At 42.1% G+C, this 280360-nt stretch overlaps 9 protein-coding genes, 3 long non-coding RNA genes and 2 other non-coding genes across 39 annotated transcripts; 7 read left to right on the plus strand and 7 right to left on the minus strand.

Annotated features, from left to right (window-relative positions):
* Positions 1 to 385: 385 nt before the first annotated feature.
* On the minus strand, positions 386 to 8787 carry LOC111273910 (uncharacterized). Its single transcript, XM_022855945.1, has 10 exons — positions 8193 to 8787; positions 6426 to 6725; positions 6223 to 6314; positions 5120 to 5516; positions 4590 to 4795; positions 3863 to 4424; positions 3135 to 3606; positions 2664 to 2867; positions 2114 to 2373; positions 386 to 941 (listed from the first exon to the last, which is right to left on the minus strand). Exons 1-10 carry the CDS (start codon positions 8253 to 8255, stop codon positions 855 to 857), a joined length of 2643 nt encoding a protein of 880 aa, XP_022711680.1. The 5' UTR covers positions 8256 to 8787; the 3' UTR covers positions 386 to 854.
* A 1672-nt stretch (positions 8788 to 10459) lies between these two features.
* Positions 10460 to 16147, minus strand: LOC147753775 (uncharacterized). Its single transcript, XR_015316126.1, has 2 exons — positions 15344 to 16147; positions 10460 to 13644 (listed from the first exon to the last, which is right to left on the minus strand). It is a non-coding gene; the product is annotated as an uncharacterized LOC147753775 (long non-coding RNA).
* A 469-nt stretch (positions 16148 to 16616) lies between these two features.
* LOC111273911 (3'-5' RNA nuclease TATDN2) lies at positions 16617 to 30626 on the plus strand. 4 transcript variants are annotated; one of them, XM_022855948.2, is made up of 10 exons: positions 24752 to 25053; positions 26200 to 26515; positions 26927 to 27069; positions 27474 to 27588; positions 27708 to 27817; positions 28247 to 28342; positions 28518 to 28666; positions 28843 to 29022; positions 29254 to 29347; positions 29728 to 30626. In XM_022855948.2, the coding sequence occupies exons 1-10, from the start codon at positions 25012 to 25014 to the stop codon at positions 29944 to 29946; spliced, it is 1464 nt and encodes a 487-aa protein (XP_022711683.1). In that variant the 5' UTR covers positions 24752 to 25011; the 3' UTR covers positions 29947 to 30626. The 4 variants fall into 4 exon arrangements, with proteins under 4 accessions (XP_022711684.1, XP_022711683.1, XP_086829784.1 ...); XM_086973658.1 differs by lacking the exon at positions 24752 to 25053 and adding an exon at positions 25097 to 25183; XM_086973659.1 differs by lacking the exon at positions 24752 to 25053 and adding an exon at positions 25172 to 25238.
* Positions 30627 to 31277: 651 nt separating this feature from the next.
* LOC111273912 (protein Wnt-5b) lies at positions 31278 to 137210 on the minus strand. 4 transcript variants are annotated; one of them, XM_022855950.2, is made up of 8 exons: positions 136698 to 137210; positions 106431 to 106657; positions 51118 to 51410; positions 46194 to 46374; positions 45893 to 46004; positions 33745 to 33915; positions 33276 to 33414; positions 31278 to 33086 (listed from the first exon to the last, which is right to left on the minus strand). In XM_022855950.2, the coding sequence occupies exons 2-8, from the start codon at positions 106499 to 106501 to the stop codon at positions 32935 to 32937; spliced, it is 1119 nt and encodes a 372-aa protein (XP_022711685.1). In that variant the 5' UTR covers positions 106502 to 106657; positions 136698 to 137210; the 3' UTR covers positions 31278 to 32934. The 4 variants fall into 4 exon arrangements, with proteins under 4 accessions (XP_022711685.1, XP_022711687.1, XP_022711686.1 ...); XM_022855952.2 differs by lacking the exon at positions 106431 to 106657; XM_022855951.2 differs by lacking the exons at positions 106431 to 106657; positions 136698 to 137210 and adding an exon at positions 53733 to 54314.
* On the plus strand, positions 70622 to 110512 carry LOC111273913 (uncharacterized). Of its 5 annotated transcripts, none has more exons than XR_015316127.1 (5): positions 70622 to 71130; positions 71589 to 72056; positions 72459 to 72584; positions 72913 to 73054; positions 109998 to 110512. It is a non-coding gene; the product is annotated as an uncharacterized LOC111273913 (long non-coding RNA). The 5 variants fall into 5 exon arrangements; XR_015316128.1 differs by having other exon boundaries at positions 71589 to 71674; XR_015316129.1 differs by having other exon boundaries at positions 71589 to 72584; positions 72838 to 73054.
* Positions 137211 to 145350: 8140 nt separating the features above from the next.
* Positions 145351 to 148501, plus strand: LOC111273904 (uncharacterized). 2 transcript variants are annotated; one of them, XM_022855936.2, is made up of 5 exons: positions 145351 to 145577; positions 146216 to 146381; positions 146989 to 147179; positions 147431 to 147612; positions 147863 to 148501. In XM_022855936.2, exons 2-5 carry the CDS (start codon positions 146301 to 146303, stop codon positions 147994 to 147996), a joined length of 588 nt encoding a protein of 195 aa, XP_022711671.1. In that variant the 5' UTR covers positions 145351 to 145577; positions 146216 to 146300; the 3' UTR covers positions 147997 to 148501. The 2 variants fall into 2 exon arrangements, with proteins under 2 accessions (XP_022711671.1, XP_022711672.1); XM_022855937.2 differs by lacking the exon at positions 146216 to 146381 and having other exon boundaries at positions 145352 to 145577.
* Positions 148502 to 154545: 6044 nt separating this feature from the next.
* LOC147753776 (uncharacterized) lies at positions 154546 to 165457 on the plus strand. Its single transcript, XR_015316131.1, has 2 exons — positions 154546 to 154760; positions 159782 to 165457. It is a non-coding gene; the product is annotated as an uncharacterized LOC147753776 (long non-coding RNA).
* A 1068-nt stretch (positions 165458 to 166525) lies between these two features.
* On the minus strand, positions 166526 to 170517 carry CCT1 (chaperonin containing TCP1 subunit 1). The gene is made up of 4 exons (XM_022855941.2): positions 170321 to 170517; positions 168816 to 168901; positions 167613 to 168567; positions 166526 to 167229 (listed from the first exon to the last, which is right to left on the minus strand). The coding sequence occupies exons 1-4, from the start codon at positions 170394 to 170396 to the stop codon at positions 166685 to 166687; spliced, it is 1662 nt and encodes a 553-aa protein (XP_022711676.1). The 5' UTR covers positions 170397 to 170517; the 3' UTR covers positions 166526 to 166684.
* Positions 170518 to 170869: 352 nt separating this feature from the next.
* shop (sulfite oxidase) lies at positions 170870 to 182378 on the plus strand. The gene is made up of 10 exons (XM_022855939.2): positions 170870 to 171189; positions 173432 to 173598; positions 176079 to 176317; positions 176515 to 176699; positions 178701 to 178893; positions 179784 to 179978; positions 180180 to 180369; positions 181063 to 181241; positions 181378 to 181482; positions 181846 to 182378. Exons 1-10 carry the CDS (start codon positions 171101 to 171103, stop codon positions 182008 to 182010), a joined length of 1707 nt encoding a protein of 568 aa, XP_022711674.1. The 5' UTR covers positions 170870 to 171100; the 3' UTR covers positions 182011 to 182378.
* LOC111273909 (uncharacterized) lies at positions 181768 to 204878 on the minus strand. 4 transcript variants are annotated; one of them, XR_002688105.2, is made up of 6 exons: positions 204537 to 204878; positions 197879 to 197991; positions 196886 to 197203; positions 195463 to 195671; positions 184691 to 184823; positions 181768 to 181995 (listed from the first exon to the last, which is right to left on the minus strand). XR_002688105.2 is itself a non-coding variant. In XM_022855944.2 (4 exons), exons 2-4 carry the CDS (start codon positions 197975 to 197977, stop codon positions 195474 to 195476), a joined length of 615 nt encoding a protein of 204 aa, XP_022711679.1. In that variant the 5' UTR covers positions 197978 to 197991; positions 204537 to 204877; the 3' UTR covers positions 193153 to 195473. The 4 variants fall into 4 exon arrangements, 1 of the variants encoding a protein (XP_022711679.1); XR_002688107.2 differs by lacking the exon at positions 204537 to 204878 and adding an exon at positions 198625 to 199113; XM_022855944.2 differs by lacking the exons at positions 181768 to 181995; positions 184691 to 184823 and having other exon boundaries at positions 193153 to 195671; positions 204537 to 204877.
* Positions 204879 to 209026: 4148 nt separating this feature from the next.
* On the plus strand, positions 209027 to 218986 carry LOC111273908 (vacuolar protein sorting-associated protein 26C). 3 transcript variants are annotated; one of them, XM_022855943.2, is made up of 7 exons: positions 209030 to 209265; positions 209538 to 209660; positions 210373 to 210564; positions 210888 to 211079; positions 211973 to 212128; positions 217409 to 217505; positions 217857 to 218986. In XM_022855943.2, the coding sequence occupies exons 3-7, from the start codon at positions 210460 to 210462 to the stop codon at positions 218063 to 218065; spliced, it is 759 nt and encodes a 252-aa protein (XP_022711678.1). In that variant the 5' UTR covers positions 209030 to 209265; positions 209538 to 209660; positions 210373 to 210459; the 3' UTR covers positions 218066 to 218986. The 3 variants fall into 3 exon arrangements, with proteins under 3 accessions (XP_086829787.1, XP_022711678.1, XP_022711677.1); XM_022855942.2 differs by lacking the exon at positions 209538 to 209660; XM_086973661.1 differs by lacking the exons at positions 209538 to 209660; positions 217409 to 217505; positions 217857 to 218986 and adding an exon at positions 215677 to 216686 and having other exon boundaries at positions 209027 to 209265.
* Positions 214048 to 214120, plus strand: TRNAK-CUU (transfer RNA lysine (anticodon CUU)). Its single transcript has one exon. It is a non-coding gene; the product is annotated as a tRNA-Lys (tRNA).
* TRNAR-ACG (transfer RNA arginine (anticodon ACG)) lies at positions 216799 to 216871 on the minus strand. Its single transcript has one exon. It is a non-coding gene; the product is annotated as a tRNA-Arg (tRNA).
* A 22086-nt stretch (positions 218987 to 241072) lies between the features above and the next one.
* Positions 241073 to 263596, minus strand: LOC111273898 (uncharacterized). Of its 10 annotated transcripts, none has more exons than XR_002688102.2 (5): positions 262926 to 263596; positions 261218 to 261366; positions 260439 to 260743; positions 243885 to 244042; positions 241073 to 242611 (listed from the first exon to the last, which is right to left on the minus strand). XR_002688102.2 is itself a non-coding variant. In XM_086973662.1 (3 exons), the coding sequence occupies exons 1-3, from the start codon at positions 261870 to 261872 to the stop codon at positions 260711 to 260713; spliced, it is 333 nt and encodes a 110-aa protein (XP_086829788.1). In that variant the 5' UTR covers positions 261873 to 262009; the 3' UTR covers positions 259542 to 260710. The 10 variants fall into 10 exon arrangements, 1 of the variants encoding a protein (XP_086829788.1); XR_002688101.2 differs by having other exon boundaries at positions 241073 to 241508; positions 242472 to 244042; XR_015316135.1 differs by lacking the exons at positions 241073 to 242611; positions 243885 to 244042 and adding exons at positions 254629 to 255727; positions 256479 to 256583.
* Between the last annotated feature and the right edge of the window lie 16764 nt (positions 263597 to 280360).

Genomic DNA, 280360 nt, shown 5'->3' on the forward strand with positions numbered 1-280360 from the left:
TAGAACAATGAAATTGAAAAGACATGATGAAAAAAATTAAACCACGGGAGCTGTTTGGTTGGGCTCATTGCCCACTAATGCCCAGATAAAGTCTGACTGACATATCTATGCGGCGAGTAAGATAGATTCCAGAGCTCCAAAAAAATCTGAAGCCGTATGAAAATAACGATGAGGATAAAATAGCTGGACTTACTGTGTAAAGCGCATCGGTGAATGGCAAACATAAAATTGTTGTACTTATGTGTCCATTAAAAATAAATTTAATTTGAGTTTTCAAATGCTAACCCTAATATTGTTGCATTCATAGGCTCATTTTACTAGTGCCTTCAGTAGTCTAAATAAGACAGGTATTATCAAAAAAGATTAAGAACAATACCAGACAGTATTTCGTTTTTCGAGAAACCGACTTTTGACACGACCCAATGGGTATTATTATAGTTTTCGGACAAAGAAAATTGTACCCTTTATAAAGGGTAACCACATATCTAGCACTCTATTCTCATCTCTATAAATATATGTGTGTGTGTAGGTGTAGAGACAATGTCTACACATGTTTCCTTCACACATTAAGATGATCTATCGTCGAATTCTACCACTATCTCATCAAAGATACACTAAAACATCCTGCGTTTTATTTTTCATATGGAGACCTGCTATGCGAAGGAAAATGCCGGTTGTTTAGTTCAGACGCTGATTGAAACACTGGCTCGATTTACTTTAAAGTCAGGTCCTCCATAAGCGTCTCACAGAGTTTTCTAGTAGTTTTATAGAAAATATTTCCGTATCACCGACATGTACTTCGTGGAAGTTATCGCTCCAGCGCCTCTCGATTTATACCCATACTCGCTGAGGCCTCACTGCTTCCCCGTAACAGTCTGATGAAAGATTTGAACAGCATGATCAAATACCACACCGCGCTCTTCAGGAACAGATTCCTTCACCTGTACATCGTACAGTCACACCGTTGACGTGTCGAATCGAAGTCATCAACATTCACAGTAGCGCGAGTGCCAGAATTGATTCAAGAACGAAGAAGGAATGAAAAAAAATTATATTAGTGATCTCAGCTCAGCTGGACGATAGATAATAATAAATGACACAAATCGGTAGTCATGTTGTTAGTCCACTGAGCCAAACGGGTGCAAAAAGGCAGTGGGCAAACATTGGTTGACGTTTTAAAAATTAGCGCTAGCAGGGGAATATTGTAGTTGGTTTATCGTGTTTTGGTTAGGTAAATACGGTTAGTAAACGTGACGCAGCGTTTACTAATCCGTTCACGGCGTTCACAATACGAAGGCTTTTCATGGACAATCTTTTCCGTATCACCAAGGAATCATATTGATTTCGTAAGTTTTTAGCAATTAGTTACTAGTTATTATGTACTTCAAATAAATGTACACACACGCATAGACATATTAACGATATAACTGAGATTGCTTAATATAAGTCACGATTATAAAATGGAATGAGAGTATTTCAGGCACAATTGATCTGAATTTGAGAAGCATTTCGAATCTATCACAGAGAGTAGTCTCTTCATATAAATGAATAGTTATGTGCAAATGCTACAGAACATTCGAAGTGACCGAGTGGCTACTTAAATGAATGTTTCAACTTTTACGTCCGGTGTCATACATTGCCTCAAACGGCTGGCTTTCAACAGTGTTGCTGGAAATGGAACTGTGTAACAATTTCCCACACTTCAATAAGTTGGTAACAATTGAAGTGATTTGTAGCTTCATGGCTGGCATATTTCCTACCTCAATTGATTTACTCTACTTCGAGAACCCGTATGACCTTCACGTATCCCTTAGGTAAAGTAATTAACTGTCCTCGATGTGAATCTAATATTTATAATAAAATGTGATCATTAAAAACATTTACCGCACAACACCATCGATGTACCAACAACTGGCACACGTTCAAAAGACTCCGCAAATTTACAACTTTTGTTATAGTTATTATTGCACCGTTGCTCTTAGGGCTATATCCTGGGCTTTTTTACCACTAGAATATGTTCTACTTCAGTCTTACAATATATTGCTAATCGAAATTACTGATGTTACTTTGTCCTATACAAAGGCAAGGCGCCACTTCTGTAGTATGCACATACCGCAGCTAGTCGTTTTCTAAGCATCAGGTCCCTGCGTGCACTGAACGCCCGAGCGTATGGCCCTCCAGCGCGCTCGAGGGCGTCGCGCAACTGAGCGGCTTCCCTACTCAACGCGACGTGAAGGCCGGCCACGGTGCTCTGCATAGCTGCACCCGGAGGCAAAGCTCGTTCTACTTGTTCCGCCAGCGCTCTACCACAAAGATCGTACGATAAACCGATGCGTAATAAAACGGCATGAGCACGCCAGTGTGAACGAGCTCCTAGAAACAAGAGAGTATGCAAACAAATATAAAGGGGTTTCACATAGAGGAACAGTGGTTAACTCGGATAGACTGAAGGCATTTGTATATACAGGAAATATAGCCGCAACTTAACTTGACTCTGATGCCTTCCTCCATTGTGCAAGTTGCTTTAGCGGCAAAATAAAACCTTGACTCTAGCTTCTAAACTTCTGCCTCCATACAGAACAATTAAATATGCATATTAATTCAAGTACGGTAGAAAATTTGCAGACGTAGAATCTCAAAAAGAAGCAAATTCAATCAAGTACCAGTGGATCGAAATGCCGTTTCGTTGTGTTCCTGACCAGGACCGCTCTGATCCGTAGGGTCACCCTGACTTGTGTGGCCTGCATGTGGAGTCTTCTTAACCAACGACTCCCAGTCAATCTCAAGAGCATCGTAAATTGGCGCTGGTTGGAACTGCTTCCTACGCTGTTCCGCACCCCCGCCACCACTCTCCTCGGACGACTCGGCTATCGATGAGATCAACAAAAATTTAAAATAATTAAATCCAGTTTTATCAATACGAATTTTCTAACTTCGGTAACTTTGTTTTATTAGGATTTGAATGAATTAGACGCTTGAGTTTTCGGCCATATAGAAATAAGCGCTGGATGTAGTTATCCTTGTCAATGACAACAATTAAACATGATAAATATATTGGAACATTTCTTTTAGCTTATTTTCATAGCATGCTTATAGTGGAAATGAGTCGTAAGCGCAGAGCAGCATCGGCTTACCCATTGGCTCATTATCCTCCTCGATCAAAGCCTCCAGATCGTCATCTGAAATTGCTTCGGCTTCCTCTAGAAGTCCGCCTCGTTTTCTGCCGATTCCGAGCGTTGACGCCTCATCACCGGTCGTCATCTCTTCGAACGTTTCGTCGCCGCCGTCGTCTGAGATGCGTTTGTCACTTGTATCAGCTTTGTTATCTTTTGCAGTGCTTTCGCTATCTCCTACCAGTAGTTCATTTTCAATATCGCTAGTGTCCTCGAGGCCTTCGTCCTTTGAATGGCCATCGGAAAATTGAGACTTCTTTTCTTCTCGATCCATCTCTTTAACCAGGAGGCCATCCTCCTCAGAACTCCAGTCGGAAAATTGCTCCTTTTCTGCTTCGTCACCGCTATCGATATCATTCTTCTCAATCTCGTCGCATAACGCTGGTGATTTTGTTTTGCTATCGTGCTCTTCCGTTGTGCTAGCAGTATCCGCCTATCAAGAACACATACATACGAAAACGTATACAATTATATATACTCTTGTATACTTATTATAGTTTCGGTTAGTTATGTGTCAATACAGCAAATAGTCTCTATGTCTTTAGCTATACAGATCTTTAAAATGTATCTTTAGAGTAGAAATTCCACTTTCTTCGTTATCGTGTGAGCGTGTCGTCAGTTTTGAAAACTTCCTACTTGCTATAAATGATAACTGCCCGCAAACAACTGTACCACGTGCAATAGCATACTTTTTCAGCGTGTCCTTTTTCTGCATTGCTAGCCTCAGCAACATTTTTACTTCCACCGGAACTCGCCTCAGTAACGCCAGCTTCGTTTTCCTTTGATCCTGCACTGGCTTCTTCTGAGGGTTGGTCATCACCATCATCCTCGCCCATGTGAGCTTCTTCGACGAGCACGCTTGAGATGCTTTCATCATTTGATGAATCTTCACCTTCGCGCTCTGCCGTACCTTCTGTACTTGCTCGTTTTCGGCGGGCAGCGGGCACAGCAGTCTCGTCATCGTCTTCTCCTCCATCTGAATCTCCTTTAATGTTATCACGTCCTCCACTGAAGGACGTTCTATTCTCATGAGTCTCATCTCGATGATGATCGGGGCTAACTGATCGGAAGGGGCCTCGGCCAGGGGCACCGTCGCCTCCTATGAAATGTCCGCCTGATGGCCCATGATGCCCTCCATGATGGGGGTGCGTCCTTCGGCCAAAATGAGCCCCGGGTGGACCCATGCCATGTCTACCGAGGGGCCCCCGACCTGAGGCAGCATGTACAGGCATCCCAGCAGGGGAAGGAGATCTGCAATGGCACATTATCAAAAAAATATTATTGAAAATACATCGAAATAGCTTATAGAGCGAAAAGCTTATAGGCATATATGTTTTTTATTTTAACTATACACGTGTCATTCAGGGGAAACCAGAGCAATATGTCTTAGCGCTGCAGACATCTGTGCCGTCTCACCGAAATCCAGCAGATGGTGGTCCTGTGACGTACAGTCCTGCTGTTTGTCCCTGTCTGCCCCTGCCTCGAAATTCATGGTCTGGGTGTTGCTGTCCCCTTGTGCTCCTGTAGTTAGTCATCGAGCCTCCATGACCCCCGTACGGGGGTGAAAGTGATCGACCACCACGCCCACTGTGAACCCCATTCATTCCTCCGGGTGGTGACACCTAAAAGACGTTGTGACGAAAAAGCGGATAAATGAGACATTATGAAAATAGCGCATTTCTTTTCGCCGAAAAAATTATAATGAAGCCAACAATAATGATTAGAGAGATGAACGTTACAACCTAATTTTTGTAAATTTGCGAAGTCCCCTTTTCACCTGTGTTAGGCGTCGTGTTTGAGACATCAGCAATAGCAAGCGTAGCAGATTCATTGAATGCAAACTTAATTTCGTTTCGGTTGTCTTCGCAACAACCATCTTCGTTGTCATTAAGTTTACAAACTTATCTTTGATGTTTGGTCTTTTTTGTTTGGCATATTAACCCCACCTGTCTCCTGTGCATCCTGTGCGGAGCTATATCGGGTGGCACAGCACTGTTTCCCCCTATGGAAATAGAGGGTCCTCCATATGAACTCCTCCTGCGTCGTCTTCGTCTCCGTTCGCGCGTATCGTCGCGGGCCTCCCTTTCGCTTTCACTGCCCGATCCGCTGCCACTCGACGAAGAGGAGCCCGATGAAGACGAAGACGATGAAGAGGAATTTCCCCTTCGGTGAGCATCAGGCCCAACGCCGATTGCAGCCGTCCCAGCGATATTATCTCTGTTCTGCAAGAGGTCCAGCTGCCTCTGCAGCTGAAGGCGCTTCCTCTCAAGATCATCGCCGTCTACTGTTTGGCCTTCTTCAAGCTCCGAGCCATCGTCAGATACCATGCCTTCTTCGGGCGACCTACACAGTGTCAAAATAAAGCAAGAATGTGCTGGAGTTTGTTTATACACATATATATATATCAATTCTCTAATTACTGTAAGAAGTTTGGTAACTAAGTTTTATCGCGGCGATAATAGACACAGGAGACAGCTGAGTGTAACTAGGTAGTTAACGCCTGTCCCGGCGATAGCTTAGTATTCGCCTGCTAGTTTTAGGGACAAGCTGTGGTCTAGGTTCGGATCCGGGCATAGACAGACTTCGTTTCATGCTTGGAGCCAGGCGCCTTATGGAATGCTTGACTGCGAAAACTCGAAATTTAAAGAGAGATGCCCAACGGCTATATGGCTTTAAGTTTTTCTAACACAAGTAAGACGAGTAAGTATGGCGGCTAACCACGATGACACAAAAATCCACCTTGCTCTAAATAACACAAAAGCTCGACAGGTCCTTGTTTGTTGGCTGGAACGTTTGAGTCCGTCAAGGTATGTTCAGTGGCACCAATGTATCGACATCAACTGCGAGGAGACTTACCGTATTGTAGACGTCAGAAGATGCAAGCGCAATTACATCGCAGATTTGTGTCAGATTAGTAACATGAAAGCAGTAATCAGTGACAATAGAGATATAACAATATAAGTTTATTAACAGCGATTATTTCCGGCTATGAACGCGTGTTCTTTCGGGGAGCAGATTTTGCCTAATCGAAACTGCTAAGTACACTAACCTGAGTCGTTTCTTGGACTTGAGAACCTTGAGCTCATTATCGTCGGTTGTTGGGCTACGATGGCGACTTTTCTTGTGGCGTCGGTGCTTTCTCTGAAAACAGAACAGCGTAGCACGCAATACCATTAGATAGCTTCTTAAGTATATTAACGTAGTGACAATCTAACCTATCTGGGTGCAAAGTCTAACAAAAAAGTAACATACCCGTACGTGTCCGGGCTCGCTTATATCGGCCTCCGGGGGTGGCGAGAGTTCCGGTCCAGCGTGCGGTCTTTTATGCTTGCGCGAATGGCCATGATGCTGCTGATAGCCGTGACCACCTGGAGGGTGACGTTCTCTCCGTTCACCTCGAGCTGTTACCAACGGATCGCGGGAATCCCTCAGGTCCCTTTGCTCGCGTTCATCGATGCCCCCCTTCCCCGGATGTAAATATCGACACTTCAATCCAAACTGACACCGTCCGTGCATAAAATTGCGACATACTTCGGGTGATTGAACCACGCGCTGCGACCAGCCAAACACGAAAACAAACAAAAAGAAACAAAAAAAAAGTAATCCCTGTTAGGTAATTTATATTTCTCGGGACTAATTAAGGATTACATTGTCTTATATTGAATGCATTTGAACCTCATATGCAAACGGTGAAATCTTTCTGCTACTTTAAGCCGATGTTGACTACGCTGCCACACGTTTTTCACTTTTTGTTGTTGTTATTATTGATTTCAAGCAATAGGCGATTTTAGGTTTGTGTACGAAAAGTTAAAAGCCTAAACAAATGTTTTTTTAACATACGATAAGGAGTAGGTCTTCTATGTGATAATATTTTATAATAAACGGATTGCATATATTTAAAGTGTAAGACTGTTTTTTTTGCCTGAAACATTAAGGCGATCGTTTTTGTGAAATGATTATGATTATAGTTGTATACGTCTAAGATAAGCATACGATTCACATAGAGTAAGCGACACGGAAGTAACGTTCGCTATTTACCATTTGCACTACTTTTAAAAGTTTGCACCCTTGCAGACCTCTTTTTGAGCATTTTTGTTTAAAAATCCATTTTGGAAACAAACAGCAAATCAACGTTTACATGATTATAGTTCGTTATTCGTTAACAAATATTAACTTGTTTACTATGGATTTTTATTCATAACGTGAAATGTTTTCATAGATTACAGGGTATGTGTTCTCAAATACATCTGTATTCATTGATTGAGGTCTTTTTTATTCGGCTGCATTGATCGCTTTAGAAATTCGGTTCTGTTTGCGCACAATGTGTATACTTTAGCAACAAATATAAATAATCAAAGAATGATCTTATCCACTATAAAGGTTAAAATGTGGTAGCACATCAATTAAAATATATGAACGATTTGCACTCTGTTTGACAAAACAGCTTATTACACATAAGTAGATACAAATACTGTATTGTGAATAGCATTTTTAACAGCAGCCGAATTTGATTGTGGGCAAAAAACGATAAATCTTTAAAAACATCTAGTTAGCCTTTTGTCTTTGTCAAGTTCCACTAAGCATGTTGCTGTGACACTTGGGAGCATTGTTTTGAATTAGCAGAGATCTCATACAAAATTTTCGAAAAACAAAAATACCATTTCGCATCGCACAGGATCGAGCCAAATAATATCATTATATAATTAACAACTTGTTTTTAATTAAATATTGAACTATTGTTGAATATATTATATAATAAGGACGTTATGCATTTTGAGAGCAAATAAGCTTGTTTCTGTGTGGCTTTCTATAATTTTAAGAAACTTGCGAAGTATTACTGTAGCATTCTGCAATACCTGTAATATGATGCTCATACATAATATAATGCGCGCCAACTAAGATAGTACTATTTATTAATGCAATTTACCGAGTTCTTCTGCAACCTTTTCTCTTACCTGTACGATATAAAATTTAAAATAATGAATTAAAACACTGTGCGTTATTTGAAGAAGACCTTACCTCTGGATAGCTGCCCCCTCCTCCACCAAGTCTGTCGAATACACTTGGCCTTCGAGATGTCATTTTTCCAACTTGTTGATCTTCTGAAGCTCGCTTTTGTATCACAATTCCAATAACACTTTTGTGGCACGGGATGTTCTTTGTTCTTCTTCCTGCTTCGTCGTCCGAACTGCCGGGAGTCTCAATTTCAACAGAGTCGTCACCTTCGACTAGGCTATAGGCGATAGTTCACATTAGCGCCGGCCGTATTCTATATGCCATCATAGTAATAATTACTACTACGACGTCATAGCTCGAAATGATGAACAATAGGTTAGTTATCTAATACACTGCTACGCGCACATGGGTAACGCTTCGACACGTCGTTCACGTGCAAATAATCAGCATCAACATAAAGTATTTCATTCGGCTGCCGGCATTGGTGATAAGCTCGACACAAGAATCATTACAGCATACGAATTCACTGTCGTCTGACTAAAAGTAACGGTAGTATGGGCTACCGAGGCGGAGGCGGTTTCGGCACACGTCTTCTTCTCGTTGTCGTTGTTGTTGTGCGAAGGCAGCTTTCGAAGGAAGCGGAGCAGCAGAGCCTGAACTAAACAGATAGGCAGCACCATGTTGTTTACAAATCGCGACGGGTGCCACCATCTTGGTTTCCATAAAATTCAAATCAAGAAACGGCGCGAAAACGCTCACCGCTCAATGGCCACTAGCCTGACTGTGTGTCTTTCTAGCAGATGTTGTCCCAAAGGGCAGCCAATAGGCTAAGGTAAACCTGAGCGTGGGTCGTAAACCCGATCGTATTTACGTGGTGTAATGTGAGGGCGTTTGCTATTGTGGTACCCTCTACATATATTTTGAGCAGTAGTCGACTAGCGCAGGAAATGCAATACTATACGAGCGGTTCTCGAACAACAACTCCATAAACGTGCGTCACGTTAACAACACGCGAGCTATTTGGCACTATGCGCACACGTGTTGCAGACCACGCCAATGCTGGCGGTGAACATAAGAAGAAGTGTCATCTGGTGAGGCTACAATAATTCGCAGTATAAAGAGAACGAGACAAGATTTGCGGCTGCGTGGGAAGAGCTAAGATATGCGACGCGGAACCCTCGGAGAACCTTAGGGGAGAAGAAATCCAATTCCAAAAATCTATTCTTGAATATGTATCGTACTTTGTCTTAGGCAGCCAACAATCCTCTCCTTCACCTCTCATTGTCGTCGGTGTAAAAGTTGTTTAAATGGCAAAACAGCAACTAGTTCTGTCACTCTTTGCTAAGCTAAGGTATACAACGGACATACATATAAGGTAAAAAAAGATCAATAATACGTCAGCATGGACGCGCGCAGCGTACATCATCCCATCTGGTTTACCGGCGAAGTATCAGTACCTTCAATATATCTATATACGTGCCGTGCGTATATATATATATATATATATATATTGAAGGTTAGCTGTTTGGTGGAATTATGGATTTCTATTTTATCTTCCATTTTTATAAAATGCAAATGGCGAAAGATTTTTCACACTTTAATATGGCTACCTCTGCACGTCATTGTAGTTCGCAAGGGGCAACCGATACAGATCAGGGACAATCAACGTTCAAAAAGATTCTATTTTATGCCAGGCCTTAAGGTCTACAGAAATCTTATAAAAATTCCTGAAACTTCGAGCACATTCTTGATTAAGCAATGAATGATATTTCATAGATGAACTTATCTGCCCGCGTTGATTAATCAGAAAATCAGAAAAAAATTGGAAAGTGCACAACTAATTTGACTTGACCTACCTCGTAGAACAGCAGGCTTCTTGTGGATTACAGTTGACCAGGCTTCTAATTGGGCAACTAATCATAAATAGTATTTTAAATAAACATATATATAGTGAAAATTTTGGTTATCCAGCTATCGAAGTATTCAATTAAGCCGCCGAAAATTGAAAACATCTATTTACTTCATGCTTTAAAGAAAATGTTTTTTCTAAGTCGAATATTTGTCTACTTTAATGTACCCCATCAAACCTTCTGGACTTCAGTTCTTAATAGAGTATTTGTAAAGAAGCGCCTAACTTAACAGAGGACATACATTTTCTAGAAATTTTCGAATTCCAACAAATCACTTAAATATTCTTTTCATTTATGTTTATTCTTTGCGCATCTACAGTTTAACTCTGTTCTTTCTTATAGTTCGAGCTTACTTGAACTTAGTGGATATTTGCTTATTAAAAGTGTATAGATTTGGTGTGTATAATAAGCTACGCCTAATACTTAGCGCGCAATTATTTATTCAGACTTTCAAAAATATATATGGTGAAGAAGAAATAGCCAATAGTAAAAATGTTGGCAGTCGCAATAATTCGCGTCAGGAAGGAGATATCTTAGGCAATTTCGATTGTTAAAACATTCTCTTCTTCACAGCCTGTGGCAAAACTTTTCCAGAAACATATTCTCCAAACATTTACTTTTTGTTTCGATCACTTTCTTTTTATGTAAGTCTTTTCCCTGGCGAAGCTAGGCAAAAAGTCGCCGGTTAAATGCAGATCAAGTACTCGTCAGACCGAGGTGTTGAGATTCGCAACAAACCGATTCTGTAAGTGCTTTTCTTTTCTTTATCTTTACTTTAGGCACTAATCTGCGCTACGGCTTACTCCAGTAAACCGCTTAATGCAACTAACTCGAGTAGACGAGTTGTTAAATAGATCATAGTCTTAAGAATCAAGAAAATTAGCGTTTGTTCGAAATTAGGTAAGTAAGCGCCATGTCTTGAAGCTATCAGGTAGCTAAATTCTAGAATGATCGTCGAGGTAAGGATCTGCCTTTACCTAGAGTAATGGTGCATTTCAACACCGACAGCTTGCTTCCTCGGAATGATCCTATTAAATACCAGGAGCAAATGGATCGATGGTCCGCCACTAACATTATTTGATTATAGCTTGTCTCGTATGCAACGGTGTTTGGGATTTTGCGCTTTTCCTAGGCGTTTTTATTAAGAAATTTTTATAGAATATTTTATTACAGTTTTAGGAACAATTAAATAGTCAGCAACCGCTGTAATGAAACATCAATTTTGCTTCTTGAAACATTACACTTGAAACTTTATGCATGTAATTGGGAGAAGACATTGAAGAAATTGAGTAATCGTCGCCGACTTTTCTAAAGCCTCGAGTTATCCCTCCACGACTCTTCTAGACTTCTTGAGTATTGAAAGTTCCTTGATGAACCTTTTTTCCAGAAGTTATAACATTTTGTTAATATGCACAGAATCGAAAGAGTAAAAGTTGCATGAAAGAAATATGTTACTGTGGTGATGTTTAAAACAAAAAGACCTCCAAACGAACGATCGGCAAATTTTGACAGTCTACACAATGACTTCCCTGTAACCGCTTTTTCAACAATTAATAGGTTTTCTTTCACATAAAAGATGTAGCTGATTTCTGTAAAACTTAAAGACGTGTCTTGTGTTTCGCCTATTGCTAGAATGCCCAGTGTATTATCTACTTACGTCTGTCTGTCTCTCTCTCCCATTCCAGGGCATAAAAAAGGTTTGCAGTACATAAGCTTCTGTTGTTTTTTTCCAATTTTTTAAAAAGCGACCACCTATTGCACTCGTTTTATTATCATGATTGCAAAAGTAAGCATAGCTATCAATCGAGCGAGTAGTAGTAGTGCGCCTTTTATTTTTGTTTTTTAATAGCCTTGCTGTCCTTTTATTGTCGTTCTTTTTCTGTTAATGATATAATCGTTGGTTAAATGAGTCATTTCTGTCGCGATCATTGGCACTGACCCAGTTTTCGTTTGAAGAAATTTCGCATTTGGTGAGATAGGGCGTTCTGATGCTCAGGTATAGTAGGCATACTAGATCACTAGTAGGTTATCAAGAAGTGGTGAAGTTAACAGACACTGACACATATTTAGTGGGCAGAAAGATAACGGGTTAAGTAATTATGAAAGTAAATAATATTCCTCTATTGATCACACCTTCTCTCATTTTGCATCGGTGTTTGATCCTCTCGAGGGCTGGACGACTTCTCGGGCCTCCGAGCACTCTTCATCTGAAGTTCTGCTGAGATCTGCGGCACAGAAGTTGAACCCGCCGACACAGTCGTTGTGATCATTCGAGCGGATTTCATCCATTGAGCTCGTTTGACGATTTCCTTCGTGTTTCCGTGGATCACGACTGAAGCATAGGCAGACTTCTGGAGGAAAGCGTTTTTCGTATAGCTTTTCGGTATCAGACGCCAAATCAGCCGAAGTAAGAAGTGTGCATATAGATACTAGGGTAGCCGTCAAGCAAGCAAGCATACTGCTGTGTTAGTCCAGTGGCGCTCAGCTCACTGGATTTAGTTGATTCCGGTAATTTAATTGCTGGTGTAATGGAGTTATTATAGCCTTCGCAACTGTTTCGGACGTAGTGTCGTTGGTGCACCTTCTGAGGCACTGCTAATAATTCTGTTGTCGACAATGTTGCACTTTGCTTTGTCCTGTGAGCGTCTCGACCTTTAGATTCAGCAAGCTTGAAATAGGTACACTTATGTAGCCCGAATCTTGTTCCGACTAAGAGGTTTCTGCGACCCACTGTCGAGGCCTAATTCACGCTATGTAATAAATCAGAGGCTTCGTTTTTAAAATTATGATCACCAGTTAAAGTAGAGCACTATAAGGGTGTCTTCTTTGCAAGTGGTGTATCTTTCGGTATCAGATGACTACCATCCCTTCGGATCAAGGTAGCCCGACACGTCCGTCCGATTGAATCGGCATCTGCATTACTTTGTTCCCTCACCGTGAACACGGTTGCAAAATACGTTGAAGCCCCGTCATGGGTTCGTTCGGTTATCTCATTCAACTGACCTATGATGGTCTCCTTAGTTTGCTGGCTGCAGAGAGTCGATCTATGCTGGTTACACGCGTTGCCATTTGAAAACTAGTTTAAGCGAGTTTTTTTTCCACTTGTGCTCATATTCTTGACATTTATCTAAAGGATATCGTATTGGCGTCAGGACACGCTGAGGCTCGTACAGTTTTGCTGGACAGCCGCAACCGTCATAATGTGTCCTTTGCTGCTTTACTTCAGGAGATTGTTTCTGGGAACGTGTGTTCGTAGAGTGTATCTGTTGCCTTATCATCAGTTCAAAGCTGACAATCTTTTCTCTGTCTTTTAATGGTGTCCGTTGGCGTGTTGTGAGCGATGTATGTTTGTGAATGGGGTCCCGGCCAGCAACAATATGACTGTCGGCTTCGTGGTGATTGCGTCTGGTGAGAGACTGATGGGCGAGTTTGCCACTGGCTCCGTGCTGTGGTTGACGGTACGTTATGTTAGGTCTTCCTTCAGGAGTGCGTTCTTTTATCTGCGACAAAGTTGGTCTCCTCGAAGATGTAGATAGTTTCTCGCTGCAGTGAACAAGGTTGTCTTTCTACTGGGGCTCTGGTGGACATGGAGATGGATCGAAAAGCTGAAGAATAGAAAGCAGCAGGAAGTTAAAACGATTCGTCACGTAGCATTAAATGTATTTTGTCTTTTGGAAGAAAAACAGTCATAGTCAGAATACTGCTTGGTGGTGCTGTCGTCGAAATAAATAAAAGTGATAGATACGAATTTAAAGAAAAACACTTCTGTACGTATGTATGAAAAACGCTTTACACCCTTATCTAAATTGCATACAAATCCATTCGAATCTGATCTCAAAATACCGCGAATTTGGCTCGTCTTGATTGGCTCGCAGAAGACGCATCGTTTGAATCCTCGTTGCAGAAGTCAATGCTGCTTGAGGTAGATAGTCACTGCGACTATCTGCGATGTTATTTTTGTGAAAACTTCTGCTACTGGGGCTGATACAAAGTTTATTGAAATTTCTGTTATCATTGCTGGCGATACAGATGTTGTTGACACTATTTTTGATTTCACCGTTCTGAACTTCTACACTTATTATTTTCGTTTATTTCCTTTTTGTGTTGGCGATGATTGTATTTCGACAAGAATGTTGCATAGATTGAGCTGGAACGTATTTTGTAATAGTTGCTGCTACTTCGGCTGTTGTTGTTGTTATTGCTATTGTTGTTGCATCTGTTGTTTTGTTGTCGATTTCTTCGATACCGGTCACCGTTGATGCGGTTGTGATAATAATAGCCAATTCGAGGTGATTATCGATCACAGAGATCGCTGCTTCGATAATCATCCATGCAGTAGTTGTTATTATTTCTGCGTAAACAGGCGTCGTAACCACTTACGCCATAATTTAAATAAAATTCCCAATGGTTGGCAGATCTTGGGCGCTCGCCATCGCCTTCTTGCACGTCATGGGACAACAATACATATTTTGATGGGCCACATGTATTTTCGGCAAAATGAATTTCAGAAGTCAAATTTGCATCGCTGTCATTCTTATGATTGTTGCTGCGCCTTTGACGATAATGGACTTCGTGCCTCCGGCGCTAGGGGGTACCATTCTTCGAGGTTTCCTGATCTCGGCACTTTTGCATCCGATGTGCATGGCAGTACTTTTCGTTTGCCCTACTTCGATCAGTAGTGCTTTGAAAAGGATCGTTCACCTGTACTTAATGTGATCTTTAGGTTTTTTCCATTCCGTATTGTCGGCTCTACTGCTTGTTGGTTTGTCCTTTGGCAAGACATTGTTAGCACGCTCCTCCGGTAGAGGACTTCGCGGCCAATCCTGATGTCGCTCCCAAAGAGGGCTTTCGGATCGACAAACGGCGGCCGTGATGATGTTGGCCGCTGGAGGCTCGAGTGGAATCTCAATGGGTTCAGTGACGAGTCCTCAGTTGATGGCTGGTTTAGACTAAAAACAACGAACACGTACCCACATAATAGGTGTATACCAGGCGTCAAACGTTGTTGCTTTTCTCGGCTTCAATACATCAAATAGAGCGTAGAGGTAAACTAAAAATGAGTAGCTGGACATGTGTCTTCTTTCATGTGTTTTCCCCTACTAATGTGTTGCGGCCAGGCATTCTGGCATCTATAAAAAAATAGAAGAATTCAGTATGTATTGTACGTACGATATCGCATTTCGTTTGTTTTTCGAAGTACATAAGCGTACAACAGAAAAGAAAAAGGTACGTAGAAATAGATAAGCCGGAAGTACAAGTTGGTTTTTCGCACGCAACTTTAGTTCTGACTAAGCTATTACTTACTTTTTCAGCAGCTCCTGGTATCCTAACGAGATTCCACATTTTCAAGATAGCACAGGTCAAGTTCTCTAGCTACTAATAGTTATGATGAAATAACAACGTAGATTACTAGATCACGATTTTTCCCTACGCCTAGATGTAGAACACCACTCCTTCGTGCCCTCGTACGGCTGTGCTCAAATACCCAAAAGGTAAAGAGGAAAATTCTGTTGGTATTGTGGCACACACGACATTATAAGGAACATCAACAACAAGAGTTAGGCCGACGTCAAACAACCGCAACTACGAATTTATAAGATTTCGAGCACTTCACCTCGTCTCCCCCTCCGAGGTGCAACAGTCGACTGCCTCAGGCGGCCGTGACGGCCGCCTTATCGGAAGTGCGCATTTTTTTTAAGTTTTTTTTATGTTGTTGCTGTCGTTGCGATGTACGTTTTCACTGGTTTTTCCTGTCCGAAACTGCAAACAGACGATTAGCACATCTTAGATAAAAAAGCAGCTTTTTCACAGCTTGTACAGCTACGCCAGTAAATCTTGCTCGTATCATTTGCGCAGTGCAAATAGATGAGCGTTACGATACTAAATTATGCTACTGGCGTCGCGATTACGACGTGGCTTAAACAGAACGAGTGCTTCAGAAAGCACTGGCGTATCTTTGCTCAATTATCGGTGGGGCAAAACAGCTATGTTAGCCGCTGATTGTGCGGCGGCAGCGGCAACGACCGTAGCCACACGCACGCGATGGGTGGCGTGGCGTTGCCAAAGAGAGCGACAAGCAGTTATCCGTTGAATTGACGGATAACTCTGTTGTGTGGTCCGCCTTACGGGGTTATAAGCAGAGCAATGATCTCTTGGACAGACGATGCTTGGGCAGGCCGTGAGCGGCGGGCAAGGAAACAGGCAACGGGGCGACCGTACCTCCGTTTGTGCGCTCGCACGTTCTTTTACTTACTCGTTTCCTCGCTGATCTGAGCGGACGAGAAGCAAACCAAGCCGCTGCTCTCGCTGGGAGGGACACTTGTTGCACGGAAGTCTCCATGGAAATCTCTCAAGAACTAGCTGAAGCGTTAACGTGGGTATAATTGGCATCGCTGTTGTTGTAGTCTTCGCCATCATGATTCTAGTTTCTACAGCTGCCGGTGTTAATCGATGTGTTGCCGTGCGTCGATCGTTTCGAGGCTCTCTCGATTCGTCGTCCACCACTTACATTCGGCATCTTCACGGACGGTGCTCGCGCTCAAACCCATCACATATGCGTTATTTTGCTTGGCCGTGGTCGACATTAGTAACCCCATTTGCGCCGTCAGCTTCTGTCTGCGCTACGTCCGCTCTTGATACTATTAACCGCCTTTGATCTTTTTTGTTAGCTTGGAGACTGGGTCGTCCCACTTGCACTGTGTCCAGAACAGCTGATGTTTCTAACATTGACAGTAACGAGGACTCGAGACCAAGATACAAGGAATCGCGACGTAACTTTGCTCAGATTAGCTCACAGGATGTGGGTCATCAGTGAGTGACACATTATATGCTTCTCGCTTCGTGATGGGTGGGCCACTCAAGTAACTTAATGGGGTTACAGCCGATATAAGTACCCCGGTTTGAGAGCTGCTTCGATAAGCCGATAGCATGCAAAAAAATAATATTTAAGGAACACAGAGGGCATTGAAAATATGAAGTTATAGGACAATTTTAATAATATTTATTAGCCCTTACAGAGTCGGTACCCATTTAATTTAATTTTTTGTGCCGTGATAACCTTCCTTTATTTAGTGGGCAATGTTCACTTTATCTAGAGGACGTTTGTGGCTGCAATTTCAAATTTTTTTTTTCGTAGCGAATGATATATATTTTCACTAAAGCCATGTTAAATATTGATAATCGAATTATAGTTCATTGGGCTTTTTCTCTTTCAATATCCGTTTCTTTCAGCCTGTCTATAACATACACAAAGTCATAATCTTGATACGAAAAATACGTAGACGTGTCTTATTATGTCATTGATAAAAGTCATAATTTGTTCTGTAGTGAATGGTTTATAGTTGAACATCTTTGCTACCTTACTGGCAGGCCTCGGAGCAAGCTCCTAATTAAAAAAAGAATCCTTGATTTGCTGCACGCACGATATATTTAGAAGATTTAATGATTTAGGTCAGTCCTTTTTATATTACTTCCATACAATGTATTTTTCTCGCGCCAGAGAAAAAACGTCGGAAGAAATTGCTAAACAATAGAAAACATTCAGTTTTGGTCCAGTCAGGAAGTAACTGATAGACATGTAAAACCGTCCTTGTCAAATTGCACTAACCATAATATTAGGTCGTACTTAAAAAAAAGCAGATTTGTATAAATACGTTTGCAGTTTCCGATTAAATCTGTTAGATCTTTTGCTACCCGAGAGAGATGCATTATGTTAGCCCAGATGATTTGAGTCTGTTCGGTTAATATCGCTATCTTGGTTCGAGTGCAATCAGCCATTATTTAATAGTTTGCTTATTGACTTACCGAATGCTAGGGTGTGACTTTTCCTACCTTTACCTACTCACATATTTTAACGTATGCGAGGCGCATCGAAAGGCCCATATAGAACGTGGACGCAATACCTTAGCTGCTTGTTAAATTACTCCCTTATTATATTCATATTTTAATGGCTTGTCTTGTTCATCAGAATATAACGTTTTTTTTTCCTTATCTGAAGTTCATTTACTTTGAAATTAAAAATAGTTAACAAAGTGCTTAACGTGATGACTGACTGACGTCATCTATGATGTAGGACATTATGAATTATTTTTCTAGCATTGTTGTTTCTGAAGCCAGCTTGCAATATAGCATCAGATTAGTGAATCGTTAAGGGCTCCACTTTTTCGCGCTTCGTTTGTCACCTTTTGCTCAGTGCTTTCGACGGCCAAGCGTCTACTTTGAAAAAATTAAGGATCCCTGCCTTCGGTGATGCTAGCGACACGAACAGTCCATGATTTTTGTGAACAAAGGGTATTTATTTTTATCATTTCTACTAAAATCTGTTAACCTATTAACTCTTCTAGAGAACTACGAGCATCCATACGTCGCACAACGTATCTATAATAGATGGGTACAACATGGCTCAACAAACATGTTTTCTGTGAAAATCTAAACGACAATGACTATTGAACCCTTGATATTAATAGAAGCAAAGAGTTTATAAAATATTTTCAGGTTCCCTTCATTTCGATTTGCATGTACTCCGAGGCCGTCGGGCCCTCAGACTGCATGAAAGCGAAATCATCTGTACAGCTTTGCCAAGGGAGTGGGTTTGTCTGATGAAGAACTCTAAATGAATATTGGTCTGCGTAAACTTTCATTTTCATGTGATAATGCGTCAGTATCGCTTGCTATGTAGCCAAGGCACTGGCACAAGTTGACTGAAGTAATTCCGCTAAGTTTTAATTCCGAAAAGCGGACTTTGTCACCGTAAAAATGCAAAGAACATAATACTTCCTGAGATTTAATGGACCTCGATATTCGCACAGCTAAGCTATGTTCCTCTCTAAAAACTTCTTGGGCATATACCGAATTGAGCTAGCATGCGGTCGACGTAGGAGGCCTGTTAGGAAATCCTAACATGATGCGCTTGCATTTATAAAGACGTCCACATTTAGGACATGACCCTCAAGTGCTTTTCCAAGAACGAAATATTTAGATCTTTAATCTGTGCTGATGAAACGAGCGCCAATCTTTCCATATCTAGATACCTACTTAGTTCGTTTAGCGTCGTACAACATCATATGAGGCAATTAATAATGCTAAGAGTATGGCGAGCGCCACTACCAACCACTCTCTGCTGGGTAGATAGCTGAAGCTAAATTGTTATTTTGCTTCGATATTATAGGCGATATTAGAGTCGTCGCTGACTCCGTTTACAGGATGATATTTAAATCAAGTATCCCTCTGTAAAAGAATTTAACTCCCGATCACAAGATTTCGTAATAATAATTATCATAATTAGTTATAGTGCAATAATTATAAAGATTATGAAGCTATGCTAAAGACAGCATCGATTGTCGTATATCTGAGAACATTTTGTTAAGAATAAGACGAAACTTCCTGCTCCCTGCTAGACGTTACGTTCGCGAGAAGTCAGATCTCTTTTGCTTTTTTTTTTTTCGATTTTAATTGCAAAGATCAAATCGTTAAGTCATACATGATTCCACTGTCTAGAAGCAAATCACGCCTACAAGTTTGAGGTGTGGGTTCATGGCGTAACGAGTAAAGTCAAAGGGTCTCAGATTCGAATCTTAGCGGGCTCGTCTTTGATTTCTGCTACTTTGGTGTAGCATTTATTTCTGTGCATTATTTTTGTATCGGCCATGGCACATCTGTGTGGAACAACGTAACCAGGTGCACTTCTAGGGTGAAGTAGGGGTCCGTGGTGTATAAGGTAATGCGCGTCGCCACGGTGGAGGATATTTAAGGTTCGAAGTTTAATGGATTCAATTTTCGTCTAATTTCGTTGACTACAGATTCACAATAACAAAGGAACGATTGACTAAGAGAAGTTTCGAATCGTTTCATAAACTGATGATTTTCTAAATAACGATGCACCGTTTACGTAATTAGAAGCGCAACAGGAACCGGGCTTGAAAAAAATGACAAATTATTTGGTGTTATATAAATTGCTTATGGCAATACCAGACAGCTCCACTGGCGTATTATAATAATACATTTTATATCTGACGAAATATAATAAGAAAAGTGTTTCAGCTTTGTGCACAAAAACCTTCTGTTTCCTTCACCATATATGCCAAATAAGGGGACCTTTCGTGGGAATAAATAACCAGTAAAAAAAACCACTGTGCTCTGTTGGGTCACGTCTGTCATAGTACTAGTACAATAAGATATATATTTCGTTAAATTTGCCAGAATTGGTTTTGGAAGGTATTTGAGGGGATATAAAAAAATATTGTCGTATGATTTTTTGCAATGCATTATTGACTAGATCTGTATAGAATATATCTGTTGAGACAAAGACTTTTGGTAACGCAGTTAATTTTTTGGGTATAATAAGGAAAATATTTTACTTGATGGACAACATAACTTGCACCTCAGTATTCAGTGTACTGTAAGTAGGCAAATGACAAATGAGTGAAGCTATCTTTTTTGTTTCTCTTGAAGTTCGTCGCGGAGAGGAATGTGTTCCGCACATTGTAACCGTGTTGTATGTGCTTCGAATGTCTACGACCCAAAGACACCTTTTTATTAATAGGTGTCACGCTCTGCCACCCACTAAAACTCCAAAGAATTTGTGTTTGATAAACAAAGCAGAAACTGAGCACGGGGATAACTAGAACTGGTTAAAGTTCAGATCTCTGATGCTTGACCAGTTCTGAAATCAGAGGACCAAAAAAAGGAAAAGCAATGATGAGAGGAAGCCAGGAGACTCTCCCTATTAGTTAGGACTGTAAGAAGGTAGTTCGATTAGATAGCAACCTAAAGAAGGAAAACATGATCTAGTACTTACTAATCTAATCTCTGCTTTTTTTGATAATAGATTATATTGGCTATCTACGATGGGAACAGTCCCCGTTTGAAACTACAGAAAATTTGCTAAACTTTATCGCAGATAAAAATCCAGAGCAAGGACCTCAACAATCTCAGGATGAAATAAGCTCATAGTGCCTGCAAACGAATATGATTGTAAAGTTCCTCGAGGCCTTTTGAAACTTTAATCTGTGAAATATTACTCTAACGCAGACTAGACCGTTCACCTAACCATTGATCTTAAAGGGCTCATAACTGAAAAGACGATAAAGAATTTGCTTAAAATATTAAGTTGGTTGAAAATCAATATCCGTTGTTTACCTAATAAATAAGTACAGCGCCTCATCGGAGTTTTGGCAAAAATAGCTTCTCTGTAATATGTAGATACATATATATATATATGCCATCATTTGCCACAACCGCTTCGCATCTCTCGACAGTTCGTTGCATCAGAAATGTTCAGGTTTTCTGTTAAAGAACTCATCCGGACGAAACAGTACACAGGAGCAAGGTCTCCGTAATATGGTGAGCGTAAAAGAACTTCCTACCAAAACCCGCGTTAGCAACTTTTCCGAAAAGGGTGGAAAAGGGTGAAAAATTTATCGAAATCTTTGTTTTGGATTACATTGTTTGTTTAATGTGGTCGGGTTGTATACAGACCTTATCGACCGTTTTGTTTTCCCAAAAGGCCGCTGGTACACTGGGCCCGTCTGACCCATCAAGCATCGAACATGGTCTCTTTCGGATGAAAATCTAGTTTAATTTTAACCTAGATGTATCTCCAAGAATTACGTAATCCCTTCTCTTCTTCAGGTTGACATAAAGCCAGTCCATCTCGTTACCCGTGCAAAAATTTCTCACCTTTGCTGCTGGTCCCTCGCTGCCAGGCAAAACGCTGAAAGCTAATACAGCTTAATCCTTACAGTACACACCACAAACATGTTTCGGTAGTTTTTTGATCCCAGCAAAAAACGAAAGAGAATAGATGTAAAAATCACATCTGTTTTTATCGGGAAATTCCATCTTTGGAGCTTGACCCCGATCGAAAATTTTATTCAATTCACAAAATTATTACAGGCATATGAAGGAAAGAGGAAGAGCCCTTTTGAATTGCAGATAAAAATAAAGACACAGTGAATAAAGATAAAAAAAAAAAAAGAGAGAAAACATTTAAGAAAGGCGGACACCCTTTGTTGAGCAAACTAATATAGAATATGTTTTTGTACTCGTCGTTCTTCAGTTATTACAGGCGATAGGTATCTGGAAGTTTCGTTTTAATTTACCTCCGCTACTATAGTAAAATTATAAAAGAATCTTTCTTTAAACAAATCACAGAATGCATTATAAATCATAGAATGAATATTCGTGAGGCTTCGTTGATTACTCGTCATATCATTTAAGTATATAATAAAGACACTGTGATAGTTAATAACTGAAGATCTTTTCGTGTATACGAACAACAAACCTAGCTCTATGTCAAGTCACTGCCAGCGCTCTGATACCTTAAGAGCAACTGGTCCTCAAGATTTGGAGCCGGTAAGTTTTACTCTGTTAAATTCTATCTGATTTCTTTATTGGGACCTAATTACAGCTTAATCCTGGCGGCAAACAAATATTGTTACTAGTATATGATTTCTTTGCAGCAAGGGTAATAAGTAAAACGCACATAGCTACACAATTTCGGTGCGTATCTGATAAGACTTGGCGACTGCGAAAGTTCTTTGACAGCGATGACCAGAGAAATGACAGAGAATTCGTGAATTTTTCGAGGTGACCCTGGCCATCATATTCGTTACTTGTTCGCGGCAAGTAAATGTGGTTCGAGCTGACAGAACGTTCAGCTTTTGGCTTTGAAAGCGCAAACTGAGTAAGTAATCCATTGCCTAGGTACCTCGAGCCCATAAATAAGTACGCTCGTAAGCTATACTTGTACTGGCTCGACAAGTGGACCATGTAGTTTGTTGTCAATATTCTACTGGTTAAATAACCTATAGGATTTGTGACTTTCTACTTTTGAACTTCCGAAACCTGCCTCGCCGCAGCAGCTGTCTCCAATCCGAAGTATTTAGAAGGGAATAGTAAAAGCTCATTGTATAAGAACCGATTGTGGATACGGCTATAAACGCCGAGACAACTTATTGTACATCTTATTAAAACTATACATAAAAAACAGATCTATATCGTTGTTGCTAGTAGTTCCAATGCTGCTGAGACAGGGTCCAGGGAAAGCTTAGACACGGATTGATTTTATGTACGCATAATTTTCATTATTTCGCCTCTATGTGCTGAAACGATAACACCAATATAGTGTTGAACTGCTTTTCAATTAGCAAAAAATGCTATAATCAACTGAAATTGTCGCTAACGCTACCATGTAATTATTTAGAGCAGCCTCTTTGATCAACGAATTAACTGCAAGGATATAGATGACAGTCTAAATAAGGTCTCACATATGGACTAGTATGTTTGACCCTGAGCTTTTCGCTTGAGCCGATATGTTCTATATGCAAACACCAACTAAACAACAACAAGACGAATTCAAGAAGCATAAATATATCCATCTACTCACCTTAAAAACAATAGCTACTTATCTTATGTTCTTGCAGTAGTATTTACATAATTTTCCATGATGACAGACACGAATAATTAGCACGCGTGTGTATGTTAGTACATTTTAATATGAACATATAAAGTGTAATCTTAACGTATGCAAATATATTTTGTTTAAAAAAGAAATTTACCATGTATTTAAAATGATATCACTACCTGAATATGGTAATATTATTGGTAAGTACTGGGAATAGGAATAACGAAGAACATCTAATGATTTTTAATTTTGTATAATGTTTCTCTAAACATATAAGACGTTATATACCCAGCGCATGTCAAAAACAAAGGTTCGAACGACATTTACAAAAAAAAATGTTATTCAATACACCTTTTTCGTTCGCAGTCATGCAAAGCAGGTTATCTAAATCCCAGCTTTTCTTTACGAGTTGCTCCGAAGACTGTAACTGTACCAGGACAAACGTTTCAGTTAATTTTTTTAGGCGAATTTAAGACCTAAACTATTTATTAGTCATTCTTAAAGTATTCTCTCTTTAATCTACAAGTAACTTTTTAATATTAACCGTGCCAGTTTTAATATTTCATGCAAGGGCTTGAGATATATATGAAGGTGTAAAAAAGGGGCAAACGGTTTAAGGAAGATTAACACTTGGAGAGTATTTAGGCGACCCAGTTATAAATTGACTTCAAAAATACTGCTTGTTAAAATGACTCTTCATTTCAAAGTAAACAATAGACATCTATCAAAAATTGCTTCTTAAACCATTTTTCATAGATGTTTTAGCTCTTTAAATGTGAACGTTTTCGAGGATTTTTTTTAACTTGCCTTCTGGAAGTTTTCCTTGGAACTTTTAGAGGCTACGTGAACACCATAGTGCACCCCATCGATTTCGGGCAAAAGAGATGTTTATAATTTCGGTGGCGTTCGTCGCGCGAGCGCCTGTTAAATGATAACTGATCTCTACTTAAATACTAAGTACTACGCAATGTTTCTTACCACGATAAGTTTGCTTTTTATGCCTACGAGATACATGCTACGACAAACAGCCGATCAAAGCATGCCCGGATTCGAATGCTACATATATAATACGAATAAAGACCCTTTTATTTGCTACGCTCTAGCGGTCCCAGGGATACTGCAATGGTAACGTGTTTGCTTACTAAGCTTAGGGACATGGGGTGAGCTAGGCTCGAATCCGACCGAAGACAAGCTTCATTTCATACTAGAAGCCAATCATTTAAAACAACGCCGAATCGGACGTACAATTCAAAACATTTATGATGCTCCAACGAGATCTAGTTTGCCGCTCGTTTGTTACACGGTCTAAACATTCGAAAGCAAAAACAATTCGAACAACCGGGCGTGCTTAAGCAGCTCTAGCGTATTACTCTAGAAGGCGCCAGAGGTGCTTTAAAAACAATTGCTGGTGGAAGTTTATCGATGGTTCTTAGTAACTTATGTTTGTGATTTAGTATGACTGCTGGCGGAGTCCTTTGAACTCACACGACTTCCTTCGTTGACGAATTCGAAATTCAAACACATCTGACTGACTATATCGCTTTATGCCTCTAAGTTTTTCGAATGCAAGATGAGCAGTAGACGGGTTGTACGTCTTGATCGGACAAGAAGTGTAAGTTATCGCCAAGAAGCCTCAGTGATGAAATTGGTTGCTTATAGTATTCGTACAGATGTCAGCAGACGACAGATGTTCTTTCAAGTTTGCAAAGTTTTCTCTATTACAAACATACGACAATCATGAGGTGTTTATGTCGAACTTTTAGGTCAATAGATAAACATCAAATTGTTTCAAATATGGTAAACGTCCAGTTAATTAGGTCTAACTGAAAGCGGCATAATTATTTTCAAACAGGGTACAAGAATCTACTTCATTCCGTCTTGTATTTTTATTTAACTTATTTTACTAAACTCAATTATTGACAAGTTTTCTATATCACATAGTTGCCTATTTATAATGGATAATTAGGTCGTGCATGAGTATTTATTTACAATGCACGCACAGCGGAAAAGATACATTATAACGATTTACATGACTTTTTTTAAGATATAATAAAAATCGCGATAATGTCGTTTTTAAATGGATAAGTATCAGTCATTTGCCAACTACAGTCGCCTCACGAATTTTATAGAAGAAGATTATTTGCGGCACCATCATTTTTAGTTATCAGGTGAATTTTTCTCTATTTCGACAGCTATGCCACTGTGTGTAGAAGAAAATCATCATATGTCGAGATATAAATGAAAACTGTGATTGCCTGTTGAACACAATCAATAGGAAAACATTTAGTTTAATTGGTACATTTTGTGCGTACGAGTCACTGCATTACCAGTTGTTCACAAATGGAAAGATGGTCGTCTACTGATGAGAAAACACCTCTGTACGTCACAGATGTGACTCAAGTGATTAAACAAAGTCATGATTTTTGCTTTCTTTTGGTTGTCTAATTAAATTCCCTTTGTAGAGTTGAATAAAATCAAATGTAAGCCATATACAAATCAAATGGGGACAGCCTATAGTTAACATCCTTGTGTTGAATTTTATCGCTGTGTTTTCCACATTAAAGTACTCCGTTCGTTCTGTTTTAGCACTTCTGGCACGTGCATTTAGAACGCATCCAGCCGGCCAGCTTTATAAAAGCGTCTTGCCTTTTCATGGGCTATGTACTCTTGGCCTGTTGTATGCCATATCTTTATAGTATGTTGGCTTACGGTTGGCTATCATGTGATTAATGGTCCTTCTGTGATTCTGGGCATACAGCCTAGCCCCAGCTTCGATCGCCTCGCGCACCAGCGATCAAAAATTGGACAATCCATACCAAGTCTTCCTGTCAGCGCTCGACTTGGTGGCTTTGTAAAGAACCCAGCTTCGTTGGATAGAAGCAACAATGGTGGGCAAAACCTGCAAAGCTCCGTCGACAAGGGTATTCGAAAAAGTATTCGGAAGTCGCCAGAAAAGTACGGACCCAGTCCACCTCCATTGTGCTCCTTTATCGCGGGAAAGAACACAGGCGGTAAAGTAAGCGATAAGCAGAGCTTTCCAGCTACGGTGACCGTAAAGAGACCAATTATATTGGGTAAGCCTATGGAAAAAAGACATGATGATGATATATTTTGCGTCCCACGGTGAGTTTGCAGTATAGAAGGCTGTGCAATTTCCTTCAATTCAAACTCCTTCCTAACAATCTTATGTCATATGATGCTGTTGTTCGATATTATTTCGCTTGTCTTTAGAAGTTGCACGACACCGAAGAAGTATTATTACTAGGTTGCGACGGTCTGTAACATTGCTATTGATTGTATCGGCTTTCACATAAATTCATCTATATATTCAGATACATGCATATGTAACGTTTGATCAAAGTTCCTTTCTGGCCGCTTTTCCACCCAATAACTCATCGGATATGGAAGTTATACCTCTGGCCTTTTTGTGTACACGATGAGTTAAACATGAAAAATATATTCTTATACGAATGTTTGTTCCTTAGGTCCTGACGATTCGGATAACGACGACTCTGACGAAAAGTCCGACAGCAGAGACCGGAGTGGTAGATTAATTAATAGAGCCACAAGTGGTCACTCTCGTAGCACTGGCGGTGACAGTCGTCTGGTTCGTCCAAACAGCTTACACGTAAGACAAGCCGTCTTATACTTTGGATCTAGTGAACAGCTAACTTACAACATTGTAGGCGTGCGAGAAACGTACTGTCTACAAAAGATGTTTGTTTAGCTAGGTTAAACTGGTAACAAAACAGGGACAAAAAAGGTGGCAATGCTTATCAAAGGTGATGCGAGAAACGAAAAGCGAAAATCAATGGCCTGATATGAAAATTATGGGCGGCTGTGTTATTAGGATCGACTTTCCTGACATTTGCGATAACATGAAGTTATGAAAAAGCGAGAAAATGTAATTTACTTAGAAGGTATTTGTTCCGTGATACCGTTAATACACTAGCTAAACTTGTGTACAAGCAATCAGTATGAAAGAAGCGTATTCGTGCTAATGTAGGCGTCTTGGGTCGATCGCCTGAAAAGGACGGTGCTGATTTTAGGAACGGATCAACCGTAAGGACGGAAAATCGCTTGAGCAGGCCTCGCTCAAGCAGACACGGCGATGGAATTCGCCTGGAAAGGTCTATCCATGGAATTGGTGAGCAACGTTTTCAAATGTTTGAGATTTTGCTGCTTATAAGAGTACATAGGTATAAAGTAAGTCTATTTAGAAATAGAAGCTTAAAGTTCTTTTATTAGCTAAATGTTTAATTTCAGATATCAACACATCGATGATGAGTGGCCTTGTCGATACACACATGCATATTGATTTGTCCCTTTGCTCACTAGGACAATGTGCCGGGATCACTTGGGCAGAGCACTGCAAGGTAAGTATACTCTAAGAGAAATAAATTTTATTACAGATCCTTAAGCCATTTTAAGGTATATCTTTAAATTCTTCCTGGTGATCCCATAAAACAATTTTGTTCACTGAAAGAACATTACATAGGGAATACGTAAAGATACGCCTCAAATCGTTTTATGGTACGTTACGTTTATCATTCATTTCCTGAACGAAAATAAGTTAATCGGGCAGTACCCATTCTTGACTGAAATAAAAACCCCGCTGTTCAAATAAAATTCTCTAAAAACATTTATTATTTATTGTTAAACGACGATGGATACCTTTTTGGAAAACCACGTATTCTACTAATCAAGTAATAAAAAACGTTCGCATAGATTGTTTTGCACCGTGTAAGATCGACTGACCCAAGTTTCAACTAAGTGCTTATATATAGGACTTTTGATAATTTCAGCGGCATTCGGCGCGTTTTCCCACTTGCTACGAAGGTGGGATTGCTGTGTTTTGTCAGCCCGAAGACTTCAAATGTTCGTCAGCGATGCTCAATGAGGTATGAATATCGTAACGTTACACACACTCTTACAGTTATATGTTAATTTTTCTATGTTTACAAGACAATAGAACAGTATCATAATGTATAACGTTGCTGTTATGGCTTGAATTGATTTCTATAATTTGAATTGGTTTCTAGCGCTTCGCTATATAATATCTGGTTCCAAAAACAGGCGTATCACTCAGATAAACTGTGGATGACCTTTGGAGTGCATCCGCATTTCGCTGATCGTTACTCCGAAGATAGTCTTCGAGCATGTCTTCATAAGTTCAAATCAAAAATTGTCGCCCTAGGGGAAATCGGACTCGACTGCTCTCACAAGTCAGTTTCAATATGCATTCACACATCTAATTTACGTTTAAACCATGTTTCAAAATCTTTTAGATAGGCTTTAATAATAATCTTCCTATAGGTTGTGCAAATATAGTTTATTAGAGGTAAAGGCCTATTGTTCAATAAGTTCTAGTGTGAGTCTATTTCTATGTGTCAAACCATAGGAATAATGTCAGTCTGCAGGTTCAGAAAGAGGTCTTTCGATCGCAGGCTGAAATAGGCATTGAATGCAATCTTCCTCTGGTTATTCATACACGGCTTCCGGATGGAAATGCAGAAGCACTTGCTTTTATGCGACAGTTCGTTCCAAGAGATTATCGTATTCATCGACATTGCTTCATCGGGTATGTGAGCAGTAAAACTGTGCAGAGACTGAAAAAATTGTACTAACGGATATACTTAACCTTTACAAACGGTATAGGAGAAACAGTAGGAGATATGCTATACTCTCTTAATACAGCTAACCAATATATTGAATGAAATATGGAAATCGTGAAATATGAAATTCGTATTTTTTAAAATATTTTTGATTTTTATGCTTACTTTTGGCATTTATGTTTTCTTCTGCCATGCAGAAAATTAGAGGAAGCTAATGAGTGGCTGTCTCATTTCCGCAATTGTTACATTGGATTCACTCCGCTAATCAACACACAACCCGATCTAATGGAGGTAAATAGTTTATGGTTAGACGGTCGTTAGTGAAGTACTAAGGGTTAGCTAGCGAACGTAAACTTAAAGCGGCAATCATTAATTGCAACATACTGAAGCGGTGATACCGTTTATGATTTTAATGTTCTAGCTAGCTGGGTAGCTTGTCCTTCAGATTAAGGTTCCTCCATATCAACAAACTCTCTTCTGTTTTTTCATAACACTATAACTTTGAAAACTTATCAAACATAAACTACAGACTGAAGTCGATATCTCGAATTAGTGGGCTCTCATTGACTAATTTAGGACCTAGTGCTAAAGGTTTTCTATTTATAAGAGTTTGATCTTAAAGGGTTACTATGTTATAGCTAAAATTTACTACATGCTTTTTCATTCTTTAGGTTGCTCGACAAATCCCCTTCGATCGGATACTGTTGGAAACAGACGCTCCGTATTTTCAAAAAGGTCTTCCAATGCTGGAAGATGGGGGACAGGCCGCTTTCACTGTACCTGGTGACGTGATTTATACGGCGATAGGAATAGCGAAGGCGCGCAATATTTCAATTGAAGCCATCATCTGCCAGACGAGATTGAACGCTAAAGCAATTTATGGTATTTAAACAGCCTACGCACTGCTCGCCTTGCAACGAATTATCGAAATATCTTCATCATCTTGTAAACATCTATCAGCATCTTGTCAACGTTGTACGTTTATGTACGTTACGTATACATTATAATAGCTATATACAATGAGAAGTCACTTAATTATCGAGTTTTCAATTTTTCGCCTATGTAACTAGACTATGTTAATTATTAAATATTTCCCTACTAGATATTTTAAGGCTGCGCAGGATTTGTACAAGCCAGCCACATGTTTAACTATAGTAGTTACACTTCTGTTAGCAATCATTGAACATTGAAACCGCTAGTTGTAGTAGTCCATTTTTTAAAAGTGGGCAAAAAAAATGTCTCGTTTATCGGACGGGGGAGTAATCGATTGCGTTTCTTAACAGTAGAAAACCTTGGCCCAAGTCGAATTGGACAATTAAACACGCCGAAAACGTTCTAACAAAGAGAAACGTACATAACGCATGCAGTTAGCAATATCAAATACGTAATAACGATACTTTCACTGTAATTGGGACCACGTAGTCCAATAGCTGGTGAAAGTGTATGGAAGAGGTTATCGATAGGTAAGCTGCTGTAAAAAAAAACGCTAATCGGTGTGACTAGTATAATCATGCCGTTAATGTGTTTGTAAAAAATAAATATACACTGAAGTATTACAATTTCACCATAAGAGTCCGTTGCTCTATATATGATGTTTAGATATCGTTTAGCACATATAGCTAATCATTTTTATTCTAAATAGAGAAATGAAGTGTCTTAGAAGTGTTCCAAGCGGCCAAAATGCGTACATCTAAGCGTTTAGCTTAGATGTACGCATTTTTATTGCTTCCTTTTTATTTTCCGCGTTCATCATTCCGACATACGAATCATATCAACGAAATTGTTTGTTCAATTACCTTATTTCAACACAAATAGAGTCCTTATTGAGAGGACGTAGGAAAGGTCAGAGGCAGTTCGTTTAAACTGCTTTAGATTTGTCAGGGCAACCCTCTGAGAAAACGGCCTAAGAGTTCCATAATTCAATTCAATATTTACCTTACAAAATCAAAATTACGCAACTATTAAATTAGGCAAACGTGTCTTCAAAATATCATGTATTTTGATAGAGTCAAACGGAATATAGGGACCGTGTTATCAAGCCAGCATGTAAAGTGTTCAAGCAAGAACGCAGCGTGTACGTTCGTAAGGTAGCGTTTTTTTATCGCTTTCGAGGCGGGCGATGCAATTCTGTCGAACATGATTAAGATTGCACGAAATTTTAGAGCCGCCTTATATGTATTTTTGGTTTGTTCTATTCTAGATAAAGCAAAACACAACCGTATAGGGAGATCTCAGATTGATTTTATTTTCTACCCTCCAAATTGCTGTATATTTAAGCGAGGTGTTTGTGACTGTTTTTTTAGTGAGTGCGCTTATCAATTCACTACGCGCCATATATAGTAATAATAATAATAATCTTAATCAATAGTCGAGTGATTTATTTTGTCTTATAGGAACGCTACGGGCCGATCTCCCGCCAGGATTTCAAGTCGAAATCGAGTGGCTAGACGGGAATCGGCTCGTCCTCAGTATCTAGACTTCTTATAAGTCCATAGATTTTTGAGGTATTCATTTTGTCTCGAGCCTTAAAAGGAGCCCTATCGTTTCACCTCCGTTTGTTCTTCTTGTTAGCAATTACCCGTTAATCTGTTCTCTCAACATTTCTGTGACACCTATTTCATTGACAAATATCATAGAGAATAGAAATCTTATATAATTATTACGGCTAGTTTGACGTACACGTATGTGAATTCCTACCTCTATGTAGTTTCTTAGGGGCCACGCTACGATGATCAGTCTTGCGATTTTTCCGTATTGTTCAGAACTGATTATAAGAAGTGTTCCCAATTACCGCACTTATTATATCTTGCTGGCTCGACGGCTTAACGGGCTTCGTACCGCTGTATCTGCCGCTTTCGCCATCTTCTGAAACATCCTAAGTCTTTCCCAATTTTTCTTCATGTTTTCAGGGTCCGCTTGAGTTCTCTGTGGCTGTCATTGTTCTGATGGGTTTTTTCACTCAGTGATCATTACCTACTTTATGTATATACGTTCTATCTATTTTGATCGGTGGAAAAGGGAGTTTAAGGTGTGTCGAATGCGGAATAGTTGGGTGGTGGATCTCTGCGGAAAGGAGATTTTGGGTGAGATGAATAATAGATATTTGCCACGTCCTCGTCGGGTCGTCTGCGCTTCCGCGCGTTGTTTTGGCAGGTAATCCAGGATCGACGACAACAGCCTAAAGCGAGAACCACAATTTGTATCATATCCGTTTAGTTGGTGTATTTGAGTACGGCCGCTGTTGATTTTAAATCCGAGTGATATCGCAGCTTCTGTACTGTCGCGCCTATATAAGGTCGCTATTGAGATAACCGCTACTGAGAGCTGTCGTTATTATCACCTCGAACAATATTTTCTACGTCTATACAATACAGGGCATATTAAATTACGACACTCGAATCAGTTTCATAGTATTCGTCCGAGTGTGACGAGCGACTGTGTAGCTTCTCCAATTCTTATTATTGGGCTTGGATCGTCATCGTATTATCATGAGGATATCGCAGTTTATGTTCGTGCTGTTCGCGTATTGCTTTACTACGGGACATCCTTGTCGAGACACTCGACCATCGTCACATACACTTTAACGTTCTTTGTTGTTTGAAGCTCCGCAAACAAAACAGAACATTATATAGGGATACTTTGTGACGTTGGCAGTTCAATGAATATGGGCCCTCGAACTAGATATAATGGTGAGGTGTTTGCCAAAACTTGCTGGAGGCATCATTAAGCCTGAGGTGATTCAATTATTTAGCTCGTTTAAGAGTAATAATGTGACTATGTTTTCTGCGTGTACATGTACGGCGTTTATGTAAAGTGTTTATTTATATATAGAGTTGTTGATTGTTTATGTATATATGAGGCTGGTTTTCTCTCTTCATTTATTTACAGGTGGTGATCTCGACAATGTTTGTGCACGTCTTGCATTCGACATAACAACACCACTGAAATTTGCATTTGCATCGCTCTTTGACCTTCATACGTTTCGTTGTATAGCCTCGCCCACAGCACATTTGCGAACATCCATCTGGACCTGTAAAGGCAGTAAGTCACGAAAGTGATTATTAAATACAATATGAGCGGTCCAGTGAAAAAGGACGAAGCAATATTATGTACAGAGATTATCTGCAACAAGTGTGCTGGTGGGCTCTTGTCTTCCTGCGTGGAAAATAATCAATCTTTTAAAATTGTACTGTCTGAAAGTTGAGATCTTGTCCTATACCATTTGAGGCCTTATTACATCTTCTGTCTCGAGTGCCGAAGGAACCTGCAGTGGAGTTGAATGTGCAATAATCTGGGCTGTCTTTTATGAAGATCAGGTCATCAGCTGTCGGCGTCCGAATATGTCGCTTCGATCGTACCTAGAAGCGAAAATACGACAACAACAACAACAACAACAAAAGATACAAAGTGACAAAAGATGTTTGTCACTCTTGAAGGAATATTGCGAAAATGGATTACTCATAACTGGCAAAGATATGACTGATAAAATGCATTCGGATTACCCTAGGAACTGTGCTACGAAAAACTCGTCCTCTTTGAGGTCATTGTGTAGTACCTTAAGATAAAAAAAAGATCTTTTTCGTCTTTCGATCCACTTATGTCTTGAAGGGTTTAGTCTGTAGATCGTGCATATGCTTAATTTCGTGATAGGAAAATAGGCAGAAGTAAGTTTGTCGAGACTTGTTTACCTGTAGACGACCTCTCTTGTTCAGCTTCACTTGTGTGGCAAGGTCGTATTTATTCCGGATGTGTTCCCCGACCGCTCGAAATGGTGACAGTTGTTTCCAGCACGTGATCACCGAACAGGACCCCGACACTCCATGACATTTACAAGTAAGACGCATCGCGCGGATTACTGACTGTAACCAAGAGCAAAAACAGAGAGAACAGTTAATACGAAAGGTGCATCGAAAACCAATGGAATATATTGGACGATAATGCAACGCGACTTAGTACAGCGACATATACTAGCAAATACACAAATACGGTCACAATGAAACTGTTCAATAGTCATATGCTTTCATATGATATTTGTGCATTTCATTTATGATTCAATGTGCATCGCTATCTAATGGTTTGAATGAGTATGACAGGTCATAAAATAGAAATAATGATGGGCTCTTGAAACGAAGAACTATTTTATAGGAGCTCGAAATATCTCGGTTGTCGTAGGTTACGGCATCCCATACGCATCAATGAATGGAATGAGACTCAAATTAGACAAACATATAATTACTAGACGCGATTATTGTCGGAATCCATATAACGAACGATTTTATATAAAGAAGTAACAACAGGAAACGAGAAGCAGGATTATAAGTTTGTCAGGAATGATAGAAATCACTATATTGAATGGCAGTTTAAATTCGTTTTCGATATAGGACACTATTATGGGATTGAGCCTGACACGTGGTCATGTTACGTGACGTGGTAGCGACGGGTCAGAATAGTCATCGTCTGATAGTGCTCTCTAGAGCAAATCTCATCTTAATTTATTAGAATAATTTTCCTGATGGACACGTACCTTGTCTCGCCGACTGATTTGCTCTATCTTGCTATTAACAAACGACCGTACACAGTTTGGACCATCGTATCCCTAAAACGAGTTTTCGACCTTCCATTTAACAACGTTCGGAATTTATAATAGTCAACCTCATATCTTCTATAAAGCTGGAATTCGCTCGATCCATAAAAAAACTGCTCATTAAGTACGCTAAGAATGTCACATTACAAACATGTTAACTTAGTAATTACACTTCTCAAAGCAAAACAAAAACTTGAGCCTTTGCTAGACCACAAATCACGATCAAGTGTAAATTTAGATCTAGTCCTATAGAATAGTTCACTTTAATACCTGCAGCTTTTCAGGGCGGTTCGAAGCGAATGGTTGAACTCCGCGAGCCTTCGTCTCCCTATTGAAACTTCCCGGCTTCAAACTATGCCAGCGGCCAGGGGGGTTGGCGGTATCGAGACATTAGATCTGACAAAGATCAATGGAGACGATCAAGCGAGTGAAGAGAAATGGCGATCGGGATGATGGGAGCGGGAATGAGGGATACGTGAAGTGGTGCCGGGACGAGAGCAAACACGTACGGAAAAAAGCCTGATCACGGCAGACTTTAAAGCAAAAGAAGAGATGGAAACCAGGTGAACTTGGAAGGTTTGGGGGGGAGGGGTTGCCGCCATGATTTTTGGAGGGGTATCTGTGTACACTTGGAGGGTAAGGCTGCTTCTGCTGCATAAGGGTGAGAAGGGAGTAGTACGAGGGGGACAGGGGCTGACGCCATTTCAGGGCAGTGAACCAGAAGCCCAACACAGTTGGGTTGAAAAGCACATTATAGATAGAGCAGGCGGAGTTCGCCAGCGGAGGATGTCTCTGAGGCGGAACAGCCTCGTCGCGCCGTATATTGACGACTACCTAATAGTAGTAGCTACCAGCAAAACTGTGGCGGGCAGGTATAAGCGCAGGTATATAGCAAGTGGGTGATATTTTGAGCAGAAAGTGAAACATGGCGGAATCGTCGGTATGACGGCAAATCGATTAGGTTAAAATTGTTTGAAACAGTTCGCGAAAGCCACAATGCCGCAAGATCTTTTTGTGTGATTAGAACAGTACGATGGGTGATGGAGTGAGTGGCTTGACTGATGCCGTGACCCAGCTGTTTGATAGTTGCGAACTGTCTGTAAACTATTTCTCCAACTGCTTTCTTTCTACGCCTTGGCGGGGCGTCTAAAGTAAGGAAAAAGGCGCGTAAAATGTAATCAGATTAGATTGATCTTCCTAAAGCTATGAACATTATTAAATGCTTTATCGGAACAAACTTTTGTTCTAGATTATTGGCTGCAGAGATAATAGGAAGCTAGAGTACAGGTCAAAAGTAAGGTGAACCTTACATTTATTGCATACACGCGGGCAGAATCGACAGTAAAAACTGTAGCTCTTTTAAAACTATATAGTCTGGGTGCAATTCGCAGTCGTAAAGTAACAGTTACATAACAAAAATACACTTGAATCACTACAAAAAGTTTACTGATTTCGCCTTTCGTGATATACAAAGAAAAGCAAACTAGAAGTACTTCTAATACATTTTTTTATTCCGATCGCATATAAATCAATAATAAATGCATGAAATGTGCAAGTGTGGTATATTTCTTATGTGTTTGCGGTCTTTCAAGATCCTATTTTCACAACCTCCTTAAGTCGTTGATGGAGGATGAATTTTGGGATATTCACACGAATGGGCACTAAGGACTAACGAAAACGTTGATACATGGTGTATTAGAAAACAATTATTATGACAAAAAAATCTGAGGTATGGTATTCGTGCAAAAAGATTGGTTGTAACAACCATAGGTGAAAAATCGACGACATTTTGACCTGACAGTGGAGCACGTCGTTGAGGTTAGCACCTTTTAGACCTCTAATGGCTTAATGTTAGTTTTCCCTATCGTTTTCTTATAGTACGGAAACGGTAGATTTTCTGATGCACTCGTGAAAAATATCGTAGCCAAATTGATCTTTTTAGTTATTTTATACTATGTTTTTGGTTTATATTTTTAGTCATCTTATTACGTCATAGCAATAATAAGAACACTTATTTTAAGAATTGCACTTCTTTTTTCTTATTTTATATTGCATTTTCGTTTACTGCATAGATGACATTATAAAAAACCTATTCACGACGTCTGCGATTTCTCTTGAGGATATGATTACCCAGAAATGTTATTGCATGCTATAGTTTTTGCGTGCTTGGTACATTCAGCAAAGCATACGGGTCAAAAAGGTAGACAATTTTTCGTGTCGCTGCTTCGCCACTTCATGCCCAGATATACCATCCTGCTGGATAATTCTTGGCTTTCCTTCCATTTTTTTTTTGTTTTGTATCCTTTCCTACTTTCTCCTGGTCGTATGGCATGCACAGAGTGCGTTCATCCAGAACTCGTCATTAGTAGCACGATCACCAAGAGCGGTGTCTTTGTAATGGTATTGTGGCCGACAAATTACTGATGGACAAGCGATTATCTAGCGAAGAAAATTCGAGCCGTTGAGACAAGGTAGGCTACGCTATCATCAACAAGAGCTGGGCGGTAATCAAAGATTCGTCGATGAACGAAGACCTTGTAGGAGCAGCTACTGCAGCAGTCGACAGGAGTGGCAACATATTGGCTGGACCTTCCTCTTGTGATATATACATCAAATCATCAGATCGTCAAATCAAAACGTTTCTACTCGTTGAGTTCCTCGCATCAAAAATCGCTTTTGGATATATAGCACCAGCATGGCTACGCGGTGACCATCCATCTACTGATCTGAGATAACAACATTTTCGTGTTGTCATGCGCGAATAGCTGAGCAAGTCGCAATGTCCTCTTCGGTATATTACTAAATATAAATTTGATAGATAACAAGGAGGAATACGATATGCCAAAACGCAAGTTCAGTCTGTAATAAGCTTGGTTTTCTTCAGCTAACGAAAGTCAGCACTGAGCATATAACAAACAATAGGAGCCCATAAAACAACGAACAAGTACACCCATATGTCTTAATTCTATTTGATCATTTTCATTATGAAGTATTTCCAGAACAGTGTTTATTCTGCGCAGATGGGCACCGAATGACCAAGCACATGCGTCTAAACCAGCGTCCACGAACCATTGGTCGCTCTTTACTGTATTATGGCAACAACCGTGCACTGTATTTCGACGTGTACATCTGTAACGCATATCGATTAGGTTAAATGTGTAACCTAAATTTTTCGGCTAGCTTGAGTCGCTGCCGTCTGGTAAAGTGTCCTAAATAGTTATGTACCTGTCTCTTTCAATTCGCAACACAGGTTGGGCAAAAACGCGAAATCGTGCGTTCAACTATGACAATGCTACATTTCGGCATAGGCGAATAAATTTCTACAGCCTTTATAGCGCTAAAGTTCTGCTATACGAAGTTAATTATGTTTCAACTTCTCGACCGATTATGACCGTATGGGGTCTCACGTAGTGATTCGCTGTGAGAATTGTACCGATCGATGTAGGAAGATATCTATTTTATGTACAGCTGGCTGTCGCCATTTCCGTTACCAATGCCCTCGCCCAGGCTGCTGCTATTAGCGAAGGTTCCAGTGTTGACGGCATTCTTTTTACCCCTGCGTGTTTTCCTACGTGTAGACTTCGCTTCTGAGCCAGATGCAGGTCGCTGCTACCCCATCTTATGTATATGCGAGAATGGCGACCAGCCAATCGTTGGCTGGCATGTAACTCGCAGGCGCTTTACATACTATACTTGGTGCGTTTATAAAGCAATATGTCAAAACCTGAAAGGAAGAGCTAGGCCAGCATCAAGCAGCAGTTCCTTCGTGAGCCCCTCGCGTAGACCAACTCTGGTGCGTATCAATAGGAGCTGAGTAGGACTGCCAGGGGAGGCAGTTGCAGAAAGCAAATGTAACGGTATCACCGAGGAATAGCTTTGAGCTAGGGCTCGTAGATACCACAGCACGCTGAATACCTACTGCTGGGCTTGGCCCAGCTGCCGAGTTCAACTCCGCCGCTGCAGCTCGTCAACCCACCATTACGGCTACAAGGACTGTTATTTCTTGAAGCGTCTGAACAGTTCCATAACAGCAGCTCACACGCCATATACAAATTCGTCCCAATTTTCAAGTCTTTGACCCAGCAAATAGCTTTTTTCATACGAACGACCGTAGTATTGGAACGTCGTAAGGGTATATTGGTAAATAAAGAGCACAGCGAATCTTAATGTGCTCGGTAGGTGACTTGTTGGGAACACCACACACCAATGATATGTCTAGAGGTATAATAGGGCGTGCAATTAGTGAACTCTGAGGAGTTACAATATAATAGATGGCAACGTATTCCATGTCTCTTAGACCGACATTTCAAGTCTTATTACTCAGGTAACGGACTTCCTGAGCAGTTCATGTCACATTAGCTCAACAGAAAAACACATTCAATCATCTAGTAGTTTTTCTCTATCAACCACGCGATGAATTTCTCAATGCTAAAACAACAGTCAGAAGCTAGACTAAAATAAAGAACACAACGGCTGATCTTGACACATGTGTATTCGCTAGCGTTGAACCGAACGTTTTGAGCGGGTACGAGTGTGGATCAGTCCGTTCACGCATCGACGTCCGGAACTGGTGAAGCATCTATTTGGAGATACACTCTTTGAAATCATCCGTATCTCATATTCGTTGTACTTCGCGAGAGTGCATACCTGCCTTCATCTTGTTCCTGAGTAAAAGCAAGGAAGCGTAAGTAAAAGTAACGGATGCGTTCCTTGAACTAGAGATCATTCTTCAGTGTCGCAGTGTAGTTGACGATACGAGAGACTTTGCCCTGTTAGCTTCTGGGATCTGTTTTCTCTTAGTTGAATGTTGTTGTTGTCGTGGTGGTTATTGTATAGATCGAGTTTGGAATAGTAAATTCTATAGTAATGCATAAAGCGTTTCCTCTCAATCTACTTCATTGCTGTCGAGTACAACAGCCGCCGGTCGTACTTAGACCTGCGGATGTCTTTAATAATATTATTCAGCTGTGTCGCCCTCCTATCTTGTTCGCTGTTTTTGAAGGAAATGCTTTGAAGGTAGTACAATTATCTTTTCAACGTATACAAAGTAAGAGCAGGAGGTAGCATTGATCACGGCCACCTATAGCCGATTAGTACGCCGCTGTAAGAGGGAGAGGTTTGCATTGTATGCCAACTTGCTTACTGTTCAATGAATTACCCCTGGAAACGGCCAGGGTCAAAAAAGTTAGCAGATTATGTAGATGATACGGACACCTATCAATAAGTGGCCTTTGAAATTGGTCTCTTAAGCAATCTACAGTAATATCCTGTTTTTTCGTTACAGCACTTAGATAGGAAGAAGCAGCTCTGCAGCAGTAGGATAGACCGTTTTACTTAAGGTTTCCAATCTAAACGGAGCCTTGGCTGGTGATCTCTTGGGAAATGCCAGTATGTACGCCAAACTTTCCTTGGTGAACAGATGCATGAAGGTGCATGAGTAACTATGTCAATACACATATAGCTCAAAAAAAGGAGCATCTGAATAAAGGACTTCAACGCTATTAGTCCAGATCAAAGCACAGATGGTGTGGTAGGACGAAATACGTGTTGTATTTCTTAAGAGCCGAAATTTCCAACCGTCTATATTATTTTTAGGCGGGAACTCGTAATAAGTATATAATCAAGTGCGATATCAATTGACAAGTCCTTGTAGTGCTGATCTGTTCGCTTCGCACTGCCACTTAGAAACGTTTCGTGGTATCAACCATTAAATTCTACTGACGCTCACCCTAGTAGGCCTGTTTCAAGCATGCGTTGAACATATTTAGCACAGGATTACAAAAATAGTCACCAGGATAACTAAAAAGTGGCTCAACGACCATCGGGTCTGCTTCTATCGGACAGACCATGTTGCCCTTCTATGCAGATTAGGATGAGAAACGAATAATAATAAAACGAAATAATAATAATAACGGATAACGAAATAATAATAACAGCTGTGTCGGCTGGCTTTCCTGCTGACGCGCAAAGAGAAATGACTCTCAGGACAGAAGCTACGCGGGGCCGCCTGTAAACGTCCCCGGTAGCAAAGCGAACTCACTCACACCCATGAAAGACAGACAAAACGAGGCTATCGAAAATGTCCGAGGCCGCTTCGTCGATCAGTTGTCCGAAATCGTTCCGCGATCTCTGTTTTGTCGGATTCGTCTCGGGGGCTGGGGTGACAGCATATTTCGTAGATGGCCCTGTCGAAACGGAATAGTTTGAAATATGCCTGTTATGTGCTAGTTCGCCCATTCACCTCCCATAGGCAACAACACGAGACGTTATGGAATGGGATAGGATCGAAATCAGTCTTGCCCTGAGCAGCGGTCCATCGTACCAGCCATGCTAGTTAGCTGACACTGACAAGCAACGCTACGTTCTACAAAACGGTCATCGCGACTTTTCTACCAATATGAAGCCCACGGAAAAAGCTGATATATACGCGTATCTGCAGGATGGACACGCGCACTACGTCCGGTCACTTCGGCTCTTTGCGCCTCAATACCTATAGCGTCGTTATCAGAAAAAGAGGAGACCCCCAGATGATCGCAGGCTGGGGGATTAAAATGGCCCGATGACTTTTGCCGGTCGATCATGGGGGCCCTACAAGGAGAGGATTGGAGAAGAAAGGTGAAAAAAGGGAACGTGCGTCCGCTGCCGTGAATGTCGGAAATACGAAGACTGGCTGTCTACATCTTTGTGCGTGTGTGCGCACGTATGAGTAGATAGGCAAAAGTAGAACTCATGAAGGCACAAACTGCAAATATTTCCCCTGGCGAACGATCTTTTTTACTCGCTCGAATCTCCCTTTTTAGGCGGTTCGTCTCGAAAAGCAGAACATCATCGCCATTCGAACGTTTTGGTGCCGCTCCAAACCACATCCCGGTATACTATGCTCGAGCCTATAAGTGGCGGCCAAACAGCGGCAAGATAGCCATAGTAGGAGACTGGACAGGAACGCAGCGAGAACTATGGTGAGGTCACAATAGACGATTAAGGAAGATACAAGCGAGAATTTTCGTTCTTCTTTGTTCCTACCCATGATCATATCGGGCGCGATGACGAAAGACAGCGGATTTTTTTCATCCATTCTCCTGCTATATCGCTCTATACATTGAGTGGGCTAAGTGCAAGCAGGAACTCAATTGTAAGGAAAACAAAAAGAGACCCTGTACAGATACACATTGGGATAGCACACAGACTTACATTAACAAATAGAAGATAACAATTTTCGAAATAAATTCCAAACACCTGTGTGGGATCTCCACTTGGAGATCGTTGCTTAGATGTGTCACGTTCCGCACTGCCCTTCACTGTTACGTGTGAGCGAGGTGTGCACTGCAATGCAATCGAAGACTCAAACCTCACACTGAAATAAATTTGCGAATTTCTCTCGTTAATGAGTAACCTCGTTGACGGAAAACTTATTCATTTTAGAACACAACCCACTGCACTACAGATTGCAATTATAGAGCTAGAAAATTTGCTTATTTCGCGCGTATTGCATGTGACTAGCTGCTACATGTACATAGTTTACATTGTTAAACAGTCAAATATTGTTACATTAATAATTGCTACTGATGGCGTCACAATGATAATAAAGGTATTCACGCCACTGATATTTTGATGGTCTTCATTTTGCTACAAGCCGGTTTCTAGTCAGCGGTGGTTATGCGACGCAGACCCATGCAATACCAGAGCAGATAGATGTCGTCGACAGTTGTAGGTGTCTGGGCCATTGGCTTCCTAACTCGATTTGACTATGTTCGTATTAATACTCTTCTTTACTCCTTTCTAAACCTACGAAACGACCAGAGTTTAGCAATCAAGGCCCAAGTAGAGTTACAGTCGTATCATAACTGCTGTACTAGGGGGCAGTATACGAAAACCCTGACGTGTAGTTTAGGTTAGACGCTGCAGTTTTAGAAGGTGATTACTTCTATAAAACGCTCTCATTGTCTGCGCGTTAATACGTGACTATTCCTATTACGATTAATCTAATAGTAGATTGTTATTATTGCTAGACAGATTGATGTGGAGGAAAAGACACCTAGATATTTTGTGCACATTCTGCATGTTGCCATCAGGTGAAAGATACTTAAAGACGCTGGATCGGAAGCTTCTCGGTCAGCTATACGGCTAAGACTACACGCTATACTGGACGTGGTCAACTGATATAAGTGTACAATGGCCAAACGCGAGCGAATATCTCTACCTGGAAATTAACGAACTCGTTTCTGATCGTTCATTGACGCTAACGTTGTTCAGTGCCTTCGATAGATCCTTTGAACAGTCGTGCAGTCTGAGTCGTCATTTACGCCTACGCATCTCAAAGTAATTCGTTAGCCCTTCGACTTCGAAAAGCAACCAAAGGGTTGTTTTTTACCTCAATTTAGTGTCGCAGACCGCTTACATGATCTGGCACGGCAAGTCACAATACATTGTAATGTACAGTAAAGAAGAGTTAACAAAAACATATTTGCTCAAGACAGTTTACTTGAAATCGTTTCGAAAATTAAAGCGGAAAAGAGTTTTCCAGCGAGTTCCATCTTACCTAAATGCATGAAGAACGTGCGTCCTTCCGAAATTTAGAGAAACTACTGCACTCCGTTAGATTCAATCCAAAGGTTTGGGTAAAAAAAAAATCATTTTTTATAACCAACAACGTTAAAAAAGTTCTTTTCTCTATACACAAATCGTTTATCTACGCATTTTTCAGTTTGATGTGTTTTGTTATATATTCTAGTTTCAATCTAGGCTATGATTCACAAGACTTTACATCGAAGATTATCATATAAATATTATGAAAACTTTCCAAGTCTATAATTGATTGCCTGCTCTCAGATCCATGGATGCTGCAGGAGCCGAAGAGATGAAAAAATAGTAATATTTTACACATAGCCCTAATTCACAGTTTAGAAATTATAGTCTCAATTATGGCTACGTCATGTTATGTAACGATTCTTTACCGACAAATATCACCGATACGTTTGTTTTCGTTGGTTGCCCCCAGATTCTGTTTGTTTGCTACATTCCGTACTCACCTTAGTCATTACTAACATATTTGTCCCACCCTACTCTCATGCAAAAAACAATCAAAAGCGGCTCCAATCCAGATAGGCTAACGACTGAGAATATAAAGTAAGCAAATACTCCACAAATATCTTGAGGATGAAGAAGAGTAAATACACGCCGCTGTGTAGTATATTAATCAGGACATAAGTCGGTTCAAACACACACAGACCGTCTCGGTTCGGCGATCGATCGATAAATCTATTTATACACAGGACCTGCTTCTTGAAATGGTAAGCAATTCAGTCGGGGCATACAAACCTACTGTTAACCATTTGTGATCTGCTCGAATTGATCTCTGCTTCAGCGTGTTAGCCAGAGGCATTCCCAATGTAACTTAGTTGTCTAATGGGATCGCAGCTTTCTGGTTAGGGCATGATCGATCCTTGATTGATACTTGATTTGGCTCCCTGCAGTTGCTCTGCTTCTACTCGCGTTTATCCTACCGAGCTTTTACAACGGCTATCTTCAACCTATGGGCTATCCATAAGTCACCCTGTATCGAGACAGGTCTGGCGGGGAATCCGATCCCTTCCTCTAACGAGTGAACAAATGTCGTCTGGTCTCGTGAAGGATAGGGCCGAACAACCGAGTAACCGTTCGGCTCACAGTGACCGCCCGCATCTATCGAACGCATTCCTTTCATCCACATGATAGTGTCACCAGAACCTCTGCAACAACGAGACTTCCTGTCAATAGGCGTCAAGTGGCTGGTAAAGGCTAACGACGAAAGCTTGGGAGGCGGCCCTGCATCAACAGGACCGTTTCCCAAGCTTTACCCTTATCAGAGCAGCCCAGCGGGATAACTATCGAAAAAGGGGAAAGAGAGAGAGCGGACAGAGACGCAACATCTTCAGCAGATGCTTCGAAGGCCAATGCTGACTTGTCCGATGTTTCTACTACTCGCAGCATTAATACGAAACTGCCACCTCTCCTGTCGTTACTGATAGCCGCTGGCTTAGTGCCTGGCGCGGTCCGTCTGTTCTTCAGATCCCTATCTTGATGGTCCTAAATCAGAGGATCGGCATGGATTGGAAGCCTGCTCTACCCTCACGTTGTCCGCCTCTGATCTCCGTCCCTGGTGAATAATCTCGGCCCTTTGTGATCTCGGTCATTTAGCACTTATAATAGTTTGTTTCTTTCCTTTTCCGCTCACTCCGGATAGTGTCGATTAACATTGCAGCACAGCATGGCTCCGGTGCAGTCGACTGCGGTGTGACCAACTTTTTGTTTTCGCAGCACATGATCCGTCTTTATTAGACTTCACTGCCGCTTCCCCGCTCCCTCTTAATCTAACGGCACGGACTATGGTGATGACTGGTTGATTGTTAAGACGCACGTAGCAGCAGGTTGTGCGAATGTCCTTGCTAGTAGGATACATCGAACACGTTGGTGGCTGACAAGGAGATGTAGATAGGATCACTGAGTGTTGCTGACGTAGCATCATAAACTGAAGCACAGAGAAAGTGCCGCAGTTCTGTACGGGACGAAAGGAAAGCTGTAATATTCTAACGGGTTGGGTGGTATTTGATCGCCCGAAAAGGCGCCATCGCGTCTGAGATTGCAAAGGACGCCAGGGTGACTCGTGGCCTCTATAAACTGTATGGTCTTCGGAAGAGAAAGCGAACGACAAACGATGGTGTATTGCAATATGGTCGCTCTTCATGAAGCTGAATACCGAATTCGACTAAAAACGTCGTTAAAAACTGTTTCTACTTGATCACACATGCTGCGCTATGTAAGTTATGATTAAATGCTAGATTTCTCACATTCGCAATGTACATCAATAATGTCTAATAGCATCAGTTATGATTATTCGGTACGGATGGGCTTTCTGTGATTTTTTCCTCTTATCATCGGTACAAGTAATATCCATCTAGTAATTGTCATAATACATCGACACTGCATTGTCCGATGACATTTGGGTTTGCAGCAGTAACGTTAATTGTATTCTATGTGAACCTCAACGCTATAAAGACAAATGCAAAAACTAAACGTTTTAAATTTATGGGCAATTGATTATCTCGTTTGCGTCTCATTGACGACCATTCAAGCGCGGCCCCTCAGATCAAGAGCTGTGAAATTACTGTAGGGAGTTAATTAGAGTTTAATCGAAAAGCCTTCTATATGCCAATATCTAAATTGCAGATATTTCTAATTCGTTGGATTTTTGCACCTTGATACTATCTACTTACCCGTCGACCAACTTCATTATTATGGAGGTTCATTAACTTCTTCCCCTGCTGAGGCGTATTCTTGCCATATTTTTGCTCGCGCTCAGGTAGATCCACGAATCCCTCAGTGAACCTATTACCAACATTGATATTAGAACCAAACATTGAAACTTTAATTAACTATTTAATGAAAGACGCATACGGTGGCAATGGAGCTCAAACGATATATTCTGGGCATTTCCATTTATCTGATATTTATGGATGAAAAAAATCCAAATCACTTTTCGTATCTTCAAATAATTTGGAAGAATCAGAACTTTACCTATATCCGTAGGCGATATTATCACCGCAGCCTCCCCATATCCACTCTTTGTGGAGGTTGTTTGGTCGCTCCTCGTTCGAGCAGCCACAGCTTCGTAGATTGCCATCTCTACAAGCGCGAGCTACTGTATGAACGACGCCAGCAGCTGCAATTGCGTGAGCAAATGCTGTTTCTTTGCTCCCTGAAACCGTAACAAAGATAGATTGGTTGGTAAATCACTTTTAGTCGTAATGGAAAATCACAATTGCAATCTGGTTTGCTCAACCGTCTATACGTAAATATTCCAATCTCATTTGTTTTTCAGAGTTCTTTATTTCGGTAAAAATGCCCGAGCGTGTGGACTAAAAGTTTCTGAAAAATCACTTAAGTTATGCTAGCTGATCGTCCTCTTACGGCAAGTAACTTGTAAAATATTGTGTGCAAGCGAATCTTATCAGTCTACCAATATGTATCGCAAGGCAAAAACACCCCAAAAGGAAATCCGATCACTTTCATTTAATTCTGCTTCAACCGGATGTATTATAAGGTTAACGATCAGGAGAAATCTCAATCCAATCTTTCGATAATGATAATCCCTTACTCAGTAGCGAGGCACGCAGGTAAATGTCAGATCAGCATACTTTCCATGAAGTCGAGCATACTCCACCACATTCGTATCATCCGTACTGCACAGCAGCGAGTTAGATCGTGAGGTCAGCTTCTTGAGGCTCCAGGCTTCGACTTCTCCGTGGCTCTGTTCATCTTGTCGGCTCACTAGTGCTCTGCGAACCCAGTTTCAACCGCCTCACATAGAAGATGAAGGAACCTACTTGTAATACTACTAGTGCTCGTAGCCACTAGCCGTCCCAAAGAGATTGGAGTTCCTCCAGCTTTCAGCCACCCCCTCTCTCCACGCCTCACAGTGACTCAGGAAAACTCGTCCTTACCCTCAACCCCCTCGGAGGCATCCTCGTCTGTGGCTTCCGCGTAGTATAAGAGGCATCTAAGGAGAGTGAGCAATGGTCTTCCCGTATCAGCGGAAGCGAGGCGTTGAGAAGTAGATGTCCTGCAAGACGGATCGGTGCGGTCAGCGGATTCACTGCTTGCGAGTCACAGCAGGATCGAGTGAGCGAGTGATGCTTGAAGTCAGAAACGACGAGAGAAAGGCCACAGAAAGTGCTTTGCCCGGTGAGTTCCTTGAAGAAATGAAGTGGAAGTGCCGCAAAACTGGTTGAGCGGTTCGCCTGCCATAGGCGAATGGTAGGGATGGACACAATCGGAGCATTACAGGACTGAATGGATATAGGGACAGAACCGGAGCAACTTCTGGCAGGCGCGTTCTGTAAAACCGCTCAAGTCTCACTTCCGTGAGAGATTCACCTCGACGGTAGACTGCGGTAGTGACTTGCGAACAGTGAATTGGTTTGGTCCCGTTTTTATGGCACGGGAAGCCCATACAAACGGAAGGTGGAGCTGGTGGCGTTCTGGCTTCTCTGACAACGGCTTCGTTTAACGCTGCCTTGGAGGCATCAACGAGTGCCTCTCAACCCGCTGCATAGTAAACAACCGCTAAACAGTTACCTTTTTCGCCAGTGCCTCTAAAAAAAATACGATTGTGTGATGTCTCCATATATATATATATATATATATATATATATACATATGTATACCTTGAACCGCGTAATGTAACAGCAGCGCTTTCGAGCAGACAGGCCTCGCAGCATTACGACACGGGACATTCAACAGCGGTCGTAAGTGCCCAACCACAGCAATGATATGCAGCAGGTCATTCTAAGCAGACTAAATGAGTCCCGGAAACGTGAGGGACATATGGAAAGAAAGGAACAATTGAAATTTTGTCTCGCCGGTTGCCCCCCGCCGCTCCTAACTGAATAGAATATAGTCGACGAACAGGCCGAACGTCGTAGATGACATCCTACTTACATGTTTGTCACCCATGCATGGAATGTTTGGGAGAACAGGGCGGAGATGCCTCAGCCTAACAGAGCCATGTAAGGCCCAAAGAATGATCGTTCTAGCGGAAATGGAGCTCGTCCGGCTTGTTGCCGTTCCTGCTGATGCTATTGTCCGTTTCGCTATTTCAGTTGAGTTCGTCATTGCTGATAGTAATAGTGGTTTCACTTCCCATAGAATAACAGCACGTAACAATCATTTTGAATTATACCAGGTCTTCTTCCTAGCATTCCTAGAAATCGATGTTATTATCCGGTAACAAACCAACAACTACGAAGTCGCTAGTCAAGCGTTTTCGCAGGGATATCCGAAGAAATCAATGACTTTTATACGTACAGTACAAAAAGGGGCTTTCTGGGAGCATACTCAGCAACAAAGGCTATCAGTTCATGAGACCGCTGAAAGCTCGATTTTGGAATTTCGAAGATTACTCTTTCTATTGTGAGCGTTGATGTGCTTGTCACAGTATGACTGCTACACGCGTCCCAGATCCCCTTCCACATGATGCGTTGGTATGAACTTCTTTTTGGTTTATCATAACATTTAAACTTCAGTCTTCCTATGATTTTTGGTCGTGCTTCTGTTGACCATGAGGGCGACACAGCCGCTGCTGTTGAGATGAACTCCATTATCCATTCGTATAGTCCAAGAGAATGTTACGATGGTCGTAGACCCATGCGAGCATTACAAATGAGGGCGGGGAGATTTACTCCTGATGTCGATCCCTTGCCCCTGAGTGACTCATCGACGTTACGAGTCGGGCCGCACTCCCAGCATGCCCGTAGATACACATGCTACTTGTCACAGGCTAGAGGCATTTTAATTCAAGGTAATAGCACGCATTGAGGATAAGTATATACATAATGGTACCCAAAATACGCTCGTATGCATAGGGAAGGCTCTTGCTTGGTTTCTGTGTCCTCTTCGAGAAAGTGAAAGAAGCGGCGGGAACTGTAGCAAAGGCACTAACCGAACTATTACACAAACATCTGCTTGCGGTTTAACAGCGCCCAGGAGCGTGCAGGCTGACTCATTTCAGTTGGGCAGATACGTACCGCATACTGTTGGCCGGTAGTAATACAACTACTAACTCAATCCGTTCTCCCACTGATGGGAGTTGATGGTGTATGTATGATAATCTTAAGTTAGCAGGCAGTTGGCCGCTCAACGCAGCCCAGAAGCCAGCCGGTTTGGAACTATGGGTAACGGGGAACCTTGAGCCGCATGGTTAACGCATCCCCATAGAAAAAGCTACCATTTGATCTGTGGCAATCGGAGCCTTTCATCGGGCCGGATCCCTTTGGTGGCATGGGTTTCATTTGGGGGTTGGAGGAAAAGTTGACTGTACCAACCATTTGGCTTCGGGGTAGTTTTCGGCAGGGTAGCTGCTTTAGCTGCTGCTGTGATACGGGGTGGCAATGATTTGCAAAGTCTGAGTCGATATCGGCCATTTAACAAACCTATGCAGGGTGGGCGCTGTATGGGTTGTCAAGCCATTATCTAATGACCTAGCCATTTAGAAGGCTTTGGTATAGTTATATCTAAACTTATCGCAGTCCCAAACCAGAATAAAATTGAATTATGATGTTAAACATTAACTTATGACAACGGGATATTTGGATACTTCCAATTGTGTTTATATTTTGTTTCGTGTATTAAAGTAACATATATATTATATGCTGCTAGAATTGTCAAGACACATTTAACAATTCTCACTATTGCTCGTAGGTACTCGCATACACTTCAATATTTATGCCTGTAATCAATATGCGTATACTGTCAGTCAAAACGCTCGTAACTATCACAACGCTACGCCATTAACAATGACAGTCCTAGGTATCATGCGAAGTGAAGTCTTGTACCGGGATTGAGGTCGAGGTCTATAGCACGGTGTTATACCGGATGTAAGAATGTGAACATCTAAAAATCCACTCAACCTCGCGCGCTGTCCCTGACTGCCTTTTATTTTTGCGACTGAAATAAGTTGGCCCTAGTAATACTATCGATAAGGGGGAGAATCTCGACGTTTTTGTAGACCAAAACTCTTTATGGTGTCTGGCTTATAGTGCTTGATCATGCCGCTTCAACAAGAGTCAGCCTCAGTACCTCGACGCTGTAGGCCCAATGCCGGCGAAAATAGATAGAAGCTCACATTGCGGGGGGTGGGGCATTCTTTGAGTCTACAATGCAATGATGTCATTCTCACGCGGGATCGCCGCCGGCGGTCTAACTAGACTATTTCATTCTGGGTCTGTTTTTTGCGCCGACTTGTCTTGTGGTGCTTCGGTTGCTTTTCATCACAAGTTCTCGATCCTTCCTATTTCTAACTCCCGCTGAATAGGCCTAGGTTCAATTCGAAACCTATTGAATAGCCAAATAGTCTTGGCTGCGACTAACATTAGGGTTGAGACTCAATAGGGAGTCAGCAGCAAGCCATCACCATATATGGTTCCTCGTAGAACTATTATTATTTTTGTTATTATTTGCCATGCTACGACGAGGGTAAATTTATGGGAAAGCTGAGAGATTTCTTAAGTGGCGTTAAGGTTATTCATTTACGGACGAACAGGTTTATCACTGTTATTATTGGTCAAAAGAGGCAATGCTCGCAGTCTATAAAGCAAAACATACTAATAATTTCGAGCTCAATAAGCAATCTCCACAGAAAATGTACCAATGTTTCAAACGCCCTTGCACGGAACACAATACTACACGATAGCAGGTATGCACGCCGGACGGGCAAACAATTCCTAAACATGGCTGCACTCCTTGCTTAATGAATACACACTTCTCTTTTGGAATAAATAAAGGGGTCGTTTAAAGTTAAATATGGTAAACTCTTCATTCGCTAACTACGAGTAGCTCAATCAGATCCGACCCAGGCTAAAAGAGTAAACGTATCTACTGAAAATGCTAAATATATTTGTTACGATAATTTCAGTTCGAGAGGTACCCAAGCCACTTTGGTTACCTTGATTTAGGACAGGTCCAAGCACCGAGTCGTCATGGGTCGTTGAACAATTCCATTTCATATCTCGAAATTGGTATTGGCACTCCTCGATGCCCATAAGAGCGCCACGGCCCACGTGCGGCATGTGATCCTCGTAGAGCAAGCATAGTTTCGATTGACCTTTTGAGAGGCCTCTCAAGTCCTTACAGAATTCATCACGTGAATCCGGGGGTCCGAGGGGACCCCCGGGAGCTTCGCCTTGGTCCGATTGGTAGCCATTGTGCATCAAAACGTCTTGCTGAAAGCCCAAACTCCTGCAAAATTGTAATGAAAAACAATGATAGACCAAAGCTATTTGTTAACAACTTTCTTAATACCTATTTGCAGAACACGATAGTACTATGACAAGACCCATCTTGCTTCGATTATAGCATTCTCTATCATATTGCCATTCTGTACTTAGACAGGCCGTTTAGGCTCAATTGTGAAGTATTGCTTGTCTCAAATGATTTTCACGTACCTCTATGACTGGGGAGAATATAATGTCAATTGCCCTGTACCACCCACTTCGTAAGATAAATTCGGTATGTACGCACTATACTGTTGTTAATTGTTATTTTTAATTACTCATGACATGAATAGGTAAAATAATTCCTCATCAATATGAGCAATATATTGTAAATATTATAGTGTACTATCGAGCCTTTTACTTCTCTGGACATCCACATTTACTTTATGCGCGGATTTGTTGCCAACTGCTACTCCGCTGTGATTATATATAGACGCGTGATCCCTTCCCCATAGACTGAACTATATCAACAAGTCATATATCCACTTTGCCTAATTGCGGAGATACAGAGATGCGGCGGCCTCCCTAGATTCCGTTGATTTTCCCTGTTCTACATTGATATCTCATCACATAAGCGGGGTCATAAAATCAGCTGACTAAATTAAGCCTATTCAAGCCTGGGTACTTTGTCAAGGATCCGTTCAACAACAGAGCAAGTGAGTGACCTCAAATTCGCATCATATTACGAACGTGTACGCGGGGCCACCTCGACACTCCGCTAATACTGCATCTCTCTTATCATGAGGAAGAGTACAAGGAGGCACCTCGCCTAAGAAGTACCGCCAAAGGATCGACAGCTGCATATGAACTCCAGCTTTATCCCAACCATAATAATAGTCTGCTTGACTGATTTTGATGTCCGAATATGTCTCTGAACCAGTGGCCGACAACTACTACCCAATGTATACCTCCAAGTCGCATGCGCACGACAGAAGTGCTATCGTTATGGTTGTCGTTGTTACCTAGCCACGCAGAACAATGGCTAATACCCCCCGCAGTAATCCCAGCTGATACACTCCAGCAGTAATCTAATTAACTCAAAATGACGGTTTTCACTGTCCACCCTCACTCCGCTCCTCGTGAGTCTTTACCACAATCCTCCGACAAAGCTCGTAAGCCGGATCGGTCTGCGACGATGGGTGTAATGCGAGGGACGAGATTTCGACTTCGACAAGGAGCTTGAAAATTCTTCTACAGTTCTTGCGTCCCAGGTCTCCTGATGCCTATCCTTTCCTCGTTTTACTTTGTCTGTGTATGATTTCCACTTCTTCAAGCGACATTCAGTTCATTTACAGTCAACCCTCTTCTATAGCAGCTGCTCTGTTAATCAGAGGCGCATACCTGTATTGACGCTTTTTCTTAATGCTTACACAATCCCAACACAGACTATCCCCAACGCCAATATTTATTAACCCATCACTATCCTATACGTAAACGTTGATGTCTGCAGACTGACTTGGTGGTGTGTTAGCAAAGCAAAGTGGGAGTTAGTTAGAGCCATGTTATCGATTCAGGGCAATGACTTTAATCGCAAACTAGTTCGTTTTGAGTGGGCCATCCTAACTGATCGCAACTAACTTCTAAGTAACTAAAAATAACTAGCTAAGAATAGAGAGAGAGAGAGAGAGAGAGAGAGAGAGGGGGAGAGGGAGACGAAAATGTCTTTCTAGCAGATGTTGAACCGGTTGTTGCTTGTGTATATGTGATAGTATGCGACTTCTATGTAGCGTGAGGTAGGTTAGCTCGGAAATAGGTTTTAAGTATGCTAGGTAACGTCAACCAGTACACCGTAGTTGCGTAAGTTGAAACTAAGAGACCTCCAAGCCAAATGTGGGCGGCTGACTGCAAGCAGGACAGAGCATTTTCAAGTGCGCGTTTTCATTTCCAGCTTAACGAACTCTGGAATCAGTAGGTGGTTGAGTAAAGGGTTTTTTCTTCGGCAATTACTTTGAAGAACCATCCGAAGTACCAGTATTGGCAATAGTTCCTGTCTAGACGCGACCCTAAGCCTTTTCTTTGAACCTTTCTTTGAACGAGTTGCCCACCCTCGTTGATTACTAACGTCCATATAACGCGATGTATGAACCCTCCGTAACACCGAAACGAGGCTTCTGAATCTAACTAGGGTTTTTGCAATTTTCAAATAGACAACCTCAGTCGGCAGTAACCATTTAACTTCGTAAAGCTTGAAGGTATGCTTTTGCAGTCCAAGTCGTTTACTATTACTTTAACTCGGTAATCCCACTGATCAAAAGTCAACAGCCGAGTAACCTACACACACACTTACAAGGCCACTAGATCGTCCGTTTGGTTGAAATGAACTACACTCGGCTGTCTTCGTTTTGTGCCGAAGTGGTCGAATAAAGCAGGATAAGTGCTGCAAGTGGACTCAATAATACAAGAGCCCTTGAACTTCTTGTTCCTACCGGATCTTTCGAGAGCCTGAAGTGGCGGCAGTATCAATAAAGGTCGGTCATATTTCGGCCTTTCTTTTCTCTATCGTGATCGAAACAGCGATTCGAATCGGCGATACAATTTGAGCACACGATTTCCGAGTAGACTTAATTATTTTGGATAAAGATTCTTGAATGCATTCTCCACTGAGTAAAAACAGCGAAATGGATATTTCGTTGTCTCATTTGGGCATAAGCACAGAACTAATAGATCTCTGCCTATTTGCGCGCCAAAATTCAAAATTCGAAATCAAAATGGTAGCGGTGCAAAAGTGGCCTCGTAGGTTAAATATAAAAACATTGTGGGCAATCAACCCGTATAAACGCAAGTTTGTCGTAAAATAGAAAATATCTTCCCGTAATCAGAAATATCAGGTATAGTTGTTGGAATTCGGCGACAAATATTACTAATAATAGATTCACAGGTTCAGCAAAAAAAAAAAAAAAAAATAGAAAATGAAAACTAAAGAATAAGTGAAACGTGAATTTAGCCAAAGTTGTGACGGTTGTGAGTCAACTAATACTGAAAATGTACAACAGAAGCAAAAGAGATAGAAGTCCTAGGAGAGTTGTCTAATGAACAACAAAAAACAATGAGGAACTCATAACCTCGTATACTCTTGCCGGGCGGAGCAGGCGACGTTGCTAGATATTTTAATTTCTATCAGAAATTCTACTCTGCTGAAGTCTGGTGAAAACAACCACACTTAAGAACTGGTCCAAGAGGATGATTTATCCACTCAATACGGTGTTTTCCCTTTATTAGCCTATAATAATTAAAAAAAACGCTAACGATTTGTCTGGCACTAAGAGCAAAATCACGAAATAGAAAAACCAGAACAATGATTATCGTCCCGCCTGTTTTAAGCGGATGCAGACACGAAGGGCGGATAGAGTTTAGACAACCCAATCTACATAATTGTGCGTTCATTTGCTCATAACAATCACGCTACACGCGATAGGGCCGCAGGAAGACGCTTTAAACGCGTTCTAATAACAGTACAAATACAACCAGAACATTGCAAGGTTGGCCATAAAAGTCTTAGTGCAGTATGATAGGAGGAGGGGGTCCGTGGTCGCATTGTTTTAAGTCTGTGGATAAATTAGAGCTTCATCTGCCTTCAGTTCGTGCCGGTGAGGTTCTGAGGGCTCAGCAGCCAGCAGTTGCTGCTGTTCAAATCTCTATAGACACGGTATATCATACAGCAGCTGCCGCTTAATCCCATCCGAAATATGAAATCCACAGTTACTGAATCACACACAATTCACACATAACGGAACAGCATGTTCAATTCAGACTGTACACAGTGTCACACCATTTACGTGTGTCGAACGGATTCAAGACTGCCGTGCTGGGGTTTGCCGCTGCCTCTCACATCATCAGATGATAGTTATTCATGATGTAAAACGCTTACGTAAATAGATTGGGATATTTTTTGTTATCCAGCAATTTTTTTTCGACGCAAATGTACATCGCTACGATTCGGCAGATCTCCTTAGATATCTGATGTGTGGCACTTCTTTTCATCCTGTAGCTTCGTACTCCTACTTCAAATAGGTCTAAAAGGTCTGAAGACTCTTCGTCTGGCAGCCTATAGCGAACGAAAAATAAAGGTAACAAGAAGAAAAGTATTGGACGTCGTCGGCCTTCGTTCACAAATATAATACGATATACAAGTTATTCGTTTGTCGTACCCGTCTATAATATTGTAGATCAACCTCAGTACAATCTATATGGCGCATGCGATGTGTCCTGTTTTGGTACTAAGCTAGTCATAACAATCATTTAGTTGATTCTTGGATTGTTTGCTGTTCTGCGTGTGTACGATTTCACCTAAAGCCACCAAAGGTCAGTTGTGCTACGAGCGAACGCACAGTATTTATAGGCACGTATTGCGTGCGCTATACATACGACGTTTTTGTAAGCAGCGTTTCGGGTTTTGTTTGATTATGCTGTTGCCTAATCGGGATGTTTACCCTGCATTTGAATTATTATCCTGCACCAACTTGCCAGCCACTGACCGCTTCTTATTCGTCTGTACTTCTTCAATTCGATTCTCTCAGTTTGATCAATTGATCGAAGGTCTTCGATTCTATTTTCTTTTGATGTCTTCCCCCTTTACGGTTGATGCTTTGAGCTGGTACCCGAAGTTGCCGACCGAAGCCATCATCGCCGCATCAAGCTTCACAATAACAATGACTGTGTGAAGTAGTCGCACTACAGTTTCGTCTGAGTGAGCTCGGATACGCAGTAAATTTATGAATTGTTGAGAAGTCCCTTGATGCCTCTTCGATCTGATGCAGTCGAAGCTCAAAGGCTATGTACGCTAGAGGCAATGACAGCTACCAACACCACTATGAAAATCATCAACATCGACGTTTGCAGCAGCCATTGTAGAACTACATTTCCTGAAGGACCATAATGGTAGAAAGTTTCTGTACGCATAAGGACACATAGACAGCGAATCGCTTTTGCATCATGCGCACACAAACCGCCAGACACCAGTTCGTTTACCTGCAGGTGGGAAATTATCTACCATGGCCCACTGTTGACCCCTGTAGTGGGCATTGTCTTTATTATCCCTCTATAATTTAATTTCCCTCCGTGCCCCTCGTGTCTTCCCAGAAAAAAACTATGCTATGTTCTTTCCTGTTTTCTTTCATTTCACTGCTGCTAAACGAAGTGGGTCGAGCAGGGGATAGGTTGCCCAGGAGCGGGTTTCCTTGCTGCCTAAAGGCGCGAACAGTTCAAGAAGGAGGAGGAGTAGAAGGAGTTTGCGTTAGGAGAAGTTGAAGGACGGCAACCGTTTTCGTAGTTGAACTCGACTGATGTTGTTCGTCGCACCGATGTTACAACGATGGCGGCAATGAAGATCAAAAGGAAGAAAAAGAATCTGAAGAAGATCAAAGCGCAAGCCGCTTTGAGCTTCTTAGGGCCTCCCGTTCCTCAACAGGCAGCAGATCAGCGAAGATCGGAAAAAGCAGAAGCGCACTATGAAGCCACAGAATGGCTACCGCTGATGCCGTCGTCGTCTTCACAATGACGACTATCATCATCACAACGCGACCAAACAACTCTTCGCGAGTTTTGGTCGCAACTGCGGCGGCAACAACAACAGTTTGTCGTCGACGGCAGCGACGAGGTACGGTTGAGAATTGAAGAAGGGCAAAGATGCTGCGCTCCTATGCACTACCGAAGCCGCTGCCGTAGCCAAAATTGCGTCAAGGGCACATATCCCCAAAAGAAGGTGCATCGAGCTGAAGCTCAGGTGGATCATGCGAGCTATGGCTAAGATGTCGTCGTCGTCGTCGTCGCCTAGTGGCAACGGCTTAAATGATATCTCACTCAGCACGATAAGGATGACCCATTTTGCCGCTGTTTAGTGCTGGAACACACGAAGTCTAACCGGTCGTCTTCATCTTGTTGTCTCTCTACATGGATAGGTTTAGAAGAATCCAGGAGAACGTAATGAGTAAATGTATTACGTATATATTGCGGTAAGTAAGGTTCATTCGATGTTCGAGTCGATACAATGTCATTGTAAAAAATTTAAACGGTGGCGCGACGGCTGAACAATTTCAGCTTACACAAAAATTGATGACTTCCTTCATGAAAAATTGATAGAAATAAGCAGTGCGGTAATAAATAGAGCCCACCATAAGGATGCAGTCCTGTCATGTAGATCTCATTAAATCTACCCGGAAATAGTACTATATAGTATTTCAGCATATTTACTACCTTGGCTGGCAAAACTTCTTTCGCTATATTACCGGCCGTTCAGCTTTTTATATCACCTAAGTGTATACCTAAGTCGACCTCGTTTACTAAGTGTACGCATGTTAGAATTTTCACATGCGTTGTAACACGCTTCATCCTGCCTCCCTTATGTGATGCTGGCAGCTAGGTGTCAGTATAGTAATGACACCGGGCTCTGTCAGCCCCTTTGTCGCTGGCATTAGCCGAGAATGTATATTAGCAAATACGCCAGATACCTATATTCTTCCCATGTACTTCGGTACCACAACTAATTCGCTTTCAAACTAGTACCCCTACGAATTTTAGCCCAAATTATCGAAGATTGGGCACCTATGTTATACTGAACACCGTGGGGACATTCCGATCATCTTTGTCTTGTCTAAATACAAATAAGCGGCAGCGTCAATCTGGGCCAATGGAACCCAAAAGAAATTTGTCTGCCTCTTAAACCGGCGACTTTGTACTTCTTTTGTAGTGAACATAGGAAAAATTAGATGTAAAGCATCTGTACTCAAGCAAAGTCGCCGACGACGCGTGTGCGCACAAGTGGCCGCTTGCAGAATGTTAGATGAACGAGAAATGACATATTACTGTCACAGGTAGCGCCGTGGACTAAGAGTGGTCGACGAAGACACCTATTCGATTGAGTGATGATGACTCATGGTGTTGGCTTTCTAACTCGAAAGTAGCATCTTCGATTCGAGCTGTATGTTGATACGAACCTACAATATGTACCGGAGATGTATCGATTCAAATTAACCGGGCCGTCCGCCTATCTAACCTCATATAGAAACAATTGTGGCTCTGCAAATCGTTGAATGCGATGCTAGCGCCACAAATATCCTGGATGGCAGCAGCTCGCCCATATATTATATAGGTAATTTCTATATGGTGATAAGCAGGTTGAATGGTAATATTCGATTCGTTACTGGAAAAACACTTACCCCTGGAGCAGGGCGCGTACACCTAACGGGCCTTCTACCCTGTTGCTAACCTATTTAATCTCAACGTTTATCAGAATCGTCATAGTGGAATTACGCGTCTGTTTGAGAAAACATTTGTCCATAGATGAAGAAATTGATGATTTTACGCCATTAACATTTGTGAACATCTAACGAGCAAATTATATGGTTGTCGATGGTAATAATAATGGTCTAGTAATGCATCGTGGCATAATTTCACCATAGAACCGGCGGTTCGTTTATCTCTGCTTACAGCCGTGAGCTGAATCAGAATCTATCTCGGAAACCGGCATTTTTCTCTCGATTCTAATGGCTATAGATTACTTCTCTGGACGCCACCAGGAATCACGTGAGAAAAGCGGTCTGTGCATATTTTTGGTATGACGAAACGAATCGGCGGTTATACTTTGACTGTTAGCATTTGATGTTTTACGCTCGTACATTATTATCCTGACAGCTGATGTTTATGAAGCGTGAAAACCTCAAAGGCCAGCCGACCACCAGTCTCGAATTCACTATGGACTATTCACTGGTTCATTAATATGCCTTTTATTGTATGGGAGCGCGAGCGATTGTCATAGCAGGTCGCAACGAAAAGAGTGAGATATAGCAATGAATCCACCCGTACTAACAGTAATAAGGTTACGACGATGGCGAAACGAAGACGGTATTAGTTCATCTCGACCACACGGAGGCACCTCACAGCGTGGACAACGACGACTGAAAGCCGACAAGAAGGTTAGAAGTTAGGCTAAATAATAGGCGATTGTGCCACAAGCACTACTTCTCCACGAGCCTGAGTGGAGATTGCTATTGCAGGGAAGCGAAGATCGGCCGCAGCCGATGGGCAGCATATTTGGCTACATACGTTTTAGTCACACGGAAAAGACATGGACTGATCCGTATTTCTAGTATACCAGTGCTGTTGGGGGCTAATAAATGCTGTAGGTTATCTGCGGGTAGGCGACTCGATCCGGCTTCCACAGCTGTTCTAGGTTACGGCCCCAATTTACTTCCTGAACTGATCTTCGCCAAACCTCCCGCTGCAACAACGGGTGTCACTGGGTCTCGACGGTCATCAAACAAACGGCAGCCAGACACCACGTTGGTCAAGATATTAGCAGATAAATCGTTGAGTCTTCACGAAAGAAAGCACACCCACCAAGCGATCTGACTTTACGCATTCACCGATGACGAGGCGTTCGAATCGGGGGGTCTAGTTTACTTGAATAGTCTTAACTGTTTGCAAAGACTAGCGAGTTACAGAGAGCACAGGGTCGAAATGGTGTAACGTCAAAATTTTATTAGCGACAAGTAAGCCTCATCCGGCTGTCGGCGTCGCCGCCGCCGCCGCCGCGGCAGTATGAGAATCTCTGTTGACCAAGTGTATAAGGCGGGGGTGCGTCGGCTGGTTGAAACAGACATTACGATTTTAACAACGACGAACGACTGTAGGGCTTACTACTGACGATCGCTGGCCAGCTATTCCAGTCTTTATTTTGCAGCTTCAACCAATCGTAGGGTATTCGCATATTATAATCCTATTGATGGTTCTCTTGTATTTATTTAGCAATGGTTATGTCTGCTTCTCGGTTGTTTATTGACCTGTGTATAGCTCTGTTGCTCTGGCACTCGTTCATTGTATGTGCTCAGCTGAGGACGTAGAGATCAGCGAGGAGAGTTTATATTGCTAGATTGACGGTGCACCGCGTTTTGCGCGTCGAGCTGCTCGAAAACCTTTTAGGAAAATGTGCGTCTATCGTCAGTAAACGAGTGTTCCCTCATAGATCGCAAATTCATTTATTTGAAGGAGCTTGAAAGATATCGTCTGTTGCATCTGTGATACGACGCATACTTTTGTAGCTATTAGAAATACTTCCAGCGTACGATGCACGTATTTCCGCCGACTATCAATCCGTAATTTACGTTGGTATTAATAGAGATAAGCATATAAGGTCATGTTATAGATTAGAAATGCTAGAGTAATAACTATTAGCCGGAAGGTCAGTTGATTTGTAGTGATGTACGACGATCGTAGCGCAAATATCGCAGCGCATACGGCGATATCACCGTTACTAGAAGAAAAATAATAGTAAAACTAACTGAAAAGGTATCGTCATAAAAAGACCACGAAGTTAGTGCACGAGGTGCCTTTTGTGGGGGCTGTTTACGGAAATGGGTCAGTTTAGCTTAACCTAAGTGAAGCGGCCACTGCGCCAATTTGATTTTTGTCGCTCATATGACCCCTGATGCTGTTGCTACCGCTGTAACAGCCTTTAATTCGCTTATCATCCTCCTATCCCATATGCTAAATGTTAGAATTGCCCTTATCTATATTTCCACTTGATAAAAACTGCCAGTAGAATGTTTGGCCTGTTTAATTGTTGAATCAAACTTAGAACTTTAACAGCAGCCATATTTGTTTTAAATTGGTTCAGTGATCGATATCTCTCAGTTTACGTACCTAGCAGAATCTAGCAGCCGAAAACAACATCATGCGTTAGCACTCCCTTTTCGTTACTAGCTCGTTAAATTTAGGTGCCCACAAACAATGTCGCCTGTAAAATATCAGAACGATTTACAAAATTCGATACTCAGTTTGTACAGGCTTATTTTGCCCTTGACTCTGTTGATCTCAGACTACCGTTAACGTATATTTCTAACAAAATACGTAACTTCGACGAAATCTAATGATGACGTAGATAAAATGAAGACGTATGTACTCCGCATATATAGATAGTACATCGCCTAACCATTTGATAGACAGTGTGCTTTTCAGACAGCAAGAGACAAGCTCGCTGGTACGATGTAAAAACATTAATAACACTGTATGTTAGCGTTCATATGGTACTAGTCCGATAGGAAAAAATGAAATTCTCGCACTATGTGTGCGTGTCTTTGTCTTAGCGATTAGAAAAGTAGCGATTGTCCACTCATCGGCCAGGCATAGCTAAGGCATACACCCTTTGTCTATTATTGTCAAGTCCTTTTCGGAGCGACGAACAGGATTGCTTGTGGTCCGGTGTTATTACATTGTTGACATCGGCACAGTTTGATGGTCTCATGGCAGAAAACGCGATCTTGCTACGAACGATCTTAAATAACTATCATATATAAAACACCCGTTTACCCCGTTTCGTGCGAGCAACTGGCAGCCATATTAACGGAAGTCCTGGGTCTGGGTGATCACGTCATGGTTAATGAAAAAAAAAGCTAAATCTGAACAACGGGCGCCCTGTTTGTGGGTTTGCTATCGATTGGAAAAACAAACGATATTTACATCAAGGAAGAAACAATTAAACAGAACATAGCATAGTTCTGCCAGCAACAAAACACATGTATTAACCAATTTACAAGGCCTTTAGGGCGAAGCAGCTAAAGATTATCTCTGAGGAAGATGAGTTTGTTTTCCTTAGATTTGTTTCTGATTGGCGTTAACTAACAACAACTGCAGTCGTACCTGCGTATCCATCTTAGTTTAAGCTTTACCCCCTACCAAGAGATAAATCATGTTCTTTACGTTTCGACCGGGTTAATAAAACGGGGTGGGTAGGTTTTCATATATGAGCCCTGTTTTATGTCCGGTGATTAAAATCGAAAAAGGCCTCCGATATTTCGTTTTTAGAAGCACGAATCAGCGTCGTAAGCAGAAACTTTCTCTACTCGACTGTCGAATCACCTGGGTAATAGCTAACACTTACTCGATCGCCGAAGGCTTTACGTGGCAGCTATTTTGGCAGAAATCGATGTGACATTACCACATCATTACGTACAGATGGAACAACAAAGACAAACCAAATAGAGCGAAACGGATAGGTGTACGGGCCGTAACTGCGTTCATACAATTGTCCAGTCGAATGAGAGGGTCGCAATAGCGGTGATAACTCGTAATGAGATTTCCTTTGCCATAGTATTATTTGTATTACTACGAATTATTCACTACTAATCGCATGATTATCACTTTTTTCTTTGAGAGAGAGAGAAAGAGAGAGAGGGGGGGACTCGGCGTGCTGAAGAAACAACAAAAATCGTGATCAACAGTGGCGGTAGTAACTGGACGCGATGATGATCGTAGCAGTGATCATAAGATGTTTTTACATAAATTTGAATATTCGCTTTGGTTACTCGTCGGTTGTTCCTTGTCGTTGTCTTCAATCAGTCCCAACCCAGGTATAAGCCAAATAACGCATTCTGGCCAACTTCAGCTTCGTGCGACAATTCGCCCATGCTATTTCTATTGCAAATCACTCGGATGTTGCAGATTAAGTGACGACGCCCGTGGTCAGAATTTGGATTCAAATCACAGACGCCGTTGGATCGTTTACTCTTTGAACTATGTTTTTACACAACAGCAGTGTCGGCATTTTTGCTGCTGTTTATGCTGCCGCTTCTACTGCCTATTCGATAATGACCATCATCGGTCTCAGCGGCTGTATTCACGGACACATTTAACAGTCCATTCCCTTGTGTCTGTACATATATTGTCCGTACATTTGCTACAGTCACGTACGGTAAAGCGTGTTACACGAACGGTTATCGGTGCTTTCGATAGATAGATTAGATTAGATAGATTATCCAATCTATCTAATAAGATCTACCTAAGATAGGATAGAAAGATAGATAGGATAGATAGATTGATAGATACATAGATAGATACGTACATAGATAGATAGATACATAGATATATAGATACGTACATAGATAGATAGATAGATACATAGATAGATAGATACATACATACATACATACATAGATAGATAGGTGCATCCCGAACGTGTATGTACGAGAGTTTGGCAAATCCATGCGCGACGTCTCTGCGATCGAAATGATCTCACAATGCTCATGCTGACGATGACGATTTTAGCCGCGTCAAGCGTATATCGTGGATGTAAGCACGTCGGTGCATACAGCAAATCTCTCGAATACAAAGTGGCGTCATTGTAGCTTGCATTAGACGTACGCTAGGGGTCGTTCAGGCAAGCCCAAATATACTACTTTACGCTTGACTTTCTGCGGTACGGTTGAAGGCGGATCGTGAATACTTCAGCTGTTATCGTTGTTGCTTTAGCTTGGCTTAGGCTGAGATGGAATTAACCGTTTTTTGTTTGCGTCCAATTTTTCATTGGTAAATTTTACGTTTCTTTAGCTTACGTACCGTTTGCTCACTATCTCAGGTGATTTTAGCACATGCAATGCCAAAAATGCATAGAAAACATTAAGCAATAACGCAAAACTTTATTAAGTAGTAAGTGTCATTTTTTCCCCGATTGAATTGCATTAACTTCACAAAGTAATCTCGTTTGCAATGTTAGCGACAATATTCCCTACCTACATTTCTGCCAGGAAGTGGTTCCCACGTTCTAATATTTGGGTGTTTGTTCACTGGGATTTGGGAGTACAGTAGATGCGAGGGCGATAATTGTAGTTTACCGGAACACTACTGAAAACAAGAGCGAAGAGCCAGAACACTGCTTGTGGGTAATAATATCAGTAAAAATCAGTTTGCAGCTAATGATATTATATTCTAGGCTAGAAATCGTTATGGCCGAGTCCTATTGACCTGGCCATAGCAACCTTGCAGGCACTGTGAACAGCGCAGAGCAGCGTTGGCATAAGGCAGATCACCAATAGTTAACATACCCTTACTTCCAAAAAACCACTTCACAAGCGAACATTATATTATTGATAACAATAACTGATGACAAAGGAGCCGAAATTCCATTCAGGGAATGTATCACAACGTACTTCTTATATGTTCTTCGATAATTCTTTACGAACTCCCAAGAGCGGGCGGGGGCTCTAGTGATAGGACGAAGAGGGCGCGAATGGGTGCGAAAAAGGTATGGAAGGTTTTTGTCACGTCGTTAGCTGTTGCTGGTCCTCATGGGCTGATATTTACCACTATGCACTACAGTTTACATGGTGACGATTACTAGCCTACTCGGATAGCTGTTAGAATCATAGAAATTAATAATAGCACTTGTCTATTTTTAAAAAGTCTGTTCTCGCTCTAACAGTTGGACAGACGTACAGATAGGCAGGCAGGCAGGCAGGCAGGCAGGCAGGCAGGCCTCGATACGAGACGAGGCGCAGTAAGCGTGTTGCAAAGATATCATTATTTCACAATTCCACCATGATACCCCTGTGGGAGAAGTTTAGGCGACGCAATTTTAGACCACTAAGTGACCAGCGGTCGAAAAATAAAAACGTGTAGGCTAATCGAAGTGAATGTTAGTCTTCATTAAGGTACGACCATCGTTTTGTTGCCTGGTAGTGTGTGTTTTCACACAGATCGATCGGGCTTATCACAACCACATAATGAAATTCATAATAAAAAAAAAAACAATGTTTAAACGGTTCAGGGGCTCAGTACTATGTTGGCCTCACGTTGCACAGGCATATTTTACATATGCTCCTGGCACGGGTTCGGAAAGGTAGGGAAATCTGGCGTACGATTGGCTTTGACGGGGCAACTATTCGGTGATCGAACAAAGTACAACGGGCTAAAACTTTATGAGACATTTGTCGATATCAGATGTGAGTTTGTGAAAAAAACACAGCTTTTATATCAATGTGTATCTCTCTGGGTTTTTCAGCTCAACCAACGCTCATATTATACCATGGCTCTTGAAGTACTGAAGCGTCGTCTTGAAGCTCAACTGCTTTATCTGATTAGTTCATCTAGCGGTGTTGGGGATTAGAGCCAGCAAGATATAAAACCCGCAGTGAGGCGCTAGTTTTTGTAGGTTTAGGGAGAAAATGCCGTAATAACGCACGGGTACGAAAAAAGCTTTGATCATATCTATAAGACCCACGGCAAGCTATTGATGTAATATTGAGATAATACTGAATGAAGACAGGGATGTCAAACAGCTAGAAAATGCTGCTTTGAAATAGTAGTCCAAAACAATTAAGTTTTTTTTTTTGTCCAGCAGTTTACTAGTAAAAGTCTAGGTTTTCGTATTAACTTCGTACATTTATGCGTTCGGCTCATAAAAACGAGTGCATATAAATTGTTTGGGAAAATTAATTTATTCGTCCATTCATTTTCTGGAAAACGTTTTTATTTTATGGTTTCGTAATCGGACGTTTGTTTCTTTGACAAAAATACTTTTTCCTTGAAAATTACGCGCAGTAGAGTATTGTTATATTCGAAGGCAAGATGAGCTGTAGCAAATGACACTTCGCTTCAGAAACAAACGACTGTGAGGAAAAAACCATCAAGTAAGACCCTATTTTGACGAGCCTCACATAATATCGGCGGTCATCTTCCATTTCATCGAAATTGTTCAGTCGATGACAGATTTTAGGCCTGAGTAGTAGCTAATAGCAACTGTTCCCATTAATATAATGTTCAGGCCCCATTAATGTATAAAAACTTCGTCCTGCAATCGCCCCCTACAAAATTTTACACCACATCTATCACCAGGCAGGTAACTAACGTCATACTCCGTGGATTACAGTCATTCGATGGTTAAACGCTTTGACAGCAGTTATCAATTTGGCGAACAATGAGACCCCGATGGATGATCGCGGTCCACAAGTTACGAGGATAGATTTGATGGCTTATACTGTTTATCAAAAAAAGTTCAATTATTTCGCCGTATGAGCTCTGAGAAGCTTTGGCTTTATCAAAAAGTAATCTAGCTCGATATTTGCGTAGCCTTTGTGATCCATTTCATTATAATCCAGCTGAAAAACAGGACCAGAAAGGGCCTAGTTTAATCGTCTTGAAGAGCGAAAGATGAAGGAAGTACAATTGACGGTCTTGTACGAAAAAAAAAAAACGTGTTACAGTGTAAAAGAACACCAGAAAGGTATAACAAGTTGAATACGTACGTAGCAAAGTTTGGAAAAATTTGTTGTTTCATGATAGTAAGTGTCAGCATGAATGGCGGCCTGTAGTTTGTTGTCCTTCTTCCATACTCGTTACGTATATTTGGATAAGTCGCGATGAATGTGTATGCACATACAATAGCTACGTACACACATCGATAGCTCGATGCTATCTCGAGGCACTTTCGATAGACGCAGCAGAGATGAAATAAAAATTAGTATTGTCTGTACCCGTCGACATCATTAAGGGCCGCTTGCTTGCCAGAGACGCTTGCGTTTATTTGATCGGTATCATTAAGACACACGACGTATTATCGTCATTACTGAAAATCTGTTTATTAATCAAAGTGCTCAAAATTGAAACGTCTACTACTACTAGGTCTCTACCTATGACATGACCTCCCTGTCATAATGATACATTCGGCAGCGGCATATGACAGCTTCGATCTATAGGATGCCTAAAGGTTTCCGTATACGTGTCTCGTATCGGTATGTTTTACTTTTCAAAGCAATCTGCGATGGCCACTTATTTTTCTAAATACGACAGAAAAAGCCAAGCGATGCGGAGCAGTTGTTATCATAGTATATAATAGATGCAAAACTAGTTCTTCCTCGTCATCACATCTCATAGCCCTTTTTGTTTATATAAATAGATATACACATATGTGTTATCCGACAATAGAATCAATTGTAGTCTACGTCAATGTACACTGATTACGCGTACACTTTGTTTGCGTACTAGGTTTTTTTTTTTTTAAAAAATCCTTTTCCAATTCAACAGTAACTTCGCATATTAGTAGAAACCATTGATCGAATTTCTTATCAGGGCATTTCAACGATACGATAACAACTACACAACATTGAATATTTACAAGACTTTGCAACAAATCACAGGTAATGGCAATCTATTATCTATGAACGCCAACTTCTATATAAACGTTAATATATATATATATATGTATTGTTCTCTTCTAATGGATGTTAGAATGCGTACAACGAGCACAGAAGTCTGTGAGAGTAAATGTGTTTTCAGCTTCCGCACGCATCATTTGACTGTGTCTTTTTGCGGTTTTTTGTGTTAGGGAAGACCAATCGAAGCACTGGCAAATACTGAAGACTCCATTCCATTACTATCCAACAGACCGCTTGTGGCATATTGACTGTTGTACTACGATGGCGGTCTCCAAGCGATGGATCCTTATATAAGATTAGAATTCTACATGTAGTTACTGTGAGACGCGTATATTACTTGACTCTGATCATTTACTGAAGAATCGAAGATTGAAATAGAAAGGGAGCAAATTGTTAGGCATGACCATTCTTTTCTTCGATGGTCCAAATGCCGTCAAACGCTGGCGAAGACGCAACGTCAAGAAACTAATTCAATCTAGAGCGAAGACCCACTTAAAGGACGTCGTTGTCGCGATGTTCGACTGCACCGCAGACCAGAGGGCACTAGCTGCCAAGGGTGTATACGTCATCTCATTATAATCAACTAGACTATAAGCAAAAATTTTTCATTATAAAAATAATATCGAAGCGAAAGAAAACGTGGCACAGTCATGAACTAAAAGCAAGATATCAGAAAGCCAAGGAATACTCAATGACCCGAGACTGAAATGCCCATCTTGTTAAGGGATGTGTTAGCATGATAACGCACATAGACCGCACTGGTGCAATAAGAACCCTTTAGGGAACTTGAACCGGAGTGTTTCTAACGTTTTAACTTCATGCGCCATAACACTGCTATAATCCGCATGTCACTTTATAGCTCTACCCGGTTTCCGAATAGCTTCAGCGACTCCGAACAGCCGTATCGAACTGCTCCTTCGTTTCGCATCGACTGAATCGTAATGAATACAAGGAATAAAATCCAACAACAATAAAAATTGCTATGACAAAAGCCATTGTGCCAAAAAGAATCGAGTACCCAGAAGAAGTAAGGAAGTGCCACATCAAGGACCAAGCCAAGGTTCAGGAATACACTGTTGTAGAACTCGACGGAGAACCGTGGGACAGAAGCTGTTTCGTCGCAGCACGCTGGACCAACAGGGGCACCTCAGGGTGTCGACTAAGGCACTACTGCAGCCCCTGATGCCGTACGTCAACGTTGCTGAGAATAGGTTAGTGCTCTCATATGAAAGTCGACGGTACGCACGACTTTGTGTAGCTAAACTCCCGACCGTCAACAATGATAGTTTCAAGGAAGAGCAAGTAACCTAGCGTCCAAAAGTTTTGCGCCAGGCACACAGGTGCCGGCTAGATTACGATTCGTTCTCATTAAAGATCTCAATACAAAAATGGGGGTTCTCAAATGAGTACAATAAAAAATATTTACCCTTTCTGCTCTTTTCCCTTTGTCGGGTCCATCATATTGTGGACTATTGATCCCAATGCTCGCTAAATAAATCGGTCAATTAGCACAGCTTTGACGCTGCTATTTTTCTACTTTTTACTGATAGATAAAACTGAAGAAATAATGCCTCAGGATGGGAGATCTGGATGATCTGACGAGAAGCGTGGGATCACATGACTATCACAGCACAAGGTTATTATCAACTCAAGGCTATAACCTTGCCTCCTTTTGCTGGGGAAGCGAATTAGATCTATGACAATAATACCTTTATTGCAGTATAATAGGATTGACGAATGTCGAAGTAGTAAACAGAAGACAAACGTAGAGCCTTTACAATCACTAGCGTTGCTATGTCATAATCTTAACATGATTCTTTTTTCCATCATTGAATTTAAATCAGTGGCTCCAAAGGCTAAACGATGACAACGTCCATACTGCTGGCGACCGCCATTAGAAACACTTTGTTTCTATCTGCCAATACATACGCATTGACGTAAGTCAATTCCAGATGACTTCTCTTTTAATAATTATTATTTGAATGACAACAACGTCCGTGCAGGTGCTCCATAATGATATCTGTCCTTGTCATCGTGCTTTGAGTTAGAAAATGCGCCGCAACGCTTCAAGACATCGCTGAGCACTTTATTTTCGATTACATTCGCTCTCAATGGGTAATAGACTAAAACACCCATCGCCATTACGACACGTGCCGCCGAACGTGCAGAACATTCTTCACAACCGCAGTGGTGCTCATAGTCAGCCATGTGATTGATTGAGGAGCGACAGCGTCAGCAGCCAGCGTTCGACTCACGAATGACGTCATCAGGAGGCTGATCGTGGCGACGCGCTAGCGGCCGGGAGCCAGTGGCGGCGGTAGGAACTGATACAGCAACTCCGCTAACAGCAAACGAAGTCGTACGTAAAGGAGCGTTGAACAGAAGCTGGGCATTTCATTGCATCGCATCTAATCCGCGTCTGCAACGTGGGCACGCTTCGATGATACTGGGAAGCCACCGCACGGATGATTATCATAGTAAACAATGCTCGATGCCAGTATTTGGAACATCTCAAAGATATAGCCCATAGAGGTACACATGCATACGCACAATACGTATTATGCCTCGTAGGCGTCTCTCGAGTCGAAAGCCTCGCAATCTTCCCGCCCTCCACTGTTCATGATCCGTAAAACAGCGACAGCGATCAGCAGGTGAGCTCTGCGCTAAACGCGATTGTTCGTAGGGAGCAGACATCATATGCAGGACGTACTGTTACCGAGTGCTATTGGTAGCAGTGAAAACACGGACACGTGACGGCCTAGCCTCGAAAGCAGGCCTAGGCACTGTTACACACTGACACAAGTCAACCGTCTAAAGCCGTCTGAGGTAAAATTCTAAACTTGTTAGTGGAAATGATAATAGCAGCAGCAGTAGTAGTAAAAGTAGCCAGCTTACTGTGGCAGCCCGCGGCAGTTAATATCTTATACGCATTTTCTTTTTAGTGTAGAGGTCGTCTCCTGTGTGTGGCCTGTCGTACGGTCCCATACGAACATAGCAGTCACAACATCGTGCGGCCATACAATAGCTATAGCTTCTGCCACTGTCGTTACTTACCGTTGGCTTTGAAGCTGTCGCTGGCCGCTGCTGTTGCTATTGGTAAGCGCCAGCCCGCAAATTTATCCGCCTAGCCGTCTAACCTCGTGCGTCTCTACTATAATTATTGCCGCCGCCGCCGCCGCCGCCGCCCAGCTACCATCAAAAAGCATTGTTGCAGTCATTATTCTTGGCGAAGGGATATAACAGATGTTCCGTACTTCTTCTGCCGCCCATGCTTGCGATGATGACGGCGATCGTTGCCACATCGTACGAAATGGGCACCATTGATTATGGTAGCAATGTGAAAACTTGTCGAAACCCACTGGTAAAAGGCATTTTTTAACAAATCCACAGTAAATTAAAGTCACAGGAAGATCATTAACAAGACTATGGTCATATGCGGGCGTGGGTAGTGCTGCCATGCTAGCGAACGGTGCTAGTGTAGAACAGCTAGACGGTATGGACGTTTAAAGGAGTACATGCAAATCTCACACTGCGCGAGCACGCCGGCCGAGAGTGCCAAAAACTTGTGATGACAACGATGTAACTAGTATACGTTGGCAGAATGGGCTAGGAAAGTGAAGCGTTGTAAAAGTGTTTAAATTGAATGTATGTGTGTGGTGATGGATACTCTCGTACCGTGTCGAACGCCAACTGACTTTTTAGAAAATGTTGCCACCTTGAACGACGCAACCGTTCATCGAAAAATTCGAAAACGTTTATTTATATGTATGTATATATGCTAGGGGCTAATCAAATTTCGAATGTCTATCTTCGACTAATTGCACGTTGCATTTATTAATGCTAACAGTCATAACGTCGACATTTTCCACTGACGGTTTACCGCAAGTAGGCCGAGTGTGAAGCTTGCGTTGCCCCTAAGTCATTGTAGTCTATCGTCAGATCATACACAATCGGTGTAATCTATAACACTGATCGAAGGTCGTCTAAAACTATTAGGCCTAATATCGGGCAACGTTCAGTTTACGTCGACCTGTAGGTCAAGGAATGGACGGAAATCGGATTTTCGATCCTTCTGTCATTTGCCTCTTGCTGTCTGTCAACTCTGGTTTCAAAACGACGTCGTTTTCGTCTGTCCAAATATATAACCATTCAGACGTTCAAAGTGAATCAAACTGAGACAAGGCTTAGATCCCTTAGACCATTTGAATCATCGGCTTTTTCAGATAATAATCATTCTCATCAGCAACAGCATCGCCATCATGATCAGAGTGATTCCCAGCGATGACCACGTCGTTTGGAGTGAGTGTCGGTAAGCATCGTCGAACCGAACAGCGGCTAGGAGGCTGCAACACCGCTGACGTCGCTACTGCCCTCTCTGTTGTTTGCTACTGCTGTAGCAGACGAAGTACGTGAAAGATCTTTGCCTTCTTGCCTGCCTGTCTGTCTGCCCGCTGATCCTAGTCGAAGCTAACGAATGAAGGCTTTTTGACTCCTGCGACTTCAGATACTTCAACGGCTGTCGTGTTTCGATTCGTGAGCCTCAATTACGAGGTACCACTACTGTATTACTCGAAGAGCAACCAGCAGGGACAGCATGAAGCACCTGATTTGTGGGGATCACAGAGAAACATTACTTAAGGGTTGAAGAACTCGAAGAAGATGCATGATCGATGCGAAGATCTGCGGGCAACGTTTGCAAGCGATTCCAAGCCTGAACAAATTAACCTAAAAAAATGCTAATGCTTATATTGAAGTTTAGCTATTCATAGTTGTTAAACAAAAACAACTGGCCACAGCCTAGGTCCGATCAATCTCAGATTTTCAAGTCTTTTTATGATTTCAAAATGGTGTTTCTTGGTATAGAGAAATGGTTAGAGCGTACACAACAATATAACGCACCACCTGAACCGCAATGGAAGACTTCTAACAATGTACAATCTAGTCAATGGCATTATCTGTGTACTGCTAGCATCTATCAAGCTACGACAGATTAATTTCTTACTATATCTATTCAAGCATTGTTGACTATAATTTCATTTCTAAATTTTATAAATCAAATAAAAATTTAGTTAGGAACACGTACACCATTCCAGGCTCAGTCCTGCATGCTGCAGCGGCCCAATACGAATAAGTGAACTAAGGAGTCTACTTTTGTTCGACGTGACCATAGTCGATGGATAGTTATGAATGCGGACGAGAAGAACATCACAGAATGGCCGGTACGTAAAACAAGCAATCACGGTTTTATTAATAATAGCACTTCTCACGAGTAGGCGATAGAGCCCGGCACTTGGAACCAGAATGACTCCGGTCCTGATCTGGCTGACGTGTTTATATAGTCTAGTAGAGACATGTTATAGCGATTCCACCTTTGCAATCAAATATAACCGATATCGATGAAGCTGGCTATATTTTGGTATACAGGAGCTTATTGGCAAGTAGACTACATATTCTACACTGTTTTTGTTTAAGGCTACAACAATGTATTCCATAAGAAAGATATGTGGCGTGGTGACCGTCTTTCGTGCGTATGTTACCTGTTTCTAGGTCGGCTCACACAGAGATAGATTTGTTTTTTCTCAGTGAAGAGTCATCCGACCCCAGTGACCCCCAGAAAAGTGCACGAGGCTCTCAGTACGCAATGTTAGAGTGCTAGCTCGTCTCAACATCTCTGGACATCGTTTGTCCGGTGCGTATACACCATTACAACTGATTCAATCACTCATATTGATAAAACAAATGCGAGAAATACATGAAACCACCTTGACCATAGCGGACAACACTCCTCGCTGTACATTGTTCTGAGCCATTTCAGAAGCAGAAACAAATCCACAGTTGGTAAGCTAGAATTCTCATTATTCAACACAGATGAATCTTCATTCATTCAAGGTTCATTTAATTCGTTAGAAAAAAAAAAGCAGGCATAAGGCAAAGATTTGTTTATCGTGATTCTCTCGCTCTCTGGTAAACCTTTTTCGTGTACCTTTTGATTTTAAAGATATTTTAGAAAAAGATTAAAAACATCTTAAAAAAATATAAAAAGAGCTACCAAAGATCCTCGATGCCGTTTACATTTGACGAAAATATACGAGAATAAATGAATATACTACTAAAGCTTAGTATATATTTTACCTAGGCGAACAGAGATGGGGAAGAATTACGCGGCAATAGAAAAAATCGATATATATATATATATGTGTGTGTGTGTGTGTGCCATCAAATCAATATATGTAATAACTTCTGATATGCATTATCGCATTATATTCCCATATTTTGCTATATTTATCTCATCTCGTTCCGCGTTATCGTGAGCTATCGCCACATGGTTGGTCTTGCCGAGTGTTTTCCGCGATGCAGACGTATCTGCATCGCCGGCATTAATAGCAAAAGTGGTGAAGAAAAAAAACGACAGCCTTTATGTATGCACTTTTTAACTTGAAACTTCTTCACTCTCATCGTCTCGATACTGCTGTACAACGCCATCAAATAACTTCCGCCTTGCGGTCCATATGTCAAGTGTGTGTGTAATATTATGCTGTTACAGAAAAGACGGCAAATAAAAAAAAAAAGCAAGATTACAATCATTTTTCTGTACGAAACCTTTGATGAGAAAAAGGTAACCTTTGCTGGATCGCTGCTTTTTGACGGTTTCATAAGTGAAGCATTATTATTGTGTATGGTTTGAAATAAACTTAGACACAAAGTATCATAGATTAAATGATTGGTAAAAAGGTAAAGTATTATAGAAAATACAGATCTTCGAACACATCGAAATGTGTACGCGCAGACAAAATTGGTAACACCATGTTTATGATTATTTCTGCTGGCTAAAACTCGACGACATTACCACAAAATATGTAGTAATCATAATTTATAATTCTTCCTTGTTACGAAGGGAACAAACGGGTCTTCACAGAGTAGGAGCTGTCCGTTACCCGAAAAAACAGCGCGGAGTACACTTAGTGAGAACTTCGACGGAGTGTTGTTGCACCTCACAGTCTGCGGCCAGCCCACAAGATCCTCTTGATTTTCTCGTCGTTAGATTTCCTGTGCCTTTTTTTTCTGGTCATGAGATAACAACCTCCTTCACCGCCTGTTCGCTTATTGTAGAAATCTTGCAGAAGGTGCCTTCCATTATCTTTATGTACACACATAGCATTGTGTATAGTGATGCAAAAGAAACACATTGTGTTTCCCAAAGAGTTCTATTGAGGGGTGAGTACTCTACGGGTAGTACCTGCATCGTCGGTTCGCCAATTGCTGCCACAGTCCCGGCCTTCGGCAACTTCGAAACTACCACACTAACCCATAAGACATACACTCTATTGCGGGGGGTTGCGTCTGCCTTTTTGTCGACATCACTGTTGCTGTTGCGTCAAAGGAAAACGTCAAACGATGTCCATTTGGTCCTGTGACGGCTAATGGGCGATAATGTGACTATAGCGAAAAGAGTAACGCAATTGTCCCGAAAACGGAAAGGCAGTTTCGTTGTTGGGAAGATCGAATCGCACAAAACGCAACAAAGATTCATCTCTCTATATGCATCGCGCGACGTCGACGGTCCACCGCCAAATGCCATATCACCCTGAAAAGAATAACGTCGCTTGCGCTAAGCATTGTGCTGATGTTGCCATAAAAAGGAAAAATCCTCGCAATCGCTCAATGGTAGAGCATGTGCTTACGAAACAGCACATGCAAGATAAAAGTGGTAGACACAATGTTTCTAACACAAAAAGGGCCTACAGCTGTCGTGGGTAACAACAGCCGAAAACGTACTAATTTCGCCAGGTGATGTCCTTCGCTCTCATAAACCTGTGTGCTCCATTCATTGTCTGTGAAGGTATCTCGTCACCCGTAAAGTTTGTGGCAAATGATAGAGAATGCAACTGTACTGGTCCTACAATGCTATAGTCAGGTCAACAGAAGAGCGGAGCGGGATTACGACCTGAGAAAGAAGCTTCGCTTAATAATTGTGGCTGCCTAACAGCAGTCCCTGCGAAACTGAATATGAGTACATGGTAAACATATGTCTTGTAGAATCAGCAGTATTATATTTAGCTACGTATATGTAGCGTACCAAATGGACGCAATCATTTTTGCAAAAAATAGACAAATGCCGGCTTTCTAGAAGCTGGATACTTCAGTGACAAACTCATTCCATCGGTGCAATTAGGTTATGCCCATTCTAAAGACTGCTTTTAACTATTCAAATAAATCATAGCTACATAATAATAGTAATCATAGAGATAAACGAAGCTTTTTCTACAAGGCAGCGTACCTAGACATGTAGTAAAAACAAAATTCTCATCATTCGACATTTTCAGAACAAACTGTAAGGTGCTGCCCTATCGTACCTGCCCCAAAATACCTATTCCATTTAAGCTATCCGAATCACAAGCGACACGTCCACCCTCCGTTGGCCTGGCTTCAAGCGTAGCGATATTGTCAATAGAGACTCAATTTTTGGCCAGCGTTTTCGCATTTTACGCGCTCGTGTTATATACGAACTCCTCATATCCCAATAAATAACGTTTAGTTAAAACTTGTTGCATAGAGGTACATCAGCTGCAGTGCCCACCGTGTTTAACGCTGTCGTTTTTCCACTACAACAGTGGATGACATTAGCTCCTTTGCTCTAGTCTTCCCGCCTTCCAGCCACACTCCCCGTAACGTTTGGGCAAGTGGGGATCGACCTATGTTCATTGTTAGGTCATCCAATTTATATTCAGTGAGGGCTCCACCCGAGCCAGTTAGACTGGTCTATAGAACGGCACGACAAGTCAGTCCAATAATGGGGTAGGTTGAGACTGTTACGAGGCGCGGTAGTCACTCGTGTTGCCCACCGTCTACGAGTTCAGCACATCGTACTAGCGATGCTAGCGGCACGGGCAGCGGTCCTAACAGGTAACAAGGAAAGGCGGAAGCCTAGCTATAGAGTTTGATTCCCCGTGAAAAAAGACAAACTTTGCGTCAATTTCTGTGCTTTGCTATCGGAAGCGGACCGTGCTTTTCTATCAAGAAGGTAAAGGAGAGAAAAACTGGTGGGTCTTTATTCGTTGAAGATGAATCCGAAACCGGTCCGATGATGGAGTGGTTTCCCTCTATCAGTTGGTCTATGATCTTCAGGTATTCAAGAACGAAAACACGAGGATAGACGTGCTCATAGCGTATGCAGCGAAGAGTGTTGTACCTAATCGCAATATTCAAATTTGCTGTTAAACGTGCTATAAGTGAGTAAACGGATTATTTAATAAATTGCAGTTATATCGCGCATCTCTTACGTATATCTACTCAACAATGATAAAGCGATTACCTTCAACTTATCTGCAGTTTCCAAAGCTTTCTGCAGAATGAACACAGATTAGCCTCTAATTGATTATCATGAAAAACTCGGTGTTAAATTGATTGAAAGAGTACCTGTACAAAAGTGTAAAGTATCCATTGAGAAATTCGAGAAATCTGCTGTCCGAGAGTTAATTGTCGGGAGCAGTATGCCCCGATATCAAAGTGATGACTTGGGCGGCTAGAAATCAACAACGTGCGCGTATGTACCAGGGTGCTTTATCCACGCAGAGCTAAATATTTTGTGTATAGTAACTTGGATAACTATCGCCTTACCTAAAACTCAACTTATGATTAACATTTATGAAAAAATGACGACGGCTTCGCAAGTTCCAATATGACTCAACAGTCATTTGTTGTATCAACGTATATAATATGACCGTAAATACACGTACGTTTGCACGTATTAGACATAACCCTGTGCAGTTCACCTTTCGAAGCTGAAACCTTGTAGATACCACGTCAATTACATCCAGGAGTACAGCATTGTACACACCTTCTTATGTTCTACGAACACTTAACAAAATAGAACTTTAGCACTTTGTTGCCCCCTCCCATTAACTTTAAAAGACGTGATGACGGCCAAATAAGGTAAGAAGCCCTGCGACTACAATCTACTTACGGGTAGCAACAATCGTACAAACTTAGCACATACTCGTTTCTGATCTCTCCGGCATCACCACTTCAATGGCTTCAACAGCGTCCACGGAAGCTATAGGAAATCCGCGACCAGCCCATTTTGACAATAGCACTACACTTTATGCTGGTGTTTTCTCCTACACCGACTGCCTGTGTGTCTCGCTGTTGTGCGTGTATATTCTCCACGCTATTGAAAGTTGTTCCACTGGAGGCAAACGCTGCTGCAGCAGCACTTTTTGCGCTGCCTCCGCAATCGCGGACAACCAGCGACTAGCGAGTCCGCAGGAGTCGTAAAAAGGGGCTTATCTCCTTCTTTTTTAAGCCGGAGAGATCCTAAGCTTCTCGCTACATTTTTCTGGGCTAAGACGCAAAGGCCGTTACCCAAACGACCTGGTGTTGGTCGCTCGGCTGGCCGCTCCGAACCAATGTGGTCGAATCGATACCGTCGGCGACCACGGAGTCACTACTACTATCCACAAACCTGCATCTACGATACGTTTGCCCAGGCAGGGGCGCAAAGGAGCTACTCCGTGTGTTCGAATGCACAGGAGGCACGATGTGGGCTCGGGCAGCGGCGGTAAGTATAGAACAGATTGGAGAGAGACGTCGCGCATGAAGCCGATCGCGAAGGCGACAGCAGCTACGTTGTTGAACATGTCTTTTATTGTGACTGGCGACGACGACATCCACTATGTGAGTCGAACGGACGGATCTGTCGAACAGAGAATGGAAAGCAGTCCAAGCAGACAAGCACGGCGAGGAGCCTAATCCACTAATGCTAACATAGACCATGCTGACTGGGAATCTAGTGATAGGTTTTTTAGGCGGAGGTCGGGACGAGGGGAAGATAAAAGGGTAGACTTCATCGTTCAGTCAAGGACCGACGGCGGAAGATGTACGAGATCCCGAACGAAGTAGGCAACAAATGTGAAAGCGTGATTGCGTGAAACGCCAAATATTGAGTCGTGGCATTGCCCCCAATTTGAAAGAGCTCAAATACAGCGGAGAGTTCAAAGGGAGAACGGGATAAAAAAAAAAAAACGTGCTTTTTTTATGCCTGTTCACATATAACCGCTTGGGTTTATATTCGGTATATGGTATAGACACTGCTTATAACCTTGTCGAGCTGCCTATTTCGTCACGCCTTAGCGGATCATGGGTGAATAGTGATTTATGGCGAATTAAACAGGGCTGGTGAAGCCGAATGTATGATATAATTCAAGCAAATGTGCTCCACTGTTGAAAATACGGGTAAGCGTTATGAATGACACTTCTTAAAAACCTAGCCAACGGTAAAGCTACTAAGGAAAACTAAATAGAACAGTAACAGTATTATCTCCAATCCTGCGGATATCAATGATGGCACGATCGTAATAATTGAAAATATAGGTTTACAAGTAGCATTTACTTGCTGATGCACCTATGAAAGAACTACCTATTAATTGTATCTCAAAGGTATAGAATGCGGCAAAATATTAGTACATAATTAGGTTGTCCTGCGACGATGTGCTGATTTCTGCATATATTAAGGTACAGGACGAGTGGCGGGCTCTTTATCTCCAATGCAGGAGGCTCCATCGTAGTCAAAAGCCGCTGCTGCGCCTAAGAATCCGTGGTGCCTAGCTAACCTAACATCATCGACGCTTGGCAAGCATTTGACCTTATGTCCTTCCTCTCTGTAAAGCACCTAATATTCCTGTGATAACCTTTTTTCGTTAAGAACACATGTTCTCGGGAAACGGTACCGAACGGAACAATATCGACAAAAAGATGGCGAAGTTACGAAGATTTGTTTCGCCAATAGCGAACGTGCCAATTTGACTAGTTCTATCTTAATCATTCTTTAACGCGATAGAAAAGTTTGTCAAAATGTTGCAACGTATTTTCTCTGCTCTAGTAAAGTACTCATAAAAATCTGATCGAGCACTTTCGGAGTCTATTGAGTCCTATTATTTGAATTGAAGTCCGTATGAAAAAAAATTTCACCTCAGTAATGCGTACCGATGTACTACAGTGTGGTCTACATATTATGTATTCGAGTATGTAATTTTCGATAGAATTTAAAATTGGTTAGAAACATGTCCTGGCATCCTTCTAAAATCATCTAATACGCCCCTTTGTAACTTCGCTCGTTCAGATTCGGGCGTCAGTCAATTGTTATACGAACTTCAACGTACGGTTGAATTCCGACACAATAGTTAATGCTCGTTCTGTCTAACTAGGGTAGATATGTTGATCGAATCGATGGTGAAGTGTCGATCATTATGATGACATTATGTGGGTGTCTATGACCCTTCTGAAGGCATCAGCGCAGGCATTAATAGTACCTAATATTATTACCGTTGTAGCCGTTCGATAACTACAGAATAGCGGGTAAACTCTTTTGATGGTGATACATTCTGAGCCTGATCCCGACAATAACCTCTACGGCGCGTCGTGCTAAGATGCGCGTCGCACTATGCATTTCTCCATCGTCACTGGTCACATACTAGCATCAGCACCACCGTCTTACAGCTAATATTTACCCATGGGGAAACCTAACACAGACAAACGTCTTAACGGCCGCTAACCATAGCAAATATTGAACAAAGGCGTGCACACCGCCGTACTCCTGATTCGTCCAGAGCTTCGAATCAAAATGGGCAATAATCATGCTAATAGCAGAAGCAGCTGCACGATCCGTGTCAACAACAGCCTGGACGAGTGCTGATTCTCGTGACAGATAGAACCAATAGGCCAACCTTTCAATGATAATATGGGGATAGTAACGATTATGATGTTCAGCGCGATTACCCTCACTGACCTCGTTGTCGTAATAATAAAATGGTTTCATTAACAGTCGAGTCCTGCAATAACAACTCCGATACTATCCTTGTGGGCGCTGGCAGAGGTGATAGCAAAGGTGGAGTTTATGGGTACCAGCATAAGCTAAACTAGTAATTCCTACCAAAGTCGTGCCGTTAGGACCGATTGTAGCCGATATCGAGAAGCACCCACTAATGTTACTCCCATAGCGCCGCTTATGGGGGTCGCGTACGGTTTACCCACTTAGCCACAGAAGGTAAGAAACAGCGAGAAAGCGAGACGGGGAGAGAAAAATGTATCGAGACAACATGTCGTTTGGCAGTTCAGTACAATTTGTCCGTTGGTGCTGCGCTACCAAAGGCACCGCTGGTGTAGCTGTTGTTGTTGTGGTGTCGAGATGTCGCTAATGTTCAATAGAGCCCGTGTCTGTTCATCCGGCTAACAACGGGGCCCCTGATTGCTTTACGATACGCCATCACTACCACTGAAGCCATCATCATGAATAACATCATCGTCATCGTGAACAGCAGCATGAACCGTGGGCAAAAAGGAATCATTATAGGGGTAACCATCGTCGGCGGCAGCGGTAGGCATCAAGCACCGTTATGGGCCCACTGCTGTGACTCCCACTGTCTTTTGTTGCTCCCTATTGCTACTACGGCCACAACTAACGCGGCTGCTGTTTCTTCAACAAATGCTTTGCTTTTCCTGTCGTGGTAGACGCTCGCATAACATCGCGCTGCTGCCACTGTTCCAGCGCATCGCTCTGTGCACATTGGCACCTATTGTGCGTGAGACGTCAACCCAATCCATTCTCAATCGCTTTAACGCGCCGGTGGTAGCTGTATTTTGGTGATGATGGTTGGTGTCAACGGCTTGGACAACAGCTCCTCGTCGGTCGACAGACACATGACACACTTAGGTATGGCGGCGCTCGAAAAATAACACTACTTCGTGTTCCCTTCCTCTCTTACGCACTTCACGCAGATTCGCGTCAAGCCGTGACGTGAAGTATTGTACCAATTAGTTGAAATTCGAAGATCGTTATAGAACTTCTCTCTTGTTTAAGCTTTACCATATTCCTTTTTAGTTCTCGCAATTTTGGAAGGTAGGCGAAAGTACCATATGTGCACTGTGGGAGCACCAGCGAAGTCCTTACGTCGAGCCATCTTGATCTTCTAAAAATGTAAAGATCGTCTAGAAAACCAGCCAGAACAGTTCGGACAATTGCGGGTCGATTATACGTATCTATATACGACGGAACAAAAATAGGCTTACAGTGGCAGAAGACTAAGCATACAATTAGGCAAACAAGATCCGTATCAACTGTAATCCTACTTTTCTTCTTTAGAAGCCTACCTTTATCCCGCCTGATGTTATATCATTTACTTCGCACCTCATGCATACATCGTTCAAATACTTGTTGCTATACTGAAGTCAGACGACTAGGTAAAAGCGAACAGTCAAACAACCTGCAATAGCTATTGCCATAATCAGACCTGCTGCCACAGTGAGTTAATATCAGTATGCTTTTATTAATTTTTTTTAGCTTTGGATTTTGTAGGGGGCGTGCTGACAGCCCGTACGGTGGTGGGCAAGGTACCGATTAGAGGGGTGCCGGCCTGTGGCACCGTTGCACTGATCATGTTTTTGTCCTTAACCCAATTGCGATCTCCGCTGGGAACCGGTGAGAGGGACGCTGAAGCTTCCGCCGGCTCAGCGCAACAGAACAACGAGTCAACTTGCGATCTAAAAAAATTCTCGTCTCTCTTGGAATAACCACGCAAACCCTGAGAATCAGTTGGATTTGTGTCAATTGTACTATGACGTTTGCTAAAAAATTCTAAGAAATTGGCTTTGTTTCATGTAACAACGACAAGATACCGTCCCCATGGGAAGCTCGTGCTAATAAACGATCCGTGTTTCCTTTAAGAAGCTATAAGTATATTGATGACTGTTGTAAATGGAGCTATGCAGAGGTTAGCAGATCGTAGCGAGAACTTGCATCAAGCGGATAGAAAAGAAGGGCAAAGGAAAATACTTAAATATGTTGCCCTGTCCAATGGCGCATTTTCCAATTAGTCTGGTTGACAATATTTCATAGCTATATAGCGTTGATCAAGTGTACACACCTGCAGAAGCGTGAGACGTCAAAAATGTCACCGCTAATTCGAATATATCCCCAGGGCTATGCGGCAGTCAAGTAAGGCTGACGCTGATTACGGGCTCTATTTGGCGTTCGTTTTAGCCCGCTCATTTTTGCGGCGGCTCTTTGGGCGGCATTCTGGGGTGATAGCAACAGCGTGAACAAGCGATTATGGTTTTTACTGCCACGCGGCGACCTACCCAAAAACCCGATCGTGTTTGACGCACCAAAGCACTATCTGTAACCAGTACTGCCCGATGCGAATAACCGACATCTACCAATTCCGTCAATGGCGACGGTGAATCCGTGTCGTAAAATAGCACCATATATACATACATATATGTTCCAAAGTCATAATTTGCTACCCGAAAAATAATTACACATGATTAGTATAGCGTAATCCGTAACGTACATGTTTGTTGATTATTGCATCTACCTTTAATTGGGCGAAACATAGCACAGACTCTTTAAGCAGATGCTGTTCTAAGCACTCTTTTCATTCAAATTTTCCGATGGCTGTATCTATATCTTGCTAACAACGGCGACAGTCTGACGTTATTCGAGGCAAAAAAAACACTAAGACAAATTGCAAGAAGAACTTACAAGTTAGTTGCGCGGTCCAACTATTGGACACGAGAGCCGCAGTCAGTGCACGCGTTGCTCCATCGAGGTATAGACCTTTTATTACAGCTATATGCGTCCAAAAATCGCCTCTGGGTAAACACACTTTAATAGACACAGGATGAAAATGTTCAATAATGACAACAACAAACAAACAAAACACTAACAGGAGTATTGACGGGTGAAACCAGACAGATAAACGAGAACGTGAACCAAATAGGCAGGTTATTAAAAATAAATATAACATATAAGCTTTTCCTTTTTTGAAACGAAATAAATTCAAAAGAGAACCGAACAAGAAAACAGAACCAAGTGAGTGATGTTCTGTCTGGCTGCTGTAGCGGGCCGTGGCGGCATTCTTCGTCGCCGTGAAGGCTTGAAGATGAAGGAATGGACAACTTCATTTCGTCGGTACGATTGTGACAGTCGAACACTGGTCAACAGGAGAAAGGCATCGTCGCAGCAAGATGCTGCGACCAGTTAGCGATTTTTTTTTTATTCGCTCGTCCGGCTCACGTCCGCACGTATATTATCGCAATAAAGTACAGAGCGTTCGACCATAGCACATGGATCGTGTCTGTCAATTGTGTCCTAGCTAATTTCGATTTTAATTCATTGTCAAAGCTCATACATATCATATCACATGTTTTCAGGCATTCAAATCTGAATAAGATATTATCGGGTTAAACAAACTAACTTGACGGTCTATGCCTATAAATTTTTATCGGTGGTGAGCGCTCGTGCAAAAATGGCTATCGTTTAATTCAGCTGGGACGGATGCAACTGAAGACAGGTAGCAACAAGTTCTTCCTTCTTGTTTGATTTTTCCTATGGCAGATTAGGACGACAAATATTGATTACTTGCGTGTATGTGACTATGCCGATGCTTGTTCGTTTAAACGCTGCGCTAACATAACCAATAACCAATGAGGAACACGCCAAAACTGGTCTCTAAATTTCCGTTCCTTTCGTCGTGCTGGCCCGTTTGCGGTTCGCGGCATAGTCGTCTGTTACATCACGGTAATGAAACATATTGGAAGTAACCATTGCAGTAGTAGGGTAGACACGCGATGATCAAGACCTTTCTCCAGTTCTTTAGTCGCTGCCTATATTATGCCTGCCGGGCCTCTCCAACGCATTTTCGACTCCGCAGGCCCGAAGATAAGCCTGAACTCCGTTCCAATTAGCTAAAAGTAAAACAGAGCGTTCGCGCAGGGACCCACACTGTCTGCATCGAGTCTAACAGAAACACATTGTTGCAGCGTAACACGTAACTGAATAGAAGAAACGCCAACTAGAGAAACGGTAACATCGGAAGAAGCGTTAAATCGTCATAAATCTGTTGAAGCAGGGCACTCCTATCGCAGAAATAAAAGATGAAGTGGACAGTTACAAAGGTCCTTGACGACCTCTCGAAACTTTGCACTATACACGGACTGCAGTCGACAACCTAATTAAAGGTACGCTAGGCATCGCTGGCATATTGAGAGGGAGGGTTGGCTTAATTAAATGACAGTTTCAGGATCAAGCAAAGGACTTTGAAGTAATAATAACCATTGATTGGTGTTACTTCATTCCAATTATGGCGTATCCTACTTAATCGATTATAAGTGCAGCGGAGCTCTGCTTACCCTAGAGTAAATAATACTGCTTTTTATTCCTCAAAGGACTTCGGATAAAAATTAGGCTAAAATGGACCGCTTGTCCTTAGCATGTCCGAGCACCGAACCATCCTCCATATCGAAACCTCTGCATCCTTTTTCATAGAAAAAACGCACTCAGTCAGCCATAATGTTGATATGCATGATGCTTCATGACTGGCAAAAGTAGATATTTGCAGCGAGGAAGACTCGAAAAATTGCACTCTTCGTTAGCAATTATTTTCGTACCATTGTAGGCCATACTCATCTTATACTTACGGATCGATATAATGGTGTACGACACTCGTGGACAATCGTTTTAACCACTTGCTCGCAGACGTCTTCGTCAGAGTCAACTATCGGAGAGAAAATCGCTTATCAACAGCCATAACGATAGCGATAACAACGAAAACAACCAAGTGGCAAATAATATTTTTGTGAAACCAAAATGGGAAAACCAACTCTGTTCCGCTAAACGATGTCATCATCATTATGTGTACAAACACCTTATACAATTGAGTCATTGGCCTTGTTGAAATTACTGCGTATTTGGCCTAATCAGCATACTTGATCTGACGTACGATCTTCATTTTGTTACTGAATGCGGACAAGATATCGTGCTAGTTAACTGATTTCAGGATACAGAATGGCTTTTTACGTTCGATGCTTGCTTTTTTGCATTGCATTAGACAACTAGCTCCCAGAAGATACGTTTTCGCCTACCCCTGGCTTCCAATCCGAAACACCTTACATGCCCCCACAAGTTTAATAAAAAAAAAAACACGTTATTATTGGACCTTTACGAGAGATGAAATGGAGCAACCGACATTTATAGTAATGGCTATTTTTTATTCTATTTGTAGTAGTTTATACAGGTGATATGGGCCTAACTATTCAATCAAGAAGGCGACGACGTATGAACATTGACTAGTACATTGATACAAAATTCGGTAGTATAACAAATCAGTTCGATCTTGCAGCTAGAGATATGACAACAGCTACCGGTTTCTTAAGTAACAAAGGATTTTGACGATAATAGGTTCTTCATGTCTGTAACCTTGTAACGTAATGGCTGTGGTACTGAGTCGCAATCACGGAACCCTTGTAGTTTCCCAGGCGTAGCGTCCAGCGCTTCTGCTTAGACCACATGAAGCCGTTTTATACAAGTTGACAAAACGGGGGTATATCTTAGATAAACCTGTTTTGAAGCATATGATTTTTCATTTTCGCTTTCATAGGTACTTCGTTATAAAGGCTCATTTGAAGGGTAGGACCTCAGATCTATTCCAACGCCGTCTTGTCAAGATCTTGACCGCTAGCCCGTGTTCTCATCTAGGCGCCACTACATTAACGGTTGTCAAGGCTACATAGACATTTCTTGCAGGAAACAGAGAAGTAACAAAGATTAATGACGCACGGAGTATGTCTTTTCTGACGGAATGCAAGTCTGCATTCAATGACATTGACTTCGGCAAAGGTCACGATATCCGGCGACTTTGGTGCGGCCCACAGTAGACAGTTCCACTTGATTTGCCGGCCAATAGGTAGAACGATAGTTCGCAGCCTATTCACATACCATCCTTTGTCCCCCTGTTTATCTGTTCGACGTTCATCGCGTTAGACGGTCGCCATCAAGAGCAGCGCAAGCGTTCGCTAATCGGTAACAGGCGCAGCATGAAGCGTGACCACAGCAACGAAAACGCGAAACAGGAAACCAGGTGAGATTGTTTTTCTTCCAGTCCCGCTCGCTCTTAGACCGAAGTCGAAGATCGACAATAATCACAGGCAGTCGACTTGCACAGGAAAGAAACCGCTAGTCATCATCATTACCCTGGTGATCATCTCCATTTCCCAACGGAGACAGAGGCAACGGCATGGCAGTAATGAGCATAATCCGAACCAGCACATTGGAAATCACATAGAGTTTCGACCACAGTGTGCCTAAAAAAGTGCACACATCTAATTGATCGTCGCATGTATTGCCTCTATTGAAAGTACCGGTACATTTGAGCGGCTGAATGAGTATTCTGTATGAAGAGAGTTAGTTTCTTCTTTTCGTAAAAATGAAACGATGCAACAAAGATAGGTATAGAGAAAAACACGATCCGATCTGTTACGAAACGGGGACAGCAGCGGAGCAGCAAAGATAGGGCGTGTAATAGTATGCATTTTGGTCGAGACTGAATAACGCTGCCTTTAATATATCGTGATACGTCCTACAGTTCGTCTCTTAGGAAGCTTCTCTTTTCGAAGTCGTCTCCAGATCGACAACCATTTATCTGATCTTGTTTAGCAGAGCAATGACAGACTCTGCAATACCAGCATAAACCAGAACAGCCCGTTGTTGGGAGCTCCTGATTCATTCGCTCTAACACTGAGGAACAATTCTGGATCAAGCAAGGATCTCAAGGCGGCACAGGAACGCATAGTCTTTGTCTGTGGGCTGAGTAAATCTGGCCTTCGTTGTTGACTCTAACGTTTGACCTGTTCTCAGCTATGGCTGCCCCATCGTTCATTCCGCTGGACTTTTTTTTTGTTTTTTACCTCTTTGTTTTTTTTTCGTCTTTTCGTGACTCTGCAAAAGAACGTGACACTAGTAACATCTCGGTAGCCTCTGTTTTCGGAATCCGGTCGGTGCATAAAATATGATTTTGGACGCGACACAGAGAAATATTGTAAACGAATCAAGGCAATATATGGCCTAAGTACAGCAGAGCTTGTTTTCGACGGCTTCGTAATCGCTGTTGTTGTTTCAAATAGAGTGTATAATAACGAGGTGAAACGCACGCATTGTGACCCTATATTTTAGTAAGAAATATCTCAAATTGACAGAGCTAGCAACCCAATGGCGGTAGTCGCCAGGAAATCTGTTTTCTTTTACATTACTATTATTCGATTAGATCAATTCCTTACAAATTGTGCTCTGTTTTTCAATAATTGTTGAAAAAAGCCAAACTTCAAAAACGTTTGCCTATAATCCTATAGTGTTAATTTTTTATGTCCACAGCGTACAGAATTACAAACCTCAATTATACACCATATTATTATATGGGCTCGTCATCTGCGGTAGCGTTGGTATTATCATTATCAATAAAACTAGTCATTGTAATAGTTTTTAAGCGGGCCCCCGGTGTGGAGCGCCTTATTGTTTCAAGCGGCCCTAAAGCCTTTTTAGGCACTACGAGGCATACCTGCCCTCACAGCCACACAACCTACTTCCGATGTCTCAGTTTCTGTATGCTATAGAAATACTTTTTGTGACAAAGATCTCCGTTCTAAAATTTTTAGATCCACCGGAAGAGTTATCATGCCATGGCACCGACCCATTTTTGACCATGAATGTCCCTAATTCGGTTTGAGATGATTTAACACTTTATTGCTTGTAACCTATGTTATCTAAAAAATATCTGCAAATACTCATGGTGTAAACGGAACTTGAAGAGTACTGTCTTTCAGGAAACAACAAGTATAAATAGTCCGTACGAAAAGCCTACCCAGTCTTCCACGCAGGCCACAATCACGAGCATCGTAAATGTACGTCGTCGCGGATGTGCCTATTAAAGTAATAAGTTATTACAGGATCTATGACCAAAGCACACACAGATAAGCTTACAGAATACTCGGAGTTACCTGGTTTAGCTAGAGCTACCTCTATTCAGTTTTCCTCATTATCGAGAAACTCATCTCTTAGAGTTCTCGCCGATTATCGCACAGCCGCCAAAATCACAAGCTATTCATTTCGTAGTGAGTCTCACTCTCAAGCAAAGATTCATCCAAGCAAAGATGAAGTTTTTTTTTTTTTTCCCAATATAGAGACAATCATCATTTACCTCAGTTAGTCCTTTCTTCAGAATTTGAGCAGCATTCAAAAGACACAGATGTCCCCCCTGAGAGTCATCGCAGAAGCCTGATCTCGCCTAGAGACGCGTTGGCAAACCACAGTCACACGTCTGGCTTTGTCCAAACATCCCCATATACGACGAATGATACGACGAACGTGTCGATGATTCAGTAAGTGAGCCGGCCGGTGATGTAGGGTTTAGATGGAAGAAGAAAAAAATTCACTACTACTACTACTACTACTACTACCACAGTTAGAAGTCCTTTTAAGCTCAGCTGCTATTGCTGGTCCGAGCTCTCTTACGCCATCTTGTTCATCGTGCCGTAGGCACATGCCGCGTGCGCCAGCGGAATTACCACTGCTGTCGTTTCTCATAACTGACACTCGCGCTCCTTCTCTACGGTCCCGCTTTTGCCCCCTTTCTATTCCGTGAAGATAAATCTGTCAGGAACAGCTGAATGAGTTACAAATAAACGGCACGCTAAACAGCGAACGTTCCCGGCGTTGAATGCAAGCAAGTTCGGCTGGCTGCGGTTCAGCCGGAGTCAGCGGCTCAATAACTAACGGGGATGCGCTTAGCATCGGAGCCGCTACGGGCAAACACTGGCTGATCTCTGTGCTCTTTGACGGCTAGATGAGCCGTGTATGGGTGCCCTTAGACGCTCTTATCTGTTTCAACAAGGCGCTCGGCATACAGCGTTCGCTTTTTTTAGCTGGGAGGATCGTGTCGCTTCGTAGCGCGCTGCTACGATGTTGCTTTCTGTTTTGACTGCGCGACGCTGATTAAGAGAGAGTATGAGATATGTCTAGCTTTTTCAGAACAATTTTTTTGAAGAAAAGGAAGCGAGAAAAGAAAAGCTAAAGAAAAAGGGGAAGCTTTCCTTGTGAAGCAAGTCTTTTTAAACACCATCAGGGCACTGGTAACTTATTATACCTTCTTCCAGTCGTAAACATTCGGTGGCTATGGTACGCCGCTGTTTCGCGCGTTCCAAGCTAAACCTTATGTGTTTTTTGCTTCTCAGTGCACAAATGCGAAAATATACGCTATACAAGGTTAAGATCAACAGTAGTAGAACCATACATACATACGTATATACTTTCTCAACTGGCTCTTATTATGTACAAGCCGAACAAGTTACATTTGACGCGAACAGCATCGAAATAAACAATAATATTAAACGTATTTATTGCATGTTGTTTTGACGATATAAAGTGATAAGCGATTTACACACAAACAGAGGTACTCCTATGGTGCAAAAATAACACGAAACATTTGCACATGCGCGTAAAAAGTACGTTTCTATCGACCGTTCGGCTTAATACGTAAATTCGTCGATATGTACTTTTACATACATTGAGAGGCCGATCGGGTGCTTCTCATCGTTTCAGCTATGATTGTGATGAAAATGTCCATGTTGATCGTGTGGTCACGCTGTCCCTTTACGTTTCGCTCGCCACCGTGACCACATGTCTTGCATGGGCTGTAATGATAATCGTTTGAAGGTAAACACACAATGACAACAAAGTAAACATCGTCGAAGGCCTAATGGGTCAGAATAGGCCAGAGTAGTCTCAGACGAGGCTAGCTAATTGGACGAGCCCTGGGAGAAGGGGCAGCCCCTTAGCAACGCGGCGGCGGTGGTGGCAGCTGGCGCCGTAGACTGGCAAGCTCGTCGGAAGGAAGGCTTCGTAGAGTCATCAGATAATTATCTAATATATAAAGAAAGGGGCCGACTTTATCATGTCGATAGGATGTTTAACTTTGCTGTCCTAAATTTTACAGAAAAAAAGTGCCGAATACCTCCCTCCCTGAACAAGGACAATTGGTGCAATGCATTACAATAAAACAGGGCCATTGAGAATACTACGTCTCACGGACGAAGTCGGCTTGGCAGAACCTGCTCTTCTCTGTAGCTTATTATCTTGACACGAACAAAAAAATTACCAATTTAATGCAATTATATTATCAAAAACGAACGAAAACGGCGATTGATCAATTCGTTCTGAGTGATTAACTAACTGCCGTTGTTTTTATGTTATCGGTATTATCGTGTTTTTTTTCACGCTGGAGTGGGACGACATCAGGCGTTTAGACATATGTTATTGTAACATATGTAGAGCATGGTCAATTTTAGCCTAACAGAGTCTCGTTCGAACACCGCATTGCCACAAAATAATAATAGCACGAAAGCCAGTAGCAATACTTTATAGCTGAATTGATCGATGTGTATGTGGTGCTTGAACTCGTATTTGCTCGGCTCGTACCAAAGTAAATACTCGCCCGTTGTTACCTCGAAGCCGCGGCCGTCGCAGATGCCGCCATTAGGTACATACGGCAGCAGGGACAACAACAACCAACGGTAGCATAAGGTCTTCCTTCGACTCATACGACCACTACTATGGCGTAGAGGACGAAGATGCTTGTCTCTGCTGTTACCTCCACGACGATCTGGGCGTTTGTTCGCACAGTTACCGGCCACAAATCCGACGGTGACATCGCCATAATCACGATCTCCATATTCAGCCGAAGTGGAGCTTAGACAAACGAATTCATCGTAGAGCCGACAAGTCGAGCTTTACCATGCGGCTCATATGGAAATAGAGTTCTGGTTAGAGTTAGACGTTCTGGTTTTGTAGCTGGATGAAAAAATAGGGAATAGCAGCTCTCGAAGCATGGCAAAGTCGCATAAACAGAACTAGAAAAAAAAGACTAAGATCATTCATTTGCTGTCAGTATAGTTGCCCTTAGCAAAACGGTCAGTGCCGCCATTATTCTTATCGTTGAAATTCAACTGAGGTGGAAAACAGTGATGATCGTAATCAGGGAGTTTCGCTTATCTACTGATTCGTTTCGCGGCCGTAGCGGCTTATTCAAACGGACCACAAGCTCAGTCAGTCGTGCACGTATTAGGGAAACCTGCCGTTAGTCCGTTAATTTATTAGAACTTCATCCAATTCGATGACCAGCAGCCGTAGCAAAATGTGCCAATGACCGCCACGAAAGTCAATGGGGTTTCGGGGTGGTTCAGTGTGGATGATGCTCGCTTTCGGCGCTCACCACGGGTACTCGGCAGAAATTCGAATATGGAGTCGTCGAAAAGTAATTAACTAATCAGTTATTTGTATAATATATGATTATTTTAGTGCATAGTAACTAGAACTGTTAGCGTGACCATTAACACGACGTTCACGCCCTATAGTACTCGTATCCCGCTATTCGAAAACTACACGTTACACGTTTTTTTTGTACATACGATTATAAGGTTATACGTTATTAATTTCTACATACATCCGTGAGCCTCAGGAAATAGTTGTAATATAAAAGAGCATGCGTCCATGTAACATAAGTTTAACAACAGTAATGAGATCTCCAATGTAACCTATTCCAAAGTTGATAACTGTTCAAGTTCCAAGTTGTCAAGCCACTCCCTTCTAACTAAGTAAACGCAATGAAATTAGGCTATTCCGTTGATGTTCGCATGCTAGTCATAGGATCAGATAAATTTCGCAAGATGACACAGAAAAGTATCGCCGTCGATAGATAATTGCTGTCGATCAGCTTCCATTTAGCATGCCGTATCCTTGTTCTTCGACAATTTATCTGTTTGACTGTTTACGTTGCTATCCTTTGTTATGCGGCTACTAAGTAATCTATCTAGTTATATGTAGTAAACGGTAGCGAGCGGCAAAATAGAGGTTGAAGATGGCGCACAGACAATACCAACGCCCCGAGAGTTGCTTGCCCTGCTGGCTGGCAACACGATGTCTACGACGACACATTTTCATCGTAGCACATTTACCTCCCGCTCATCTTTCGATACATCGTTTGTCTATTTTTCTCGACCTGATTGGACGTTAGTCACGAGTGGCGATCACTCTAGCCACCACCGTGGCCATAGCGGTCAGTCACCGAATTGTTATTCCGAAAGGTCCATACGCCTGACAAGATCGGCTACTCAGCGCGTCTGAGTGACAAAACCCATTCAATAAGAAACGAAAGGAACAGCAAGCTTCAAATACTCATTCATTCACTGACGATTTCATGCTACTGCTACTAAATTCAGCTGCCACAAGTACCGCTTCCACTGTTGTTGGAGCTCTTTTGCAGTCCGCCCATACAACATTCAGTGAGACAGGCGCCATCTACAGAGGTTTGAAAGTTGGCCGCCGTCTGTATTCATCTACGTTCGGGCCAGTTCTCAGATATTAGATCACGATTGGTCTTATCGATGTCGCCAGAATTGTACTCAAAGGATTTCGTGCATACAAGCGTCACGAATTCACGCAGAGACTGATTTTCTTTTATGGACGCACAGAACCGTGATAACGCCAACCTGTAAAGCTGCAAGGCAGAACGGGCCGCACCGAGTAAGCTAAAGTTGGAAGTTAGAAGACCTTGCCTTCAAATTGTCGTTTGAAGTGCAGTAGATTTCTGCTGCTTCGGTGCAGTGTCTAAGGTAATGGCTTAGTGTATAAGGTAATATATCCAAGTATTTTCAATAGTCGAATAAATTGTTTTCTTATACGCATATTTAAAGGATTAACTAGAATCATATTAAGCATGACAAATTCTGGCATATCTTTTTAGCATTTGCAACAAATAGAATATGCATATATTCAGTGGTCAGTTAGCCAGTTAAAGGCACCTCGTATCACTTCCTGCAGGCATAGTTCTGGTTATGGTGCTCGTACCTGTCACCTTTGACTTCAAAGGACTCTGGCATCTACAGCTACTAACTGACAATGAACAATCGCAATGAAGTCCTTTGCACGCCGTTCAACTCTTATCTGATTTGCTAGCAACGACATATCATTTGTAGTCGCGTTATCCAACAGTCATCAACGAAACACACGTAAAACGTATATATTAAAGGTTCGCTTTGCACCGTGATACAGCTAGGTCGACATGTCGACCCGCTCTTGCGGCACGTTCAGAAAATATCATTGTGTTATCCGCATACATACAAGCATATGTATACGCTTCCATCAAGCGAAGACCATCACTCGACAAATATACTGGTTTAATTCTTTAACTAACTGATGAAGATCGTGCATAGTTAGATTTTATGACGGGCGCTGTCATCTTTTCGCGTGTACTATTCGTTCCTAAAGTGACACAATACATAGTATCTGGTGATGTTGGGACGCGTTTTTCGATGATGTAATTCGCTGTTTACGAAGACAACAGAGCAAGCTCGCCGATATTTAGATTCCATTCAGTCGACCGGAGCGCCCTGGTTCTAGCTTTTAATAGCTAACGCTGCATGAACTTATCCTGCAGCGGCTCAAGAGAGTGTAGACAACTGCTACAATACTATATGAAGGTGCGTCCAACAGGTCGATGACTCAAGTGCTTTTCACGCGCTCATCACCCTCTTCGTAGCTCATCTTCGTAGAAATATACGGTCAAGCACGCATTGCGCGCGGACCGACTGCCGATGATGCATAAGGCGATCTATTCGATGCCCGAAAACACATTTCGTCGATCAGCATCGCCATCATGGCCGTCTCAATCATCGTTAAGTGGCCGCTTACAACTACTGGCACACAAAATCTACTTTACTATAACAAAAGGCAGTATGTTACTTTCTACCTCGTCTCTTTCTCTTTATCGAGTCCCATCGTGTGAGCCAAAGTCGCTCGCCACTGCCGGGCGGGAAACGCCTATAGTGCTGTCCGTCTCTTTAAACCGAGTACGACGAGTTGTAAATGTTGTACAAGGTGGGCAAAGGGATAAAAGAGTGGGATGGGACAAGGGGCGTTTAGCTCGCCCTCTAGACGTGTCAACGTACTTCTAGTGAAAATGGTGTTGAAGCATGGTCGTTGGCGGGAACTTTTTATCATTCCCTAAATAGTATGATGGCTTGGCCGTTTGTCAAGCAGAAGAAAAAGTAGCCATTGCGTTATAGGCAAGGTAGCATGTCTCCTTACTACCATTAGTCACAACTGTGTGATGATCTGCCCTGTTTGTGGCAGGATCTCGATTCGATAGCCACAGCTTTGAGAAGGTGCGGGTGGGGGAAAACGTGTGTGGGGACCAGGCGCCAGTTGGTCGCTCTGTTCGTTGCAAACAGCCGTGACGAGGCAGAGTTGGGTCACGCCATTCTGGTGAAGAGGCCAATGAAGTCTGTAGCTAGCCGCAACAACAACAACAACAACAGCGAAAACTGGCCCACAATGACGCTTGCTTCGCGGTCCATAGTGCAACCCGTGTGTACGGCCGCCATGTGCATTTATGAGTCACGACTAGACTCGAAAATAAAACCCCAGTGATACGGGTTGAGGTAACAGCCATGCACAATGCAGAAAACAGATGCGGCAAAACTACACCAGGAACTTTCGTGTAGGATAGATACACCTCAGGTCTATGAAAAACTAAGCGTAATCAATTAACAGCTGTCTAACCTTAGTTGCAATCGATGAAGATAGCTGCCCATATATAGTTAACTATAACGATACTACGAGTGGTGTGTGGAGTGGCTGCAGTATAGATTTCGCAGACGCCCCTCCTGGTGTTCTCAAATGCAAAGATTTTTCGAGTTTTTTAATCAGAAAAGCACCGACATATTTTATTGCTCTATCACACCTATATGCGGAGTATTTGACGATAAAAATGGCGACGAAGAAACAACGGCTGTAATGCCAAGAGCACAAGTGATAACCGATGAAGTAGCTAACATATAAGAGAAAAACAGGAAAACGAGTGAACGAAAAACAGAGGAACAATCACTAAGAATGACTCCGCCCTTAATCCAGCTCTAAGTCGGATGAGTTGCCTCCACTGAGTTGCCTCCACGGAGTTGCCTCTGGGCGCTAGGGCACGAAGGATCAGAGTGCCGAAAACGCCCGAGAAAGGAAGAGGGCTCACGGACATTAGGCAGGGTATCAGAATCGCATGAAACGGGTTACGACGACACCGACGACCCTTGTACATCGTGACGTAGGCCGTCAGAGGATAGGACTTATCACTCATCATCTGCGTTAGGCCGACGTACGGCTGGACGAACAGCTACACACCACAATGACCTCGGTTGCAGCGTCATGCCAAGACAAGCTTTGGCACTACATTACCCTATCACCCCGCGTGAGATCTTAATATAGTACGTCAGTCCCCTTTTCTGTGCACCGTTTCCACCTTCACTCCCAGCCCTTATGTTTCATCTCCAGGATGCTGCTGTCTGCTCGTCTTCGAAGAAGCGACAACTGCTACTGTTGCAATGACGTTTTGTAACACACAATGCGTAACCTTCTACAAAAGAGACTGGAGAGCACCACGAATAATCAAAACTTAGTGAAAAGGTGGTGCGAGACGATGAAGAACGTAGATTGGCCAGCAGTATAAAACCAATATCGTAATAGGCAAAAAACTGACTGCTCCCTATGAGGATCGCGATAAATCGAGGTGCGCGCCGGGTCAGGTGCGATGCCATATTGTGTGTTCTGGTTTGACTCTACCTATGTGATCCTTTTTTCGAACCGTTAAGTTAGCCAGTTCGTAGGGGGTCCGGCAGCGGGAGTTGCTTTAGAGAGTTGCTTTTCTATGAAACGGGAAGTAGTAAAAGGTTAAAAACTGGCCAAGATACAGTTGTAGTATAGAGTACTGCACAGCAGCCGTCATTACGAAGGTCATGGAGATGAAGTCGGTGGCACCGTACAGACTAAAGATGCTGATGATTTTAACGCCCTCCTGTGGCCTCACGGAAGATACGAGTCACGCACGCCATGGAGACCGGCATAAAATGTATCGAAGTACCCACTTCTTGGGTCCGTTTAGGCGATACAGGTTCGCATAAGTAATTGTGTTTAGCATTTAAAGTAGTAAACTGTACAGCTTTGCTTGTTCGTTCCATTGCATTATTAAGTGCAAATTAATTAAATTAAGTTGCTTAAGCGTAAATGTCGCCCTATCGTTGACATTATTAGTTGACATTTCGTACTGCTATGTTCGAATTTATGCGCTCCGCTCAGTTGTTATACCGTTATAACGTTATCACGTGTATCACGTTATTATTGTCGCCTCTCTTTGGTCAATGGCCCGTACACGCGTCATGCCATGGCGTGGCAATACACGCAAGCGAAGCCTCATCTTCTGTCTCTCGAAATTGCGGTATTTAAATATGTTAAATGTGTGTATTCCGTAAGGACGCATTTCTTATACTTTTTTACACACAACTGTATCACATTGAAGCTGACCGTTTTCGTATTTAGATTTTAGCCCTTTTAGATTCCTGTAGTTGTTGGGTTGATCAGGAGAAAAAATAAGTAACCAATAATAAAAGATAACATTTTCTTAAAGAGCGAAGTACCTATCAGCTGGAGACTAACGGTTCGATGCCCACTTGAATCAGCTTGGTGATGTGATGTCATTAAAACTGAGGGTAATTTAAAAGAGTAAATTCTTCACAAGGACTTGTGAGCTTCTCAATCCTTTACGGTGTATCGATAAGACATGTCTGCCATTTATGTAGCCTATACTGAAATCTTCTATGCCACGTCTCCCTCTGGTATCTACCTACACCAAGAACCACTACCCGGTTCTTTCCAGTATCGTACGCTCACTGTTCGATTAGGCGACGGCCTTACAATCTGTCGCCACTGTGTAACCAGTATCAAGACCGCGGCGTAAATGACGGTCCGTGAATGCTAAACTCGACGGGGTTGATGACAGCGGCGGCGGTAAGAAGGCAAAATGTAGCGCCTCAATAGGCCACCAGATACCGTGCTAACATTTGTTTCCTCCGTCATCTAAGTCCGACAATAGATTTAACTAAGCGGTGGCATCATGAGCGTCATCATCATCACCGGAATGCATCAGCCGGCACCACTACGCTTAACAACAGTAACAAGAACCGTGTCAACAACAGGTAACACGGATAACTCGCTATCTGCCTATCTGGGAGTATCGATGTCATCATGGCCGCCGCGTCCGCACATCTCCACTGCGGTCGGCTCAGAAGCAGCGTAAATCGCGCACTGCCGCCGCTCCGGTTGTACGTATCGAGCATGAAACATTCTTTTCACGGATTTGTATAGAGTCCCCTGGACGTAACCCGAATGACGTTTAGTCCTACGTAGCTAGCCGGGTTACTAAGCTGCCACACAACTGCCCAGACGCCATCCACCGAGTGTTAGATCGTCACCATGGCAGGGAGAAGTTGAACGAGAATGCAAGCAAAGCCGTCAAGCTCAATCTGGGTTAATTTCTCAGTGCAACCGCTCACAGGGGATGGTACACATCAGCGAACGAAAAGCGATCAACGGGCGCAACTTCGTAACGATCCAAGTCATTCCAGAGAATGACTACTAATAGAGCAAAAGTATTCGCGCTTGCATTTCTTTCAGATGCTAGATCCAACAGCGAGAAGCGTGAGCGGGATCGAATGAATCGTAAATGCCGCTTTTATTTTCGTTCTTCCATAAAATAGCACAAAAATATATACGGGTGATAGATATATACGAATACGTAAACACAATCACCTACAAAACAGTGCGTTTAATATTGTCTCTGACGCTAGCGCGCACCAAGACCTATTGATGATGCATAGCGTGATAGTAAGATTCGTTGGAGTTACAGAATAGAAAACAGGAGAGACCTTTGTTACGCCTCGCTACGACAAGACAGCGCCCAATACCAACCCAGACGGCAGAACATATGCCGTGCTAGAGAAATAAGCCTAATTATTGGGGAAATGGCACTACATATTCTTCTGCCTCTTTCCGTCTGTATCACTTTTTTGAGCGAACAGCCCACTTTGCCTTTGACAAAACCTGATATCACATGAACCTACGTTACATGTCGCTTGTTGGATTATCGGCAACTGCCGCGATCTGGATCGAGCTGTCTAACCATCGTAACATGAAATGACGTAACGTTACCGTTTGCGTGTACACAATGATGAACCCTATTGATTAATTACCTAGCCACAGAGCTCGGCTTATCAGTGACATACATAATATAACCATGCTCAATAATGTATTAGGAAGTGTACGCAGGAGTGCATTTTTAGAGATGACAGACCAGCCACCAAGCAAGAGTATCGTATACTGCGCGTATCACCAATACGAATTACTTGAGGTAATGCACGTGAGGGTTTGTCGTTCTTTGCGAGTAATAGAATGATTATCGCGTTGCTTAACGAACGACATTGCCCGTTCGGCCAGGTGATGATTACGGTGGAAACATTTAGTGCCAAATATCGCTGCTCTTATCTCAATGTCAACGGGAGTTGCACCGGAAAAGGGCCCACGTCGAACGGATGTGACGCCAAGATGAAGAGGCGCGGCTCTGCCCGCTTCTTCGTTTTAGCGGCGTGCAGCTCGTAATATGCCGCACAGACTACAGCCACCTGCCACTTCTTTTTGCCATTACCTTCCAGATCACGGTTTCCACAACGGAACGAAGATCACTCCGAATCGTGAGCGAACACGATGACAACAATAACAATAGCAGCGAATAGTGAAGAGGTTTTTGTACTTTAGACGGATAATCTAGAAAAAGCAATACCTTGATTTCGATCTCCGTCAGTGACGTACGCCGACTGTTGTCATTCCGTATAGCTGTTGTTATGTGTCCAATAGCAACAACAACATCAGATCACTATCGGAGAAAATTTGTTTATTACACCTAGAAATGGCGAGAAGTTTTTCTGTCTACTGATCAATGTTTCTCTTTGGGTACTTGAAGCTGATTTATAGGCCTATCTGGTGGGCCGAAACACTTACCGCGGTCATCCTGCCTCCATCAGATGTATGTACAGTTACTAGAGCTTTGGTATCAAATCAACGTTTGGGTGTACCGTATACTGGCACCTGTAAAAGCTATTATTCAGTGCCTTCCGCAGCACTCTGAGAATACACCACGTAGCTCCGACTGCTCTATATACAGGGTGACTTAATTAAATTCGAAAAAAAAAGGCAGATAATGCAACGATTCTTTCTCAGTTGGTAGAAATTTCTCTGATGTTTTCTGATATTTAATAAAACCACCATTCATTGCGATTACAGGTTGGAGTTGATAGCAAATTCGTAAGTTCTGAAATATTCCTTCTTAAATCTGTAAATGGCTTTAATACTAGGCACACGTCAATCGATACCAGTAACAATAAGTTCGTTAGCGTGTCGCTCGAGAACGCTACACGCAAACAAATACAACAAAACCAGATCCTACGCTGGTAACAAACTGGAAATAAAAGGGCTATGAACAGACAATTTGATTGACAATTGATATTCCTCTCTATAAAATGACCGTTGACTTTCCTGTGAAAAATCTTAGGTGTTTTAATACGAACTCTAAGAATTTTCGGGCACGCTTCCAAAATCATTGACCAGATCTCTCGAAACCCACACGAAAGCTGGCAAAAATCTAAACCGTCTATTGCAAGTGAGATATTCAATTTTGGCGGGGGGGGGGGGGTGTCTCGTGCAAAGAGGGACATTAGTTGTCTGAAAACCATAATTTTCTGTTTTACCATAATTTGTTTGTTTTCTTTTTATTCCACAAGACGCTGGCCTTTTCTTTGTAGCAAGAACAACGGATAACCAAATGCCCATTATAACAAGTAATCACTGAAGTTCATCTGAATTCGAATGTCCCACCCTGTATATTATTTTTTTTCATAACAACTAGATCTGTACTAGCTGTTTGACCAAACCTTCATGGGGATAACCTTTAACGGCACATATAGTAAGTGAAGAATATTAATATAGAGACACTGTCTGTGGACATCTTGACACGTACGTGAATCAGGTATTATGTTTGGTTGCTTTAAGCAGACTAACTTGTATATTTATACACATATGAATGCATCATATTCTGTCGAATCTGTCCTATTCCAATTTTGACATTGTGGTACGGTTTTCACTTAACTCGATCACCCTTACTTGTGTATCTTCGTTACGTCATAGGTAATCATTGCCAACATGCCGGAGACATCGACTTCCCTTTAGCGTATACTCTTTTAGCATTTATTACTGACGAAGCGAGGCCTTGCCGTTCCACATGTGAAGTGGCCATTCATTCAGACTAGTGGTTGATTTCCCCTTGTCATAATGCCGTGCACGATAGTCGTTTGTTGTTGACAGGACGAAGGCTTGAGTGATGGCGGGGGAAAGGCAAATTCTTCGGAACTTCATCGACCTCGACTCATCACTCAAGCTCAGCTAACCTTTCCTCGAGCCATCTAACAGTAGCCAGCCTGCTTTCCCTGTTATTACTATTGTCCTCGTTCTATACAGCTGGTCGACTATCAGTTTATGCCACATTTTTTCGACATCATCGTTCTTCTTTTGGTTTTTCGTGAAAATGACAACCTCGTCATTTTACCGACCGGTTGATTCTTTCCGGGGTCTATGCATCTGGCCGTATGACCGCAACCCATGAGGCTCGCCTCAACGTCACCCATCGGCAAGGTTAAAAACTCTCGCTCTCGAGTGTGGATTTTGCCTTACCACCAGTTAATTCGAGACTGAAAAAAGGCAGTAAACGGAGAAGAAGCACGATGTTTATGGGAACAGTGCGCTTCTGGGAAGCAGGCAGACATCGTGTGGCTCACTGTCGGGTGGATGTTCGGAACATGATCGGTGAACAGGGTCCGGTCCTTATAGCAATTGGCTAATGAGATAAATTCGTTCGTGTGGGCCGATTGCGCACAAGGAAACCTAGATAGGCGTTTTTGCAAGGAAAAACAAACGGTTTTGCGCAAAAAATGCGGCGAATATGTAGCGTGAAAAAAAAAAAACCGCTAGTATTGCTTACCGGCTGTAGCAGCCCGAAAGCAAACATAAAAACGCTGAAACGCAAAGCAAACAATCAATAGGACATATACTACAGTTTGACTAAACGCTAGCAGAAATCCTATTCTCCAGAGCGATATCTTAAGCGTACTGTCAAGCTCGCACCTTAGGTTCTTCGGATAAACCATGTGCGCGCATATTATGAAGAAGAGAGCCATTGTTCTCAGACATTCCCTAACAACGAGGCGGCAAAAGTGTTTGGGTAGGTCTCTTAATAAAAACTGTGCCTTATCGATAAGTCTTTTGTCCGGAACCGTAAGTGTCTACCAATCGACGAAGGTGCTAAGCAGCAGTCACTCACCAAAACCTAGGCTAGACCGTTCAAATACTACCGGTATTCTGGTGCAGCTAGGCTGAGTTCAGTGTGCAATTAAGCTCATCTGACTTTTATCTTCTTAAACAGTGATCCTGAAGGCCAGTTTATCTATGAATACGTTACGTTGTGTACAGAATTGTGCCTTTATTCCTACTATTAGCATCCCAGTATATGTAAAATATACTATAAATACACACATACATAGTTTTCAATCTCGAGAGTAAATCGTACAGAAGCTACGTATTTTTTTTTATATAAAAAGAACTTATTCATACATACGGTGAAGATTTGATACTGTAATATCAAAATTCATTGGGGCCAAACATAAAATTAACAATCGAAGGCAATTTTCTTCCGAGGCGTTTTAAGTTTATTTCTCCTACATAGAGACGGACACATGCCAGTTCGTTCGAAGCAGATAAATATGGCGATTTTAGCTTAGTCTTGGGCGTTCTCCGAAAGCACGCTTGTCATGTTATCGCGGTCGCGATCTACGTTTTAGCCGACGTAACGGATCGTCGCATACAATGCCATCGGCGCAAAGACAAACTGACACATTTGTCGAATTTTTATTGTATAGAAAAAAAAACATACAAGGCCAGAAGCTGGGTGTGGTTTCCATTTCAACAGCGAAGTATCATTGTCTTGTAAGGTCGACTGTGCCATCCATCCAGAAGTGTTCAAAACCGATGCTGCCGTCGATGCTCTGACCGATCAGGTGTATTGCCATATAGACAATGGGTCATCAGAAAAAGCGCAACAATGAATAGTCACGAACAGTCATAATAAATGCAAGATCACGTACGATACATGTAAATAAAACTTGGAATATGCAAACGATTACGTGTACACATTTGTCATCCATAACGGGACATCTATGTTTGTTTGGCATCCGTTAAGGGGACCGATAAGAAATTATGTCAGCCGTTTTTGTCATGTTTACTGAACCAAACGGCAAAAGGAACTCATTGGAGTTAGACGATAAGATTGCATCGTTTCGGATGGTTTTTAGAGTCGAAGCTCAAAATTGAGTTTTTGCCGTAAATAATTACTACTTCACATCCGGTACATTTGGACCACGCTGGCACATTTATCACAATTATCTTATTGTGTATTGCATCGTAATATGGGCGAAATAAACGACTAATTCTTGTGTGTTCGTATCGCTGCTTATATTTCACGGCTGCTTAATTTCGAATAAAGAATTGCGTCGTGGTTGCGATCAAGAACTGAATACGCTCGCCCGTCGAGGCTAAAGAGTTTCATATCAAAATGGAGGAGCCACGACCGTACCACAGTTTCCCAGACATAAGGAAATCATAGCAACGCTAGCAATGCGCCAAAGGGTCGATGTAGCGAAAATACGAGCAAATATTGTATTTAGCTGCCGTATGCATCGGAACATGCTTGTTATACGGAATAGAAAGTTGCATAAAAAAAGAAAGATGTTTCCTCGGGTCTTTTTTTCGTTTGATTGACTATATTCAGTTTCAATTGAACGGGAGTATCCCCAACTAGACAAGCATGTCAACTCAACTTTTGATCGCAAGTTACGCTGAAGCTCTGAAACACTCCAGCGGTAACTAACAATCCTCGTTAATATTAGGATGCAAACAGCGATAGGGTACAGCACAGACATATTTCCTGCTGCCTTTACAGTTTTTCGGCAGTAGCTTCCGCCGAAACGTTCGACCTTGCACGGACAATGGCCTTTTCACCTTCGCGGAACAAAGAACAACGGACATGACCCATTAGTGTTACCGGCAGAACTACGATGACGCAATGAATGCCACACAGCTATTGCTCCCGTTGTTTTGACGGCCGCCAGTATTACGTGCTTTTATCGATATTATATTATTTAAAGGGAAAGGGCTCGCCAGTTTACCCATTTCGAGCCGCTCGACTGAACGCTCGGCGAACGGTAGGGGGTTAAAGGGGAAGAGCACGGGACACCGAAGGGGTTTTCTAACCCTCCGTTGGCAATGCTGGTGGCCCAGACTGGGCGATGCTTTCGATAGACATGCCTTCACTCACATGCCGACACAGATACACACACGCATATGTCCAAACACTCCTCTACCAATGAACTACTCTAATGATACCACTAATATCTACTATGAAGTATAGCAGTATCGTCATGGTCGTCAGCGTTCATGATTTCGCTGCTGTCAAAGTCGCATTGTTGCAGCGCCGTACCACATCACAGCGGCTTCAGCTGGTGAATCCGTGCGTGACGACGGGGGCTTTACCATCATCATAAGTTGCTGCCATTTTCATTGAGCGTTCCTCGTCGTGATCAGTCCGACGAGGAGCGCTCAGTGAAAATAGCGTTCGAGGCCTATTTCAGCCTCAACCTTATTGCCGTACTATTATTGCATGTAATTATAACCTCTAAATGAAGAGTGCTGACCTCATGCTCACCGACGGCAATAAAATTAAATTTCGTTTAGCCAAAGCTACTGCACTTGAAGGCAGTTCGGTAGTCACGCAGCTATCCCGAAATATATATACATTAAACAGGTTATGACACCGAATTCAGACCAATAAGCGTATACACTCTACCGGTCAATGTGTATGGATAGAATACTCATTCATTATCAAAGGTTGACACCATCTAGAAACCGGGACTGCCTTCTCCATCCTAATCTCTAGCAGAGCGTCAAAAGTCCCAACCAGAAGTCATCCGATGCATGAGGAAAAATTCAGCTGCCTTTATAGCGGTCCTACGGGCAAAGTTACCTTGGAAAATATGGACCGGTTGTTCTTTGTTTTGTAGGAAAGGTAAATTCAACAACCCTGGCGGGCCTGTAGTCAACGACGTATTATGCTCAGGAAGCTCTCTTCGGCCTGAAATTTTCAGAGCCTATAAAGTCGTGAACATCGAACAATGTTCTGTTCAATAGATAAGCACAGGTTTTGGAGAAACAATACCATTTCACTTAATGAAAATTTATGTACGTCGTAGTAATTCGATTGTTCCTAACCGATATTAAACCGTAAAAAACGCGAGGAGTCGTTGTGCGCAGCAAATATAAACTGAAATATTAAATCGAATGAAAACATCTCTCTATCTATTATGGTGAGCCACGTATCTACAGGCATAAATGTTTCAAATAGACAGTGTATTTCCGATAAAATTCTTGCTTTTTCATATCAAAGCAAACTAGGAACCCATCAATCGTCCAAAATATCGTGTCTTCAAGCCTTCCAGGCCGTTTGCTTTTCCTAATAAATACATCGAGTCTATTATGGATAAATGTAAACGATTCGAAGGCTTATTAATTGATTACATGTCATATTTACGGCTGGGAGCTTGGTAATTGTAGCTTCTGACTGGCAATACTACGGGAAGCTACGGGACTACGGGAAGCTTGACTGTTTTCATTATTAATAGTTTTATTTCTGATAACCTCACACTCGTTTTTTTGACAATAACTTTCATTATTGCATATATATGTATTGTGTGATATTCATCATATGCCTATTTCATCAATTTTTGTGACATTTGACTCAAACACAAGCAAACAAAAAGTGGTACGCCAATGCCAATCTATCAGATAGATATCTTCGCCCGTAGTCTACTTATACGTGTATATATATATATATATATATATATATATATATATATATATAGGAGTAATTTCTATTGTTACGTTGTTCCCCGTTGAACGTCGACGGAAGGCGGACATTTTCTTTGTATGCATTTTTGATGCGAATAGTTATCGTTAGAACTCTCGCTGGCGGGTATTGCGTCCGATCGAGCCGCCGGTGATCCGATATGATTACGAGAAATGGACGTTTTCGGAAACGCAGTTTAACGAAGTACGGACGAACGCTCTTAACGAATTTGGCTTTTCATCCGACTAACACTTAATGGTCGTCCATCTAACATCGGAGTTAGTGATGAACCCAACAAGATTACAAGCACATTTTAGAAGCTAAACATCATTGTTTCTATTGCATTGTCTGCACGCAACATGGATAGACCCCATTACCACCAACAATAGCGCGATTACGACACTCCTTCAAACATCCTATTTTAGTCATACGTGAATACAAATATTCTTCCGCCGGCCACGCAGTGCCCGAAGTACCGTGTACAAACATAGGATCACTGCTGCTATTGTCGACACTATAAATATCGAAATACCATAAATTCACGTGGTATTGCAGTAGGATAATGTTTACATCACACCATGAAACAGACAGGAAGAACGGTCACGTTCGTGGCTTAAACGAAACCGCTGGTATCATCGTAGTCAAAATCGAGATGAATCAAAAAAAAGACTGGAGGCAAACGCGACTGCCCTATAGAGCACGACCCGGATCCAGGTCACATTCTCTATGAAACGATTATTCCTCGCTCATTAACCAGGAAACGACAATGATGAAGCACCCAGCGTGGCCACGCAGATGGCCACGTGCTCGACGACGCCAGCGCCGCTAGCGGCAGATTCGAAGGCCGTAGGAGACAAACTCGTGAAGGATGAACCATCGTCTTCAACGGGATTCCAGACATCATTTCGATCCCGTTCGTGAATGTCTCCCAAACTTAAGATACAGCCGAAAAAAAGAAAAAAGACGACAAACTATTATCGAAACGGATTTTCATACTCAATCGAGACAGGGTTGGGCGCTGTATGCGAACAGGCAAACAATCCGATGACGCATTGTGTTTTACCAATGTTGCCAATGAAAGCATTATTTCTAATGTTTCCGTTGGCACTGGTCGGCAAATGATCGTGTTGCATACCGATATGTACACGTGTACGCGTAAATCGCGCGGCAAAAGTCGCTCGCACATTATACTGTCAGATCAAGCGTGTCAACTGAAGCCGTCAATAGAGAGATTGCTCACCTATATTCGATCCCTAATGTGTATATCATATCATCATATAATAGTTCCCGTTTCCCTATACTTACAGCCAATAGGTTTGCGCCGTAGTAATGACAGCTGCCAAAAGAACAGTGGTATGAATCCAAAAGACACACATTGTATCCAACGAGTCCTGGTCACGGGTACCCGTCTACTCCACTAATGTATCGTCGCTTGATGTCAAATCCAATTGTAATTGTTCGCTAATTGAGTTCCCATCCGCGTTTTCTACACAAATTGAATCTGGCGCCGCTGGCGCATCTTCACGAGTTCACTGTAATAAAAATATTCAAAATTGCACCAGTTAGATAGAGCAGCATGAATCGACACGAGATTAGGGTTTAGCGTACATTTTTTTCTACATTTAGATCATCACTATGATCATAGGAAAGATGCACCTTTGGACCCCAATCAATGCCATATAATCAGAAAAGTCTCTAAGTCCTACAGCCTACTACCCTTTGTTCTGTTTGAAAAGAGCCGTCTAGATAATGTATAATTGAATATTATAATCACATCGCACTTGTTCTAAATGACGATTAGTATAAGGTCATCGATCCACGGTAGAGTACACTTTTAAGCGGAAATCTTGCTGATACAAGTGTTATCTATTCCATGGAAATTATCTATACGACTATATATATATTAGGTTTTATATAACACAATCATAATTAGTTATTCTTAAAGTCCATTCAAAATAACTTCCTCGGTGAGATTACTTTTGTCGAAAGGCGTCAGGGGCTAGAGAATTGTATAAAACATCTTACTGCCAAGACCTTTGTTTTGTACCGTAGAACTCTGACTCACTAAACTCTCAACATCGGCTGCTTCGCCGCTTGTTTGTAACTGATCCAAATACTTATTCGAACCAAAGCTTACTAGGGTGAATTTACGATTTCATTAGTCACGGTTTTCCTTTTTTTATCACGATTTTATAATCACGGTTCGTCTTCCTGTAGAGTTCCCGGTTTTACCGGCAGAGGTAGTCTCGTGGATAGTCCTTTTCTTCAAGCGTACCAGGCTGTGTAGCAATGCTCCGGGCACTCTCGCTAAAGTTCCAATCACGTGCCATAATTTCTGGCTCTGGTTTTTGGGCCATCTGCATTCGACGCTGTGTCCGTTGTTTGGCCGGACAGTTGTTCCACCCTTATTCTCTCTAACGCTTTGTCCTCAAGCAGGACATTTCTGGTCAGTTGTTGTCCTCGGTATGGTTCGTTAGCCGTTTTTCAGATGCATCGAGTGAAGCCACAGAGACCGGCACCAATCGTTTCTCTGAGTTTCTATTTAGTGATTTGGTACAACATCAGTTCCAGCGCAAGACGATTCACCAACGTGAGCTCGGCGCAGTGTACACATATTGGCGAAGGTGCCTAATCTATTCTGTGTAGTTAACTGCGACAATTCCCGTGTCCCATCGGGAATTAGATTATATAGCATGAAAGCTCTTTTTCGGGGCTGTCAATCGAGTCCGCGATTATTGGGATGATGTCCCTAACCCCGGCTTCCGGTTTGTATTACTTCCTACTCTATGTAGCCATGGCTGTATATCTCAGTTCGTTTAGACCCCGCTTGTCCCCTCTGGCCAACATCGTTAGTCAACCCTGACGTTTCAAAATATCCTTCCTATTAGGACTAGGACCGCAGAATTGTGTGATGACAGATACAAGCTGGGCTCCCTGCAGTAACGCCTTGCATTCTGCGGACGCCGATACAAACAAAACCGGAGTTTATATGGAGTAGTGAATTTGGCGACCGATATGAACAGCCTTCATTTGCGTTCCCGTGGCTCATATCTATTTAGCATGATCCTAGCGAGCTCTGCCGTCATCTTAGGCGCCCTTGCCATTACTTACCGGATGCGAGCGGTGCGTCTCCCTATTTAAATGTATGCCCCAGGTATCCGTCCATATTTATCATTATATTTGCCGGCCGTTCGGAAAAAAACCTGATCGATCTGCAGTTTATCATTCCAGCTGCTAAGTGTCCTTCGTTTTCGGCTAGTGCTAGCGTAAGGTGGTTACTTGTAATTGATTTATAAAACAACACTTCCTTAGCACGCGTTTCGAGTACCCCGGTAACCGTGCTCTCACTGTGATAACCAAGTCATCAGCGTACGCAATCCGGAGGAAGCTCCATGAGATTAAGGACATGAGACTAAGAAAGTTCCATAATGGCGGACCTAAGACGAAACCCTGAGGATCCCCTATTATCATCTAATCTTGACTCAGTCCTTGCGTCTGAGTAGTTCGATCCTGATGATATTCGAAGACAGCTTTTGAGTAGATATGACGGTGCCCTTCTTGTCGGAAGCAGTTTTAAATTAGCCTTCTACGGGAAGCTGTAAAATCTCTCTCTCTCCCTATCTCAAGATCCTCGTGGCAACATCAGCCACGAACAGGAAAAGCTCCATAAAGGGAAACTTCACTTCTACCACCGCAGTACCTTCAGGGTCTAGTGTATTGCCTGGCCTAAGTTTATTTTTTTCCAGCTGGTATCACCGGGACGCTTCCATGCAGTGCTGCTACCCAAAAAAATCTCAACCTATCGAAGGCTTGGCCGTTAGGAAACAATCTTCGTCTATGAGCATATCTTTACGTTCAGTGTTGATCTTATCCATGACCATTTTGTACCGGTGGTACCATCGATCTCCGTTGACTGTCCCCAGCAAGTTCTCTTAGTCCTGTTCGTACTCAATATAATTATGATCTTCTTCGGCGTCAAGAACTCGTCATTAGGTGATCTTATTAACAGCGATAGCTGTGCATATACTTTACTAGACAAATAGCACTAACCTAGCTATCACATTAGGATGTACCTCCGTATGTGAAGTTGACAGCAGGCACACGATTTGACCGTGTTGCGATATTACTATCAAGCTGCAAATAAGACGTAACACATCATTCGATAGAGAGACCAAATTTTGCTTAAAATCAGCCAGGAAAGTAGAGAACATGGCGGTCTACATAACGCCACAGGGGTTCGTCCGCCCGTTTAATAGAATCTATCACCTATCTTACACTAATAATTATAATCATACCGCAACTAACAGGTAGCAGGTACTATCAAGGCCTAGCACAGCAACCCTTATTATTATTGCTCTAACAATAGTTCATTGAGCACCCCGTAGCGGCAGCACTGAAATTCAGAACATGCTTATTATCGTTTAAGTATAGGAACGTGGTAGTTTTTGGACTGAGCCGATCACGAGCTTTCGATTCGCGTAAGGAATTTTTCTCTCTTTCTACATAGGCCCCTATCTAAAAAATTCGGTTAGAAGAACGGATAGAGTCTTACAAAGCAGACCAAGATATAGTTAAGTCAGCCCTGTAACTTTTCCACCCATGCAAATATCTCCCAGCAAAATCTCGAAGCGACTCACTCAAAAAAGGAAAAAATCAAAAATGCGCCCCACAGTCGGTCGGTCAGGCAGGCAGACATCAGCGATTATACAGCTCGAGGCGTATCCCAGTTCGGAAATATTGCTGCTCATCAAATGGGTTAGACTGAAAATCCCAGCAAAAATGATGTTTTAGGTAGAAACCAGACCAAGGTGGAGGTGGTTACTGGAAACACAATATAGTGCACCTTTAAGAGATTTCTATCATTTATTACAGGCCTGAGTGCGTTAAACGTTCGCTGAAGTGAGTATAAGGAAAATTATGCAACGAGGTCAACAAGACGGGACAATAACCGCTGAACCTCAACCGAGTCAGGAACAGCGTTTTTCTGTCTAAACAATAAACTGTGTCACAGTTTAATAACAGTCAAAGTGAAATATCGATACGCGGTCAGATTGAAATGGACGAAAGCTAATACAAATGGAAGCTTACACGTCCATATATTATTATATTATATAATACTGTGTACGGTTATACATTGCATTAGACATTGCAGAAGGCTTATAATACCTAAGCCGAATGTAAACTTTGCGCTTTGCTCGGTAACGTTTCATTTTTGTAAGGCCTCAGTACCTTGCGAAGGATAAAAAAAAAAGCAGGAAAAAAACGACGAAAATTATAACGAGCAGTTATCCGTAGAGTGGATAAATGCTCAACGAAGTTGCTGTAGTTCGACGACAAAGACCTCTTTCAACGATTCATTATAGACAGATGTTTTAAATAAATGTTATTATCAGATACATGTCGTTCTACAACGATAGTGTTCTTTAGTCCTACGGAACACTCGCTAGTAAGCTTTTACTAAACAGAAACCACCTTATTTCGTGTTTATTTGCACAGTGAGATACGAAAATAGGGATAGAACGATATCTCTCTAACTATTCCAAGAAGTGAAACAGCAGGGCCCGTACTGTCGAAACTCTCAGGCGCAGAGACAGCGTTAGCGTTGAAAACATATTTAAAAAAATGTGTATATGTGTATCACATAATGTATTCAAGCATTGTTAATACAGTTACAGAGACTCGCAGCTATCATCACTGACATTTTAGCTGTTCTGCTATGTTTATAGAGAAACCTGGCTTGCCTGCGTAGGTTTCTACACTGCCTACAATATTTGAAGCCCTATTTTACACTAATGGCCCAAACGGGATGACCTCAGTCAGAACCACTTCGACTTTCAACGTATACGACGACTCTATAGATTTAATTGTTTTAGTTATAGATAAATTACATAAACATGTACAGATCTATCTATTCTCAGTTGGTTTCGGGAATGAAGGTAAGCACATATGTATTCAATAGGCGGTATTTATACTTTCTTGCTTTTCTACCAGGGCAACTCACGCAGATAAGGCAAAGCCTACTCGATGAAACATACGTGCCGGTCTATAATATCATAGACAGACAAAATTTTGTGCTACCATTTAGCAGCTCGTCCAGTGATAGCTTCATCATATTGTCAACAATTCTTACTATAGAACTTAAATATTGAATATAATTTTTTTTCTTGTAATGGTGTGTTGAATCCTTCTAGATACTAGCAGTATTTTATTTATTTGACCAGCGGGTGGTCTGAAATAGGTTGTACGTAGCTAGCTATCGATGATTCAGAAGGGTATTTGATCGCACGCTGGCGCTCGATAGATGTACCCACAAAATGAAATGTCTGACGACATTTCATTTTGTGGGTACATTTCATTTTAGCCGCGCACCTAAATCTGCTACAGAAGTCAACGGTAGTAGGTTCCTCTGGTTGACTTCTGCTGAACCTCCTCCTAAGCGGTATTAACGACGTGAGATCATTACTTAGAGCTGTTGATGACAACGAAAGGGTACCCTGTTTTTGTCAAAGTGTTCCCACCGATTTCCTGAACGACAAAAAACAGTGGCAACATCAATCGTTTCGAGTGTATGAAGATACTCTTACATTCTTGGGATTGATTAGATCAGGCTGAGGCGACAGTAGATTAAGTTGCGCCAGCATAATGGTGGCAATGAGTGCTGATTTGGAGCTTAACTGGTGTATCGCTAATGAGCTGATGGATCTGAAGTGGACCAAGACGTTGCCCTCTCTTTGTCGTTGCTAACCAGTGTTGGTCAGCCAACGTGCTAGTTCTAACGTCGTGCGTGTAGCCGCCCGTTAGAACCTCCACCGTTATAATGCACGTTCACAGGGAGTGGGCAGCCTTCTGCGAACTCTAACGCTGCCAGAGGCCTTCTGGACTAGACGCGTTAGCTCTTAACTATAGCCTATTCCGAGTGCCAATTCTACTGTGTGAGAAAAAACTATTATCCACGAACGTTCACCTGTTTGTAAATGCCGTCCAATAATTTCATTCGATACACTTCAGTGAGACCTGCCTAGAGAGAAACATCGCTTAAAATGATAATATTGTGGGGCAGACAACGAAGTATCGAGAGCAATACGTACATTTTTTTAATTCTTCAGTTCATTAAACGAATTTCGATTGTGGACTGAAAGAATAGATGTTCCTCAGTCCTTCTACGCCTCTCACGTATTTATATTGAACGCTATGCATCCTCTGAGAAAGTACTGCAAGTTTGAATAATATTAACGTAAGGCAAACGTATTACGTGCTACCGTATCTGGCCAGAAACCAATCAAATCTGATAAGCTCTATAGCCGAGCTAAAAAGCTATGTTTTTATTCTATATCTAAAGGCCACAGTTGGGTGTTGACTGGATTATCTAATGTAAAAATACTCATCGCTGCGTCACCTGGTCTCGGTGTACTTTAACAGATTATGTCACGTTACTTTTTTGTTGTAGTGCTACATTTTCTATTCCAGTTTGTGTCAACAAGGCGAAAATCATAGACAGGCGCTTTCCGATGACATAAAATCACAGCAACAACTACAACAATGGCAACCAGCTGGCTCAATATCTATCCGATAAAGCCTCAGGCGTTAGAGGCACCAGAAATTCGATTTTACAAACGAAAGCATAAAATAGGAGGGAACCAAGACAGAAGTGCGAAACGGACGATACACGATCATAAAAGTAACAATCTATTCGTCTTCAGTAGTACAGAAGCAGCTTCATCTATAGGGCAGAAAGATTTTATTTGCGAATTCTTCAGTGCCCGCCAGACCATCAGCAGTTGGATGGTTGATATTAACGTACGTATGCCTATTTTCAGTGTAGAGTTTCGACGAAAGGGTTTTTGCTTCTGCGTTAAAAATGGAAGCAAGAGTTTTCGCGATTTCCGATCACCGCACTGACGCGATATATTAGTGATGCATCATCGCAGTGAAGCTGTGATTTTTGTTTTATGGACTGAGCCGATCAGCCTCAATTTATAAACCTCAATGACACAATATGGTGCACCATAATGACGAAAACGTAATGCAATCAATAAGACGTGGATGATGAAGAAGCGGACAAATGAAAACAGAAGATACAGTAATACCAAATCGAGAGACGATGATTTAACTGGTTCCGATTTGTCTAAATAATTGATCAATATGGGATTGATAGGACAGTTGTGTGCTTTCAAGTACCACTGTTCTTGGCCCCATTTAGACTTTCATTGAAAATCAAAGTCTCTCTCATATTATATATATAGGTGCACTTAACGACAAACACAGTTGAGTTAGTTGGTAACTTGTCCTTCCGATAAATCATTTTCACCTAAAACATTATCAGTCTTTCTGTCTCCTTCGTGGAATCGATTGTATTAACATTTGAAACAAAAACATTACCACAGGATTTACTGGTTACGAGGGTATTGTAATTCCATTCTTCGCTCGCTTGCGTATCTTCTTACAAGCTTGAACGAACTCTAGTCACTGACTACTACAAGAAAGAAACCCCAATAAAATCCTTGACAAATGTCCAAATAATTAAATTAATAATAAACAAGACATCCTGTTTTTAATAGTCGTATCGTCTTCTTATTCTCTTCGTAACATATTTTCTTTCCATTAAATAGGTATCTGGAATCTATTTCATCCGGAAGTTTCATAATTTCTAGTAAAAGAAAAAAAGTATCGACATTATTTTCCTTTTTTTTTTTCAATTTGGGGGGTTTGTTAGAGTTTTTAGATATTGCTTCATCGTGATTATTTCGAGGGTGTTCAGTGTCGAATATTCATTATGCCTCCATCCGGTAACTCGTTCTACGCTGAATCAAATAGTGACTCTTACGTTTACCTATTTTATTTATCTTAAATTTAGAGAAATATAATCTTCATAACACGTCCCTTGGCGACTATTCGCATGACAGGTAGCTATGCTACAGGTATCTCGGCCAAATCAAACAATAATTATTGCTAATTTATTGTATCAATAAATTATGCAGCAAAATAATGGCTAAACAAGATCAATTCAAACTGGGAGGTACCTGTCAGCGGTGTTTTTTCTATAAATAGTAGTATTAACTTCATCATCCGCTATTGCATTAGCTTACAGATCATATATAGCACAGGCCAACACTAGCAGAGCTTCTGTTGTACGCTCAGTCGATTCCCTCCATTTCCAGCGCTTCATGGCATTTCTCAATGATATATTTCGGTTTCGATCAGACTAAGTAATACCCATCGTATCTACATAAAGTTCTGAGCTGATGAAAATCAAGGTAATCATATTATGCAATTCAGTATTTCACAACATGTAAATCACTTTGTGGTGTTCTTACCTAGTGACTTTTTACCAATGAAATCATATGTCTGAAAAGCTTACAGAGTACCATGTGTCGTTCAGCTAGAAGCACAGTAGCAGACCTAATAATGAGAATTCTCGATCATATTACCTTCTTTTACTGTTTCTTTTAATAAAAACTTTAAAGTTTAATTTTCTTTTAATCGAAAACAACCGATTTACCTATCTCGAACTTCAGTTAGTTGCCCGTAACTTCGTCGTGTACTTAGTTCACAATACCAACTTGCTACTCGTCATATGATCATTCTCCTCGTAACTGATCAAACTTTTCACGAAGAAGTATTTTCTATTTCAAGGCGTCGTGTGGGGTGGCAAAAAACAGTTTACCCCATAGAAACAACAGTTGCAGTGCATCTTGTGTTCATCTCGTCAATTTGTTATTCTCGGTTCTTCTTGACTAATCTTGCTACCACCGAGAGGCTATATATATATATATATATATATATATATATTTATTTATATAAATCGACTGTGCTACGAGGAGCTCGTAGCGCAGTCGCTTTACAGATTTCTCTTCGAACATAAGTAATTCTTCGCAAATGGCGACTGTTCACCACCGTCTACCAGCGTCATGATGGACTTCTCGTTTATAAATAAACAATGAGCAGATACCGCAGTGATTTCACCGAAACGAGGACAAAGGAAACAGCGCTTAGAGTGAGAACGGCGGTCGATGAAAAACGTATCAAAATGTAAAGTAGATTATTAACATGTCTCGAAAAAATGAAAAAAAAACTAGGAGGCTAAGTAACGAGGGCTAATATTATATGGCCTCATTGAAGAAGTACTTTCGGCCGACCTTCAGCTTGAATGTTATTTAGAATTGGCGCTTGAAAATCTCATCAGAATCCGCGACATAGAAAAATGACATTACATACTGCTGTACGTGATCCGAAGTAAATAAAACATAAAAGAAACGTCCTTGACTTGATTCGGAACGTTCGACACAGTAATAGGAACCCCCTAGTCATCTAACAAGATTATAGGCTACCAACTGAAGATCATCCGAAGACGGCCTTCACGTTTCGGCATTCATCAAGGTGGTTGACAACACATCATCAATTTTTCAATAACGTTAACGCCGCCCCAAAATACCACCAAATGCAATGGGGGCATTTCTATCTAGTTTTACTGTGAACAGGCCCTATAAAGATCTACCTATTGCTCTAATTGTGGGTTAATCACTAAAAAAGCTCACTCCACATTAATCCTCTTATCAGTCAGCACAGGAGCCATTATCATCCTTTCCTCCGTTCCGAATCTCGTATCATCATTAACACCATTATGAATGAACATTCCGGACGAACATCCTTGTTGTGGTGAAATACGCATTAACAGCTTGTTAGGGCGATATCAAGCAAAGCCTTGTGGCTTGGGACGAAGGTTCCAAAACGCAGACGTCAGATACTCACGTAAAAACGGTCTGATCTACTTTAGCAGCGGCAATTATGGCGTGCGAAAATCTAATAGGTTACATCCATTATACCTGACCATCGGAAGTGTTCGATAATGTGCCCTTACAGGGGAATGACCCTGAACGACAAACTTATCGATAATTTACAACGTACGAAAAAAATTAAGCTATGAATTTTGTTGAGCGTATTATATATTTTACATGCAAGAGTAGCACACGGAACAATGTAGACGAGTGAAGACTAAGATGATCTTATTTAAAGAAGCAGATATCTTGTGTGTGATGTATATATATGATATACCGCACCACTGTGATGAACATTTGATTTCTTGATGCAAAGCTTATGATTCGGGTGTTTCGCCGCAGCTTTCCCGCACTCTTTGCCCGCTGATGTTGTTGGTCCTTCAAACCATTGTCTACAAACATCCTAACCAGTTCCATCTGTTTTAAACTTATTTTATCACGTGTAAGTTTGCCTGCAACTGGCTGTAATGTTGGCCTTACACTTCTACTATATATTCATACCTACAATAGCAATTTAAAATAAGTTATTTTCTTGTTTGCATGTTAATCTTGGACTATATCGGGGATATAGCGAACCTTGAAAAATTTGAACATTTTTAGGACATATATATCTTTAGGCAGACAACTAATTGGATATAAAATGAGTTTAAAATAGATGGAACTGGTCAGGATGTTTGTAGATAATGGTCCGAAAGACCAAGAACTTCCGCGGGCTTCACCAGCCAACGCGGAAAACCAGAAGCGCGAGAAAACTAGAGCGAAAGGAAGATTCGTTAGCCAATTAAATTGTACGCTTGACATCAGAAAATCTTGAAAATTGAAAAGTTACATGTAACGATAAAATAATCAGGATCACTCAGAGCGAAGAAAACTATTTTACGAATATTAGTTAGAAAAATATTAGCGCGCTGCGGCAGTTTAAGCAGAAGATTGATCAGGCCACTATTTTTTTTTTGACAAAACATGGATTACTGGCAATAACTTCGCTTCAGGAACTTGTTTTACCATTAATTTGAAAAACCTTGGTAAGAACGGCGAATGTATTTCAAACAAGACGGAGCATCTGCAGGTAATCGTCGTGATGTAATTATATTTGGTGCGTATACCGGTAAGTATCTTCTAAACATATGGGTTGGACAAAAGGGTCCCATAAGATAGCTTGCCCGTTTGTTGGACCCAACGTCAATGGATTTTACTTCAAAGGGACTCTTTGACAATGAGGTATACACCACAAAACCGACAAGCCGCAATTGTACAACAACGCGTCACAACGCGAAATTATTGTAGGTCAATCACTCAAATCGATAACTACCTCTTCCACCTTTACTAGATATTAGTACCAGCATAAGGACGGTGAACATATGTGGTGAAATAAAAAGTTTAAAATTAAAAAAAGCGGGCTTATGATCGCTCGAACTGTGCACACATTTTCTTGGAACATCTTGGAAGGATATATTATTTTTGTATGGTTCGATTTCTGTCAACCCAGTGGCGAAAAGCAGTAAGTACACTGTCCTTTGTTACGTAAATACGGAGTGCTACAGCATCTGCCCCTGGAGGGATTTGCCCTAGGTCTCAGCGGTATACACGCGGAAGATGTTCAGCTCTATAAAGTGGGAGAGGGGCAAACACGGACAAATATAGGTAATCACCAAAAAGGGAATGTGACGGGCAAAGAAGGAAGACAGAATCAGCCAATGGAGTAGACCGACCCAACGAGCGCCTACTGGGCACATCGCTTCTTCAGTCAGCACCATCAGTATCGGTCGTTTCATCCATTGGTTTCAGTGTTCACGTTGTCCCAGCGTTTCCGACCCGGTTCTACTTCCTGTTCCGCGCAGAGTCAGCACAGTAGCCTGCTGCTAGGAGACCTTCTTCCCGAACCGAAAAGGTTATGCCGTCCCGCGCGATGTTTCTGCCATTCCAGTTACATGGAACGCAAGAAGGCGCCAAAAGCGCGCATCAGCGGCCCAGGCCTATCTGCCAATGGCCGTTGCTCCAGCAAGACACGACATTGTTCCTTACAGGCGCACAGCTACAACTGGAGGCCGCTGCTAGAAACGATGGTGAACCGAATGCTGAATGCCGCATGATATGCTGATGACAGAGGCCAGAGTTGCTTGGCGTCCAATAACAAGGCGGTGGGCGCTGCAGCCGCCTCCTCCGTCGTAGAACCGCTTCATTGAAGATGAACAATAAATGGATGTGAAGGACGCAGCTTGTCAGATGGATTTTATTATACTACACCGTATGCGGTGCAAAAACGAAGGCTCACAAGACGCGCTTGTGCTACGAGGGTAAGATCTATATATCGCATCTATTTGACAAGCACAATTACGCATGACGTGCGCGCGCGTAGCGTACCACTAAGGCAAATGGAAGAGGCAGGAGATGCTCATAGCGGACCAACTATCGGAATTTATTGATAGTTATAGTTAAGCTAGCGACCAGAACGGGGATGTCTTGGTTGATACGACAGCTTAGACCATGTCGATAGAAATAAGCCCGCCTTAATTTTGTGATTATTCAACAATTAGCGCAGGATAGCGTTGGGCCAGTGCAGTCGCCCATGGATGGTTTACTGTCTTTGTTCAACAACAAAGGAGCGTGCGATCTAGTTCATCTCCTATCTAGTGATTCGTGATAGTAGTAAGATAGGTGGCGGACGCTCGAAAAAATTAGCACGAGAAAAAAACGATTAAGCAGTTTTTCTTTTCGGTGAGGCAGTGGGGCCCATCTCCCCTGCAGCAGGTACCCCGTGTCCATTTCCTCATAGATTCATACATTTTCCGTTCTTCTAGGTAGCTAGGCTAGTGTATGTCTGTGTTTTAGGATATTCAGCCGTATATAGAAGATAGTCTAAAACTATTCATACAAAGAAATACAGAATTCTATGGCCAGTGAATCGAAAAACTAGTACGAGAATATCTGTTGCCATAAGGAAAAATATATTAGAAGGCTCTCAAACGGGCCCCATCAAAAGGCTGACTTAGCATAACATAATCGGCTAATACGCTGCGTCTCACAAGCTTACCTAGATAGGTTGATGTAAAAATTAAATGTGTGTTATACAGTTGGTTAAGAAACAGAAACTAGGACAATCGCTTTAACAAACAGAACATCTCGAATCCTAATTTAATAAGGTCTGCAGGGTAGAGTCGGGTGCATTCAGGTAACCAAACAAACATTTCGACTATTGCTTCATAGGGCTGGCTTCCAACACAAAACGAAATCTGTTTACGCTCGGCTTTGAACCTAGATTATCTCACTGTTTCTATCTTTTCCGTATACCGAGGCTAAAGCAGATGTGTAGAAATCAACAGCGTAGAGAATAATATTTTGCTTGTTACCTGTAAACGGCCGCAATGCGTCCATTTCCCGTACATGATCTGTAATACAGGATGTTGCCTAACACTGTCCCACCACCTTTTCTTACCCTTAAGCGGGTCCAAATATGCAAGTCTTGAAGGCTAACCCTAAAACTGACCATGCTGGCCTGGTTCACGTGTAGCACCAATTTACTATTTTCGTGCTGCAATTCATCATTTATTTCCCTCTATTATTATTATTTAAGGCTCAGTTCTGCATTATCTGGACGATTGCGTTCCTACCGTGATGCTTTCTCGTCAATCTAAGCCCACACTAAAATTGTTGGCGCTATTTTAGAGTACAGATTTATTATCTGCTTCGAAAAATACAGCGCATTCAAATCTGTGCCTTAGCAATAATGTGCCTTCTTCTTCAATACAAAATGATCCCAGATCCACATGGCTACATAGAAAAAAAACCGAAAAGAGAAATCTTAGGGCAGGTATATTTTGCACTGCAATTTTTCTTTGTTTTCGCTGGGTCGTATGCTACTTCCATTCTTATTTTTTGGGCCGCTTGGAAAGATGGAGGAAAAACGCCCCACATTAGCAGTTTGCTTCCTAACCAGAAGCAAAGCCATCGGCCGTAATCATGCCAGAAGCTAGGAAAAATATTTTACTAGCTCCTGTTCTTCAGCCGCTTCTGAAGATATGTGTCCATCTTAACGCTTGCAGGCCGCCCTTCCGTCTGTGCGACACTTTGTTTTTTCAGTTTTTTCGTCAAGTTGCTCTTCTGATTTGTCGCCGCAGCGGGCAGGTACACTGAAGGGCCGAATCGTGCCGAGGAGGTGTGTACGTATACGTGGAAAGTGAGGAAAAGTGCACCTGCTGATATCCGTGTTTTACGATCTACACTATGGTCGACATCAGTGATTTCTTCAGCCCTTTGGCAACTTCGAAAGAAGTTACGCAGGCCGCAACATGATCTTAAGTTCAGAGACAACTGCACGCGTCGTCTGTGACAATGCAACGTCAGCAACTCGGTTAACGGTTTGTCCATTGTTGGCAAATCAATGGCGTCACTCATCATAGGACAGACTATGTATACACGTATGCTATATCCGACGATTTTGTTATTAGCTACATGTAATACATCTCATTCTCCTGTAAAAGTACGGTTCAAGGAGGCAGTGAGTTTTTGATCGTTGACTATTAGCTACTGTCGTTGTATCAACCAGTTATTATTTCTACAATCTCTATTAGAATCCTAAACAACAATCGTTTCCGTTGTGATTGTGTTACACATAGAGATATATGATCGATGATTGATTACGTCCCATGCGACAATAACAATTTGATTGATACCAACTACTTCTCCCTTAGTAGAAACGCTCGTACCACAGTCGATGGCTATTACTTGCCTATAGTCTCCCCGTGACACGAATGCGCCGGTAAGACCAACGGTTTAATAGTGATTGTAAATGAGTCTCACATAATCGTCACTAATTAGAAAGTATAACTCTTACTGTTATTATAACCGTCGCTGTTGTTTTCATATCACAAGGATATCCAAACGCTTGATTCTAGATTGCATTGTTTCTAGCCCGCGCGCAGACGCGTCAGATTCGGTACGATCTGGGCAGATCGGCAGGCGTTCGACGCCGACCACTAGTAAAACTCGACGACCCCTTCTGCGGCTACGATTATTATTGTAGGTCCTAGCATACGTCCAGTATTACTCGACGAACAGTGACAAGATGTCAACGATGACGACATAAAAATGGTTCGCAGCAAAGCCACAGAACAACAAACAGATATAACGTAATAGTTTGAAGTCGTTAACAACAGTAGTGATAATTCATGATGGTAATGGCAACTCGTTCAAGTTGAAATGTCAGAGCTACACTAATAATAGAAGTTTGTTAACAACAGGGGCAATCAAGGAGTGTCGTCAAATGATTAGACTCATATGATAGACAGGTATGTGCATGATCTAAATGTACATGGTTGAAATATACGGAAGCTTGTAATGTGATGGGACTCCAACATCGGGGTGAACGACCCGACCTCCCGGACGGCGCGAACGGGACGTGAAGAGGCGACAGGATTCGCTCCGTCGTTTATATATTGTCACAAATTACTTAAGTTTGACCGGAACGGTATGTGCATACAGATGTGAATATCCACAGCAATTGTGTATTTGCCGAACTTCGAAATGAGGAGCAGACTGCAAAGTTTCGAAAAACACATTTAGGAGCTAAAAACAAGTTGAGGTTTAGCGTGTTGCAAGAGCCGACGGCAGCTATAAGCACGGCAAGTTTGCAGAATATCATTTTGCAAATGTCAGTGGTTCGACTATGGTGTTCCCAATACACGGAGTATCAAGGTCTTATTACTCGCGCGTTGAATATCGGCTTCCAGTGAACTATCTCGGTTGTTAAGGAATGTTGACCCACAATCCGACATACGTACTAGACCCGTTTAATTGTCGTCGCTTGCGGAAAACTCCGCTGTTGTACCTTCCATTACATCGATTTTCAGTTTTATAGTGAACTAGCAATAGCAACACTATTATTTAAAGATCAGAGAGCACATCGACTCCGATCAGATAGAGAAGCTCCGCGAACTATTAACGCTACGTTCAAAACACTACGACCTCAAACTTCACACTAGTCTCAATCACTAGTTGTCTTAAATACGTTCGTACTAGCCTATGGCCCAAGAAACAAATAGGTATTGAACAAAGACGGTTATGTTTCTATAACAGTATTATGATATCTGTGTATATACACACATGTACATACACCACAACGTCAGAACTATATCATCCGACCAAATAATTGTTAATAGGTGTCTCTTTTGCGGCGACCGGCCCGCACAGGGGCGAGATGGGACGGTGCATGCTTTTGCCGATGTCGGTTGTATTATTTCTTGCATTGGTGATGGTACACACACAGACAACAGTTCGATCGTGAAAAGATGACGCCAGCTTCGGAAATCTCCACAACGACCTATTACTGGCCGTTCACGATCAGCGTATATCAAAAATATCTCATAAACCGTAATTAATTTCTTTTATTGCCGTTATCGTAACAACTACTTGAGCAATAGTTTTTGGCACTTATGGATCTCGTTAGCATCGTCGGTCTCCCTGTGTCCTACACGAACTTTCACGGGGAGCGGTAGAGTCACAGAAAAAAAAACAAAGAAAAGTTAGAATTTCATAGGTACGTCGCTGTTATTTTAACTTTTTTGACATATTATTCTTCTTAGATTAAGATCGTTCGATGGCGTGAACGTTTCTCGCACTCGCGTTCGACTAGCGAGACAAGCAAATGAGCGGTGCGATAACGGATGATATATGTAGATCCATTTAATTCTGAGTCCCTCACATTCGGGGCCCGTATAAAATCTCTCGTTTTGAGCCAGCACGCATGCAAACACTTACCACAACTGACAAAGTCTTCGTTGGTCTCTTGGGCATTTACGCAACACCCCAATGCTTTTTAGTGGCTAGCCAGTGAGTAACTATTCCGAATAGGATCGCTCGGAGTATTTAATATGGCTAAAAGTTCGAAAAATACGCTAACGTTTCAGTAACTTCTTTTCGCCGGCGTCTACCGCTGCCATCTTATCGTTACTCGCACGTCACTTCGGTCATTCACGGGTCTAACCCCAGTGGTAACGGCTTATCGCTGTCCTGGTTTTTTTTTTTGTTCTAAACCGGTCTATTGCCGAGGGAACGAGGACACTCCGAAGTTTATGGGCGTCATCAACAATAGACCGATGGCTCCATCTGGAGATCTCTGTTGACATATCATTATGCCCGTTGGCCGTACTGGCCGTGTGTCTCTTCGTTACTGAACAGGTCTCACCTATCAGTTTGTCCGTAGTGTGGCTGATTCTGTTTGCCACAATTTTGTAACGTAGTTCCTTGTTTTTTGTAGTTGTCAAAGATACGCCCTCCGTTCAGCAGAGTAGCACCGTAGCATCTTTGCAGGTGTGTTCTGCTGTTAGCAGGCGACTGCCACGTGAGTTGATGACCATTATAAGGTAATTGATGGGGTAATAGATGGGTAGTGATTGTCAAAAGATTAATACTTAAAAAGGGAACGTCTAGTACATCGACAACCCCGTGTGCACCATTCGCGATACTTATCGAAATCACGGCAAATGATTCCTATATATATATATATATAATATATATATATATATATATCGAAAATCCATAATTTGTCCTCAGGTTACAATTTTATCTCGGTCCTTTAAAAGCGCCGCTTCTAGCTATTAGCCAATCCGAAGGCAGCCGCTAACTCATCATTGTAGCGGTCCCCTGTAGAGACTACCATCAAAAGGTTCGAAGCTGGTACAACTGTCACAGTATGATTCTCGCTCGATTCACACTCGATGCATGCTAAAGCGGCATATGCTTTTCTCGCTTTCTTGTGTAAAAACATCACGAAGTAACAGAAGCCGGGCTGTTTCGAGACTATGCGCCTGTACCTATTGTGCACTATCCACAAACCCATAGTAGGAAACTACCTGAAAATGTTTGAAATCACCAGCTCATTTAGGCCTCACGCACCAGTTATTTGAACAGCGGCAGCAATAACAGTTGATAGAGCACCAGTGTTCACCACGGAGCTATGGCCTCATTTAAAGCGAGGAATTGTGGTGTGCAAGGGAGCACGGGTATTATGAGATCTACAAGGTTTTCACTTTCTGCCCTAAGGGAACAGCTCTAGTGGTGACGACGGCTATGATCGCCTGTTCTCGTTTGAAGCAAAGACTGACGATTTCGATATTGGCCAGCGGGAAAGCACGAGAAACCCAAAAAGAGAAACTGCTCCAAAAAACCTGATCTCTTCTTCGCAAAACATTCAGACCGCTTGCTCACATGTATCGCTGGATTTACACACTGACCAGCGGCTGCGTGTGGCCCCCAACGAGGACTTTAAAGTCTTTGTCTAGGAAATAAAATCGCGCGGGAAACGAATGTAAAATACCTTTGTTCTCGGCGCTCTCTCAGCTCTTTGAATTCTTGATGTTTATACCGTCCACGAATGTACCTACATATGCCTATGCAAATAGATGCAATGCTCGGCGGTCGCCCTCACCGGCCATGGTTATAGCCAATAAATTTCGTTAATAGGGATTCACACCGAAATATGTTTGTGTTCAGCACTGCCTGCATTCGCACACGGCAATCAATACAAGAAATACATAAAACATTATTGGCTTCGTCAACTGGTAGTAGCTACACATACCGTATCTAAAGGCGAAAAGGACCACATTGGTATGGTTGTCAATAAGACATTTTTACCCCTCCCCGCCGCGTCACAAGTAGTTCCCACGGATATCCTATACATGGGTGGGGTGATAGCTATTCTACATAATACTTGACAAATCTGCATCCCCGCGTACGCTGCTAGGACATGGCTAGCGATGTTTATTGAGATCATTCTAACTAGGGAAAAACTTTGTTGTCTATACGTAGCTAAAGTACTGCTCTCCTAACCGCCGCATGGAAGCATTGGTCGCACGATGAAGCTCACCGATGCCGCTGCCGCTGCAAATTTTTCCTACCGTTAGTTTTTTCAGGGGCACAAGAGCTACTGGAATACCATGTCGACAACAGGCCCCTTTCAACCCCCTTCTGGCTAAGTGCAACTCCTTGGAAACCCGTCATTATAGCGCACCCCAGTCACTCTGCTGCTGCTGCTGCTGCTTCTTCTCATCGTGCTATTGACGCCAATGCGCTGCCGTACATTATCCACGGCGTGAGATATAGACACATACATCTGGACAGCAAAAGTCTTCTTGGTGGCCAATGTTGGAGGGACGTGTGGCGTATTCTACATAGGCTGCGGCTGCGGTGTGGGAGCAGACGAGATGTGAGTTCGCCCATGAACAACTTGCCACTGCCGGCCCAGCAGCTGGGACCCTGCGCACCCACTGGGCATCAGATCAGCTTATTTGCATAGAAGCTATATAATGTTATTCAAAGGAGAGCATTAGAAGCTGAACAATACCAGCAGAAGAGGCAAACAGGTATGTGTGACCTAGTGGTGCGTGCGTGCGTGCGTGTATGTGCGAGAAAAAACGTGTATAACAAAATGAAAGGGTGAGAAGGCTGGCTAGGGTATGTACGTTACTACAGAAGGGGTTTCGAACGAACGTGGCGTAAGAAGACGGAAGGGTACCTAAAGTTGAAGCTGGCAGGTCGCCCTGTCGGGCAAAAGCAATCGACTATGCCCACCGCGGCAAGTGGAGAAGATCACAGTAAAATGAGCAGACACACACACACACACACAAACATTATACGGTAGCAAACATGGAGTGTACAACACAGTTGCATATTCACGTGAACAAGTGCGTAAATATGGGGGCGTAGTTGGAGTGCTGAGATTGTTGCTGTGCTAATGTTATGTACACACTTGGACGCCATTAGGGGCATAGGAATTCGTAATCAAAACACGGTTCACGTGTATTTTTATATTCAGTTATGTAAATCTTGCCCATTACGTACTGAATAATTTGTCATTTAGTCTGATCAACGTTAGAAAAAAGGCTCATCTAAATCGGAACTGAAATTATTCAATTGTCACAGGTAAAAAAATAATTAAGTATTCCGGATCTATATTGATTAAGACTGACGAATTGGCGCTATTAACGGAAAGTTCCCCCCATTATAGAATAGACTGTGGCTTAGCAATGTGCAAAAGATAAACCGCGAGCTTTGGTGATGGCCGATACGTAGCAACGGAGCCGCTTGTGAGGACAATGTTAAGAGTTAGCTTCGTTGAGATAATTCGCTTCAAGAATCCTCATCTAACCTCACAGGCCTGATGAAACGCAAACGGAGTAATCCATTTGCGGTCGAACGTTTATCTGGCTCTCTAGTTTAATCTAATTCAATCTTTCGAGGGCGGGGAAGTGGAGGGGTTCAGTTAAACTTTAGGGCTTAACAAATAGGAAAGCTTCTCAAACGTGCGACCATCTAAATTTTTCAAGCAAATTCTAATAAGAAACGTAAGAATTTTGTTTGGTATATTTACGATAGTCTTTGTTTATCTCAACAAAGTTGAGAACTATCTACAACGTCGTTTGATCATTACTGCCAGATTTAACGGAAAAGAAAAAATCGCTCGTGATAAAATTGTGCGTTCTACCGCTACGCTTGAATAATAATTAACATGATCAATTCGGTAACCTGCTAGTTTTCGAATAAATTAGCGTATACAAGATAGAAAACATTTTCTAAAAATATCTTGATAGAAAAATCGTTTGTATCGCGGAGCACTACTGATCGGTAGAGTCGGTACAAGTGCTCCAATTCTGACATCAGAGATCGGTTACCAGCAAACTGGAATACATTGCCAAATTAATAAAATATAATTAAACACACAACAAAATTTAAATCTGGACCAACTACTCGACAACGTAATCTAATTGCCGACTAGTTAGAATAAAAATATCTATCCGATAGCGAAAAGATCAATCATGAGATATTTTCGCTCTTGATTTATTTATATGATTAAATTAAAAAGATTAGTCATCAGACAGCTCTCAATCTGCTGAAATTGTTTGACGCCTGCAGACCAACCCATCATTCTACCTAGAATTACCAACAGGTCCACATTTGACGTAACAAGTTCACTGCTCAAAAAAATATGCAGCTTCTTAGCGATATGATCGCGTTGCTTCCTGAGTACCCTACGGCACCTTCGTCCATATAATTACTCCCACAGGAAGAGCTTTAGAAAGCAGTCGTTCTTCCTGATATTTTTGAAGAGTAGTTGATGACAGGTAATATCCACCGATGATACCCGTTTGCCGATTGATTAATACTGAACGGATGGCAATGAAGAATATCGGCGCAAACTTGTTAAAAAGCGTGTCGCTCGAAATATGACGCAACAAATCTACGAGAGTTACTACGAGTAACTCCACTTGTGCTCCCATAGAAAAAGCGAGTACTAGCAGAAAATCGCTGTTTAAAGCCAGCGGACGTTTCGCAGTTATGCAGGACTAGATAAATCGAGAACAGCAGAAGCAGAGTAAGAACAACCGTGCGCAACGCGGAAATACACAGCCGACCGTCACAACTACTAGATCAGAGATACAGCGAAACGGAAGATGAACCATACCCGATGGCGCCAGATAGACAAAAAGAGCGCGTATCATCAGCGTATCGGAACATCTTGATGCTGGAGGACGGCGCTGCATCGAAATATGTAGTGACCATCCCATGGCGGGCTGCTCTTACGCGTGAATTGGAAGAGGTACCACATAATGCAACATCAGTGAGTGGTTTTCGCACAATACCACCTGGACGTTACTAGCATCCTCATCAAAACGAATGAATCACAGAGGACGGAAGCTGCCATAAAGTCAGTCAAAGTTATAGAGGACTAGTAGAGGATGCCGTTTGACATAGAAGCAAAACAGATCCAACAGGCCGTCCATTTTCCAGACTAATAAACAGTCCTGAAATAGGTACGTCTGCTAGTCAACAAGAATTTTTTCCAAAGCGAACGCCTATGTCGCTATATATGTCAAGCTGTTGTGTTTGCTAGGGGGGACACGCGATTTTTGCATTGCATATTTGATTTTGGTGTTTATTGCTGTCTGGATATTGATCTCAATCGCTGAACTATTAGTAAGCTACTACTATAATTTAGAAATATATTACGTAAACGTAATTCGACGTTTCTTAAAAAACGTATAGCTTTTGCGTGACAGCTAGCCATAGCTAGCAGGCATTGGCACGTTGGTAAGCTATCGTGCCCACGACCGCCAATCGATCGAACGGATTTTTCAAGTTCAAAGCGTGCAAAAATAAACAGAAGGAATAGTTTACTTAGAGACCCATAAGACACACATTTAATGGCCGACAGATCCAGCGCCCGATGACCGCTTTTCCCCCTATAGAACAAACCAGTATTTGGGCAATAAATACTTAACGAGCCATATGTGCATTTTCACTAGTAGTTTGCATCTGGCCATATTTGATTTCATACGTTCGATTGCAGCCAAAATAAAAAGCGCACCGGCGACAGAAAAAATACAGCTTAGAACTATTTTTGCAGGCGTTGTGTTATCTCTATTCTTATCTCTCTACAACTATTTTCCCATTTGGTAATTTAGCGATAAAGGATACAATATTACATATGCACCTGTATGGCCAGACTTAATCTCCAGTTTGGTTAAAGGAATGATTGGTTAATCATTCCTCGACCTAGCTTCAAAGGCGGCATCGATTCAGCCAACTCAAAATTGGCGTTTCGGCCTATGTTCGTACGCTAGGACGCCTCCATTACAAGTACTCGATTGATGCGGAATATTTCGTGCAGACACACGAAGTATATATGTGTGTGTGTGTGTGTGTGTATAATGCACTGTTTGGCCGTCTAGTAAGGTTAATCAGGGACCTGCCAAGTGTCAACACGTTCAATTACGTGAACGGATGCTTCTTCGAATCGAATAAATCTCCTTTTCGAAGGTTGCACGCAGACCAGAAAAGTATCAGGAGGTGTCTGTTGTCTTTTGAAGTTGGATCTGGTCCGCGCGGTGTAAATATTGCCAGACAGCAGCATCATGGCAGGTGTACCAATAAATCTGCCATTACGATTTTGTAATCGGTTTGATACGATCATCTTTATTGCCAATACCGAGATGTGGACCTTAACAGGAACGAATGCCCCAAATAAAACCTGTAGAAAATCTATTGTGATGTGAACGAAGGTATATGCGATTGATTGTGCCGGCGTTCACATCGGACTGAATCTGTGCCGTGCACAGTGTCAGAATCAGCACTGAAAAATGTTAAAAAAAAATACGATAACAGTAGCTTTTAGTTGTGCTATCCCCAATAGGATAGTGATACTTTAATAATCATTTTGATCATGGTCAATACCAGTGCTAATCGTTCGCATTAAACATTTTTTAAATCTATAAGCTTCCTTCCTTTAAAGTAAGTACGTAAAATTATTTTGGCGCAATAACGTCGATAACTTAAATACAATTATAGTTACAGCTCTAGCCTCTAACCACTATCCAGTTGCCGCAATGAAATAGATATACGTAAGCTGTCAATAAGGTTAAGTCTACGATAGCCTAGCGTTCCATAGCTCCATGATTTTACGTTTTTTTATAATAGTATATTATAGAGAATCGATTCTGTGATGGACTGGTATGATTTCATCGAAAAACGTTTTTTTTTTCAACACAGTACACACAGGGTAAATGAGTAAACATTATTAAGATCAGCCAATCGATATTTATAGTCGCTTGCAGATGGTCATAAACCCATGGAGAATATTTAATTATACTCTCCATGGGTTTATTCAAAGATATCAACAAGCATTGGAATTACTCTCAATTGTCCATACAGGTGTCAAAATCTACTTTTCGATTTTTATCGACGCCGTTCAATAGTGTTAACACAAAGCTATTCCGTCCACACCGGGACCGGTCAGATTCGCAGTATCAGTGTTACCGATGGCTAAAACCGTTCAGAACTGTGCCTTTCTGGGGCAGAAATTTCGTTGTGCCAACCACCGCTGCGAGGGAACTTCTTCCAGACATTGCTACCTGTTCCTACCCCCTCGTCCTGTCATCGTTGCAGTCGAACAATGACTGATAACCCGAAACGAGTACGCCAGGCGTCGAGCTTGGGTTGTCAGATTTCGATTAAGAATCGGCACAAATTTAGGCAAAAATTGGATTGCTGAACACACGAGTGAACCAATTAGGGGTCGTCGACGTGCACACGATAAACTTCCATGATCCATCAATTATTCTGTGTGGAAGTTCGTGTGCGACGGCAGTAACCCACCCGCAAAACCTCCGACACGTGTTCATGATTCGTGATGACGTGCGGGAATAAATTATAGATATTTTCCTCTACACTACATATAGTATTATGCCCACTTTTCATAATCAGCGCGTGTGAGTATGACATGCAAATTATGGAAAAGATTGATAGTGATCGAAATCGCTCGAATGCCACCAGTAAAGATGCATTAGAATAAGAAGGGCGTTAAGAAATAGTACACGGCAGATTGCTGCGAGGACAGACTTACGCGAATGAGCATGGCACTAAATAAATATGCCAGGCGTAGGTCAATGCTTTCGTATATCGATCGCCATAAACCGATGAAGTGCTTGCAGCGAAATGCACATCCACCAAAAGGGGGTGAGCGATTTTTTTTTTTATCCTAAAAATCAACTCCCAGAAGTCTACCCCCCCCCCCCCCTACCTACCTACCTATTGGATCACATCATGCTTCATAGAAATGAAGTTCCCTCTTTTTTTTCTGGTTACATAGTGTAATTTTGAATTATATTTCATAGATTTTCAAGCTGGACCTCTTACTCATTTGTTAAGCTGCATTTACCCTTCACTATTTTTTCAATAGATTCTACTGAGAGCGTATTTCTGCTAGCCCGCTGTAAGGGAGAAGTAGCAGTAATCCACTATCAGGGAACTCGAATTCTATTCATGTGCCAAGACAGATATAATTGTTGAATACCCTCAGTTTTATTGTACCATTTCGATTTGCAGGAAAAAAAAACCTAAGAAGTATATGGATAGATATGTTACATATGTGTCTTCACATGTGGAGCTTCCCTAACAGCGCAAGCCCATAACAGATTAATGCCATTGGCCACATTGGAAAGAAGCGGTGCAAATTAGGATCACAACCCAATGCCTGATGTTTTTAAATGTATGTAACGGAGCGCATGTCGTAAATAGTGGTTCACATATACACCTGTGCGTGTTCTTCCGGCCGGCGGTCAACTTTTATATGGCCGTCTGTCGCCATCGTATCGCCGTATCCTACAATATTTTATTCGAATCCATCTGAACTTCGTATTGGAATACAACATTCAAACGTGTTCGTAAATCGGCAGGTCGAACTGTCTGCTCGTAATTTTGCTGAACTTGGTCGGTATGGTCTAGTTAGGTTTGTCTTTGAAGTAAATTTTGACACTCTCGGAGTGAATAGAGCGCGCCTGGTCGATCCAAATGGTCCGCAGCCAATAAAGCTAAGATCTCCGCCGTACGGTATTGATGGCTAAGGAGGTTATAGGAAAAACTTTGCGAACGCCAAAAACGCCACAAATGAAAAGCCATCAAAGCCGGCCAAAGCTGTCCCCGTATGTCATAACTACGTATTTTGTCTTGTGGTTTTATATCCACATAACAAGTATTTTCATTCTCAGAAAATAACGACACCCGTGTCATTTTCTTGTACTCGCGCATCATGCAGCTTCCTAACTATTACTTAGATTCTTGCTATCTCGTGATGTTGGCCGCATCCTCGTTTGAAATCGGGCAAAAGTCTTTTTTGGTACTTCACTGACAGGGTCTCGCCGGCGCTGTGTCTGACATAGCGCGGAAGTCCACACCGAACTCTTTGTCGAGAGAGAGAGAAAACGAAACCCAAGAAATAATCGCTTTTCGACAGGACTCTTGACGAACCCTTCTTTTTTGGGCTTCGTCTGCCGCCGACGACGACGACGACGACGACGACGACGACGACGACAATAACAACAAAAACGAAAGTCAGCGCGATCATCGGAGAGATCGGTAGTTTGTTCGACTCTACGATGCGATACCATACCGTCTACACGATGTTGACAAGTTCGGGTGTTGAAGACATTGTATAACAGCGGGACAACTAACGATAGCCACGCCGCAGTAGCGGTAGTGAATTAGGGGGGTATCGATGACAATGATACGATACGAGCACATGGGCAGCGGCTCGCAGACCGACAACGAACGTCATCCGGTCGAACCACAGGGCAGGCTGCTAGCGACTACGAAGACCCAGTACAGGTCGGTCTCTGGGGCGGTTAACCGGACAGCTCGCCATCTCACTCGTTCTTTTGTGTTCTCGTAATATTGTCCACTTAGTGCTCGAAGTAGCCGCTAGGAATAAGGAAGCGATTAACTCAGTGAACGCAGAACGTAGTGTTTATACGTTTCCTCTATAAAAAAACAGACCGATATTTCAGTAAAAATGATAATAGTGAATATGATGATAAGAGTAATTATCGACGCTGAGGCTGATCGTCACCTCCACAAACGACAACAGACACTTGACGAAAACGTACCAGTCAGATTAGTTTTGTTTTAAAGATGTATGCACAAATCAAAGAACGGAACTGATCGTTTCTTGACGAGGTGTTTCAAGCGCATCTTATGTAGCGTACGCAATCGTTAAGCCTCACCACCCCTGATATAGTCGTCCAAATGGTATGACGGGTTTCTCCCATTCAGAAGGTACCTGTCCATTTTAAGGCTACTGAAATACTGACTGTAGCCTGAACATTATGCACGCCAGGCCGCTACAGTTAATATTTATGGGACCTAGATAAAGGCATGGCATGAGTGGGCATGTTTATTAGTTGACCGGTTAACGAATCGGCGGCCTTGGTCAGACGGGAGCAGTGTTGTCCTTCGTAGAGTGGGAACAAAGGTAAGGCTCCGTCGGTCACAGTTGCATTGATTACGGAGCTGCCATTGAACGAAGATCAGAACAGGAGGAGTATAGAAATGGAGGCCACAGGAGTAACGTGTCTTTAAGGAGGAAGCAGCAGGAAAGAATACAACGAACGCGCACACAGAGACGCTAATTACGTTTACTTCGTTAACTTCGTTGCGTTGCCGCTTAAGAACTAACCGCACGGTAGAGAGTGACGAACAGCATCGTAGGTGAAAGATATTTGATGTACGGATCATCTAGCCGAAGTGGAAGCAACCAGACTCCGGCATCTGATTGATAAACAGCACTATGCGACTGGATGGGATCTATGGTAATGACAGGAGCGATGTTAGCAAGAGCAAAAAAAAATGGCTGATTAACTACATCGAATGACCACTGAAGAGATCGCTTCTATATGAAAGCATCAAGAACTGTTAGGATCATCTTCTACCGTAGTCACCGTAGACGGGTTTAGCCGCATACAAAAATATTTCGAATAAGTACGAACGACTCTTCTGCTCGTGTGTGAATCTTGTCACCCAGCTTCCACTATAATAGGTAAGTACGCCGCCATATTAAGCCACTAATACTGGGTTCTCACGATTCGTAGGAGCGAAGCGAACGCTCAATCACCATAACATTTACGGATCTTTAGACTGCAACGCTTTGTAGAGTGTGCCATTTCACCATATTTGATACCGCCGACGTATGTTAGCAAAACAGGTCTAAGAAATAATTTCTATCATGTACGCAAAAACAATAGGCTTAATTTGTATTCGGATGTACGTGGAAGGATACTGCCATTTTTGATATTACAATGCGATTATGTGTAATAATGTTGTTACGTAATAAATGGATTTTTTATGCCAAGTTACGTCTATCCGAGGTTTTTCCCTTACGCTATCCCGTTTTGAATTTCGTCCATCGTTACGGTACAATCTCGAGACAACTTTTTTTTTGCCTATGCCAGTTATGGATATTGTATAGCAACTTGAGTAGCAAAGGTTCCTCTCTACGCTAAAGTTAAACGCTGCACAACAGTTATTCTTTGATTTAATCCGGATAGAGTCCATCCTATTCGCACGTGTGTCATTGTAAACGGCCATTTGCTCCTGTTTTTTTTTCTGGCTGACTTCGCGATTGTCTCGACCCCCTTCTTCGAACACGATCATGACAAAAAAGTTATCTTTGAGACAGCAACTAATAATGTGCTCCGTCCCGGGCTGTGCTTGATTACCGAGTTGCTCGACTCAACCCGTTCAAGCCACTGTGATAACAATATACAAAAAGCTATGCCAATGAATATCCCAATCACCGGAAAAAAAAACAGCCAAAAGTAGCAATAAAGAGTTGGCCGAACACGCAAACTAATAGATCGACCTGCAGCTTTTGCCATAGGCTGCTCTATGAAGAGACAGAATCGAAGCCAAATGTTGAACTGCTCTGGAGAACCCGGGCCAGCTTCAGACTTCACCCAGTACTGACGTTGGCATCAATAACGGTAGAACAAACGTATCGTTCTTCTCCAAGGGGCAGCACATCCCAACAGCAGAAGCTGGGGCAGCGCCACTCTGGGTTTGGGGCTAGCGACGCGACGCTGACGCCAATAGCCGCGGCCAATGATGATCCAACAACATCCGGAGATAGCGAGCGAAGAGTGGCGGCGAAGACACTAGCTTGAACACCATATTACGTCCAGTGGCTGGATGCCGGGCCGCCGCCGCTGCTACTACTCCAGCGTCGTCATCGCAGCTTCATCATCGATCGCCAGCCGCTGCCCAGTTCAGATCCGTCAGACCCAATAAGTCGGCCAGTCAGATACAGCGAGAGAGAAAGCGGAGTCTCAATGCTAGCAGCAAACGCAAGCGCGAGAAGTGAGAAACAGCGCCAGTGGCCCTCGTAGCGAGTGCGCGGCAGCGCGCTTAGAGGAACGGGCTGACGCTCGAGAAACGCCAACATTAACGGCAGCTGGGGCTGCTGCTCTTCCCGTAGCTGCCGTAGCTCTACGACCACCGAGGGAAGAGATGGCTTCAGTGGAAGTCATTTGAAATAACAGCACAGGTAGTTCGCTGCCGCTCCTCGTTATTGTTGTTGTTATTAGCACAGTCGTTGGCGTCGCAGCGCGAGGGCCGATATCAGGCGGGAGAGAGCGGACAAATCAGGAACATCGATGGAAGTAAAAGTCTGAGTGGACAGGAAAGAAGAAGTGGGCGCTTTTACGATAGCTGCGAAGGATTGAAACGGCCGAAGCGACCAGACGACTTATTAGATGGGCAAACAAAGTGAACGTTTTGCCCATGTTTATACTGAAGCTTCCGCAGCGCAATGCCGACACGCCATGACCGCACGCACAGGCACAGCATTTGCACGCGCTCGAAAATTGCACTGCCATTGGATACAAATGTACCAGGGTGTATGAGTTGTCATATAGGTGATTTGGAAGGCATTGTTCAGCTTTCCGATGTCTAGACCCTCAATCAATGACATAACTGTTTGACATATTAAGATTTATTTCGGCTGCCGCCTGAGCGGCCATAAATAATCTCAGTAATTGACCACAAGAGTATCATCCTAATCGTAATGTCTATTGTCGTTTTCGCTGTTTGCTAGATCTCATCGTGTTATCCTTGATGAATTCTCATTTGCTTGGTGACGCTAAGCATGTCCACTGTACCTGATACTTTAGGATAACAGACGTCTTTGTGCACTGTCATTTCTTCACTGGATTTAAAAACTTTATGTCTAAGAAAACCTACCTATGTTTCAAGTTTTACGTCCAGTATCGCCATCAGGTATTCGATCAGACAGACGGTTGGCTTCCAGCGCGGAACGCAGTCTGTCTCTGCCCGGATTCGAACCTAAACCACAACACGTCCTAGCAAATATATCACCCATTAAGCTAGGTTTAAAATCGAACAGAACACTTTCCTAAAGACTTGAATAGAAACACTGCCAAATTAAATGCGTTTGTTGTTGAAGTTACGCACAAAAATAACTTTTAGAAACTGCGTATTACGAACAGTCACATTTATTTATTATTGATATGTAGGACTGTAAAAAGACGATGTACTTTTAAATCTGCGCGGGCAAAAAGGTGAACTCGCTTTCCCGAAATAGTAGCTCATAGCCGGCTAAATATCGATGCTCCCTGTCGAAAACCTACCTTACGTCGCATAATTAAGCATTTGGATAATATGTCGTCCCAGGTAGAGTAACAACAGCTGTTTGGTTTGTCTTTAGGTACCGATTACTAACTGACGCATTTAGGGCGCTAGTGGCTTCATGAAAAGGACGTCCGACAGTGAAGGTGGCGTGACCAAATTATTAGACGTGTTTCACTGGAAATGTTTGGAAGAAAAAGGACTTAAGTACGACTTCGACCAAGCTACTAAAGAAGAGGTAGAGTGCTATTGAAATGTCCAACGTTTCTCTTCAAACGACTATAATATTTTTACGGAGCTCAATGGCAAAGTGTCATGCGGAGAATCTAAACGCAGTAATTATCAACTAATCAACGGGCCGACACAATACACGCTATACAAAGAGACTTTCATCGGTTTCCCGTCTTTTGTCAGAGGGCAGACGTGTCTACAAACGCGTTTAGTAGTTCAGGTTTGTATTAGCGATAAGTAAGATAGGGGTAATCACATGGACAATTCTTGGTTCGCGAGTTCTAAAAACATCGTACATGCCTATTATAATAAGTAGCTTTTTAAAGTTCCGCACAACTATAAACCACCCTCGAAGAGTTACGATAATCTAGGAGCTGCGTAAATTTTCAAAGCTTGCTATATGAGTCAGGTACAAAACCTAGAAAATAATTAGTAACGGAACTTGGAAACAGGCGCATCTTTTAGAAAGCGATGTTCTATCGAATTGCTAGACATCTTCAATATTACTGTGCGTTTCAGGCGATAACTTGGACTCTCTGCGATTATCCTGTCGGCAGTATGCAGAGTAGACTTGACAGAACTTCATCGCATATCTACGTACCACTTTTCGCTTTTCGGCTTAAATGAGGACAAATGCTCCTTTCAAAATAGTCCATTAGGTTACGTTTTGACGCACTCTTCTTGACACACTTCGTCTGGAACACAACGTGTATACAAATTCACACAAATACTGCAGACCACGTTCATCCACACACTAATTTAATACAAATTGCTAAATGACTGGTAAAGACACCAGTAGTTCACTGATGAAATACTCTCACGTTTTACACAGGAAGTACATGTCTATATATATATATATGTATATATACATATAGACAACGATTTCGTTCCGTTTTGAGCACAACACTTAATTACCAAGTTATCACCTCACTGGAGTACCCCAAAGCTCTCCAATTATTCGACAATATCCGGGCGTTGCGTTGCAATGGTAATCCGGTAGTTATTTTTCGTATTACAAGCAACGATAAGTTCGTCCAATTGGCTGGTTAATGACAAAAATCCGGCAACCCTTATGGCCGTTTCTTTTAAAGGGTCTCGTACGACTGCCGTTCGGACACGCGAAGAGGGTTTGTCTGCCCTTTCCGTTTAGACTGGGAAAGGGCGCTTGGGAACTGATTGGTGCTAGGCTCGTGGGGCGGAGCCTGGGGGGTTCGTATAGAACAGAACTAGTTGAGCAGAACAAAACTAAGGAACGAGTTAAACGACATGATTTTTGTTGACAATCGGCTAATCTATGGCTGCAGACTGTTAAGCTGCTCAGGCAGGACAGATGAAGCTTGTCAGGCTGACTGACGGAATTGATTACATGGTCAGCGAAATAAAATGTAAGCTTCGTTCAAACAAAATAAATTCACGATCCTTGAGGGATTAAGTTATATGATTTGTTGAATTTAGTATCTATTGAATATAGAGGTGCTCGACTACTGAACACAGCAGGCTAATCTCGTGTACGGCACACTTCGCCGTGATGATAGAAGAGGATGTTATTTATTAAAAGTGATATTCCAAGTAAAGAACTAGCGAAGTTTAAAAAATGTTCACCCCAAAGCCTTGGAACTAAGCATAATATCAATAGCAATAGTCGTTGTTTACCAGAGCGGGCTCACATTTTCTCACTAACATTATAGTTTTTATGCTTGGGTTTTAACCTGCATTACCGTTATACAAACTGTAAACATTGATCACCGGGGGAAAAAATCTGAAAATTTAACTAATCGTAACACCATCCTTGACAAAACCAATGTTTTCAACGTGGTCGAGCTCTCTCTAACGGAACGACAACGAAGAGCAACGGCACAGAAATGTTTACCGAACATTGTATCTTGGAGATATAATGTCGAGTAGTGAATGTGAGGTAAACAAGTTGCTTGTCCTCGATATAACTTAACAAGAACTTAAATACTTCTAGCTGGCATGTTCGTTCCTTTCCCACTGTATAAATATTAGCAGCAACCACCAGCTACACCGACATTAACGTTTCTTTTTTCCATCTATTATAGCCTAAAAATAAATTAAATGTTTAAGTTATACACATGTATACTTCTAATTTACATGCGCACTTTTTCGCTACTATATATGGACGCAGCTCAATATGTGGCGACCATTTAAATATAACTATTCATGGAGATGTTAACAACTACATTGGCGGTTGAATGATTTCGACTTTCTCAGATAATACCGAGACGCAGCGTTTCGCCCTTGGAATTCCGATACGAAATCGTCAGATATTTGCTGCCATTCTCCACGACGTACTCTCAGCTATAAACCAATTGATGTGTATCCTATTTTGCCAGAAATGTTTAGACTTGGCAATAAAAACCCTTTCCAGTCGACTTTTGAAACCCTCTTCGAATTTAATTTGCCTGTGACCAAAAAATGCAACAAGAAGGGGTCTGACTTAAACTCTTGCAGAATGTCTTTCACGCATTAGTCTAAGCCAGTGTATCAGAGCTGAACAGCAGCTTGTGAAATCCTTTGTGTCAATGAGATCAAGAGCTCTAAGGGTCAAAGTGCTCTTAGAATATTAGATGCTATTATTTCTCTCTTTCTTTATTATACGTACTTTTCTGTAGTCGCTATCATCCATCTTGCCATTTTCATTATAATTATTATAGACACTTTTGGAGTGATTTTTCTGTGCTTCGCTCCCTCTTCGCTACGATTTTCGTGAACGACAAGCTGTTTTAGCAAGCAACTTGAATGTTTTACTCTTCTGTACGGTTGCTCGAAATTCCCGCCTGACTCCCCTATTATGGAATGGAGGTCAGGAATACTTCATTGCCAACGTAGATATTCCCAGCTTCATTTTCCGCTGAGGCTTCAATACTGTCATATAATGATACGACCGCTATTGACACATATGAGGTCTTAGAAACACGTCTTTTCAAGCTACTTTTTTGTGGCAGATTTGGTTAAATACGCTAAAGCATAACCGTAAAATTACATGTTAATAACAAAGAATCTTATGATGCTGTTGGCCCGCTCAGTCCCATAGCAACAAGGTTGTCGTTTTACCGCTGCAAAAAGGCAGCGCGTTGATGATTTTCAAATTTTAGGTAAGTAGCATTGACCTAGATTTGTTTTATCCGAGCATCGATACAGTTTCTGGGAGCTTAAATTAAACTGATTTCTATTCGATACGTTTGTGTGCTTACACTTAAACTTAACACTTATCGTTAACTATTAACTAACGAAATTAGGCTAACGTAAGTGTTTGCATAGTCAGTACAAGCGGTAGCCTTATTAAAACTTTAAATTAAGTTTTGTGGTTCTTTAGACGAAATAATTCACTGAATTTAACCAATCTCTTAAAGAAGCGTGTTTCTATGCAGGTTCTATATGAGTACTTTACCCGGTTGCTGCAATTCGGCAAAAAGAGACACTGAGGGAAAGCAAAGAAGTGCTGAACAACCTAATGGTCAATATTGGGTTAGTATGTTAAGTTTCAAACCGATATAATTAGTTACTAACAGACTGGCCATTAAGCACCGAGGATGTCCCCCGTACGCGCGCAATGACTACTTACTTAATGTCTTAGGGGATACATAAAGCTAAATACATAGATGGCCCAAATGTTCTATTTAACGAACAAGTTCTCTGTAACTACTGTTAAACGGTAATATGTTCATTTCGCCTTGAGTAACGGTGAACCTTGATGATTTTTTTCGAGACGCTAGCGTTTTCAGTTAACTTGTTAAGCTAGCAATTTGTTCTGCCCAAGAAAGCCTGCACCTTAGGGAAGACTCATGAGCGGCCAAAATCCTGCCTGGGAACTCGGACCATCAAGTGAAGGTGTCCAAACTCGAATTTCTGTGGTTTTATTTAGAACTGTGCAATCGACGGTCGACTATGCTATAAAACCTAACAAATTCAAACAGTGACTTCCGAGTTGACGCAACTGCAAGCATATTTTTCAGGGCTTAAATTATACGTTTACTTTAAGCTTCAAGGAAAACTGTCCACTGCACAATTCTCTTACTCCTCAAAATATTGCGTCTGTGGGAATTGGGACAGAGAACAAATGTTGATTTTTCACGTGTAGGCTATACGTTAGCGTCAAAGACTAAATTAACAGTCTAATAATCGGAACAGATTTTTCCTTTAGTTGGCGTACTTAGATAAATAACGCGAACTGCGACTAGTACAATTCACGTTTAGCTACTAGTAACTATTCTACCGGAAGACTCCATACAAGTACAAATCGATCAACTGTTTTGACGCAACGGAAGCTATTGATTATACAGTCTGCGGTCTAGTTCTTCTACACGAGATAAGGTTTGCCCTTAAAATGGGTTTATGCGCAACTGCGTATGTGCCAGTGTGGCGCTCCGGTCTTGAGAATACGATGTGAAACTTCAATACTTGTTGTTGAAAAATGAAATAAATTTGTGAAGTATATCTTACTTTAGGTCAGAGCAATTTATATTGCGTCACTACTCTTAGCTAGTCAAGTGGCTTGAATGCAAGCTATTAAAGTCAATGAGCTGTTATAGAATTATGCTATGGGTCAGCTGTGATAAATAAACATGGAATATTCCAAATGCTCATATATATGTAGCACCCTCGCAAAGCTTTACAACTCTGCCGTTAGAAGCTGGTAGTTCGGCTGCAGTTTCCGCTGCAGAAATAGTTAGCACTAAAAGCTTAATAACCTAGACGGCTAGTAGAATATGCATCGTGCGGGTATATTTAGTCGCTTCCTTTCTAGATAATTTTGCAAATTTTCGTGAGTGAACCAACCAGCATTACCTACTGTCTTAACTTACCGTCCAGAAACTACCACGCACCCACCAATTACTGCAAATATGAGTAAAGTACTAAATCCTAGAATAATTTCGAATTCAAGCTTGATTATGTTGTACAGTTCTCGGGCAGCTCTCTTTGTAATTTTCAACATATATAGAGTTACTCACAGCATTGACCCATAAATTATTTTAACACGTTCAAACAAAGGTATTTTACGCAGATAATTCTTTTCACCTTTCGTACAATCAAATGATTAAATAAAAGATCATCTGAAGGACAAGCGAAGACGATCAACGTTCATGATAGTAGTTTGTGTTTATGTACGACGCCTTTTTACTCAAATACTCTAATGTTTCTTTGTAAAGGTGTTATGTTATTAAAATAGGATTAGTTTATATTCGATATGTCCAACCCTTCCATTTCCGATCAATCTTAGCCGTTTTGATAAAATGCAATGACTTCTCACGTAGCTATTGCTCTCAGCACAGATTCGGCGATTATCGACTATTCTGTGCGACAGATCGTTGCGAGTTCAAGCTCGGGTTTCCATCGTCGACTTGTACTTCTGGAAGGTTCGTTCTTACCTCAGCCAAAGGAAGAGACAGCACTTGAATAATCCGATTTCAATGGACCTTGATGAATGTAAACATGTTCACACATGTCTACATCAACGTAAACAGGTCGCCAGCCTATCTATGAGATTATAGCCTATTATAGCCTATCTATGAGATTTTGAGAAATCACGTATTAATAGTTCGCTATTTCTTATAGAAGCCAGAGCGAACTAAAGGAGAATCAACGCAAAAGATCTGAATTCATTGACAGGCATGAAGAGTTACCACATCTCTAGTGAAGATCGCCATGCAACGTATAATAAAGTTGCAGAAACAAAAATAAAAAAGTTGATTCTTGGGAATATCAATAGGTGGAAAACATGACATTGTGTGAAAATAAGTATGATATGCTGCACATTTCGTTCTAATGGGCGCAAATATTCAGAAAGCAATAACTGTTTTACTGCTTCACTGATAGCTGCAACGCCGTTATCACTGTTTTGTCGGGGTTATAAAATTTCATTGTGGATTTCCAAGATGAGTAAATACGGTGGTAAAAAAAGAAAACAGCTTTTTGACCATTTATTATTTGTCCTACGCTAAAATAAAAAAACTGCAGAAACAGTAGATACAAGACCCATGGCTAAGAGTTCTACCCCGAAAGCTCTCTGCTTTCGAACAAGTCGTTTTCAACTCAAACAACGCACTTCAGTAATTTTTTTTTCTTTCATCCTAAACTTGATTCAGAGGTGTTTAAAAACAGGTAAATATTAGACGGACCTAAACAGGTTTCATTGTACGCGTGATACATTTCTTGAATGGCTTGGCAACATTTTTACTTCGACTAAACGGTAGTATTCAAATTTATTCCTTTCTTATTTTCAGTTCATATGTTCGATGGTCCAGCTAAAAATATTGACTTTAACAAAACGAAGTCGGTTGCAAGATGGCTGGTAGGGTAAGGAGAAATTTTTCAACGGTATATAATGCTACGCAATAGTAAACGAATCATAGAAAAAAAAAACGAAAAGATAGGTAACAAACAATCGGATACAAAATATTTTATCAGACTAGGTCGATATCGAAAATCTGCAAAAATCGTGTTTGCTAAATAGTAAGCATAGCTATTTATTTAAGGCTAAGTAAATTGTTGATTTTTGATAATAGTTATTTAGGTTCTTTATCTTACGATCCTCTCCCTTTTATACTCTTTTTCACACAGACTGTTTCCCTCCTTTTTTATGTACCGCCTGTGATAAAGAAACGATTTTTGATGTGTAGGACACGAATGTGCGTTATGGTGGCGGTGGTGCCCGCATCCATGATGCTGGTGATGAGGATAATGATGAAATTTTTGATAATGGTGGTATTCAGAATGGTGATGACAGCCCTAATGATGGGATACGACACTAGCGGAGACCAAGGACAACGCAATTATAGCAACACCAACTATTTTTGCCGCATTAGAATCATATCGACCCTGACCTGGTCTTCGAAATCGGCAAACTCGTCAAGCTGACATGAGCTCTCTGAGCGCGCGACCGGCTGTTCTTTACGACTTCATTGAAAATGCTGTGGATGGCCTTCATGGCACCTCTGTTACCCCTACAAAACAAAATAAACGCTAGCTTCTGTGAGACGTTTTGACGATGCGGTGAGAGCTCCCACATATATATTATTCTATTTTAGGACAAGCAATTCTGGGTCACAATTTTTACAACTGCTTCTGGTTTTTGCAAGATCACCCTGTTTCACGGAGAGATTGCTTGTACACAAAAACCTACTATACTGGGCAGACAGCGCCGATCAGCGTTCGTTACTGTTAGCAATGTTTCAGGTCGTGTTAATGACCAAAGACTAGAGAAAAGTGCAATCATAAATTGTCCCCAAGCCAATATATTTTTACAAACGGCATATTCGTCATAAGTTAAACATTCGGTTTTCGGGAGCAGGCGTTCGCACCATTTTCTCCAGCTACCGCTATTTGTTGAAAGAGATTTTCTATTTGTCTACGAATAACAGGCTTTATTAATAAACAGCCCGTGGAGAGATGGGATGCGTGTAGGCCGACGAGAACGTACTCATGGTATTGCACAAGACTCACATCGAATTAAATTTCGCGTTTATCTTCACTTACATTTCTTAACTCAGTTCAACTTAGTGATTTCCAGCATTATAACTAGTTCATTGTTAAACACGAAACTCGCAGGCTCAGGTCCTTCATATATGTAGGTACACTATAGAGGACTTTTTTTTAGCTCAAAGAGCCTTATTGCTTCGCAGAACTTCCTATCGAGTGAATAAGAAGAGTAGACCTAACTTATTTCCCTTTATTCAATAAGTGTAACCCGTTTTCAGTCCATGAGTCTAAGCCCTCACGCGGGGGCGTGTGTCACATTAAACCTACGGCCTTGCGACAATGCAGTGAATCTCATGATTATAGTTAGATAATAAGCTTTTTTCAAACCAATACGTTTTGGCTGTCACAAGTGACTTAGGTATGCTGCAAGTAGAATATTCTATGCCTACATAACGATCTCTTTCCTCTATAGGATGCATAAGAGAAACCGTACGTGAAGCCAACACGAGTCAAAGTTCTACCGCAAAGTGCGCTTCGGCAAAATTGCAGACTTTCAAAACTTGCTTTTCCATAGATCCATAGTATCATGTTAAATACCTTCTGTCCATACAAAAAGGTTCACGAGACAAAGAGTGTCTTCCGCCGGAGAATCCGAATAAGATGCTTTAGGACATTATTCCTTTTTTGAATGGACAAATCCAATAGTGATTTGAATCACCTACCAAGTAATAACTTGTGGCCTTCTGTTAACTAGTACTATCTATATTGCAAGAAGCATACCATTCCGCGAAATACTCGGAGCAGTTAAAGCGGTGAAATCAGCCAAAACTGAACATCGCTGGTCCGAGAGACTCAATACGCCAGCGTTCTTTAACGAGCTTAAGCTTATAAAATACTCAAAAAAAAAACAAACAGTTTTATAATATCAAAATGAACGTGCAGCGCTTAAGCTTAAAGCATTTTTTCGTATTAAAACCCTCCAGTATATAGACGGTTTTTATTCAAGTAAGAAAACTCTTTTGTTGCTGTCTTTTGTGTTGCTTAACATAAGGCGTAAGCTTTTATGAAACCTCCAGTCAACGCTTGTCTATTAGGGCCACTAATTACGGTTGCCAACCCAATGAGAACTACCCGACTAGTCAAACTAGTCAAACTTTTATCAGAGGATCAGTCATTAAAATAGAATTTAATCGCCAACAGACTCTCCAGCTAAAAGTCAGTTGTGAACCTACCATATTGTCTACTATCGCTGCTTCCATATATTACAGCCATCAGCACGCACCGTCGAAGCGTCCCTCAGTATTGACACGGTTTCAAGTGATGAAAGGCGCTTAAAGCCCAAGCCACGAACTGCTATGATAATGCAATGGCGTGACGCTGCTTTAGCTAAGATCATCCTAATACAGCAAAAAGTGCAACGTCACGTCTTGTGATAAATACGCGACTGTTACCGCAACAATTAGGCCTACGTATTGATTATAACGTCTACTGGTTTATTGTGCCGCTAAGGGCGTCGACACGATGCAAATTGTTGGCCTTAGATAAAGCCTTTAGCTGACGCAGTTTCCTGCGTATTCATTCCTCATTGAGCCTGTGTTTCCGATAGACTGTGAATTACAGCTGCTGTGCGTGGACGTGCATTCAAAGCGTGCTTTCCAGGTAGCGACTGTGGTACTAGGACGTCGAACCTGTGTCCATCATAGGAGAAAACGTAACGGTAAATGTCGTGTGATTTAATTATTCAGATTATATATATAGGATGATATGGTAAGCGGCGAAAAACAAGTGCGCAAGAGGCTAGTTCTTCTATAAATACGCCGTCGTTTTAGTGGCGGTACGCAGACTTTAGCAACGAACCCAGGCAGTGATAAGCGCTTATGTGGTTTGATTACAGGAAGAACTGGCATTCGTAATTGGCGTTGAACATCTCGTCTCGGTGTCATCACCTATATGAAGTTCTATCATGAAGTTCGTGTTGCTCGCAATCGCGGTAATTAGCGCCGTCGACGGACATCAAAACCCAAGGAATCAGGCGGTTACGGTAGGTTCGCAAGCGTACGGTAGAAAGTTGCGTAACGAACGGCACGCGACCTCGTAGCCCATAGCGATGGTTTGTATGAATCTTAGCTATAACTCGAAAAGCAGCAATGTCTAGCAGGTGCCGGTGCTAGCGCAATGTGTAGTAAAATTTAGTCTGTTAGCTTGAGTATTGTGGAAGCTCGGATAAGTAGTCACGGTTAATTCCTTTATACTACTCAGAACGAAGAAAGTGCTGGTGTGTGTTCTATGAACTTAGCTATGGGCCATTACGACTGACAAACTTTTCTGGTACTAAATTTGATACAGCTATCTACCAGATACGTATCTTCTCAGATAAAAAACAAAACCTCATGTTGGCTAATACATTGGTAGAACAAGACGGGCCACTAAGCTCACTGCAGCTACGAGACGCTTTTCGGCACGATGTAATTACCAAATAAGATTCTCTTTTACGTCAGACTTAATTTACGTATAGACACCGGTTTATTCAAAGTTGTATGCTCAATGTCTCGCTTGGGCTTGCTAGACCCAGAAATGGACAGGGACAGGCTTATGTAGACCAAATAGCTTAAAAGCAAGCTGTCATTTAACTGATTTTCAAAAGAAGGTGTTTCGTGAACCTGCATGTTGAACTTTCAGATGTGTAGGCACCACTGTGTGCCAAGTCCAGTCGTTGCGACTGTTTTTCTCCTCAGTCGACGTGAAACAAACCGGCTTTGCCAACATGGTGTCTGCTAGTGACATTACTACGCAGACCCTAAAGAAGCACAGTTTTGTGAGGGCTCGATTTCGTATGCTGGAAAATGTATGAAATCCTGCGAATGAGGATGATCAAGCTATCGGCGCTTTCAGACAGAAGGATATTTTCTTTCTTAACGGAAATATATATGCGTTGTTTCAATATTTATTTCTTTATATGCGATACTGATCCGACCTCTCTGAGGCACCTGCATCTCCTTTCTGCTTTTTCTTCAAGCTTTATTGGCAAACTCTGCTAAACGGCAACGTGGCTAGATCTTTTTGGCTTACTTCGCAATTTATTGAATACGCTGATTGAGGCGCGTCTGAGTCCGTTTTTCATTGACTGATCTGTAATGATAAACGTAGATCCGTTAACTGAGGTTTGCAAAACACTAACATTGTGGTCAGATTAGTTGATCAAAGTAACAGAGATGCAAGCATGCTCGATGTTATTTACAGAACCCATCGTGTAGACAGACCATCATGTTGAACGTATTTGATATTACAATCAAACAATTCTATAATGGTAATTTAGCTGCCGAAAAGTTGCTCGTATTTGTGTTTCTAATACAGGACGTATCTAAACATCTGCATATAGTACGAGGCTAACCTATGCGTTTTGTCTCGCCTTTAAGCTATTTCAATATGCTAACTTTTATTTCTCTAAATAGTTTCTTTCGGCACACAACGGATGGCACGTCCGCGAAAGCAATTCAGTATCTGTCAATCCGCAACTATCAATTTCTCCATCACAATATAGCCCTAGTCCAAATCAACGTATCGTATTGGTGAGCGGTGGCCCGGATCAAGCGATACCCGCAATGGCAGTCACTGGTAGTTCTACCAGAGGCCTGCGTGGTAGGTATGTAATGTACGAGGTCAATAATTAATATTAAAAATTTCCAAGCGGATACTAATCTGTTATAATTATTGTTACTATTCGATAGGTTGGCAGTTGTTTCTTAGTAGATCCTATGTCGAGTATTTTCGAACGGTTGTATCTAGTCAGAGAAGACTGCAACAAAAAATCGTTGCGTTAAACCATTTTTGACAATTGGCAGTGTTGGTAATAACTGTGTTCTTACGCAATATAGACAATGAATAAAATTACAGCCGACGGAGGTATGATTTAGACTCGCTCGTCATCACCCCATTGGCAGAAGATACTGAATCATCGGATACCCCAGTGGCTGCGTCGGTGTTAACTATAACTTTCGTCCCGGTGCCGGGTCGCACAACGGACGAATGTATGGTCGCCAGATTTAACAGCGGTAACTCGAACGCTGTTAACGGTAGTACGTAACAATTCTTTCATTATTGCCTTTACTGTGATAGTTTTCTATACATCAATATCAAGCTTCGAGCTCATTTATCCAGTGTTGCATAGCTACCAGATACTATTCGATCAAGCTTGACCCTGTTGAGTCAAATTGATCTTTTGACTTACACTTAAGCTGCTTGGGATCAGTCTTGTAGACATTGTCCAATTCGTGTCCAACTTGTTGGGATCTTTACTTACGTTTATGTTCTTAAGTTGTATTACAGTTGATACAAACGTGAGTCCGATGAGGGCCACCTGCGTCATTTTCGTGCGCAATGACAACAATACAGGATTGCTGGGCAGCCGTGAAATGCTGAAGTGCAAAGCCGCACTGAGGAAATGCGGACGTGGTTTCTAACGCACCAACAGAGGCCGGAGTGTCTTTGAGCTAGCCGCATCTTCTCCGTAAGCACGCAACTGGAGTCGTGCTAATTTCGAAGCCACTCAAACAAAGAGGGCCTACCGATGCGTATGGTAATAAAGAGGCGCAACGGAAACACCGTCAGGGCTCCGTAGCACTTCAATAATGCAATCGTGGGCAATAGAGATCAAGATATCGCTCGACTGTCATTTGCCTAAATACGTCTGTCGGCATCATGTCAAAGAACAGAAGTTTTTCCAATATACACATCCCTGCGTAGCCTTTTTCGGTGAGATGTCCATGCAATTGTACCTTGCGATGCTATTGTACACCTATTTCGGTGAGCTTTGTCTACGTTAAAACAAGCTGATATTGAAGGTTAATGTTAAAATAGCATATATGGTTAAAGGATTAAAGCATGAGTAGAACAGGTTATTTGGTTAATTTTAACAAATGTTATAATAAAATATAAACTAGCCAGCCATTTTGCTTTCAACCCAAATCTAATGTGACGGAGTTAATGAGTTGGTATATTTTAGTCGTAGATCCTCGTGAGGGCTTAAAACAGATATTTCGCAGAAACACATCAAGTCTAGAACATACGTGAAAAAACTAAATGTTCTGTTCTCTAGTAAGCATGTTTTTGATACTGCTTTATGCGGCCGCAAGACGGAGCTATAATAATTGAAAATATCAGCATTTTACAAACGATTCAATATTTTCGTCTTTCGCTTAATAAACTAAATATATTTCGAAGGATTATATCCTCTAGGTAACAGCCTTATACTAACTATGGTCTAGTACTGATAGATGCAGAATGGGGTCTCTTTTCCGGTCTTAAAAAAGACGATATCATTGTCATTCTTGCATGGCGAGCCAGTGGGCTTTTGCAACCGGCCAAGGATATGCGGTTTGGGTCAGACAGGGCATCCTTTGCTGTAGCACACCTAGAACTTGTCCGAGACGCAAGGATCAATCACAAAAGACAGTCCCTGAGGTAATTAGAAACCTATTATTTTCACATACTATCGTATAGTTATTTCTTTCGATTGAAAAAGCACGTAAACAATGATATTTTTTATTTAAAGACACACAAATCGATGACATTTTAAAACATTACGCGGCGCATAATGTAAATTGCGTAACTGGTCGCAACATACTTAGCTCGATTTCAAGTTATCAACATACATATTACTCATATGGCATTTTTGATTCTGCAAAGCTGAGATATAGTACTGATAAGCTCCCTGATGACTGCAAGCAACCTCTATTATACTGCAGCCGGGCTGATTTTTATCGCCAATTGGGATAGTAGTCGATGTCGCCATAGGGTTGTGTAATTCCGACCTGACAAAAAGAACAGGTATCACCGTGTATTATTAGTTTTCCATTTACTAATGTACATATTTTCACTATTACGCATTTTGTCATCGTTGGTAACATCTCTGGGCGGTAAATTTCCGTTAGAGAATATTGATCGTATAAGTGTAAACCGTTCGCTAACAATTCTAGCCCTGCGACGCTGCAGGGGCAACGTGTTTGTACCGTCAGCTGAAAGATACGCATGTAGTCTGGGTGCGAAGCTAGGTGTAGGCGCACTTTACTTTACTAGAAAAAATTCTACAAATAGAAAAGGCGGCGAACAGCTGAAGATTAGCTACAGCAAATGTCTCCTGTTTTACTTCGACGATCAGCGATCACAGAAACTAGCGAGCAATTTACGCTAAAATACCTCGAGGTAATATACGTTTAATACAGACGTCAATTTAGTTTTCTCTCCTTCTCCAGAAACAAGTGGTAGCTGTTGCTACGGCCGAAATTTGAAGCGAGTTTTAAGAACGCGACAAATGTGAAGGGGTAATCTATGGATTACCTCGTTGAGCGTATTAATATGGTCAGCATAGGAGAACATGCATACAGCCACACTGGCTTAAATCGCATCGTTAGCAAAGTAAGCCGATCAGTAATTAAATACCACAGGTTATGAACACAAAGAAAAAAAATTCGGTTTACAGCCATCTGTTTTATTGCCATGCATTTCCCTCAGTCAGTCGTAAAAAAGTTAGTTAAGTTCAGCAAGACTCACGTTAGGTACCTCTTCTAGTAGAGGAGCTTATTGAAGTTCTACAGACGAGGTAATTCCAAGGACTTATTTTCACAAAATAGTGTATCTAACAAGCGTGAGTTATAGGAAAAAGAAGCACATTTGATAAAAATATGTCACTTTGGTTCCATAGTGCGATTTGAATGAGTTCTTTAGTTTTACAACAACATTTCAGACGGCTAACTTCCGACATGAAACAAACGTGTCTCTTTCAAGATTCAAGGCCAAGGTTTGTATGGTTGTTCCTGAATCAAGTAGGTAAACACGCTCAGAATCGATTAAACAGTAGTACGGCAGGAAAAATCAGATTTCGCAGAACTTGAGAAGAGAAACCGTGTTTTTCTACGCAGATTGCACTGCCCACAAAGTGAAACATCGAGAACAGGGAAAGCCGGATCATTGTTGTCACAAGAGGAAAAGTCCTGTAGCATAGTAGTAGTAGCATGTAGATAGTTCTGTAGCAACGAATTGTCCACGAATTTTAAGAATACATGTTAGGCGTGTGTGGCAAATCCGGAAGAGGAGGCCATGAACTCAAGATGGGTTTAAATATACCGGATTGGAGTCTATCGACTAATCATATCTAGTAGTAATTAATTGTATTAAAGGGAGTGCAAATAGGTGAAACAGTATTAAAGTCAAAGACTCTTCTATCAGTATTTCTCAGCATCTTATTTAAACCCGTTTTCAATACGTAGCTGTATGTGTGACTAGTTATTAGTTAGTTATTAGTTTTAAGGTTACCAATCAGTTTCCAATACCGACAAATTGATCTCGCAGAAAGTAATATTACGGGTCGCTATGGTACAGTTATTATTCTAGTTTTAGTTGAAGAACGCAGAGTTTGATTATTATTCAATTGGAGAACGCTTTGTATCGAGGAATGATTGATGCTACCCACCTGACCCGTCAGACAGTCCGCCTGATGTATGAACTCCTTCAATAAAGCTGGCATCGTCTTTTCGTGGAAAAATTTCGTTGTCTTCAGATAGCGAGGACGCCATGTCAAACGCAATAATCTTTCCGATCTAGTGATTGTTATAAGGATAAGTGTAGGCTTCAGACAAATCTATGATACTATATATATTATAAACTTGTACTTATAAGACAATATTTTACGTATATTTTAACGAATATTTTTTATTCTATGACAGACAGGTTGCATGATGTTCTTCTACCTTCGTATTCGTCTCCCTAAAAAGTCTCTGGCGAAATAGCCTGACATTTGGCCGCCAATGGGCGAAAAGTACATGAAATGAATGTCTTCGGCAAAAACTTTGCCTGGGAACAATTTTAATAATAATCATCCACTAAGAACGACAATTATTCACTTCACCGTAAGGCAAGCCTTATTGTACAAGAGAAAGCTACAAATGCCAGGTTTAAGTTCATCTGCCGTATGATATGATTACTACGCTGATCATTGTAGCTTTTTTTAAGGATTTCACTATACTTTAGGATAGAGCACCGAACAACTACTATATGGTTATGTGATATTATCCAGCACATATACATATCGTTAATACATAGTTTCGAGCAGGACTACCACTCCAAAGAAACCATTACCGACGTTCGTATTGTAATAAATCCAAGTACTTAATGTCAGACCCTCTTGTATAGTATAATAAATCGGATTTCGTCCTTTTTCTTCATCGAAAAGGCGCAGACAGCCAATTAAAAAACTTGCCAACTTACGTAGCCCCTTTTACCCTATCGATAAGCATCACTACGACGTTTTGACCGGGGTAGTGTTCTAATAGTAGATCCATAAGAGTTGGCTGGACACTGCAGACACATAAGCCTGAAGCACAAACTGAGTTCTTTTTTTAAACGTATCAGCTACATTTGACCAAATATAATCCTCAGTAGCATCCCATGAGAGATTCGTCTTCTTATCGACGGTGTTGAAGCTGTAATAAATACCAACCTTCTCTGGACTCTCAGGCTTCAATCCGATGAATGTATCATTAAAGCATCCTGTCAAATGGCAAAAATATTCAATAACAGCAACGTATTTATGGTTAATTTGTAATATATCACAGCAGGCGGAAACAAGGCTAGCTTACAACAGTCGATCCCGACTCTTCCTTGCTGAGTTTGCAACTAGAGAAGCGGATTTATGGATACCGATCAAAAAAGACTGTAGAATGCTTGATTGTAGAACGGTGTATCGATTAAGAAGGAAAGGATCATCATTTTACGTTAAAATTTAGTATTTTATTAGCAGAAGGGTTCGTTTTCCGCAAATATGTCCAACATGAATGCTGTGCGTCACGAAGAGGACTGTTCAGTGGTATCGGAATTATACAGCCTTCTAAAAATAACCGACTTTTGTTTGAAGGCGGCAACAGTAACACCCATAAATCAAAGTTTACGAGGCATTTTTGAACTGCTTTAATGTCTCTCACTCCACCTAGGCTCCTACAATACATTACAAGAAAATCTTAAGTAGACCGGTTATTTAAGTAGAGATGTATTGTTTATCTACGGCAACGACTCCTAGGCATTTAGTTTGCTATATCGGGATGAAGTTCACAACTTCTCCCCTTGTGGATCTTTCGTAACGTGTCACTATGCAGTGGAGACATCTACTGCTATAATATGGACCTAGGATGCGAGTTGTCAGGTTGCAAGTCGTATTACCTAAAGATTAATCACTGCATGTCGGAGACACTTGTTAATTGAACCATAGCAAATCTTGCCATTTTCTGCACTGAACAAGAAACGATAGCAGAAAACCTTAGCGCCTATGATATTGCTATCGATAGCTTCCATTATCCGTTGCTGGTCCTCTCATTTAATTCAATACATTCGCCAAGCCCCATATATACCAGTCACGCCACCAGCATCACTGTCATCCCGTAATCTAGAATAAAGTTATTTCTATGATTAATAAACCGTCCAAACATTTTGTACTGCATTGTTAGTACCCTTCATATTTCCTATTCTTTATTGGATATGCTAATCTAAATGATCCAAATTTATAGTCCGGCGTATTTTTGTATGGAAAAGGGAAGGACGCTATTGTGATAGAAAATTAATAATCATAGGGTCATGTTTAAGCATGTTATATTTGTCCAATGGGATCATCTTTAAGGATTCTAACTATTACATAGCACGATAGAAATTGCAATGAAAACAATAATATCGGTATTTGTGAATGTCGACCCCATACGTGCTCCGTGCAGGGCATATTAGCCCCTCGCTCGAACCGAGCCGCTTGTTGATAATCAGTAGAAGAAATCGATTGAGTACCCGCACATTTTAGTCACTGGCTAACATTTACATGAGATATAACCCACTTATATACCCATGTTTTGTATAGGTGTACCTGTTACGTCTTCGCTAGAACCAACATAAAAGAATTTTTACTTAGAATTTTTATTTAGAAGCGTTTAACTGTGATTTGACATTTTTCTGCAGTCATTCAGTGTTTCAGCGCAAGCTATAACGGAACTGCTTTTTTCGTGTTTGCCAAAAGATTAGAGTTTGATTTATCTCTGAAGTTCGAATCATGTAATAAAACTGAAGCTTAGTTAAAGCGAGGCAAGTTGAGGCAGATTTTAAGTTGATACAAACGGCACAAGTGCGTCAACGAGACGACGATAACGTTAACAGTGATAAGAATATGCGTGCTCAGAAACTCCGCATTAAGCTTTCCTGGAAAAAGTGTCTAAAATGCATTAAAGCTCATCGGGGTCACACAAAAACAGCATTTCCAATAATGCTGGCTATCTCGAATACGGAAATTAGCAGTAATTTGACCGGATTTGCGTTTCGCCATACCTGATTGTGTACGTATCTGTGCTGTTCAAACATGCAACAATGTATCTTTTCGCCTTCTGAAAATTTGAAAAGTTATTATTTTTTATATTTCGTCAAATGGAAAGTTCTCAGATTATTTTAAATGCGTGTACACACATTGATATCACATAATTTATACTCAGCTTAAAAACTCAGCTGCACGATTAAGAAAAGTGAGTTTTGATAATCTCTCTTTTGATAATGGTCCCACATCAATATAAACAAAGCATCAATTAGCAAGTCCCATTACATTCAGTAAATTACACCCAATACAATACGCCGACACGCACGCGTACTTCTGTACGATTGCCGTTTCTCAATGAGATTCTAGTCGTAACGGCTCTATTAGGGTGTATCTGAATCTTGCTGGCAGATAAACTAGGGACCCTAAATATTCGGTTTTTATCGAAAAAAAATATTCAACGTAACAAATGTGGGATATATGTCGCGCATCATGCCAATATGCTCACGGTCAAATTATGTATTTTGGACAAATACGCTAAAAAACTAAACTAGGTTTAGCATATCATGCACCTGTGTTTTGGGTTTGACTTGTAAAATTGACGTTGATCACCGCAGTGATCTGATGGGACGACAGGATACCTTCGTCGCATAGAATCTAGCTCTCGTATGACTTATTCCATTAACAGGAAGTATTCATGGCCTTAACTGAGATTCTGTTGTCCTTCGAAATCGACAACGATGCAAAGCCTGTCAACACGCCAAAGTTCAGAATACTCAAGCACCGTCATGTATAGATCGGTCTCTCCTAGAGAGGTATATATCGATATACTTGCGATATCGGATGATGTGATATTCTCTGAAAGAATAAAGTTTGCATCCTTGTTAGCATGTGAGTATATTTATTTTGCACAAAGGTCTTTTTCGTTGAGAATACGCCACATTCAAAGTGAATTTGATAATATCACCTAAAAACACCTGCCAAAAGTACGACCAGCTAGGTGTAAGCGTACTGGACTTCTGATATAGGCACATCGCGGTTATTGCATTGCATTCGATTGATGACAGGTCCGCGGCAAAATGAGATAGATCTCAATGTTTTCAACGGTATCGTGACTAACGGCCGCAGGCGCAGCTGTCGGCAGCTATACTTACAAACGTATTGTATCACATTTGATAACTTTTCATTTATAGGCTTCTCCGTCTGAAACCATTCTTACCGACTTGGTCGATCTCGGCAAATACTATTACTAAACATTTGAGTTCCCACTGTTGACAGAGGCAGAAATATAAAACTATGTGTAGCGAGGCCCTTCACACAAGACATTTGAAGAGCCACTTAAACCTATGACTATGAAAAGTTGTCAAGTTATCCAATCGGACAGTATGTGCAACGGTCAAGGAAGTGCGTAAACGATGTTTGTCACAGTAAATTACAACCGATGAAGGTATGATCTGATCGAATAAGTGGAACCCCAGATCACAAGTGGTCTGTCAGAAAATGTCAGTATAAATTGCATTAGTTTCGACCTTCGAACGAAAAGGTTAGCGCCAAAAATGGTTAATTTATGGTCATCATAATTCAGGGGAAATAGCCTTGTCCTTTACCTAGATCTATAATATGTTCTATCTAATGGCGTGTGGCATTACGCAACATAATTCGAAGCTCGCCAACAATTGACTTTACCCTTTTGAAGGCGAATTCGTTTTTCAGCTTTGTTGGACTATCCAATGCATCTTTAACGTTTTATGCACTAGTGAAGTAATCACAAGATTCAGTACTCACGTCAAATTGTATGACTAACCTTTGACATTAAAAAATGTTCTCATTAATTTGAACGAAAACATTTATTATCGTACTTAACTCATGGGTACTGTCTGATTACTTCAGATATCTGAAGAATTCAAATAAATGCTGAACCGCCATACCAGCTGTTACGATACAAGCGATACCGCGCCCAATGAATATTCAGACCTATTTTTAAATGAATTGATAACGTGTATTTGAGCAAACGTCTTAGCTCGTTTATCCCGCTTACTCCCATTCAAGTCGCCGGCGCTATCTTCAAAAACTTCACCACCAGTTATACATCACAGCTGGTAGCTTAGATGAGCGAGATGGCGAAATAAAATGGATGATCTTTTATGATGTACACGTGAACATAGCTCAAAATTGGTCAACAGATGGAGCGCCGCAATGTGCCTCAAGCGCTAATTTCTAATTTTGAGCATATATACCCCATAAGTGTTCAGTGGTAAATATGAGTAAGGCTAGCTTGTCAAAAGCAAATGCTTTTTCTAATTTTCGGCGCTATGTCTCTCTATCCACTATTTTTTACAAGATGGGAATACTTTTTGCAGTTATCTCAATTCGCATATATATATATAGAGAGAGAGAGAAAGGGAGACTACTGGTTTTCTTGAAGATGAATGAGAATGCCATTAAGGTATATAAATTAAACTTTATTTAACTTGGCTTAGTTTTAATTTAAAAATTTCAGACTGCTTACTCATGTTAATGCTGTGTCGTAATGCGGGTGGTCTATTGTAAAACCCTGACTAAGAACTGCACCCCCCCCCCCCCGTTCTGGCTTAACCTTGCCTGGATGCGGCGGCCTCAGATCAGACTCCTTGTGACTTTATCGTTAGCCCACTAACACGATCTTCCTTAGAAAGATTCTATGAACTTTTCCCTGTCGACCTTAACGCATTCCACAAATTTGAACCGGAGAGCTCCCTGGAATTTTGAACAACGTGTCGATGATTTTGTTTACTTGACCAGGATTCTTGTCTTATCTATTATGCATTAAATGTAAAACAGCCTCCGGTGCAAAGCCTTTCGAAAATATAATAATAAAATCGTTCTATTCGTCGTTCAGATGAAAAAAGCTTACTCGCATGCAAGCCATACACCATTACTGTCGCAGTCTTGAAGCTTTCTCGGAGTTCCAAAGCTACATTAATAAAATAAACATGATTTGGTTGCTGCAAGCAGCCTGACGGCCCTTTGACCTATAACAAACAAAGTTTTCGATTGAAATGTCGTTGTGGCTCAGGTTCTCTGTCAAAGTCCGGAAAGCTAAACTCTGGGAAAGATCTAGAACTGGCTACTTTTGTGGAGGGCGGCAATTTTTGATTAGCTGACCGCCATATACATATGGAATATCTTCGCCGAAAAGCTTTGCCTTTCCGCCTAGAGATAACTAGGTATGTGTCTAGATGGAATAGATGGTCAGCCAAAGCACACGCCACGTACTGGCTCGTGTCGACAGACTGAGTTTAAGATGGGGTATTCCTTCGTTGAATTCATATTCGACTATCTGCCATCTTCTTTCGAACTGACATACGTCGGCGTCTAGCCAGTAGTAGCATTGGTCTGCATTGCAGTCGGGAAAGAGATGGTCAAAGTTTACCAAACGTGTTTTGTAACTAATAGCCTACTATTATGCAGAAAGATTCATTCTTTGAATGCCACGTCTTACTGTTTAGGTCGTTTTACTGCTTACTCCGTTCTGCATCGACAAGCATTCGAAATGTAAGGCAAACATGTAAACAGAAGCGGTAATCTAGAATAGTAATCAAACCCGTACCAGAGTGTGTGCATTTAAATCTTCGCCATAATTCAAGACCAAATCAATGTAAAATGTATGATTACCAAATTGTTAGCGGTATACCCAACAGTATTAACGACCCTATGCGATTTATATGTTAAACACTAATATTCTAATACAAGAGAAATCAGCCATGTTACGTATATTAGTAGTTATTGATGAATTTAAGTCAACGTGCTACATTACCGTAAGCTTTATGACGTATTCTCACAGCTGCGATCTGACCGCTCGAGGGAGGCCACTTAACGATACGATTGGACAATTGTGAGATTTCCAACTGGCAAATATGGTATACAGTTTAAGCTTTTCATCAATACACTTACCTAAAACGGTCACACTGGAAGCGTCGTGATCTAGCTGGCTTATGCATGTCTTCTTGGATGCGTTATCATGGTCAACATGAACATCTGGCTATCACTAACAACTTAAATTTCAGCACTGACAAATGGTTACCACACCGCTTCATAGCTCTCTTGGGTAAAAACCAAACTGAGAATGAAGTACAACTACTCTAAGCTTACGGGATCGAAGTCCGCGATCTAATAGATAGGTTTATGAAAAGACGTATCGATCTTTACTGCTTTAGTTATAATTCGGTAGGTAATAATGCTAAAAGAAAATCTGCATACATTGTACACAGATTCTTTAGCGCTTTTTTAAAAAGTGAACTTTTGGTAGCTCAACTAACAAGACGTTTGTAAGGCAGGGATTATATTGCTGCTTCGCATTTTGTGCGAGTAGCCGTTGACAGCCTGTAGTGGGAGCATTGGTTGTCGTTAGGAAACCGCCGCAGCGATCAGGTCCGCTCGTACCTGCCTCATAAAGACACCTATTGATGTCTGACAATAGCTAACGACGGTCAACCTTGGCACTTCATCGACTCAAAATGGGCAAGAAAAAGGAAACAGGCAATTTATAGGATTTTCTGAATACGGAAGTTCCTTTCGTTGGACCTTGATTCATCTTTAGTTGTTGACAGAATGTTTTGTAGTATGTGCATGGACGGATACAGATTCTGCTGGAGACCTACGAGTCCCTCTAGGAAGAGTAAAGGGAGAAGTTCCAAATCAAAAGTTACGAACTTATTTTCGATTTTTTTTATCGAACAATCCGCATTGCATGTGCTTAGAAAAAAAAGTTGCATGTTTTAATGTTGTGACAATCCGCATTTGCTTCTTCGAAGACTGATTACCGTTATAATTGTATATTAGCACATAAGATAGCATCAAAGCTAAGGTAACGTCTATTACTTGATGGATCGCAGCTGACATATTACAATTATTTTTAAACAATATCTGTTTTCGAATCTTAGAGCCTTTGAAAACATTGGGTCCTGACATTGGGAAATGTTTTCGATAAAAACAAGAGTACGCCTATTTTGTCATCGTTTAGAATCATTAACGAGTAGAAGAATAACAGATGTCTTAAATAGGATAAGCGTCGTATTACTAAATCTGCTAGCACTAACTTGTAATTAATGTGGATACCCTACAAAGTCGCCTCGGGCTTCTCTTAAAAACTATTTGCAATATAAGAACGTACAATGCAATTAGGAGTAGGGGTCAGGTTTACCTGTCAGTGAAATTTTTAACATCGTTGCCGTTTTTAACTACATAATTATTACATATGAGGGATGATTCATGCGCTAGTTAATCTTAAATTCCCTGTACCCCTATATGAAGAATCAAATGACTAAAATTCGATAAATCGTATTGATGGTTATTTTTCATTAATTATGTATGTGTCTTACGCCAGTATAACTTAGGACACGAACTGGTTGGCACAGAGAATTGTAAACCTTGTTCAATACAGCGAATCAATCAAGGTATATGCGCTTAATAGGTAAGATAGAAATCGAATTAAGAGTGTAGTTTAGAGTCTGCTCGGATGTATGCCCCTTGCGCCAACGTATCAGCTTTTATTGTAAAAAGCTATAGTAGTAACTCAGGTGTGCGCAACCAACTCAACCAGCAATTTCTTGATTTTATAGACTCTATGAGTATAAGTATGATTGAGTAACAGGCGCGTTCGCCATTGTCCAGTGCCCTTGTACATCACTTGTCCTTTGTCGTTTCATTTCACTTCGAACAGTCCTACATATATACAGTTACATATGCATACTTGTATTCACATTGGTACCAACTACGAGGGTGTCTGAAATCGTACGTGCATCTTTCTTATCAAAATGTGAATTTGAAAGTGAACACTGAAATATATATCATATTTGCCTTCGTTATCGACAATGACCTTGTGGCGCTCATCGAAAGGTATCACAGCGGTATCTAAACGATGGGGTGTTTAGAGGCTTCAGGTAAAAATTGTAACAACTAGTTGCTACCTAAGTTGCCGTCCGCACAGCGACAAGCGAATTTTGGTCAAAGTTCGGAGTCATGGCGACGCTCTGATGCACGGGAAGTGCTGCACGTATGAGATCAGCGGGCAGGCGAAGGAGATATGAAAACTTGACTTGCCCATATCGACTCAAAACAAACAGTAGCAGAAGGTGGCTTCATCAACCAACCGAGCGAGCGACTGAGTAGGTTCCCAACACACGGACCTAGTGGACAAAGAGACATAAGGACCGCTCAGCGACCCACTTCATAGGTTGAGGTATCAAGGCAACTTGAAAAGTCAGCTGAACTTAGCCGTTGGCAGAAACAGGAGCGAGCGTGTTTAGTTCTTGTAGAAGTCGAAAAACGACGATTAAATCTCATGTCTTTCCGTTTTTATTGCCCGTCTAACTAATTACTGTGTAGTAATTGCTTGTTAACATTTCCGATTTTCGATGATAACTATTCAGTAGTTGAAGTGAAAATCAAAACATGACGTGGTGCTTTAACTCAATGTCTTCGAATAGAAATTGATGACATATTAGCCAGAATCACGAGCATGACCCACCATCCGATGCGTCGCAGGCACCTCCTGTAGCTCAGGTTACCCCGGTCATAGTACAGATCACAGCCTTATTAATACATTAGGTCCAAGATCCTCAAATAGCTGTAGTGGCTTCTGAGGCTAATAGGTCATCTACTACATAAATGGGAAAGGATTTCGATACTAATAAGAAAGTATTTTTAGATTCCTGTACTTGTTGAAAATATGGTCTGTTGAGGAACCGCTGCAGTAAACTAGCAGAAGTCCATCATTGTCGCGATTCGATTCGGCCTTCAGATTCGCACAGATCAGTGAGTTGTACCTATCGAGTATAATATTTGTTTACGTAATATAGGCATGTAAGTGTATCGCATGTAGAACATCGATTGGCCGATTCTGAAATCGTCAGGTCACCATTTAAGTAAGCCCTCCACCGGAAAAGCATCGGCGAGTTTAACTGCCACCAACATAGGAAATCGCTAAACCACTGAGAGAGGAGTTTCGGGCTTAAAACCAGTTATATATTCGTTTAATGAAGGTCAAAAAATGTAAGCGCTCGTCTGATTCTTAGAAAAATGTTTATACGTATTGGAACATTGTAATCGTTGGTTCATTAGGGATATTTGCTAAAACTTATATTTCTGTAGTTTGCTATATATATATATATATATATATATATAGGTTTTTTGAAGCTTGATATACCTGTGAAGTGTGTGTAAGCTGAATCATAAATTTCGGTGCATTTTAACGAAGGACAACATTATCGACGGTTAATGTTACTGTATTTGTCAGTAATTTTTTTCTTAACCATTGAAGGACTCCTGGCACACGCTGCAGACTGCAACGAGATTGACCTCGTAGTTCTCTTCTCCAATGTATGTGATTTAGTCTGATCAGAGGATTTTAGCAGGAATTAGCACCAGCAATTTCAACCCTAGCTCCCTCTCGTTCAAGCGGCTAATTTAAATAAACCGTTAAAAACAAACCGTGTGTCTGTGGTCATCGTCACTCAGTCTACTGATATTCTAATCGCAGATAAGCAATATTTATCCTTTCTCTTATAGGAGCGTTAAGCCAGCACCAACCATTGGATTTTATTATACTTCACACAAACGCTGATAACGTCATAAAGATTCAATAGTTACTCAACTTTCTGACAATTGCGAGTGCTTATCCATTGCCAGCTTATATGCAATCAAACCTCAAAACCACTGTAGCAGAACAAAGAAAAAATATATTTTCATCTTTTGCTCATGCGAAAAATATTTCCGTTAGGCTATTTTTTTTTACATATATAAAGACATTACTATGCATTGACTTTATATACTTATAGTGGATTGCTCATTATTATTGATCCGTTAGGCCGCTGTGTTGCACGCCTTTTTATACTAACTTCATCCATTATAATCACTTTATGCGGACTAATTTTGAAAAGGCTCTTATACGTGCGCCAAGTCTTCATATCAGTATCTGAAGTGGGCCTTTATTAAAGCATTCGCGTAAATTTTATATGTACGGTGCACAGCTACGCAAGCAAAGGCTTCTGGCCCAAAGATAAGTGCTTTAGGCACTCGTTAGCTTTCGTCTTATATATAATCAATTGTAGTTACAAACGCCGCATGCGTAAATATTGTGCCAAAGTTCATACTTCAGTCATACCTTGCATTGTTTTTCATTTCGCATTTGCAGATGCGCGAAATTGACTAGCTAGTTGACTTTGTGGTTTGTTCTCAATTTATATGAATTTATTGTGGATCTATTGTTGTTGAAGTTATTCTGAACAATAGTAGAGGAAGGAAATTAGAAAAATACGCAAAAAACACACTTGAAAAGAGATACAAATGGACATGTCACAACTAGTATTGCATCGGATGGCTAGGCTCCAGCATAAAATTGGTCTATTTCAAAGTTCGACCCGGGTATCATATACTTCTAAGTTCAGTCGGACACTTGCTGTCGTGTTATACATTTTTTTCAAATTGGTTTTCGCAATTATTATCCATAGAAATACTCTGTTCTTTTGAGACTTCGCATTTACCTAGTGTTTCTCTTTCTGTTTGGCCATGTTGGCTCCGAATACGGCTCCTATAATTTGTGATTACAATAAAACTCCTGCAGCAAGCGGCTCTGATGATAAGCGCGCTACCTTGAGATCTCTCTGGGTCCCACAGCAGAGTGATGATTCTCTACGTGGCTTTCGAATAAGTATACAGAGCGGTGAATTGCCTAAGTTTGTAGATTCTGGTCTGACAAGTTCCTAATAAATTCCACTAATTTCCTCGAATTCAGTATGCCGACATAAATGAGCATATGAGGACTACTTTAAAAATAAAGTAACATCTTAAGCAATTATGTCGCAGACAAGCTTACAGCCACGTAAGTCTATTCGTGTATATGCAAGAAGACTAACATAATTTTTTGTAGATACTATTGCAACTGCTCTGACTGCTCCATATACAGATTCGGTGTCTTCCGAGTCGACAGACTACTAAAGTTTGTAACGCTTTGCTCAGATAACGTGGTGCACTGTCGTACAGAAAAATCCCCCACCGATAAGACAAGAGAACAGCCGTGGTCTCCGGCCACCCAAAATAGTCACGGTTACATTGGCCGTGTGTTGTTCCACCCCAGCGCCGAAAGTCGCCCGCTCATGCTGCAATGAAGAATCTTTTGTCAAGGTTGGACGTCAGCTGATCAAGCATTTTTCAAAATGTATAAATAAACGTTATCATATTACTATTAGAATTTTAGGATGTTAACATGTATCTATAGAAGAAAACTTTAAATTTGTAATTACGCCGCTTTGTTTAATTGTGAATTAAATTTTTTGGACATTCCGGAAACACCTGTGGCACAGAATCAATAGGGAGACCAAACAAAATACATTCGTTAACCCTTTGCGAAGCTCATCGACTCTGTGATTGAAAAGAGACTGTGTGCGTAGCATATAAAAATATATATTTCTCAAGTTTACTTGGTTCCCCTATAACTGGTTTCTGTTAATTTAAGAGTTTATGACTTGTTACTTTATGCCGTAAGCATTTATCTAGCTGTTACGGCGAGAAAATGGGTATTCGATATGTACATTGTGCGGACGTGTTAAGTGTCCTGCGTTCTCATGCGTGAGCTTTCTAAGTCTTGACGTATCTTTTAACGGAGGGTTTCTAGTGCCATTAGAACTGTCACCGTCACGTCTTAATATAGGTTCGTTCTAAAGCTCAAAAATGTATGGGTTTTTCGATTGATGACCCACTAGCCCAGAGTAGCACAATCACATGCATCCACTTCCCCTCACTTATTTTCATGTTGACTTTGTTTTAGTCTGATTAGGCTGATCAACCGTTTTTTTACGGTGGCAACGCATAACAACGACTATTTACACGTCCAGGGTTTTCTTCAGCGCTATAAAAGTTGTAACGGAAATCCAAAGAAAAAAAACAAAAATAAGTTATAAATCCACTTCTTAAATAACAGTGAACATGCGGTTATAAACTGAAAAAGCAGGTCAGCATGCTGTGATTTCAATGCCAAATGCCATAAAAGCTTCGGTTTTTGTTGCACTGAAATTGCATGAGCTCATTTTGTCATCAGGTAGAAATGTCAATGCAGAACAATCGCATCTTCAGTCTCTTGAATACGCCGAATGCTGTTTTTTGCTGTTGTACAGGATGTATACTTTATAATGGTAAATCACAAGCATCATTTAAGGTAGTCAGATATCTCCGAATAGGATGGGAGTAACTCAAGGTGAGACTGCAATGTTTCAGACGAAAATGTCATTCAGTGCCATTTTGACTAGGAGTATTCGACCGCTTATATTAATTCTGCGTCAGCTAATATCCTAAAATTAAAATAGCTGATAGCTGTCGTTTTTGTTTATCCACGAGTTTGAGCGCGTGTACCAACCGGACGAGCCAGCCACAGACAGGAAAATGTAACTGTGAATTTGCAAAGAAGACTTGTCTACGAATGACTATATAGTCTTCATGTCACTGAATAACAGCCTATAATGAACAAGAGTTAACTTCTCAACGTTCGAATATGAAAACGAAGGTTTAACAAGCTATCGTGTCTTGCGACACTGGCATACTCCGATATAGATATATAAATGTAAGCTCTGTTTAAGGTCTTTATTAGTTATTACGTATACGCTTTTACAGAAATATATATGCACATTTCTAACTGTTTATACCTCAACGCCAGGTCCCAAGCTGCGCTGTCGACGCAAATTATTTATGCCGGTATGCTTACTGGGCGTTCGAAGGTGGTCTGCAATTATGCCATACGCCTAACTTCGTCAAGTTAGTGCGAGACAGTGCGTGCCGTTTGATGAAAGACTTAAAGGCAATATTGGGCATAAAACTAGAAACATAGGGAGTACGCATGCGCTCATTTTCGGTATGTCCTATATTGGATAGTAATATAGATAGCAATAGCTGCGAAAATTGTTGATTATTGAGTAATAGTCGAAACTGCCGATGTAATGAAGTCACACATGTTTTTGAAGAACTAACCTTGAAGTAAAAGGATTGCTATATTTGATATCGTGATACTGCCATCGTTGATTTAGTAGGCTAATGAACACCGACGAATGACTCTCACCGGACTGAATAGACCGGAGCAATAGTTTCAAGCTAAAAAATTTAATTTCGCATTCAAAAAAATGTCTCTAGATATATCTTTTTCTTTTGTTATTCGTCGATCACGACATAATTATGAAGAGAAATCTTTTGCTTTGGACAATATGCAGCTATGAAGTCTTAACGAATACATTTGATGCTCAGCGGTGGCTCCTCATTACAAAGAGTACTTCTGTATACATTTTAGTTATTAGTAAATTATCATCAGCAGGATATAGTCTCGATAAATCTGCGAGCAAGTGAGAAATTCTATGAATCTTGTCTTTTTTGTTCTTATAGTGACAGTAACTAAAGTCGTGGAAAACAACCTTGGAAAGAAAATTGGCCAGCAATAACACTAAACGGTACTACCACACGACCCCGGGGTTGGTGCCAGGATTACAAGGCGTGAAATGAATGCTAACACTCCGAAAAAGCAAACGTTTGTAACTCAAACGTACTTTTATGTGGAATGTCACCTATAATACCTACTCGTAACACGCTTCTAAAGTACTAACACGGTTGTTAAGGATGTGTAACGGACCACGTCTATTACGATACTCAGCTTTTATGATTTTCTGTATTTCGCTGCACTGCGTGCTCCTTACATCTAGTAAACGTTCAAATACATTTTAATAATTAGCACTAACAACGTTACGCAAAATAGAATTAGTGTAGAAAATTAATTCATTCACTAACTCTGAACGGAAACTCTTTAACATTTTGAATGGCTCTGTACGAAGTTATAGCCTCTAACAAGGGAAAAGGATTAGCTTGAAGCGGTTATCAAAATGATGCTTCATTTACGCAGATTCATTCAGTAGTTTCGACGTTTTAGAAAACAAAATGGTACGACAAACAAACTGGGTTCTCCCATTTCTCCTTTTCATTATTCGCAAATGTAGCCCGTTAGCAAAATAGATTACCCCTAAATTTTACCAGTAAAAATGAATTTCCATCAATCGCTTTCAAACAATCCAGTCGTCAAAATGAATCGAGGCCAAAGAGCGAAGCTGTTAGCAAACATGCGCCCGTAAGCTGCAGGCTATTATTAAATACACGTCACGGCCTCATGATCCAATATACATCAAATGGTTAGATCACCTGTATCGATAATAGCGAGCGACGCCTGAATTATATATAATCGATCAGCACTAAATATGGTAAGGTGCTTAGTTATCTTAAACGTAGCGTTGGCAAACAATAGATATAGTTAGGTAAATAATACGCATAACAAAAATGATAATTTGTTCTCCCTTGCATTAATTCCATAGTTACCCAACTTCCATGAGATCTGAACTGGCGCTATTTCTGCCTATTTCTGTAACTGTAAATATAATGAGTATTATAACGTTTATAACGTGGCATATGTTTATTTTAGTGAGGCTATTTCTTTGCATGATCGTTCATGGTGTACGGTGCTTCTAATGCACTAAAAAAAATAATTACTAAAAAGAAATGAATAAACAAAAATCATGTCTAGTAATTAATTTATCCCGTTGATATGTCCCCCAACTGTGTCTGCGCAGATTTATGATATAGAGATGCGTAGATGAATGGATAGTAATTATTTTATTTCCTTATTCATGTATAATCTTAAATGAAATTATATTTTATGTATTCCTTCTTTTGATTGAAGTTCAAGTTTGTTTGCGCTTCTTAGTTCGTATTTCTCATATCTAACCAGAAACAATCTAAATAGATATATGGCCTTAACGGCAATCGTCCTCATCCGCTGCCCCTCGCTTGTCGTTTGGATTCAGTTTGATGAGGTCGTCGATACGAAGAATGGTGATAGCGGCCTCGGTTGCGAACTTCAGGGATTTGATTTTGCTCATCGTTGGCTCGAGAACACCGGCTGCGCGATTGTCACGTACGCCGCCTTCGATCAGATCCAGACCGCTCCATTTGTGGGCACCGTGCTGTTCAGCATTCGTCTGCGCCGAGTTATGGTACGCACGGAGTTTTGCGACGAGATCGGTGGCATCCTTAGCTGCATTAACAGCCAACGTTTTTGGAATAACAAGGAGTGATCGGGCAAACTCAGCTACGGCAAGCTGTTCCCGCGAACTCAGTAGAGTGGCATATCCTTCAAGGTAGATAGACAGTGCGGCCTCAACGGACCCACCACCAGCCACGACGGTCTTCGACTCAAGTACACGCTTGACGGCACAAAACGCGTCATGCACAGAACGTTCGACCTCATCGACCATGAAATCGTTGGCGCCACGTACAATAATGGAGGCAGCTGAGTGAACTGAAGTAAAAAAACGGGTCGAAAGCGTAAGATTCACATAATACATTCGTCGAGTCGAGCATTTTTACACTTGCCAGGTTGTTATCCTGAACCGCTTTCACTCTGTTAAGACTTGTGATGTTGAGGAATATCACTTCATTTAGAATAAAGAACAAATTCACGCATACAAACCACTGGGCCTCACATACCCGATTGCAAATGCCATAACCACTCTGTGTATGTCAAATTTCGTCTACTGTTTTTGGTCGACTGCGAGTTTTGATGTGTTGTTAAACAAGTTTGGGCTTTCAAACGTCACTTATAAATAGCTCGGGCTAGGAACGTAAGGTAATTATACAACAACAATCTGCTATTCTCGTTTTACAAAGCTGAAGTTTACTTACCCTTAGGTTTCTTAATGAGAATGAGTTGATCGTCGCAAATTCGCTCCTGAGCAACTGTTTCCGCTTCTCCGAGCATAGCAGCTTCGAAGGTCTCATCACCTTCGAGGTTTGACAGACTCGTCAGCAAACTGGCTCCAGTCGCCTTTGCAATACGACGTAGATCCTGCTTCTTGCAACGTCGTACAGCCATAGCTCCTGCCTCAACGAAGTACTTCAGGCACAGGTCATCAATACCTCCAGTCGTAAGGATCACATTCGCTCCAGCGGTGAGAATCTTAGCGATACGTTCCTTAGTGATGTCCATCTCGCGCTGTCTAATAGCCTCAAGTTTCTCTGGTTCACTTACCAACACTTGAATACCCATTGGCATCTTGGCTTTTTGGAGAGAGAAGTCTAAACAGGCGATTTTCGCGTTGTTTACAGTCTTCGGCATTGCCTGTGAAGCAATCGTGCAGTTAAGAGCATAACCGTGCACAAGTACTGATTCCCGTGTCGATGCGCCGTGGGCCTTCAGTACGTTAACGGTCTTGATGGGGTACTTAAAGCCACCTTTACCATCACTGGCTTTGATAGCTTGGGCAGCTTCAACAACCATTTTTGCAAAGAAGTCTGAATCAGGACCTATAATTTTAGAGGACATTGCGGTTTTAGCCACATTTACAAGACATTCTGGACCCACTTCCTCGACTGTCGTAGTGAGATGATCCTGGATAAAGCGGCAGGCCTCTTTACACGCAAGTCGGTAGCCGGCAATAATAGTTGTAGGGTGAATTTTCTGTTTGACGAGTTCATCCGCATTTTTGAGTAGCTCAGCAGCAATAATAACCACAGAGGTTGTTCCATCACCAACCTCTTGGTCTTGCAGATCAGCCAATTCACAAAGGACTTTTGCTGCTGGGTGCTCCACCTCAAGCAACTTCAGAATAGTGGCTCCATCGTTCGTAATTGTTACATCCTGAAAATATATATACAGATATTAAACGAACATCACAATTTGATTTCAATTGGTGTGGTGTTTTTTTGCAACACGTAAACCCGCAGACATTTGGTTAACACTGACTTCAAAGTTGTAACACCGTTATCTATTATATAGCATAATCTACAGACATGCCACTAGTTCAAGTGAAGCCGCATAACATTTAGGTATAATTGTTTCGAAGAAAACAAACGAACACCTCGAACGACTAAAAGTGTATTACTTACACCGATATCGTCGACCAGCATTTTGTCGAGGCCCACAGGGCCCAACGAACTCTTGACAATGTTAGCGATCGACGCAGCTGCCATCACTAAATGAAAAAAAGATAAACTCGATTGTTTCAGTTAACATATGGCCGTTTTTAAAGTTTTTTTTTCTTACACGTAATACTGATCCATCAGTTTTATGCGTTTCTTACCACACAGTAACAAGCATGCATATACATAGATCGTATTATATGACAAATTAAACCTGGTCTGCACTCTCACGCTTCGCTTTGTACATTGAAAGAGGAAAAAATATCTGCCATAAAGTTGGCTGCCAAAGCTTAAGAGAATACGACTAATTAAGTTGCCTTTTCAGACACACAATTTAATGAGAAGAACATTTCTGAAAAACAACTATATAGAACTAATAAATAAAGGGTTATATTAAAAATGCTGCTTCCTGTATTTAACGCGCACTATTTAAGTAATTGATCATTTGGTAGTGGGTTTAATAGTATATTGCCTACATATAATGTACGATCGTCCGGTACAGTGTTGACCTTTTGCGGATGGTATGCATTCGTAGAAACATTTGTCAGATTTATCATTATTTTTGGCTGACAGCACAGTCATAACACTTATCTCAGAAGACTAAACATCCATGCAATTTTTTAAGCTACATGTCTAGTCCATTTGAATTACAAATTGACAGAACATCAATTAGTTTTCAGTTTTCAAAATATTCAATAAAACCCTGTGACAACTATGCTCTTGGCATAACTGGAAATAATTCTAAACCATATACTGTTTACCGTAATACTCGCACAACAATTTTAACTAATGACAAGCTAACCGCCACAAAAGATTCGCGGTACCGAACCTTATATATATATATATAATACAGAATCAATTTTTTAAATTTCACGTGCGATAACTATATTCATATTAAGGAATGACTCTCTGAGAGATACATATCAAAGGGAATTATCATAGGACCAATCCATGGCTATTGCTTTCAACCAGGAGTCGGCAGGCGACCATCCCAGCACTGTCTTTGAAACACCCCCGCTTTTTCCTACGTTAGTCCTCCTATCATTATACATTGTGTAATACAGTACGCCTGTCTTCCTGCACTGTGGTTTAACTGAAAGTTAAGTATGCCTTACATTAACGCAACTTTTTAGTAGCGCACCGCACGCTGAGCCTTAGTTGGCGTCAACCGCGCCTTCTTATAATTCCAACTGTCCGATGCCCATATACGGGCTTGCCTTACCCATACACAGCGAGAAAACAAGCCTATACTTTTCATATGCTTACAGTCACGATCATATAGCGCCTAACTCACCTATTGATATTAACACATAGTCTTGTATCACTAGTAACCGCAAATATTTATTTCATCAAGGCTTCAATTCAAATCACGGTATACCGGTACACGTGCCGCCACTGAACCTATCATCCTGACGAATTCAGTAGTACAAAACAAACCCCGGAATCGGAACGAGGCTCCCACAGCTACTTACCATTTTGAGTTCTCACTGGTTCACCCGTTGATCGGGTGCCGCTGACGGCTAAAGCAGCTGTCGCATTTCCTGCCATTATCGTTGAGATCTTCAAATATCTATCGCTTAGAGTTGACTCGCGTCGATACAACGCAACGAACGTTCCACCGCACCACTCACCACACGCGTAAGATCCTCAGTGTACATCAACATAAAATCGCAGACGATTTCGCTTCTTCTAGATTGTACTGTGCTGTGGCATGTAGTCCATTAACGGCGGGTTCGAATATACGACGATAATGGACACGCGGGAGGTTTCAAATCAATCTAATTTTTCTCAACAACACAATAAATGCTGCGCTTTTGATTGTGCGTGCTATGGCAATAGGTGTCTATTGGGCGGTTGGTCTGCAGGCTGTCGTGCGATTCGTCCCCTCCGATTTAGGTGCTGTATCGTTCAGTGCATATTTTTCTGGCGCAGCAGCTGTTCCAAAGAGAGCATTCGATGATTACGAAGAAATGGTAGCAGACGACAGATTTAAATAGGTGATGACTGCTCACCGTACCATAATATCGCGCTTCTTCATGATGGTTGATGCGTCAATGTACAGTGCCGTTGGTGGGTGAGCTGATCACCGCTACCAGAAAAACTCCAGATAAACAGCGTTAATGACATTAATATTAGTTGTTTACTAGCAAAACTGCGGTAACGCCCAGACTGTTGTTGAGCGCTATTGTTGCTAGCGGCAGCGCGAATGTACCTGTGCAAAGAAGATCAGTATTAATTATTGAGGTACAACGATGAGTACAGCAGCAATATACTGGTGGGGAGTAATGTCACAAGGCGCGCGAGTGGCGCGGCAACGGCTGCCGATAGGCAGATGTTACGGGTAAGCGGACAGAGCTTTGTTTTGGTCAGTTTGGAGCACGTTGATATAGTCACTAGGACTGGAACTCGCTTCCAGGAAAATATTTACAGCTAAGAGATCCATCCGGATGTATGTATTGTTGACGCTGTCTGAAACAAAGTTTGGAATAGTTGTTTATTGTCTTACTTTGACATTTGGAACTTCGCTAAAACTTTAATTTAAGGTATGTGGTCTCAGTCATTCAGTGATTCTGTTATTACAGGATATTATTACAAGAAACACATTATCTTACGATTGAATAACCATGTTAAACAAAATTGTTTCTTTAAAAGGTGAGTCAATTTTGATGCTCCGCAGGGACTTTATTCAACGAAAGCGCCTCCCCAGTTTTTTTCATGATTCTTTTCTAGATGCGATAGAAAGCAGGTCTGTCAGTATTTTGTATCGCTATAAATGCTAGTACTGTCCCGTTCCTCAAGTGCCTGATTCTTCTGTATCAATTTGTGTGCTGTGAACTATAAAAATAACGGTTAAATTACAAATTAGTAAACGTTCTCTTTAAGCGAAGTAAACAAAATAATAGCGATGAATATTTCATCTTTTTATTTGCCAATTGAACTTTTGTTCTGCGAACTATATCAGTAAGCTGTATGTTTTAATCAGACACTAGTTAACTTTTTTAGGTTATGAGTTAATAACAAATATTTTTTGACACTTTTTTCATTTTCATAAACATTTGGATCTAGTTGTTGACCTAACTAAGAGTTGACTGCAACCTTGGTCTCCCATTTATTTCTATTCCTAACTGAGGCGGTCTGTAGAAGCACTTGCGCTTTTAATATTAATATTTTAATATTAATGTAAAGTTTTTACGTTATTTAAATAACTTCACAATATTTGAAAAAGCAATCATACGAAAAGACACTGTAGCTCTGTTTATATTCCGCTATGGATTCTTTGCAACTATAAAATTACTGTATTTATCTGGAAATGCCAAATTTGTATCGAGCTTAAGAATTGAATTGAGCCCGTATTTGGTAGCCCATGTAATTTACCAGATACAATTTTTTCCAATGTTAAAAGCCCTGAATGCTCCTCGTCTGAGAAGGCACCATTGGCCATTTTCAAAGGCATGTCCGAATGTCGGGAGTTTTCGTTCGATATAATAGTCTTTTTTTATTGTAGTAATTTGGACATAGGGTTCGAGTGTCAATATCCTTAAATTACTTGTATTTACAGTCAATTGATCAAACAAGATCGGCACTTGATAGCATATTATTCTGCCGGTCTCGGCCTTTCAAGTAAAATGCCTTCCGAATGCATTACAATCGTTGTTCTTCTGGTGAACTCACCAGTATTTGCATCACAATAGAAACAATTATTAAACTTAATTAATGCTAAATTTTAAATTGGTGTCTATTACTTTCGACATTGTAAGCTATGCTAAAATGTTGTTGTATATTGAAAAGGCTGACAAGAGGCACTACTATAGATACTAATAGCATTTAATTTTACGTGGCGCTTCGCAGTTGGTACACTTACATGTAATGAGATGGCCGCTAAAACACTCAGCGAGATTCACAGACCTGGGAAAAAATGTTACAATATCGATGGTATGAACTTGCTTGTTGTAGCATGTATATACCCTATTTTTTCCCATTTCCTTATTTTCTAAATTGTTTACATGCAATGACATAACAAGCTAAAATACGCTTCTAGCTATCTCTATGATCTGTAACCTATCCAGAGCGCTCAGTGGAGCAGAGTTACCGATTTACTGAATGAGCTTTTTTAAGGTAGTAGACAAGGTGTGAAATGGAGTTGAGCATACTAATTATCATTTCTAGAGTATTTTTTCTCTTTCATCATGGTCTTTGACTCAAAAATGCTTCTCACAAAAGTGAGCTTCATATTTCACTATATCTAGATCTAATAGGTTAGTATAGGTTGTCTGTGTTTGCTTTGATGTTATTCAGTGCCCACTAACTGTGCGTTTTCAGAAAACTATTTCGAAGACAACTGTAGCTTAAACGAAATAATTTACTGTATACAAAGCACGACCAAGGGTCAAGAGTGTGAAAAAAAATATGGACCATGATTAAAAAATTCTCACAAAGAATCATCCAAACGTTTATTTGTGGAGTAAACAGTATTGTCTCTAAGCCGTATAAAGTTATCACATTGCTGAGTACATAAGTAATAACCTTCGAAAAAGTAGTGGAAGCTTACACCACCCTCTAACATTATGGCTTTACACTGATAGATGGAGTGGCCCGATTTGCATTCGGGCGCATCATTACTCGGGTCGTCGATCGCATTGCGAACACACTGCTGAGAATCATGGTGGCAAGCGCCTTTGGGCGCTAGGTTTAAGCGGTGTTGTCCTAGGAGGCACCCTTTATGCTCACTATCGACGTCGTCCATTAGTGGGTGAGTATTTCAGCGTCGCTGAATGCTCGATTCATGTCAGTAACTGAGTTGTCATCGAAAGTTTTATGAAAGTATTTAATAAGGTAATATTATGTCTATAAAAACACAATTGTGTTGTATGAACGTATGAAGTTCATGGTTAAAAACTGGAATGCTAACCAAAAATACTGCTCAAGGAAGATATTGTAAACGCCGCACGCTACGACATATTCCATCACAATTTGCATAAACGCACATAACATCTGGCAAATAAAAACCCAGCATAGCATATGAAATGGTAAAACTCGGGTACTGAGAAATGTATAACGATATTTCAGTTGATTTTATTCGGCCCTTTTTAGGTTTTATCAGTCATTGCATCTATGTAATTAAGTGGAGATCGATCTAAGCTATTGGTTTCCCCTACATATCGATGAACTCCAAATAAGCAGAAAATATAAGAAAATATAATCTGCGTCTCAGATGCTCCACAGATAACGGTGTGCCATCTAATAGGTATACATATCTATTCAACGATAAGCGCTACAATCCGATAACGCGTTTTAGAAAAGCATATTTGCTTTGCTCGAGTTTTTCAAGTTGCGCCAACGAGAGGTGTTTCCGCGCTACCTGGATTTCTTAGGAAGCTACCGGGAACATTTACGTTTCAAAGAATGCCAGCGCCGTTTGTTGAGAAAGTCTGGAAAAAATTCGTGTACCCGTACTTTCCACCATCATTCGTCGCACATGTTTCGTAATGTACGCTGCAGAAGCTCTGCCGCACGACGCTGAAATCATCTTAGGTATATGAAGGCGTCGGTACCAATGAGACGGCCTCTATGACGGAATTTTAAACCTTCGTCTTGCGCGATCACCAGTTCCGTTTTATACATCTACAACGAAAGCTTTACGTGAGCTTGCTAAACATAAAACAGACTCCCTCCAGTCAAGATCGTCGGCATAAGGCAGCGTTTTGCCAGTTTTTTGCTAAATCTTGAACTCGAAAGGGCAAATTATTTAACAGTGGAAAGCAGCAATGGACTTAAGTTATCGCCCTGTACTATGGCAGTTGGTTAAACGAACGGTTTAACTCCATTATCTATTGTTCTCTCAAAGAATAGCCATGATTATATGCTGCGTATTTCGAGAAACGCCACACTGTGGAAGCGTTACTAAAATCTTCTCTTGCAGTACCAAATGAGTGACGACTTTGTGTCCAACCACTGGTTTTGGTTTATGACAGATACGATGCGACAAAGTTGTGTGTCGCATGCGGTAAGGGTGAAGCACCTTGCCCTTCCCCCCTCCCCCAGACTGTCTTTTTCCTTCAGGAGGACGCTAAGGCGCGTATCACCTCCGTTTGGGGCCTGGTGCCTTTGCTGTAAGCAGGCATTGAACCGACTTGTCCAATAGGGGAAAATATCAGCCGCACTGTTTAAGTATTTGTTATGGATAAAGTCTAATTTTGTCGCCTTGCTCGACTAAGCCTGCTCCAGTGAACGCCACACCTAGAACATGAAGAACTCCGCCTCCTGCGTCTTGCGTATAACAGGTGTTTGTTAACAAGAGCGCAGTCCGTGGAATGCCCTATTAGCACTGTGAAATTAATAGGACACGATACAAATACTCTTTGTGCAGCTATTCGTCTGGCTTTATTCCTACCTGTACCATTAACTTTATTTTTCTGTGGAATAAGGTATTGCTGACGGGCAGACGTGAGAATTCGTCCACACCTGTCTTTTAGGAAGTTGTAAGGAGGTCTCAGAGACATGTGTCGCGCGATTAGTTTCTCTGTCTAGCACAGCGCAGCAGAAATTAGCTTACAGCTCGTCTTAAATTATGAGGTTGTCAGCGTGACCATCGATAGGTTAAGGATGAGTTCAGCAACGTAGTCACAATCGTGGTCAATGAACTCGTGAAACCCGAAACAGGTTTCTTCGCTTGATTAGGTCCAACATTATCGATAAGCGTGCGTTCTCTTTTGCTAAGTTTCTACAAGCTGGAGAAACAATTTGATTGGTACATCTTTTATCAGCGTGCTCTCTGTTGAATTGTTTTCAACAATGTACCGAGTTCTTTCCGCTCGCAACTTCGACGCAATGGTCTCGCTCGATCACCGATCTCCCCATATGTCCCGCAAACGTAGGCAGAGAATAGTTAGCACCTTAATTTTTTTATTCCAGAGCTCACCTATATATGAGTAACTTGAAACTTTTGTTAGGTTCTTGAGAATTGGAGGGATGTGTTAACTTTAAGCTTAACAGCCGTTCAGAGTCATCCGTAAACACTGCAATACTCTAAAGTACACGCAACGAATGACAAACTGCATTAAAAGGAAGCAACGTCTATTTTCTTATTTCTGTGTCTCACCTCTGTTCTAAAATAAAAAAATTATCGAAGCTCAGTTTAGATGTACTAAATTACGGATAGTGCAGGAGTTCTATTTGCTGTATGAATGTGCCAGTAAATTTGAAGTTGAAATTCAATGTTGATACTTTCAGCTGCAACCTATTCCAAGAGGGTTCCTGGGGAGCGAGTCTTTGGTTACAAGGAGTACTCTGTTGCTGAAGTGGCAAAACATGTCACAAAGGAGGACCGCGTCTGGGTAACGTTTCGAGATGGCGTTTACGATATTACTGATTTTATTGACAAACATCCTGGAGGAGAGAATATTCTACTGGGAGCTGGCGGAGCAGTCGACCCATTTTGGGACATATACGGTGTACATAAGAAGAAGGAGGTACGAATATTCGACTCTACAAATGGAATAGAACATATGCGGAGTAGAATATCTAGCGCCGTTGCTGATTTTCTTTAACGATATCTACTGTAATAATGAGCTTTCAAAAGTAGTTTAGATGTTAAGTTTCCATAATTTTTTTCGTAAGTATGTTTTATGTGCACGAAAAGTATATATTAATGCTTTTTTTTTTACAGATCCTCGACTTGTTGGAAGAATACCGTATAGGCAATTTAGAGGAGACGCGTAGCTCATTAGAAACCATAAACGACCCATACGACAGCGATCCACCGAGGCATAAAGCTTTAAAGCCTGCTTCATTGAAGCCCTTTAATGCTGAACCACCGCTTCAAATCTTGGCTGACGACTTTCATACCCCAAAGTATGAAACTTTCAGTATTCGATTAACTTTCTCTAGTTCCAATAGATTATGCTAATATTGTAATCCGCAGACACTGGTGATAATGTTTACTTTACAGATTTTTATAAGATGATCAAGCTTAATAATGCAGCGGCTTCATTCTTATACATTAGCTTGTACACTGACGATGTAGGCATTTTTGAAAGAAATTATGCTTTCGTTTGTAGAGAGATATAATAATACACTACAAGTCTGTAAATGTATAATAGTGTACTAAACTTTGAAAATATTCTAAGGTATAGCCATAAACTTCAAATTACAATACAACACAGATTGATGCCATTTAACATTGATATACAACCTGGTCCAAACAGGTATCGAAAATTTAACTGCACATGCTTCAATTTTCTAAACCGCAGTTATTGTTTTTTTCGAAGCAATTATTATTCGCCGCTGAACTCAATGCAGGTGCGGTACCAATTTTTCCGAGTTGAGAATCGCTTTTAAACTCAATCGTATAAAAAAAGATCTCTCATTGTCCTTCTCAGATCTCCTCGATCATAGACAGATGTTTTGCCCAAAAGAACAGCATTATAAAGCCTTCTTAAAATACTTTAATACTACTCTTTAGTACGCCTGAATCTAGTTAATGTAGCCGCCCGTCCGGCTTCTCTGTAAGTGCCTTTTTCATGAGATAATTTTTGATGGGTATAAATTCACTCAAAATTCAGGTCTTTTGGCACAATCAATGCGATGAACTTTTTCGTGTTCAAAGGGCTTTTCAAAACGACCCGCCATGACTCGTGTAAGATATCATATTCTTCACCAATCTGTTCGGGGCTAGATTGGCGCGATACTATCATGGACGCATTTTTGCCTGTCATGAAACCGTATGGATGACGGGTACGCTCGGCAGTAACCCACAGCATGGTATTCAAACGCCTTCATAGCACTACGTACCAGCATTTGATTTTGTTTAAAAAGTTTAAAACGCCTACAAAGAACAACCTGTTGTTCGGATGCCCTAAGCTCTGACGTATGTACTGCAGACAGGCAGATTAATATTTCACAAGCCAGATCATATGGGAGAATTAACCAACAAACGAAGGATATTTTAGCAGCACTTTTGTGAATCCAGTATTATGTTGTGTTGTTTGGCCGTACCGCTCATTAGGTTGTTATGTTTACAAGTACGATAGTAATTGTAATGACATATTCTCTAAAACGAAAAAAAATTTGCTCATACATATATTCGAAGCGACTATATATATAGCGATATATCCAGAACGACTCCATTGTTGCCTTAAAAAGGATTATAATGGTTGTGCCTTTTTGGCATATACGTTCGTAAGAATATTGCTGTAAAATAACATTCTATAAGCTCTACTGTTCAACTGGGAAAATATTGTTATTTATGTATTTATGGTAATTTATTAAGTATGGTATTTATTTTGATAATTTTATTTTTAGACTTTAAAAAAGTCTAAACATTAAAAAAATGTTTAGTTATCTAATTAACTATCTTATTACCTGTTTAGTTATAGACGGGATAGGATAATTGCAGCGAAACAACGGAATGCCGAGAACATAACCTTCACGTATATTTTTAGAGATTAAACCTGTAAACACGAAGTACTAATACAGCACAGTCGAATAACAGAAGTAAGCTAAAATAATTATAAAGCTAGTTTAACGAAATAACTATGGTACGTTGACATTGTTAAGTAAAACAGAGCAATATAACAGCTACACCAAGCCTGTCTGCATGAGTGAGCAGACACAACCGTATAATAGGTTCGATTGGAACCATAATTAGTACAGGCAGCGTCCATCAGATATATACAGCGCGGGCTGTATGCACGAACATGTAATAAGCATTGAGCCTCGGTGTTCATGCTAATTAAGAGGGTGCTAAGGTGCTGTTTGAGAGTTATACTAATTAATATGATGATGATGATAATAAGCGTTTTTTACAATTGCGGAAATAAGATCATTCCTGATTTGCCTTCTTATTATTTCCAGTTCTCTTTTCTATGTTCGGAACCATTTGCCCGTCCCTCTAATTGATCCTTCAGAGTATAAATTAGAAATCGAAGGTATCGGCATAAAGGGCACGAAAGAATTGACCTTGGATGAGCTAAAAACGAAATTCCCGAAGGTCACGATCACGGCAACCCTTCAGTGCGCCGGAAATCGCCGATCGGAACAAAACAAGGTTCTTCATTGCTCAATGAATACGTTTTATGTTGGAGACCTTAGCTTCGTTTTATATAAAATGTTCGCTTATTTGAAAAACTAATTATGCGTTTCTGTACGATAAACTTAAAACGTGAAGGCTATTAAAAGTAATAATGAACGACTCTGTAAGTAAATGGCTTAATATTTGATGTCATATGATAAACTTTCAACCACACGGCTCTAATATCGCTTTCACATAAATATTAGAATTTTAATAAAATATTGACCAGTTTTGTCTATTAGTTCGCATTTCTGATTTTTCGGATCATGAAACTTTATTTTGGGTTCAAGCTTTAAAGGTGGGTATGTAGGACGAAAAGGAAGCGTAGTTACTAGACATTTTTTTTTCGCTAATGTCGAAAAGCTGCAAAAGTTTGTTTTTCACGTTCCATGAGAATTCTATAGCTACAATTTTAAAAGGACTCTTCGTCAAGAAATCTCAAGTGATCTTCGCCAAACTCGGAAAAGTCGAATAGCATATGCTTAATAAGTCGAAAATGCTATTTTTAAACTTCCCAAATCACATTTAATTATAACCGTCAGCTACGGATTTTTTGTCGTACACGCTACACCTAAGCTTGTGTTTCAATAGCCTTCTAAATTTCAGTCAAGTTAAATGAAAGTTGTTGAAACTGCTATTCTTTGCCACGCAACAGATTTATCTCCAAGTTTAAATTTTGTAAAAACCTATATAAACAGTTCTGAAAGATAAAGATGAAAATGAAAACGGCAAGCAAGAAACAGTAGTGGTCATTATACTTTTAACGACCTGATATAAGCAACAAAATGAAAAATTAGCGTAGGGGTGCCGTCATTAGACATAACTGTATAAGCAATTTATACTTTGGTATTTCTCTTCTTGCTCAGATTAAGAAGGTGAAAGGATTGGATTGGGGTGCAGCCGCAATTGGAAACGCCACGTGGTCTGGAGCCCGCCTAACCGACGTACTGCAATACCTGGGTGTTGATCTCCACGATCCACGGATAAATCACGTGATATTCGACGGGCTCGACCTCGATCCTACCGGTAAAGCGTATGGGGCCTCAGTGACTGCCAGGCGGGTGAGTCACAAACGTCCGATACGGGTGAAGTGAGCGGTGGGGCAATATCAATTTTATCTGGAATATACAGTTTAAAAACCGGTACCTCTCCGGAATGTGAATATACGTCTTCATATTTTTTAAGTAGTATCGTACAGTTCATTGGTATCATTTTGATACTATAGTATTTTGAGCAATAAGCTTCTTTATCCTTATTCTCAGGCACTGAATCCCGATAGTGATGTGATACTGGCGTACGAGATGAATGGAGAGGTGCTCTCTCGAGACCATGGTTTTCCGGTGCGAGTGGTTGTACCAGGAGTTGTGGGAGCACGGAACGTTAAATGGCTAGGCAGGATAGCTCTTTCTGAAGTCGAATCTGACTCGCACTGGCAGCAAAATGATTATAAAGGTAATAAGTATAAATATTTACACCGTTGTCTACCTATGTATCTTTGGAAGTTTGGGTAATTGTGTGCGTTACTGTGGCGTGTTTGACATAAATTCTATAACCTGGGTTTCAATTCATCGACTGCGGACTATTTCAAACAGCGTTAGTAGGTCACATGGAACCTAATTTTCAGATGTTGGGATTGCAAGGTTGTCACTAATGTAATCGGCTAAACTCCAAGACAGATACTGAGGAAGTTATTTCTATTGTGTGCCGAGGGCTACTTAACTTCATTTAGCCGTTCATAAGTGAATGTGCTCATTATAGTATACAAAAAGTCTCATCGAAGTGTGGCCAACACCTTAGAGTAGCAAAAAGTGCAACGCATTAAATAAAATTAAATTTGAACCTAGACATACTAAGAAAAAGCCTGATCCTTCTTTTCTAGCATTCACGTTCTTAGCTTGCATAAGTTGCAATACTGTTGAAACAGATAAACAAATTAAAATATGAATAAAAGATAAAATAATAGATAAATTGTAAAGTATTAAATTGTATTGTAACTCTGCAATTCAGAACACATTCACATATAGTACTCAATGTAGAAGACTGCAAGTGTACTTTATACTTCAAACGCAAATAATAGTACATGGCCGCATTTCAAATAATAAATCTGCCCAATATGTTAATTTTCGTTTTGTCAATCTTGCTTAGGTTTCTGTCCGAGCGTAGATTGGGACACCGTAGATTTCAAAAGTGCGCCTGCAATCGAGGAGCTGCCTGTGATCTCATCTATTTGCGATCCGCTGGATGGAACTCAGGCCCAGGTCATTGATGGAAAAATTCATTTTCGAGGTTACGCTTGGTCTGGCGGAGGAAGAAAGATCGTTCGGGTAAGTTTAATTATTAAAAAACAAAATAGAAGGTAATAAGAACACAACGTAGGACCTAAGTTTACGAGACCATACAAGACATTTATCGAGAACTGCGTCATATTAATTCATTCTGCTTACTTGTAAAATTTTTAAGGTGGATGTATCTGCAGACGGTGGAAAAACCTGGCAAACGGCAGATCTTGTCAAACAGGAAAAGGCATTACCGCTTTATCGAACTTGGTCTTGGACGCTTTGGGAGGTGAGGAAGTTCATCTCGGCAGTGCAGTGTTTTAAGTTAGTTAAAGGAGGTTTTAAATTTATTTCTTATTAGCTACCCTATGCAAGTATTTCCTAATGCGAAAATTCGACCAGTGGTGCTCACCTAAATATTTCAATTAATTTTTAATTTATCTTTCTACGTGTTTGTTTATAATGATCTCATAGCACTTTATTTGATCCTTGTATAATAGATATATGTTGGCTAACCTTAAAGTCCGTTGTAAGGTAACGCCCACTTCCTCTTAGCTATAAAAAAAACTAATGGTTCAGCATGGTTTACACTTATTGTAGCTCAATATAATTATGGTACATTTATTCATTCATAGTTCTAATAACGTCTTAGGCTAATATTACTGTGAAACCGGACCAGAAGTTCGCTGAGTTGGTCTGTAAGGCCGTGGATTCATCCTACAACTCACAGCCAGACACAGTTGAGCCGCTCTGGAATCTCAGGGGCGTGCTTAACAATTCCTGGAGTCGTGCTCGGGTACAACTAACGCACAAATGAATCACAGCAAAAAAGAGTATGTTGAATACTGGACGCGGAATGTCGAAAATGTTCGTGGCCTTGTCATGGTTTTCATCAAGCCCAGTATATATACATAGAGTACAGCAAACGTTCGTAACTATCTTCTACAAGACCCTTAGTGAAAATCCTATATAGATTTACTTTTGGTAATCTGATTTGAGTTTCAGTTATGATAAAAAGATATTCATGATAAAACTCAATACGGTTACGAGATATTGCGCATTATCGCCTAAAAATAATAATTTTGAAGAATATCATGTATTAAATAAGTATCATATTTTTATTTTTGAATGATTTAAGTGACTTAATAATTGTAAAAATAAAGATGATTTTTATTTTTCCAATAAGGCTCCCATATTAATAAATTTTAAGTACCATTATTATATATATATACATGTTGAAAAAAACAGGTATTAATTGTTAGTTTATCTGCAGCGACGTGAGCATGATAATAACTTTATGCAATCTGTATAATATTATACATGGGTGCTTGAAAAAGACTTTTCGTAACTAGCCCACCACGTGACATTGGTCGTTTCTATCATGTTGATAAAAGCTGTTATATAGGTCAAACTGGACACCGTTTGCTACCTGTTAAACGGATGTTATCGCACTGAGATTGACTGAGCTTTTTGTTTCTGGATCCTACATATCAGTAGTGTCAAGAAAATTTGGGCTTGTTTGGAAAACAAAATTTCTTTCGTGTATCTTAAGGTTATCGATAATGTGGTACTTTTTTGATGCGGCGAATTTTATACTTTTTATTGTGTCCAAAAAGTATCAAAAACTCAATTTTATACCAACTGAATATACCTTATTCGTCCAAATCCAAGTTCCCTCCTTCAGTGTCATAAAATATCCGGTGTTTTATTAGTACAAACGCTAATATGCTACCATTACGTCAACAGCTGGTGCAGGAGACGCTCATTCTCATCATCTCACAACAAATTTAAATCAGGTCCCCCAACTTGGTAGTCGTAGTGGGATGGCTTGCAATATGGATGCAGTAGAAACGATATTAATCTAGCTCTTGCCGAATGGTGGTCGATCATATAAGTGCTCGATGAAACGTAAGTAAAGAATACAATTCGCGATACGGTTTCGCTTCAAAATCCTCGCTCGCTTGTCTCGACTCCCTATGGGCAACGTAAACTTCATGGCATCGATTAAAGTATTAGAAGCTGTTGCTGGGCACCGGTGACAAGCATATTAAGAAAAGGATGATAACTTAACGACTTATTAAGCCAGGGCCAAAGATATCTTTTTCGGTTCGATCGTCAGGGATTACGGCCATTGTTCCCACCCAAGGAAGAACACCGCCTTTTTCTGTCTTTTATTAGGGCCATTTGAGCAATAGATAACTGTTTATCGTTCAATGGGATAACGTTTTTCGGAAAGAGAAGTTTGAAAAGAGTACAACAACAAGGTAAGGCTACAGCGGACATTGTAAAATCATAATCGGCGGCTACAGCACCATAATAATGAATTTGGTTGATCACAAATTCTGAGACGCGGCGCCTGTGTATATTGCTTAACGCATGCGTTCGCGACACGGTCAATGTCAATTCAACTCCGTGCATGTTAACCAAACGAATTTTTTCGTTCTGCAGCAAAGTAACAGGGTAAGAGTCGGTAAAAGAGGGTCAAAGAATTCAAAAACTTGAAGCAACGGAGTTTTAAACAAAAGCTGTTGGAAAAAATATCGTTAACTAGCGAACATATATGTTTCTGTACAAGGCATAATAAACGAAGGTTAAAAAATCTGTAAATTTGTATTAGACCCCGTGGTGGTTTATATAGCTATGATGCATATAAACGTGATGAAAAATGTAATTTAATGACCGCATAAATCCTTTTGTTGTCATTAACACGATATTCAACGGCTGAGGATCTTAAATGGGTCACTGCCTTGAGTTACTACGAAGGAGAATATCAAATTTACGGATTCGCGCAAGCATAATTTCAAATGAGTTTGTCATCTGAACGAGAAACTGCGCACCCGAAGTAAATGGCAATCACTCGGCGGCGAAATGTTAATGAAAAAAAACATACTTAGTATTTTACTTGCGATTCCCCTATTTTACACAAAGATTAGAGCGGATTTGTACGCAAAAAAATAATTGCCAGACCGTTAGTCTAACGAAATTCCATTCCAAAGCTTGGCGCCATAAGGACTGAAAATTTTCTAGTGTGTGAAAATTTTGCTTTGCAATCAAGTACAAAATCTCCTAGTGCAGCCTCAACATCTTCCTTTTTTATGAGGAACCTTCCTGCTGCGTGGGGTTTGTAGGAGCGTTTATGAAACGTTCGTGCCTGCCGCCTCTACCGACCTTTGTCTTTATCGGTCTGCTTCAATGCGAATCTAACCAGATCTCCTGTCTGAGAAGTCTTTCTATGAATTTTTAACAACTTGCTTGTACGAAGCAATTCTGCTCTAAAACCCAAACTTAATTAAAAAATTATTACCCATATACAAAAAATGTATATGAGTGCTCCTTCATGAAACCTGAGAGGAAGCGATCCGACCCACATCAGTCAAGAAACTGTCAGTATCTTCCGTGTGATAAATGAATTTAATTTTAAAAGTTAACTAGGAATCGTCCCATACATTCCTAATTTTTATATGCGGAAGTTTGTTCCTAAGATTTGCACTGCTAACCATTTTTTCTGTAGAAAAATCCTCTCCTAGAGGCGAACTAAAGGCACCAGTTGCAGCGCTGAGCATCATCTTTGGTATTTTTCATGGTCTTCGAACTGTGAAATTAATAAGCGTTCAGTTTCTGAAAGAAAAACTGAAGAAATACATGCATTAGTTTCCCAGTTTCCCGCAACACATGGAAATACATTACACACCAGTAAAGATATTCTGTCTCTGATTAATTTAAGTCTGATCTAAATAAAGCGATCTTTATGTACCGGACGATGGTGTAATTCTACAAATATACAATTAGTGGAGTTCACACATGTTGCTTCGAATCAGTTGAAACACAGATCTCGCAGATAACGCGACACCCGATTCGTCCGATTTTGTACAGTGGAGGAATTGTCTACTCAATCGCATATAAGTCTGTGATGGCATGTTTATGTTATGTTAATTTATATGCAGCCCTTTGTTATATCAGTGACTGCAACGTGAGCCATCTTATTTTTCTTAAGAAATTATTTTGTTTATTGCGAGGATTAAACCCATTTACCATAATTGCGCCACTGAAGCCTTGTTTCTTATGACCCACAAATGAATGCCCGTCTTCATTGTGGATATTTGCCTAATGCAGGCGCTCGTCGTATGAACCTTTCCTTATATCATGAATATCACCATATTGCCATTTTCTAGTTAATTGTTCCAATCGTGCGAGATTGTTACATACGGTGACCTTGTAAACTTCAGTTTTTTTTAAGCACTTTTTGGTCCGTGCCCCGTGCTAATAAACAGCGAAAAAGAATTTGTCCCATTCCTTCTCGATAGTTGCTTTTATTTCACTTGCTACTTCAACACTTAACATTTGAGACATAGAAGATGTGGCTTTCCGAATGAATTAATAGTACAAAGACGTTATAGCGAACCCAGTGACTTTTAAATTGAATACTTGAATTCTTTTGCTTAGTTAGGCTAGAACAATTTATTAATAAATCGTGTGTTAGAGGTACTCCCCTTTATTTTTTACGCATGGCACAGCGCGCTACAGCTTCTGAGCAGCTATGTATGTGCCGTTTGCATTCTTATATTTAATTTATATATCTATGGCTTCTCTAGTTAAATAGTGGTATATGCTTGCCCGTGAGTTGCTTTTTTTTAGGACATGGAAAGCCTCGTAATCATAGGGACTTAGATCGAGAGAATAAGTGGGTTAAAGTTAACATTGAATCCACCTTTGCCGAATCTAGAAAGTAACTAAAACAGCGATGAGGTTTAGCATTATCATCAAGCTATAGGATTGCGTGCTTTCGATTGCTGTAATAGCAGTACTAGAATGTCTTGAGAAACTCGGGCGGCATGCATTACTTCATTTTCGATGAGTACTTTGAAGTCACCGAGAACTCGATTCCTCTCCAGAGCGATTCATTCTCTTTCCTAGTGTCTCTCCTGCTGGCGATATAGATATCATTGCGTTCTCCTATGTCTATGCTCCAAACGAATTTTTGGCTGATTTATGTTTCTCATATCACACTTGCAATAAATTACGTGCATTTACATTTGGCCCGGAGTCGATTCACGGGAAATTAATTTTTACTGAGTTTCGGTATCTTCAGTATTTGGACTACAAATCTTTAAAACGTTACATGTAGAATGTTGGTTCTGGCCGACACAGTCCTTAGACTCCAAGCTCTGTTTTTGGCGAAACCCTGTTCGAATGCGGCAATGCGCTCTTGCCCTTCGGATTCCTACATCTGGTCACCTTATTGCTGGTCTTTAAGACCTAAATTTCTGTTCTTGAAACGTTTGCATACTACGCTTTCGCTAATGTTTTTCTGTCTGAATGCATTTCTCCTGGAGTAAGCCCAACATCAAGTTTTCATCAACAAGTTTCCAGAAGATTGAAACACTCAGTAGCAAACCTCCGTGTGATGGCGACGCGCAGTTTAAAAGGTGATCAATCCCAAAGTACGCCGGATTCGCTTGCAACAACCTCTCTACGTTTCGCGTTTTACGGTCAGTATCGCTGTGCTTTCCATCATATGCCTGACTCTCAGTACGAAGCCAAGTGTGTCTCTACCCGGATTCAAACCTGGGCCACGTGTGTCTAACATTAGCAGGCACATAAATTACCCACTAAACTGTAACGGGAATTCGCGTCTAACAACCAAATAGCAGTAATGTCCACCTCCGCATGATCGTTTATTTACCATTCATCGGTCTACCGTTATGCGACCTCTCGCAGCGAAAGCGCTCAACAATCAACGGTTGTCGTGGCTTGCCACTTTTCGCCCGCTAGCGGCCTCAAGCATTTGCAGCAACAATAGGAATAGTAGAAGGCGGCGAATCGCCGACTGCAAAGTGCGTACACATCAGTGTAATGGTACATCTAAGCCGAGGCCTTTATCGTGCGGGATTGGAACTAATGGCGGTGGCGGCAACAAGAAGAGCCGCATCTAGCACTGCGTATAGCGATGCAATGCGGCAAACGCCCCACATCAAGCCAACATTAGCTAACAGGCGCGATTGTCGCATTTATCGGCCATGTTCCGAGAACAGAACGACCGTAGTAGCTGAATTGTACTCATTGTTGATTATGGCTGTGGCGATAGAGTGAAGGGGAGAAGGCATAGTATAATAAGTGCGATGGACTCGGTAGGCTCGCTGTTCATGTTGTTTCTGCTGCTCTTTTAGCGTGTCTGGGGCTGCACTAGCTGCTCTACGGAACGATGCTGCGACTCACCTTTATCTGCGTAGCGACATAGCCGTAAAAGGACTGCTACAAGGGCTGCTTTTTAATCCAACAGGCAGCAGAGTGGCCGACGTAGAACGACTGTTGGTACTTTCAACTCGCTAGTTGCAGGGCTGAGCCGAACAGACACCAGCTTGGTCTGGTATCGCCTGTGGCTGTTTTTTCCTGTTGCCACCGACGCAGACGGTTAACCACAGAGTGTCCGTGTGTACGTTAGGCAAATAACAGCAGGTAACGGCATGCAATAGGAAAGAGGCATCTCGTGGTGCCTAATTTTGTCGTTGTCGAGTCGAAGCAATTACAGCCGTTAAGGCCATGGTAACGGCGGTGGTGCTGATACACTTTCAGCGGCGCATGACGTCAAGCAGTGGAACAGAACGCGGGAACGAACTACTTACGCTGGAAGAGTATAGTATGTAAAGTTACTGTACTATTATTTATGTACATGTATATACCGGAGAACACTAAACTGACGGAGTTTCCGAATTGTCAGCAGAGTCATCGCGTAGCCATGTGCAGAACGGAGACAGAGAAGAGCGAGCAACCAGAGTAAACAAAATTTTGCGTAAAGGCTAAAAATATTGTATTCCTTTTTTCCTTTTTCTGTGTTTACCAGGACGTGCTACATATATCATCGCAAAATACTTGAAAAATAATTGGTAGAGAAGTAAGGGTAAAGCAAAGATATACAGCTGGCGAGAACGATACGTTTGAAGGCTCTTAGATAGAATTCAAGTTTTAATAATTACTCCATTTGCATTTGTACAGGCAGTACGTTTATCCTGCTCCTTTTATTTTGATACTGAAAAAGGACAGTGGCTGTAGCTAATCGGTTTAAACAGTAACTTTTTGTCGATGCAGACGCATTTATTAGGGCTCTTAGATAGAATTCAAGTTTTAATAATTACTCCATTTGCATTTGTACAGGCAGTACGTTTATCCTGCTCCTTTTATTTTGATACTGAAAAAGGACAGTGGCTGTAGCTAATCGGTTTAAACAGTAACTTTTTGTCGATGCAGACGCATTTATTAGCCTCCCCCCCCCCCTCCCCTCCCTTGCTTAAAGGATAGCGTATTTGCCTTCTAATCTTAAGGACGCGTTGTGCTCTAGGTTCGAACCCGGGCATAGACATATTCGTTTCGTAATGGAACCCAGCCATATAATGAAATACCTAACGGCGATACTGGATGTAGAACTCAAAAGAGACTCTTTTATAAACTACCGCCAGCCTCATTAGGAGTGTACCAGCATTATCTCCACGCGGAAGGCTTGTTAACGTATTCAGCGGCTTATCAGAGCATCTGATAAAACACCTGTACGTAAGACAAGTAGTACTGAATGGACAATGATAGAACTTAAAGGGTTTCTGTAGAATAGATTACGAAATTAGCCCATACTAGCATTTTTTTCTCTTCCAAAAACAATCTTATTTCTCTGGGCGATATTCTTGAAACATGTTTGCTTGAAGAAATTGCTGAAGGTACAAAATTATAGTCAAAAGCATGACTACACCATGACAGGTTGGATTATATCTGTGGTTAAAAATGATATATGATCTAGGCTATTTGTTAATATCAGAACAAATACGCTGAAAAGCGACCGTTAGCCATGACTCACGGTGGGCTTATCACAAGTCGTTGATTGTTATCCGTTGATCTGAAGTGGGTACTAAAGAGAGTATGCTCTTTTATATTTATCTACCTAATCGTTGTCGCATTTCTGATGTAATCACACAGTTTCCGGAAAATATCTGCAAAATTACTTTTTTTTTTAACCTTAGTACTAATTTTTCCACCAGTAATAACATGTTCGAAGAATGTCTCGTTTACTAAGCTGTATGAACGCCTCAAACATCGGGTTTTTAAATAGCCTATACTAATTATATGAACAGACATTTTTGTTAGTAGTATCCAAAGAGTCCCCATTGATACATAATGTTTGTGACTGTTATATTTTTGCTTCGCGGAAAAAAACTTCTTTATAACGTTGAATAGCGGCGAGACTCCTTCCCGTTTCTCAAACCTCAAACGTAAGAGTCATACAAGAAGCGTTCTCTACAGAAAGTTCATAAAATTTATGAACCCAGATGCCAGTTTCCCATCCGGTAGCTTGGTGCATTTATATCACAACCTAAAACAGGTTTTGAGTTTTACATACGGTACACCCGTTTAGAATTCGACATGAAGTGAAGCAAAAGAACTACGTCTCGCTAGCATAGTTCAGCGGGTGCATTAGCTCTACTTCTGGTCACCTTCAAGCGCCTAAACGGCCAACGTCGATAATTTGCCGATACACTCCTGACAAAGCAGAGATTTATCTGAGCTTATGCATGTCCAAAGTAGACGTGGAAACCAAGTTAAAAGACGCAAGCATAAAGACTAAATGGTGAGTAAAAACAACACGCTATGTCGATCTCCACAACAATCGGACAAGGATCGGAGGTAAGAGCTATAGCATTAGTTATCGTACACAAGGACAGCGCGAAAGAGGTCTCTTAATTTGAAGGGAATCGTCAAGAATATCCACAGCAAGAACTGTTATTTGACCGCCATGTACTCTCATAGATTATCGACGTTGTGGAGAAGTTCGAAAGTTGTTGACCTATCGCACTCCTTTCTCTTGTTATCCTAATTTCGAGTCGAATCAGCATGCGACACCGACTAACATAGTCAAAAAGTCGTACGGGAGAACTGCGAACGCCAAGCTCGCTCACCAGGGAAAGATCGAACAGCTCTGTACTGCCAAAAACTTGCGCCTCTTGCTAAGGTTCGGTTAGTAGAAATTCTTTAATACACCAAAAAGTTCAGAAGACGCTTTTGGTGGCCGATCTATTTCTTTATATATGAAGACCTACATATTGTGTATAGAGCAGTTGTTTATGAAACAAAAGTGTAACATAAGGATCCATACAAATAAAACCAAACTCAAATCATTAGTGAAACCCTTACTGCGTAAAGCAGGGGCTATTTACCTTATATATTCCATACTGGAAACTCGAAAGAAGTTGGGAAGGGAGCCTTTATTCAAAAACAGCACAAGAAAGGATATGCTTTGTACAAAGCAACGATATACTATACAATGCGTCTATATTTCATGATGCAGACATGACACTCTACAAGTGTAGGAAAAGGTGTACTTAAAAGAAAGCGTAACTCTTGGAAGAAAAAGGGTGCATATGAATTCATCAAGCTTAATTATATAACTAGTTGGTATCGTAGCAGGTAGGCAAATTGTACGAATTTGAAAGCAAAACATTTTCTGTTAGTCTTTCCCATGCCGCACCCCACTACATTTTCATTAGGCACAGGCAGGCAATGCTTTCCCCAAAATCTAAACAACACATCAAACTGGACACGTTTATTGACGAGCTTCCTTTGGGTCGTGGATGACGTGTTTGACCATATTCCACGTTGCTGCGAATCCACTGGTTCGTTGCAGCTACTGACTGAAAGAACCATTTATAAATCGAGCTTATCAAAGACAATGACACTGGTCAGTGCGGAAGTTAACGTAAAACGACTACGGTCTATGCGACACCGTCTTATAAAGCAGATCCTATTTTCACAATGGCATTGAGTAGAACAAACTTTTAAAACCTTGGATAATGAAGGGTCTTTTCAACACACGATATATCACCTGCATGTTTATGTTAATATAAAACAGTAGACAATACATCAGCGTACTTTTCTTGCTTTATACGGCTGACCATTATTCTCTACATTTAAATTAATTAAAATTCTATCGCTGTTATTGTTAGTACTCTGTCAGGATGAAAAATAAATACTGATTAATGAAAAATAAAAAATTCGTGAAATCTCATGAAAATTACGAATTTAAATTTGCAGACAGCTTCTTTTATAAAAATCTATTGTTCAGGGACAGTTGCACCTCACTCCGGCCTACAGCTCCACTGTGTCAGAGTCAATTACCTGAATTTCCTCGTCGTGATTTCAGTATGGCTTTTTGCTTATCGCTCATTCGATCTGGCTTTTTGTGACACTATTGGTTCTATAAATACCTAGTTTATCTAATAAAGATAATTGACTGTGTGAGAATTATCAAAACTACTTCCTTCATTTCTAAACAATATAGCAAATCGAGCATGATTTAATTGAATATGCTTAAGAGGGCACGTAGGCGTGCCTCAGGATCCTTTTCATGGACCTCGTAACGTCTGAGCAAGAGCTGTTTAAAAATGGAAAATCGAAGCGATGTTCCCGCTGCACAAATTACTATTAGTTACAATTACAAATTATTTTTTTACAAAAAATAAAAAAATACTATTATTAGTGGTTTATAGTATTGCATTAACGGAGCAGAAACGATTTTTTTCCATGCTATATGACTAATTGCGCACTGAAACTAAGCATTTTGCCTGTGGTAGCGTCCATAAAACGCGAAACATCTACTTACTTCTATTAACTATCTTCACAATGATTATCGAACACAGTCATAAAATCCTATAGTAGACAGTAGTATACTGTTTTGCAAATACGTTTCTAAGCGATAGAACTAGTGTCTATGAGATTTCGGCTCTAAATGAAAGATCACACAGAAGAGGCTAGTCAAAACGGGAAGATTCGATGTGGTTAATTTAGTTTCTTAGATTAAACGAATTGCAGCCTGACCTGGATGCCCTTGCTCTATCATTCCTGCGGCTTAAACCATATTTATTGTTGCCCATTTTTCCTAGAGATCCCCTGCATTAAGCTCGTAACGGGAACGGTTCATCGCGATACGTCGACGCTTCTGCCTTGCGAAGAAACGCTGGGATGTAACGAATCACACATTCGCCACTGGCTCGCTTTGATACACGTTTGCTTACCAGGTACATGCACCGCGCAACCCACCGTCACCAGCACAAAACAGTGTTTTGCAGTTTCAAAAACAAAATGAGGTCTTTTAGACATGAATTTATTAATAAGCAGATCTGTCGCCAGGCTAAACGTTCTTATCAAATATAGACAGATAAATTTATTTCGCCATCTTCGGGATTACGTACAGCGTGCGGCAAATAAATCCCGATTTTTTTGCTCATGCCAGAAATGCCGCTCTAAATGGTCATGTTTATTTAATACAACCGTTATTCACGGCGATTGGATCTCTAACTATACACCTAAACCACTCATTCATTTTCAAAACATTCGTTCTTCAATCTATAAATCTCTCGGCTTGTGTTGTAAGAACCTTTCTCGGATTTGTCAAGAATCGCATAAAAATTGGCAATAATTGTCGATTTCAAACAAAAACAAAAGATTCCATTTGGCTGACGTTTTGCTTGACTGAAGGCAATAGCTTATTGTTCCGTGAATTCCGAAAACAACGCATCATCATGACGGGTCTGTTCCAATGTTCTGGAAAGAACTGGCCTACCTCTGGTACTCAAGTGGAGGAACACATAGCTTCCAAATCAAACATCCAACCAGAATCCGTCTGAATCTGAATACTGCGCCCAATATGTACAGATATGTAAAAACAGGTGATAGACCTGCCTTGGAAACACGAAATCCCAAGTGTATCGTTCCTGGACTCCTTCCTGCTAAAAGCCGCTGATTAAGCTACAGGCGATGAGATAGCCTCTTCATGAAATCTCTATACATCTATAGTTTTCACTACTTTCACCTGCCTAATTCTTGTGATAGCCGCAACTCCCATAATAGCTTATACCCTTCCTTTCGATAAAAGTGAACACACGTTTTGTATCATTTTTCTATATAAATCACTAATTTGCGATTTTTTTTTTTTAAATTTACAAAAGAGTATTTATTCTCTTTTTTTCGTTTTTGCGTGAAAGCTTTTACGTTCTATATACAAAGTATACAACAATGTAACGTGAATCCAGGCTGTTCCTGTGGCTGTACACGTCAAAAATGTACTACTTACCAGGAATCATCACTTACCTTGTAGTATTAGCATCTTTAATGTTATACTATTCGTTTTTATAATAATAATAGTAATAGTTAACATAAATGGCCACACCCTACATTTACATTCATTCACAGATACGCATCACCAAGGCGGTGAGTTTTGATTAGAAGTTAACGTCATTTGTTGGTCTTCCGAGCGGCGGCGGCGTCGTCATATGTTTGCATTGGCATCATTTTTCTGTTATCGTAAGTTGTTGCCAGTTGTAGATACATCCCTTGTTACTTGCTTATCTTGTATTATTGTCTCTACGTACATTTTACTAGTTGAGAAGAAACTGATTTGTCGCGTAACTTCAATCCCAGCGCTTTGCAAACTTTGGATCCAACTCATTTTTTGGCAATTTGCAAAAGTGTTTTATGTCATATGCACTATTAGTTTGTATTGTCGTCGTATTGACTGACTGATCGACATTGGGCGAGCACGGACCTTCAATCCATGCCCGCTATATACTACTCAGCTCTACGGAGTATAATCAGCTCCATCATTTTTACAGCACTTCCTCCTCTGTCTCCTATAAGTAATCTCACAGCATTTTCTTTTTCTTGTATACACCATTTTTTTATACAAACATTTGCCGAGACTACATAAGCAACACGGGTGCGGTGTTTACAATACATCGCTTCCAGTGACGAGTGCTGATCGAGATTTGTTGAAATTGTGTTTGGTTGGAGCGTTCGAGCAGATGTTTAAAACATCGGACGTTAGGGCGGCTGTGGGCTTGCTAAACGGGCTTCGAAGCTGGTTGGTATGACCAGCAACGATACTAAATAATGAGGGGATGAGAATTAGGAGGTAGGGGGAGCGTGAAAGGGGCGCAAAAGGAGTTAGGGAAAAAAATAAAAGTGATGCCTGATCCTCACATAATCGCAGATAGCGTAAACAAAAAGTCATCATTCGATCGACCTTTCCAACGAATGGCTGCGTGAGTACATGCGATAATGCAGTGGCAGATTGGTTTTCTCACAGATCATCACGATATCAGACACGATAAACACTCCCTGAGTAGGTATAGATTGCAAGATGAATGAGCAAATAGTTTTTAGAACTTTAAGGTGGATCGTGTGCAAAGGCAGTAAATGAACAATAGTAAATTGAATGAGTTATTATAGTTAGCTCGCTCTAATTATAATCACTATGGACCTAAGAGCTTTTGGCCATTATATTACTATTATACATTAGTGGAAAACGACTGAATTTTTTAAACCCGCTACTCGTTATGGGTTAACAATCCATTGATATAAATATATAATACATCTATAAACACGTTGCGGTTCTATCTATGTACGTATTACATCTAGTTGAATGGTGAGTTAAGATTAAATGTCTTCTGCACCAAACACACTGATCCTGTTAATTTCAATTAGTAGCAGAAATCTCAAGGATGAAACTATGCCTTGTTGTGGTCCATGAAAAGCTAATCAATTCCATTTTTTTCAAGGACGTCCTTCCAGACGAAACATACTCATGATTCATCAATTATCATCACTTACTATTATGCTACGTACCCGGTGCATGATGTGCCTCATGAAGAAAAAACAACGAGTAAGGCAAGATTGTTCTAAAAGGAACGTGTACAGTAAGAAGGGTCAGGAAGGCACATCAGGATGGAGTGAAAAGCATAGCACATTGAAATATTGTTGCACCTTACAGTTTGCGCTCACCATATAGTTTTATAATGTTATGATTATTATTCGTATTTATATTTATAGAAATGGATCTACAGGTGCATTTGGAATGAGCGACCAGCAGGGCGCTCCGTAGGCCCAATGGCCATCCATCATTATGTCGTTATTTCACTGTTCAGGGGCCACTTTGTTGATCTTATCGTTACTCCTCCTCTTACTAGTACTACTGTTGTTTCCTGTTTCTGCTATCAGGCATGTTGCTAGAATGACAATTATAACAATTATCGCGATAATGTAATAAAATCATGCAGTACATTGTCCTGGGCCTATTGTCCTTTTGAGCCTTACAATTATGATTGGCCATCGTAATCAAGTTCAACAATAGCAGAATTGTACCAAACAGCTTCCTCATGGGCCAGATCTGTCGTGTATCGCAGAAATGTAATCGCGTGAACTAGTTGTTCTAATTGATCCCTTCTATATCTGATACCTGAGTGGGTCCTAGGAGCGCCTTGAGAGCCGGTCAAAGGGTCGAAGCCTTTTCACTAAGAGCAGCTCATCCTTCGGCCTTTTGCCGAAGAGATAAAGTCGAATTGGTGCCGCTTGTGGGTACTCGCCACCACGATAAACATTCGGGTACGTGATGCAGTCCAAAGGTGGTGCGCACTTCCGATTCACGTACCGGTCGTAGCGAGGTGCCTGTAAATGAGACGATTGTAAGAACCTGTGTCCTTACGCACGCGGCCGTTTAACTCTTGAAGAGTGTGTTACCTACATGCTAATCTATACTTGCTGCACACAGCAACAGGCACAGGTAACGGTCCTTTGAATTCAATTTCGGAATGATCTTATTGTCATAGTAATATGTGGTCGTTCAACATTCGACGTTGTTTTACTGCTTAGACATTGTATTCACGATATAGGTCAACTTAATTCAAACTGAATAGTCTCTGAACCGGATGAAAGCTCTACTAGTTGAAAGAGATCAACTTACGGATATTTGAACTAATGTGAAATAAAAAATTTTTTTTCAAATACAGAAACCTAAAACTTATTGCGACTGAATCGGGCCCAAAATGGGGTTGTGTGCATTTAAAGAACTGCGCAAGTTTACCAATCTAAGCAGATCTAAGTTCAACTCATAATATAACTACTTATAACAGGTTTGAGGAAACCCAGTCAAATACAAGAATTGCTCTAGAACGACAATACATTAAAGAGCAAAATGATATAGTCAATTATTGGTCCGGAGGACTAAATGTTAGCTGACTGAACCTTATCGTTTAGGTTAATGTTGAAAGTTATATGGTATGGTATTACAGTTGCTGACATATCAAAACTGATAGAAAATACATCTGGAAAATAAACCTTCAGGATATATGAATTGCGTATTTTGGTTTGATATACTTCCCGTAGAAGCAATTACTATCGCTCCTTTCGGTTTCCGGTTAACGAATCTGTTTCATCTCACATGGGAAGGTTTTCAACAAAAAGACTTGCTCCATTTTTCAGGTAACATACACGCAGTAACCGACTCATAGGGTAACAATGTCTGCGTTGCGAAGCAGTCCAGTTGTTTCCAGGTTGCATCATGCTAGTTGCCGCATCCAAGACCGTTTGACCTTCAGAGCCAAAGCGGCAAGCTTACCCATGTGAACACTAAACGTCAGGCATGAAGTAAGCTTTCAATGAGAATGACAACTCTTTCCTCTCTGGAGCCTCTCGGCCGTTATCGAGAGAACGAAAAAAAAATCACCAACGGTCTCAACTCTTATGCTAAGAAATACCGATTTTAAGAGTAATGACATTAACAAACTTACAAATTATGAGCTAGACCCGTCCTACAAAAAAAGGCAGTGATCGACAATCTAAGAGCTAAATACAAACTGCTTTGCATTCTTTCAAACACTCACTTCATTCGGATTGACGTTAGTGGGTCTCAGCTTCATTACCCTACGGCCCGTTATTGATGAGAATGGAACCTCCTCGAGAAATGTCTTTGATGGTCGGAGATCTTCGAAGATTTTTTGTTGACGCTGCACGTTTTGAAGCCCAAATTTCGATAAGAAATATTTCTTCGTGCGGGGTGGTTCCGGCTCCTCCGGAGGGAGACGTACTGGAAACGAACTTTTCTTCAAGCTCGACTCATATTTACCGTTTTTTAATGCTTCGCGTCTTCGCAACGACTCGTGAACCGACACAATCTTGGTGTCCACGAATGTCAAACCTGTCTGTAAAGCAGAAGCGTGATGGCCGAAATTTATGTGATAATTTTCGGCCAAGTTCAGCAAAAGTATTAGGTACACAGGCCACCGGAAAAACATCTTCAGCTCTAATTAACATATCGCTGCCTATAGAGTGGCGCAATAACTTGGTACGGTTTTGATTGTTCCCTATCTCCTAAAGAGTGCAAAGCTTGAAGTGATGCCAAACATTGCAGGAGTCAATCCCGGCCTGTGAAAGCGGCGACAATGCTAACTGCACATAAATAAAGCCTTGGCGCGCTGGTCGTCCTACAAATAAATTATGTAAAACGCGCTCCAGCACCCATTGAAGAACACGAAGGAGCAGTGCTACAACAAGCCGACACATCAGCGCCATAGAAACCTCATACACTTAAACGATGATTATAGATGCTTAAAATGTTTCTTCTAAGTGGCGGAAAAGAACTTGAAGCAAACAACAAAGCAGGTGACGTGATGCGATCAAACCTGTTCCGATGCAGACGGGACCGATCTGACGGCAATCAACAACAGTACTGTCCTGAACCGATCAGCAATTAACACGTTTTTATAACTCAATCCCATATAGGAATACAATATCACTTCTTTTTATTCTTAAGTAAAAAACCGCTCGTCCGTTTACGATAAACAGCTACTTGATCTGTTTTCTATATCGATAGATACCTTCGTCGCAAATCGGTTATCCCGAAGTACGCAGAGTAGCTTTTTGTTGACAACACTGTAGATGTATGTGTCGCCATCTTTCTCCTCGATCCGAAACATTTTAACGACACCGCCTGCAATCAACCCAGAGATAATCCACTCAGCATACTTGTTTACCTGTATACCATGTTGTTTGCAAAGCGCCATTCAAATAAGTCATCATGATCTCTCATCAACACAATCTTCGTCTTCGTAGTGAAAATCTCATCACTTTCACATCACGCGTCCTTGCGAATTGCCGTTACTCTCGCGGATCATGATGTCGCGGAAGCTAACCGGCAACATCTGATGTCCGGATGGTTTTTCTTCAGGGTCTTCATCTCGCTCTCAACGAATACACTGGCAGAGATGCCCAACTTCAACAAAGAATTATTACAAACGCTTATAGCTAGAATGAATCAACTAAAGCACAACCTTCAGCCGCGAAAAATACGAAATTCCCAGCCCAACAACGACTTAATCTATGGCCTCCTCCTGCTCAACGTACACAGATACCATTTTTGTAGATACAGGACATGCGTTTAACCTACTCAAATCACTAGTTAGGCCATCGCAGCTCGAAGAGCATACCGCACTCGATCAGAAGTAGAACGATTTCCGGTGCTTACCAATAGGAGAGCACGGGATCATGAAGCACCTGTAGGATCAAGCGCGACCAACGGCCAGCAGAGTCCACAAGATCAAACACCGAAGTTCACTCTACTTACCCTGTCAAATTGGCGAAGTCCAGTGGGAGTAGTGAAGCAAACTTTGTGAGAATTCCGAACTTGTACGTGCACCAACCGTTCACGCATCAGCGCAATAAATGCACAGGTCTCTATATGCAGACGTTACTTGCTGCTGTGCCAGATAGGCGCATAGCTCGGGCAGCTCCCGGCAGCCGCATGGCTGCTACAGCGGTGCTAGTTGTATTTTGGAGCCGTCGCTATCGTAGCCGCAATAGGAAAGCAGCGATGAGGAGTAGCAGCAAAAGGCACATCATTTCAATTCCACTATTCCCTCCGTTGTGCAGCTGAACCCAGTCAACACGCACACAATAAGCGAGAAATAATGTCTGCACGTCTGTCTACAGCATATGGAGAAGCCTATGAACGTTTTGGGCGTACCCGAGTCTGGGTAGAAAAGTGCCTAGCTTATTGGCGAGAACTTGGGGGGTGACGAACCTCAGCAGCACAGGACAAGCAAGACTGCTACTGCCTGCCACCAGAAGGCTAAATGCATGGAGGAAGAGACGTCAGCCGCAAAAACTATGGACGCAAGAGGGGGTGTGGCGGATGGCGGCACACGGTGATGGGCCGATGGAAAACGCCGCTTTGCTACCTCAACGCTGTATGAAATTGGTTTCACTTTGAGCAGATAAATTGTATACGCAGAAATGGTTGCTCAAAGTCGGTAAGCAAAATATTTCTGGGCACTTACAGTGATGATTACTTATTGTGTGGATAAGGTGCGATTCAATATGACACAAGTATCATTCTGAGCAGGACAAAGCTCATACTCGCCGAAGACAACCAACAGCGTAGATTACCATGAGTAAGATACTTATACTTCTTTTTTATTGTAGTATCTATTAAATGAAGAAACCTAGCAACTGATAACAGATAAAGACGGGCCAGTGAAAAAAAAATAGAATGCAGTCGAACAAAATCGAGCTTTCTCAGTGTTCCACGGCTAATTTGCAGTTTATTCTTAAACAAAAGTGAACGTACTGTTATAAATGCGCGTAAAAAAAGGCTAATGATCGATTATTCAACTCCTGTCTCGCAAGAGAAGCTCAGGCAAAAATACACATATGGCTACTGTTATGGCCGCGAAGGCGCTCACTGTACCCTCTCTCAAAGGGGCCGCTAGTGCAATGTCCACGGCCGAGCGGGTGGCTCCTCTCGCTCTTGTGGAGGCACCAGCCGACCCAGCAAGAAACCAGACTAGCACCGGTGCCGGCTGCGGCGGTGGACGGCTGGCTCAGGCAGGCAACCGGGCAGACTGAAACAACCAGGGGCCTATCGACATCGACCGCTGCTGAACTGAACAAGTTGATAGAAACATCGGGTCAAAGGCAGAAGTAGCAGCAGCTGCTGTCCGTATGCGCGTGTTGTATCGTGTCAAGGCACGAGATGTCGCGCCGCAACAATAGCAGTGGCAACAACTACAACTAATCATGGTCATGCGATGAATAGTTTCTATGGGAGAATTGCATATTTGGTAAAAAAAAAAGAAAGGCTATACAGCGAAAAGCGAACAACCGTTAAGAGGACACAAAATACAACGGCAGTGAACGAGCACAGGAAATAGATGACGATGAAATCCGTCAGGCCGAAGCGCGGCCATCTCGCTGACGCAAAACTGTTTGAATATCCCATTCTATGTCTACGGCCATCTTGGAAACGTATACGTTGGAAAGTGTTATAACTTACACCTTCACGAATTTCTTTCTAGGAGTCGTCAGATAGACTCTCATATGTACTCAAGTTGGTGCTTGCCGAACACGTAGATGACGCAGAGTCGGACGAAACGAGCAGGAAAGGTTGAGCGCTTTGTGCAGGGCACGTGACTGACGAACCTGCATGGTCGCCGATCATACAGCTCTCTCTTTTGATATATTTCGAATTTCACTTGAAAACTGTTTTCGCAAGATATAGTGCGGATGGAGTAGATCAACGAGGTCAACCACCACATATGCGAGGTGTACAACAAAAGCTATTCAGATCATTGGTAATGCAGCAAGCTTAAGAAAGCTCCGTCAAGTTCATTTGTGCTAAGATCAATTAGATGAGTTTACGTCGAAGGCAACAAAGCAAGCATAAACTTTAATAAAAGAGGTTGCATTATTCCTTCTATAGAAATCCTCGCTTGTCCAGTCTACTAAAGCTACCCGTTAGGAGATCCTGTTACTAGTTAGAGTTACAATTGGTCTACTCTTTGGAGTCCTTTTAGAAAGTGCTAGCTCCTTGTCATTGCGCCTCGCACTACAGAGGCACGTTTGTGCGTTTCTGTTTGGTGTTCCGGTTCATCTAAAACAGTCGGAATTGGATGTCCGCTAACATGTTGGAGAGCTTCTCTTATACTGACGAAACCCGGACTAATGCTTAAGAGGTTCAGTTAAGCAGTTTCGATCGCCGCGGGTAACAACTAGTTGGCCACCGAGTGTACATTTTCTGCTCGAAGCGATTATTCGGATGGCTCCTGTAGAGAGATGCGGGTCTTGTCGACTTCGTGGAAATAGGGACATAGGTTTGTTTTCATGGATAATGCATATGAACGATGCCAGAATGCTGTTCATCTGGAATCTAATAAGCTTAATATTTACTCTTGCAGTTAAGCCTAGTCGACGTGGTAAAGTAGAATGAAAAAAAAAGCATAAATAATTTGTATGCTCGGTCGATTAACACAGTAATGGTTTCAGTAACAACGCAACGGCAATAAGCTTTTGCATAGACGAATCGCTAAGTTCGCGAAAAAAATTCCGCCTAATCAATGGCTGACAAATTGTCCCGTGTAGCGTGACGTTTTCCTATCGATATGCGTCGTTGTTTTACCTGTATTTACGTTAACGAGCATATATTACTCTTGAGTCTCTAACTCGATGGCGTTCTATTCGGGTAACACCGGGGCTCTATCAGCAATCAAGCATGACGCACCATATTAGCTCATGTTCTGTACGGATTCGATTTATACGATAAGATTTTAGTCCGTCGTAAGTTTATTAGTCCGTTCGTCCGTCGAGTCAAATGAACGCATGAACGTGGATAAATACCGGACGCTGTCAAAGCGTATAGTTTGTTGTTCGGAGCGTCCCTGACAACTTGGCGCTACCCGCCCCAATGATGGCGACAGGACCGCCGTCGCCTCGAGAGAACTGCGCGGGTCCTATGTGGTAATGGCCACCGGTTAGCGTTGCCATCGCCTGCTTCTTATTCACACACGATCGTTACGCCGAGCAAACAACTGAGGCGAACCGCGAACCAATACGGCGCATGCGCACCACAATCAGGGCAGCAGCTCGTTCAGCAGGGTTACAGCAACGCCAACAAACACATTTCGAGCAACAGCAGGAGCAGGGAGCAAAAACGTAGCGTCATCATGAGTCATACGCTGGTTCAAACTATGGACAACGAGAAGAGGGCGCGCACATAAATACCTATGTTCGCTGCAGTACAATGTACGAATTAAAAGGATCAGTCCTCAGCTATAGCGCAACGAAAACCGGAAACTGATCCAGACGCAGACAAAGAAAGAAGTCTTAAAAACGCTTTCTGTCGATCATCATGGATCCCAACGGTAAACAGTCAGATTCGTTAGTCCTTTGCCCTTTACGATCAAATCATGTAATAAAAACTTTCATGGAGCTGGGCCAATCCTGAGCAGTGCTGAGATATTCACTTCGGTATACGTTCACTTTGGGCTGAAATGACACATTGCCTTGTTTCACGTGCAGGCAGTCAGATTGCACAGTATAATCCATCCACTCATTTATATTATAGCCCTACATTCATTTTGACCGCTTATCATTGTCATTCGGTGTGGGGAATATTAGGCCGTTACTTTCTCAGGCAAGTCGGTTCCGTCCCCGTGATAGCTCAGTAGTTAACGTATTTGTCTGCTAATCTTAGTGACACGTAAAATCGAAATATACAGAGGCAAATCCGTTCGATGTTTATGCAGCAGCTTAATATTACTTAGACTTGCCGGGTATGAAAAGTACATAGGTAGAGAAGTATATAGGGCCGGTTGTTCTTGTTGGTTGCAATCTAAAACACTGTAAAACAGAAAACTGTCACGTACATAACGGTATGTTAAAGGCAGTGTGCCTTTTATATATGTAAGGTGAAGCAAATACTCCTTCGCATATAGCAAGCGATTAAACAAATTTCGTGTTATCATTATTGTAAACCGAGATTTTCATTTTAAGCTTTTTTTTCGAGGATTGCAAGATATCTTCATTTCAATTAAACCATAGAGCTATATAAAAATAGAAAAGGCTAATAAATAAAGTAGGCTTAATAAAAAAGCCTTGTACAAGCTTTTGACCTACTATTCATCAAACGTCTCCACTTTTACGTCCTCTACGCTCGATATTATTAGTATTTGCTATGTATATATATATATATATATATATATATATATATATATATATATATAAGCACATAAATGGATTAATCCGATTACAACACTACATTATTTATTGTGGGCGTACCGCCATCTGGTGAAACACGTTACGTAGTTAAAATTAATGCCCATTTGCCAATTATTAAAGTGAGAAAAGTCAGAAAATGTTTTATCAATCAATTGGTAAGGAGATAAGCGAGCGCATAATGAGGGTCGAGAGGCAAAACCTAAAACGTGTATAATCCAACGAATGTGAATCTTTTATCTGCAAGCTATAAAATCAACATTAGATTTGCCACAGCTGATTTTAACTCGGCCGAATGTTTGCATCTCAACGATTTACAACGATATCAGAACTGATCAGGATCTTTGTGATCGTCGTTGTATCCAACATTTTACGTGTTTCCGTCGAATGCAACCTACCCTCGAACTTTGACAATTCTAATAACGTTATAACGAGTATTTCGGGAAAAAAATTCCCACTGCTTTAGTTTCGTCGTCGAGTAGAACTGCGTCGTTTTCGTAGGTGTTGCAGAAAAGTCGTAAAATGTCTGAACGCAAAAGTAGAAAGGTTCTCCCAAGGTCTTTCATATCCTCTGAAAGGTCCTTCATAGACTTTTGGAGGGGCATTCAAAAGAAGGGTATTCTCTAATACTTTAGAATGGACAATTGCGCGGCGACAGGCGCATCACATACCACGATAATATCAGGTTATTCGGAACCATTTAGTGCGTCGAAAAGTCTCGATAACTACAAACTAGCTATATCTGGTGAATATTTTCGTCGAAATGTTCGCTGGGTGCGACGACACGCTAGTTGATGTCATCAAATGGTAACGAGCTAAAATGTAAGTCCTGCCAAATGTGAACGCTCAGTGACCACCTCTAGTTACTCGGTATGTTTTGCTCTGTTTAGTAGTCCCCACGACCTGATATCTAATCAATATCCATTAGCTAGCCAGTAGTTTCGGCTGGGTTTATTTTTCGATTTTTTTTCCAGATATCTAATTTCTAGTCGGATGCTTCTGTCAAATAGTGGTTTTTACCATCGACGATGATGGAAAATAGCACGTACGATGGTAAACAGAGTAAAAGTCGTGCCACAAATGAGCTGCACCGTTATGAACATAAGCCTGTATGGGTGAGCACATCGATACAAGTAGTTACCCCGTAGTCGGAAGCACTGCCTCCGCGTCGGAATGCCAACACATTTGCTATTAACAGCAGCTGGAAGCACGCCAGAGGGAGTATACCGTACATAAGGGACACAAAACATTACATTCAGCATACGGTTACTATTTTGAATCAATTGCCAATGGCGCCAATGTCTCAATTTGATGGAGTTTTTTTTTGACTGAGCAAATTTAGGGCCTAAGAAACTTCTCCTCTTTAGGAATTTCGAGATGATGAAAATTTGGTATTCGAACAGCAGCCGGCACATTTTAGATACAAACCACAGAGGATTAATTAACAGATAAAATTGCCACTTGATTAATACAGCTTTCTATACTTACCCAAAATGTTATTGAGCACAATACACCGAGAATTCGATCTGCGCAGTAAGTTCGTAGGGATATAATCGCACAAATTAACGCTAGCTTACTCAGCGACGTCAGTGGCTATGTCGTACGGTTGACTCGCGTATCAAACCCGACAGTTGACTTTTATTCAACGAAATATTAGTGAGCCTATGCTCGTGGCGTGCGGGCTAGGACGTTATACGAATGCTAAGTTTTCAACATTCGATGTGACAGTACCATTGCACAATTCCTTTTAACGACTGCCCCTCGAACTATGGATGCAGCGTTGACGCTACGCTAGGAGTAACAGAAGCACATGGCATGCAACAGGGACGCACGCACGTCACATTATGTAACGTATCCATTTAAACATATCCATACTGAATAAGCAGACGAAAATTAAAATGGGATAGCACCAGCTTCCTGATCGCATATTAATTAATTGTTTGTTTTATTTAAGTATTGTTATTTATTCAAGTATTTATATTTAAGGACATGTGACCCTAGATGTGAAACAAGCTGTTCGAAACGTAAAACTGTCCGACTTCGAGCCCACGTAGTGGATTTTTTCGGACGATCGTGTGATGTCGGCACGAGGACTGGCCAATTTAGATAGGGCTCCGCCAGTCCCTACTTTGCTCACTGAACTGAAGTAAATGTAACTCAATCGAAACGATGGAGATCTATCAGTTACGCGCGACTTTTTTCGACGATGCCTAATATTTGGTGAACTAATATAACTGAAGCAGCAATGACGTTGCTTAGAACTTCCCAAAAAATACGGGCCTTTCCTCTCCCAGGTTGAAAAAAGTTAGGAATATAATTTTACGTTTCTTTCAACCTAGGATGGGTTTGAATGTCGAATTTAGAAATAAACGATTTCTTCATGTCACTAATTTAACCAGCTTTTTTGCCAGCTTCCAGGACAAACGCACCGTTTACTTAGACGCATTCGACGATCACCTTTGATGCTATGATATTTAAAGTGACAATTCGTATCAATGATTTAAAAGATGCTTCATTGGCTAAAAGGCAACACAAGGCTAGCCAACTAACACCGAACGGCCTAATCTTAAGTTTGGTAACTGTGTGGCGCACTTACGATGACACTATTTTAGCTCTAGATAACAAAATCGTGAGCTCTATGAGTGACATTCATATGATGACGACCTTTATGAGATTTAAACAACTCCTCCGCCAACAACAAAAGTTGTGGTTCAACTTACTCGCTGGACTCATCGGCTGCCTGGACACGCGCAACGCTTAAGAATGACTATAGTTAAATTTGGGCTGGTATTTACTATAACAAATACACATAGGGTATGTGATTTTGGTAAATATATTAAGATGCATATAGCTATCAATAATAAACACAGCGGTATTTAATCTCGTATCTATTTCAATTGTAATCATAGTTTTTCCCTATAACTAACAAAATTAAGTCGCGCTTCTATTATTCCTCTTCATGAAGCTATAATGGAAAGCTGGTCAGAACGAAGTAAAACGTACACTACATACAAGCTGATCTTGCAATCTCTGTCTTTTATGCTTTACTTCGCCATTGTTACGTTGTAGTCGTCCTAAGCAGTACGTCCTGAAGTAGTATACATAGATAACCCTGGACTGATGCTAGCTACCTTAATAAAAACGAACAGAACTAGTTTCACTTAAGATTTGATCGCTTTTGCCGAACGAATCTAAACCATTTTAATTAGATGCTTTCTGTTTTTGTTTCGATTTGAATAAAGCCTTTGATAGGATCGATTACATACGCACGTAGTATAGTGTACTATATATTGGTCTGATTTTTCGTCATATTACAAGTAAAAAAAATTAGTTTTAGTACGCGTGAAGAGTATCATTGCTTAATTTTCAGCCATTAAAATACAAGCTTTCTCATGCAGCTATCAGAACTTCACGCATTTCTCTAATTAACGTTCACTGAAGTGAGATACATTTATGAAAGACATGATTTAAGGTCGCATGTCCTGTTATAGGACAAAGAGCACCGGGCGAGTAGTCCGTTAACCCAAATCGTGTAATTCCTTTTGGCCGCATTTACTATTTATTTATCACTATCCTTTCTAGAAACATTTCGTTCAAGATACATCACCAGATTGTATCATTTGATTGGAATCAGAGAAGAGGAATGATATCTGCACAATCTGCTTACAAGTCAACCTCGAAAACGTTGACACGATATTGTAACTGACAAGAGTTCCGTTGAAGCAATAAAGACTACTTGTACTACACCACTTAGTTAACTTTAGATCTACAATCCGATATAAACAAAAATCAAAGCTGACTTTTATCAAACCATGACAAGATATCCAGTTATCTTGATTCACTACTTATTCTTCGTTCGCTCTGGCACGTTCGCTAATAAAAAATAAATTCGTGAGTCTTTTGAAGCCGATGCACTCGTTCATGAAAAACCTCAGATGACAACAAAGCTCTCTTAGAGATTATCTGTCTTGTCCATAGTCAGGACCGTGCACGATAAACAACTCGATTATCCCGCATTCTTCAGTAAGACATATGGCTGCTAGTTTACGATTGAACTATAATGAGGGGCGGAAAGGATCGTCGATTAGGCAGCGTTGCCCATTACTGCGGCGATCATTCTGGCGATAACAAACCTTGTTGAGGCAACAGGCCGCTACGATGCTGCCCACATGGCAGGTGAGCGTGTTTTCAGAAATGATACGTACAATCGAGAGTTTTGACCACTACTAGCTGGCCAGGAAAGAGGTATGGGCTTGGCACAGGAGCAGTGAGATCTAAGTTTTCCGGTGCATTGAACCTTCTGGCAAGACAACGACCGCTCCTGGGAGACTCACTCCACAGTGAACGACGCGTACGATTGTTTTCGAAACCCATGGAAGTAGTGGACCCTGCTCTTGTCTATATCGTCGTGATTTAATGGTTTGATAGTGAACTTCACTGAAACCTGCAACCTTTGGTATTTCCCATATCTATCTATAATAGGGTTGCAAGCCAATACGTGTATTACTGCTTTTGATTTGCATATGAAAGCAAATTATTATTATATGATCGTGGTGTATTTAACTAAAGTTGTTCATACTTTGCAGATGCTGCTGCACGGTGCAACTAAAAAGTACTAGAAACTCTACAATGGAAATAATAGTATCTATAGTCCGATAGAACTTTTTTCTGGGATTATGCGAAAACCCAATTGTTCGAAAGCCGTTTTGTAAGCCGCGTTCGCTTATCTCAGCTGAGAGGGCCCTCATTTTAGTAATTAGATCTCTCTAGTACCTAGAAGAAGGACCCTGTGTCTGTGAACGCAATGAACTTTGTAAAAAAGGGGCTTCAGAGGACAATATAAAGCAAGACTTTGTGAATGGAGTGTTCTTAAAAACAAAATCACATACATAGTTGCAACAATAAATTATTTTCATTAGTATATCAAAGTTTCTACTATACAATTACATTAGCGAGTTTTGCACACCAGATTTAGGTCCTTAGGATCTGACTGGAGCCACCACACACCGACAAAATGGAGTACTGGAATGGAGCTATGTGTATTAACCCCGCAGTAAACTTCTGGAAATTATATTTATGATAAACGTCACTTTATTATTTGGAATCAAGAATGAATTATTGGCCTAAATTCGAGTGTTTATTATCTACCTTTCGCCAAGCTCTACTCTATCTCGGAGTCCTAGATCGCTATATATATTCTATAAGATAGTTATTGCAGAGATATTAAGTAAACAGTTATGGCAAAAGTTGTAAGTTAATAACCTGAATACTTTTATATAGTCAGCTTTCGTAAATAGTAAGAATACAATAAATATCATATATTCAATTTCGCGTAATTGCTTCGCCTCATGAATTAAAAACATAATCGTGTAAGCTGAGAAGGAACCTACATGTTCTGCCGTTTTTCAGAACCTTCTCTCACTTCCCGATTACAACTTTCGTCACCGGTAAAAAGGTTGACATTGATCCGATACAAGATCATTCATTTAATGTCCATTTCAGGGCTTTTTGCCCTTTTGTCAATAACAGAGAACCCAGCACCAGTGCAACTGGAGAAACTTGTCGCAATATGCCCACTATAAGGGTTTTAAACATTTCAAATAATCGCTCCAAATGTATACTTAGTGAAGAATCTCTATAATATCACATTCACAAAAAAAAATTTTTAACTTCCCTTATATTATTAGATACAGCGTGCTATACGTCTTTCTTATACTCCTACACCTTGAACAAAAGTTGTAACACGATTTTCGTCTACTCCGGGGTCAGCCATTAGTGCCGCGTGTCGCTACCTCACATCGATCGATTTTACAATCGCGAAGAATCAAAAATCGAAGATCACAGCCATTTGCACACAGGAGCGGACTTGCATGCCCACTCAAACAGAATTGGACAGCCGTGTTCCGCTTCATCTTTCATTAAGAGCACCGCTCGTAAACAACGGAACCGCAAATGCTACACACGGCCTAGGTTATTCATGTGTTTCGAAACCCTGTCACTTTGGTTAACAGCTGCGAGTGGTGTTAACGCTTTTCAAGTTCCCACCAGAGTGTTGACAGTTTGTTGTAATGAAATTCTTTGTTTTTAGTGTTTTGTTTTAAGCACGTGAGAGTATTTCACTCATAACAGATATCGTTTAATCGAGGAATTTGTTAAGTTCGTAATGACTTTACTGGATATCCGGCTAAAAAGGGCCAATAAAACATACTTCGAGGATGTAAGTTTTTTTTTGGTAGCCGCGATCGTATGCACAATTGATCGTGACACCGTCGATTTTCAATGAAAATAGGTCTCCTATTGGACTGTTCTTGAAAGTGGTTTGTAGTTAACTGCACAAATCCAATTGGTACAGGACAATCTGTAAAAACACTTCCGAAACTTAGAAACTTTACTGTTGTACAAAATGAAAGGCAAAGAAGAACGAGAGTTCATTGCCTGGACAGTCTATAAGCTACACATTTGTCATTTAAACTAGAATTTGCTTTTCAGATAATTATGGGTGTTAGAATACTCTTATAAAGCCACCACGACGACTGCCAATAAGTTGATCTCTACGCGATTAATAGCTTATGCTTACGTGCTGGTGTCTAAAGGCACTCAATTAAATCAATCGTAAGGGCAATTTTCTTAGCGCTCAATGATAGTAGTTATGATTTGTACGAGCTTAAACAAAATGCTGTGTCAGCTCCTATCGAACAAGTAAACAAATTATTTGACGTCTTTTTCTTTCATTGTGCTCTTTGATCAGTGTGTTCTTTATCACCGGACAATAACTGAATGATTTTTAAACTAAAAAAATATTCTGTAAAAAGCTGTGCTCGTTTGCTTTATTCCTTTCTCTAAAAGCAATTTACTAAGAGTATAAAAGGTACATAAATAGGTTCATTAAATAGTCATGCACATATTAAGCATGTAGTGGATTAAAATTACAGCTTATTGGATTATCTCCATAGTCGTTTATTTCTATTTCGAACACTTTCTTGTTTCAAACAAATGCGTCACTTTTATTAGGGCAAAGCACGGTAAATTACATAAAACATAAAGCAAAATTAGACCAGCATCATATCACTATGCGAAATTTTTAAATGAGCAGATAGAAGAACAATGTTAAATGTGCTCCTATTGGTATGAAGTGGTATATCGTTTTTTACAAAATTACTAATAATACATCGTTTTTCTAGGAGTCTATACAATATGGATCAGATAATATAAATCGATATCATTGAGCCCTTTTTATGCTCACTGTAAAAACATATCCATATATTATATCTAGCTTCTTTTCAGTTGATAGATGTATATCTTTTCTGATCTCTATGGCTGTTAGGAGACGGTGAGCGGTCTCATTGTTGTAGACAGTAACAGCGAAGTTAAACACGATGGTCTGGTGATCACAGTCGAAGGTGTCGTCAAGATGGAATTATCGCCAAAAAGTGTTGGACTCCTTGAAGCTCTGGTGTCGTCAGTGAGGCCCATCCCTCTATCGTTTTGTACGATCGACGTTCTCAAGCCTGGAAAAGTATATCGGCAATCATCATGGAAATACTAATGGCGATAGTTTTGATTTAGATATTCTAATGCTTAATTGAAAGCGATGTTATTTTCAATAACAAAATAAATACAGAAGTATATATTTGTATTATTAATGTTTAATGCAATGGCAGTTTGAAGAGGCAAAAACAAGTAACATTCATGTAATGGATTGTTGTTTGGTAGATCAGTAGCTTTAGATTATTCTAACATTTCCTCGCCATCATCCAAGCCAAACTGAGCTTCAAACTAACGAAAAAAACCTCTTTTATGTATGGTTTATTTCGGTGTTTGGATGGCTTCTGGTTCCAGCTGCCAGCAGGATGTAACCGGTTCCCCTTTGAATTTCCTCTTCGGTCATTAAAGGCCAATCGGCCGCTATTTGAGACCTATCACGGAGTGTTTATCAATATTCAGTATTTCATCAAAGCGGAGCTACGTCGGAGTAAACTCTACTCAAAAACCATCATGCGTTCCCAAGAGCTTATGCTCGAATACAAGCTGGTTAGTTTTCGGCGATGAATTTCATAACTCACTGAATTTATCCACAGATCTGTCGCATCTTTAAGGTGCGAGGTGAACAAACTACATAGATTCACAAAAAATGTTAGAATATACTACAACGTGCCATTGTTTAATAGTTTTCAGCGCTTTTCCTTTTACTGGGACAGAGATTACTTTGCTCGATAACAAAATTATAGATTTGCCTTCTTTGCGCCACGGTGGATTTCTTTAATACGAAATAGGCCAAAAAAAAAATTAAAATTCAGTTGGGTCTAACAAAGCGTTCATAGGGTCCCGCAACGTTTATAAAAACAATTCGCTGCTTTGTTTGCGAACAACAAATATTATTAAATCGTTACTTTCGTTTTACCTTTTCGCAATTAACATTCACAACTAACATCTCAATCTATCAAGTAAATATATTAGCTAGGGCGTATATGAGCCAGGCTCTAAGAGGTTTTCATGCCATTAGCGCGTCGTTCACCATAGCTATAATAAAATCCTTCCCAATTTTAGATATAAAATGTTTGTGAAAGACACATGATTGTGGGCAGGAGTTGAAGTTTTTACAATGCGGATCGTAGCTATATTAAATAGAATACTTTTTTTTTTAAATATTTCTGCTGAAGTAATAAAGAAAGCTAGAATTATCATGGTTTAATTACGTTAAGACTGATTAAATATTGGCTTCTTTTTCTAGATTTAGCTGATACATCCTACAGAATGATCTTAATACTTTGGTTTCTCCCATAAAAAATACCTGCGTACTATGTTCTTCTAGGCAATGCAGATGTGATTAAATGTGTCATCTTATAAAACAATTTTTTTCTTAAAATTGTATAGTGATTATTACGTGCCAACGGTTTATGCGTTTGCAACGCGTTTCGATTTAGGAGTCAGCAGAAAGGGCTAACAATCGACCGGTAAATATTAACATCTCGCCTGAAAGTCTACAGAACGTCTTCGACCGTTCCAAAGTTCCCTCGTTCTCGATCCATGGTCGAATCGACTCAACACAGTGCAGAATTACCCATCCTCTAACCGGAGTCGTAAGTTCAAATTTGCTTCTTTGTTAGACCCCAATTTTACGCTGCACTTTGAAACTCTGGTGCCCGGATATATTTATACGGGGTTATATTTATACTTATTTTCATTGTACACTAAGAATACCGCAGATTTCAAAAAAGCACAAAACTCCTTTTCCAGCAATGTTCGTGTATAAGTCGACCTCTCAAAATAGAAAAGAAAACAAAATTAATGGTACATAGCTTTGCATAAAACTGATGCAACAAACGACAAATTGAAGTATAGGTCATGTAAAGAATGAGCCGTAAACGTGATTGGCCTATTATATATACATGAGAAATACAAAACATTACGTACGTCTTCTGCGCCTTGTATAGGAATAATTACAACATAAGGCTTTTGTCTAAATATCTTTTCTCTCCATAACCGCACGCGAAGCGCCCACTATGTGGGTCGTAACGCTGGTTTATAGCGGGAAGAATTGACTTAGTGATGCTTTATATTGTAAAACTGCACAGAGAAGTTCATTTAAATTACCAATTTTCATTACAGAACCCATATACTAAACGTTCAAGAACTTGAAAAGAAGAAGTGGCAAAAAATAAAACTCATGTACAGAAATTTCGAATTTAAAACAAAAATTATTTTATTTAAATTAATTAATAATAATTAATTTAAATTAATGTCCTTATTAAAATGTCTCTTTTTTATCTACTGTGTATCATACTAGCAGGGCTAAACACGATGTCGGGCTAAAGTGCAAGAGACGAGATATCCTCGAGATCAAGTGGGTTATAGCAAACTATAAATTGCTCTGACATTACACCTAATTTTCTCTGTAATACATATAACTTTTATGTCACAGGACTTTTATGGCCAAAATGCTTCAAGGCAATGCCGCACGTAGAACTCGAAACATGTACGAAGGCATCATTATGGCACCAAAATAGACGACCGATTTCGCACATCACTTGTCAGCTATTTAACTGAGCTATTATTGGAAGCTCGTTTCACTCGTTAAATGTCAAATTCGATTATTTCAGATACCATAATTGGATCTATTTTAATAATAAGATAATAATTATAATAATAAAATAAGAGCTAAGGTAAGGCGAATGTATTTCCAAAGGATTTAGGTGTCCAGAAATAGCGTAAAATTTTTTTTATAAGAAATCAGGTATTTTCGAGACAGCTAGATGTTTTGGATACAAGATCCAATCGTATCGATCCTATGGTAACGGTATATCGATCGCGTTTACACAATCACCTACTAAAACATGTACAAAGGCATGTACAGAACGTCACGACAAACTATAATAATCATAATATCTAGTAAATTACTTTGGCGTGCAAATTATCACTGGTTGGGGGAATCTTTTTGAACTTACCTGTCACAAAATTACGATAATCTTTCTGTCACCTTAGGCAACATTTGTATTTTGTATAATAGTATAGTCATAAAATGCAGTATACTCAGCTGTAATCTATGCGCAATGCCTATTCTGACAACAGTAATAATTTGGTGTAATAATTTTGCAGTGGTTACGGTAGCGATTCAATATGCGAGACATGCGTAACGTAGAAATGTTTCATAGCTTCAATTCGAACTCAATCAATGTATATACTGACTATTTGATTTTCGGCTTTAATAGTTAATCAGACTTATAATATCTCTAAATATGCTGGAAAACACTACTATATTTTTAGCATTTTAAAGTATACATCTGAAATAACTCAACATCAGGAGTTTGAATCTTTTAGAGTAACGAGGCTGTTGGTGTCGGATTGGTTTTATCAGTATAGTATAGAGGGCGCCAATTGTCTTAGTGTTCTGCACTTCAAAGCCAGTTTTGAGCTTTATAATCAAATAGTATCTTTTTAGTATAGTTTTGATACTATAACTTTAATAGGATGACCGCTACCACCTACCTACGCTGAGCGTGCCCGGCTAGCTCAGTCGGTAGAGCATGAGACTCTTAATCTCAGGGTCGTGGGTTCGAGCCCCACGTTGGGCGCATAAATTTTACGGCACAATTTTTTTTGGCCGGTAAATATCTTTGGATCTATGTGCATTCTGCAAAACGACAATTTCGGAAATAAGATGACATATACCATTTTCTAAATAAGATATTTATTGATAACTCGTGAGTCAACCTCATCATCAGTAAAATGGAATTATTTATTAAAGGGGGAACTATTTTACAATATAGGGGAGCATGGTGATTCAGTAATAATTTAACAAGATAGTGAATTGTGTATTTTCTTTTCAACCCTGCAGTTCTGTCAAACTTCGTTCAAATGCATCACGTGAAACTAAGCATATGAGTGTTAAACGTAATATTGGAATAGTCGTTTAGTTCTGTAGATTACAAGGTTTATCTTTCATCAGAGCTTGTTAAACGTAATAACATATAGTCTTAATGATGGCGCACTAGATGACGTAGTATTGAAGATATTGCTTCCTGTATTCGCTACACAAAATTTGAATGCGTCACCTCTCAATTGGATATCAAATGTTATATTGCTTGTGTAGTCAAATTCACGCTTCTATTGGTCAATGTTTTGACAAAGACAATATTTAGGTGTTTCGTTATAAAAGAATCATGCGTATATATATTTATTTGTGCTAATCACTTATTTCATTTGCACTTCTATACTGTTCTTCTCTGAGAGACCTTCACTACCAAAAACAAAAGAATATGTTGAAAAAGTACCGAAAAACTTCGGCAAACATTTTTGTGGCAGTGTGTCATAAAGACTTATATAATGGCACTGCTTCCTGTTGCATTGCTCTTAAATTATCAATGTCCCAACTATGGGCTAACTACGAAAGGCCTCTATGTCTAAAGTTTTACGTCCGGTATCATTGTTAGGCGTTCCATTAAACAACTGAGTTCCAGCGCGAAACGGAGTCTGTCTATGCCATATACAAAATATGTGCCTTAAATTAGCAGACAAATATGTTGCCCACTACAAAGCTATTACGAGAACCTCAGCAAACTTTCTTTAGATTCAAAGGTAAAAGGGAGATAGGGTGAAAAAATGAAGTGAAAAAAAAGTCAAATGAAAAATCGCGGCGGAGTGAAAGAATGGGTGGTGAGGTCACTTGGTAGACCTTTAATATTACGGTTACAGGTTCGAGCCCCATGTTGGATACTTTCTTTTTGTTAAGCAGTTTTAATATTTTACGGTTTGTTATAGAAATATTAAAGTAGCTGTAGATATTAGGTTACGCATAGAGTATTGTTCATGCATAGTCTACACGTGCCGTTTTGAAGTTTAACGATAATTAGTAATATTCGGGTAAAAGGAAAGTATACATAAGCTACCAGTTGTAACATGATTATACAGGTAATGCATTATTAAAAGAACCAGTAATAATATTAAACATTATTTCCAGTGCAAATTTTTTAATGAATATGGGATACCTAAAAAAAAAAAGTGTAGACTAGATGGGTGGTACAGATAGATCCCTTTGGTGCTCCTGTGAGATCGTACGTCTTATATCACACGGTCACCTCCGAATTTTCACAGGGTTAACAATAACGGGAACATATCGTGTTTAACATAGGTTGACCGACAGTGTGAAAAAGAAATCGAGTCCGCCAGGATTCGAACCTGGAATCTTCTGATCCGTAGTCAGACGCGTTATCCGTTGCGCCACGGACCCACGGGAGTTTATGGTTCTACACATGTTTGTTATATGAACATTCACTAACTAAATTGTACAGTGTTCGTATAAACAGAGGTCATTGTTCGAGAGGTACAGGATGTAAGTGGGCCGATATGCTAACTCCTGAGCATGTAACGTATACGGATTCGGTTAAAGCACCCATTCGATACACGCATAAAAATAACTGTGGCTAGCTGTACAATAGACGTTATCTAACGGTAATTATATTTGAACAATATTTCCTTTTAAAATTGATTATTGAGGGTGTCGTTCTGCCAGTGCGCAATATTCTTACAACGGATAATCTTAAGTGAGTGAAGACAGACTTATCACATCATTTGACATTTGTTGTATTTAATTACGATAAAATCGCTTTCGTATGACATGTATTTAACTAAATTCACCTCAGTTCGTTAATACATATGTAATGTACTAATACGCATAGTTAAATAGGCGAATTCAATAGTCCGACTATTCAATTCATATCACAAAATGGAACCTCGGTCTAATAAATCTAATAAGATGTTTAGAATCATCTCATATTCCAAGGAAGCAATTTTAATGCCTTGTAGAAGTCGTAACCTGTTGTTGAATGTAAAATACCATTTTTAGCTGAATTAAACGTATTATTAGCGCTAAAATGATACATGTTCGTGTGTTGCGGGTTATGACTAATACACTAGAGATTACTGATTTTTGGTGACTGTTATTTAATTACGGACAATGCAGTGGAGTGAAAACAATATAATAAAAAAAATCCCTTGAAAAGGAGCTTTCCTTCAATGGTGCACTACGCACATGGTACAAAAGAAAAATCGAATCGAACAACGCTATATTGTTCAATGTAAAATACTCTGAGTAACCACCAAGCCTTATTTTTTCACACTGTTCATTAAAATACTTTTTTCTGATCACGCTAGATAATTGGAGCGACAACATATGGCACATACAATAAATATAAAATTTAACAAAGCGCTCATCGGGTTTAACATAAATTGACCCAGAGTGTGAAAAACAAATCGAGTCCGCCAGGATTCGAACCTGGAATCTTCTGATCCGTAGTCAGACGCGTTATCCATTGCGCCACGGACCCACGGTAATGTCACACTTAATATTATTTGTGGGTCGTTATGTGGGTGTTTTTGCATATGCTAAAAATAACATCGTTGCAGAGTTGGCTCAGTTTTGTAACTCGCAATACAAGTTAGTGCATAACTCTGGACCGTTTCATTTTACTGCTTATATGGAAGGACACTTTGAGCCGCTTTAGTAATTGCGCTTTTTAGCCAAAGTAGTATTCAAAATACGTTTGTCACATTGCTAAATACGTATGTAATAGTTATCTACGAATATAACTGGGTTAAAATGCGAGTTTCCCAGGATTAAAACCTGAAATCTTCTCATATGTAGTCACACGCGTTATCCATCGCGTACACCCGTCGACACCCACCCCGTGAATATACAAAAATAATTAATGATCTATGTTGTGATAAACTCTTGTGTGGTAATAAATAAGTGTAACAAGGAAGAGCTCTAATGGACAATGGGATCATTTAGAAATTGGCAGCACTTATTAATTTATCGCTATAACAATCCATATCAACATTTCGATATAATCTCATCTTTGCAGATTTGCGTAGAACACTGCGATACCAAGATCCGATCCATCGAGCTGCAGCTGATCCGCGTTGAAACCTGCGGATGTGCAGAGGGCTACTCACGTGATGGTAAGCAACATCTACTTTCCTATTATTATCAAATTGGCTAATCATGGCTGGTTAGAGTTGCGTGGCTTTGAATGCCCCATTATTTTCTAGGTTAGGAACTGTGTCTGGAGTCCATTGCAGCGGCAATATTCAAGCTTGACGAATACCGTTATTTCATGGTAACACGGAAGCTATACGATAGGTAGCGGACCGTAAGATCTATATTGGGCTTCTTCTTATATTGAGGACAGCTGTTATTCTGCATGTAAAATTTTGCTTTCTCCATTACCAAAAGCCCTATTAAATGTTCATGGTCTATAGTTCAAGTGTCGTTTTTGCCCGTTTTGTCTGCGTGTGATTCACTGTTTTTAGCTACGGAAATTCAGAATGTCCAAATTGGTGAAGGTGATGTGTGTCGTGGGGTCAATCTTCCTCTGCATATGGTTTTTCCTAGACTTTTCACCTGTCCCACGCTAGTGACGTCCAACTTTAAGATCGAGTTCGAGGTCAACGTTGTGATCGTCTTCGAGGACAACCACCTCATCACAGAAAACTACCCAATCAAGCTCACCCGCGCGTAGACCTCTTCTGTCATACATACCGATTTTTTTTGTTGTATAGACGGCCTAATTATTACCACTGAGTGTAACTACGAACTTCCCACGCACGTTACAGTTGACAGACACAAAACGTACTATTAGAAACATTTTCTGAATGAAGAATAGACAAAAACAGGTAAAAAAAAATAGTATATCTTCCTTTGGTATATATATGTATAGTTCTCCATGCCTGCAGGTACAGGTAGGCTACGGTTGCTGGCTTGCCTTTTAACGAGTAGCTTAGAAAGAAACCTTGGTCAGCCAGACACAACTTAGGAAACACCATCGGTCAGCTGCTAAACAAATTGTATCGTGTACGGATGAAAAACAACGCCCTGCCTTAATCAAGGTAAAAGGTATTTGCTTTGCTGATAACCTTGATGCTTCTGGCAACCCGAATACATATTGTGCCTTGTGCATAGATAATCTTTTATTGGTTTTAGTAAAATTGTGATTTTGGCTAAAGTGACGCTGATTGAAAAAAAAAAACAAAAAGTTTATTCAAGTTCACATGGTGGATACTTGGACGCGTGGAAATGGATCTGAAAATGTGGAATGGAACTATAACGAGATCAAAGATTTCCGCTACTCGGAACGCGCATAGTTTAGACAATAAATACGAGAGATTCTTTTTGTTTTGACACAAAGGATAGGAATAAGATTTACTTTGGAAGAGTCTTGTGGGTTAAGATTAGTTCCTACTTTTTGTGCTGTCATTATTTGTGCCATATTTATACAACACAAGTAGAAACTCATTGCCACATTTGACAATGTTATCTAAAAGTTTATTATGACACAACAACGTGGTTAGATCTTTATCTAGTCAGTATTTGGCAGAGTTTATTTATTCCACTCTTCAGTATAGACCAATAAAATGTTAACATTTCTCAATTAAGGTATTAATGTTTTTGTCTTGCTTTATTCACTTTGTTATGCAGGCTTATCAGGTAACAGCAAGAAGCAGTATGCCTATTCTTCATGCCCGGAAATAAGGAATTAGAGTTATTTTTGAATGTAATCAAATCTGTTGATCCTAGGTTTAGAGTGAGTTTATAGTCTATTGTATAATACTTCGCTGCGGATACGTTGCCTTACGCCTTCCTTGATAATATGTTTCCTATGATTTGTAGATGCGGTTACTCATTTCATACTCATGGCCATGTACAACGGGTGCCTTAGCAAAATCCACTAATAATATAGCACAAATAATGTTAATATACGTCATTTGCAGGATTTTTTTATTGATTTTATTCGAGTTTCTTTCACTAGTATCACAGCCACGATTTTCACTTTCCCTAGATAAACTTCTGGGTCTCTGGGTTCAAGCATTGCTTAATGAAAAATGTAAGAATTGCTCTATAAGATAAAAAACAGAAAATAATCTATAATTTTTAAAAATGACGATTAGAAATGCTTGTGTTTGAACTAGAATATACTTACGATTTCATCCGATGGCCGATAATTTTGCAAAGAAAAAATCATTTTTGACTATTTTTTTTAATAGTAAAACATATTTAAATAAAACTGAGCTTTCTCTCTTATTAAAAGCCTACAATCTGTTTCAAATTAAATATATGAGTGAATCACGAGTGGCCTCAAACTTACCGTGACTGCTCAGCGAAAGTAGCATTTGACGATTAATTTCGCATTGATTTCACAGAGCATTTTATAGCTCTATCAAATTTAGTAGAAAAACCTATTTAAACAAATATATTTGTATTACGCCCTTTATTCTCAAGCTTCAACAAAAAATTAAACCAGTTCATTTTCATAACGCTCTGTAATTTCGACCCACAAGATAACTAATCGATCAGTGTACAAAAATTAAAAAATCCTTATCATGTTAAATATCCTAATGCTATGCTATAGAAATTTGTGTACATTTCATACAGGTGACTTTTCATTAATTTCTCTTTTTCCTCAATGAGAATTCTTATCTATTCTTAATAATTAAATCCCTATGCGCTCAAAAAAGTGCTCAAGTCGCCTACTGCACTAGTAATGGTATTCTGCGTCTTGTATCTGCCTTTTGTCTGAGCTAGCTACCGAAGCGATCTGTTTTGTCTTTACGTTATAATCGGCAACCACACCTGTAAGAACGTTTTTGGAACGCAGCTGACTTCTTTGGGCGCGTTAATAGCGTTTACCGGGTGTGCATTATTAGTTCGAAACGCAGATCAGCCATTTGCTGTGAGTTTGTTTCGCTCTGAATTGTTTCCACTATGACCCGTGCGACAAACTCGTTTCCCGACGAGGTTAATTCAGTAATTCTCAAGTAAAGACTTACACATAAACCCATAGCGTTAATCCATAACCGGGTTCGTCATTTGACAATGCTTGACTCAGTCCTTAATACAAAGTATGTATGTTCGCTGATGCTCTACTTTCATTTTTCACACACACAACCGAAACCTGTTTGTTTTTTGACAAAGTATTTTGCCGCTAAGTTTTAAGCTTCTGCGCTTTATATTGATAAACAAACATTATAGATTTACAAGATATTCTCATTTATAATGCATTCCTGTAAAGTAAAAAAAAAAAAGGTAAAAAAATGACCGTAAATAAAAGACGAAACAGTAATGTGTATATACTAAAGCGTTACTACGACTCGTACCCCACGATTTGCCATGTGCTGATTAGGCGCTTTAATCATTCAAGCGAGGGCGCAGCGAGTTGCGTGTGGTCTGATTGTCAGAAATGTTGAAATCAACCAACGAAGTGGGTAACACTCCGAACTGGTCTGTTCCAATAGCTTATTAGATGAAGCTGAAAATGGCCGCCGAAGTTCGCCTTCAACGACTATGGAGTATGCTTTTAGATGTGCGCAAGTCTACTATTACTCTGACGTTGTTTTTTTGGTACACTTTAAAGCTATCGTAGAGTTTCAGATGGTCCGATAAGTATTCAAACACAGGGCTATGAAATGAGTCTGCTTTAGATTTAGCTGAATAAGAACTGCTTATTTTGTTGACATGATAACTTAGTTGGAACATAAAAATAAATGGAAAAAAAAGGTGACGTATGCACGTTTTCGATGAGGCAATAGAAATCAGCTAAGGTTTCCTGTTTAGCAGAATTATTGTGATTTTACTAATTGTTCAAAATAGCACTTAACATATGCGTTTTGTTCGAGGATCAGTATGAACGTTGTCTTTTTAATATTCCTTATAGGAATCCACGGCTGCTGCAGTTGTTGTGTGGCCCTATACAGTAGATTGTGGAAGAAGTTGGTTTCACTCTGTCAGGTGTTAAACCCAGAAACATATGAGACACTGGAATCTGATCTGCAGCGAAAACAAAGAGTCCGTCAATTGATCGAAAGATCCAAAATGCCTACATTTAAGAGCACCTTCTCGGCAATGACCGGGCTAAGCTGTGCTACAAAGCGTAGGCGCGAAGCGATTGCGAATTACGTAGCACTACGCTTTGCACGCGTCGCGTTTGTCTGGCCATAGGTATTGGCCTTTAAGGCATCATCTGCAGCAAATGGAGCAGAATGCAGTTGACCTCCATCTGATGTACTGAGTCGTGCGGTGACTTTCGAGTCCTGGTCGTGTTGTTTCAGGCACAGGTTCAAAGATCAGTGATGATTTCGAAGCGAATACTAACGAAGATCGATTTACAGAAGACACGCCGCCTCTGGTCTCGATAAAACGAGTAATAGCAGCTTGATGCCGTTGTATCTGCTCGGTGAATACACTAATAAGGTCCGACATTCGGCCGTCGAACGTATTTACCTTTCACTGTCTACAGCGACTGCACAATATTCAGTGAGTCATCGCTGATAACCAACTGTTTATATATTTTTGTACCGGGTAATCGAGAGACTCAGTTACAGCTTTTTAATCGAATTTTGCTAGATGGTAATTATTAGAGAAAAAGCCTGTCTTAACAAAAATTATAAATAACGTTGCTTTTCGAAGCATAAACGCGAGAGAGGTGAGGGAAAAATCGATTTCTGGTACTTCTGCCACAGGCGATGCAGAAGCCAGAAAGCATAGTAAATATTTTTGTGCTTACCTAGTGGAGTTAACCTCACTGTCAACCGGAGACGCTGATCCTGGAGTTGATGCCTAGCAATCAGACGTACGATTATTCTAGTTTCCAGAACCTTCAAATAAAGAGAGAATTAGCTTCACGCTGAAAACTCTATTTCCACTATTCAGGTCACGCATCAAAGTTGTTGCTAAGATATTTAAGATTGCTAAGATTATGTGACTATTCCAGTGAGGTCGAATGCTCGACAAGCAGCTCTGAAGTTACTTCTCAGACCTTATCAAAAAGAGCAGATTAACCGAAAATCGTGCATACGTTAACTATTGGACTAGCTTAATCGTTTCCCCAACAGCGCCGTATTGTGCTTTGAGCTTCATTCGTTGCTGTTATCCGATAAGCCGACAAGGTAATATCGAAAACACAAACTCGAAGACATTTGAGTGCATAACATTAGGCTTCAGGTAAAATCTAACAGATGCAAAACGGTGATAAAAAAAAAAATGCTGAAATGTCTAAGAAACATACAGGCACTGATAAATACGATAAAGCATAATAATGAATCACGAGATAGGACCGTGGCTCAGCTAGTTTAGCGAAGAAGAAGGGTGACAGACAATCCCTATCGGTGTTGTATTAAGCAATAGCGTTTGCAAACATCGTGCACACAAAATCCAGCTTGCTACCTTCATAGCATGGGAAACTAGCTACTATTTTAACAAAGCACAAATCCACTTCTCTTTCAAGACGCACAAACCCAACAGACTATTACTGCTGCTTCTGCTTAGGTGCAGTTAACTCGAGCCTCAGCTCGAGAGTAGAAGCGGGACGTTATTTGCTTGGCAGACGGTTAAGCCACTCCCAATGAGCCTCACAGTATCGTCCATAGCCGGCAATGTCCATTTGTTAGTTGAGTGGCGTCCGCCCTTCTGCTACTGGCTTCCACCCCCCTACGACGTCGAACGATAGAGTTTCTTTCATATTGGTTTGCTCGAGGAAAACAGTTATGGACGCGGGGTCATAATCGGCCAGTCGGGATCCTGGCAAGGGTACGCTGAACGTAGGACACTTAGGAAGCTAAGCGGGCCTTAGCGGCTGCTACCTTTCTATACTGTGCGTTTGTGTGTCTTCTCGTCTTTCTCAGTAGCAGTCGGTGGACAGCATTTGTCGACAAATGGAAGAGACTGTGGGGAGAAGAGTTAGTTGCTTTTGCTGAGCTTTCAGCTGGTTCCGCTTCTGCCGCTTGTCGGCTTGCCAAGCTCTTCAGTTGCACCTTCGTCGCCGGGCCCCTCTTTCTGCAAGTGGCTAACGCTTATAGACTACTTCTGTTACCGCGACCACCGTTGCCAACGCCACAAGGCGTTACCGCCACCCGACTTTTCCTCGGAGCTGCCTGCCGAAAATTTGGTCAGCCCTGGCAATAAATAAGGCACTGGCGCCACCTGGCAGCGCGCCATTATCTAGAATAGATCCTCCCAGCTTGCTTGATGCGAAGTCGCTCGTTCACCCTCGACCCTTCGGCTCCCAATCTGCTTTGTGACCACGACTGCCATTGTCATAATAATAACAACAATAAGCATTAATTCCGAATACACCAATGGTCTCTACGGACCCGATGGCATTCGTGGGCTAACCATTAGCTGGACCGTTGAGATAACTGAACGCCGCCGTTTCAGCGTCATGACGGCCTTTCACTACTAAGACTATGAAAGCTAATCCTTTATGTGGAGAGCGACTCTGTAAGGCTATGTGAAGTGTGACTAGCACCAAAAGAACCAGTGCTCGCCCTTTCTTGCGCTCACCCGGAAAAACCGAAGCTCTCGTGTTCCGTGAACAGCTGGTGCGTCGAATAAATTATAAAGCGATTTCTACACCAATATGTGCTCGTATGGTCTGGATGGCGTCCAATACACATGATACATGATCTCGAAACGCCGACGAAGTCGTGGCGTGAGCCACAGCAAAACAACATGATAAACGATACCAACATAATATGGAACTTTTTAAGGAAAAACAATAACTGATATTTAGTCGTCACTTTATTTTTAGTTGTCATTAACGGTCGAACAATTCTATTTCTTTGACGCTAAATAATCGATAGAAGATATATGCCGTCGCTAAGCTTCAAGCTCACTTGACAAATAATAATAATAAACAATGAACAACATTTACTAAATATTATTTGGCATGTTCTTTGTATTCGGTTACGGTAACATGACAGATCGTTGAAAAATGTTCTCTGAAACAATGTGTTAGATTGTAAATTTTCAATTTAAAACAATGTAAAAAAAAAAAAGAGAAATGTCACTAAACGCATCACCAAGTGCAGTTACTTCATTCATGAATAAGGGAAATTGAAGCCTTGGCATTTTTTCCTATCGCATCAGATTTGTAATGCATGCATAAGGAGAATAAATTGTAAATAACTCTTACTTCATTAGCCTGCTTCAAGCTACCCTTTGTCGCTCTCTAGAAGTATGTTTAAAACTAATAACTGCTAGTCTATGCGATCGTGTTAATAAGTATCTTTTATGTATAATGGAAGCTTCCATAACTCGCACTATAATTAAGGACAGTCCATAGAAATAAAGAACAAATTCAAGCAGTTAGAAGGATGTGTGTCTTTCCAGGAGGGGTTTCTTTACAATGCCAGGTATACATTATACCATTAATAGAAAAAAATATGCCCGGCTGGTATTTATTGTAGCTACCCCATTTTGAAGAGAGTTTAGGGTCGGAACGCCTAAATTGAAAACGTATAGAAGTTAGCTAAACATGTGTGGCTGAAAGGAGGTGTTTATACATTTCTATTTGCGTTCGTGCATTACGCGAGGACAATTCACTCTGTCGCTTTTCTCATATAATTTATTCTACCATATGTGCATATTTTCGGCCCTTTTTCTATTAGCCAGAAGTCCCTACCGTCAACATCTCTCTCCTAAGAGGCTAAAACCTGTCCCTAAATATTCCCTTCATAATGCTACCGAAGACACATTGGATGGGTGCATGAACGGTAGAGAAGCGTCTCCCTGCTGTGAGCCGAAAGCCCCATGCATGCGCATGTTATCGTGGCACACTTGCATTTTCCCAGCTCTTTTTCATTGCTGTCGAAAGCAATGAACCTACAATGACGTACGTACAAGTTCCAACAGCACTCCCAAACCGTGTGTCTCCAGATTTTCTCTCTTCGGAGAGGTGTTTATCTGTTCCCCGTCCGTTCTTTCCATATTCGTTTGACTGTCGCTCACGGTGGTTGACTGCCTCACTACCGCCGCTGATCATACGCCAATGTTATGGTACAGCTGTTCGAGTGTGTAACGGAGACTCCGCTGCCATAGAAGATATGGCGAAAAGAGGAGGTACCGGAATATAGGAGGCAGAAGACGAGTGCCCCCCGAAATGCTGGAGGGTAGCTAGCGACCGGGTTGGCTGTATCTTGCATAGCTAGCTAGCTGGGAGTCCGGAGGACAAGCATCTAGGAGAAGGCCGTAGTGGCGCCAAGTAATGATCCACACGGCAATGTTAATGGCGAATTTCGCATTCTTGCGAAAATATGCCAATGCGCCTGCAACAGCCGCCGGCGACGACAGCATCAGCAGCAGCGTCAGTAAGCTCTGTCTGCTCGCGGCGACCCCGCTTCATACAGCAATGCCGCACTCGACCAGAGCGTTGTTGCCACTCTCTCGAATGACACGTACCCCTGGGGCCAACCATGGGCTGCGACCACGCAGGGACAAGGCTACTTAGCGGACAGCGCGCCAAGCTCGTGCAGAGAACAGGAGGTTCTGTTAGGGAGGGAAGGGGTTTACCAGTGAAATGCACTACCACTCTACGGGCCAGCCACTCATGACTGGAATTGGCCCCGCCGCCGCCGCCGCCGCCGCCGTCATTGGACTCGGCACAAACCCATGTAGAAGTGCGGTGGAGCTTTTGCCAAAGCGAAATCTCGCGACCGCTGTTGCTGGAGTTGCTTTGGTCGGCGGAAGCGCGTTCACGCCAAAAGCCGGGTCGAACGAAAACTTGCCGCCGCGACTGCCGTTTGGCGACGCCAGACACAGAACGCTAGATTTGCTGAGTCGTTCGACGCGGCACATACAAAACGGTCGACATAAACGAAAATAGTTGTATCCAGCCACAAGTCCAGGGACCTGCGCCTATGGAATGTTTAGTCTGTCCTCGGTAAGATTATACACACATGTTTTTGGAATCTCGGTTATATGATAGAGCGCAGGTTCAAAGAGTTAAATTTGTTAGGATATTTAGAGTTAAAGAAAATTTTTTTCGTGCACTAAAATTGCTATAATATACATGTGTGGAGAGACGTATTTCTACCATCCGTAAATGTAGCCCGTTCACAAGTATACGAGGTCGGCTTCAACGTTCGGCAGGCCTACAAATGCCTCTTCGGACTCACGATATGTATATATAGCGAAGTACGTTAATAGACAATAAGGCAACAGGTGGGAAAAACGGAACAAATCTGGACCGGCAGCGTCGTAGACCCCGTATTGACGGGGCTGCCGCAGAAAGAATAACAACATACGCTCTTGGATGAGAACGAGCGCACATGTTGTCATATGAGTTTGATGGTGCAAGCCAGTGCGTTTAAGGTTTGCGACAACTGTCCAGCCTTCCTGCTTGTCGTTTCATACCATCGGTGAGTGAGGATGCCTGCGCAAATTCAAAATTATGCCAAAAAGTGGAATGCCAACAACGCTGGGCGAACTCAGGACCACGACTGCAGGCCTCCTCGGCTTATGCATACTCGCATGCATGCAGTCTCTTGAACCACACAAGGAGTAAGCAGTTACATTTTGCTATCAAGTGAAAGCCGTATGTGGCAGATGTATATACGTGCGTGCGTGCGCGACAACAGCGCCTCATAGACGATATGCACGCGTTGCAACCTCCTGGCTGTCTATAAACGCTATTTTATTGCTTGCCAGAGGAATGCCGTTGTTGTTGGATGGCATCGCTGAAGGAGAAGGCCGTTACGAAAACGTGATGTCCTACGTATATTACATACATGCATACATTCGTGCGTTGATCTACTATATGAAATGTGCGAAGTGTAGTTATAGTAAGAGTAACACCTTTTTCTTATATGTTCATCTTTACCTCGAGCCCATACATCTAGCAGAAACATTCCGGACTATCATATTTAACATGTTCATTTAAGTGAGGAATACTGCACCATTTATTTACACACAGACATGATATGGGTGTTTATGTTTAGCACGTATCTTTGGTCTCGGTTTTTCCTTAAATTTCCGTCGTAGACTATTGTGTGATGACTCAACTGCGAGCTACACACCTATTCCAAAGAAATTGACTATAATGGCATGAAAGGAACGTTATCCTTTCTTAAAAAAAGGAACTGGTTTGGGTGAATGAAGCTGGATAAATTTATGCATTGCTTGCCCTTAAATGTTCGCTCAAGAAATATTTTTCTCTCGAAATTTGTTATACCAAGGAGAGTATCATATAAAGAGCTATGCAATAGAGTTTTAATTAGAATTTTTTTTAGTTCTATTTTTTTATATAATTTAAAGAGACACATTAATTTTATTACAGTTATTTTGGTTTTATAATTACAATGCTTTCAATGTTGGCATACGTTATTAGAATGATTATTTACTAGCCTACTACATTTCCTATCGCCGTGTCGCATTCTGATAATTGTCAGGCGCCAGTGCGCCATGTGTGGGCCCACCGTTTGACGGCCATACCTGCCATATCACCACACAACGAATATTTTACTTCTTCTCAGCTGTCTGGCGCTCTCCTTGGCGGCATGAGTCGCGTTTGCCCCCGTAACCCAGGCCCTTGGCGCTACCACAAGCTTGATTTCGTAACAGCAAAATCGCTGCCATCACCGGCGTATTTGCGGGCATCAACACCAACAACGGTAGTAGCCGGCAAACACAACACAATTGGGCAATAACGACGGCGGGAACAACAACAACAAAAAGAGGTCTTCTTCTCCTCTTCCTTTCTTTCTTTTTCTTTCTTTCTTTCTCTCTCTCTTTCTCTCTCTCTGAGAGTCTTAGCCATTTGTCCAGATACGTAGCCGCTCACTTACACATGCGGATGAGCGTGAGGCGGCCAAACGTGCGCGAGCCGCGCGACCGCCGGCCAATTGATGACGTTCCCGTCAACAGACGGTTCTCTCGTTTATTCCAGCGCGGCCCGACGTCTACCACTTATTTCGAGCTCACCCCCAATCGCTGCTGCTTCTATATCAAGTTGTCGACTATCTGCCTACGCTCTGTCGGGTCGTCGGTGTCTTTTTTGCATAACGCGAGCAACCGGTAAGCAAAGGCGGTCGAGCCAGCGGCGAACGGAGCACAGCACGCCGACTCATCGCCAGCGCACTGATTACGAAGACACGTAGGAACGATAGAAATGGCGAGCGAATAGCGATGGAGTTCTTGGCCCTGGCCGATAAAACTTTCCCCTTTAGCCATTAATGTGAGTAATGCAGACGGCCTGTAGTTGTGTTTGTCGGCAAAGAAACTGAACGAACGGCAATCGGCGGCGATGGTGGGGGCAGCGTCAACAGCCCATTTTCTTTTACCTTCCCCTTAAAGCCACTCTTAGCAGTCGTCATCACCAGCACAACAGGCACTTCCACAGCGTGCTACCCTCATCGAAAGAACAAACAAGCGGCCCACCGGACAAGAGGCATTGGATGAACGATGGAGCGGGCGGCCAACGCTCGTCGGTCGGTTGCTTGTCGCCGCAGTCCCCCGGCTTCGATATCGCCATCGTTGCCCTCGAGTTGTTTACCTTGAAGGGCTCGAATGACAGCCGCCAGACGGCGCCACCGTGTGCAGCTGTTTTGAGCAGTTGTTATAAACAAGTCAGCAAAACTGAACGGCATAATAGTGGCCCCTGTGGTTAGTATGCAACTGGCGAACGACCAAGGGGAATACGTTGATTGGAACGGTAATGATGCGTAAAGCAGTATCATATAGTGTCCTATACTGTGGTATATTAAACCGCTCTTATGCTTGCGCAGCCACGGGTTACGGCCAGCAATGACAATTGCAGTAATACTTGTGCTTTTAGCACACGATGTGATGATGTATAACCTATGTATGACCTATCCTATACGTTGACCTACCTCATGATTGCTATACCGTATCGTTCTGTCATAAATTATCAACGTAGTTTATGGCTAGTTAACAAAAAGAGCCTGCTACTATAAAGTTACCAAAAAAGTTCTCGTAGTTTTATCGTATGAGTAGCTATGTTATTCGAGCTAGTGCTAACATTATCCGTCTTTCGAAACTTTCCGTCATGCCTTTAACTACTACAGCAACATTGTAGCTATACTTCTACAACTGCTATGCTGGAAGCAGCTACGACCCATTCAGTATAGGCATCGCACCGTACCGCATGGAGTAGTGCGTAAATATCCGTGATTGTTCCAGTGATTCCTTTTTCCATCAGTCTTGCTGCGCGATTCGTTATGATGCTGGAGGACTATCGCTTTTATACGTAGAATCCTCGCCGAAAGGACAGAAAGGACAGCTAGAGACGGACTTGGTGCGCGATTACTATTGGCGCCGTCGCCACTTGGTCGTCGCAGTAGCACTGCTCTACGATCAGCACAGTTTCGTTAGAAAAACGATAACGAACACACACGAACGTACAAGTGGTAGCTGCACTGGAGATCGCGACGGTCTTCTGGTCGCTACTGAGGGAAGGCTTCTCAATTGGATTGCTGCGATGGAATATCCACAACATATTCGGGACAAGTACGTAGCAAAAGAGTTCGCCAACGAAGTTAATGATTGAAGTACATTTTATCTATAACACTGCCATTTAAAAGCTCCAAAAAATCATCGTCATGTTTATTATGATCAACAGGCCAATCATATCAGCGTCATCGTCAGCAACGTAGATATCAGAATCGGTGCTCCCACCAGCATTATCAATGTAAACCACTAAGGAATAGGGAACGTGTGATTTGCTTTATCATCCGTATAAAGGAAGGCGAAGCTGCTCGTCAAGATGCTAGCGATTTTGACTATCGTTTTTCTAGTAGTTTAATGGCTAACGTATTTGCCTGGTAACGTTAGGGACTGCGGTGTAGTAGGTTCGAATCCGGGCATAGACACACTTCGTTTTGCGCTAAGGGCGAGCCGTCTGATCGACTGCTTAACGGCAATGGCGAACGTAAAATTCGAAACATTTAGGTTTTCAACTATTAAGCATGCGATGCTCGATCGTACTCGTCGAGTAGGCTACGGAAAGGATGTCAACTGAAGCCTTGCCAACACGAGTATCATGTTATTGTTAGATCGCTCATAACTAGCTGTTTGTACTTTCAGTTAGTGCGTGTGTGCCAGTAAAGGAAGATAGCGAGCAATACTAATATAACTGAATATTTGAGTAATAATAATAACTAGGACGCATCTGACGCAAGCACAACAACGCTTTCAGAAGTACGGCGACGCTAATTATAATTCTGCCACACGTAATCTCTCAGGTAGGGGAAGCATTTGCCGTTCAAAAGTACCGAGTCCCTCAGTTTAACGGTGGCTAGAATCGTTGTTCTTTGAAGATCATAAATATTTTAAGTTTTGTTAGAAATAATACCAGTCAATTTAGGTCAGAATTTTCAAATTAAGACACGGTACTTTAAATTGTATTTTCTTGCAGGATCCGTATGCTATACGTGCCCTAGTTCCTCTGATATTCTGGTGTCGTTGAATATATTATTCTACCAACGAAATCTAACAACGATTACTATTTCATTTTCAATACGAAACATAGACACGAAGTTATTCGAATGATTAATGAGTGACAGATAATTTTCCTTTCTATTTTACCGTATAATATCATACGTCTTTGCACAGAACATTCATACTTCCGGTTTATTGTCTTGACGGCTTTACATGAAGTGTGCAAGAGTTACAGCTTTTCGGTGTGCTAAAAAAAATTCTAAGTTTATATAGCCTTTATAGGCAGCTTGATAAGTGTGCATTTAATTTAACACAAAAATGCGGCTGGCCAAAAAAAGTTTACAAGATAAGCTATAGAACGTTATAATCAAGAAGCACAAGTGGGGCATGTAAAAAATATAGAAATTTTCAAACAAACCTTTAAAAAGTAATAGGACGATCCCACTGATAGGCTGCAACACAGGTAATAGGCATTTGAAATGTTCTCGTTGCCTTCATTTCACTACCGTTTGTTTGCACAACTTGAAAACGTCCCTTTGCCTCCATCAGCTCAGAGTATAGCGACCAGAATTTCGTATCCAATATATGAGCTTTTAAAAATATAAAATGCGGTAAAAAGAAGTGCATTTTGATATTTACTATTTCTTCCGTTTTTTGCCCTAGTCAAATAGATATTCAAGCGGCCTGGACTACTTGTACGATGTGTTGCACTTAATAGCTTGTGAAGTCGAGTAATGGTATTTTCGAAACTTTAAGATACATCGTGGCGCTATGGCTATCGATAAGAGAAGCACCCAAAAACTCGTTTTAAATAGATGATTCGCAAACCAGTGGCCGCAAAGACCAACTGCTATCATATGAATATAGTCAGCCTTAGTAAACCTATGGGACTCCTATAGAAAATTGTTTATGAATGACGGGAAATGGCGTCATCCCTATCCACATGAGGTAAAAAATGGAATGGCTAGCCCCAGGAAATCCGCCTATGGCCCGAGTTAGGCCAGATGTCCATTCTTAAACGATCATGATTTGTGTGTTTGCTAGGACAGGACAAATCTCACACAGTGAAAAATGTGCGAAAAAAATAGGACAGTTATCAAGGATCTGTATATGGCCAACTGGCTCTCTGGCAGACAAGACCTAACAAACAAGGCAAAATCATTCTCCTTCACGAAAATGCCAAACCACACATGATCGTCGTTGAGACCGCCCTAAGTTGGAGATTTTGCGCTTCCCATATACTTCAGAGCTGACGTCAACGAACAATTACTTTTTCCTATTACTAATAAGTGAAATTTGTGGTCACGTATTTGGCAATCAAGAGGACCGTAAAAACCGGCCGGACGAGTTCTTCGAGAACAGACTTAAACATAGTTTACAATATCGAACAATTTTATTTATTGATTAGTGGCTAAAACGTTATATTGAAAACATACAAATTTATGAATTCGTGTAAAACGCTGTGAAGCATAAACATATTGGGCCAACAAGGTCATTTCGCCGATGAAGTTAACAGCTGTCCCTGCAACTTGTGTAGTCATTCAGTGTCTAATTTGGTAGACTGCAACGTTTCAGTAGCTCTATATTATATAAGCATGCGTCTCGTCTGACAGTATCTGCATATACGATTTAACCTTATCTTCATGAAAGTTCGTTTACTGTATCAACAGTTACATATTAGTTCGAATTATACTATAAGGCCAATGAAGCCGCTACTGAACAACATCTCTACTTTAAGGTAGGTGCAACAAAATTTAGGATCTACAATTTGGTTAAGATAAAATTGGTACAACCTTGTATTGAATTTGCGAGCCAACTGCCGGATGAGGTGACTCGCCACGTCATTGTCTCGTAATGCTTTATCAACTTCGTAGGTCATCTTGTTCTAAATGTCCTTATTTACCAGCTGTATGGAACGAATGGTTATTTTTAAATCGATGAACGTGGCTTAGTAACATAATTGTACCTCGCCGACATGATGCATTTGGCTGAAGCCAGGTCGGACTTCCGCATTTGGAGCTGCACTATGCGCAGATATTTCTTGTACCCAGCCTTCAGGGTCTTGAGTTTCTGTATAGCTTTGTTACTGAGCAGTTTCGATTACTGTCAATATGCGGAGCCTTTATTGAAAACCAAATAGACACATGCTTGCCACCAAATAGTAACTATTAACTACGCCAGTAACGCCCTCTAAGCTCCAGCTTCTCGTTGTCATTCTTCGGCAAAAGCAAACGTGGCCAGCAGCTCAGCGACTGCGGGGCAGCGACTAACCAGCAAGCTTTTGGGTATTTCGTTCGTTCAGGTATTGCCAGTCCCAAACGCCAGTTCCCGTTGCTCTCTATAGAGAAGCTAGGTCTATATATCTGTCGGCCGACGCAGGCCTCTGTTACACACAAGCTTCTATATGTGGTCGTCGCAGCCGCACTAGCTATCGCCGGAAGTGCTGCGTCCATGGAGCGTTAGGCTGCTCACTCACTTGCCTGACCGTCTTTGAGCATGCTGCATGGACTTGACGGGGGGAAATAACCGGGGGTTGCCGGAAGTACCGGAACTAGGCAAGGATAAGATCCTCGCTAGGTTTTCCTTGGCCCTCAGTCTACTGCGCGCTCGCTGGCTGGATAACCGCTGGGAAGACTTTCCTTTGCCGATCCTAGTCTTGGACTTGCTCTGTCTTTCCGGCTACGCCACATCCCACCGGGCCACGCGCAGGCCCACCCGTTTGGCCGGCCACAATCCGCAGGTGCACCTTCCAGTAGGCGCAAGCAACGTGGCACGTGACCGCTTCTTAATTGCAAACGGCGGCCTCTTCGGCCTACTCAGCTTGCTTCCCAGCCGGACTGACAGTATAAGCCAGGGGTATGGAACGAATGGCGCTAGGGATGTCGACCCAGAGGGCGCTAAAGGCCGAAGGAGCCCATTAAAGATCCTGTACATTGCCCTTCTCCCCAGCCTTTATCCTGCCTGTCCTCGACGAGTCGAACGGTCAGAGGTTTGGCTAATAGCAACAGTAAATTGTTAGTTAGCGGAAAAAAAAGAAGGGAAATTATGTTGCGTTAATATATCCTAGGTAAGCAGTGAGTTTTCCTACCATTTTAGTCTTATAGTTCAGTCAGTGTTCAATGAGGTAATTTCGTACGGCCTAACAAATGGACAGTACAAATTTCATCATCAACAGGTCGTAGTTTCAGTTGCTTTGGACTTCTAAAAAAATAGCAAATACAAACCAGAAGAAAACAGATAGGTTACTACAGGATGCGTTCGACCTTTGCTTACGTAGCACTGTTTCGTTCATAACAAAAATAGTGAAAATGATCATTACAAGTTCTTTTGACGGTCTAACGCCTTTGCTACACTTACTTAACAAGATTATCATCCAGTAACACTCTACAAATATTTCGCAAACAGATAATACCATCTGTCATATGCTCGTCTTACATGCGTTTTAACTTTATAATCCAATAGTAAGCAAGTGATTGGCTTAGCCCAGTCCTCAACGATGGTGGGGCACCATGTAACGACTTTTCAGGTTTAAGGACTTAATTACAAGGTTGTCACTGCCAGCATAGAATTACTCGGTGGCCTAATCACGTCAGTTTATCGTCAAGGTTTTGCACCTCTTCCTATTCTTTTCCGTGGCCTTCACAAACCTCGTGCATATACACAGGTTTGACGGGCGGCCATTTCCACACCAGCTGGCATATGGCGCGTTCCGTCTCACCTCTCGAAGGCTACATTACGAAATGCAAATGAATCTTGGACTGGCATACCTCGATTAAGCAGACCGTCTTGAATTCATACGTCTAGAATCTACTTCGCATAAGTAGAAACGAGAGCAGTTTCAGTACTCAACCTTCCTCGTAACCGAACCTTGCATTGCCATGTGCAAGCGGGCGTGGGGTTCATGAGCATTCAGTATTGGGATAGACGGCTTGGAGGATCGGCCGACTAGTTAGAGTCGTTGTTATAGCTTCCGCTGTTATTATTACTGCTGTAGTTCTTGATGTTGTTTCCGTAAAAAAAAAAACTGCGATCACATAGAAACGGCCAGCTGCAGCAGCAGAAACTAAAATTACTAGCACGCCTGTACGCACCGCTGCTATGAAAAAAGCTGCTCATTCATTGCTAATTAGACTCTGTTTGGGGGGTAATCCATAGCATCTGCCCACTCCAATTGACCAGAAAACGGCATATAGATGGTAAAACGCCTAAATGCGAATTTTTCTATAAATTGTTCCTAAAACAAACGTCAGCTATCTAACAAGCTTTGTTGTATATACAGTAAGTGTCGTTGCTACTGTCAGATAACCAGCGTTTCCATCGCAATTATAGCTTCGATTTGGGGTGTAAACTATTTATAAGTCATCTTCAAAATAGTGCTTCTTTAATAATTTTTTCACAATAACCGTGCGTCGGACAATATTAACCGGTGTGAACTCGCTAATTACGCCAAAAACAAAAAAAAATCCAACGAAATTAAACTGTTAGAAAATCAAACGTTCTAAAGATGTACGGGCTGAAAACGGCCGGAAAGTGCAAAAAAGACGCTTATCTAGAATATAAAATTCGCTATTAATATTCTTCTTTCTAAATAGGCTATTAATATTTGTATGAAAATTTTAGATATATACCAAAAATGGCTTTTGGACATTTCCTATAAATGTTGGAAAATGGAGTCTTTGAAATTTAAACTCTATCGAGTATTTTCCAATTTGCCTCATAAATATCTTCCTGGGATTTTTTTGGAAGTTGCATGAAGGTTGGAAATGATGTAGACCGGGCAAAAAAGAAAGTTTTAATTATATCTATAATTTTATTAAAGTTCTTTCATCGAGGAGAGGCTCAAATTTGGAAAACGGCGTATTTTTCTCAATGATTGGTTTGTTGTTTTATTCCAATGAACAGCTTTTCTCTAGCCTATTAACGCATATCCACTACGACGAGCAACCAGCCAGAATATATATTTGTTTATGCCAAATCATATTAACTTGGTTCTGTTAATTTTAGCGAGAATAAACGTTATGTATTTCTATTATCAATTTCTGTACGCATGTTATCTCTTATGTAATCTGTTTGTATTCGAGTTAACCATTAGGTAAAATAACTTTATCCAATGATAACCGAGTAGTTCTGGCTGGCCTACGATTGTGAGTTGGTCGGTGATATATACCATTGTGTGCTTGCGTCCCTATTTTTGGGCTATTTGTGTCGTCTGAGGCGAGCTTCTGAGATGTAGCGTTTCACTCTCTGTACAGGATTCACTAACGCGTGTCGATGTTTTAGCCAGTTGCACGCAGCCAGTACAGGAAATCCGCTATTGTCAAGTAACTGAAAGCAGTCATCGGAAAGAGCCACCGAGCCCGTGAGCACTCTAGGGCAGATCACAACCGCTTTTGCGGCTCGTGAAGCGAACATAAACTTGAGTCAGCATACCGCGGCGCCCGTCTGCCCGGTTGACTCGACGCTCGACTTTTTGCCCTCTTCGGAATGTTCTAGCCCTTTGGGTTCTTCTTGGCGACCTCCAATCGCTGCCTTCGTTGAGTCTTGCGACTGCCTCTCAATTTACTCCTGCAGATTGCGCTATAAATCCGCCACAGTATCGTGGAGCAGCACATTCCAGGCGCGGTTCGCTAGGTTCCCCAATGTTTCTTTCTTTCGCATAGCTCCGTTCCGTTTTAGTCAGGGATTCACCCCTCGTACCGAGGCATGATACTGCCTAACATGTACCCACCCATATATAGGTAGCAGCGCCCATTATGAACATCAGAACATAGAGCTGTAATCTTAAATGGGTTTGTGTGTGTGTGTGTCTACTGTAATATACACTATTATATGCTACTCGGATAACGGGTACAGAATTGCTCGGTATTGAACACGAATATAAGATGTAATTTTTTTGTTCTCATCCTGTATTCCGGATACCGTATAGTACCTGACCAGGTGTATTAAAACAAATTTAAAAGATTGCCAATTTTCCATGATTACACTCGAGTGCTCTAAGAAAAATCATGCTCAACTTATAACTGCCCATGACATAGTACATAATTATGCATTATTCACATATACAGACACGCATACATTGCACGCACGCATATAGACATCCATATATAAACACAGCGACAACGGTACCGTTGCTTTCCGGATGCAAAAGACCCGTCGATCTATAGGTTTCGATAGAACAAGCGGGCACCTCGAGCAGTGGCAGGACGCTTTGGAAACAACCGGGGGGTGCCAGGAAAGGTTGAAGTGGGGTCGGATACGGGAAACTACGCCACCTTTCCTCCATTGATCAGAGCGCTGGGTGATCTTGTTGGCGATAGAACGAAGGACGGTGAAAGAGATGGTACGAACGACGAGAGCTAAGAAAGACTCCCTCGCTGCTTCCGAGTCCCCAAGGAAGACCCAGCGCGGCTTGGCGGCACCGGCTGAACTGCCGTTCCGTCTAAAGATAGGCGTCTGCGAAGCGTCACGCTTCGTGAGGACCTCTCAGCTCGTCCCATTCTAGGACTTCACTACCGCTGCTACTACTGCTACCTCAACTACTACTACAACGACAAGTACGCCAGCCGTGGCTGCTGCCGCCGCAGCTTCTGCACTCGGACATTGACATTAGGAATTCTCCATAACTACGGGCCGGCCGCCTCTCATTTTTCGAGCTTCTTCCCTTACTCTGGCCCGTTGGCTTTCGTCGTCCTACCTAGACTTTTCTTGCGTGCAATACCTTCGCTGCAACTACCGCAGCGGCCATCACTATAGCTACTATTGCTGTTAGAAGTAATAGTAAAACTAAGTTGTCTAGAAGGGAAGTAGCCAGCGTGACGGAGTTGCGTATGAACCTGCATATAAACGCATTCGCTAGCTGAAAACCCAAGTTTACCGCCGCATTTGCTCACACAACAAATGGAAAGCAAAAGCGGAAGAAGAGCAATGTATTGACTAGCAATGGCACATGAGTGCATTTAGGGGCGTTCTTACAGGCTGCATTATACACGGACAATACACGCACATTTCTAGCGTTCCTACAACGGTCTTCTAGCTTAAATTGTTTTAAGATTTGCCATTAGATAGATTAAATACTGACTAAATATTATTTTCAGTATTGATATTTATATGTTGAAATCACGTTTATGGGTAGTTTACCTCTTTGTCTTCTCTCTTAAGTTTCGTGCAAGTGTTTGTGTTGCTTCTGTTGTTGTAGTTGTTAGTTCTGCCACCCAACTAACATCGTCGTTGTTGTTTCTGTTGTCCCCACCATATCAGCCCACGATAGTAACAGATAAACAGGAAACAGGGCGGGGCATAGGGAACTTTGATGCTTGACGACGCGTTGTACTCGCCCCAGCCGTCATCGCTGCTACTGCCGTCGCCGCCACCAAGAGCACCGCCAATGGCACCGCCAGCATCTCATCCCATCGCGGCCGCCACTAACTTCTATCCGCAGCATCGCCTTCGTCGTTGGCGCCGTCGTCGCTGCTTGTTGTTGTCATAGTGTTCGTAGAAACGCGTCGTCATCGACTTCTTCGTTTTCGTCGTGCATCTAACCGGACCCAAAGGTCCAAACCCCTGCCCACCCGTCTCTACCAGACTCGCAATGCTGGTGCTGTTCTCGTCGCCTGTGCTATTACCACGTCTGCTAGAGCTTCTTTACCAATCGCTCGTCCTGGGCTTTCCTATGATACCACCACTGCGCGCTCGGCCCCTAACTCGGACCGATTCTTTCGTGCTACTCTACCAGCAGTATCCTTCGTTCGCCTTCTTGCTCACCACCTCTACATCTGTGTCTGCCTTTCTTTAGTTCATTCCGTCCGCTTTCTTCTTCGTTTCCTTCGTCGTCGTCGTCGTCGTCGTCGTTTTCCTCCTCCTTCTTCAGCTTTTCCTAGCGTTCGTTCGTTCGTTCGTTCATTCGCTACTTCTTTCGTTGGCTCACTGGTTCGTTCGCTCGTAGTTTCGTACGTCGCTGGCTTGGTCTGTCCGTCCAGTGCTTGCTGGCCTTCCCGCCCGTCTGGCGGGCCGGCCTCGTCGGCTGGTCCGTCGCTTGTTCGCCCGCCCGCCCCCTCGCTAGCTTGGTTAAGTTGCTCGCTGGTTCGGTTCGGTCCGTTCCTTCGGCCTGGCTGCCTGGCCGCCTGTCGCTGCTCCCGCTTTGCGTCCCGTCTTCCTCGGGTCTTCCCGTACTCTCATTCTCTCGCTTGTCTTCTTCTCCACCCTGCCACTTCCCCGCAAAATATCCCCAATGACCCCCACTCGTCTGCCTGCCTGCCTGCCTGCCTCCCTGCTGCCTGCTTGTCCTCATGGCCAGAAGGCGGTAAAGGGAGCGGCAGGCAGGAGCTGCAGAGTAGGCAGCGACGGGAAACGGGAAGCGCGCTTCTCTCTTCCCAAAAATTCCTCTGCGATATCCAATAGAACGAAGAACCACACGACGAAAGAAGATGGTCGATAGAACGAATTCCGAGGAAAGAAGTCGGAGGAGGTTTGGGAACGTGAGGGAATGGGAAGCCGAAGGGATGGAATGGACAGGGTGCGGAGGGTGGAGGCCGGGGGAAGATCGGGCCAAAGGGCCGGGTCCGACCGCCGCGGGGGACCCAGACGGGAAAACGAGAGCGAGAAAGAGAAGTGGCAAAGTGAGTGACGAAGAGAACGAGCGGCCGCCGAGGCAATGCGGGCAGTTGGCGAGAGCGGCAGGCAACCGAACAGGATGCATTTGCCTCGCGAGAGAGGGAAGAGGCGAGAGAGGGGGATAGTGCGGGAGAGGACGTGGGGATGGAGTGAAAAGAGAGGGCGGGAATGGAGGGAAAGATAGGCCCACGAGGAGAACCAGCAGGATGAGGTGAAGGATAAGAAATAGGCACTCGCAAAAGGACGGCTAGTGTCGACTGCAGAACGTGAACGAGGAAGAGGGTGATGGTGGCAGGGGGAAGAAGAAGGGGGCGATGATGGGAAAAACGAACGGAAAAGCGAGGAAAAGAATGAGTGCGAGCAAGGAAAGAGAGAAAGGGACAGAGAGAAGACTGAAAGAGCAAAAAGAAGTACGAAACTGGTAGGGGCTAACGGCAACTGTGCGGGGCTCGTGCGTGGACGGGTGCAAGAGGTGGAAAAGGAGAGGGGGAAGAGAGGCGGCGAACTGGCCTGGGGTAGTAGAAGAAGAAGAAAAGAAGCCCAGTGGGATGAGAATGCGAGTGTGAGCAAGACGAAGTGCGGATCCCAACAACCCAACACCCTGACGGCGTTTCGCCCTCCGCTTGTCTGCCTGTCTGCGTGGCAGGCAAGGCGGCAGCGAGGCAGGCTTCCTTCGAAGAGACTTGGAGGTGGGGCGGCTAGTCTGCCGGGGCTGCTAGATGGGAAAGCACAACGATGGACGCTTCCACAGGAAAGGCAGCTGAGTTTAGGGCATTGGCAAAGGGCTTGACGGGAATAGGGACCAGGGGGGCTGGTTATGGGGCGTCTCAGCCTAAGGGTCGGAGAGATGTCGGGGCAGATGTGACAATTTTTGACACGCGGCTGACAGTTACAAGGGCGGGAGAAGCAAGCGGAGAGGTCACAGGTGGACGACTTACCGCGACAAGCAGTTGGTGAACGGCAACGGGCCGCAGCGGCAACGGCCGCAGCGACAACGGGCCACGGGGATGGGAAACAGCAGCAGGCAGGGGATTATCCAACGAAGACGCAAGATCATGTCCAAGACAGGGGCATTAGGAAGGCGGCAAGCCGCGGGAGAACAGGACAAAAGTCGTTAGTCAGTCTCAAAGGCCAACGGCGCGATGTAAAAATCCGGATACCGTTTCGGTATTCCTTTCTGTCAACGTCAGCGACGTCACCATCGTCTCCATCTCTGTTGTGCCGTTCTCCTTCACCGCAAGTGAACCAACAATTCACTGGAAGCTTTGGAGTACGCCGGAGAATCGGGCAGACCGTTTGTTTGTCACGCCGCGAAGCGTAGTCTAGCGCATATCCTTCGCTACGTTGGCCGAGATGGACACTGGACGAAATAAGTTCTCGAAAGTCACGGCCGAAGCTTGTGTGACTACTTGGACGCCAATACTTCACTGCCAAATTAATTAATGACGCGAAACGGATAGCCAGAAAAGTTTATGCAAGATCGTGAATATAAGGAATTTAAATAGCCAAGAGAAAGGTCATATAAACCATCCTGTACAGAATGTAACTTGACATGTGATTATTGTCTGTAATATATATATATATTAGTTTTTTTTGGTTATATATACATCAGATATGTAGATAGATATACGATAGCATGTAAGTATCAAAAGCATTATATGAATTAGTTGTTATAGTTAGACGAGAGGCGATCTGTGGTATATCAGAAAATCTTATTTTATTGAGTATGTGCATGATACATGTACATGGTGCCAACAGCAATGAGACGCTACGAGTATTGAAGATTTGTAGAAGTGTACCAGTTGTTAGCTATTGTATCGTTACTTCCAACGCCAATGAATTAAATATTGTAGTCGGCTCAAGTGGTAGAGAAAGGGCACTATTTCACGTAAAGCGGTAACAGCATTAAACAGTAGAAAAAGATCAGATAATCGGGCTAGCAATAGCGGTCAAGTAGAGTCACGACTTCCTTCTACATAAAGATTCATAATCTATTGATTCGTTTCATTTTCATCGTAACCGCTACTTCGATATCGGTAAACGAGTGCCCAATCCTCAAACTTTGCCACTCTTTTGAAGGATACACGTTGGCTGCTAAGTACGTCGGTCCGGACTGGCAACATTTATCACTGAAATCAAAAACACATGCTGACATGACCGCACCAACATTTAGCGACTTCAGCAGTAAACGGCTCCCATTTCTAATATGTGTAAACAATTGAGTATAAGTCGATATTTAATAGTGACCTTCGATCTAATCTACGCACGCGTTCTCTTTGATACTAGAACTGATTATACCACTGTTCAATGAAAAAAATTCGGAAACGGCTGATTTAAGCCTACCGTGCTATACCACGCCATCCCTACACGGCAATCATAGACACGGCCCAATAAACCTTCGTGCACGTTTGGCCTTGTCGCTTCCGCTATTGTGCACTTAGATGAAATAGTCCACCGATGTGCAAGTTTAGCCATACGTATATTTTAACTAACTTTAGTTTTACTCGATCTTTCAATAGCCTGGACGGGATATGATAAACTATGCACTATATCTAGCCGATAGAAATGTCCAATATTATCATTTGTTGTCATTTCAGGTAATAGTTCTACATTTCCTGCCAGTTGGGCGCTCGTACGTTTCCTTACTGTTTGAGCTCTCGATTTACCACAGCAGCAGCACGGCAGGTAGACAGCGTTCCATCGAGGTCGTTCAAGTCTACAAGTGTTCGGCCGAGCCAGCCACCGTTAATGTCTCTGCCGCAATGATCTGGCGAAGCTAGCAGGCAATGCTTGGATGTTAAGGCTGGATCGCGTCACATACTGCACAGGCTTAACGAATGTTTCTGCTGCTGTTGTGCGTGCACTTGGGAGCAATTGCACGACGACTGGAGTGGCTCTGCCGTTCGGGTCTGCCCCTTGTACACACAGAACCATAGCACACAGCACAACGACTCTTGTCGGCTGCAACAGCCGCCATTGAATCTCTACTCAGCATCACAATGACAATTACCATCCGGTAGACGCAAAGCAACCCAACAGGCTAGGCTAGCGAGTAACACGACCCGTCCTCTGTCCTGTCCTCATGCACTCACCTTGAGAAGGGCCTTCTCAGCCAACGCTAACAACGAAAACTGGAACCCTTGTTAGCATTTTTTCGTGGTGCACAGCTGGGTACATTGCGCATAACGACCACAAGGCCGTGGGTTAACTCACGGTTGCTACGGTCCCCAGTCTATTATGAAGAAAGTATCGGATAAAGACAACGTGGGATTACAAATTTTCTGTTAGCCGATGGCAGAAAAATGGAAACTAATAATTATGGTTTACTGCAAAAAAAAGAGCGCTACCGGAACATTTTTGTAATTGCGTTTGTACTCTCGAACTAAGGTATTAGGAAGCCGTTTGAGGTATTCGGTAGAAAATTTTTTCATCTTACCGTGGACTTGCACCTTGATTGCCTGTAATGAACGTACTCGTTAGAACTTCTCTATAGAAAAAGAACTCTTACATTCGACTTTTCGTAGCGCTAAATAATCAGCTTCTCCAAGTGTTAACAGAACGAACGTACGCATGCGACAGTATAGAAGAGAGGCCAGATAAAAAGGAAACTCTATATTATAAGTTATCTTTGATGGGTGGCAGACAATGAATAGTGCGGACTATTCCTGTATAAGATTTTAGGCTCTAAGTTAAAACAGATACGTGGCGTCCTGAAAAGCATCCGGCATCTTCAGTTCCTGATAAAACTTATACACGCTGAACATTCAAAAATGAACTGAAAAGGCTAGACTTGTAGAAATGTTGTTGGCGAATTTTTCAAGCTGTACACTCACTATATGTACACTGTAAAAGCAAATGATACGTTAGATCGCTGTCATTTTGAATTATTTGACATCTTTGTACGACCCATTGCGTTCTCCAGTTAGTAAGTATATTATAAGGTGTTTATTGACCTCCAAACCGTAATTGCCCCACCCATGTTAGATGTAAAGCGGCTTTGGGGTGAATTGCTTGAAGCGTTTAGGTGTTCTGCATCTCATGTATTCAGTGAAGTTAGTTATAGAAGTTCATATAGCTACCGAAATTAAGACACCTTAATTATCAAGTATTTCTAGCAGTTAGCGAGTATTGGAACCCCAGGCTCTGAATAATATTGTTACGTAAATGTTTCGGCTCATGTTTATTAGATTTTTTGTGGACATTTTAGCATAGCTAAACACTAAGACGGTCGCACGCAGTCAGGACATCCGGGCGATCCGTATTAGTGTCTAAATTTTGCCGGTGTTTCTATAGACAACAGGACTATCCTGTTTTTCCTGTTTAGGAAAATCGAAAGGTTACTGGAAGCATGCAATGAAATGCGACAGCACTCAAGTTGATAATTACAGAAATAGTTAGAGTTACAGTGGAAGGTTCTTCTCATTACATCTTGCACCTCTATTTGAACATTTGATTAAAACAAACTTGATATCTATGCCATATTGTCACAACATTATTCCGCTTACTTTTAGTGTTTGCGTATTCCTTACGTATGATTTCCTTGAACGGTTTGCCAATCGTCGAATTCTCCTATTCTACAGCAATTATTATATCTGCACACGAAACTGCGAAGTTGAACGTGCTGCCGTCGCACACGCTTAAGGAAACTTCTGAAGCGTACGCTCTGAAATTCAACGATGGCCAAAAAGTTTAACCCTGCTCGTTTTTTTATCTTTCTGTCCAGTTCTCCATATTACCCATTTTTCTGCCTAACATTCAGGCCTACGCTGCACCCGATGTGTAGTCCTTGTTTAAAGCAGATCGAAAACAGCATCGTTAACAAACGAAGATGTATACGGACATCATAGTCGAGATAGGACATCATACTTATCATTTAACCCATCCCAGCCTAGCCACGAAACCTCTAAGACAAGGACTAGCGTCTACCGCTGCTACCGCCGCAACTTTAACGGCAGCAACGACAGCAACTTCATCATCATGATTGTCATTGCTACCGCTGCTACTGTGTCTTGCAGGGTCCTGTCACTATTGCTCTCGTCATATCCATATCTCTTTGAAAGCTTCAAAGCCTCCCAATATCCCCGAGGATTTTCGCTAGCTAGCACCTAGTCGCCGCTGCTCCTGCTATCGCCTACCCGCCGGCACTGACGCCGCCCCGTCGTAACAACAGCGGCATTTGGTCGCCTCACTTTCGGGCTGTCTGGGTCGCTGCTGGCTAGCTGTGAACCGCTTTTGCTGCACTGGGACTCTCCAGCCGCTTTGCCACTTCTGGTTAGCACCGTACCTCTGTCTGCCCACACGGGCGGCTGTGGTAGTTCTGAGCCGCAGTGGCAAGGCGAGCCCTTTAGCAGGTTTAGCTGGATAGCTGGCTGCTTTGGCCGGTGGCCGTCCCCTCAGTGGGGGTCGTACCCAAGGGAACCAAACCTTCTCAGCCCGCTCGAGGGCGGTTGCTACTGCTTAGCTGCCTAGCGGCCTGCCTAGCAAGCTGGCAGGCCGATGGACGGTCTGCGGATGGCCGGCGTTCCTCCTAGAGCCTTCGAGGCCCTCTAGCAGGACGTAGTAGCTACGAGAAGCCGCAGCGCTAGCACCAGCAAGGAGTAGTGTAGTAGCGCTAGGGAGCCAAGGGAAGCAGTAGCTGCCAAGACGGGACTTGGCGTAGGGAACGGGCTGCTAGCTGCTTGTCTAGCTGAGATGGGAAGAGCTACGTGGACTATGAGGAGGGCCATGAGGGCTGTGAGCAGGCGGCGGATCTGGGGCAGCACGGGGGCAAGGGAGGGGGCAAGATAGGGTGAGCTCTTGGGCATCTCCAGAGAGCGGACGATCGCCAAAGTGAAAGAAGAACGAACGATGGGAAAAAGCGTGAAAGAACCTCGAAGCAAGCCCTTGCTGCTGGCTGCCTGCTACCGCCTGTGCCGCCTGAGACCCGTGCGCGCTGCCGAGAGAGCGAACCTTCAGAGTTGCTTTCCTATTTCTGTTCCCTGCTGGCCCATAGTTTCTGCTCCGCTTCTACCACCACCACCCTCGGCCGTATCACCCCCACTCTCGCCCTTCGCCCCATTTCGTCCCTAGCGGAGTTGCCCCAACTCGAACCCTTCGGTCGTGCGCTTAGTTTCTCCACCCCGCCACCGCCGCCTGCGCCTGGCACCCGCTTGCCCGAGGGTGCAGCACGGATAGGGCCAGGCAACGGTGGTAGCGGCGAAAGCAGCAGCAAGCAAAGCGGACAGGTAGGTAAGCAGCTAGGCCAGGCAGTGGGCATTACCGGTCTCGGTCTCTATAGAAGAGCCAGCAGCGCTGCTGCGGCCGCCTTAGCCTTCGCCGCCACTACAGCCGCCAGCCATCGCTGCCACTCTCAACGGGAGCAAATGCTGCTGCTGCCGCCACCCCTTGAGTTAGAAGCAGTATTGCCAATGCTGCTGTGCTGATTGTGGTAGCGTACGTTAGCAGTGCTTCTGCTAAGGGGTTTGAGATGAAGCAAGCTCTTCCGCTCTACGGACTCGTAACAGCTCGGATGGCAGCGGGAGGAGCAGCGTCAAGAGCAACAACGGCGGACGGAAAAATCTAGCGCCTAGCTACCCCTTTTTGCCTCCATTCCGTCCGTCTTCTCTTGCTTCTAGCTTGCTTTTAGACAAGCAACATCGGCCACATCCCACGACGCTGCCTTCGGTTACGATGGCGGTGGCAATAGCACTGCCCAAAGGCTCGGATCACGAGAAGCAGCAGATCAGCAGCAGCATTAGCAGAGAAAGCAATACAACAGCTGACACCGTGTCCACTACCCCACTGCTGCCGCCAGCGTCACCACGACTAGCGTCGCGTAGACAGGTAAACACGAAGGCAACCAGCTAACAGGTCGGACTACAGTCCGCACGGAAGAACCCACGAACGAAGACAGGCAACGTAGCTAAGTGGAAGTAAAGATCAGGGTCAAGGGGCAAAACCGATACTGCAGCCGGCTTCGAACTAAATCCAACAACAACTGGCAAAATCGTTATTAGTCTCTTTCTTAAGAGGACGACGTCAGCGACAGTGGACATCCGACTAGCGCTCTGGTCAGAGGGTAAGCGCGTCGCGTCGAAGGTTACCAAGATGGAAAATAAGTGACAATGAAAGTTGGCACAGGTAAGTAACGATTCGGATATTGCAGAACTCGATATGACATCGCAATATAGTACTACAAAGACTGATGTGATGCAAAAAAAACTATATGTTGGTAGTTGTTATTAGCCTTTTTAAGCTATACGATCATATCGGATTCTCTACCATGTATGTGGTGAAAAATCTGTTCAATGTGTTTGTGTTTAATGAAAATGTGTTTAAATAATAATTTTTTATTATTTGAACAAAACATTTGATACAGTTATAACGATTAAATAATAACACTATAAATAAACGAGAATTTGCCATTGGTCTAACTCACATGCAAACTTTGTAAATTGGTATATAAAAGTAACATGTTAGCGCATTTATTTACTCTGATCTGCGTGTCTATGAGGTTGCTATATTTTGATTGAGTATATACAATATTAAATATTTGACAGCAAAGCAAGTTATTCACAAATAACCACGTAGTTACGCAATGTTCAGCAGAAGAAGCTTAAAAAAGTTCCCATCGCAGTTTTCCTTTTTGAAACTCTTTCTTCCAGCGCGATCAGTCGGATTTATTATACCAATGCCATCAGCGTTAGTTTCGGGTCGAACGTGTCCTAAACCGCCGTACCCTCTTTGAGTCATTGGCGCTCTGTCCCGTTTCCTGCTAGCAGGCAAGCAGCACCCCCATAGAAGGGGGTGCTGCCCCCGGGTGGCGGCGCTTGAACCCCTTCCTCACAAAAAAAACCCACAAACCCCCACCGGCTTCTCCTTCCCCAGGCACATCGTTTCCCCAGCCCTCTTAGTTGGTCCGGCCGAAGACCAGGCCGGGTGATCTTCGGTCGGTCGGTCGGTCGGGCGTCTAACCCACCAACTATCCAGACAACCCAACCGGTCGCTAACCGTCGCACCAGACACTGACCCACCTCTGGACAGGACACGAAGCACGACAGATATCACGAACAGCAGCGCACCCTGTTCAGCCAACAAACTGCGCCGATCGGGACCGCCAAGGAGGGGGAGCTCGCACTAGCTACACTGTCCTTGTAGTGAACATTGATATCTATCACGAAGACAATTCCCGCTTCCACCCCTTCCAAAAAACCCCAGAAAACTTCCTCTACTCGGCAGAATCTTCTGCATACACACAGACACGCAGAGGCATACGCACTTTCGTAGATGCCGTCCTTTCCACTTCGGCAGAGAACGAAACACAGACATTGGATGGAATATCACCACCATAAGTGATACAAAGGAAGTAACTGTGGTGCCTTAAGAGGGGTAGGCAAGGTCAGAGAAAAACATATAAACAAAGATGAGGTTGTGTAGGACTTAATTGCGCGCATCTGCACTATGAGATTTACAAGAGCATTTTATATTACAAATGTATGCACGGTCAACAATCGAAGGTATGAAACATTCTTAGTTATGACCTACTAGCTAATTTGAAATAAAGCGAGAAAAACTATTTGTTACACATATCTTCCGAAAAATTAAAATGCCTGTATTATTAAGTCTATACCGGCGCATTCAGTGACTGCATAGGGGTTTGTACGTGCGAATCATTGCAACGGCGGTTAAAACGGCGGCTCCTAGTTGTTTCCTAGCACATGGAAAAATCTTTACTAAACATTGGATCGAGCATTACATAAAACTATATGTGCACAAGCAAGAAAAACTGAATGACAAACTTTGTACTACCTATACTTATTTTATCTCGAGGTACGATGGTCAGGTCAAAACATTGGCATAGTAAACGTCGCCAACTCGACCATGGTTACTGATTAACTTCTTTTCCAGTTCTATCTATGTCCTTCTTCATATGCGAATCTTTTTCAAGATGGCGTCTGTGTTAACACAGTAGACTCAGTCATCACAAAGACAAACTCGGAATTTCTGGCCGCCCAGCAGAGTAAAAGGTTATAGAAGGCAGCTTTACTAAAGCAGTGTACGTTTCAGCAAGCATCGGCGGACGGCGTTCGAAGAATTTATCAACGCGGTTATTATTGTGAAACTTCAACATCTAGGATTTGATGCATCAATAGTTTCATTATTAAGTGTAATTGTGCGATATTTTTTTTCTATACGAGAATTGGAGACAAACAATTGTTATTTGCTATACACGTGTTGTTTAAAATGGCCATCATCTAAGCACATTATTATTCGGCAATCCTAGTCTGCTACTCCCAATTACAAACTTCAACATGTACTTCGAAGTGGATAGGATCCTTCAAAGTTTCCTTTGCTGTTAGAGTTAGCCCTAGTCCTACAGTCGGCGCACAGGGTTACCCAGTGCAGAATGGAAAAGTCGGGGGATTTAAGACTACGAACACATCTTTTTGCTCAGAATCGATCCCTAACAAAAACAAGTGCCGGAAATGTGACAAAGTATGTAACGATTCTAACTCCTTTACAACTAGAAGCATTGAACGCATTTGACAGAGCTTTCCCTGGATCTGAGCTAAATATGTAGTTAGAAACATAAGTTTTTAGGCACAGAACGTTGCGTATAACGAAAATGAGAACAGTATGTTTGTAAAACACAGTATACTTGCCATAAAGTATTTTGAGTTGCTGTACGTTGCGTGCACACTAGGTGTCGCGCCGTGACATTTCTGTTTTTTCACAAGCATACATTAATACATCATCTGATTCCAAGATGCTCCGAAGGGCCCAACAGCCTCGTACGTAATGAGAGAACGGAATGAGAATGTTCGTTTCATTAGAGAGCAATTCCATGACTAAGGATAAAAGAATCATTTTTGAAGCAAAAGGGTTAGAAAAGTTTGCACATCGACCAGTCTGGCCTCTACTGCTGTTGCTATTATTGACCAGCCGCTGCTGCGGCAAATGTTTTCCCGTTCATCCTCCTGGGAGTGGAACGGATAATCGCAGGGTGGGGCGGAGCGGCAGTCGAAGATGAGGGACGCCTAAACTATCGGGATTCAGATTCTCCGTTGCTGCGTTAGCTGGGGACCTCCTTGTCACCATCGTCTCGAAAGGAAGATCGCCACTAGCCCAACAAAACCAACAGCCACAGAGCAGGCATTACTATCCGCTAGATGGTCTATGCGTCTTTGGGACTGGCTGTCAGCCGATCCCACTTGGCTCTCAGCCTGATCCGCTCTTGCCAGCTAGGCCAGCGAGAAGACAGCGGCCAACTCAGCAGTGATCCCGCTTCATCCATGGTCGGCCGATGGTCAAAAGTTGCGAGCTGACCATAGCAGCCACCGTTGTCGGTGATGATGATTATGATGCTGAGGACAACGATGGCGACGACGAAGGAGTCGACGAGGACATAGACGATGTGAAAGAGCGATACGTCTGGTGGGCGAAAAGGAGAAGAAAAGGCAAAGACGCAGAAGCAAGAGAAATTGCCTCTACGCTTTAGTCGTCCTGCTCTGGCGAGCAACGAGGGAGTCGTGGCGGTAGCAATAACAGTAGCCACCCTCGTTGCGGCCGGTCTGTGGTATATAGCCGTAGTCGTGGAAGGCTGGCACGCTTCTGGACAGCGCTAGTGGCAGTAGTTGTAGTAGTAGAAGAAGAAGAAGACGAAGTAGTGGTAGGCAAGACTAGTTCCACGCGAAGACGTTGGAAGGGGTAATGGCACCGGCTCTTGGACAGGCTGTGTGCTGTTTGTAGGGGCACACAGGCTAGTAGCAGCAGAGCGCTGGCTGCGTTGGTCGACGCTGGTGGTAGCCGTGAGAGTGGTGGTGGCTTGGTGAATGTGCGCCAACTGGGGACGGAAGCAGCGTTAAGGGGACGGCTATGGGCGGTTAGGGGTAAATGGGGTCGGTCTAGGAACAGCAGCAGCAAAGGCAAAAGCAGCAGAGGCTGAAGAGTTGGAGTGGAGCAAGAACAGAGCGGCAGCGACGGCTGTGGCTGTAAGAGGAGGTGGAGCAGCAGCAGCAGTAGGACGCAAACGACGAAGGCGAGTTAAGGAGGAGCACGGCGAAGCAGAGAAGGCGAAGCCGCTAAGGCCGAGTCGGAAAAGGGGAAGGCGGTGGCAGTGGCAGCCAGAGCCCCAACCCCCTGTACGACTCTTGTGGACTGCTTGCCGCACCCCCGGGGCCGCCTCGCCTCGTTCCTCTGCCGGTTCGTCCCCTTTCCCCATGGGAGCAGCTCGCCTGCCTGCTCGCAAGCCTGGCCGTCTCTCCTCGTCCGCTCTGGAGGCTCGGCTCGCATCTCTCAAGCAGCCTTACCACTCGTTGTTCGCCTCCAGCCTTACTGCCGATGCTGCCTTCGCTGGCAGCTTGCTAGCCAGCTAGGCTTCCTGCTTGCTGCGCCTCCTGCCTACTCTCCTCGGCTGTTCTCTGCTCCCAGCTCAGTCGACGGCTCTGGCCTGCTGCCGGCAGGCCGACGGGTGCCGCCTGCCTCTACCTCGAAGGCCTCTGCCGCCGCCGTACACACGAAGAAGGCGAAGCGGGGGAAGAGGAGCGGCAGCGGTGGCGGCAGGCGAGCCGAGCAGGCGGGGAAAGTACGAAGAGCGGAGTGAACGAAACGCAGATAGAACGAAGAAGCGCGCGGCTTGTGAAAGACGCTCTTCTGCCCCATCCCCGTGCACGAACCTACCCCCATCGCATCCCCTCCAGCGCTCCTGCCCTCCCTCCCGCCGTTTCTCCCTCCCCCTCGTCCCTCTTTCCCGTCGCCCCATTCGTCGGTTCATCCCTTCTTTACTCCTTCTTTCTCGTAGATCCCAAGTAGTAGACTTTAGCAGCATTACCCCAGCTACACTCCCACAGCCCCTCTATCGTCGTACTGCACTGAGCAAGCGGCAGGCAGCCCACAGACCTCCGCTAGACGCCCCCACAAAGGCTCAGCAGCAGTAGTAGTATTCGCCGAGCTGCTCGTGCACTAGGTAAGCAGACAGGCAAGCAGGCAGGCAGGGCCAGTCGTTTGACTATCTAGCTGCCTGCCTCCGTCTCTGCCTGAGTTCTACCAAACAAGAACGAGCAAGCGGCCGACGAACTGGCCGCCCCTCTTTACGCCATTACCTCCCAACTCCCCAACGCCAACCCCATCTTCGACAGCCACCGCCAGCATTGCCATCACCGCTACTATTGTATGACGACCACTAGTAGTACCACAACCCTCCACAAGACGACAACGACTAATACCAGGCAGCCGAAGCAGCAGCGGCGGTGAAACAGCTCAAAAACGTCGATACAAAATATCACCACTCACACACTCCGTGCTGCTGACGGTCGGCAACCGATTGCTGGCTTGCCGAACCCGCCACCAAGTCGGCTGTCTTTGCTGACTCTGTTCGAGCACACGCCGTCTTGTCACGCCGATGTCACGTGGGTCAGACGCGTTGTATCGAAGAGGGTGGCAAAACAGAATACTGCAAAATATGGCAGGCCAGGTCAAAACGACGCGAGACCATCGGACGAAAACATTGCGCTGACAACGCTGCCGAAATCTGAAGAGATAAAAACAATCACAGCAGACTAAGAGTGTAGTTGGTGTTACTGGCTACAGTTGGCTATATGAGACGCTATTATTTTTACGAAATGATGCCCTGAAGGTGATCCGAAACTGTATCATACGCAGGTAGTGAGCGACTCGACGAGTGCTAGGTGCTCGCCATAGCCGAAGAACACGCAGCAACTGTTTTAAATGGGGGATAATGGGTAGTAAACGGCCATGAGGATTGGATTCATTAAGTAAAACCTGGCTTATCATTATGCAATTTAACATGCATTCGCGGTACAGAGGTTAACTTCAGCGTATCTAACACACGTTTTCCCACATGTTCATGATTGCATTGTCGAAAATATTGCACATGCTGTCACTTATAAGCAAACGTGATTCACTTCACAAGGGCGTGCAACGTACGTGCAACCTAACCTCAACGTACATCAGCCTTGCTAAATGTTCTAAAGTAATATTAATATTTTAGTAATACTAACGGGTTAGATTTAAAAAAAGAGAACTTGATTTATATAATCTCATATATTTAGGTTTTTTTATATTTTATATCATATTTTATAAATAGGTCAAAATACAACTGTATACGATTGCTTGCTAAATGTCGCCAGTCTGATATCCTTCCGATTTTTTTTTTATCCATTTGCTAATATAGGATACAGCGAGTAGCCGCGCGAGATAAGCCGAAGCACGCCCGTTAAACGTACACAATTGAACGAGATGCGCGACTGTCTCGTGAATGAGATTGTAATGCGTTATGCAGTTGTCCTGGGAAGAGTGCAAAGTTCGATCATCAAAGCCGCCGTCGAAGAACAAGCGGTTAGAGTGAGCATAGGAAGGAGCTCGAGTATGAAGATTGAAGCGAGCAAATGAAACAGAAAGAGATCGAACATCGTGCGTTTCCAGGCCGTTAAAACAGGACACCACCATCGACCTCTGCCAGAAGCCGAGTTGCGATCTCTCGTCTCTATGTCAGGAGCAGAATTTCCGGCCGCCCTTAGGGCCTGCTGTTTCCTCGTTTCTTTATGCTTGAACCGCTCTCCCACGTTTACTTCGAAGAGGCGGCTGCTGTAATGCCTGATCCAGACGCTTACATAGAACAAGGCCCAGCTGCCACGCGCCGATTGGGGACCTCCGATAGGATCGTGGAACTTGTGTAACTGCGCTAAACAAGAGGGATATACATCCATAGGCCCATAGAAACATAAAGACATGGTTTGTCTGAGCTGGAACATTTTTACGCAGAGAATATTCATAGATAAGTATATTTGATTAGGCGTAAGCTATTACATAGCTCCGCTTTGAAGATTAAATGGAAGGATATAAACAACACCAGTAAGTCACATAATAGCTTTTATACGAATAATAGTAGACCGTTCAGAACGGAACTGGTTCTTGGTTGATATAGCCTTCAGCGACAGTTATAGGACTCTATAACATGTCTCGGTGCTGGTCTAATAATTCCTCTCACTTCTAATAGCTTCTACGCCAGTATTAGCTAATATGGTAATAAAAAAAAAAACTATTTGGTTACACACAAGCTTAAATCTAATACGGGCTGGAAAAATCTAAGCATGTCAGATATGGATAGCATTTAAAGCGGCATAACTTGATCTAAAGTTATTATTATTACTACGTGTCAAGGGTGTACTTTTGCATGTAGCAGCTTAGACAAGTCTATATAACGCGACTATACACCTGCCCGCCTTGGATTACGTCTGGCCTCTTCCCATATAGTGACCTCTATTAGCTTCTTACATTAGCATAACATTGGCACAGAGTTGAGTAACAGCATTTTTTTCAAATTTAATTTACCACCTGGGTTAACGAGCCATGTTGAAGTGCTTTGTCTAGGCAACTTTACCGTTAGGCTCTGGGTCGTGCTCCTAACAACACTTGCTCTTTTGGCTGGGCTGACTGCCCCAGTATCAATTTAAGCTATAACAATCGCCTACCGCCACGTTACAATTCCATGCTCATCTAAATTCTATTTGATTAACCACCGTTAAACCAATTCGATCGGCGGTGATGCAGTACTCCATCTAAAGCTGCAGTTTATCGAGAGATGCAAAATTCTAATTTTACAGTTGTCTCAATGCCTATATTTCGTCAAGCAAGTGCTTATACAACATCTCCGTGTTTTTTTTTTCACTATCTATCTCAAGAAGCTGTCTACTTATAGCTTATGCCGCATGAAATGGACATCCCACCGCCCGGGTCACTGGAACGGAAGAGACAGGTAGGAAAGCAAGAAGCATATCACTACCGTTGGGATACTGGTCTGAATCCATCGTTTACGGAGTTGAAGATCACAGGGCGCTAAACCTTCGATGAATTGAGTTGGCGTGGGCGACTGGCAGAGCTCTAGGCAGCAGGTCAATACAGGGTATTACACCCGGTGATATCTTGACCAAGCAGACGCCTTCGCTCACAGCCGCTTACGGACGAACAGATGACCGTCCCTATGGCCCTATGGACACGCTAAAGCGTGAACGCCGTACCTACCTCCACTTCCCAGTCGCGCACTCAACTTATTGGGAGCGGGGGGGGGGGGGCTGTTTCAAAGCGTGCTAACACAGTCAACAGGGGGTTTCGAGACAGCTTTGCCAACTGCTCAGTCGGCTCAGTATCCACATGGGGCTATTTATTTGGATTGCAACATGGAAACCGCACGCATACAGATATATGATATCTAGCCCAAATTAAAAGGGGACAAAGAGAAGGACAACAAAGTAGGCTCCAGCTTTTTTATTTAAAAATTACAGAAAATGCATTAATGTCGGCATTACATGGACTATTACAGGATCTGAACCCCGATGGCATTAGTACGCTATTTTTTTTAAATGATAATTGTCGATTGCCAATTTTAAACAACCGCTTGCGAGGAAGTTTTCCTTTCAATCGATATATGCAGAGACATAATACATTTGAAATGAGAGGTGCTATAATATCCGTCAAAGTATCTCAACCTTGCTATCCGCGCCGCTCTGACTAAATGCATCTGATTATGAAAAATGATAATCCCTTTATTTTATACAAATCCTACAAAAACTAAGGAGAGATTCATTGCATGCAGAGATTCTAGCTAGCGGTCACTGGCGTTTACTTAAAGTTCTTTTTTTAGGAAAAGGTCCCCCCCCCCCCCCCGCCACCAGGCTCTCGACGGTAACTTAAATACACGTTGTAACATTATGTATCATTTGCGAGTGAGAGAAAAAAACTTTTTATATATATATACATATTTCGTTGCTGGAAAACATATTGACCGTTTAACTGCCATAATTGAGAAGAATATTTTTTATAGTGTAAAATAATATTAGTAAACTAAATACGCGTAGCTTTGATAATGACTTATCGCCATTTTTTCGGTAATCCCATAATCTTATCGTTGTAGAAATTCTGCGATCTTTAGGGAACAAATTAGAATCAATGATTTTGCATCCCTCCATTGAAGCTAAATGAACCTTATTAAGTGAGTTCTGGAAAGACTGAGATAAACAGTAGTCTAACGATGGCGCAAGATCCGGGCTATGCAGTAAATGTAGTAAAATTTCCCATCGGGGTTCCCTTATTTTCTTCCGGGTAGCTAGAGGTCTGATATCGTCATAATAGCAGACGATGCTTTTTCTAACCACCACTCTCCCCTGTCGATTTTTGTTGTGATCTTGTTAGTTGCTAACAGTAGAGTTCGGAACGTGTTACTTTACCAGGTGGTAACAATTTATAGTGCGCGACCTATTTCCAGTTCCACTAGACGTCCTCTTTAGCGTCACTCTCGATGTTGCTACATTATTGTCGTATCTGATCCACTCGTCAGGAACCGTTTATGTTTCTGTAGAGTTGCGTAGTGTGGAAAATACAGTCAAGTTAGTTTTTATGAGTTAGACCATATAATATCCAAACATCTAACTTTTTGCGTCCAGCTGGTTTAAAAATGTCTGGTGGTGGGTATCTAGTTCCTTGGCGGTATCATAGCTACTCACGTACCGGTTTTGCTTAACCGTCATAATAGTTTCATCAACTTTTTCCGTGATTGGTCAGTTACTATGAAGAGCATCTTTCACATGGGTATTTTCAGACCGGTCTTTAGCCCGTTCCTTCCAATAACACATCTTGACCATAAACAGCAGAGCTTTTTTATGGGCCTGGGCAGCATTTGTGCTTCTACCGTCGGAGAAGTTTAAAACGTAACGAATCTTTGGGGAAATTTCACTCATCTTCAAGACGCGTTATCATAGGTCTGAATAAAGATACTCTAACACATCTTTAGCACATCTAGTACCGCCAAATCTCAGTTTTCAAATGACCCCAGCACCGGCGACGATTTATATTACCTGAGGTATATGTCACTTAGCTACAAAAATGGTTACTATTGCTTGAAAACCCATATAAGTGACTTGTGTGAATGCACATACTACTTTAATTAAATTACTGAAGTTAATGTAGTTGAAAAACCTTATAAAATCTAAACGTAAGGAAATTACCTATTAATGTCTAAGATACCCCAAGAGCTCTGAGTGCGCGATATAAGAAGTTCTTCTCAAGGTTAGCGTAAACGTGTCCTATACAATGGTCATGCTCACCTAAGCCAGTCAACAACTGTTTTCATTTTCAGAAGATAAAACGGCATTCTCTTATCAGCCAAGCTTTCAGTTGATCTGCACGAAACGCAGCAACCTTTGACGTTCCTGGGTCATAAGGAATCATCACAACAAGAGATCGAATGTTTACAACCATATACTGAATGTATAACTAACTAGCTCTAGTAGCAGACCTCGGCCTTATGTTTTATCGAGCACCACTACCTTTCTTCCTACAATTGTCCCTATTGAGGACATTTCCATCAATTGTTAGATAGCCAACCCGCCTAAAGCAGTATCCTTGCAGGAACTTTGCAACTTATTCCTCTATGACACAACGTCATTGGCACCCAATTTGACTGCCGGCTTGATTCAGCTGCTGAACTCAGAGCATAAGACCCGTCATTCTGTCGCTGCATCGGGGCATTTTCGAGGTTTCCTCGTTGTATCAATGAGCTCATCTGATGGGAACGCCACTATATATTGCTTGAACCTAGACTATGAGAAAAGACCAGCAGTACGAGCGTTGCATGCTGGGCTGCCCTGGCTGTTCCATCCCTGACCAATAGGATGACGTCTGCAAAGCGAGATCTTTTTGTTCCTTCGATAAATGTCGCGGGATTTCTTGTGCCTTCGTCAGCCGTACTTGAGGATGACGCTCTGCGCGGACACTAGCATCTATAATAATGTTTTAATAAGTTCGAAAAACCTTGCCGGAAACTACCATTATCTACGTTTTGTATAACGCAACAGCTTTGCGCGTCAAGCTTCTGTATAACAAGTGGTATGCATAAATATGGTACTATGCGTAGTCAGGAATCATTGATTATTGGTGAGTAGTTTCGATGTTATGGCAGCGTCAACGAAGAACAATTTACTCTTCCTGTTGGCAGTTCTAGGTTCCGCTTGGCAGGGTGTGACTGGCGTAGCCAGTAGGGTGGAGCTGTTGACTGGGATGAGATACGCGACAACTACTAGAAAGCCCAGTCCATATGCACACAGATGTGCCTTAGACAAGATGAAGCCGAACAGGGCAAGAGGTGGGCATAGACTGCCTATCTTGTCAACTCCCTTTGACAGAATATTGCAGAGCGGGTTTGTGCACTCAAAGTAAATGCAGTCCAGATCTTTGCAAGCTACCAACACTCATCGGCTCGGCTATTTGGCCGCTATTGTTCCTCGGAAGAGAGCACATCGAAATGACTGCGCATTTGACTGGCAAGATCTATTAAAGCCCTCAGAACAACGTCTGCACACGACAACTCCACTAAAGAGCCTTTACAGCAAGGAAAACAAAAAATATCATGACCAATTTTCTGTTACCTTGTAAATAAAGCCATTTTGTTGTTCAAAGAGCACGTTGTGAACATTATTAGTTCGAAAAATACGTACAAGCATATAATTATCATGAAAAAAACGTCATAGCAGAACGAACGTTATCCAGGCTGAAAATGGTTGTGACACTATAGCCAATGAGGTCGCAAAGTGCTAAAGTAGAAGGAATGTCCCATTCCGGAAACGCCTTACCATTGCATTATCGAAGGGATCCAATTTAGTATAGGAACTCCCACGTTCTGTTCCTGCGGCACTACTTATATAATAATACGTGTCAAACATAGGGATTATGTCCATATGAATATACTCATCAGATATTAATTTAATTGGTGGTTTGCTGATACTGATAGTTACCACCTGCGTAAACGCACTATATTTCGTACTGATAATATGCCTGTTTCGGCTCAGTAAAGGCAAATTTGGTCATGAATACTACCACACCATAAATATGTCCTATATACGATGAAAGAGGCATAAAAGACGAGTGTACATAGTAAAGGGTGCATGTGCACATAACATGTTTCTCTATTCTAAGATCTTTCAAGTGACCGCTTCAAAAAACTCGAACTTCCGGTACCGAATACAGGATACGTAGCGTGATTTTATCTTTCTTTCGAGAGTATTTTTGCCAAACATTAATGTTTATGAGTACATATACTCTGAGATCGCTTTTTTTTTAGTTTTTGTGTTGTACAGCGGGAATAGCTGCAGCGACTGCAATGGCAGCACATTACAATAGAAGTCGCAAGGGAGACAGCACGTCTGCTATAAGTAGAGTCTAATGGCGTCTTCAGGGAGGCGCCGTTTGCGGCAGACGCGACAACGCCAGTAGTGAACAAAAGCCTTTGCTAGCTCGACGATTCAGACGACGCTCTCTAAGTTAAGTAGCGATGTTTACTAAGAATATTATGTCCCGGGAAAAGATTTTTCAGAAGACGTCAGCACCAAGACGGGATCGACTAGCTTTCTACTCTGTGTTGTTCCTATCTACGGATTTTCATTTCTGAGCGACTCGCTCGAAGGAATCGCTCTATGTGGACCTGGCGATGCAGTGCTGGTGCGGATGTTGAAATCTGGGCGTGTACGTCAAGTAAAGGGAAGAGTTGGGGTTTGAGAGCGATCGAGGTGTGCCGAAGCCCAAGAGGAAGTGGCATCGGACAGTGGCAGTGGCCTCCGTCCAGTTAATCTCCTGTGCACATGTTTAGTTTACGCAGCTCCTTTAAAGCGTTATCTGTCGTGTGTTTAGTACCTTATTTTGCTTTCTCTTTAATATTTTGCCTTTTTCTTTTCTGCCGCCGTCGCAACCCTATCGATCGGGCAAGTAGCATTACCAGGCTGTCTGATGGGCTGCTTAACGGTGTTTCTGGATACAAAACTCAAAGCATTGAGTATTTAGTAGTGGCAGGCGTATGATAAATAGTCACAGTAGACCGCTACTCTAATTAACAACTAAAACCGGTACATTTAACCGAGCACTGAGCATCAGTATGACCAGATATCATCAGCACAACCACACAATTCAGCCCCCAGCTAGAAAACGTGTTTTGTGCATATGAAATCAAAAATCTTAAGAGGAGTGAACACAAAATCAAACTACTCATGATAAGGTAAACTTTGTCTTGTTCCCATTAGCTTATTGTGTGAAAATTACGCTCATACAATAGGCATATCTAGATTGAGGTGCAAATTGAGTTAGCGCTAGACTAGAAAAAAAGGAGCCAATGCAGTATATACATATGAGACAACAACGGTGCGATTATTGATGTTCTCGGTTGTTGATGTACAGCATTGTCGTAGCATTCGCCTGTACCTATGCGTGCCGCTGTATCACTCTATGTGTGCTTAAGCTGACCGTACACAAAGCTACACGCAGAGACACGCATAGATACTCGTAAACATCGAAGAAAGCATGAGCAGACTGCTGCAATCTGCTGCTGTCCTACTGTTGCGGAACGAACGGCCTTCGCTGGCTGACGTAAACTCTGTCGATCTATTTAATCCTCTGATAACATAAAGCAACATTACATGGGGCCGGTCGTACTGTCGCTGCCGAAAGCTGGCGCTTGCTGACACTACCATCACTGCGTTGTCATAGGGGCCCACCTGGTTGACGAAGAGAGTTTCGAACGTTGCGTCCCCGTCGCAACATGAAATATAAAGTTACTTTACCCAACATAGTAGACATCAACTAAAGACGAAGGGGACTACGACGCATTATCGAGGGCGTCGTCGTAAACCGTCCATAATGCCGCGTTTAGCATACTTCCTCTCACCCTTAGGTTTTCTTGTTTGTATGCTCGAGCAGTTCGGTTCAGAAGTCGCCCCCAACGCTATTTTCACTTAACCGAGAAAATTCGTTCTTGTCATGACGGTACCGGGTCCCTCTGGCACCTAAACCCGTCGCTAGACAGACTCCTGTTCTTTGGGACCTTGTAACACCCCTGAACGTCCCCTCTGTGCCCACCTACCGATTACTGGCACTGCTACAGCTATTGCTATTACAGGCAACGCTCGATTCAGCTGCCTGCCTTTTTCCTCCGTAAGTAGTCGATTGATACTTGAGAGCGATAATTCTAATGAACATCACCACTGACAACAAAACTAACGGATCTCAATAACGACACCGACCTGCAAGATACGACCTGAGCCGCACAACGGAAGTAGCCAGTGCGAACTTCTGCTCCTTCGTGTTTTCCGTTGAGTCCCACACTAGCTGGTTGCTAGTTATTTGCTAGTTGTGGCGGACATTGTTGCTGTCTCCGCACGGCGGCGTCATCATAGGTTCCGCGTCGCAGTGAACCCGGTCGTTGTTTATCCCCACTCTGTACCTGCCTATCCCTGAGTTACACGTATCATTGTCGCAGTAACCGTCGGCCATGAAGACACTTGTCGATGTCGACTCACGCACAGTTGAAACGTAGGCGCGAACGGATCTGAGGAGGAAGCGAAAGGCGTCGAATATTGAGGACAAACGTGAAACAGGCAGAGGACTGGGAAAGAGAACAACGCGACTTTTACATTTTGCTCATTCATTCGTATGGCCTCTCCCTATTTGCCCCTTTCTCATTCTCTCATTGTATATTACACCGCCGCCATATACCACCATGTAGCTTTGAGGGTGGAGGTGAAATTGGGACGGTGGATTACAGCGGCGAAGGGTCTTGGCAATCTTTAACAAGTCGGAGGGAGTCAGTCTGTCATTGACACATAAAGATTTGCTTGGATAGTTCCTTTGGTACACGGCGAAATCATCGTCGACACCGCCTCTATTGTCGCGCGTTCAAGCCGAATCTCGCGTGTCATTGCTCTACCTCACTGGCACGTATCAGAGAGTGGACCTTGTTATTGTTGCTATCTTTCGTCAGTAGCTCATAGAAACACAGTTCGCATTGCCCCTTTTTCTCTACCTTGTCGATGAGCCGTTGCCATCCTCTATTGCTGCATGTTGTGTATTGAGAGCTCCTACGTGTGGTTTCAGCAGCAATGCCGGCGATAACAACAGCAGCAGCAGCAGTATTGGGATCGGTGACGATCGTGATGATGACCGGCGCGGCAACTAAAAAACGCAAAAGAGGCATTACTTAGATGTAGTTAGTTACTGTAGACGCCGCCGCTATCGTCATCATTGCTAGCGTCGAGGCCAACAAGTGGCAATGGCTGGTGATTACGAGCGGAGATACAAAACCTGCAAGAGACAGCGAGGCAGTCCAAAAAAAAAGAAAATCATGGACGCTCGCAAGACGCTCGTAGCAAGAGACGGAATCCCATCAGCGAACGTTTACTCTTTTATTCTACTCCTGCTGCGCTTGTCCCTACCCTGACGATAGAGTGACAACGACCTCTGACTGCAGCCCCCGATAGTCTAGACCTGTAGTTTGTAGTACACCCGTTTTCGTAGCGGACCTGCTTACGTGGTGCAATCGAGGCGGCCCTTCCTACCGGCACCGGCGTTTGATTCTTTCCTGTCCAGCAACACCATAAGGCTCCATTCGGATAGAGTTGCTTGCCATATATAGTGTATAAACAACCTGAGCGCCAGGACAACGGCCGACGCTGTCGCATGTAAAGTCCAACATACGCACAACCTGTTTATTGTAGACACGCAGAAATCGAAGCGGACTGAAAGCAGTGCAGACAACAGGCAGACTCAGAACAAGCGGGACTCACGCACACGGGTCAACAAGCAAACACCCAAGACAAAATATAGGAGCGACGCAAAAGGATCGTCGGCAGACGCAGGGGCGAAAAGGCGTATACGCGCTCTTATTCAGCAACATGCAAACATCTATCACACAAACGAATCTGATGACCGACGTTCTTGTGAACTAAGAGCACGGTAGCAATAGCGGCCAAAGCTACCGTTGAGTTCACTCGAGTACGTGGATTGGTAAGACAGGAACGTACGCATGCAGGCAGACTGATCGTTTAGCTTTTGCTCTAAATCGACCTGTTGCGTTCCTTCACTCAAAGGTGTTTAGCATCAGTCATTACGATTGTCAGGGTTAGCATTGTGTTGCTTCGGTTTACACGTCCCTTCATTATGACCATCTGAAAGAGACTTAAGATAACTGATGGTCGCGATATTTATTAGACGACCTTTTCATCTATTTATGTGTTTGTTGAAGGTTGCATTGATGAATTATATTTAAACGAATTTGCTTTTTACAATTCTTATGTTGTCTGTACAAATACAAATATTTCCTACTTAATCTAATGCTGCTATTTGCGTGAGTATAGAAGCACGGAAGTCTTCGTGGAAGAGAAGATCGTTAAAAGAAGAACTATGTGTATCAGTGAATACGATCGTACACGAGATACAAGGCACAGAATCTAGCTAACTTAACCTAAATGTCTCGTCTTTCATATCCGATTATACTGCCGTATAAGCATTGCTTTAGACGGTTGGTCCCCAACACAAATCCAGTGTGTACAACCACCTGGATGTCTCCACGTGTGTTTTAGTCTGCCAGGAAAACGCACTAGCACATGACCGTTACGAAAACCTATCTAGCTAGTCTGTGTTAAGATGTGCTCTCCTGCGCCTACAATGAACAATAACTAAATGGTTTTTGCCAACCGGTGATGTAAAAACGACTTCAATGGAAATTTCATTACCTTGGGTCGATCGTGGCCAGGCGTTCGGATGCACTCAAAAATAATACCGTCTACAGTCAGCGTTTAATCCCTTTAGAAAGCAAATCGTCCATACACACGGAAAACGGTGAATTTGCAATTGCCGCTTTGTCTAGCGATACCGGTAAACAAAACGACTATTTGTGGGCCAAAAGTTGTGTACCAGCGGGTGACCCATCGCGAGTACGTTACTCGACGAATCGCTGCACAGTCGAACAAAGCCAGCGCCCCGTCGAAGGGCCCAATGAGCGCCGCCGGGGAATTATTGCTGATTTTGGTGTTGCTCTATGAAACGACAGTAGCAGCAGGCGGCAACGAAGAGGTCGGACTGGCCTGCTTAGCTACTGCAAGCTGCTTGCTGCCGTCGATCAGCGCAAACAATGGAAAACATGATACGCAGGACTCATTGAAAGTGAACAGCCGAGTAAAAATAAGAACAATTTTGCCCGTTTAAACTCTATTCCTCTCCTAATGCAGGGCTGACCGATGGCCTCTTAGACGAAATGACTAACGGGTTCGCAATAAGCGATGCACGGGTTATAATCGTATCCACGAGGCAATTAAGGTAACGTTCGGCAGGAAGGCACCAATGAAAACAACGAACTAGGTACAAAAGGGAAGTACTCGACCTTACACGCACAAACATCCGCAGAGAGTGTATATGGCTGATAGGATAGAATAGCTAGGGCGCGAAGGGCAGGGAAAAGACGGAAGATGGCCAAAATGGCAAAGCCAGAGGCCAAACACAGAAAAGAGGGTAGAGAACGGAGACAGCGATAGAAGTGACAAGCAAGGTGACAACGATGGCGCCCGTCCGCCAAGAACAAGAGCGGAAAAGAGCAAGGGGAACCTAGTCATTGGAGTAATCATGGCTGGCGCCTTTTCCGAAGCCACAACTGAAACGGCATCGGCGGCAAATGGTAGGCGTGAAGCAAGCGCCCTGTACTATGGCTGGAAACGGCGGCTTGATTAGTAAAGCCGGAAGGGAGCCCATCACCTGGCCGATAGCAACGCGACTGGGTTTGAAAACTAGTTCTGTGCAGATCAGCTACAGTCATACATGAGACACATACTGATGTACAGACAGGCAATAGACGTTCACAGAGACATACACAAATCTACATTCGAAGGCAATAGACTATGTTTTTGTTTATCAAAATGATAGGTACCACTGCTGCTGCTGCTGCCGCCGCCATTGCTGGCCATTGCGAATATAACGGCGACCCGAAGAGAGGGTTTCCCGCTGAGGGGTTCGTTCGCGGTGAACGTGACAATGGATATGATCCGAATACGGACGGACTGCACTAGCGAAAACTCCGTCAAAAGTCAAGACAGCGCTGCTGTGAACGTCAACAGTGATCTGAAGGTGAACTCACACTGCTTCAGATTTCGGTAGAATTAATAGACAACGTGTAAGGATCGCACAGTTCAGCCGCGGTACTTACAGAAATCAACAGAAGAATCAAGCAATAAAAAATGGCGTGTAAAGTCTTTACGTTAAGAAGCCGACAAAAACGAAAAAGTTGTTACGCTCTAGAAGAGACGCGGAAGATTGGTACAGTGATGTCAAGGGATAGAAAAAATGATAGTGATAGAGAAAAAAATGGTAGAGGAAGTACCTGGTGGAAACGACGTAGTTTCGCATGTTGGTCCACCAAGGTACACATTTTCCTGCTTCCGATACCGACAGGAGTAGCAGTTGAGCGCATGTCGTAAACGATATTATTGACATTGCTGCGTCATTTTTAGAGAAAAAATACTAAAAATATTCGTAATCGGCCAGCCTTTCCAATCTCACTAATTCAGCAGACCTTAATAGCGGCACAATACGTGTTTGAACAGAACTGAACCTCGTTTGGCAGCTGCTATTGAAGCAGGAGTTACTACACAAGTATTTCTGTGTCCTGTTCAGGTTATTGTCAATAATTTGGCCTTAAATAAAATAGTCAAAATCTCGTTCCGCCCTACATCTTTTCTGTATGTGCAGACAATCGAATGTTCCCCTCCGTCGAAACACACCAGACGAGAAAAATTACCCAAATTTAACCCGTAATGCCTTGATAGTGTCAACACCTAAATACATTTCAGATGCACTCCTACCGACTCGTACTTACAGGTCATAGTAATATGCAAAGTTATAGGCTGTTACTGTATTTCGAACAACAATACCTAATGAGGAACAAAATGTCGGGAACATAGAAAGTTGATTTGTACTCAGAGCGTTAGTGATGACGACTGACAGCAGAAGAGACTCAGTCACTTCCTTCGATACAACTGCTTCAATAGACGATACCATTTGACGTATTTTTAGGTTTACTACATGTTTATGGTAGTTAAATGGTCGAAAGGTGTACAGAGCAGAGTTGCACAGTTTGTCTGTAAGGAAAGGCAGAAAATAAAGACTGGGCTTTTAAAGAAACGCCGTCCGCCGACTATCAATTCGCAAGGAAACACCCCAAAGCAGTCATAAAGCGCTCGGTCTACTAGTAAGCGATAACGTCGGCTGTGTCGGCCAGGAGAGTGTGCCGCGACACGGCCGCGATCCATTGTTGTATTCGTTGACTGATCGAGAGCAATTAATTTAATTTAAGAAGAGAGAATCTAAAAACTCGCGTCCAGCTTGCTTCTACTGCCGCCAAAACATCCTCCAAGAGTAATTAACTCGGCGCAAAAGTATGGCCTCGACTCGATGTGGGGCGATGCGTCATGGAGTGAATTTCACGGGACCAAGCGGGCGTCAGTTCTGGACGCTTTAGGTGATTGGCGCAATTGTCGGCGACAGCGAGAACGTGGCTGTGGCACCCGGGGAAAACAAATCGTAATCGACTTTTTTCCAGAGACGAATCCGGATTCACTTTTCTGAGTGTATATTGCTCGAATATAAACACATATACTTGCGTGGACGGATCTCTGAGAAGGTCAGTTCTGTGTTACAAATGGTACAATGGTGGCGTAAATAGCTCGTAATCGAATTTTAAAGTGAAAGTCAAGATGTCTACGAGGTATGTCTGTACGCTGTTGCTTCAATCGGCTAATGTTTATCAATAAAAAGCAGGCGAACAATGAACCATTGTTATTTTAATGACACTTAAGAAAATTAAAACGCTATAATTGTGCTTTGTATTCAGAATAATGCATATGCCTATTTATATTCTAAAGATGTCTCAGGCTCAATATTATTCAGGCCAACCTTATCAGGAAGCAAGACGAAGAATCTTGGCTTCTAGTAATCAGAGTCGTTGCTAGCTTTCTATAAATACGTGTACCTTCACCAGATATGTATTTTCAACGTTACTTCTTAGCTTATTTAATCGCTTCCTATATCGTAGAAAGACTAATAGCGTAGGACCATGAGGTATTTAAATAATTCAGCAATTAAGCCTGTACTATATATTAGCACACATACCTGCAATGGCTGTCAATTGTGTTCTGCTTTTTGAATTGAAAATTCAATCTTCTCAATAATACCCTTTTTTTCATTGCGAGGCTGACGATATCTCAGATGCTTTCAGAACACCTTAAGCACAAGATTCAGGGACAGCTCTGATACACGTATTATACATCCGATATAAGCATATGCTATTTGATTGACTACCGTCTCAGAATCAACTGCTCAGATGTTCGTTCTCAGATGTTTATTAAATGCACGGTCAGACGTCTATACCTGAAGCGCTCATGTGGAGTGTCGATTTTCATTACCGCGAAGCCGTCCCTAAACCGGACGCGGGCTAGAACATCATTTAATGCCATCGTAGCTGATGCTTGTCCTGTTGTCTTCTAGTTAAAAGTGTATTTGCTAGCACTCTGTAAGGCGTCCTAGCTCACTTGTCCAAAGGCCAAGCGATATTCAAGTACTGCTATCGCTGCAGCCTCGTTCTTGCATGCATTTCGTGTGTTAAACGACGCTGAGCCTTAATGCTTCAACCAAATGACAATGAAAGGTACAATATAAGATTATGTCGGCCTGCATTTAAATCTTGTACTATTGTCCATTGAGGGTATCTGCATCTTAGAAATAGAAGCAGATCGTTGATCCTACCGACGGTAATAAAAGTCACCTTCGTAAGTTAAAATTTTCCCGTAACCTATCATCAACGTTTTTTTTTTCTCTGTTTAAGAAAGATGCTTCGTAGGCTATATAAAAGACTATTTGCGAATGTGGCCATCCCGCTTATTTCCACTGTCATTAATTCATCTCGAGAGTGTATACATAAATAACAATTAAGGACTAGATAGGATGCCTAAACAATGTATATATACGGTCCTGTCACCATCAAACAAAACGTAGCCTTCTCTACGGCAGACTCTAAATTAACTTATGCGTTACTTTATATAAATAGCTTATTAATTTTCTTAAAAAAGGTGCACGTTGACTTTCCTTCATTCGTGCAACAGGCTGTAATCGGAATAGGCAAATCGTGACCTTACTATCATAATATCTAATTTTTTTGTGCACACGCACATAGGACAACAGTCTACTCTTCAGACTGCAGTATTAGTTAAATGCATGCAATGAAAATGATGGCTGTGATGACGGCGGTCATCTCTAAGTTGTGCACTCTTCCTGCTGTTGCTGTCGCTATCAGATGTTGGCGTCTCGAATCGAACGAATTCAATTGGGTCTCTCGACGTCCTGCACCTGTTATCCTTCTCTGTTTCCGAGTCACTGGCTTGCTCGTCCTTGTTTATTTATTTCGCTTATTCCTCAACGGCAACACGAGAATGCCCGACAACGAACCCGTAATGTTGTGCTGCTTTTGCACGCTTCCCCATACTGGATTCTGCGTGGCCAAATTCGTGGGTTATTCGGCCACTCATATAGACAAAAACGCACATACAGACGCTTCACTGTTGCTGGCATCGTTGTGTATCCACGCCTTTCGTCGTGTCCCCATTCCACCTATCTCTACATCTCATCGATGGGACAAACTCGCTCCGTCTCTCCCAAACTTCCTTTCCTATCTCGATATGACATTTTCCATCGACACATCACCCATCACTAGTGGAAAAAGCAGCGGCTAGACTCTACCACCTACATTTAAGCTATGGTACAAGTCTGGTTATGTGGCGATCGCAAGCGGCTGGTGGCTGCACGCCGCGGCCCAAAACAATGACCACGTGACGCTGAGTGCATAACCGCTACTCGCCAAGTTCTATAGACTATTGCTACGTGTGCGTATGTGTTCCCAATGTGCTGACGCAGTTCTAGCAGTGGCAGCACCAGTAATAGGTTCAAGCAAAGTCACAAAGAAGGATCCGCGCAGGAGGTCCTGCTTCCGTATGGCCAAGCAATGAACCACTGACCGTTTTAGCGGTCAACCGACGTACGAACCTTGCTGGCTGAATCACGTATTTTAAATTACAATTTTGCCCGCTATTGCAATGGCAGGTGGCGGTCCCACCTAGCAAACTTATATTTTAAACTAGATCGGCTTAGGGCAGCAGCGACATTAAATGCCTGGCAGAAGGGTCTGTGGGAACGTTCTTTCGTTGGGGGTTTGGCCAGTTGGGATTGTAAGGTGCGGGGAGCAACTAACAAAAGCAACAACCGAGACAGTTATACCTATTTCTACTCTATACATACGTTCGCTACGTGAATAGTAAAAAAAAACGAGGGTAATTTTGCGGAGCAGGTAGAAGTTAATATCGTAAAAGCGGGGTAATGGCAATTTTGCTAATTGCATCGAATAGGTATACTATTTCGCGCTATAAGCCACTTCTTAAATTTCTGGTGGCGATAAATGAGGATAAGTTTAAGCTGTATGTGTTAAAGTAAGCTTTGCAGTTCAGTGATACATATGTGTCTATGCGACTCAGTCTCACATGTCTATATTTATGTTCCTACGTACGATTATTTTCTGTATTTTCAATACAAACCATGTTTTATTATATGAAAATAACTCCCCTTATTTACATAGATTGTCTTTATTAAATCATCAGTGATTTCATCCTTAACACAGTCGTCCATATGCACCACCCTCTACCCGCTCCGTTTCCACATGGTCAGGTTCCTAATTAATTAGATCACTTTTTGATGTCCGTAACATGCTTCTACTTTGCTATAAGTGGACTGCCCTATTTAAAACTAAGAAAAGTATAGGTGATTGTACTATATACCGGACAAAGTTTATCAGGAACTTGTCGCCACTGTTTAATTTGTGTGATCGGCATACGTCGCTAAAGTCAGTTTGCCTTAGTATCGATGGGATGGACGGACTCAGCTCCATAGAGGTAGTTGCTTAACTGAACCGTAAGTCCGCGTTCGTTGACAAATTACAGCGTTTTTCCAGTATCGACTCACGAAACATTCATATATCTACTATATTCCTGTACCTTTTATTCACCAGAATCCCTATTAATGTATGGCAGTTCTATACGATCGGCACCTGTCTCAAAATGTGACGGACCATTTTTGACTAGCAAGTTTAATCCCTAGCAGAGTAAAGGATATCTTGATCGATAAACTAGCAAGTACTTATGGAACTGCATTTACCGGTCGATAAACCGAGGAACTTTCAATTACCTTTTAAATTTGGTAACTTGTGGTTTGCAGTTTCCCACGTTACTCTTGCACCACCTTAATGAACGTGCTCACGTTGCTTTCCGTGTCGTCTGACTAAAATCGCATACTGACGTGTCCCAGCGATAACAGAGATCTGATGATGAATTCTCTGAAGTAGATCAAGTGACTTGGCTGCTAGTGCGTTTATACTAAGTTATTGACTTGAGGTGACATAGACTATTTCCTACCGTGCTATGAGGGTATCATGCATTCGATTCTGTGTAAGGTTATAGGAGCCGCCTTATTCGACCCTTGGACTTTTTAATTTCTACGCTTTTTCTAAATACAGATATAGATAGAGTGACGGGCAAGTTATGAAGGTAGACAGCTTTTTATACGTACATGCATAATGTAACTTTTTACAGGAAAGGGCTGTATGTAAGGTTCTCATGTGATAAACTATGGCTTCCGACTGTTTGCCATTGTGATCAGTTTTAATTATAATAGGCTGCTTGATAAGTAATTACGACCTTTGACGTGGTAACGAAACGTGGCCTTTCACTTCTAATTATAATTTAATTTATCATGTGTTCGCCTTCATTGTCTACGACCTGCTCTTCTTTTTTTTTTTCAATTGATCTGATTGTTCCGTCTTGACAAAGATGTTCGACGTTTGCGCTGAAAAACTGCTCCAACACGTTTTTAATATCACCGTTATTATTCGAAATATTGTTACAAATTTCATCCGCCAGCGATCGGAAAGGCGCTAATAAAGGTGAAGAATACAATGAATTCAAAGGAACCTCATACTCAGAGTTTTGTTAACGATTATCGCTGTATGTGGTCTGGCATTGTCATGATAGGGGGATGGCTTTGCCTTGTCTCTTGGGTCGTTTCTGTTGGGTGGCCTTAGTCACTCAACACAATTGGACCATTTACAGATCCTTGTTGGCCGTCTTGTCTTTTTTAAGTATTCGTATTGTACAAAGCCATTTCGCTTTTACTAAAAGTAAATTATAGTTTTCGTAAGGCGGAAATCTAGCTTAAGGCTGAACTCATCTGTACCTCTTAGAGAAAACCATTTCCTACCCTGTCTCATATTTCCGTGGAGAAAAACAATTTTGTGCCGAAACACGTTATTTTGACTACATGTTGCCCAATGCCGGACAAGGTTTTGAAATACAATAAAGAGCCATGTTTTCCTGTGCTTATCAGCCCCTCGGTGGGATACCGAAGCTGCTTATACTTGATGAAATTATCTAAAAATTTAATATGACTAAAAATCTAAGTGCAGTTTATCTTCGCCGCCAACTCACAGGCTTTTTAAAAGTGCTTCTAGGCTGTTCTTCAACTAGAAAACCATATTTAAGTAGTTCCTTCATGCACAAGGTTTACATCGTACATGGGACAAAAATTCTGGCCTGTCTCAGCCTTTTTTTGGTCTCTGGGAGTTACCTAAATAGTGTAACGTCAAAAGTGGATCTCAAAAGCTCATGGTAGAGTTCTGTGTTTACTGTGTGCTAGAATTAAAGCGGGCTCGTAGAGAAGACAGTACCTTTGAATATCTGTTCAGAAGTAAGCAAACAGTTAAGAGTTAAAACGTTTAAAAGATGCCACTTCCTATGGAACGACCTCGTTATTCATAGGACAAAAATCCAAATCATACTCGTAGATATGTTTATCACTATGATTTCAGGAAAAAATTAGGATCCCAATATTATTTCAAACTCAACTTAGGGAAAAAAACAACTTGCGTTAGGTAGTCTTTTTCATCTGAAAGAACGGCCGACCTAACTAATTTACGCCTGTCTTTGTAATAGTCAAGAATTAAGTTAAACGGCTGACGCAGTAAACTCTATATACTGAAAGCGATACATCTCATTTCAGATCTAGGAAAAAAAACGACCGAAAGAAAACCCTATTGTTTATTAGAGAAAAAAAAAACAAGTCTTGAAATAGAAGACAGATCTTATAGGCTAGAACTAATCGCTTTAGTCGAATTATTCCTGAACGAATGCTATTTTAAACGCAGCTTGCCATAGTCTTCTCCGCGGACTTTTCCGAACCATTTATAGCTAGCAGTGATCATCACAAATAAAGCATTTCGCGTCCTTGTTAATACCAACAATGTTCTCAGTCGGCCTTGGGCAGTGAGCGGTATATGTTCGAAACAGATAACTTGTACTTGCGTTCTGAACTAAGCTATCTGTAAATCGGATTGATAAAACCAAGTGCCTCTATGTACAAACACAATCGTCTTTGAAACTATTCTTGTTAACAGCACCCGACAATATCCCAGCTGTGGCTAACTCCAGCGGTTCTAGGACAAACGATCACATTGTCAGCAATTGGTATTATATTTTCTTGTATAAATATTGATTAATTTGAAGATTGACGAAAAAATGTTTAATAGAAATCAAGTCAACGCTATAACTTCATAGATATAGGATAAAATATGATGGGGAGAACAGGAAGAAGAAAGTCAAGCTTGGCGAAATCTGAGGTCAATCATAATCGCTAGGTACGTTCACGAAGACTCGACGATAAGGTTGCGTTTCTTAAATATCTGCGACTTTCATTAGAGCCTAAACACTTTACATTGCCTAATGGAAGAAGCAGACTGGCTGGAGCAGTAATTTTGCTTACGTATTTTGTGGATTATTCCTGTCATTACCCCCAGGGGGCATTCAGACCTAACACACATCTCCGAGCTACCCAATACTATGCAGATTGCCTAGTGTTCAGGCAGTCTCGGATAGAATGTCGAATGCATGTTCTCCGCACGTATTCGGTTAGCGGCCGATGTGCGTTTACTACGAGTAATAGTATATCTTCGACGACAACAAGCGTTATCGCCTTATTATATTATACTTATATATAATAGCAGTAGAATTTTTCGTTGTAGTGGTCGCACGTATTCTTATCCTTCTAGCTATCAATTATATAATAACTATTCAGTTAGCGTGCATTGATTCATCCCAATGCTGGCTTTCACTAGCTCATTGCACTCCGGTTGTGTGTCCGCTTTTGGCGATGCTTTTGTCAATCTATTCCGCTCCCCTCGATTCCTTGTTGCTCTCCCGCAGTCAGCGGCACGATAGCCGCTTCGTAACCAACTGAACTGCGTCTATCCATTGCGCATCTGTTGCTACCGCTGCCATCATTGCGATTTAGTGTAACACCATTCTAGAGTCAGCTTTATCGCCCGCGGTTGCCAGCAACGATGAGACTCTTCATTCCCTACTTGCTCGGCCGTTCCGTCGCCCTACTTGGCATGTGATGCCTCTGCTCAGCCGCGAATGCTACAAATGAACGGAACGTCACCATTAGAGCCGCAACGCCGTCGATTTATCGGTGCCACATTTTCCGATGATCAACAATGACGACGACGACGACGACGACGACGCCTGTAACTAGATGACCATCGGCATCGACTTCGCCGTCGGGCCATCGATGGTAGGTTAACAAGTCGAACGGCTGTGTCCGGATCCGTTCCATTCGTCTATAGTTAAACATATTCGCCAAGTGGTCAGTGGCCATCCCACCGTCGAGCCAGACGTCGAACGTAACCACTGTTCACGCTACTGACGTTGGCCCTCGGTCGAAACCGTGTAAAGAGATTCTAGCAGCGAGCGATAAGGCCCCGCATGTAGAAAATGATTGCTTGCAGCAGCAGAAGGAAAATCATGGACTATATGTGTATACGCTTACTACTACACCGTTTGCATCGTCCCTGTTTGGCCTGCACTGGCTGTTTTTTCGCTAGTCCTGCACAGCACCCGTACAAAAGCCCATCTATCACGAGACCAGCATGAAGCCTGTGCTCTGTCATAGAGATCTGTTATGACTACTTATTGTCAGTCGTGAGTACGCAGTGAGGTATCGTTCAGGCCGGTAAATGCTAGCAAACTACCGCGGGATGAGGTATATGTGTTGAGTTAACAACACATTTCCAGCTCAGGATTCCATAACGGCCTGAATCGAACACTTACCATTAATCTTAATTACTTCTAGAATTACAAAAACAACAATTAAGGAAAACACTTTTTTTTGTTCGGAAAATTCTTGACCTATTATTTGTCTTTGTTATTTTTTCACTATTACGCCACGGCTGACGTTTTACCCTGTTGATAGCATCGTGTCACATGTGCCAAGATGTACCGACGTCTATGAAGCTCTAACGTATTTCAGTTTAGTTGTATATAAGCAGGTGATATGGCGATGCGCGGCAATGTTGACGGCGGCATGCTGGCATCCCTGTCGACATCACTGTATAATAACGAAATCAGTAATTTTCCTCCACAACTGAGCGGTGTCGACACGCTCCTGACGCTTTCTTCAAACTAATTCCGGCATCTTTTCTCCAAGCTTCGACGGGGCTGATAGCTGGTAATAAACAGAATGATGCCTCTATGTAGTCGCTTGACTTTAACAAAATAGGATAAGCGTCTCAAAAAGAGACATATGTATTTTCTAATCGAATACTATTGATCTAGTAGCGGTTTTTAGCATAAGTTGGGGATTGCCATATTGAGGACTGAATCAGCTGACGTAAGCAGCAGATGTCCAGCTATATATACTACTAATTGAATAGAACTAATATAACTAACTAATATATATATATATATATATATATATATATATTGCCGTATTCAACAAGCTTAATTATATACTATTCTGAATTTAGGAAACGTATCTCATCGTTTGCTCGTACCAAAGATATGGCCACCTCTTTTATACGAACATTAAGTAATATACTTATTAAGTTACCAGGGGATAATGCTCAACATGGTTAAACATATCAAACTTCTTTCTGGCACTGAACTCGGATGCTGATTAATTTAGATAATATTATACGAGATGAATGTTCTCGCAGTTTCCATTGCATTATATAATCAATACCCAGCTCCATTATTATGTATGTACTGGTGTCGCAGACCCAGGTCATGTTCAGATATTATATGTGCGTAATGTTTGTTGGGTAAAGAATGGTTGCTGTTCTTGCCATTGCATTGACAGACATTGCATTAGGGTTATGGCAGGATTTTGTGTTTTCAAGCACATTTATTCTCAAGTGAAGTACCACCGTCGCATGAGGAATAGAACGAGCGCGATCGATGTTATTCCTCTTGCCGTTGTTGTCCGCGGGGATGCTGTGAAACCTGTACGCTTTTATGTATGCAAGGCGCAGAGATGGCAGGCTAGCGCAAGCAGCCGGGTGACGGCTAACGTCGCTGAGAGCAGATACCCCTACCGCTTAAGGGGTAGCCCCGACGAATGCCGCCAGCTTCGCCGCAGCGGTTCGGTAGAAATAGGCATCTTGGAAGCCAACGTCCGTTCCCATAAAGAACAGTGCCGTTGCTCTTCCACCTAGTTATTTCCTGTGTCCTATCCCCTCCCATTTACGTAGACCTGGAGCGCCACAAAAGTGTGGATGGTAACGATTCATTTTAGCGAGTATTCGTATAATACAGGCCTATAGTTGAACATAAATATGGAAGTTGCTCTCAAGCAATAGTATCGATAATGAAAACTTGTATAAAACGAATGTGAAAACAAACTTTAGTGTAAAAACAAAATTTTACAGAGGTAAAAACAGTTTTTTTTAGCGAATTAGATGCTAAGAACATATTGGATTTTTACATCTTGCTTGGAGTTAGTTTTTGCGGACATATGAAGTGCGTAAACGCTGTTTGAAAGACCACGCCAGTGTTTAGTCAGGTGTTAACTCCGTTTAAAGTACTTGGGAACATAAATTTTTTAAAAACACACAAACAATTTTTTTGCTGCCGACAAAAATATCGCTGTAAAATATATTATAAACACCTAATTTAGGAATATATACAAATGTCTCTATATTATAGCCGAACATATATTTGACGGGCAGCAACAATTTGACTAAGGTCGCTCTTGGGATCGCCGTTTTCCGCATGTATCTTCAGTGCAGCATGGTAATACGCCTATTTGCTCATCACAATGCATTACCATACTTTTTTCCAAATTGCCATGTGGTCAAGACCGTCCCTACGGCACAACTTCTTTTCTTATTATCTTTCCTTGTTTATTTTATTTTGTTCTATATTGATAAAACTAAAAAAATGTTTTTAAAAAACGATACAGCGACTTCTACTGGGATTCGCCGTTTTTTGTTCTGATCTTTCATTACGAATCTCAACAAGTACTCGCTTCATCCCATCATTTCTACGTAATTCCCATATGACATGCCCATTGGTTTTCCAGAAGTTACCGTTCAGCCGTAAGAGTCTCTTTCTATTTTTATATTTTGTTTATCACCAAATGGAGTTCATAGAAATATACCAATGTCGTAATAGCAGCGTTTCACTGAACGTCTAAGATCCTTGCAAACTTTGTATGGTGGCATCTTGCTGGCGTGCACGTACTGCGCCATTGGCAGCCCTCCAGCAACGCGTTATCACGCGATCCCATTACAGCCTAAACTACTGTATTCTGACGAAGTTCGGCGTCGATTCGCCCAGAAACTTCAGCTAAGCAGGCATACGTGCATCGCACGTGTACGGACATCAGCAGGAACAACGGCTAACGCCATGTACGCTTCTACGTCGCTAGTCTCCACTGTTCCGACGTGGTCACGACGCTGCGGGTTACCAGTGCTAGCACGAGAACGTCGTACCCCAATGCTAGTATAAACATGACGTCGATATCATCCGCGGTGACGACGTCAACGTCGTCGCCTATGCACGACACTGCATGCATGGCACTGGCAGTCGCGGTGACGTCGCGAAGCGACTGCCGTCCTGCTAGTGGTGATAGTGGTGCGGCCGCTTGGGTCGGTTCGTTGCTGTTCTGACGGCAGTGGCGAACTGCTGCTCACCGCTGGTGGCTGCCTGCCGGGTCCACCGCTGTGGAGCTATCTGCTGCAAAAAAGAGGCGCTGTGTCCGGCCTGGACAGGCTATCCGCGGCAGGGGAGTTCGCCTTCGACAGATCCTCCCAACCTCTCGCAGCAAGGACATCCATCAGGAAGCCCTTAACTGCATCGAACCCAGTATCTCCGTGCCGCGCTAGACGGAGACCGTCATCACGTTGGCTACCGTGACCGTCGCACGTTTCTCGCAAGACATCGTGAAATTTTCGCCATCCTCCTGCCTCGGAAACCCGTCACGTCGACTATGCGTTTAAGCGGGTCAGCTGTCTCTTTCGTCTAGCCGATCGCACCATCTCTGGGCTTTCTTCCAATCCGTCGATCGTTCTATCTCGCCTGCTTCCCTGCCGGCCTGCTTCTGCTGCCTCCCTGCCTGCCATCTAGCCAGCCGCCAGTCACAAAGCGGACGCGAGAAGGGTGGCGCGGCGGGGCAGCCAGCGGCAGCTATGGCCGCTGCGGCGGTAACAGCAGCAGCAGCAGCAGCAGCATCAGCAGCAGCAGCAGCAGCATCAGCAGCAGCAGCAGCAGCAGCAGCAGGAGCCACCGGGCCAAACCAGCGAGCGAACGAACGAACGAACGAACGAACGAACGAGCAGCCAGCGAGCAGCGAGAGAGTAAGGGAGCGAGCGACCGGCAGAGCGCAGCAGAAACGGTGGCGGCGGCAGCGGCCGTAGTGGTGGTGGTAGTAGCGGCAGAGCGCCAGAGACCCACCCGCACCGAGCAGCGAACGCCGTCGAGCAGAGGCAGAGGCGAGGAGCAGCCAGCGAGCTGCTGCTAGCTGCCCCTTCCCCGCTTATTTCCCCTCCTCCCCGCCACCCCCACTCCGCGCACAACGTCCCCCTCCCTCCACCCTCCTGCTGGCCGAGATGCTGCCTGCCTGCTTGGCTCTACGCTTGCTGGCTGGCTGGCAGCAGTGTGGAGCGGTAGAGGAGAGCTGCCTGCCAGAGAGGCAGACCGAGCAGGCGGGCGGGCGGGCGAACGAACGAATGAACGAACGAACGAACGAACTCCCTACAGCCTGAGGCCTGCTTGCTGTCTAGCTAGCTGCTTCAGCCTGTGTTGGCTGCCTGCCTGGGTCGTGCTGGGTGCATGGCCTGCCTGCAGCACGCAGGCCTGCGAGGCTCCTTGCCTGTTTCAGGCCGTCGGCCGAACGGCAGGAAGGCTGCCGGGGCTGTAGGGCAGGCAAGCAGTAAGCCACATACGGGCTGTATAGCTGCGAGCCTTCACCAGAGTAGAAGTGGCAGACTTGAGGCAAGCAGGCGTGCTTACCGGCTGCCCGGTCGGTCTCAAGCCTGGTTGCCTGCCTTTGCCCTCCTCACAGCCTCACTTCTAGCGCTAGCTGGCTGTCCTACGGTTGAAGGAAGAGACTGTGTCGGATAGGTGGTAACCCCCGATTTCCCTGTATCGCCTTTCCCGACTGCCTGCTACTCTCTTGCCCCTTCCGACCAAGCAAGCAGACAGGCTGGTCCGTAGGCAACGGCCAGAAGCAGTAGATGGCTGGCTGACGGTGCGGGAACATCTAGTCGGCCAGTCGGCCAACGAATGAGCAAGAGCCTGAAGGCAAGGGCGGGAGTGGCAGGAAGCTTCAGGCCGAAACAGCAAGTGAACGAACGGACGAGCTAGCGACCGACCGGCATGGACAGGGCGCGCCGTTGGGGCGAGGGGTAGAGGAGATCGGGAGACAGCAGGGGCCCTAGTGGTAGTAGCGGCAGCCGCGAAAGAGACAGCAGTGGCTATGACTGTTACGGGTTATAGCGGCCTGGCTCGTTGGCTGCCTGCTTGCCTGCAGTGGGGCAATGGCAGCGGAAAGGGGGGGGGGGGGAATGAGGCACGAAGAACGAGAAACCAACCAAGAATTGGGGGAATTTAGGGGCAAGCGGGAGGAAAGATAGGTGGGCCTGGCCAGTAGCTTGCACACTCCCCTCTGCCTGCTGCTTAGAGGGGAATAGGCGCTTGGGGTGAAGTAGGGTTCGGGTAAGAGCGTAGAGAGGGCGAAACAGCGAAAACAGGGCTCACAGACTTGCTGGCTGGTTCGTTCGCTTTTGGTTAGACTCATTGGGATAGCGGGATGCAGCAACGGAACGGCCCAATGCTGCTTGTAGTGGTAGTAGTGACTCCAGCAGCGAGTGGAGTAGCACGATAACCCACATCCCCCTTCCGAGCACCACCAATGCCGCTGATACAGCCACTGCCACCGCGCAGTGGCTGTCAGCAGCAGCAGCAGTACCAGAAGCAGCAGCAGCAGTCCATACCATCGTTCGAGTCTGCTGCCCACGACAGAGAGCCTCCAAAAGCAGCAACCAGACGCCCCAAAAGCACCCCTCAAGCCTAGCGCCCAAACGACACGCTGACCACCCGACTAACCGGACGCTCGTTCATGCATTCACCTAGTGCTTCTAGCAGCAGCAACTCCATCGCAGTCTGGTTGCTTGCTTACTTTCTCGATGCCAGCAGTGAAGTGGCAGTAAGTAGAAGGGCAAACCGCCCCGTCTGTCCAAAGGCTTTCGTCTGCGTACTAACTGGCTTGCTGACTGGACGGTACCTAACTGACTGCATGGCTGCCTGAATTCCTTGTATCGTGCAAATGCTTATCGCCGTTACTGCTAAAAGTCCGCTGCTCATAATCGCCGCTACCACTCTCACCGCTGCTACCGTCGTTGGGCACTGCCACACCCCGGCATTCTTGCGCGTAGGGGTTGTTGTATGGGCTAGTAGAATTGGGTCGGATGGTGGGACATCAGAAGACGACACGAGTTGGGAAAAGAAAGGTGCCAGGAACATTTCAGGCCGTTCATCACCATGGCCACTCAGACAAGCTGCTGCCTTCCAGCAAACAGAACGGCGGAAAGGCACATACGTACGTAAGAGAACGAACTAACGAATCAGCGACACCCCACACATATATACAGACGGATAGAGACACTGAGTCCGTCTGTAGCGGCAAAATTCAAATCATCATTACCATCATTGATAATATCAACATCAGAGTCATCTCTTACTTCATCAAAATCATCATCGCCGTTCCTGTCATCATCGACATTATTATGGCGGCTATCAAGAACATAGCCATCGTGGTCGTCACGAAACGAATGAAACGATGACGAAAGCAGAGGCAAAAAGGGAGATTGGAGAATGTGAGATTCGAAATCGTCGCGTAAACTACGCAATACCTGTATGTTACTGAGAAATTTGCGATGCGAGGATAGATTGAAGGACAGCTTACAGCAACATAGAGATAAAAAGGAAAATCCACTTGTTTAGTCCAATTGTAGACCACCGGTGGGTCGACTCCGCTAAAACTTCACTTTTAATTGAGACCTTAAATTTTAATTTTGGCTAGCTACTAGAAATTGATCAAAAACCGGTTCTGCTTTGTGGCGTTCGTCGAATACACGTAGATGAATTCCTATAAATAAACGCTAGGAGTAGTCAGTTAGGGGATAGTTCAGTATATAGCACGTCCAGAAGTGCTTCGCTTGAGTTCGCCATTGGGCGTACGTAATTCAGTGAAATGACCAGTTTCCGTTATCAGCAGCCGCATCCTTTCCACGTTGCTTTCGTGGAGGAGATATGGCTTCTCCTTCGAGCGCGACACCGAAAAATAGGAAATGTCGTACCACACAACCGTTCCAAAGTACCACGAAAGTAACATCACGTTATCTTTTTCGCGAAACGTTAAAATTTAGCGAACTCTTACATATCAGGCAGGCAAAATCTATAGCCATAATATGTGAAGATCACGCTGGCCTTGTTCGTGGCCTGGCTGCTATTTCTATCGATTTGATACGTTGCCGTCGTCGTCGCAGTTGCGACTTTCTGTGACGATAGCTGCTCGGTGACGCTCGCTGTACCATCTCCTCGTTATCGCTCGTGAGAGACCCGGCGAGCTACGCCGACGGGTCGCCCGAAACCAACATAACTCGCTAGATCTATACGTATTCTCGATGGCTCGCTTTAAAAATGGATATTTCTGCTCCTTGTGACATCGCACGAACAGCAACGGTGGTAACAAC

Source organism: Varroa jacobsoni, unplaced genomic scaffold (assembly GCF_002532875.2).
Source record: "Varroa jacobsoni isolate VJ856 unplaced genomic scaffold, vjacob_1.0 scaffold_234, whole genome shotgun sequence".
Classification (NCBI taxonomy): domain Eukaryota; kingdom Metazoa; phylum Arthropoda; class Arachnida; order Mesostigmata; family Varroidae; genus Varroa; species Varroa jacobsoni.

Bases quoted from the DNA above. Each gene is read 5' to 3' on its own strand.
- LOC111273912 (XM_022855950.2), bottom strand. From the start codon at position 106,501: ATGTGTGTCTTTTGGATTCATACCACTGTTCTTTTGGCAGCTGTCATT. The intron at 51,411-106,430 runs GTAAGTATAGGG...ACAATTTTGCAG, and splicing joins ACGGCGCAAACCTATTGGCT to GAGTTTGGGCTTTCAGCAAG. The intron at 33,916-45,892 runs GTAAGTAGATAG...TCTTGGTTACAG, and splicing joins ATAATGAAGTTGGTCGACGG to TCAGTAATCCGCGCGATGCG.
- shop (XM_022855939.2), top strand. From the start codon at position 171,101: ATGAGTACAGCAGCAATATACTGGTGGGGAGTAATGTCACAAGGCGCG. The intron at 179,979-180,179 runs GTGAGTCACAAA...CCTTATTCTCAG, and splicing joins CCTCAGTGACTGCCAGGCGG to GCACTGAATCCCGATAGTGA. The intron at 181,242-181,377 runs GTAAGTTTAATT...AAAATTTTTAAG, and splicing joins GAGGAAGAAAGATCGTTCGG to GTGGATGTATCTGCAGACGG.
- LOC111273911 (XM_086973658.1), top strand. From the start codon at position 25,112: ATGTCAGCAGACGACAGATGTTCTTTCAAGTTTGCAAAGTTTTCTCTA. The intron at 27,070-27,473 runs GTAAGACAAGCC...TCGCCTGAAAAG, and splicing joins TTCGTCCAAACAGCTTACAC to GACGGTGCTGATTTTAGGAA. The intron at 27,589-27,707 runs GTGAGCAACGTT...GTTTAATTTCAG, and splicing joins AAGGTCTATCCATGGAATTG to ATATCAACACATCGATGATG.
- LOC111273908 (XM_022855942.2), top strand. From the start codon at position 209,212: ATGACTTTACTGGATATCCGGCTAAAAAGGGCCAATAAAACATACTTC. The intron at 211,080-211,972 runs GTTAGTTTTCGG...GTTTCGATTTAG, and splicing joins TTATGCTCGAATACAAGCTG to GAGTCAGCAGAAAGGGCTAA. The intron at 217,506-217,856 runs GTAAGCAACATC...CACTGTTTTTAG, and splicing joins AGAGGGCTACTCACGTGATG to CTACGGAAATTCAGAATGTC.
- LOC111273904 (XM_022855936.2), top strand. From the start codon at position 146,301: ATGGTGTCTGCTAGTGACATTACTACGCAGACCCTAAAGAAGCACAGT. The intron at 147,180-147,430 runs GTATGTAATGTA...ATAAAATTACAG, and splicing joins ACCAGAGGCCTGCGTGGTAG to CCGACGGAGGTATGATTTAG. The intron at 147,613-147,862 runs GTACGTAACAAT...GTTGTATTACAG, and splicing joins CTCGAACGCTGTTAACGGTA to TTGATACAAACGTGAGTCCG.
- LOC111273898 (XM_086973662.1), bottom strand. From the start codon at position 261,872: ATGCGACAGCGTCGGCCGTTGTCCTGGCGCTCAGGTTGTTTATACACT. The intron at 261,367-261,721 runs GTAAGCAGGTCC...TGCGTTTTTTAG, and splicing joins GGCCGCCTCGATTGCACCAC to TTGCCGCGCCGGTCATCATC. The intron at 260,744-261,217 runs GTAGAGAAAAAG...CTTCCTCCTCAG, and splicing joins GGCAACGGCTCATCGACAAG to ATCCGTTCGCGCCTACGTTT.
- CCT1 (XM_022855941.2), bottom strand. From the start codon at position 170,396: ATGGCAGGAAATGCGACAGCTGCTTTAGCCGTCAGCGGCACCCGATCA. The intron at 168,902-170,320 runs GTAAGTAGCTGT...TTTTTCATTTAG, and splicing joins ACCAGTGAGAACTCAAAATG to TGATGGCAGCTGCGTCGATC. The intron at 167,230-167,612 runs GTAAGTAAACTT...TTTTTACTTCAG, and splicing joins TCTCATTAAGAAACCTAAGG to TTCACTCAGCTGCCTCCATT.
- LOC111273909 (XM_022855944.2), bottom strand. From the start codon at position 197,977: ATGTTTCGGATCGAGGAGAAAGATGGCGACACATACATCTACAGTGTT. The intron at 197,204-197,878 runs GTATCTATCGAT...TCTGCTTTACAG, and splicing joins ATAACCGATTTGCGACGAAG to ACAGGTTTGACATTCGTGGA. The intron at 195,672-196,885 runs GTGAGTGTTTGA...TCTCATTTACAG, and splicing joins CTAACGTCAATCCGAATGAA to GCACCTCGCTACGACCGGTA.
- LOC111273910 (XM_022855945.1), bottom strand. From the start codon at position 8,255: ATGACATCTCGAAGGCCAAGTGTATTCGACAGACTTGGTGGAGGAGGG. The intron at 4,425-4,589 runs GTGAGACGGCAC...GTGCCATTGCAG, and splicing joins CCACCATCTGCTGGATTTCG to ATCTCCTTCCCCTGCTGGGA. The intron at 3,607-3,862 runs GTATGCTATTGC...TGTTCTTGATAG, and splicing joins AAAAAGGACACGCTGAAAAA to GCGGATACTGCTAGCACAAC.